Raw genomic sequence first — 256,730 nt, forward strand, 5'->3', positions numbered from 1 at the left:
TAGTCATCAACTGAACATGTGACACTGTATAGTTTGGCTGGTAACCCTATTGTGGTACCGTAAGCATATTAATTTAGAGGTGCTTTTTGGACACAGGGCCCAATTTATAAAGCCTGAGAGCACCAAAACTTGCTGAGCACTGAAAAGTATTGCCTGGCAGAGACAGGTTACCAGCCAGAATTCAATTACAGTTTACACTAATTTGGTGCGTTCGATTAGCTTCCCTGGATTGACCCCGCTCTGCCCCGGTGTGCGTTCGAATAACTTTGACGTCATTCCAGGGGCTCACCGGAAGCTTGTGGGGGTGACCTGAGGTGCATAACGAGTGTGATCGTTCGATTAGGGGGAGCTAATCGAACGCACCCATTGTTGTGACTGGTGCTCTACTCACTTTTTGCAAAGCAAAGAAATTCGTCAAGTAGTATTTTCTGCTTTGAATTTGGGCCCTGATCGGTAATAAATAATACAATGGTGACATTCTTCAACATAAACAATATAATTGTTTCGCGTGTTCTCTTACGTGTCTTTTCCAACTTTAATAAAATTGGCATAACATGATAAGTACAGTTAAATACATGTGGTGGTACAAGCATTGATTACATATGACATCATATCGATAATAAGTAGTGCGGGCTACTCTCTCCTATTCACCCCAGGCTTACCGCTTAAAGAAGCATTGCCCTTCTCCATTTTGACCATCCGTATCCATCAACCAATGGACCGAAGTTAATTAAAAAATGTTGCATTGCACAGTCGGCCTTGCCCATTTTGGTGTGATGATTATGTGGCAAATTTAGCCGTACGGTGAAATTGTTCTTGATTTGTCTTGCCACGAGTATACTCAAAATGCGGCAGAGTGTTGCGGATCGAATGACGGTCGCAATGGCGCGCGTGGCAGCCTAGACTTGATTCAAGTCCCGTTCTCGTGTGAAAGGTCCATATAGGTGCGTTCGATTAGCTCCCCGGGTCGACCCCGGTCTGCCCCGGTATACGTTCGAATAGCTTTGACGTCATTCAAGGGGCTCACCCGGGTCAGTCCTCAGTGCCCTGCTTGCGGAGTGGGTCACTTGGGGCTGCCCGGAGGTGCATGACGTCACTACGAGATGGTGAGTGATCGTTCGTTGAGCTGTTGTCAGGGGCTCAGCAAATTCCACTTTCTCGACTTCATCAAAATCTGCATTTCGTGAATTTGTCTTGTTTTGTCTCTTTAGGAATGTTGACGTATTTCTAAGAATTCTGCATACCAACTTCCTTTGAATTATTTTGGGGGCTGGGGCGGGGGTGGGTTGCTGACACATCTTTGCAAAAGTTATTGCAAGCAATATTATTATGTTGGCAAACAAAGAATAAAAGGCCTTATATGCCTCCTCTACAATCAACAATAATACACAAAGTCAAATAACAGAGCTTATAGCATCAACAAGTAAACAAGACAAAGTATATTGTCAAAGTTTTTCTTTCGGGCTTCTATTCCGAGCTGTTAGACACTCTACGGTAATTTGGGTTGAATTCTGAGATTTGGCAGCATTGTTATAATTAAGGTTTTTTTATTTTTATATTTTACATTTTTTCACCCAAATAAAGTTCATGTGAAGTCAAGGGATGTTACTAAATAGTCGAATGGATAACCAATTGACATCTCTTAATAATGGTCAGCGAGGGAGGAACAAATGGCTTCATGCATCGTCAAATTCCTTATTGACTCAGCTGGAACAAAATAAGGTGCTTTGTGCCTTTGCCATGAGACAGGGAGACGTCACATCGAACTAAAGGAGGTTCTAGAGTGACAAACCGATGTCTTTCTTCTAAACACGTACCGCCTTACTTTCTGTCAGGGCATTTTTGTTGAGATTTTATTCATCAGTTGACAAAATCTTCTGGAACTCTACACGCGCTCATCGATTTCAACAACAGTTCATGACGTCATATCAGGCTCATCCTCAGGCATTTTTTAAAGACTTTTTGGGGGCGCTAGGTGGCAGCAAACTTGCTAGGTAAATCAATCGGGGCCGGTGTCGCATGCAATTATGTCCTCTATGCAATAGTATCCGGAGGACAATATTGCATATGCAATAATGTCCGCCCGGACACATTTGCATATGCAGTAGTGTCCGCCCCCGTCCTTGCTGTAAATTAAATGCCCTTGGTCAACGGAACACGTTCGCCATTTTTAACAAGAGGAAATGTTCGGCCGTTGGGTATTCGCTGCAATCATATACGTGAATATTCAGAACTCCAATATTCACGCTGCATGCATTTTAGGTTCAGTGCGCATGCACGCTCGCTCACGCGCGCACATACTTGTACAGTCATGTTCATGTCCGTCGGACGGTTTTTGCATAACCCCGGACACGATTGCATCTGCAAAAACGTCCGGACCGGACAATATTGCATGGCGTACACAATTGCAGCTGACACCGTACTACACTACACTTAATAACCACTAAAGTGCTAGGCCTATATACAAACAAAAGTAAACTTTAACATTTCTCGCACACTATTTCAGCGAACTAATAAGCCTCTGGACCCAATTTCACCTTGCTTTAAGCTGAACAATTTTCGATTCAAAGGTCCCAAATGAAATCTTCTTTAAATTGTCATCCTTGATGGACAGTATAAACGTATAGTCGAGGTCGATTTCGCAATCATGCTAAAAGCAAGCAACGGACCCTTGCGTAATATTGCTGTTGGGTGGAAATTGTTTTTGTATAGTCACTGGTCTCTGTACATGCAACAGTCGTCGCGTGCCTCGCCGCACTGCATCACCTCCAGCAGGCAAAAAAAGAGCTGGTTACCATCGCAATGAGTTTCGTTTCTGCCTCCTCCGTGAGCTTGCCTCGCTGCTTGCACACATACACACCACACGCACATCATTCAAGACAGCACACGGACACGCATAACACAATATACCTCAACCTATAAGTGCTCACTTGGACTATACAGTGTAATAACATAACCGCTGTGCCTGCTCGCCATCATCAGGTATCAAGGCGAAACCTCCTGCCCATTGTACATTGAATGCATTGCTCTGCTTTCAACCGAACAGCAGATTCTAGTCTATACATAATATAAAGGATGAATAGGTGAATATGGCGCTTCTATTTAACTGGCCGAGACGTAAGTATACATCATTATAATAATTATTTGCATCTGAATTGATTTCTTTTCCAGAAATAATTTGTCTTATCTTTGATGAGGTCAAAATAACGTTAACTGCTCTTGTCATCGTTTACGCTGCAAGTTTGTTTCTTTTATAGCCATGAGTGCTTAATGAAAAATTGATTATTTCAAAGAGTTTAAAAGGTTCCTTATATTATTTATATTATGTGCATGAATAACTAATGTTCTGTACCAAATTAAGGCACGATTATTAATTATCGAAAATAATCACGATCGGGTTTAATCTGAGAGCTCAGATAATAAAATCATACTGCAGTCATGAAGAGGAAATAGCATTTTAAGAACTCAAAAATTAACAATGCTTTATTTAGATTGCCGCGTTAGTAATAACGAACTGCTGTCAGGAACGTGCACAAAAACCCTTCGAGACACAAACCTTTTTCGTCACAGGTATTTTAAGTAAAGTTTTGCCCCATAAATATTTCACAGACTTTTTTTTTATAATTTGTTTTTATTAAAGGTTACATAGGTAGGAATGCCTCAAGACTCTAAATATACAGATGGTATTCGTTGCCATTTAAATATTGACGATTTTGACAATATTGCATTTTTGTTTGAGGTTCGTGCCATCCTGTTTAAAAAACACTCCGTCTTTATTATTAAGGACAGCATCGTGTACACAAACCTCTATCATTAATTTGTTTTATTAAATGCTTCAACTTAAAATGTACCTTTATCCTAACAAAACTTAAAGGAAATTTTTAGTTATTTTATCAAACACCTTCAAAAACTAACATCGTAAAGAGCACTTGAGATCTTTCGATATTATAAAGCACTGCTAGAAATGTAATAGTAAAAAAAACGTAGTTTTAACAAAAAAGTACAATTTCACCAACAAATATAAATCTGAGTCAGGCTTCAGACATGACGTCTTTCTGAGCAATATGAAAGCACACAATTTTTCGCAACAAGGGTGATTTTGTTATCATTTTCTTGATACTGCCATGAGCCTAAATCTTCCCAGGTTTGTTATTCTTCTGCATATGTTGAGATACAGCGAGTGAGGATACTGGTCTTTAACAATCTAAAAGGAGACCCAGCCTAAAAATTAATTAATTTATCTTCTTCTCCGCTCTGACCGTCTTAATTTTTTTTTCATTTAAAAGTGTGGCCTCGTTATTGAGATGAGTGGCCTTTAAGGTCATTTTCTCGAGTGGAATTTTTGGCCATTTTTAACGAGCGACCTTCATCATAGGACTGAAACACCGCCAGGATTAACGCATGATTGGTGTGGTGTGGTGATTGGAAACAAGTAATGAACGAATTTTTGTCTGGACATTGTTTAATTTTTGTCATATATTTTTCTTATTGAAAATTTGAACCAAAAGAGACTCATTCTAAAAGTGGCAAAATGCCGTGTTTTGTCTGTATCTTTCCCTCAAAGTTTTTGTAAATTTTATTTGCTAAATCAAGGGACGTCTTGAGTCTTTTTTGAAATTCAACCAGAATGTCTGGCTGTTTGGTATGACTGTTCAATTCAATAGTGTTGCGAACTTTCAATAAATTGCCATGGAGAAGGCCATCTTTTTTAATCTAAAACAAACTGGGTGCTTAAAAATATTTGTGTAATCTTACTTGAGAAAACCATGATACTCAAGTTCTTCCCCGCATTAAAAAGACATAATTATGGGCGTTGTGGTCAGTAACATACAGTTTTCAATTTGAAAACGGGGACAAGGAAAACATTGAGGTTCGTGATTGATGAACCGAACTATTGCATTTTTCGATCTTATGTGGGCAAGAAGGGACATGATGGGATACGAGGGGGGCAAGAGAAGAGAAAGAGGGAGAACAGAGACAACATAATGGCAAGCTGGGGAAAGAGGGCAAGATGCGAAAAGAGGAACAAGTGGGCAAGAGTGGCAAGAGGGGAAAGAGGGGAGGGGAGACGGCAATAGAGGGCCAAGATGGGCCACAAAAAAAATAGAGGGGAAATAGTAGGCAATAGGGGAACATGGGCAAAAGAGGGGCAATAAATGGGCAGGGTGAGAACAAAATGGGACAAGAGAGGCAAGAGGGAGAAGAGGGAGAGGGGGGGGGGGGCAACATGGGTCAAGGGGTACAGGGGCTGCCCCAACCTTTAAAATAAGTTTTGCCGCATTGTTGCATTTTCTCATAATCCATAACGGGACCACCCATCACCCATCAACAGCCGTTGATGTTTTTTCTATTTACTGTGACTGTTCAGCTGGTGCTAAAACACGTAATTAGCATTTGTTTAATTTTGGATTGGCTTTTGTTATTAATGCATCATATCACAAATTGTTCGAATGCCTCGATTGTAGCTTCATTGTCATGTTTTATCTTCTCGATCCTCTACAATTTAAAAAACAAAGTGCTGTATTTTTGGAAAAATGTAGAACTCACCATCTGTGAAAAAAATGTCGGTCACATTTTGAGTGAAACTGGTTTATGCTTAGGTGCGCGTGCATTTAATATATCAAGCGTGAACAAATTGCAGCATTTAACACAAACCTATTTAACTCATACCTAGGCGGAAGGTAGAAAATCTGCCGGAACTACAACTTTAGCTTTTACTGGACCGTTATTAACTTAACTTCCGCGACGTGAGTTCTTAACATAGGTCTCAACGTTTCGACCAGCTTGCTACAAATAACAGTCAGTTGTTAGATAAATGCCAATCCTTCTTAGCCTTGAAGCGTTCGAAGGAAACCCAGGCAACAATAAGAACTGATGGCGAATGATATCGGCTGGAAAATTGTCACGGCATTGCAAGCAATCCTGCTAAAAGGTGGCCTTTTGCCAAGGTCTTCGTGGCATAAAGAGCGGGAGACCACAAGCGCGGGTCGAGGCGGCGATCGAGTGGCGACTTCGAGTGCTTGGTCTCCCGTTCCAGTCGCTCTGGTCCGCGGCTCTCCAAGCCACGAAGGCCTCGACAAAAGGCTAGTTATAAAAGGACACTTACGACTCGATGAGTTTTATAAGAATGTGAAAAGTCTGATTGTTTTATGGAGTAAATGGCCAGTTAAAAAAAAACAGCTAGCTACCATGGACAGGGCGCAGTATCGATCTCGTCATTAAGTTTTCGTACATGTTTTTCTGGTCATATGAAGACTAAAAAGGATAAGCAAGTGGACTAAACAGATATTCCAAGTTTATTTTGTTTGTAAACATCAAGCTTCGTGGAAAATGTCTCATTAACTATCTATAAAAAGGTATACATCTTCTTTTGAGTCATTTAAACTATTTTCTAAAAATAAGCCCACAAAAAAAAAACGTCCCGATAGTCCACAGGTCTCTTCACGACGGTGACATGACATGGAATAAACAGATTTGTTCTCGTGACCCATCTGGCCAGATGGCAGATCGATCTCAAACTTCTACAGTTTTATAAGTTTATGTATAGGGCGGACTATACATAAAGTGCCTACACTACCAGCAAGTGTGTGCAAATTCAAAAGTGGGTTCAAGACCAGGTCGTGACACTTAAGCATGACACTTGACAATTATTGCTGCGTCCTTCGGGTGGGACGTAAAGCTGTTGGTTTCGTGTGTTGTGGGGATCGCCACGGTGTTTCTGGTTTGATTGGCATCATTATAGTATAGATTACATACACGGTGCTATACGGGAAAAAGGTATCAGACTTCAAAACGCAAACCCACATACCTTGCAGGATAAATAATAACAATATGCTTAGTTTTGCCTTTTGCCTGTTTATAAACACGCAGCAATTGCATTACATCCATACTTCAGCATTTTGCCTTAATATAATTAGCTTTCTGGCTAATGAATTATATTACATTACCAAATGAACCGGCGTCACATTGCCAAACAATGTGGGGGCGTGATGACTTGATCTTCAATGACAAGCATCCCAGACATTATTTATACATCAGAATACATGCACGTCGTCTGAAATTAAGGTTATTAAACCACATGGTGTGTTTACATTAGTTGCAAAAACTGTTGACATGTAGCAGAGCATTTTCATGTTCCTGAAAAAAAAACATTAGCGGTTTACATTCTCTGAAGTTGTGGCATACATGTCTTCCTGTCTCATGCTTTTCACCTTTGTGGCCCCATCATTGCATAACAAATCAACAATAATATGCGCACAATATGCAAAGAGACAACAGACAAATATGGCAACCCCCTGAAAACAATTTAAACAAGTATTAATCATTAAAGGCAGTGGATACTACTGGTAATTACTCAAAATAATTATTAGCACAAAACCTTACTTGGTAACGTGTAATGGGGAGAGGTTGATAGTATCAAACACTGTGAGAAACGGCTCCCTCTGAAGTGACGTAGTTTTCGAGAAAGAAGTAATTTTCCGCGAATTTGATTTCGAAACATCAGATTTAGAACTTGAGGTCTCGAACTCAACCATAAACGCACACAACTTCGTGTGACAAGGTGTTTTTTCTTTCATTCTCGCAACTTCGACCAACAATTGAGCTCAAATTTTCACAGGTTTGTTATTTTATGCATATGTTGAGATACACCAAGTGAGAAGACTGGTCTTTGACAATTTACCAATAGTGTCCAGTGTCTTTAAGTATACCTTATTGCACTCGGATAAAAACATTTTGAAATTTTAGTTTTATGATATACATCTGCATTTATCTAGGATTCAAACGATCCAACGGTTCAAAAAAAACATAGGCTTTAGGATACTTTCCCTTTAAAGGACGTGTCTGCTTTTCAACTTTGATTTAGGGTCTCAATAAACTCTTGGATGACGTACTTTTCTTTGTTAAATTTATCTGGTACCTGAATGGCTTGGTAAAAAGTATATAAAAAATGCATACCATTCTCCAGTGATAAGGATACAAACTTAGTTATCACAACACGTATTGATACAGATGTTTGTGTTTAATAGTGTAACCTATTTCTCCTGAAGACGAGCAGAGTATACTGTTCGAAACGTCGATACCACACCGGCGTCAGATGCAATTGTGTTCGCCATGCAATACTGTCCCCTCCGGACACTTTTGCATATGCAATCGTGTCCGGGGCTATGCCAAAACCGTCAGGCGGATAGCGAGCGTGCTGACAGTATGATGCACTGAACCTACAGTACGTATTATGCAGCATGAATATTCACGTATTTTATTATTGCGGCGAATACCCAGCGGTCGAACATTTCAAATGTCATTCATGACATGTACTTAGCTTGTAAAACAAATGGCGAACGTGTTCCGTTGACCAAGGGCGTCTAATTTACTGCAGGACGGTTTTGCACGGGGCGGACACAACTGCATATGCAAATGTGTCCGGGCGGACACAATTGCATTATGCAGCAGCGTCCCGGCGGACACCATTGCATATGCAACACTGTCCGGCGGACATTCATCACATGTATTGATTTACCCTTTTTAAATAAAATTAATGTATTGTCGGAGTATCAATCATTTGAAAAAAATCGTCCGCCATGCCCCGATGAAAACGAAATTTATCTTCGCGCCAGAGCACCTCACCCTTTTAAAAAATATCGAAGCTTTTTGTATTATGCATCCGTTTTGTGCTGTCTGCTCTGTTGAAGCTGAATACGACGCCGTACAAATATAAATGCTTTCAAAGCGCGGATTGGGGAAGAAAGGGTATTTCTTTTTCATATACGGGAAGAAAGTGAAATGTGAGCCATTCGGTGTGAATGATGTATAAATAAGGAAGAAACTATAAACAAACTAGTAAAATTGCGGGTACAACCATGTGTAAATCTCTTTGAGTTGGAGTGTTGGCTCTGAGTGTTGGCTCTGAAAAGAGCCGGTGTCGCATACAATTATGTCCTCTATGCAATACTACCTGGAGGACATTATTGCGCAAGTCGAATACGTTGCACTAGTTTCGGGATAAATAGGTCGAGTTGGCACACGGTTATTATTTTTTTCTTCACGATTTGGGTCATAATACAGATTGCTGGCATATCAGATCTGATCAATTTTCGTTTTGTGGTTTCTTTTGTGAAACGTTCAACGTGCGAATATGATATGAAAGTGTTTAGTTATGATAGTGGGGGCGGGATTGAGGTTAAGTCTACATCCAATCACAAAACGGGGAGTAATTGTTACTGGTATGTACATAAGTGATATTATAGACCAAGCTATATAAACCAAAGGTATCAAATTTCCTCAATCGTGTGATGCATCACTGCTTTTCGGGGAAAATACATTCAATCCAACCATCAAGTTCAGAAAAAAAAAACAATAATAATTTAAATATTTTACCAAACTATATACGTATTCACGCTTGAGTAATAACAATAAAACCTGTTTATGTTCCGTCTGATAACTTATCACACATCACATGTAGGGCCTACGTGAAATAGAAAAACAAAGAGTTTGTGAGGATTTACGACGTCGTTAAAGTCTATTACCTCGACTTTCTCAATAATTTTTTGAATCAAAAATTTCTCAGCGATCTTTATAACACTCAGTGAGCTTTAAGATATAAATTGTTTTCATCCGTTGGTTCACAATTCTCTACAGTTCTGTCGGTGATGATATGCCTGCAGCCTGTGATGGAGTCACGATTTAGAAAGTAAAAGAACTATATTTAATCTGATGTTGAAATAACCATACCAGTTAGACAGACAGGCAGACATCCCGACCAAGTGTCAGACGCTATAGTTTATCCCTGTAAAATAGGACACCCGATAAACCTTGCACATGACGTCATTAGGTAAGGGCGCCCTCTGTTAAAGTCAAAGAAGAAAACCTCTAGAGTATCATTCAAACCCTAAATTGTATTCAGCACCTCTCATTTTAATGCTCTGCAAACCTCCTACAAAGTTTTGGCAATCCTGTGATGGTTCTTTCATTCTTTCATTTAAACATATTCAAAAACAAATTTCCCAAAGGGACCAAGGGGCAAATTACAGAACAATATACACAGAATACTAAAATTTAAAAGGAAGAAAACAATAAAATTACACAATTTCAACGCCAACAATCTCTTGTTTCAATTTTTTTCAATATAAATCATACGAAATGCCATAGTTGCCATAGTTTCCTTTGTAAAGAGTGAATATAATTAATTGTACACGATCGGGCTTTATGCAAATAGGCAAGACTGATTAAACCGGCCTACGCAATTAATAAATGAATAGCAAGCACGATTACTCATTCTACGACCTTTACACAACAGCATACTTTGCGTACACTAAACGAGTTTTATAGATTTGCAAATCTGTAAAACTCATCTCGCACGCACGACGACAACATTTTATTAAACTTAAGGAATTCTCTCAGACTCAAACCTAATAAAAATCAGAATTCCTAGATGCTGATTTGTATGGCTTCTTACCAGCTATAGGATTGCAATGGTTTGGTAAGAAAATAAAATTAAGTTTGTATTTAATAGATGGAAATTTGCTTTGGGGATAAAGAATAATTATGTTTTTTCCCCAATCTAGGATTGAGTATCGGTACTTAAAAAAACAAGAGACTTAAACATGAGGTATATGAAAACATTGTTTGACTACTTTCTAGACGACATTGACTTTGTGTGCTGGTTGGACACTCTATTTATATTGGCTGGAGGGCATGGGCCAATCAAGGCATACAAGTTCCGCTTTGCTACACTTTGATGCAATGCTCATCAGTTAATTGCTCCATAAATTCAACCAGAAGATTACGTCTAATTTTTGCATTCAAATGCACATCACAGTGCGATAAGACTTGAAACCGTCTGCGTGTGGGGAATTGTATATACGTTTGGTTATCATCTTTAAACAGTATATATGACAGTGCAAACTTACTTGGGTTTCAGCATGTGGGTTATACGTATACGTTTGGTTATCATCTTTAAACAGTATGACAATGCAAACTTACTTGGGTTTCAGCATGTAGGTTATACGTATACGTTTGGTTATCATCTTTAAACAGTATGACAATGCAAACTTACTTGGGTTTCAGCATGTAGGTTATACGTATACGTTTGGTTATCATCTTTAAACAGTATGACAATGCAAACTTACTTGGGTTTCAGCATGTGGGTTATACGTATACGTTTGGCTATCATCTTTAAACAGTATGACAATGCAAACTTACTTGGGTCAACAGATGAAGCATTTAGAGAACCATTTCACCATGAGGTAATGGGTTTGTATATCGCCCCAAATTTGAATGTAATAAACGTTACGGTCAGAAACCTTTCTCAAGTGCGTTTTCTATAAAGATTACCACAGATTATTATTCGTTGACTTAATCGCTCTAGATTTTTTGGCGATATCTCTTAAACGCTTACATCTTTTGAACTTAAATTTTCACAGGTTAGTTTGATAGTAATCGTCTGCATTTATAAAGCATTAAAACAATCGCACTGCTCCAAAAGCCAAATGTATACTTTGACTTCAAGGACTGGGGCGTAATGGCGTCTAGCTCACCCCTAATGTCTGCAGTAGACACGGTGCGTCGATACAAATCAATCAATTAAAAATTTGAGGGTCGATTCCTTATCGTCTGCTAAGGCAGACTCTTTATCTTTTCACTATTTCAACTGGAGTATTTAAATAGAGACGAAGAAATGAGACATTTGCAGACGGCTACGTGTTTGGTATAATAACTTTCTTCGTTTATGCAATGATTGGTAGGTCGTGCAAGGGGTTTGAGCGTCAAGCTTTAAAGGGACTCATACATTGTTTGAGGGAAACGCAAATTAAGTTGCATCTTCTAGATTTAAAAATTGTTGTCAAATTCGGTTCGGTGAAAACAATGCAAAAAACTATAATGACAGTAAATTTAGTTTGATATTTGACAATGGGAGGTCGCATATAGGTTTGTAGAGCAATGTCCAACCTGCAAATAAATAATAAATATACGTTCACTGTACCAACCGTATATTGACCCAAGTTTCATGCTTTTAACACAAAGTGCTCAAGATTTTCTTTAATAAACGTATAAGCTAGTTCAAAGCATGTTGAGAATTATTTCACTTCGGGGTAATGGGTTTGTATCCCCCAAAGCCGAATCCGAGAGACGTTACTGTCAGAAACGTCTCTCAGATTGTGTTCAAACAACCTGAAAGACATGTGAGTAACATCATCAATCACTATGTATGGATCGTTTCACTGCATCTTGTTGGTTTCTAATGTTTTTTTTTCTCTGTTTACCTTTGGATGCAGGGACCCCTTACCTCAATCAGCTGGACCGAACGAGGAGGGATTCCCATCTGGCATGTGACCGACGCTGCACGGGCTGCAGGCCCTATGCCCCCACTATCATGCGCTCCTTCGCTGCCCCAGCTGCCATAGTCGCCCCTGGTGCCCTCGGCCTATGCACGGACAAGGCCGTGCCCGGTGGGCTGTGCCCGGTCTGCCGTTCAGGGATCGTGATTAACCATCGAAGCTACGGACTTTTGTGTTGTAAGATTCAATACGGCACGGCCTGTCCATCATGCGGCGTGGAGTTTGATGATGGAGAAGAGTAAGCTTGACATTCGACTTAACTTATTGCTTTTTTGGTTAATCAGTATTATAATAATATGGGATTTGAGGCACTGCGTGGTGAGGTATCAATATATTATTTGGTTTGCGGTAACACAAGTGTGTGTGTTAATTTTAAGAATTTACAATGGAAGTGTCCTTTCAGAGATGAAATTCTAGGCCTATGCGTTTTGGGTAAAGTTGTTTTAGGGGGCTCTCAAACTCTCAAAACGAGAGTCCAAAATGATAGGAGAAAAATAGCAATGACATGTCTCGGGTTTTCACTGTTTACTTTCTTCCCTGTGATATCCTTAGAGAGAAAGTGGTAGGCGCTTCATCTGCTGCCACCAACGCCTCTGGTGACCACAAGAACCAGCGTGTCAAAGGTCAACGAACTAAGGCTCCAAAAGGGGCGGGCAATGCCAAAAACAAGCACCAGCAGGACTTGTTGCTTAGACCCCAGAATGTTGAACTCACTGGCGCTAAGAAGAAACTGTCCGAGAAAAAGTCGGACAAATGAAAAAAGGAGATTGATCTTTTTCATCACAGATGATGAAGGACTGGGAGACTACGAAAGTTTATGGTTCACAGCCAGTAACCATTGTGTAACTCACATGTAAACAGTGAGTAGCGCTATGGTGACCTGCCTACCAAGATGTAACATGCAGTGGATGTGTTCTTTTTTTTGTAGTAACCCGTCCGTGCACTTTGCTGGCTTTGTGTTTAAGCCATGACCTCGTGACGTCAGCATCATTGAAGATTCACACAGGCACATTTGGCTCCATTGTTTGCACAGCACATTTAACCCCTTCCTTAAGTTTCTCTTGGATTGAAGAAGAAAAGTACAAGACGTCAAGGAAAAGGTGGCAATTTTTAGAAGATTTTCCTCTTTTAAGTTTTATGCATTTTATTGCTATGGAGATTTACAACATTATTTCCGAACGTGGGAGGCTTAAGCAAGGAAACTGTATTGGTATAATAATGTAATGTTTGTATTTATTTAGTGAAGGGCTCTTAAAGTGAGTGACCAGAAAGGCCTGTGCCAATTTAAAAACATCGGTCCATAGATAAACAGACCTGTTCAGAAAAAAACCCTGTTTTGTAAGAAGGTCCTGTATGCGAGAAGATTTAAAGAGATTTAACGAGACTATTCCACAACAAATCCGATTCCAACTGCTAATTGACAAGGTAAATTTCCAGATCTTTAGCGTACATTCAAAAGTACCACTGCTGACCAACGCCGGACATACTGACGAACACGACTGCATGACTATTGTTAAAACATTTCCTCCAATTTAAATCAAATCTCACCTCAAATAATAATAATATAGAGTACTTCATAAGGCGCAAAAATCCACCAGATTAAGGTGCGCAAGGCGCACGAGAGGGAATCCTCACACAGTATAAGAAAGAAGAAAATCAGACCAAGAACAATTTTTTAACAGTTAAACGAGCTAGTTTTTCGAACTAATCTCAAAAGTATCAACACTAGAACTCTTATGAATTTGAAGAGGTAAAGTCATTCCAGAGAGTGGGTCCAGCATGCGAAAATGACCTATCGCCACATAATTTCTTACTCTAGGAACATGTAACAAGCAAGTATTAGCATAGCGATCGTACATGATCACAAGGAAAACAATTAATGAACTGATTGACTTGCTTTATTAATAATTATCTTGGTGCAAACATGAACTCCTCAAAATACATCATTTGTGGGTGATGCGTGCTTGCTTAATCGAGTAATTAAGACAAGTCAATAGACCACGCCCACTGCGCATGATCAAACCTCGTGGGTACTGACATCTTTTCTAAAAAAAAGAAAGGTGAAAAATTAGACCTTTCTATTGCAGCGCCAAAGCCAACCCAGGTTTGAAAACTTTGCAAAGTCATCAATGCAAAGAAAAAAACAGATCGCTATTGTTCGTAACAAGGTTATACAAATATTTTAAACATCGTGTAGGTTTTGATGGAAACAAAGCAAATACTTAATGAGAGGTAATTTATTGAATTAAAAAGTCCGGTTTGTTTATCGACAATGAAAAGGCCTATAGACCTTTTATTTGCAACGCGATCAGAAAACTATGGAAAGCTACTATGCAAATCACAAACAGATGGCCATAGTATGTAAAACAATTAAAAATGAATTCATAAGAGTTATTTAAGCTCATGAATCTTTACAAAAAATATTGATTTTTGTCACAATTGTTTTACACGATTGATTATTTTGCTAACATTTGGCCGGCCATCACATCCGGTGCACTTTGTTTATCAACAATGGAAAGGCAATTGAAAGGTCTATAATCAACAAGTGAATGTCAAAATAGTATGGTGCTTCATCGGTTTTTAAAGAGATTGAGTATTCAATAGTGTAGACAGGGTGCCTTTGCGTGTTTTGATCACGTGAACAACCTCTATACGCGGCTACGACTATGATTGGTCAATGCATTGACGGGGCGGGACTTAATGCATCTGCATTCAGAGTAAACTTGGGAGAACAAAATTTTACGATGATGCTTTACAAATGGTTTGTAAAATACAAAATAAGAAGTTAATAAAAAGACTGTCAATAAAAATTACAAAAGACAAGCTACTACCAAAAGGGAAAAATAACCACATCATCGAAGTATTTTAGTTTTTACAATAATCCACTTTTCACAAGACAGTGAGCAGAATCAGAGCCCCACGCTTTCTCGAAGATTTGAACATTTTGCGTAAAATAAAAGTGGTCAGTATTGAAAAAGGCAGTAAACTGTTTGCTTTAACACTCTCATTCACACTCTTATTGATGATAATGTTAATGGTGAGAATCGGTGGACACGACGGTATCATCAGGTCATTGTAATTTGATCGTATTACATTGTACACACAATAAACGCAGCCCCATAATATTTATATTTAAACAAAATATAAGTGTTTCCCTAGATATTTTAACCCTAATTCCAATAGAGTATCCGAGGGCTATATTCCGTTTGAACCAAGAAAAAGTGCAACGTTGGCAGTAGTGCAGCTTTTTGTTGGCTTACTTTGGAATGCAAATTGGTATTGCTGGCAACTATGCATCATTTGGATTATAGCCAGCATTGGTTATGTTTGATCTGTGAATCAAGATAAGGTACATTACTGATAAAGGAGGCAGGAGTCATGCTGCTGTTTTGTAAATATAAGGTACTATTGGTTGCATCAATAAACTATTGGTTGCATCAGTATAAGGTACTTTTGGTTGCCCCAATATAATATAATATTGGTTGCATCAATATGATGTACTATTGGTTGCTTCAATACAAGGTACTTATAGTTATTTAACATAACCTGTGCTATTAATTATCACCCCTTTAACCGGAGGTTCGGAATGAACGGACCATTTCTTGTTAATCATCATGCCTAATATTTTTCTCGGAAACAAATGATAATCGGAATGAATGCACCATTGTGCCATTCCTGACTAGCTTTAAAGACAAAATTCCTTTACAAAAATTGCAGTGTGGAATGAATGTAATCTTCCATGGTGTAGCAATTTCTATTTCAAGCTTGACATGGTGAGTTGATAATTATTAAGTTATTGATATATTAAGTGTGGTTTCATGTGATATTATATTTTAAATAAAAAAGTAATGTGGTATTAATGTGACTATATATTATTATTTATTATAAGTGTTTTACTTTTGATAATTTAAAGTGTTGGTGACATATTTGCGTATAATGTGTAATTTTTATGGATTCTGTTTTTTTTAATTATTATTTCACACAAGTTGAATTTGATGTATGCGTAAAGTATTTGTGGAAGTTTGTGATTGGATTATGGTGTAAAGGTAGTTTAGGTTTAGTCAAATTATTTTGTTGGATTTTGATGTACTCTATTTATCCACGTCCAGGTTCATTGTAATACTCGAAAACGTGGGAGGGGTGGGGCGTGAGTTTCATAGGGGGGCACACAGTGAAGACATAGTTTTCATACCATTGTCTCATTTGTTCTTATTTGTATTTAATTTTTTTATTATATAAAAACAGCTTGACAGTTCGGTCTGGTACCTTGTCCTCTCTCACACGTTGTACTCCCCTTAATAACCCATGTAATGAACAGTGTTCACACGTAAATCATTCTTTGTGGTGCAATGTTTGGCTTTCAATAAACAAATACTAATAAAAGTAATAATAGTATTCATAATCCCATGATGCGGATGGGGCAAAGTTTAAAACTGTTCAGCGAAAGACATAGTAAAATTTGCAAAAAGACACAGGAAAAATATTTCATTAATCAACATAATAGTATAAAATTATTATATGTATAATGAAAGAAAGGGCTGCTGCGAAGCAGTTGCAACGGGGCGAATTACACATAGTGTTCTCTGGCTAGTATCCAACACAATTCTGCAAAATATATTTCTCCGCAAGACACATTTTTGTGTGCGAACAAACTCCAGGGAATTTTTATCTAATTTGGGACTAATATCTGCTTAACCATAACACCGTTTAAGCTATTACTACTTCTTGAAGAATCGATTTGCTAAGCGAACGTAACAGAGAACCATCCATAATCACGAGTATTTTATGTTGTTTTACCAGCAACTCGTTATTTCACTAAGCTCAGCAGATTCATTTAACAGCTTCCAGACCCTTTCAAAAACCAAAACATGGCCTGCAAACGCCATCTTCATTATATTACGCATAAGTTATGGGTTTTAAAATGGCAGATACACTGAAACGACCAAAGACGAAACTCTTAATGCCATGCAAGAAGGTGCGAAATCCCCATTCACCACATTATGGGAAACTTTCATATATGTTTTTTCATCGACCAAGATTACACACACCTCTTGTATTGGCACGACAACGGAGCAATACCCCCACCCCCATCACTGCATTGAGTCACATTTTGACAATATGGATATTTTGTGCAATTTTATATGTTTCTTGAAATTCTTGTCAGGTGATGTGATAGTCGAACAGAGTGTGTTTAATGACTGGTGCTTTTTATTAAAAGCCGGTTGCTTGGTGGAAAATGAATATTAACTGTACTATATGTTATTTTTTATGATTTGTCTGGTTTAATAATTTGCTATTTGAATGTTGGAATTGTAATAAAGGGCTAAATGGCTGTGTAAATGTCGACTTTAGACTCTTGTTCTAGTTCATTTGAGATGTTATTCAATAATATATTGATGAAGGCTTGCCTCCATTTACATTTCGCTTAGCATGTTTGATGGAACGCCTTCGTGAGTAAATGACAACATAACAACTATTGTAATTTGGATTATTATATACTTCGTGTGTAAGACGCCCATAGTTAATTTCATCAATATCTCGCAAGCCTGATGAATCCGACTCACCGATATGTATTGTTACACGTTTGGTTGGCCTACATAAAATTACATTTTGAAAAAAAAAAAATACCCAAAAGATTCAACCTAGGAAACTAAACCACCATTAGTGGTCTAGGAAACTAAACCAACCTAGGAAACTGACAACACCACCATAATAATCAGTACAAGAAACAGCAACAACAGTGCTAGAAGTAACAGTATAGCACAAAAATAAAAACAATACAAACAAAAAACAACAACAACGACAACAACAACAACAACAACAACAACAACAACAACAGCAGCAGCAACAGCAACAGCAGCAGTAGCAACAACAGCAATATCAACAACAACAGCAACAGAAGCAACAATAACAACGACAAAAACAACGACAACGACTACGACAAACAAAAAACCAGCAGCAGTGGCAACAGCAACAGCAGCAACAACAACAACTACAACGGCGACAACAACGAAAACGCAGACGACAATGACAACAAAACAGCAGCAGTAGCAGCAACAGCGATATCAACAGCAACATCAGCGATGACAGCATCAGCAGCAGAACAGTATTATAGCAAAATAGTAACAACATCGACAATGACGAACGAGGAACAACAACGATAATTTGACAAACGAGGACAACACCAACGACAATGACGAACTATGACAACAATGACGACGACAACGACAACGACGACATATGGTATTTTGATAGATATTTTGTTTTATGTCTATATTTTCTTACATCAAACTAACGCCTGTGACAGCTACGTGCCCACACACAAAACAACAAACACTCATCTCATTAACTCTCAACCATTACATTTTAATTAGGTATTTGAGTTCTTGGAACACGCAAATAACAAAGTCTGTTAATGCTGTTGTTGTGAAATGCATGTGAACTGTCATACGCTAGTCCTGATACAATACTAATTGGTTTTGGGCAATCAAAATTAGAGCTCCACGACAGCAAACCAGCTACACAGTCCAAATTTTAGTGATGATATCTTAACACAAAACCAAAAGCTTCCAGCAAATACAGTATACATTGCACTGGATCATTGGTAGCCATTATGTTTCCCTCTGGTTGAAATCGAGGTCGAAACCAAATCTGCTGAGCGGGGAACGGTTTGGCATTTTATTTTTGAAGACAAGTTCGTCCTTTATTGCTACATCGGGATACATTACGGCACAAGGTGTGACCTTCATTAGGTATGGGCTATACTTGGGTACAAAGTTGGGGCTACTTCAAGATGCAAGCTACGTTAAGGTACGGGCTACAATTGGGAATAAGATTTGGGCTACATTTGGGAACACGATTAGTGATGTAGGTACACGATTAATACAAATTAGGTCTTGTGTTACATTAGGGGCTACAGAGATACGAAGAATATGAATGCATATAAAAATGTTACTTTCTATGAATTATTCTCATGACGTCATGTGTCTATGGCGCCCTCAGCTGAGGTTAAAAGAAGTTTGCTAATTGGCCGATCCTGTGCCCTGCACATACAAAGCTGTGTTTTCCATCCATTGCTCATCATCATTTCACCTCCAAGATGGCGCCGTGATGACGTCAATGCTCAAGGTCTAGTTAGTACACCAGAAGGTGATCATTTGATGATACAAGCAAGGAATTAGGCACACAGTCAGGATATGAATGAATACAAAAAAGAAAAAGGCAGTTTCCCCGAACAGTCTATTCATGATCATTATGAACTATACCAAGGAGTCATGAACTTATTCCACAAAGCGCTATGATTTACTCTTGTTGTGACAGCACACTCTAGCAATTAAGATTGATTGATTGCCTTTTGGTTTATCTTCAGGTGAATCTCTTCACTATGAATTCCGGCCCAGCAAAATAACTTCCGACAGCCACGTCGTTCTGTCAAATAAACCTAACCGTCACATTCCTGTATCAAAACAATTTCGCCCTCAGAAAACTGACAACCTATGTTCACAATCTCCTCACACAGTTAAGTGACAAGGCGTCATAACATTACAATTCCACCTCGAGACGCTTTCGGTGCGTGACTAGGCACATTGCAACTCGTTTTGAATACTGATCAAATCTGAATAAATGGAGCCTGTGCTTTCATGATCTTGACGGTCCCACACAACAGGGCAAAGAGCAACTAAACATCGACGTCGTGCTCCAAACACTTCCCCAACCATTTTGAGATTAAAGGCAGTGGACATTATTGATAATTACTCAAAAAGGTTGACAGTATAAAACATTGTGAGAAACAGCTCCCTCTGAAGTGACGTAGTTTTCGAGAAAGAAGTAATTTTCCACAAATTTAATTTCGAGACCTCAGATTTAGAATTTGAGGTCTCGAAATCAAGCATCTGAAAGCACATAACTTTGTGTGACCATGGTGTGACAAGGGTGTTTTTTCTATCATTAATATCTCGCAACTTCGACGACCGATTGGGCTCAAATTTTCACAGGTTTGTTATTTTATGCCTATGTTGAGATACACAACTACCAATAGTGTGCAGTGTCTTTAAACAACAGAAACACTAATGAAATGAGGTTTTATGACACATTGATTGATTATTTTCGTTCGCTCGATGAACATTATTGTTGAGTATGAGACATGTTTCGATTTGCGATTGGGTAAGTGGGGCAATGCAATGATTTATAAATGTGGGAAAAATTACATCTATATGTCGCTGTGGAAGATTACATATTAATTCCTCATGAAATTTACATTTTACATTAATTTCATTTAAATGAATTAAACAGCCTATTCAGAACTGGATGTGGCGTGTTGACTTACCTATATCACCAATGTCCGGACCAATCCACAGCACCAACCAGCCTTTAAGTTGAAGTGCTCACAGCCTTTAAATGCAGTAACTCACTATTACAAGGCAACTTGGGTAAGGGGCTACTGTGGTGATGACACAAATAAATTTATTTTTATTTTGCACATTTTTTTATTATGAGATATCAAAAATCATCACACGTCCGGACATCCACTTCAAGGCTAGGACTATACACTGGTGTCGATCCAAACCAGCTGTCACATGGGCACGTTGCCACCTACTTCTGGGGCTGAAACGGGGTTATCCCCTCCACGGTCCGTAAAGAGGTAGGCATGGGTATCATCCACAAGGAACCTAGCTGGTGAAGAGCAGAGTGCATTACTAGTATCCCAACTTTGTATGAAGCAATACTGGCTTATATTGTAAGTGTCATGACTCAAATGGCGCTAGCTTGGCTCCGGTGAACTAGACCGCTATAGTAAGGGTCTTCCACCTCTGGGACCCCGGTTCAAATTCCACCGGGGCACAATGTGGATTTGGTTTTCAGTCCCTACTTTACTGTGTGGGTTTTCACTGGAATCATTCTCTGGGGTTTTCCTCCCACATCTAAAACTAAAATTTCTTCGCCATCTTCTCTTTTGTTTGGCTCTATTTAGAGAGTTGAGAATAATTATCCAGATCTAGATGTTCTTAAAGACATTGGACACTATTGGTAGTTGTCAAAGACAAGTCTTCTCACTTGGTGTAACTCAACATATGCATAAAATAACAAACCTGTAAAGATTTGAGCTCAATCGGTCGTCGAAGTTGCGAGATATTAATGAAAGAAAAAACACCCTTGTAGCACCATGTTTACACGAAGTTGTGTGCTTTCAGATGCTTGATTTCGAGACCCCAAATTCTAAATATTAGGTCTCGAAATCAAATTTGTAGTAAATTACTTCTTTCTCGATAAACTACGTTACTTCAGATGGAGCTGTTTCTCACAGTATTTTACACTATCAACCTCTCCCCATTACTCGTAATCAAGAAAGGTTTTATGATAAGAACTGGTGGATAAGAATTCTTTTCTTGAAATAGGATTTTTTTCTCAAAAATACAAATTTGTATGCAGTGCACCTTTAAACGAGGTGAACCTCATAAGCACCCGATGGCCTCTGGGGCCCTCTGTAAATGCCGTCTGTAAAGGCCAGCTATAAGCATAGTTCAGAGTCGCAAGAAACCACTAACTGGAAAATCACTGACATTTGTACGTCACTAGAAGCAGAGAATGGATCTCTCAGCAGTTTTTACTTCAACGTGAAATAATGGCTCTGTGATTGTGACCGTGTTTTCGTGCCTACATGTTTATTCAGTGTAAATGTTTACATGTGTAAAAGAACCTGTAATAAAGCTCAATAAATGTGTCAACTGCTATTTTAAAACCATGTTATGTACACTTGTCTTTTTGTTTTCAGAAATGTGTCAAATGCAGACTGCAGGAGGCAATAGAGCAGTGCCTTAAACCCCAGTAAAAGGATAAACAAAACAAACGAAATCATAAAACAACATGCACAAATCAAAATACAGTACGCCACCTTTCCCCTAAAATACATAAATTGTTAAAAACTATATAAAAAAATTAATAAACTAAACAATAATAATAATACAAATAATAATAATAAAGTCACGAACAATTTTTTATTTTTTTTGTGTGTGTGGAAACAATCAATAAAAACAAATAAAAGAATAAAAATACATGTATCTGTATGTAAATAAATTAAACAATGACCAACAATGTCATGTTGTCATGTCATGAGTGGATAAAAGGAGTGGCACAACTCTACCTGAGAAAAACAAACATAAACAAGAAAAGAAACAAACATAAACAAGAAAAGAAAAAACATTGAATTAAAAAACAAAAAACAAAACAAATTAACGAAAACACAACTTATGCAAACCCCTCAAGGAAAAACCCCAAACAATTGAAAATAAATGTTAACACCAAAGAACAATAACAAAATAATTGAATACTGACAACTTGTTAACAGTTTTCATTTTATAATATTACTATTTAATGTCCTCTTTATAATATTATATACACATACAGATTCTTCTTAACGAAGACAATCAGAGCAGAGCACACTGATCTTTTCCATCAGGTCGGTTCTATTTGTTTCCTGTTTTTGTGCATTTTTGAACCCGAATAAGTTATTTACCACCAATCCCACAAGTCCTTTCATAATGTCTGCACTACAATGCAGGCCTGACAATTAAAGGCACTGGACACTATTGGTAATTACTAAAAATGATTATCAGCATCTTACTTGCTAACGAGTAATGGAGTAATGGAGATGGAGAGCTGCTGATAGTATACAACATTGTGAGAAACGGCTCCCTCTGAAGTAACGTAGTTTTCGAGAAAGAAGTAATTTTCCACGAATTTGATTTTGAGACCTCAGAATTAGATTTTGAGGTCTCAAAATCAAGCATCTTGAAGGCACATAACTTCAGGTGACAAGGTTGTTGTTTTTTCCATTATTATCTCGCAACTTCGACGACCAATTGAGCTAAAATTTTCACAGGTTTGTTGCATACTTTGAGATACACAAAGTGAGAAGACTGGTCTTTTACAATTACCAATAGTGTCCAGGGTCTTTAACAGAAGCATAAAATGCAACTGCCTCCATGCCCCCTGGTCATAGCCTTGCTTGGTGCCCCTAAAATGATCCAGTAGAATTTTATAATTTACTTGTTTGCCCTTTAACGAAAAACTGCATTGGTGCCCTTTTCCTTCTAACAACAAAGCATACAGGTCTGATAATGCAAGGTCGTTTAACAAGTTCGCTAAAAGAAGATTTTCATCCAATGTTCTTCAAAGTTTCTCATGCTAAAATGTGATGACTTGTGATATGACCTGTAAGCTGATCTGTTTCCACGTATGTTCAAGATATGACCTTTGTCTTTCATTTTACCTTTGTCTACCATCGAGATATGACCTCATAGAGAAGAATATTTTCATCCAATGTTCTTCAATGTTCATCACACTAATGTAAAATGTAATGGCCTGCAGTGTGATATGACGACTAAGTTGAACTGATACCATCGAAATATTACCTCATCTCACACTGAGATATGACCTTGGTGCTGAATTCAAAATCTAGCTTTTCCCCCTTTTTTTCAATTTACACATGACATTTACATCGCAAAGTCCCAGCTCTCCAGCATGTCAACTTACTGAGCTAGCTTCTTAAGGTTAATTTCCAAGACAGTGCGACTCTCTCAATGCAATACCTGGCTTTGATGGCTCAGAAGCATTTGAGATACTTCAATGAATCACTGCTTTAGTCTTTTCATCTAGCAATCTCACATGGTTTAAAGTCACTGGACACCATTGGTAATTGTCAAAGACAAGTATTCTCACTTGTTGTTTCCCAACATATACATACAATAAAAAACCTGTGAGAATTTTGACTCAATTTGGTCATCGAAGTTGTGAGAGAATTGTGATAGGAAAAAACTACACTGTTGCACAAATTTGTGTGCCTTTAGATTCCTTAAAAAGGTCTTAAGGCCTGACAGTCTTTCAATATTTAAGTGAGAAATTACCCATTCTCAAAAAATACGTTCCTTCAGTTGGGGCCATTTCTCACAATGTTTTATACTATCAACAGCTCTCCATTGCTTGTTACCGAGTAAGTTTTTATGCTAACAATTATGTTCAGTAAATATCAATTGTGTCCTGTGCCTTTAACAACTATTGTAGTCTGTGACAAAATTCTTCCTCACTGAAATGTCTTTGAAAGAAACATCACTTTAACTAATAGCAAGTTCTAAATTGTAAGCCCATTTCCAAACCCATTTTGCTGTGTTTCAAAACAAAAAGCAGGCTTTCAGACTTCTTGTGATTTTACGAGACAAAAGCAATAATTTATGGAGTTTTTGCAATAATTTGATAGCATAATGGACTCTTGATGGGATTCAGTTTAAATTTATACATTCTGTCAGATTGGAAATCAGACTGCACAATGCCATCAATTGAAGAATATTCCATTGATGGGAAAGAAAAGACAAAACAGGTTAATGGCACGATGTAAAACTCTCTTGTTCTTATTACAGTTCAATGTAGTTTTATTCCCGCATCCATTTGGCCTCAATTTTCTAAAAGGAACATTACATAACTGGTAAGAAAAAAACTTGTCAAAGATTACAGATTTACGTAAAACTTATGAGGTCTAATGATGATGATAGTAGAAAACATCCCTTTAAATATTTTGTCTGAAATGTCATATTTGATGACATATAAATCAAACTCATTTGTCGTTTGGAGTTTATCGCTCAGTTTTATTAATTTTTTATTAAATTGAAGTCATGCAAATTGTGTAATTTTTTTTATCCATTGTTTTCTCGTGACCCAGATGGCCGATCTTTCTCAAACTTCTACAGGTTTGTCAGGTCTTGTATATATGGTGGATTACATCAAGTGCTTACACTACCAGCACTACAATTCTGTAATGTTCCTTTAAGAAAGCTGGTCCTCCTCAAGATACATTTTTGACGTGTCAAGTGCAGAGATACACAAAAAGAGTCCTTCATTAGGCAAACTGTCCCATTCTGAACATAAGTGATTAAGATGGCAATTGAAGATCTTAGTAGCTCTACGGAGAGATGAGCACATCAGTTACCATGGCAACTGCATTCGGATGCCAATGGGGGGGGGGGGGGGGTTCACTGGATGATAAAAAAAGACTTGCCTTCGTTTTGCCCTCATCAGTTTACAAAGACGTGCGAGGCTCGTACAAACCACCCTCGCCCGATGTCCTCTGGAGTGAAAGAGAAAAGGGAAAAGATTGAGATGGGGGAGTCGCGGCATTGAGGCTGAATTCATTGACATTTTCAAGTAAACGTGACTAGCTGACTGGAACAACTTCAACACAGGTGTAGTGTGTATTGCTCTGAGTCAAACAATAACACGGACATGGTGGGACAAAAGTATACTGAGGTATAGCTGGGAAAGGGAGTTGGGGGATTCTTATCAATTTATGAAGATACATGTATAAATTTGGTTTACGGTAATACTGTGTGTGTCTTGCCAGGTAGATTTAGTTTTTTAGAGAACTGTCTTGCAATATATCCTACAACCGCGGAGTATAGACTTTTGGATTTCAAGAGACTTATCAGTTCTGAAAAGAATTGTGCTGCTGTTTAACTACTACCTGAGCAGAAGGTAGAAAATTGGCTGGACTACTATTAGCTTTTAGTGGATCGTTTATTTGATCGTTATTAACGTCACTACTGCGGAGTGAGTTGTTAAGGTTTTACTATAGCTTGCTCTAGTCCAGGTAGTAGTTGCAAAGCGTGACAGTTCTTTCCAGAACTGAGAAGTCTCTTGAATTCTGAAAATCTACTTAGTGATAGAAGAATATATAGAAAGACAGTTCTCTAAAGATAAACATAACCTACTTGGCAAGTAGACACACACATGCTGTTACCGCAAACCTAATATATACTGATACCTCACTATGCAATGCCCGCAAATCCCACAAACTTTGTGAAGAGAAAGGAAATCTTAAGTACCGGCGCAAGATGAGGACAAAGCAGAGGTTGATCCTGAAGGAGGAGGATGCAAGGAAGGATGGATTGCAGCTGTGGACAGACAATGGGAGGACACATGCAACAATATAAAAGATGATGAAAACTGAAAGTACAACAGAGCCAACCATGCAGGGGAAATTCAATCGCATAAACAACCCCAGGGCATTTTACACACTTCAACAATAATTTCCCAGTGAATATGAAGAGACGTAGCAGAATAAACAAAAGAAAAGTGTTGAAACAGTTCCAGCAAACACATTCAATCCGCAAACAATACAGGTAATACATGTTCTTTAATTTTGCATCGCAGATAGATTATACACCGATACTGTATGTATGAAACACTGTATACTCGGTACTTTCCAGAGTTCTGTGCAAAAATGATCCACAGACAGAATGGGATTAGAACCAATGATCTTTGTGTTGCAAGAGTCTTATCACTAGACCACTGAGCTAGCTGGCTAGAGGCAATCAAATCCTATGTGTTAGCAGCAGGTACTTCAACAATTTTAAAGGCACAGCCCCCGATTTCACGAAACTCATCGCAAGTAGCAACGCATCGTAGGGTTTGCGATGCGCGCAGACCTATAAGACACATCGCGGCTGCGACGAGTTCGCAACTTATGACGTGTAACCGGTCGCAACTTGCACTTGCGACGCGTCACAGCGCTTCGTGAAATCGGGGGCTGGACGCAGGCAGACACACTAGTTGTTCATGTACATTACCACCAAGCATAAAGCTTGCACGCCACGCCTATGTTTATGTCACACCGTTAAACACCTCCCCCCATTACCCTACTGGACTCCCCAATTGATCATGGAATTGGGACAGACTCAGACGAGATAATCTAGTCTGGAGCCGGTCATGATCCATCTAATACCAAGACTCCTTGTTATTTGACCAAATTGTACTGTTTTAATCAGACGCATGGATTGGTCGCCTCATCATCATCAAAGGATATGGAGACAATGATGAGTGTATGAAGACTGCATTGAAGAGAAACAGAGAAGGGGGAGGGGCTAGGGAAGGGGCATCAAGTTTTAAGGAGTCAGAAGGATCAAGAAACGAGCTGATGAAATAAGATGGGGAGACAACTTGACAGACAATCTGTATCTAGATATTCTCTAGTGCTTGGTCAACTCATTTTGTTTCTGATCTGGTAAAATAAATTAAGGGCCAGTAAACATTTTGAGGTACAAGCCCTGCAGTCTTATGCTCTTATTTTTACTCTCTGGCTTGGTCCGTTAACAGTGGCCAGCAACCAACCCGGTCATTACCACGCAGTGAAGAGCAGGTCCTCGCACTGTTATTCCCTAATTAATTTTGGTTTTATAGTTTTGGTTATACACCCCGATGTGTGTAAGCACTGTATACTCAGTACTTTCCCAAACTCTGTGAAATCACAGGCATAACTACTCTGGTGGGATTCAAACCAACGACCTTTGCCATTCTAGAGCAGTGTCTTATCAACTAGACCACTAAGTGGTAGCTAGAGGCAGTTTGTATCCTATATTTTAGCAGCGAGTACCGCATCGATTCAATAGATGGAAACTTTCACAAGGGATAAAGAATATTACTTTTGGTTTTGACCCATTAACACCGATGTGTGTTAGCACTGTAAACATGTACTCTGTATTTTCCCAGGGCTGAGTGAAGTATTACTGTTGTTGTCTGAATCACCTTCAGGCACAGCGCTTTATCACTCTGAGTACTTCAATCAATCTGACCGGCCTTCAGGTAGAGACAGCAGGATATACATCTCGTTAAAAACCCATTCATCATCCATTGTCATTTCATACTCCAAATAATATCACAGGATAATACTACGGTCCTGTGGATAGACTCCGACCACAAACGTCTTTTTTACACTCCCCCTCCCCCCTCTGCAAAATCAATAAAGAAAAAGCCTTGAGAATCTGTGATGATTTCCTTGATGGGTCTGTAAGGAGATCACATTTATCTTGAAACAGCTCGCATGATAAAAATGTTTAGATCCTGAGATTAAAGACTATGCAGACATTCAAGATGATTCAAATTCAAGACACGTCCTGTGTATAAAGGTTGAGCCAAGGAGAAGCTAGAAATACCACTACAGTACAGAAGGGTCATCAGAAGTGTGGCATTGCACTTCCAACCACTGAACCGTACCATCACAGCAGAGCTCCATTAAAGGAAGAGCCCAGAATAAAAACATCCTTTTTCTTCTGGCAACTCACATCTGTTATGTAACTCCTTTTCAAGACTTGATTTGACCATGCACAAAAGAAAGCGGTATGGGCTGGTACAAGGCTTCCAAGTTTTGTCAGCCAATCTCAGAAATGCTTTAATGGAGGAAACTTTACGGCTGATGTAAAGTGTTAAGGGCCTACTTTTGCAGCGAACATCCCACATGGATTGCTCCACTTTGTGTCAAGTCTAACTATTTTAATTGTGTTATTACAACAGCCTGTGAATTACAAGGAGGCCATGGCCTGAGCTGCTAGTGTCTTGGACAAAGTGCCCCCTCAAAGTATCCCCACAGACTTTAAACCTTTTCAATGGAAATGCTCTTTGTATAATAATGACCTGGCTTCTTAAAGATGACATTCCAGGGGTCGATTTCACAAAGAGTTAGTACTAGTCCTAACTTAGGATTAGTCCTAGGAGATACATGTATAAAAAACGCATGGCTAGTCCTAAGTTAAGACGAGTAACTCGTCCTACCTCGAGATAAGACTAGTCCTAACTCTTTGTGAAATCCACCCCTGGCCTCTAAACAAGTAACTCAGCTTGTCTTGTAGGTTTTAAAAACATACGTTTTAAAATGTGTTTGTATGAGAGACATTGCCTTACGTGACAAGGCCACAGACGGCCACCTCAAGGTGAGGGCTACACTTAACTGATTTGGGATATCAACTCAAATCAACTGTCACCAGGGGCACGTTGCCACCTACTCCTGGAGGCTGAAACAAGGTTACCCCCTTCACAGTCTGTAAGGATGTAGGCATGGGTATCATCCACTAGGAGCCACCTACTCATGGGGCTGAAACAGGGTTACCCCCTTCACAGTCTGTAAGGATGTAGGCATGGGTATCTTCTGCTAGAATACCTGGCTGGTAGAACAGAATGCACTGTCATATGATCCCAACTTTTTACAAGGGCACAAGTGTCATGACCAGGTTTTGAACTCCGGCAACACCAAAACCTTGGGTCCAGCATCCTAGACCGCTCGACCACAAAACACAACCAATAATAAGACAGACAACTAAGTTTATAACAAATTTAAAAGAGGGAATTGTACTTAGTGTATTGAGCTCATAATTAAGAGCAGAAGAGGATCAGCTGATCAGCTAAAATGCAGGTCTGATAATAGAACTTATGTACTCGACGTCATTTCAGTAGGGCGGCACCATTTCAGTAGGGCGGCACCATTTCAGTAGGGCACCCTCACCCAGAGGTCAAAAGGAGTTGTTTAACGGCCAATCATGTGCGCCGCATGTACAAATCTGTGCGTTTTGATTGTTTCGTTACCATTTAACCTTTAAGTCGGGGGCTGGATGACAACATGACGTCAATGCATTTATACAGGATTAAACCAATTGATCTGGTTCCATAAAACCAAAGGTACCAAAAACCAAAGGTATACTTTGCCTTTTAAGCACTTCTCCCTCAACTGCTTCCACAAAGGGGAAAAAAAGGAGAAACAAACAAACGCGGATGTGTAACTCTACCAATAAGCTCAAACAGAGAATTCCGAGTATGCATTGGGAGATGTTGGGAAAACCAGAGTGTCCATCAATCAGTGATCAAGTTTCTCTCTTATTATCCCTCGCTGCTTCAAGACAAGCTCTCAAAAGGTCACAGACAAACGTAAGGATCGAGAATTCGCGTGTGAATCAGTTCTCAGATTCAAATGTTTTCTGGTGAAACAAAGGAATTTTAGCGATGTCCTGGATTTTGGTTCACATTCCATGAAATAACTGTCCACCATCATCAGGTTCTCTTCAAATACAAACCCAAATATCAACAGCTGGATCTTTTAACAGGCCATTCAAAAAACCTCAATGTGACCTCTTCTTACCAGTTATAAAAATCCTGAACAAAAATATAATAATCATTAAGAAAAATGTACCATCATAAGAAAACCTAGATTGCTTTTGTCAATGAGTTATTGACACCTTTCAAGTTTTGCCTAGCACCCCACGGCAAGACGCGTGTTTGGTTTACCAATTAACTGGAGTCTGTATTAAACCTTGCCTTCAAGATGTCTGGACGAGAACCCCGTTGGCTTGGCTACTCAGGCAGACAGTCATTAATCAATATTACGGACCTTTGAAATAGCTACGTTTCATGATGGGAGGCAAACTGAAAAGGAAAGTGAATAACCATTAGGGGAAAACATCTATTGACATTCAAACCTGTCACTTTGTCCCCTCTTTCTTGTATTGATCATTATGCAAGATTCACATCTCCAAACATGAACAAATAAAGACAATGTACCAAATCACAGACAAGTACATTCTCCAGATGATGACTTGAACAAGCTAGTCGAAACACTGAGACCAATTCAAGAAATGAGGCCGCAACAGTGCAGTTAACTACGATCCTAAAAGCTAAAGTAGTAGTCCCAGCCAATTTTCTATACCATCCGCCCAGGTAGTAGTTAAAAAGCAGGATAGTTCTTTTGAGAACTGAGACGTCTCCCAAACATCCGATATATGATATTCTTCTCGCATGGACATAATTGCTCCAGATTTTCAGCAATATCTCCAAAACGAGACCAAATTTAAAAAATGAAATGTTCACAGGTTAGTTGAATTGTATATTTAATCCACACATGTACATGTATATCGAATTAAAACAAGCAAACGGTTCCAAAAACCAACAATAGCCTTTAAAACAAAGCCAAGTCGGAAGGCTTTCAGCCTGTAGATGCTTCCTGGCAATCTCAAAGGTTAGATGCCAGTTATTAAGGCACCTGCCAAGCACTATAAACACTTGATCCATCACATGAGGGACGAGAGACACTGTTGCTACGGTAACACTTAGAGTTCACAACAAACACTCAACACTTATGATTTCCTCTTCCTATGTTACGAAGGGGAGGAATTTTCTTGTTATGTTTTGATTTGAGAATCAAAATGAAAGACAAGCACTAAGGGTTATTATTGCGATGGAATTTGCTCGACTTGTAACCAGATGAAGGAATATCTAAAGGGAAAACTAGCATACGGCTTATGAAATTTGTATGTATTCGTCTGCATCTAAAAATGAATTTCCCATATTTTTTGTATTACTAGTTTAGTGCTTCTTATAGCATTTTGAAAGGTGTCGAACATTGAAACAATAATTTTTGATATAGAACAGTTTGCAGTAACACCATGTAATAACAATCTCTAAATGAGTAGGGATAGTTCTGAAAAGAACCGTTGGATTAACTCGACGTTTTGATCAGTATGCTCTGATCGTCTTCTGGAGAATGTTGGACTCTGATGCTGCATGCTGCTTAAGTACTGGGCGGTGAAAAGGCCTGTTCCTTCTTATTTTGAATATCTTTGAACAGCTTGGAATTATTACATTGGTCCATTTCTGTTGGTTCGGAGCATTTTCCTCTACTCTGACCCAGACACTCCCAGATGTTGAAAATTCAAGAGATTGACACCCTCCATGCATCATCAGAAATTAAAAAAACTACAGGTGTGGACACAATGTGGATTATGGCAGGTAGACACACACATAGTGTTACTGTAGTGTAAACAAAATACATACAATTGATACATGTACCTCATCATGCACTGCCTAAAATCCCAAGAACAAAAGCTCCAATAACAAGCAAAAATACAAGCATCAAAAAGGGCTTTCACATATGACCACTGACGAACCTCGACTTGCAAAAAAACTTACAAGTAACAAAACAAAAGCCACAGTGACACAACAAAATAAATGTGACATTCACTGTTGCAATTATATGTTTCTAAAAGGTCAGAGAGGCCTATGGGGAAATAAGACCGAACCTATGAATTCTTGATGAGCATTGACGTCTATACATAAAGAATGACCTATGAAAGTCTTGTTATTCTACACTGTCTTAGAGAATATAGTAGATGTTATATTTGCATCGGGGATAAAGAATATTAATTTTTAGTTTTTACCCATACACTGATTTGTGTTAGCACTGTACACTCAGTACTTTCCCGAGTCCTGAAAAAATATCACAGGCATATTTACTCAGGTGGGATTCGAACCCACAACCCTTGCAATTCGAGAGCAGTGTCTTACCAACTAGACTTCCTAGATTGCCCGGTAGCTAGAGGCAGTTCCAATCCTAGCTTTGAGAAATTAGATGGAAATTTGCATCAGGATAAAGAATATTAATTTTGGTTTTACCATAGAGCTACATAAGAATTCTTTTATATAGCTCTATGGGTTTTACCCATGTATACATTGCACACCGATGTGTGTTAGCAGTGTATACTTAGTACCTTCGTGAGCTCTGTGAAAGAAAATCACAGGCATATAACTCGGGTGGGATTCAAACCCAAGACCCTTGCGATTTTAGAGCAGTGTATTACCAGCCAGACCGCCAAGATTTTCCCGGTAGCTGGAGGCAGTAAGAGTTTAATTCTCATTGATCACTGTGGATGGTGACGCACTTGTGAACATTACAACTCAATTGACTGATACAGCATGTCAAATATATGTCAAGAGAGAGGATCACTTACATCTCAGCAGCACTTAATTAATAAACTCTATCAAATGGAAGAAAAGTATAATATTCCTCTTAAAATCCACTAAAATGTTCAGAGAAAAGGGAAAAAAGTGTTCGTTTTTATTCATTGTTTTGACAAGTATTGATGAATGCACATGGTATTAAAGGAACACGTTGCCTTGGATCGGTCGAGTTGGTCTTTGAAAAGCGTTTGTAACCGTTTTTTATAAAATTCATATGGGTAGAAAGATGTTGTAAAAGTAGAATACAATGATCCACACAAACATGCCTCGAAATTGCGTGGTTTTCCTTTTACCTTGTCGACTAACACGTCGGCCATTTATGGGGGTCAAAAGTTTGACTCCCATCAATGGCCGACCATGTAATAGTTCGCACAGTAGAAGGAAAACCTAAAAGTAGAATACAATGATCCACACAAACATGCCTCGAAATTGCGTGGTTTTCCTTTGACCTTGTCGACTAACACGTCGGCCATTTATGGGGGTCAAAAGTTTGACTCCCATAAATGGCCGACCATGTTAGTTCGCACAGTAGAAGGAAAACCACGCAATTTCGAGGCAAACTTGTGTGGATCATTGTATTCTACTTTATAACATCTTTCCAACCATATATATGCATTTTATAACAAACGGTTACAAACGCTTTTGTTTTGACCAACTCGTCCGGTTCAAGGCAACGTGTTCCTTTAAAGTTGTTTTCTTCAAGCCTTGGCTTACTCCAATAGCCTCATGCTCTCGCGTCCTCTCTTGTAAACAGTTCATTCCTAGCTATTCATTTATTATTTGCTTTAACAATATTAGTTTTGTGCTTTTTTGATTTTGTTACTTTTCTATGTACTGATAAATTCTTTTAATAAATTATTTTCCAATAAGAGTATGGAACAAAAGTCATCTTGAATTGAAAAGGACCTAAGGATGGACGAAACGTGTACACAGTTGCGATCGAAGAGTTGCATCAAGTGTTATACTCCTTTATCTCAAGAACCATCTTAGAGAGGCACCGTTGAGTGTCTGAAAGCATCGAGTTTTCTTCTTGCGGTGCCGTTCTAATGCATACATGGAGGCTGGAGTGGATCCACAACTCCCAAAGTGCCTCTGTAAAATGGAAACCCTTGAGCTCATGTGGAGCTTTAGACAAAAGTGGAGCGTTACCATGGATCAAGAAAATCTCATGACGTGCAAAAGTACTGGAAATGATCGGAAAGGGGAGGGATCAGATATAATAGGTTTGCCTTGAACTTTTTCAGTGACTAAATAGCCAGCAGCACCAGTTAGCTTGTCATTCCAGTGATACTTCAGGTTTGCCACAACTACATGTAGTCCCTCGAGAAGGCTGTGATTGGATGTTGGAATGATCAGGAAGCAGTCAGCTAATTTTTTGTTGGGCATGTCATCAGAAAGGATGGACAGGAAAGACTTGCCATGTGGGTGAATTGATGGGACCAAAGCAAAAGGGGGGGGGGGGAGGGGGGTCAAAGATTCATAGAGGGCCTGGCATGGGCGGACATTGTATGTGTGCGGCCAGAGATTGCAGATGTACGGTTCCTAAAGGTCAGGCTCTAACAATGCACACCCTCCGCTACCCCACCGGTCTGCAACCAGTAGTCCAAAAATATATTTATACGAAAAGCTTGTTCAAATGCACGATGTGTACCACTTGCATGTGCATGCTCAAAACAGGCAGCAGTACAGAACAAACTTATTGGTCACTGTTAACTCAGGACAAATAAGCGCAACCAAAAAGAAATGAGCATAATGTCACATTAAATATTGTACGCTTTGTCTGTAAGTTGTATCCTCAAAATGGCTAAGATTTACTTAGAAGTTTCGTGGCAGGGCGGTTAAGAGCACATAATTCAAACTGTGGTGTTTCTGATCAGCAGAGTGTGGGTTCGAGTCCCAGTCAGTCGTGACACTCGTGTCCTTAAACAAGACACTTAATATTGCTTCGTCCTTCCAATGTGACATAAAGCTGTTGGTCCCGTGTGTTGTGTAACACACGTAAAAGAACCCAGTGCACTCTTCAAAAAGAGAAGGCGTTCGACCCGGTGTTCCTGGCAGTGGCTGGGTCTCAGAATTCATAACTTCAACATGTTCAATAGCTTATCTTTCTGTAAAAATGTATATACTCAGCGCCTTGAGTACCTTGTTGGTAGTAGATACACGTAGGTGCGCTACATGTATACGGTTCTATATGACATTGGTATTATTACACAACAAATAATGAATGTTTTTCATTTGAGAGATAGTGAGAATATTTTAATTTTGTTGAAAGATGGAATGTTTACATAAATATTTCTATTCTATTTAATGAAATTCACTGTTCACAGTCAATTTGGAGTTCATTCACTCCATGTACAGTATGTACGTGTGTTCTGTACCAACTGCAATAGACATGCCACATCCCGTAGTGTCAGTCTGTCCAGGTGGTCATACAGCCGCAGGTTTTTTGAACGAAAGGTTTTCTCAGCGATAAAAAAGGCTTGTATCTGTTCTCAGAAAGTAATCGCAGAGCCAGCCATTTCATCTTGTGTTAATAGTGCACTCATAACAACAGGCTCTGCAAATGAAAATCACACCAGAGTTGTTTTCTTTTGGTTTAGTGAGTAATTACTCAGTGTTCAAGTTTAATGAACAATAAAAAAATAAATAATAATATTAAACCATTTTTATATAGCACATTACACATTACTGGTTCTAAATGCGTATTGAGGTCATACTCCGAGTGTCGGAATTTCCAGGTAGCGGTTGTCATTGTTTACAGTAATGATGTCATTCTCAAGTTATGTAAATTCTTCATAACTGCTAGAAAAGTGCATGTTAAGTAGGGTTTGAATCTTTGCATGGTGGAAGTACGATATGGAAAGGTTTGCGGTAACACCATGAAATGATATTCTCTTACTGAGTTGGGGTGGTTCGGAAAAGAACCGTTGGTTTCCACTTGACGTTTCGATCAGTATGCTCTGATTGTCTTCTGGAGAAAGATGGACTCTGATGCTGCATGCATGCTGCTTAAAAACGCCGAATTATGAGACCTACTCCTTTTACATAGCACCATGTAATGGTTTACAAGGTTCTGCGGCGCAATATGCTGCCAATCAAACCAGGAATACCGGGCCTACCTGTTCTCTTTTTGACAAGTACATGTACGTCCCATCCGAAGGACGAAGCATCATGGTTAAGTGTCTTGCTTAAGGACACAGGTGTCACAACTGGGACTCAAACCCACACTCCGCTGCTCAGAAACACCACAGTTTGAATCCGAAGCTCGGATTATTATTGTTATTATTATTATTATTATTATTGTGGATTTTGTCCTCCAAATTTGAGCCCTGGCATGACTCATCCAGTCCAATATTTTGACAGGAAACTGACGGACCATCATCCCTTCTTGTGGGAGTTTAACCCCACTCTGATATGACAAAATAACAGTCTTTAATCGAATTCCCCCTTCTTGGAAAACCCACGACGAAAGCTACGTTCCCACAGTCAAAAATAAAAACCAAGGTAATTTATTGAGATTTTCTGATGCAAACATGTCTTTTTCTCCCCAGCCAACACTGTGGAGGTCCCAGGTGTGAGCATTTGGCAGTAATTGAAAGGACTATTCAATTAGCTAATCTGATTTCTTCTGGTCAAGATGACATGTATTGACGATACTTAACGGCCGACGTGTTTGCCCAGGCGCACTGGTGGCGCTTTGACATGCCCCCATTGCAAATAAACTCAGGGCGGCTAGTGTAGCGATGAGTGACAAACGAATAGATGATGTTTGATGGATAGATGAGCAGGGCTGTAGCTCGATCAATTTTAGTGGTAGGAATTAAAATCCAGTTTTTCCGAAGTCCATCAAGGGCGAGCGGATCAACAAAATTATTCATGTTTAATTATTGGGCCATTATTGCTGAAGTGGGGCAAGGTTTCCAAACTGTTCTTGTTATGGGGCTATGCTCAACAACTTTATGAAGATGGGCCAGTTCATCAGTTCAATTACAATATTTTGACAATTGTAGTACATTCTTGTCTATTTAATTGTTTGTACTTGCCATGCTTGCTTGCATGTGACCCTTTGATTGATATTAAGGTTGATACACATATAGTGACATCATCAGCTGAACCCCTTAGGACCATACAAAAGAAATGATGTAAAATACCACTTGCTAGGGCGTCAATTGTATTACATCACTGTAATATCAATCCACTAAAAAAAAGCTCTCAGCCTCACTTTGGCAGTGTGAATTCGTAGGGAAAAAAACAAAAACAAGATGGCTACAATGGGACAATATCTTTCTGGCAGCTGGCTCTCAAAATTCATCGCACCTGCCATTGAGCATGACAAGTAACCTTAATTGCTCCTCTGTAACCAGGAGGAGTTATATGACACCCTGGAGGATATTATTTATTTTGAATCCATGTAAGATGACAGCCTTGTTTGATTTCCCTTGGGATTGAGGAATGACTCAAATTTGCTTGAATGACAGCAGTGTATAATTATCACACAATATTAATGACATGTCTTCTTTTTATTAGTTCCTTTGCAGTAAAAGTATACACAGTAAAAGTATACACACACACTCGAGACAGTTTGCAGGAAACCAAAACAAAGAGAAAGTAAATGTTTCTTTACTTTTTGAAAAAGTGTATTATCTTTATTTCTCTTTTCAACCAAATAAACCCCCAACCCCAACCCCCCCCCCCCCAAAAAAAAAAACCCCCAACAAAAAACAAACAAACAAACACTCAACCAACCTCCAAAAAACAAACAACAAAATCCATGCAACAATCCTGCTCAAAAATACAATAAACACAACAATGATGTTTTCTCAATTACAAATGCCCCCCTGTAATTAATTTTGTTCTTGAGTTATCGCTTGGACAACATTTCTTTTGTTTTACCCATAATGACCTTGATATTCAACATGAAGATTTAAAAAGAATCTACTGCTTCTGGGATCCCAACACCAACCTGCAAAACAGGTTTGGAGTTAGTTTTATTGTAATCTACATTTAAAATGTATATAAGATAAAAACAATCGGGCGGTTAAAAAAAAACAAAGGCATCCTTTGCCTTAAAACTGCAAATACCAAAACAACTTCACAACTGAAAACACAAAGTTTAGCTGTCTTCAGATGCAAATGCAGAAACCCAACACGTCTAACATTTTGCATTTGAAGAAAAACAAAATGTACTCAAAGAGTATCGCCAAGTGTTGTATTCCCTGAACCGTCAAAAAAAAAAAAGGAAAAAAAGAAGAAAAAAAGAAGAAGGGAGGTTTTTTGTTTCCATGTAAATCAAAGAATGGGAAATGTCAAAGTGCTTGCTACTAGAGCTTCACATCAGGAATCATGGTCTGAAATCTCTTCAACAAAGGACCGGGGTAACTCGATGCTGTGTGTGCCAGGGTTCATGCACTGTTGCATTATCGTGTAAACAATATATTTGATAATGTCAAACAATGTAATCTCCTGGGTAATGGGGCCAAATTTCCAGGCAATCTGGAACAGATTCATAACATGGTGAAATTGGTTCATTGGTCGGGGTAGGAGGGGGTAGGAGGGGGGAGGGGGTGGATTTTGATACTAGACCGATAATTAACCTCCAGATTTAAGGTTGACTTATTCTCCAGTTTTTTTAAAGGTAAATTGAACTTAAAGACACTAGACACTATTGGTAATTGTCACAGACCAGTCTTCTCACTTGGTGTATCTCAACATATGCATAAAATAACAAACCTGTGAAAATTTGAGCTTAATTGGTTGACGAAGTTGCGAGATAATAATAAAAGAAAAAACACCTTTGTCACACAAAGTTGTGTGCTTTCAGATGCTTTATTTCGAGACCTCAAAATCTAATTCTGAGGTCTCAAGGTTTTCCTTAAGGTAAATTGAACTTAAAGACATCTAAAGCGAGCCTAAAGGACTCCATCTTGTTATTAGAGATGTGAAGAGCTGATGATCAAAGATAGTTCAGCTTAAAAAGATCTCTTGGTGTTGCATTATGATTCAACTTGGACATCACACCAGCCAGGAGAGAGATTGTACTTAAATGAAAAATCAAGTAAGAAACTACAAGGGCAAAATCAAGTTCGGGAATTGTGATTGCCTTGTTTTCAGTCACTTTCAGTAGCAATAAACAGCTATAGAATGCACTGCAGTAAAAATCAAACCATGGAGGAAGACATTCCTATTTCTACCTCTATGCTCAAACGAACTAGGCCATTTCCCTACATACACATAGCCTCAATTCTCCAATTCTCCAAGTACAAAGTTAAAAAGGTTTAAAGGACCCGGATCATTCTAAGGCCTCCCTATAAGCCTTTTTGAGGTATGGTGGACGTGATACGTGCACGTCACACGTCGCGACTGATGCCACGCTCACCATGTTGGTGGTCATTAGGTTTACGTGTAAACGCTGCGTCGCCTAAAATGCGCACTTCACTGAATAACATACATTCTATTTCTATGGTCAATACGCACAAACTTACCACAACTCTACAGTGTTGTAGCATTGTGTCCGCCATACCTCAAAAAGGCTTATGACTAAGTCCCCACTCCTTCTCTTCAATGAGATGTAAAATAAAGCCTGATGACCCCATTCCTTCTTAATCTTCCCAAAGCGAGAAACCCACCATTGCCTCAACTGCATCCTCCTCCCTTACAATTCCTTAAAACCCAGACCCTTGACTCTCATTTTGGTCAAGAAATGTCATTTAAACCGTGGGCCCAATTTCATAGAGCTGCTAAGCACAAAAAATTGCTAAGTATGACATTTTTGCCTGAATAAAAACAGGATTACCAACCAAATTTCCCTGTGATTTCAGGGTAAGCAAACAACAGCTGAATGCCAGTAACAAGCAATATGCAACAAATGGAAATTTGGTTGGTAATTCTAATTTTATCAAGGAAGAAATTTCATGCTAAGCAATTTGTTGTGCTTAGGAGCTCTATGAAATTGGGCCCTTTGGACTCCTTTACCTTGGCAAGAGAATACAGGAGGATGTGGGCTTAGAGGACTCTATCAAAGACTGAGTCCAAACAGAGGTTCAACAAACTCTCTTTAAAAATGTATGTCAGAAAAGAGTAATGAAGTCATAAAAGAATGCATAACACATCAATATTCATCAGAGTGCAATTGCAACTTGAAATGCATCAAGATGAATTCATGCTCAAATGGCCTTTGACAAATTACACTTTCTTCTCATCTGGAGATGAAAAGTAATCCTATCGTGATAAAATTATCCACAAAAGAGAAACCACATCTGGCTATTATCATCAAGACAACTCTCTAATAATCGGAATCGTAACAAAATGTGAACAATCACTGTTGCATGTGATGAGCATTTGCCAGGAAATATAGATATAAAGACAAGAATGAACTTGAGAGCTTTTTCAGAAAGGATAAGATTGCGCAGTCTCACTGTGCATGTAACGTGTGTAGCACTAATTGCCAAATCTTTGGATCTAACATGTCTGTGGCAGGAAGATGAACATTTGCAATTCCAATGTGAGGACAGCATTGTTCCTTTTGTATATCTTTGTTTTGCTGTGTACTGGTTCTTGTTAAAAATCCCACCCCATCCGAGTGAATTTTTAGCCTGTGGATTTTTGTTCATAGAACTCGGGAAAGTGCTCAGTATACAGTGCTTAATACACATCGGTGGAAGAATAAAAACAAATTATATATAGGTCGCACTGTCAAAACTTTCCAAGAAGATTTCAGACAACATAAATCAACGTGGACCAGAAGCTTGCGTTTATGAGTTCGTTGTGCTAATTGTATGTTTATATCATGCATCTGTCATACACCTGTACATATTGAAAATGGTAATTAATTGGCTGTTAGAGCATTCTGCCGACAGAGCCCTTTTAAAATCAATCTTAAAACCGACCGTGATGTAATTCCAGCAAATTAAATCTCCATAAATCAAAAAGCCCTCTAAATGGCATTTTGAAAACATGATTATTGCGGTGTGTGTGGATGTTTTATTATTCAACAGAAATGCACTATACTGTACATGTACAAGGATGCAACCATTACCAATTAATGCATAGCGACTGACGATAAGTTCTGAATTTCCACATCTGGTGAACACTTGGTACTGCTGCAAGGGCACTCTACTGCTATTTCATGAACACATTCTTAGGGGCAATTCGGATTGGTCAATGGTACCATTAGAAACGCCTCTCTCTGAAGTACATGTAACGAAATTTCTGAGAAAGAGGTAATTTCTCGCTCAAATATTAAAAGACTTCGGGCATGAAGCCCTTTTAAAGCATCTGGACACACACAAATTTGTGCAACAAGGGTAATTTTTCTTTCATTATTCTCTTTCAACTTTGATGACAATTTGAGTGCAATTTTTTACAGGTTTATTATTTTATGCATATGTTGAGATACACCAAGTGCGAATATAAGACTTTGAGTTGACAATTACCAAGGGTGTCCAGTACCTTTAACAGGAATTGAAGTGGGTCTCTTGGCCAGGTACAGGTATTTATACTTAAAATTATTAGCTACAAGTCCCGCCGTTTTAAGAAAGGGCTCCATCTTAAGTTTTTGAGAAAGAGGTAATTTCTCACTCAAATATTGAAAGACTTCAGCCCTAAAGCCTTTTGTAGGTATCTAGAAGAAACAAATTTAACAGGGAAGGAAATCCTTCTGGCTAAAAACTTTCCTTGAAAATGTTATCAGGAATGATTTGATGTGACAACATTTCATGCAAAAAGACAAATGAAAAACATCCTCCCCGGAAAATCATGCAGCTAAGCTCAAAGACCGTCCGACAAACTAGAATACTTTGACATTTACCAATGTGCATAAAAATCGATCATAATTTTTCTTCCATAGGTGCATCAGGTCATACCGTTTGTATGTCGGATGACAAATCTGCCCTGAAAGTGAGATTGAGGGGCAGGTAAAGGAGGATAAACATTAACATCGGACATAGCGGAGAAGCATCACGCCCCCCCCCCCCATTGCCCACACACTGCACATGCATATCACCCACACAAAATCCAACCAGCCATGATACATTATTTACATGTATAGGGAACTTACAGTTACAGTAACAATCCATAAAAGATGATAAGTTAATTCTAGCAAAGCTAGCAGTTCTCTTTTCACCAGACTTTCTGATAGAGAACTTTCTAAAATTCAGCGATGTCAGAACACCGATGCTTGTCGCGTCTCACGCAAACCCGCAGGCCTGTATGCTTCATTTTTGAAAGAAATTTTATTCTTGGTAAAGAACTACCGATGAGGAAAGTGTAAATTTTTACTGGAGCACTTCAAGGGCACCAAGGCAATATCCAGGGGGCACGGAAGCATTCGTCTTCGTTGCCTCTGTAAAGTATCAGGCCCGAGTCCTTGTTCACTCAACACCTACATACATCTTATTGAAGAACTCCACTGGCGATGCTTGTGCTTGATCAAATTGCATATCCTGTATTTGTTAAACCTCATCTCTTTCAAAGCTTTTCATGGCCTATTTCCTGACCAGATATATGATCTTCTACATACAAGTACTTCTGTGCGTCCTCTTCATTCTGCTGGCCAAACCCTGCCGACTCAAACTTCTTGGTCAATGAGCTTTTCGCTTCAATGCAACTTTGGTATGGCTTCATATATTTCTTTTCATTTTTTTAATCATAGAGGCTCCTGCACTACGCACTGTATAGAAATGTCTGGTATTAGTATTAATAAAAATGAAACATAAGAACTGAGAACTATCAAAGACTTGTAATGCGTACAAACAGTATGTGTACCCACCCTGCTGGGTGTTCAAGGTGCAATAAAACCAAAAACAAAGTGAAAGAAAACAGACACAACAAAATTAGTTGTGAAAACCTGTGACGAAGATAAGATTTGATAAGAGATTTGAATTTTGAGGTAGAAAGAAAAGATCTAAGATTAAGTGGTAGAGAGTTCCATATGCGTGGTGCAGCTGAAGAAAAAGACCCGTCACCACAGGAGTGTCGAGACTTAGGTTCATTGAGTGTAAACTTGAAGTAGTTCTGAGATATAATGCCGTAAAGTGCCTTTAGGATCGGACAATGAGCACTAGAGGCGCTCAAGACTTGGCCTATTAATAGCAAGCTGTTTTCAGAGCTAACATGTCTTCAAAAGAGATTCAACTAACATAATCTCTTATCATTATACAATCATACCTTTCCACAAATAAAAGTAATTTTTTTGTTTAACCTGAGCAATAGTTCATAGTTTTAACCTCATAGTAAGTGCTTTAAACAATAAAACCAGTGGGTGAACTAACAGCCCCCACATTTATAGAAGAATACTGCAGACAATAAATTGTCTTTACACTGTACTGGAAAATAGTGAACAGAAAATTGCAAACTTGGTCTGTGTGTGGATGATAGTCGTGCACGGTCGGCATTCATCAAAGAACTCGTTTCTAGAGCAGTGTTAGTAATCAGAAACAGGTGGGCGAAAGTAACTCCATCATTTAAGCTGTTAAAACATTCAAGGGATCGGAGATTGAATTTCACAAGACGGTAGGACTTGTGGCTCATGAATTTTACTCGATCAGAATGATGGGAAAGGAAATTAAATTACCAGAATCAAAATGACAGACATGTACGCCTACAAACTTTTCAAATCAATTTTGTGTTGAATAAAGAAAATTTGACTAGAGTGGGACTTGAACCTACAACTTCCCAAAACATGCCAGTGTCCCAGGGAATTCCGTCCGCCGGAGCTTCTGCCCCCAAATGGGAAATTAACGTTGGCTGGAGGAGGAGGACGCAAAACGGGCGTTTGTACACAGTTCGCCATATGGCACATGCATGTGGGAATAAATACTCCTGCAACACAGGCACTCTACCAACTGAGCTATCTAGACCTAACATGCCTTAGTTTACAGTCTCCCCATTTCGTCAATGTCTTTGTTTTGGGAGGGGTGGGTGTCAGTCCGAAGCCATTCAAGCAGTCACTGCTGTGTAGCCAGGGATCACCCCCAAGTTTAGGATACAACCTGGGAAGCAGCAGTCAAAGAGATTAACTGACTTGTTTCTATTTCTGAAGAGAGTGGGTTGATCTCATTTGTCTTGTGGGTAATGGACCAAAATAATTAAAACCCCAAACTGTTAATATTGGTTAGCGACTGCAGGCCCTAAATCATATTGAATATGAAATTGAAAATGAATATCACTCAGGCATCTAAGAATTGCCTCAACCAAAATAAACTTCAAATGTCTACAACTGAACTGATATGACCTGAAGTAACAGAAACAAAAAACACATAAAGAAAACTGACAAAACATAAAGTTCTCCAACTTAAAATTTACGATGCAGAACATTCTAAACAGCTACTTGAGATTTGAAGCCTGTGTATGTCGTATACAAAACATCTTACAAATTCCTATCTTAGATGTTTTAGTGCAGTACACCATATTTGGCTGCAATGCAGATGGGTAGAATGTACATGGTGTAGGCGTTGACTTACAAGAAAACAAGTTGGAATAAAAAATCTTCTTCAACATTGATTTATGACTTTGTAATCTAGAAAGTCCAAGTGCAATCCTCCTCTGAATTAAAAGAATTTGAAGGAGAAGTGAAGTAAACATAGCGTGACAAGCAAAGTTTTTGTTGGTGTTTTGCTAGCCCTTAACCCAACACTGTGATTGCTACCATTAACGCACAAGAAAGATACATTTACAACAATGTATAAAATCAGGGCTACTTAAACTTCCTTGGGGCAAGTTAAACCCAGAGTTTATTAGCCCGGTTGGTTACTTACAAAAAGCAAAAGAGCAAGGCCTGTAGCTTTAAATTACGAACCTTGGTGGCATTAAAAGAACAGCTTATCATCAATCATAGAATCAGGTACGTCAGCTCAATTCAATGACCATTACAGACCCTTTCAATAACAACAATTATTTTTCATGGGGTGTTAGCTTTTATCAAAAGTCAAAACAAAAAAGGGATTGCTTTTTCAGTACTTGAATGTCAGTTAAAAAGGGTATGATTGCCTATTAAAGTACTTGAAGTCAAGTTAAAAGCTTATATGATTGATAGCTTTTTTACAAATGTCAATTCAAAGCTGATACATAGCTTTGACCAAAGACAGACTAAACATACATTGGCGGATAGGATTTATAAAGGTAGCACTGTAATGAACATGCTTTGTGATGCATTTCAAGCTCCTTTTGTTATAGTGTTTAAACACATGTTCTGGCTCTGTATTGGCCTGCAATGAATATGTGTATTGTTGTGCCAGACGGGGGTACAATGTAGTCAGTTACGTCATTTATTTATCATTCCCTTGCCAGCCACCATTGGCCTGCAAGGAATGTGTTCACATTGTTAGTATCATTATTTCCCCTCAATTTAGCTTTTATGATTACTAGTACATTTAAAATAACAAAGAGTTTCCTATTGGGTATAAAACCAAGGCACCAAATCTAGGTGTGGAGTTCTAGAACTGTGGCTTGGGACATCAGGGTGGTCGGACAGCGGCTCTATACTTTCTATGTGTGAACTGAAGGCTCTCAGTACAATTTACAAGAGTACTAGCACAGATAGTGGTCAGCCTATGTATTTATTTCTGTATAGTTCATTATCTGCACGTCGTCTGGCCTGGTTCATAATGTTAAAGTAATGTTGTATTTATTTTTTTATTAGTTAAGTGAGGAGTGTCCTTAAATTCCCCCAACTCAGCCAGTTGCTTCGTCTTGCTTTATTATTAATTGACTTTATTATATGTATTATTTTGTTCATGTCCCCGTTGGGGAGAATTACAAGATGAGCGAGTACCTGCATATCTGTTTCCATTTTTTGAGTTGTTATTTTGTCTCTGAGTTTAGCAAGTGGTTCCCCTCCCTTGCTGGCGGATGCAGGGTTGATCCGTTACAGCACTAACTTTTACCGAGAGATGACCTAGGCCCAGTTTCGTAGAGCTGCTTAAGCAGTAAATGTTACTCAACACAACTCTGCTAAGCAGAAGTGAGCAAAATATCAATCACAAATGGTTCATGTGACATGGCAGTTTGGCTGGTAACCTAATTCTGGTAAGCATCATTTCGTTGTGTTTTTATTTTTGTTCTAAAGCAGCTCTCTATATAATTAGGCCCTTATACTTCATAGACGCAACAACCTCCCTGCCCCTGGTCACTGCCCTTGTGCCCGTATCACTGAAAAATGCCTTGCCCCTACAAAGTATCATTATCAGGTCATGGAAGGAACAGTATAGAGTCTCCTGAAGACAAGCAGAGTATACTGTTCGAGACGTCAAGACCAACCGGCTCTTTTCAGAGCCACCACTCCTTTTGTACCCGCAAGTTTACCATTCATATTTATATTTATAGTTACTCTAAGTGTAGAGTCTACTGCAAGACATGCACCAAATGTGTATTCTGTTTGCAGTAAAATTGTGTAGATTTGCTGTGTAGATTTTGTTTTTCAAGAACTATGTATAATATAGTTGACAACGCATAAAGGTTGGGGGAAATAGTTTAAGTCACAGAAAAGACTCTAAAGTGAAGATTCGAAACTACACTGTACTGGCCTTTGTACACTGTACACTCTATCAACAAATCTAAACTTTCTTGTCCATTCTCCTCAATGCAAAACTTAGATTTCACTATGATTGCATGAAGACACTTGATCAAACTAGCTCTCGATACAAACACTTGAAGAGTAAGTGAACAGGAAAATAGGAGTAAAGTTATACCTCCCACAACCTTCAAAGTTAATTGCATTTTGAAGGTCATATTGTCATTTACTAGCAGAGAAAAATGATAACCTTCGGTTAACATAAACTCTTCACAAAATATTCAATCAACTAACGCCCCCCCCCTCCCACCCCAACAATTTAAGTTGAACCACGGTTGAACACAATTCTTACGCAGGGTATCGACATTTCAACAACAGCTGGTCCCCATCAAATATTTGACAGCTAAACTCAGTGGTGCGGAAGAGACGAAAACTATGGGAGCCGGTGCGCATCTGACAGAGAGCCAAAACGAACTTCTGACAAGCTAAATTAAATTTAGAACGGGGGCCATTTGTTTTCGTTTGTATGATGATTAAGCACAAGATATGGGACTATGAAGGTAAAAACACATTATGTTAGGTTGCAAGATTCAATATTTGAGTGAGAAATTACCTCTTTTTCAAAAACTACGTTGCTTCAGAGGGAGCCGTTTCTCTCAATGTTATTTGTTTTGAGTAATTACCAAAACCGCCAGTATCTTTAGCAGAAAGTATTTATTGCTTAACAATTTTAAATTCAGCAGAAATGAGCAGGTGACCGGTCACAAATTGTTTATGTATGACATGATAGTTCGACAGCTAACCCTGTTCTGGTAAGCATCGTTATGTTGTGCTATGCTTAGCTACTTTCTGTGCTCTATTAAATTGGGCCGACGTTACATGTTTATCACATGTACTTTTCTCTTTCATGGCTTCAATTAACCCCATTTATGTATGTACATGATAAAAGCAGCAGCCTGAGCTCTGAATTCCCTTATTTCTGGGGTTACTGTTTTCTCATTTGCCACTCGTGTTACCAGTGGGCCATGTATACATGGAATAAGTAACTATATATTTCTGCCACAAGGAATAAGTAATTATACCTTTCCGTATCATGGAATAAGTAACTAGATCATTCTGTCACAATGAATGAGTAACTAGATATTTCTGTATCATGGAATAAGTAACTAGATCTTTCTGTATCAAATCAGTTGATGAGTTTCACAGAAAACAGCATGTACAAACTGTAGGTGGCGAAACCTTATCAAATGTCATGGTGTGAAACATTCCAGCACAATAAGTTATGGTTTATGTTTAAACATGCAATTTTCTTGATTGGGGGTTAAACAAAGGCCAATTGACAAATGGGCAGCCTCCAATTGGGGGCAGTAGTAAATAGAAGCATTATACAACTCTGTATTGTCACTCTGCATTGTCATGGTTTACACTTTTATCCAAACAGATGTATAGCAAACATACAAAACAAATGAAGAACGAAGTGAAGGCTCTACAAGCACATGGCGGATCGGTGTGAAGAATGAATAGACCCACATCACACTGTGCCCATCTTTGACATGTTTCAATGAACACAGTACACTAATATTCAGGCACCGTACTACTTTTACATCCAGCCCCCATTTGGTTACACTGATAGGAATTGAAGGAACCCAAATGGCACCCCATAACAAATGTCTACAGAGCACAGTCTAGGAGAAGGCACATCAACTGAGTTACAGGTCAACAGAGCAGTCTAAGAGAACACATCAGCTGAGTTACAAGTCTACAGACCAGTCCATGAGAAGGCACATCAACTGAGTTACAGGTCTACAAAGCAGTCTAGAAAAAGGCACATCAACTGAGTTTCAGGTCTACAGAGGAGTTTAAGAGAATGCACATCAACTGAGTTACAGGTCTACAGAACAGTCCATGCGAAGGCACATCAACTGAGTTACAGGTCTACAAAGCAGTCTAGAAAAGGGCACATCAACTGAGTTACAGGTCTACAGAGCAGTGTAAGAGAATGCACATCAACTGAGTTACAGGTCTACAGAACAGTCCAGGAGAAGGCACATCAACTGAGTTACAGGTCTACGGAGCAGTCCCTAGCAGAAGGCACATCAACTGAGTTACAGGACTTACCTTGGTCTTCAACTGGCGATTGCAGGCTATCCCCTTTTTTCGCTAAGCAGTGATGTCAAAGAACTTGTCCATAGTGGAAGCAACTTGATCTGGAGTAAGCTTCATGTATTTGGATGGGTTCTTGGTGAAGTTAATTAGCATGTACCTGCATTGACCAAACAAAACAACAGGACATTTAAAAAAATTGTTTATTGTGGATAAATGGTTCTGCTGGTTACTGATGGAGGAGAATTGAGGGTAATCCAGTAGTTAACCTCCACTTGTGATGTCATGCAAATGTCTCATCGCTCCATTATTTTTCCCGAATGGCATGATGGCTACATATTAAAAAATAAGGCATTATTTGTGCTAAATAATGGAGCACTGGAACAATAGCATGACATCACAGGTAAAGGTTAAGTCACATAATGAATGGCCTTTTGTTCTTTTGCCAGACAATTCAAGGTGTGGGCTACAATCAACTATTTTCCAGGGGTCAGTGCCACTTACTCCCCAGGGTTTTGAAACACCCCCCTTTACAATCCATACGGATTTAGCCTTGAGTATCTGCTGGTAGAGCAGAAAACACTACCTCCTCCACTTTAGGAAGCAATCATGGTTAAGTGTCATGCTTTAAGGACACAAGTGTCACGACCGGGACTCAAACCTACACTCTGCTAATCAAACACCACAGCTTGGGGTGCTCTTAAACGCTAGGCCATGACACGCCACGCTCTTTGTGTATGAACGCATTTGAGGGATATGCATTAGTAATATTATACTGGATTTTTAGAGTCCTTTTGAGAGTAAAAAAAAGAAAAGAGTTTCCAGACAGTGGGCATATGGTTTCCATCTCTAATTAATGTTTACATCTCAAATGACAAGGATCTATGTGTAATAAAAAAAAAAAAGGGGAAAACTCATTTAGTTTATGGAATCAGGGCCCACATTTTTATAGAGCTGCTTTTATAAGCTTAAAAAGGAGCTACATGTAAGCATACAAATTATCTTCAGAAGTATTTCAAAAGTGTTTCAAGGGATGTTATCTACACTATCATCATCATTAGACCGTGTAATCTTTTTGTAAATCTTTGATCTTAGACAAGTTTCTTTCTTACCGTTTCTGTAATGTTCTTCTAACATCTACATTGTATAGTCATTTATGTTACCCTTTAAATTGGTTCGATATTGGTACATCGGACACAATGAACATTAGTGGTGCATTATTAGGGGGGTGAGGGCTAATTCTGCTGATTAGATGTTTGAATGTCCTTCCACACAGGAATGCCAAAGTGTATTATTTGACAATGGCATGCCCAACATTGTTAATCAACCAACTAGGTCAGACATTGTCACTGTCTCATTAATTCAACTGGTATCAGAAGATGTCATACTCCAGACTAAATGACACCAATTAGTCTTTGCAAACTGGCTCTCAAAGTCTGCAAGTATTTTTCGGCAGCATATCTTTTTTCTCTACTCTTTAAAGACACTGGACACTATTGGTAGTTTTCAAAGACCAGTCTTCTCGCTTGGTGTATATCAACAAGGGCATAAAATAAAAAACCTGTGAAAATTTGAACTCAATATTGGTTGTCAAAGTTGTGAGATAATAATGGAAGAAAAAGCACCCTTGTCACACAAAGTTGTGTGCTTTCAGATGCCTGATTTCGGGACCTCAAAATCTAATTATGAGGTCTCAAAATCAAATTTGTGGAAAATTACTTCTTTCTTGAAAACCACATTACTTCAGAGGGAGCCGTTTCTCCCTTCTTTTTTATACTGTCAACCTCTCCCCAATACTCGTTACCAAGAAAGGTTTTCTGCTAATAATTATTTTGAGTAATTACCAATAGTATCCACTGCCTTTAAACTGGTTTGAGAAGATGTCATGATCCAGACTAAATAACACCAATTAGTCTTTGCAAAGCGGCTCTCAAAGTCTGCCAGTATTTTTCGGCAGAATATCTTGTTTTTTCTCCTCTTTAAAGGGGTTATCATCTTTAACTAGGTTAATTACTCTGATTATTAATGACAATACAAACTGACTTGACAAGAAGTAGGCCTACAGCAGCTTTAGATAGCAAATTGCATTTTAAGAAAATTTCAAATTTGAAGTACATCTACTAGGCCTACTGTGGTCCTAGAAAAATATAGCAATATAAATGACTTAAAAATGGGGCTTAAAAGACAAATTAGTCTGGTGCCATTTTTGGTTTGGTACACTAAATTAAACAAGAGTAGTTGCTGTTAATGGTTCACAAACATGGAACCCGGAGGCTGCTAAGCAAGTCTTTACTCATGTTATTACATTTTATGGACCTGCTTCAAGAGCACATAACCAACTCAGCATATTACTAAGAAGGAAATGAGTTCTCAAAATAGTTTAATACTACCCACAGCTGCAGTTCAAGAAAGTTTTGATGGTCACTATTATCTGGACTATTTACCAATCTACGACCCTGTACCTTTAAGACCGACTTTAACACATTTGTACACAGACACTTCAAGGCAGTAAAGTATAACATGACATGAACAGGTGATCAAGACACTTGCTATTAATCCAACAGACAAGATGACATTTGGGGAGGAGGAATATGACATGTATAACAAATGTTTTCAACACTCAACCCAGGAATGCGCGTCCTCATCATGAAAAATGAACTACTTCACAAAGATCAAGTGATTCAGATCAAAAAATCTTGAGCTACTGTTCGAACAATTCTGAAAAAAAACATGAGGCTTTTTTTTTATTAATATTTGTACTTAGGTCAATCAATCATGTCCCTCGCGGGCGGGATTCCCGACAGCGTTCTCGCCATTGGTTTCTTCTCAAGGCTTATAAAGCCCTAGGGGCGCTCCTCATCTCAGGACTACCCTGGACGTTGAGGGCATAGCCCCCCATCAACCCTATCCAGATCACCCTTTCCATTAATAGTCAATGAGAAAATTACAAATTACAAGTTTTCTTTAGGTCATGTACAGTAGAGGTCTTTGGAGATTGACCCAGGCAAGATATTTTGTCCTTTGAATAAGAAAATATTTTTGAGCATAAGGGCTAACCTACTTATATGGTCCTTTGAAGGACATAGGTGCTCAAAATGGTATACATACAAAAGCTGCGGTACTTCCTACCAAATATTTGTTGTCATTGTTATTCATTTTTGGGAGTACCAAAGGTATACCCTCCCTTTAATATCTCTGAAGTTCAGAATTCTTAAACATGGGATATCAAATAACCCAAATAACTTGTTTTCTTGTCCTGCGAGCCCTTTTGGTAATTATATAATATTTGTTTATACAGTGACCTTTAATTAATTGATAAAGGTTTATTTCAAAGAGAGGATGCATTTAACATAACAGATACTGATGTGTCTCATTAGAAAATATAAATAAATAGATAAATATCTACTCAATTAAGGGGATAGTCACTAGTGCAACGTCTTGTGATAAGTTTCATTTCCAAAATCCTTCCGAAAGTTCTAAGCAGATTCCTCAGATCTGTGATCTTTACTGGTAACAGGTCTTAGTCCCCAGTCCCTGACTCAGGAAAAACATCTTGGTCCGCCTTCTGAATATGGTAACATGTCTGCCCCCCCCCCCAACCTGACTGAGGTAACGGATTTGGGCCTCCTCAGGGACTAAGGTAACAGGGGTGCCCCCCTCCCACCTGACTATGGCTTAACAGAACTGTGCCTTCTCCTAGACTAAGGCTTAACTGACTTTTAAACAGGTTGGGCTGACTCTCTTTGACTTATAAGAGGTAACAAGTCTGCCACCCCCCCCCCCCCCGCCCCCCATTGACTAAGGCCAAAGGTCTTGGTCCCCCCTCCTGACTGAGGCAACAGAGTTTGGGTTTCCACTATCCAACGCCCACTAAGTAACAGATATGGGTCCCCCTCCCCCACAAAGATAACATATCTACACCCCCATCCCCACAACCACTTACATATGCATGTACATGAAGGGGAAATGGTACAAGGATCTTGTCATCTTGGCGTATGCCATCCCATATGGTCAGCATTTCGTCCTCTGCTGTCTAGATGATAACCCACAAGGGGTCGCAAAGGTTTCACAAAGATTGTTCCTAACTTAGGACTAGTTCTAGGACTCTTATAAGGGGTTATTTAAAAACTTAAGGCTTGTCCTAAGTTAACTCGAGATACGCCAAGCCTAAACTCTTTGTGAAACTCACCCCAGACCCAGCAGTTGCTACATCTAGGCATGTATCAGTGTATGCTTCGTTTTTGAAAGATCACAAGGGCACCAAGGTATTTTCTCCTGGAGCATTTCAAGGGCACCAAGGCATTTTCTCCTCAGTGACCAGGGGGCATGGACCAGGGGGCATGGAGGGCAATCTCCTCCGTTGCCTCCGTTAAGTATCAGCTGCACATCCTAGTTACACAAGTTACTCTCAACATCATCACAAATAAACCAATCCTGTTTCCCACTTTTAAGTAAATAATTGGCAACAAAAGTTCCCAGTTCTAAAAGGCCACACGTAAAAGCCTGCCTTAATAAGCACGGAAAACTCTTGAAATAAATCACAGTGTCAACAACCATGTCCTGTATCAAACATCGTGCGTGTATGTTTTTTTTCTTTTTTTCTCAACCCTGTTCACTCGCTCTGATTGTCCTTCAAATTTATCACCGGCTAACGAAGACTGTGGATGGGAAAATCTATCTGGAGACGTCATCCATTGACGTCATTTAGTGCGGGGATTTCGCAAACAATGGGTCAATACTAGCTAATCAGGTTTTGTTTGAAGAGAAAAAAAAAAACGATGGCACAAATAGAAGTGAATAACCTATGTCCCAAGGTAATGATGATAATAGAGAATAATAGAGTGAGACAAAGGAGATTATAAAAGGGCTAAACAAAAATCAATGATTAGCCTCACTTATGAATGAGGCGTTAAAATCCAAGCAGGATGGGTACTTAGGAGGGTGATTGCAACAGTTTATATTAAAGGAACATAACAACAAAATTTGTAAGAAAAAAAACGGTCTAAGATCACAGATTTACATACAACTTACACGGTCTAATGATGATGATAGTAGAAAACATCCCTTAAAATTTTTCTGTCTGAAATATCATATTTGATGAGTAATAAAAAAATATCGCTCAGTGAGCGTTTTATTCACTTAATTTTTTGAAATCCGGTCTTCATTATTTTCTAGTGACCCAGATAGCCGATCAATCTCAAACATTCACAGTCAAAACTTTCAAAGATTTGTTATTTTATGCATATGTTGAGATACATCGAGTGAGAATACTGGTCTTTGACAATATTACCAAACTTGTACAGTGCATTAAGTGAACATCTTTTATTCATACTTCACGGCTTTAAAGTAAAGAAGCTGCTTGAATAATTTACCAAGGGAGGAGGGGTCAGGCAGGTAGTGTTTTTTTTTTTTTTTTTGGGGGGGGGGGTGGGGGTATGTTTGATTGTTTGTTTGTTTGTTTGTTTGAATGATCTTTCCATCAAGGGCACCCGGCAAACTCACAAAAAGGGATATAAACACCAAGCTGGCAACAGCCAATCTCTCTCATATAAACATTGGTTTAGCGTCTATGATTATGAATTACACAAATCAAGAAATTGTGATTCAGTATCTAGACGACAATATTTATGAGAGTAGCACTCAATTACTCACTTGTCCCTGAAGACTTGGTAGGGTTGCACGATATGATCCTTGTTCTCACGGCGTAGGGCCTGTCGTAACTCAGCATGGGGGATTGCATAACTCTTCTGAGTCTTGTACAGCTCCTCAAAGTCAGTGTTAAAACCCTGGGGAGGAGGATGTGGAGAAAGCCAAACAGGGTTTAAGTGCTGTAGACATGGTAGAGTGAAATGTACAATACAACCCTCCTACTGTTCATCATTTAAAGGCAGTGGACACTATTCAGCTATTGGTGGTTATTCAAAATAATTGTTAGCATAAAAACTTACTTGGTATTACGAGCAATGAAAAGCTGTTGATAAAACATTCAGAGAAACAGCTCTCTCTTAAATAATGTAGTTTTTGAGAAAAAAAAGTAATCTCAATAAAATATTTGAATTGAATTCCAGACCTCAGCTGAGGTCTCGAATTCAAGCATCTGAAAGCACACCACTTGTGACACATGGGTGTTTTTCTTCCACTATTTTCTCGAAATGTTGACGATCAATTGAGTTAAAATTTTCACAGGTTTGTTATTTTATGCATATGTTGAGATACACCAAGTGAGAAGACTGGTCTTTGACATTTACCAATAGTGTCCAGTGCCTTTAAAGGGATTGTACAATTAATATTTATAAAGACTTTTAATGCACACATATCCACCCTGCTGGGTGTTCAAGGCCCAATTAAACAAAACAAAAGAAAAAAGACACAACAACATTTTTCCTTGAAAACATGTCACTGTGACATAAGATAAGTTTTGAGAAGAGATTTTAATTTTGGTTACAAAGACAAGGTCCAAGACCTGTATCTGTTTTGGTAAATAGAACCCACTGTTTGTTTAAAGCCTATAAAGTTGTTTATACCATGTGTGAAAATTTCATTTCAAAAAGTGGTAGCATTTTTTGCCAAAATTAATTGCCAAACAAGTTGAGCGATTATGTCCACGAAGAGAAAACAATCTGTGATTTGACTACACAATCTGAGTAACGTTGCTGACAGTAACATTTTGAGGGGATAAAAAAAGGATATCTTCTTCCAAAACCGCATTACTTAGTAAAATTATTCTCAGTTGTATTTTTACTTAATGTCGCAAAATGGTTTAACTATAGGAAGAATATCTTTGGATCTAGAATAATTGTGAATGGTGCTCTGCTTAAGTGCCAACTTAAATAAGTGATAACTTCTGCAGCTTTATGAAAAATAGCAAGTGAACAAAAATTTAGCCTTAAGCTTTTGAGAAAGACTCTGCTAGGGTCAAAATGTCAGGCCATTAACTTCTTTTTGCATTTATACTATTCCTGGATCGTGAGCAGCTTGCAATAGCTTATTTTTTCCCGCAAGTGGAAAAGAATGAATTTAAGCACAACCTTGATGATTCAGCCGCCTACATGTTCACTTGTTTTACTTCATTTCATTAATTCTGGTTGTGAAGCCTGGGACTCTCAAAAAAAGAAGCAAACTTAACCAGTCTACTAGCCAAGAACCAAATGGAGAGAAGAAGCGAAGGCAGTTTCAGTTTGAGATGTGGGAGAAAAAAAACCTGAGATTTATTCCAGGAAAAACCATAGGGACTGAAAACCAAATCCACTTACTGCCAGGGTTCGAAATTGGCGGGAAAATTTACACGACTGCAGTTTGAAAAAGAACTGTCGGGCTTTTTAACTACTACTTGGGCAAAAGGTAGAAAATCGGCCACGACTACTACTTTAGCCAATGATGACTAGACTGTTATTAACTTCACTACCACAGAGTGAGTTCTTAATAGGTCTCAAGGTTTTGACAAGATTGCTCTAGTCATCTTCAGGTGACATACACATTTGACTGCTCAAACTCTCTCATCATTCTACTCTGGACTCATAAACATTTCAAAGAAGAAGAATATATTGCAGTAGCGAGATAACTGTCACATGCTGTTGATGTTTGTAGAATGAGAGAATACAAAATAGAACCCCAAGAACACTTCAGTCAAAATATATCAATGTTCATCATTTCCCATACAAGAGCTCATAAAGTTCCCAGCAACATAAGCAATCAGTGCAGATGCCACCATGTTTAGAATAAGGCTTTAATGGTTGTTTTATTTGAATCAGAGAAGAGAGACAATATAGACCAGTGGGTGAAATTACAAGTGTTACACATTCCACTAAGGAATAAAATTGCTCATAAAATTTGGCTCACACTGGTTAACGACAAAAATCATGCAGGTGGATTTTTAATCAACAGGGGCATTTCAGGGGTCATTTAGAATAATAAATCATTAAAGGGACACGTTGCCATGAATCGGGCGAGTTAGTCTATGAAAAGTGACATTTAAGCAGACAAATGTATACACACAAATATGCCTCAAAATTGTGTGGTTTTCCTTTTACATGGTGAAGTAACGCAGCACACTATAGTATGTTGAGTCAGCTTTTTTACTTCACAAAAATGGTGAATCGTGTTAGTTCGGAAAGAAAGAGGAAAACCTTGCAACATCGAGGCATAATTGTGTTGATCATTATGTTCTACTTTTAAAACATCTTTCAAACCTTATGCATTTTATAACAAACGGTTTCAAGTGTCGTGGCCGAGCGGTTAAGAGCACCGAATTCAAACTAGGGTGTTTCTTATCAGCAGAGTGTGGGTTCGAATCCCCAGCCATGACACTAATTGTGTCCTTAGGCAAGACAAATCACCATTGCTTCGTCCTTTGGATTGGACGTAAATCCGTTGGTCCCATGTGTTGTGTAATGCATGTTAAAGAACCCATGGCCAGTGCACTTATCAAAAAGAGAAGGGGTTCGCCCCAGTGCTCCTGACTGTGGCTGCTGAACAGTATGTGCCATAGCACCTTGTAAATAAGCTGCTACACAATTGGGTCTTAGAATTCATCACTGCAATAACCAATCTTTCTGAAAGTTTGTATATACTCAGCGCCTTGTTTGGTAGATACAGGCCCTATATAAGACTTTGATATTATTATTCAAACGCTTTCATAGACCAGCTCGCCTGATCAAAGGCAAAGCTAGTGTTCCTTTAAGAACACACAGCCAACGAGTGCATCTGCCTTATCACAAAGCGGCTACCCCAGTTACACAATTGCTCGTTTAAATACCCCATTATCAGAGTGTCCTTCCTTGATTTTATGTCCTGGTTTTCCATGAAATCTCATCTTTGCCAAGCCAGTAATTCAAGGGTAGACCTGGTATTGGATTATGTCTATATTTTTTATTGGGTTAATAAACTAGGTCGGGCTTTGCATTATGCAGTGTTTGATGCTAGCCTCAATAATATTTTATTCAGAGTTTTTTCACAAGTGAGGCGAGGGGATAATTTTTTTACAAGATGTGCATTCTTTATATCACCCAGGGTAGTAGTTTATTAATAAGATTTTAAAATGACAGAGTATCAGGTCCTTCATGACCTTGCTCTTCCATTATTATATGATTTATCTGTTGCATGTTTGAGTATTCAGATGAACAACTGAAGAAAAGGATCTTTTGGTTTGGATACAACAAATTACTAGGTTTCAAGCCAGTGTGCAGCTGCATCAAAGAAAGCAAACAGAGTCCTGGATCTGGATAAGTATTGTCAACACTCTTTTTACATGTTTTAGAGCCAAATGAGGAGGGAGAAGATGATGAAGAAATTTCAATTTTAGATATTGAAGGAAAACCCCAATGAATTATTCCAGGGAAAGCCAACACAGTCAGGTAGGGACTGAAAATCCACAATCCACATAGTGGCCCCAGTGGGATTCGAACTTGGGACCCAGAGTTGGAAGTCGTGGCAAGACACCACTACACCAACCTGACCTGGGGATGATCAAGGGAAGTTTGCATGTCATCTTTCAATAATAAAAATCGCTTGTTCGCCCACACTTCGATGACCGTATACAGGTTTGGAGCCCCCCCCCCCCCCCATCTAACCAAAGACAAGAAACCTTAAAAAGATACAAGTCAATGCCACAAAACTTTACTGATAAAAAAAAATAAGACAACCAGTCACAACCTATAGTAATAGTTTATTGTGTGTCAGCCCATAACCATTTCTACCATGTCAACTAAGCAAAATATTGTAAGCAACTAAGCAACTTTGTGCCAGCGAAGAAACACACAACACTTTCTTCTGGTAACAAAACCTAAAACACTAAAAAATCTTTTTTTATATTAACAGTGTAAGGAAACAACTAAGAAAGAGATGTACAGTATCATACAAATTTTTAATCAGAATTTGGTTCAAGTAATTTTTCTATAATATATGAAATGCCATCCACATAACCTTCAAAATTGAATAGGGAAATTTAAAAATGGCTGGAGATTTCATCAGAGGAGACAGACTGATATTTGAACTGGATTTTAATTTGATAGACTCAATATCGAGGTCATAAAGCGAACAATGTAGTTAATGAATAGTTGTATATATTCGAGTGGCTTGTTTTTAATATCAAGTTCATTACGTTTGACTCATTTTCTATTTGATGATTGGTCAGATCTATTAAATCAGCGTTATGATCAGTGCTGTAGCCGTGGTGGGTGGGTGGTGCTGGGTGGACCTGCCCAGGACTCACAACTTTTGCCTAGTACTCTCAGCAAAATACATTGTGCCGCCCAATACAGATTTCCCTTAAATAAATCAAAATAATGTCCACTGCGCATTGATCTGAGACACAGCTAATGATAAGGAGTATCATATGTCACAGAGAATGAACACGGCCAAAAGGCCATTTAACTTATTGCAAGACCACATAACAAGAACAGTTTGGAAACCTGGCCCCACTTCAGCAATAGTGGCCCCATAATTAAACATGAAAACTTTTGTAGATCCAGTCGCCCTTGGTGGACTTAAACATTATTTATTGCCCACCACTGAAATTGATTGGTCTACCTACAACCATGGTCATTATTCATTTGTAATCTACCCTCAAGGCCACATTAAATGAGAAGGTACTTGTCTACCAATTAACGCGCACTCTAGCCAATCTGTTAATTAACGAACAGTGATGAATAAACAGGTCTGGAAAATTTGCCACAATAAGCAAACCACTGATTTCACAAAGACTAGAATAAAATAAGTATTGTCGTCTAGTTGTCTAGTTCCTGAATCACAATTTTTGTGCAACTCTTAGACGTTAATGTTTGTACGAGAGAGATTGGCTGTTGCCAGCTTGATTTTTTTTAAATCTGAACTTGTTCACCATTTTGTCCCTACTCGCAATTTACAATCATCTCAATAGTTATTGCTATCAACTCAAGAGCTTCCTCCATTTTTTATGGCCATAGATATACTGCACCGCTGCTTTGGAATAGTCTTCCTGTGCATATTCGCCTGGCTAGTTCTTTACTATGTTTAAAGTCTCTGTTGAAAACTAATTTGTTTAAAGCTGCTTTTTTTTGTAATCTCCTAATTTGTAATTTGTATCTTTTATCTCATTGTATATTTTATTGTTCTCTTTATGTGCTCAGAGGCTTTTCCCATCGCTTTACAAATGTCTTATTATTATTATATTATTATATCCCCTTAACTGAGTTTGCCGAGGCCCCTTTGATGGGAAGATCATCAAGAGAGAGAGACGGACAAAGGATAGAGCCCCAATTCATGATTGAACTGTTTGTGTTAAAGAGTAATACTTAGTGTGGACATGAGAACAAAAGAGGTCCACGCAACAATATGAATATGAGAGCAGAACTCAAATGTATATAGGTCGTTATCATTGATCCAGGAAATAAAGTGTGGCCCAGTTTGAAAACAAAAACTACAGCCGCCAGAGGAGGCTGCTGGCGATAAATTGCACACTTCCAGAAGACACGCAGAGACCTCCCTCTGTCTGTCCATATAGAGTAAGGACAGAGAAGGAGTCCTTACTCTATGGTCTGTCCCAATTGTGACGAGGCAACCACACTTGTTCTTTCTAACAACTTTCCCTCTATGCATTGCAAAAATCACTATCCTGGCAGGATTTCCAATGACTGTACTTGGTTAATGTCCAACTCTTCACAATGAAGATTGTGGTACCATGTTCTTGTGGTTCCATGTTTTTGGGGTACCATGTTCTTGGGTACCATGTTCATGTGGTACCTTTTGGTACCTTACGGTACCATATTCTTGTGGTTCCATGTTTTTGGGGTACCATGTTCTTGGTGTACCTTGTTCTTGTAGTACCATGTTCTAAGAATACCATGTTAGGAAGTTGAGGTACATGTAGCTCATTGGTTTAGCAGTTTCAAGCAGGCATCTTAGCTCAAGTTCTCGCTTTGGTGTTTTGTTCTCCGTTACAGTTTGGGCCAAGAACAAACCCACGAGCTGGGTCCAAAACATTTTGCAATCATCCTGGGGCTCATTTGGGTTTCCAACAATCATTTCTTTTTTAACATTGGGAGCTTTACAAAGAGCGCGGTAAAGGAAAAGCAAAGGGGCAAAGAGGGAAATTACCCATAGCTTTGTGGGTCAATTGTGGCGTGTCAAGGCCAATAGGTTAAGAGCACCGGACTCAAGCTCTGAATCCAAGTCTTGACACTTGTGTCCTTAAGCAAGACCCTTACCATTATTTCGTCCTGCTGATGGGACATAAAGCCATTGGTTCCGTGCATTGATTATACACATACAAGAACCCAGTTATACTTATCGCTAAGAGAAGGGATTAATTGCCCCAGTGTGTCTGGCAGTGGCTGCTTAATGCACCGTAGCACTTTGTAAACCCTTATTAAGTGCTACATAATTGGGTGTCAGAATTCATAACTTCAATAACCTATCTTTCTGAAAAAAATATTCTATATTCTACTTAGCGCCTTGACAATGCTTGAGCACCTCGTTGGTAGATACGTGTGCTACATAAGACTTTGAAATTATCACTATTAAGTGCAAGGCCTAAAACATGATAATAGTCTCTAATGGAACACTGCCTTCAAGCCCAGAGCCCATCAAATGATTTAATAAATATTCTTCTCTGGGGGGACAAGTTTACGTTTCTGATGCTTATCAAAACTATCGGTCTACTATAATACTCCTCAGAGTGCAGTTAGCAATCTACCTTGACCAGGAGCGAATGCAACACGGGGGGGGGGAAGCACGACTCACACACAGCTGGGAGCAATGGTGCGTTACAATCAACTTGGTCAACTGTTGTCGTTTCAACGAGGAGCGAGCGGCATTTGTTTGTATTATTCCAATGTCGGCCAACCCTGGGGCCCTGTGGGATACCAGGAAATTGGACACCGACGCCATGAGCCGTGTCCAAATGACACAGAGATGAAAGATAACTGTGGGGAGTCGAGAGAAAGAGAAATGAGGTCTGAGGAAATGTGTTTTACGGTTTCAACACACAATTAAACGTTGGTTGTCTGATTTGGTGTTTGAACTTGAAACACTATGTGGACTTAAGTTTGTCCACAAAGTGTTATTTACAGTTTTGAAAGAATATGTGTTTTATGGTTTTAACACACAAGTAAACAAATGGTTATCTTATTGTGTGTTTAAATTTGAGACACTATGTGGACTTCACACATCCACACAGTGTTAATTACAGTGATGAAGAATATGTATTTTATGGTTTCAACAGACAATTAAATGAAAAAACTTGGTTGTCTGATTGTGTTTAAACTTTTTACACTATGTGGACTTACACATGTCCACACAGTGTTAATAACAGAGATGAAGAATATAATTTTTCTTAATTGTCCAGTACAAATGAATGAGCACACAGTGACTACAACATAAAGCTGTGTGCTCATTTTCAAATTCTTACAGAGACCAAGGACAAAATAAAAATGGGGAAAAAAAGGACTTTGTAGGAGAATTTGAACAGCTGGGGTGCTCCACAAGGGATTCTGTGGAAGAAAAAGATGATTCCACAAGGATGCAATGTGTGATCCTGTCTCATACTCGTTTAAAGGGAAGGTACACGTTTGGTAATTGTTAAAGACCAGTCTTCTCACTTGGTGTATCCCATCATAGCCATAAAATAACAAGCCTGTGAAAATTTTGGCCCAATTGGTCATTGAAGTTGCGAGAAAATGATGAAATATAAAACACCCTTGTTGGACGAATTTGTGTGCTTTCAGATAGGAATAAAAGACTTCTAGCTAGAAGTCTTTTATCATTTTAGTGAGAAATTAACTCTTTCTCAAAAACTATGTTACTTCAGAGGGAGTCGTTCCCACAATGGTTTATACTATCAACAGCTCCCCAATGCTTGTTACCAAGTCAGTTTTCAAGTTAATACTTGTGATGAGTAATTACCAAACGTGTACCTTCCCCTTAAACAAAGGCCTTTTTACAAAAGGGATTCCGGTGTTCGACAGAGCGAGGACGTCCTAGCTTCGCTTTGTTGTAAAAAACTAGTATAGATGTCGCTTAAATAACAAAGTCTGAACAGTGGGAGAGCAAGGAGAAGTCATCGATTAGCGGTATTCACAACCATGTGCGTTTCTGTGTATGTGCGGGTTATCATCATATGAAAGACAAAAAAATCTGAAGAATATATATTAGTTTCCATATTCCAAAACAATCAAATGAAACACCAACTAATGCATAATTAGCCCACACAGAATTTCCGCACTCAGGAAATGGACGTGATAAAATTATGTGTACGTAAACAGTACGCACCGCGACCAACTTTTGAATATGTTTCTAAGATTGGATCAGTGCAGTGAGGGGCATAATATGCCTGATGCAAATTTGGGGATGAGAGGGGATGTTCAAATAAATAGAACAGTGTATAGTTGATTTACACAGTTGGCTTCCTGACAAGGTTTGAATAAACTTTAAACGCTTACTTTTTAGAAGTTTATGTATTCTTTGCCTGGTGTAACTTTTGATTTTTGTACAAATTATTTGGGGTTATAAACAAAGACAAAGTTACTTGAGCAAGACTTGAACCAACAACCTCCAGAATAACATGCCAGCATTCTACCAAGCAAGCTATCTAGCCCTATGTTTGGGGGTCTCCCTATTTTGACAATTTCTTTGTTCGGGGGTGCAAGTCATACAATACAATGAACCCCATGGCATCCCATGTCAAAGTTCAATAGGGTCAACAATGAAATATTCTAAAAGCTTTACCCAATAATTTGTCACTTTGCTATTATTACAATGAGATGTTAGGTCTAGGTCTGACCCCTCCTTTTCAATTCAATGACCTTATTTTGACTGTCAAAGTTCAATAAGGTCAAAGGTGAAATTTTATCTGGTAAACCTATCATGTGATGGATAATAATCATTACACGTGAGCCTTCCTATTTTTTTAAATAAAAATGACCCCCAATGTGACCCATGTCAAAATCCATGGGTCAGTTAAATCAAACACAAGATACAGGTATAAAATTTAAATTACATACTTGATTCTGTGTTGAAATAAGAACCTTTGGATTAACAGGCCTGCGATCTACCAACTGAGCTAACTAGCCCTGCATAATGTTGGCAGTTACCCTATTTTGTCAATAACTTATGCAATATCTTGTATATGTTCATGTACATATGGTGATGATCTTGGCCCAATCTTATGGCTTTGCTTACCACAAGATTCTGCATTTATGATGCCCTATAAAGCATACTTCCATGGGTTGTAAAAAACGTGAACTCAGAATTCCACAGAGAGCAGTATGGGTCCCTAGTTTAAAGTACAAATGCAGGTCAGCAATATGAACTAATCTACACAAAAATTAATACGTACATGTAACAAAAAAGTCTATCTTTCAAATTTAGCAACTAATATACAGCTTTGGCAAAAAACATAACTTGTCATTACCTCAAGCTCAAATGCAGCGCGCCACAACAACAAAATTAATTATACAGACTAGATAACAAATCCGTCTGTCCTTGTAGCTCAATGAATATATAATGCAATAATAAAAACCACTTACCTTCAGTAAAATCATTACAATTTCAATGCATAAATGTATTGATGTTTTACCACTCATTAAAATGTTTTAATCCAAGAAACTTTGTGACTGATCCGCTTAGCTCCACCCATCTTTGTGGCAAAAGCGTACCGACACGTGCACGCAAAAGCTTAGCGACACATTGCGCGCAATAGCGGAGCGACACGCGAGCAGCTCCATTAGGGACCTACATGCATTGTTCATTCGCATTCTCACAACCTCATTCCCATGGATGTATGTATCAAGATTGTCGCACCTTTTCCCCAGGTCGATCATCTTGCTTGATCACAACCCATTGTTTGTCATTGTCTCTCTTCCAGGGGTTAGCGACAAGAACGATCGATACAACACATGGGGACGAGGTTGGCATTCTTATGGAAGTCTAATGGTTGTGCAGTCAAGATGGGATTGACCAGATCAAGATCAGGCTTAATCGATTGGTCTATTCTAAAAAGTTTTTTTTTTTTTTTTTTTTTTACCCTTACACTGATGTCATGGATGTGCGGTAGGTCTGTTAAAAAAACACAGGCATTCTAGAGCAGTGTCTTAACAACTAGACCACCGAGATTGCCTGGAAGCTAGAGGCAGTTCGAATCGCTAAACTCAGGAAAGTATAGTGTACAGTGCTACCTCACATACTAGTGTAAGGGTAAAAGCAAACTAAAATTCCTTATACCCGATGCAAATTCAATTTTTTTTTGCAAAATGAAAATGACTCGTGCCTTGGAAAAAGTGCTGGTTAGTAATAATGAATTAAAGTATCATTCAATATGATGAAATTTGCAATCCAATGTTGTGGGTGGCTAGAAAGGGGCAGGGCTACCATGAGAACCAAAACACTTTGTTCAAATTACTTTTTCGGAGAAAATTTATACATCTCTGAGGTAAACGTTTTGATATTTAGATCATTTGAACATGGAAGGAAATACATTGAGTTTCACATGATTTTTAGGGGTGCCTCAAAAGACCGGCAGGTTTTAGGAGCAAAGGAAGGTTCCCGTAGGCATGAACACGCAATCCAGTGGCCTTTCAGAATGTTTAGCTGGACCCTAGACTTGTAGACAAGTTGTTAAATGTCTGTCGCGGTGATAGTGTTCCGAATCTCCCCGTAATTCCCGGTAGTATTCTCGCGAGACTGCTGGCCCCGCGAGACTACTGCTCTCATGACTACGGTCCCATTTAGCGGGGAGTAGAAGTTGGCAACCAGCAGTTCGTGCGAGAGCAGTAATCTCGCTAGAGCACCGCCACAACTCGACTATCTCACCGCGGCAGACCATCAACAACTTGTCTACAAGTCTAGCTGGACCCTGATGTTGTGCCCTGCTACAGGAACATGCCTAGATGAAGAGAATTGATACACTGGACTTATCAATAATCCAATGGAACAATCTCAGTAGCCCTTTCACACTATCTCTGCCTAGATCCCTATATTCCACAGGGTTCCAGCTGCATGTTTCAACGATACCCCAGTGTTTTACCACTTACCCCTACTCCAGAGCAGGGCTGGCTATTCCCCAGGGTGTGCCTATTTGCTGGAGTAGAACAAAGGGGCTGGGGAGGGACAATGTAAAAAACCTGAAAGCAGTCAAAGTATTTAATCCAAACAAAACATTTCAGAGATGCATTTCTTATGCTGTTGGATGAAGAATTTTTATCATGTGTTGGTTCACATTAAAACGTGCATGGGATCAGGGCTTATGAAGAGATGCATCAACTGATAAGCGTGTGCGCTTTTTAATTTTTTCATGAATGATGGCCAGGTAAGGGTGACATGTGATGTGACCTTTGACAAGGGATGTGACCTTTGGCATGACCTCTGACCTTGAATCTGTCCTTGATTTGTTGTCGCTCCTTTTTGTCCTTCACCTTGCCTGTTGCCTCCTGGTTTAAGTGGAGTTTGTGATTGTTATATTTAATTCTGGCAATTAAACTAAGCATGCCTATATACATGTAGGGCGAGCATAAACCCTAAACATGTGTAGCTTATACAGGCACTGGACACCTTTGGTAATTGTCAAAGACCAGTATTCTCACTTGGTGTATCACGCATATGCATAAAACAACAAATTTGTGACAATTTTGACTCAATTGGTCATGTAAAATTCCACAAGAATATTGAAAGCAAAACCACCCTTGTTGCACAATTTGTGTGCTTTCTGACATTGTCAGATGCTTCAAAAGGCTTCAGGTCTGAAGTCTTTCAACATTTGAGCGAGAAGTTTTTTCTCAAAAACTATGGTACTTCAGAGAGAGCCGTTTCTCAAAATGTTTATGCTATCAAAAGCAATTTGTTTGAGTAATTACCAATAGTGTCCACTACCTTTAAAAGCTTGAGGAAACCTGGCAAACTTTCTGTCGACTAGAAAATATTTTTGGTTTCTTTTGCACTCCTTAGCTCCATAGGACTTTTACTTTTGTTTAAATACTATCTGTGATATAAGGCACCATTGTTAGGGTGGGCAAATTGTTTGTTCCAACTGTTATTTAAGTCTTAGTTCTTTCTTACAGTTAAAAGCTTCAGATTTTACCTTCCAAACATTCCATAGCATATACACTTTAGGGTGCTAAGTTTTGAACGTCTAAATATAATTTGTAGATTCTTTATTTCTCATAAAATATGCCATTTCAAACAGAAATATTTCAACTGGGTGTTTCCTACTGTTATTTAATTGACATCCAAACCCAGTTTCATAAAATGTATTTGGCTTTAAAGGGGAATGTCAACGAGGTGAAATTGGTAGCGTCTTAAAGTTGAAACCCTTCCTCAGTGCCCAGAACTCTGTGTCTGTGTACAGCACATGTATTCCCATTAGGGCTAAAGCACTACCTACAGTTTATGCAACCATCTGAAGGACAAGGCAATAAGTGTTTCACACTACAGCCCCCCCCCCCCTGTAAATGACGTCAAAAGCTCAATGGGCACTCTCACTGAGGTCACAGAGACCTTTTATCTGCTGAGAGTTGTGCCTCCTGAACATGTGTTTTTTGTTTTTTTAATTGACAAAAAGACATGCCCTCCCAGACTTAGCTCATAAAAAGGCATGTTAAGGCCTACCAAATCAGATAGTATCTGATTCGAGAATTTTATCATTGGGGAATAGCACATTATGACATCACAATTTGAATACAGTCAATGATTGTCAATAAAATCATAGTTTGGTCTGTGAGATGTACATATCCAATCCCATCACAGGTAGGCTGTATACCAAGTTGTACATAACGCATGTGAGTGGTAATAAATTGAAATGTGCGTACATGTACATGTACCTTAAATTTATATAAAGGAGAAAACACATAAATTTGTAATTATGTTATATGACCTGACAGATCTGTTTCAAGCACTATGGAATTTACCACACAATGAAACAGTGACGTAACAAGATTTTAAAGGCCCTGGACACGTTTGGTAATTGTCAAAGACCAGTAATCTCCCGTGGTGTATCCATATGCATAAAATATGAAAAATGTAAAAATTTTGCCTCAACTGGTCATCAAATTTGCACAAATTTGTGTGCTTTCAGATGCATATTATGAGACTTCAACTGAAGTCTTTAATTATTTGAGTGAGAAATTACCTTTCTCCAAAACTACGTTTCTTCAGAGGGAGCCGTTTCTCACAATGTTTAATACTACATGTAGCAACAGCTTTCCATTGCTTGTTACCAAGTAAGATGTTATGCTAACAATTAATTTGAGAAATTGCCAATAGTGTCCAGTGGCTTTAAGTCATATGTAAGCTTAGAATGCAAATCTGACAGAATTACAATAAAAAAACCTGCTGTACACAAAAACATTCCACTCTCAAATTATTACAGTTCATAATGTAAACAGGAAAGCAACAAACAGCTATTGCTCCTACCTTGAATTTATCTTTGATTTGCTGGCGTTCCCGGTCTTTGAGTTTGCTAGCGTCTTGGGTGACACGCTGTGTCGACATCGGCTTGTTTACTTCTAAGATGTGAAACAAGACTTTGTTCCAACTGAAAGTGAAAGTAAAATGCACCCAGTGAAAAACTACTAGTTCAATTGATCGAGAAATAATGATAATTATAGTGGCTTCTTATATAGCACGCATATCTATCACTTAGTAACACTCAAGGTGCTTTTACATTCAGTATTTTTCTGCAAGGTATGTGGGACTATGTTTGAGGTATGAGACCTAATCCTTTTATATAGAACCATGTAATGGTTTACAAGGTGCTGTGGTGCATAATTCTGTCAATCAAACAGGGAACACCGGGGCGAAGCCCATGTCTTTTCGACATAAAGTGCACTAGGTTTTTTTATGTGCGTTCCACAACACACAGGACCAATAGCTTCACGTCTAACGGTGCAAATGGTGTTTTTAGGCCGTCTCCGAGTTGCTGTCTACAGCTGCAATTGTTAAGCAATTAGTTTCTCACGCTTAAGCAGCTCAATGAAATTAGGCCCTTTTATTGAACCAATCATTTGAGGAAACATGTCTACCTTTTTGAATATTCTTTCTTCTGTTCTCGGATAATGTCTGCATAGTGGGTCTCTATATCAGGAGTGCTGATGATGACGAGTTTCATCAGCTCAGACCTGTAGCAATTTAATTAAAAACAAAAATTAAAAATGGAGTCACAGATTTTAAGGAGCTTCTGGAAACAGTATCCTCAGTGCCAGCGAGTAAAATCAACAGCACTACTTCTCTCATTTTTTAGGAAAAAACAAAAACATTTTTTGTTGACTAGGCACACTTTAAAAAGCTTAAAATCTGATAGAAGTTTGAAATTTCCCATCCCTGCTCCCTCCAATATACAGGGTTCAAAATTTACACTGAACCAACAGGCCACTAATGTCTATTTTACTGGTTAACTTATTATGTCAAAAATGTTTTAGAGGATTTTCCACCATGACCATCTTTATACCATTTAAGTTGTGTGCAAAATCTGTGAACATTTTTATTTTCACTCTTACAAATGTTGTACACATCCTTAATATAGGGTTGGTATAGTGGTATCGTTCCTCACTTTCAACCTCTAGGACCCGGTTCGAATCACTTCGGGGGCATTACGTGGATATGGTATTCCATCCCTTCCTGACTGCGTTGGTTTTCTGGAATATTTCTCTGGGGTTTTACTTTCTTATCTTCTCTCCAATGGCTTCTTGTCTAGTACTGCGATAAGGTTCACTTTTCTAAGAGTTCTTGGCTTCACAATAAAATAAAATAAAATGAAAGTACTTACCTTTCCAATGACTTGAGAATATAGTGGTAGTTGTTCAGGAGGAAGATGGCTCCTAGATATTGGTCAGAGTAGGTCTTAGCTTTCTGATCCAGGTTCAGACTCAGAGCTCCAAGCACCTTGGCTATGATGAAAATCAGTCAAATTTTGAAATGTCATGATTGGAATACAATCTAGTAGGATTTGGGGAAACAGCACAGACACAAAATTCTCTGTATGAGTTGGGTTTATGAAAAGAATCAAGTTACAAACTTGACGTTTCAATCCGTATTCAGGAAAAGTTCAGTATTTCTGAAGACGATCAGAGCATACTGAGACAACAAGTGATCTACTAAGTGAGTGTGACTTTTGCTTTGTTTACGGTAAGCTGTGTTTATGGAATAGAAAATTGTGCTAAGAGCAGCTCGGTAGAAAGAAAACATGAGGGTCGGTTTCACACAGCCTGTAAGAAGAGGTTTTATGCTTATACAGCAACCCTTAGCACAGTTTCTATTTCATGATCGCAGCTAACCATAAGCAAATAAAAAGGCACACTAGCCTGCCGGCAGTACTTTTAAACATATGAAAATCCATTGTCCAACCATACAATCATTAAATACACTTTTGCTTGAGTAATAAGCATAACAAATTTGCTTAGCAGTAAAAAGCTTAACGTTATCGGGTCCTGCTAACAGGCTTTCTGAAATTGGCCCAAGAATTTAAAAGTTACTGACAGTAAATGGTTGTGCACTTACCAACATAGATTGAAACTTTTTTCTTCTTGGCTTCGATATCCTGGTTCCTTGATGAATGGTCTGAAATTACAAAAAGATAAATAAGTGAAAAGTTTAACACTTTTATCTGTATGTTAACTCTGGCATCTTGTCACCAGGCATGCTCAGTTGTGTAATGGTCAGGACAATCTGTTTGTTAGGCCTGTGGATTTCATGGTGCAAAGGAGCAGATAGTACATGCTTTAGTCACCAGCAAGCACTACACAGAAAATGGTCTCCTGCATGGTCTTCTAAGTAAACAACAGTTGAGGCTCCAAAAAACTTCAGAATTGGGCAGGTCGTCTGGTAGTACGTGCCAAGAAATGTGATCATGCGACACCAATCCTAAAAAGTCTTCACTGGCTACCATTTGATTCACAATCTCAATTTAGGATCCTCCTACTTGTGTTGTGCTACCTCAATGCCAGCAATCTACTTTATAAGCCAATTAAACAACTTTGCTTAAATCTCAACTTTTTTGAAAGCCTACTGTAGGGCGCTACGAGCAACGACTTTTGGATTGGCGCTTCATAAATTGAATGATTGATTGATTGATTGATTGGATTCTCTAAAGTAATAGGAATCACACATCGGAGTACGGGGAAATGATAGGATAGTAACTAACCTATCAGGAAAATGTTAGAATGGTAACAAACCTCTTTGTCCAGTCAACATTGCAGCAGTTGTTTCAACATAATCCAGCAGATGCTCCAGGAATGTCAGTGCCTGGTGCGGAAAAACAAAACCAATGTCGGAATAAGTAACAAACAAACCCCCAAAAACTAATGTAATTGTGACACAATGAGGCAGGCATCAAGTATTTTTTTAAATTAGTTTATTGATTTTGATAAAATAAAAAAAACATGGTCGGTAGTATCATAAAGTCTTTGTAATACTAAAAATTGCGAGCTTACAAAATCGAACATTAAGTAATACAAAGGTAATCAAAAACCAAAACCTAGGCTAGCCAGATAAGAAATAAACTCCCTTAGCTACCGGGCAATCTTGGTGGTCTTGTCGGTAAGACACTGCTCTAGAATGCAAAGGGTTGCGGGTTAGAATCCCACCCAGGTAGTACGCCTGTGTTATTTGTTAGAGATTTTGGGAAAGTACTGAGTATACAGTGCCAACACACATCAGTGTATAAGGGTAAAACGCAAAGGAATACTTAATTTTCATGGGTCTAGCTATGGACACAATGGTGATGATAATACTTACATTGCTGGTAAGTTCATGCACTGTACCATCCCTTGGCATGTTGGATTTATCAGGATCATTCTGAGACCAAACAAATATATATATTTACTTTATCATAACTCCACCCAGGAGTTTAAATGGGTACCGATGAGAGCTGCGATGGACTGGCGTCCTGTCCAACTAATAATAATATTATAACTGCTAATTTACTGAATTGGTTAGTAGACTGAATGGTTTTTAAGTTGGACTCAAACTCTGTAATTTACAGAATGTGGGTTTGAATTCTGGCCTGGTCAGCCACGAGACTTCTGTCCTCGAGCAAGGCACTTGGTCATAATTGATTCTCTCCCCCAGGAGTACAAAAAGGTACTGGTGAGTAACCTGCGATGGACTGGCGTCTTGTTCAAGGAGAATAGAAATAATTTCAGTTTAATGCCAAGGAAACCGGGTATAAACACCGGCCTGATGAGCCATATTGTCTCGGGACAGACTTTACTTCACTAATTTTCTGTTGCTGGATTTCTCTTTAGCAAACATGCGGCATTTCTCAAACCTTCTGTACTTTAAACTGTACTTTGAACATCTCTTTAGATTGATATGGCGCATTACAAATACCTATCACTATTATTATTATTACATCCACCTTGACTAGAGGCTAAGCCTGGGCTTACCTTGACAACATCAAAGAACTCTTCCAGGGCTTTAGCTCCAGTGGTCTCCAGGCTAGATATGAGTGTAGGTAATTTACCTCTTGTAGTTGGTGTTGTACCCTACCAGAAATAAATAAATAAATAAATAAATATAAAGTATTTAAATATTCTAAAAGACAAAAAGAACTTCAAACGCAGTAAGTTTGTGCTGTTTTTCTAAACACGTAATTTTAATCATTTGTAAGTTAATGTCAATATCTGTGCTGCATTAATATCGAGGATATGACGTTCTTTTCCCGGGGCCGGCTATGGAAGAAGACTTGTTGCCTGTACCACAATATTTGATGCTATGAGGTTAACAGGAAGTATGGTATGAGATGAAGAACGAAGCCACTGCCTACCTGGGATATGAAATGACAGTTGGCCAATCAGGGCCCGATTTCATAAAGCCTGTAATAAGCATAAAAACTTGCTAAGCACAGAAAAATCTTGCTAAACAGAAACTGAATGCCAAACAAAATTCCATAGAGTTTACATTGTGCCCCATTCATTTCACCAGTGTTTTCTGCTTATCAGCTTTATGAAATTGGGCGGAGCTACGCCATGTTGGTTCTTGAAGAGGTTTTGTGAGGCATGTCATGGCCTAGCGGTTAAGAGCACCGGATTCAAACTCTGGTGTTTCCGGTCAGCAGTTGTGAGACCTGTGTCCTTAAGCAAGACACTTAATCATAATGCTTTGTCCTTGAACTGGACGTAGAACTGTGCTCCTGTGTGTTGTGTAACGCACATAAAAGAACCCAGTGCCCAGTCGATTCTCTAAAAGAGAAGGGATTCGCCCGGTGTTCCTGGTTTGATTGGCAGCATATTGTGCCACAGCACCTTGTAAACCATTACATGGTGCTAAGGATTAGGTCCGACATACCTTGCAGGAAATACTGTGTGTTATTACGCCAGGACTACACTGAGTGACGGATATGCGCGCTATATAAGAAGCCACCACTATTATTATTATGACATGTAGTATTAGTAAGTTGAATACAATGCAATGTTTGGCTGGTAACCAGTGTAGGGAGTGAAAGATGATAAGGAAAATCTTAGAAATTATGCGATCCCGAACAGGAAGCCAGAGAAATGCTTGTAGGGTAGGGGAGATATGTGATGAGTATTTGTGATGCGATCAAAGTAAATGAGTCGTATGTCGGAAATGTCATTATGGAGAAACACGCCACAACAGGCCCACAAACAGGGGTGACATTTTCAAAAATGGTTTTGATATAAATTTAGATGCCAAATTATATCTTACTTTATATTGGCAACTCCTTTCCTAATAAAATACATCATAAATGCGTTAAAATTAGCATTGAAAGAAAGTTTGCCGATAAATGTTCAATAAACAACTAGACTTTAATCCCTTTTTTTCTCCGTTACATATCTCGTATCTTGTAGTAGTTCTACTTTTACAACTTTTGAACCTGAGGTGTTATCAAAGTGGGGCTTAGAGTATCCTCTTTTCTAGCGTATCAAAAAATAAAAAATTACTTGGGTTGACAGAAGAATCATGTTGCTTTATCGCATCACATTGATTAAATAAAATATAATTGAATTAAATCAAACTTAGCAACACCAAACCCACATCAACCCTCCACTACGCAAAGTGTAAAATCTATCAAAAAGAAATTCATTTAGGAAAAAATCAAGAGGTAATTTTGGGGTTGAACAAAGACAAATTTACTAGATGTGGACTCGAACCAACGCCCTTGGGATTAACGTGCCTGCGCTCTACCAACTGAACTATCTAGCCCTATGTTGGGCGTCTCCTTATTTTGTCAATATCTTTGTTCAGGGGTGCCAGTCAGAAGCCAAATAACCATTAACTGCCGTTTAGCCAGGGATCACACCAAAATTACAATACAACTGGGGAAGCATAGGCCAGGGGATCACCTTAAGGGGATGCTACTTTTTGTTTCTGACATCAATATAAGTTCAAAGGGAAACTGACTGGGTACATTTCAAATGATTTTGGAGTTGATTTTTGAACAAAGAAAAATCAACAGTTTAGAAGGAAATGAAATCATGTCGAGTCTTGAGGCTTACTTGTAACGTTTCTTCAAACTCCGGTCTGATTTGGCTAAGATGTTTGGCAACAGGAAACACTGTTAGGACAGCGGTGTAGTCATGCTTCAATACTGCCCTCTTTGCTGCTGAAGAGATCGCCTGTAAAAAAAAACATTTTTCAAAACATTTTTTTAAACCATTATCTTATTTCCCTCCGCATTATTATAGCGAGCACGAGCTGATAACGAGCCAGTCAAGATTAATTCAAATGGGTCTTTTCTGACTCTTTTGGTGCCCATCACAAATAGATTTGAGAAGGCTAGACCAAGTGAGAGCCACATCAAGATGAGGGCTGTCAACCCCCACATCAACTGTCACCAAGACAGAATATAATAGCATCTCAATGTAATCTTATTTTCTTCTTCCCTAATTTCACACAATTAGACAATGTAGTTTCAACACTTCCACTTTGGTGTTTTTTTATTTTTGGTCAAAGACTCTTGCAACCTCTGCAAGCATTATAAGACCTGGTAGTCCTAGGTGGCTGGTTGATCATCGTCGGGCATGTTGGCAGACCTTTGGAACCCTGAATCCCACAAAAGATGGATTGCAATACGCATCATCGACTGCCATCTTTGATGTATTTTACACGTGAAAAGTGTAGCGTGTAGGCGCTGCGCGTGACTCTCGTGTACCTTTCGAGTGTAAAATACATCAAAGATAGCGGTTATAGAATGACGCGTACTGCCACCCATCTATAGACTGCATACCATAGCCCGCCCTCATGCGTGCTCATGCACCGTGAACAAATAAAATACACTGTTATTCGCCCATGGTCGCTCAACCAAACATATTTTACCTCTCCATCTTGGAAGATCATTTCCATGGATCTATCGATGATCTTATCAAACGTTTTACGCTGATGCTCCCCAGGGATTATCCCAATCATCAGTTGTACTTCACTCTAGAAAGATATAAAGTCAACTCATGAATTTGAAGACTGTGGGGGAAGTCCAGATGAGCTTAAAGTCACATACAAATTGGTGGCTACAGTTATGGCTATGTTGCTTAGGGTGCTGTGCTTCTTAAGCAATAGATGCAAGAATTGGTGAACTACAAAGGCACTATAGTGTGTTTAGTGCACTAAACACCCTTGGTAAATGTCAAAGACCAGTATTCGCACTTGGTGTATCCCAAGATATGCATAAAATAACAAATTTGTGACAATTGGTCAACGAAGTTGCAAGAAAATGATAAAGAAAAAATATCCTTATTGCACAAATTTGGGTGCTGTCAGATGCCTAATAAGACTTCAGGCCTGAAGTCTTTTGGTATTTGAGTGAGATATTACCACTTTCTCAAAAACAATGTTACTTCAGAGGGAGTCGTCTCTCACAATGTTTTATACTATCAGCAACCGTTGCTTGTTATCAAGTAAATTTTTATGCTTACAGTGTCCTGTGCCTTTAAGCAATTAACAACAAAGGCCTAGTTACTGGGAGACAACAGAGTAGACATACATGTAGTCAGAAAAGAGATGTAATAAAAAATAAAAATACAACGCCATCTTTACCTGCATGAGTTTTAGTAGACCACTGATGCTATATAGATAGTGCTCAATATCGGACTCCATTTCTACATGGGTGTCTGGAGTCAGACTGTTTATCTTCTTTTGAGCTATGGAAGAAAAGAAAGCACAAATTGCTGACGCTAACACTGTGATGGAAAAAGTCAGATATTTTAACTATTTTTGTGAATCTAATGTTTATACCATTTCATTTGGGGTGTCGTGGCAGAGTGAATTCGAGCACTGAACTTAAGGTCTGGCATTTCTGTTCGGTAGGGTGTGGGTCTGAATCCCGGTCGTGACACTTGTGTCCTTAAGCAAGACACTTAACTATAATTGCTTCTCTCCACCCAGGGGTAAGTGGGTACATGTGAGGGCAGAGATGGTTCTTGTGATTGATTTAGCTTAGTGCGCTGCATATTGCACGGTTTGTGTACTCCCCAGGAGCTGATATGGTTCAAGGGCCCAATTTCATAAAGCTGTTTTAAGCAGAAAAATCTGCTGAGTAAATTTCTTAGCTAAGCAAGAAATGACCGAGGTACCAGTCACAGCAATGGTATCTGATAGGTGTTCTGGCTGGTTACCTATCTTTTCTAAGCAATCATTTGTTGTGCTTACAGGCTTTATGAAATTGGGTTCAGGGGGTAATAATGTTGGAAGCGCTTTCAGACACCCTTCGGGTGTTTAAAGTGCTATATATAAACCAATAACTATTATTAATTAATTCTGGTTGTTAAGACAAGTGTACTCAGGCACCAAAGGGAAACTTAATCACTTTACAAGACAAGACCCCAATAAAGAGAAGACAAGGAAAGAAGTTTCAAGTTTTAGATGTGGGAGAAAAACACCAAAAAATTAATCCAGGGAAAACCTATGAAATTAGGTAGGGACTGAAAACCAAATCCACATAGTGCCCATGGTGTGATTCGAACTAGGGTCCTAGGGGCGGAAGGCGAGGAAAGAAACCACTACTATAACAGATAAACTTTATATAACAAAATGGGTTTCAATGAAATGATGAATAGTTTTTGTTGTTTAAAAATGCGTCCTCCATGGTCAATTTTTTTTTTTAAGTTAAGAAAAACAGTTTGACTCACAAGCTTCTCCTCTGCTTGACTGACTTGCGGACGAGCCTTTCCGAGCTACCACACTGTAGGTTAAGAAAATCAAAAAGATTACTTTGTAATTGATTGTGAAATAATTCATCCAATACAAAACCAAACAAGTGAGTTTGTCAAGCGGCATCCACTACTTCTCTAATCCATTACTAGTGCTCTAAATAAATCATCCAGAAACCATCCTCTCCAAAACCATCCTCAAAAGAACAGTTGAGGCAAGCGATGTGAGACAGACAAAGGAAGTTCTGGTCTAACAACATCCGAGACTGGACAAGCCAAAATTTTGCTGCCCTTGTAATAATGACAGAGGACAGAGAGCTTAACCTGAACATCTAACATCACACTACGAGGCTCGACAATAACGCCACATACCAGCCTGACCGGATGCTGCCAGATGTACCATTGACCTCGCACAAAACACTGTCATAATGTAAATGTCCAACATTCCCTTTTCATTTAAAAGCACACAAACTATGGATACGGTTCATTTAAAAAAATACAAATCAGACTTGACTTACGGTCTGAGAGCAGTAGTTGTGCGTCCTTTAGGTGTGTCTTTGCTTCTGTGAACTTTGCCAGCAGTCTAGGTCAGGGGGAACAAACAGATAGTATTAAAACATTTGGTAGAGCACTGGCATTTCAAATTTCTCTTTGTTTAACCTTCATTCAGCAAAATGTGCATTTCCCAAATATTTTGACATCTGAGTGACTTCTTTACATGCCCAGTTACTGTCTAAGATTATTTTGAGTCCTTTAGCAACAGTAATTGGAACATTTCTTTAAATATCTAAGTTCTAAATGGCATAGCAATGCACTTATTTACGACAACAAAATCCCAATTTTTTGGGGGACAAAACAAATAATAATAATCTGGGGCATGACCCCCCCCCCTTAGAAATGTGAAATCGCACATTCCAGGATACAAAGGAAATTGACTCCCCCAATCATTAAACTTTGGCAAAATGACTTGTTAATATATGTAATTTTATGGTAACATTAAATGACCCTTCCGCTAATAAAAAAAGGTTTAAGAACAGCTTTAAAGTCGAGGGCAAACCAAAGACTCACCACCATGGGGGAGTAAGCTCCAACAGAGGGCGCTGCGGATCTTTTACCGAGGTGGTCTTTCAGCCATTCCAAGGACTTCTTAAGGATGCTGGATCGCGTCCCATGATAGATATCGATAAAGTCTAGGGTCTTACTGTGGTCCTTTAGCCATTTGGATATCTCGGTCAGGTCTTCCATTGCTGACTCTGTTGTTAAGAATCACAAACAATGACAAGTATGTCAAGCATTGCACAGTTGCCAGGTGTAACACGCGTGCAAGAGTTCATTTGAGAGCTTTCAGTTATGTTGACAGATTTAGATTTGGGTACGTAACTATTTCAGGTAAAGTAATTACAGGACTAAGTTTTTATGTCTGCAACAAAACACAATATACATGTAGTACAAAATAGTTGTTTAACTCTCCATTGTAAAAGGTCAGAATGTCTTAGGATTTTTCTTGCTTACCTGGCATTTGGCAGAGCGAGAGATTATCTGAATCAAAATCTAAAGAAAAAAAAGGGGAAAAGTTGTTAACTATTTTAACTTATTTAACCCCTAACTTTACACCAACGTGCAATAAGCACTGCTAAACTCACATGCTAGTCTGACCCCCACAGCAGATATTTTAACCAATATACCACAAAGCATGCCTGCTAATCAGAAAGTGCATTATTATTCATTAACAAAAAAGCATACATAGATGTGATAGGCTGTTGAACAAAATCCTGAACTATGAGCACAAAGCATGAAAGTTTGTGAGCGCAAAAGCTTGCGAGTACAAAGCCTGCTTACATACATTTATTTTTGGTTTTGAAAGCTCTACTCGGCAAACTGGGGTGTTCCATATGGTTTTATCTTCATTTTCAAGTTATAAAATTCAATAGTAAAAAAAATCTGAACAAACATTTTTTGGGGTGGGGGTTGTAAAAAAAAAGAAAGGGAATTGCGTTTAAAATTGGAGAAATCACATTATAACAGTAACTCTTACACCTTCGTTACTTGTGCTTAGTCACGTTGGCTCGGCTACACTCTAAACTCATTACAAACAAATTCATCAACACAGAAAAACACAAACAACAGACCAACAAATCTACCTTCATCATAAGCTGATATGGCATCAAGTAGCAGGGCCGGTGGTACAGGTTGGCCGTGTCGACTCAGTAGCACTCTAAACTCATTCTGAAGGGAATCTTTGCCAGTATTAAACAATGATGTCTAGAAGAAAAACAAGGGTAAAGCAAATTACATGAAGATAACAGGTGTTAATTGGTAAAGTCGAAAAGGATGTGTTATTCTGGACTCTTTCATTGAGCTATCCCGTTATGGTAGATCGAGTATCTAATCTTAAATGAACTATTGCACCTTATAGTGAAATCAGATGCAGCACTGACATATTTTTGACCACCATCTTTGATGAAAATGTGCCTGCGTGTATGCGCTGTCATTACTCTCAGCCAATGAAAGCCTTTCGAGAGTGAATGTTTCATCAACGATGGCAGCCAATGCAAGGGGTCTACATGTTTAACAATACTCACTGCTTTGGCAAGCTCTGGACTGCTCGGGTTGTGTTCTTCAAAGAAGTACTTGGCTTGTTCAATCTGCTGCATGTGACTGAGGTATAGCTCCAGACCGTTGCCAGCACTGTAATAAGGAGACATGTATTCAAAATCATTTATAGATTTAGGGATGATACCGTTTGTTTTAAAAAGAGATAGTTTTGTAAAGAAAAAAAAAAACCCGAGCCAGTATTACTCATCAAGCTGGCGTTTATTTCCAGTTTACTTGGCGTTAAAAAACAAGAACATTTCTATTCCCAGGAATGCCAGTCCATCGCAAACTACTCCCCAGCACTCATGGGGTACCCATTTGGGCTCCTTAGAGGAGAGAAGCCATGATGATAAAGTGCCTTGCTCAAGGACACAAGTGTCGCACACGACAGGTCAGGATTCAAACCCACATTCTGTAAATTACAGAACTTGTATCCAATAAGACCATTTAGCTACAACACCCATGCATGCAGAAGAACGCTCGTCTAGAAAACACATGATGTTGGTTAAAGTTAAGGGAAGGCTACAGGATGGTCTGCATTTCACAGTGTCTTGTCTCCAATCCGATTCAAATCCTTTGAGAAGTACTCGACTGACCAGTCCAGAATACGAACTTACATTCTGTAACTTATAGAACTTGAGTCCACCGCCCTAGACCGCTTGGCTATAACACCCCTAATCTTCATAGGCTTTTCTTCAAATTCCCACACAGACATGGCAGACCCTTAGCTGAGACCAGACCCAAAACTTACCCTGCCTTGACTGGTTGCTCAAGATCCCGGACTGCATCATGGTGACTCAAGACATCATCAAAGTTAATCAAAGTGTTTGAAAGATCTAACAGGTTCAGGAAATATATTGGGACTTGAACAGAGTACTGAGCCCTGGAATAGGTTTTTCGTCACGACTTGATGGTGTGTTTCCCCAATGGTTTTTCGTCGCACAATTAAAACTAAAATTTGTTCAAGTTGCTTTTGAACATCCCTTCCTAGTCACTTGGCGTTAAAGCTCAATTATGGGCTCCATTTCATGGTAGAAACACTATACAAAATGTACACTGCTCCAAAATTGATGAATAAGCCCAAGCCAGAGTCAGACCCCAATTTGGAAAAAGCCTCTCGGTTTCATTACCATAATCAATAGACAAGTCTCATGCATATTCAAACATTGTTGAGACATTTTGGTACCTCGTACACGTACAATATATAATTAAGTGTTCAAATGGGTCCCAATGTTCAAATACAGGTGAGACTTGCAGTCTAAAGATCAACAAAATAACACTTTTCCCAAGTAACCACCAACATGTGATAAAAGGATACTTTCTTGAAGTTTCTGCAAGGACACTGTCTCTTTGTGTACAGGGAGTATGTTTTGCTCCAACTGGGCCAATCTGTCTTCAAACGATGTAAGAATGGTCACCTGTTGCGAGAGAAAAAACAACCATTAGCATCTAAAGAACATCAGGCCTGAAATTACATGGAGGTCACGGCCTCTGTTGCCACTGGTCTTGGCCTCTATGACCTTACAAAAGTTTCCCATGGACTTCAAGACTTATAGTGAAAGTGGCTTTGCCCTCTCAAAGGTGAAATTCCAGATGTGTGTCCTGAGCCAGTGTGGCTCATCAGGCCAGTGGTTTTATCCAGATTCATTGGCACAAAACAACTGAGAATGTTAATATTTCCCAACTCTCGCTGGTAACCATTTGTACCCTTCACCCAGGGGGACTCTGTGAGGGAAGACTTTGATACTGTGTTTAATAATAACAATAACTAATATTAATTCTGCAGGCTAATCATCCTTACTTGCAGCTAAGAGCTGAATTGCGAAGGATGCCTTTGGCAGCCAGCCTCATCAACCCATTTTTGACCACGGAGCACACCCAGAGATCAAAAGTGTTTGACATTCCCATGGGAGGAAAACTGGATGAAAAAAGGAATTGGAGTGCCACGGCAGCCCGGGTCTCAAGTTGTACTGCCATGAGTGTACAAAAATGATGGGGTTGTAAAAGTTGGTGAATTTTAAATGGTTCTGAATGGTTTTGAATGATGTATTAGTAGGAGAATAAATTACCATATTTGATGTCATCTGACTGCTTTTACCAAGGCTTTCCTGGATGAAGGTAAGATCCTCTGCTCCCTATAAGAAGAAATATTTTTTTAAATATTTTGGTTTTACCATACAGTGTGATAAGCACTGTGTAAATAATAATTGTATTGTAAAAAAACCAGAACAATAATAATTAATATATAATTTAAGATATTTGTTATTTTATTTAGATATTTTACTTAACCATAAAAAAAATTGCAGGAAAACAGCTGAACTACGATGAAAATCGGTATGATAATAACATGAAGACAATACAAAATACAAAAGGGGCCTACGTTCGTCACTTACAAAAGAAAAAAGAAAAACAAATGTTTATACAAAATTACTCAACAAATAGTAACACACATAAAGTAAGTAGATTCTTCAATCACTCTTTATGTTTATTGTCATGTTTTATCCCTGCTGCAATTCCAAAATGTAAAATTTTTTATAAACGAACAACTCAAAGAAAGAGTGAAAAGTTTCCATGTGGCGCCACAATTTTTAATCTAATTTACCTAAATCTAATTTACCTAAATGAGGTATCCCTTTTTGTAAAAATGAGTGGTGGCGCCATACGGAAAGTTATCCGAAACTCAAAAGGGTTCATGTAGTAGGTACTAATATAATACTAATGGTCTATAAAGTATTATTATTTTTTAAGAAGATAGTATATAATTAAAACTAAATTTAATTTCCAGACCAATGACAAAAATATTATTGAAAAGGGAGGCGTAGCTATCTCACACTCTGCAACTTGTAACTGTGGATCGAGTAATGCTGCAGGTACCGTCAGTGCATAAGTAAAAACACTGTTAGCATTGAACTGATCAGAGACAGCCCACAGACTAGACAGTGGGAGACTGTCGTCGACGTCCCATCATCTTGCGTGACAACCACTCCCACAACTCCAGTTTACAGTTACATTACACAGCACTCATCATCTACCACCTACCTTTAACAACTTCTCGTCGATATCTTGTATCTTTTGCACCGTGTCTTCCATGGTTGTGTTGTTCAGAAACAACAGCTCAGTTGAAGAAATTACCCTTAACAATCTGCAATGAATGGGCTGTTTACTTATTAAAACTTTAAACGAACACTGACACTTCACTTCACGGTGCAGGAAGTCGCCATTTTATTTTTGCACTGGTACCCGGCCCCGCCTTCTTTTTTTTTTCTACGCAGACACTGTATGGGAAGTTTTATTACCCGTGAAGTAGTAAACAAGAACATGCAATAGACTAGCAAAACGTTCTCTGCTGTGTGGTGCCCTTATGTGTTCCGCTAGGTTTCTCCCGACACTCAATAATGGCTATTGTTTTAGGTACAGTAATACCACGCCTCAGCAAAAACAGTTTGATTGGTCTTGAATTGACATCTGCAGAATGTCACACTTTGCGGGTAGCCTATGCGCGCTATATAACAGATACTGTGCAGGGGGACACCCCCGGGGGGGGGGGGGGGGCGTGCATTTATACAAACTCAAGGGCGTCCTTTTTATTCACAGGGGTATAATCAAAGCTCAATTGATTCTTAATGACAAACTTGCTTCTCTACATTATGGGCTTTACTAAATGCAAATAATGATGAATACATATTTACGCTTGCCCGAGTACAGGTACCCCCTCAACCTCCCCCCCCCCCACTCAAAAAGGAAAAAAGGGAGAAAGCGAAGGAAAAAACACGTTTCTTAGATTCTATGAACTCAATTAGACCGTAATTGTGTAGTAGCGTCATCAGTAAAACAAAAATGTATAACAAAAGAGGAAAGAAATTGTTTAAAAAAAAATCATATACGCGGCCTCCATTGCCTCGAAGATTTAAAGTCCCACAGCAGTAGTTCAGTGGCTCCTTTCGGCAACCAGAGGCAATTCAAACAATTTTGTCCCCATGAAATCTGAGCAACCAATGCCCCCCCCCCCCCCAAATCTCTTTCCGGACTGCTCACAATATTCAAACATTCGGGCGACAGTGGTCCCTTTGAGGCCCCTTTGTTTCACTACCAACTATAAATAATAAAATAATAAATAGAACTGTAATAGAAAAACAAATGAACAGCAAAAGACCAATTAACTGTCTCTTGAGAAGGGCCGCGCCCCTTTCCTTGAATTGAACATGCTAATAAAAAAAACTAAAAGTGGTCTTCTTTTCTCCTTACAAAAATGCGTGATTGTATTATTATCCATGTGTTCAGTTTTTCAAAGTTCTTTAGGGTTGGATTTTTAGAAAAATGGTTAAATATGAACACTTTTGTTCAGTGTGACAAATTGTTGGGGTCAACTTTGGTTGACAATGACGAAGTTGCTTGACACACACTGCTGACCATGACAGTAGGGCGGCAATCGCGGTCGTTCACACTACTAGACGCACACACGCACGCACTCGGGTATTGCTTCCGGTTCGTGACGTCATGGGTGTGGTATGGGAACATTACAGCCAACATGGCGGGCAATGTTTTTACGTGCTGCCTCTCTCCGCAGCAGATGGAGGCGAAATCTCGGAGTAAAGCCATCGACAAGGAGTTAAATAAATGCAAATCCTACATCCGAAGAGAAATAAAGATTCTCCTGCTCGGTGCTGGCGAGAGTGGTAAAAGCACCTTCCTCAAACAGATGAAAATCATACACGGACAAGAATTCACCGATGAAGATCTGCGCGACTACCGCACCATTATATTCTCGAACATAATCAAGGGGCTGAAAGTGCTACAGGACGCCCGGAATAAACTGCAGATACCGTGGGGTGATTCGACGAATGAAGAACACGCCACAAATGTTATGTCTTGTGATACAATTCAGCTGATAGATTCTACGGTTTTTTCTCAGTTTGTTGGGAGCTGTAGGGCGTTATGGGCCGATAGTGGAATACAGGGGGCTTACGACAGACGAAGGGAATTCCAATTGGTGAGTGTGTTATTTACGACCAATGTGGGGGAGTTAACTATTTAAACTAGTTTATTGCATAGTTCATTCATGCAGTATAAATGATGGTCATTTGGGTGACTGGTCTTGATGCATGATTATGTTGAATAACCCACATGTCTAGTCTCTAGATGTAACATAATCATAATGTCAATGACAATTGACATGAATATCATCATATGGGGTTAATATATACGAATACCGGACACTTCGGCACCTTGCAAACTCGGCACCAGCAAACTCGGCACCTCTCAAACTCGGCACCCACAACCTCGGCACCTTGCAAACTCGGCACCCACAAACTCGGCACATGCACAACTACAAACTCGGCACCTGGTTGAAAAACGCTCAATCTGCCCACGGTTAAAAACTCGGCACCCAGTTCGAAATTGAAATAAATCCCAATCCCCGACGCGTCGTGTGTATCGGTTTCGACGTCGTACCGACGATACATACCTAATAATTAATATGTATTTTTCACTGTCATGGTGAGGTCGCCCTTTTCAAAAATCTGTATCAAAATAATTAAATTTATTTTGTGTAAACTTTTGAAGACGTTTTTGAGTCGAAGACGTAATTTCGATGTCCAAGTATTTTTTTGGGAACATGTACACGAAACTTTGATCCAATAAAACACTAATTCAAAATAAAGCCGTGTAAATAATTTCTGTTACAGACTGTCGTGCACTGTGTTTTATTACGCACGATTCCACTAAACACCGGGTGAGCATGCTGGACTGTCGCTGCCGCCGTCGTGGTGGGGCAAAAGTCCCCCACGGCCGACGGCCGCACGCTCCCAGATCACACTCTCTTCAAAATCAAACAGTCATTGTCAACCAAACGCTAACATTTTCAAAGCCCAATACATCAACAAATAGCGATGCACTTTCACCAACATTAAAAAAAACGAAAAACAAAACAAAAACTGTGAACGTACGGACGTAAAGTTTCTGGGGAAAAAAAATCTCTGATGCCAATTTTTTCGAAATTTCGGAAGCGGTTATGGTCATATAAGCTAGCATAACTACTTATTATGTTAACTAAATTCAAACCAGTTTTTATGGTGTTAATACCACTCTTCGGGTGGTATTTGCTGTTGGTGCCGAGTTTGGCTTGGTGGACCAAAATAGGCCGGTGCCGAGTTTGTTTGGTGCCGAGTTTGTTGGACCAAAAAAGGCCGGTGCCGAGTTTGTTTGGTGTCGACATTCTTGGTGCCGAGTGAGTGCCGAGTTTGCGAGGTGCCGAGTTTGCTAAGTGCCGAGTTTGCTGGTGCCGAGTTTGCAAGGTGCCGAAGTGTCCGGTACCCATATAAATAATACAAAAATATGTTTTTGTTTACAGTTACACAATCACAATTATGGATTATTTTAGATAGGAGTTTTTAATGTTAATTTTTTTTTTTCCAAATTGTTGGAACCACTGACTGCTTTTTCAATCATTTTTGAGTGTGTAGTGTAATTTGTTTGATATGTTGCTTTTGTTTATACCTTGCTATAAGTATAGTGAATAGTATTTTGTATTCCACAGAATTTTTCCAAAAAATGATTGATTATATTGCTCTAGTGCCAGAATGCTAAGTAGGCTATTGCACAGAATTCCGCAGTAAGCAATTCAGGTCCCGCTGATAAAGAAAAAGAAAGGTCATGGATTCGAATCCCATAGAGGTGCCTGGATTGTTTTCCACCTGTATCGGTATTAAGCACATGGCGTGTCATCATGGCCTAGCGGTTAGTAGAGCATCAAATTCAAACTCTGGTGTTTCTGACCTGCAGAGTGTGGGTTCAAGTCCCAGTCATGACACCTGTGTCCTTAAAAGCAAAACACTTTAACAATGATGCTCTGTTTATTGGATTCTGAGACATAAAAGCTGTTGGTTCCGTGTGTTGTGTAATGCACATGAAAGAACCCACACACTTATCAAAAAGAGAAGGGGTTTGCCCGATGTTCCTGGTATATTACCAGCATATTGGGATAACTTTCCGTATCCTGCCAGTGCCACTACTTTTTCACAAATTTTTACAAAAAGGGATATCTCATTGAGGTATTTATTACATTATTTCATATCGAATGAAAAAGTGGTGCCATGATACAGAAACTTTTCTGCATAATGTGCCAAAGCACAGTGTAAACTTTAACATGGTGCTACACAAACCATGTAAAAAGAGTAATTCAAATGTAGTCCCACATACATGTACCTTGCATGAAAAACTGAATGTTAAAGTGCCTTAAGTTCTGAGTGACGGATGCGCGCTATGTAAGAAGCCACTATATTAGACATACATTGTAATGTACACGTACACAGAGTGCTTCATTGTGTACATGTACATACAAGAGCAAACCTCAATCATATGGACCAGACAGTGTTCAGGAAGTTAAGTATTGTTTAAAATGTTGTTACAGACAGGGATGTTGATACAAGCCTTCAAACACATTAAGTAATGTAATAGGCCTAACATTGTTTCTGTTGGATTGTTTTACTGGTCATTGTAAAACATTGCACCAGTGTACTCATGGTCTATCGTCAGTTGTGCATTGTACATGGTAGATAGTACACTAAGTCTTTGTGCAAGATGTTCTTGACATGGTTTAACCATGGTAAAACATAGGCTATTCCACCGATAGAGGGTGTAATGTTAGCTGTGATCCCATTTTCCAGTGTTGTGTGACCTGGAAGTGTTTCTACAGCGCCCGCTAATGTTCGATAGTAATGTGCACGGCGAGGAAGAATTGTAGGGGGCATTGCGATAGTTGAGTGATATTGTTCTAACAATGTCTTGCACTAATGTACAGGTGGATACAAACAATGTAGGCGTGCAATTAATGGACTTGTCCTTAGAGTGTAAACATTAAAGCTGTCAGGAACCTTTTACACCATTCAGGCATAAGACATGTAAGCTCAAAATGTCTACTTTATTTGGACTAAATGTCTATTGGACTGGAGAGTTTGTTACAAGACCGGAATGAAATTAAAGAGAACATGAACCCTTGTGCAAGACACTTGACCATTGATAAAGTTTGGGAGGTTGCATTCTGAGCACTCTATCATAAAAATAGAACAGTAAGGACACGATGAAGAAGAAGCTCTACATGTAGGCTCCTAGTGAATCATTCAGCCATTTTGAGATGGTCTATAAAAAGGTCAATGAACATTTGTACATTGTACGTCCTTCAAAACATGTGAATTTATCAGATCACATGAAGTGCAGTAGTATTAACCAATGTATCACCTGTCATGCCTGCTGCCAAACAACATTCACAACAACCACAGTAGTTAGAGAGAGCTATTACAGCATGTAGTGTCCACAGCTTTAGGGACTAAGGGGAGAACTCTGAATTTTTCAAATTCACATTCCTTTGGATGACGTTATTTCATTATTGACCACCACACCCACTTGGCTCAAGTGATTATGAGAAGCCCTGTACTACATACTGTACAGTTTCTCTCCTAGTCCTAGGACTTCTGGATCTAAACAGCATTGATGTACACACACATGTATACGGTCTGCCTTTCGTGTCTTAGGCTGGACCTAGTTTCAATAAATTGTTTTAATACATGTACATATAGGCCTATACATGTATTTTAGTAGAATAAAGACCCTTTTCCAGGAAAGTGACCTTCCTTAAAAGTTTCACGATGATAGCATTTGAATAAAAGTACTTCACTGTACACTGTGTACGTCAAGCATTCACTCTAAATTCTGCGTGCTTGCTGAATTGCTGTACCCACATTACAACCCATCTTCTCCACCATCTGCTTGTCTGTCATGTCTGTAGATTTATGGCCCTGTGAGTGGGTGTGCAGACATTTTAGTGTGTAGCAAACATGTAGGACTTTAGGCTTGTATGCTTTGTTTTAAAAGGGCAAGGGCACCAAGGCATTTTTCCCTTGGTAATAAAGGGCTACCATATGAGAAAATTGTAAATTTCTACTGGGAAGTACCCTAAAGGGTTGTAACTTGTACATTACATTGTTACAACTTGTGCCCGACTTTGTTTTGCTAAGCATAGAATCTTGCTAAATAGTATTTTCTGCTTAGCAGCTTATTGAAATGGGGCCCTGGAGAGAGGGCTGAAAGGTTTGAAGTATGATGTAGGTTACTTACACTACACTGTACAAATACAAATAATGCAAATCTCGAGTCCCTTCCTCATCATAGGAATACAGGCCAGCATTATCCCCACATGGGCTTTTTACAAAGTCCCAACATTCCCCAATCCAGCTCCTCAGTGGACCCAGGAACTTTTCAGTGTTGTTCTTTTCAATTAGAGACCCCCAGTGGGTGCTTGATGTCCTTTCTGATCTGATGTCCTTAGCTGTTCATAGACATGCTTGATTGATAAGTGCATTGGGCAGCGAGTCAGTGACAGCATCACTGGGATGGGAGAGTGGTTGACCTCATCTTCAACGAGTGTCTCCTACTATGTGTATTTTTCTTGAGTATAAAGGTTCAAAAGTTTAATAATCTCATATGACTAAATTAGTTTGACTAACTTTTCAGTCTGTTATTCCCTTTCCCTATAAACAGTGCAATACAATTAAAACATAAAGTTGGCACACCAATTTTACTCCAGATTCGTGCCGGGAGATGTGACTTTCTTACCTTTTTATCAGCGTTTTTTAAATATTTTTTATGTTTGCCTCTTAACAATTCACATGTCTGCAATTTTTAAAATGCTTTATAAAATGACTAGTGAAACTAGTCAAAACGTAAACGAAAATTACATGTACGTGAGTATTTGGCTGTGTTTCATAGAAAATTCATTTATAATAAATTATTAAGTTGATATTTTACCAATCTGATGAACTTCTTTCATGGTATTTATAAAAATCATTTTTAAAACTTGCTGTGCAAAAGTTATGAACTTCTACCGAGTACAATTTTTTATAAAACTTGCTAATACAAAAAGAAAATTGCATACTTAGCAGTTCGGCTATGCAACATATTTGGACAAAATCATCCCTGTAGTATTTTTGTTGTTGGGCCTATTTGGTAAATTTTGCTAAGCTTAAATTTTGCCCTCTTGACCATCAATCTGACGTATCATCATCCTGATAAGTAACTTGTGCATTTAAAGGAAAACCCTAATACAGTGAGCATTAAGATGTTAAAAAGGTTCATCACATTACAGAATTTAATACAGACTCACCCTGTTGTCACTGGTAAAGGACTAAGCAGAGTACCAGTTGCACAGATAATTGTGTGACACAATCGTCATTCGTGTTGAGATGTTATCTTATTAATGTGACGCTTGTGATGCAAAACTGTCGAGCATCAAAATCATCACATAAGGCCGAATGTCCTGTCAAACATTTTATGAAATCACTAAATGTTTCACAGTGTGGTGAAATGTTGGACAATCCCTGTTGAAGCATGATAGACATGCTTTTTGTATCAACTCTTTTAGGCAATGATATTAAAAACAGATCATCACGCACATTTGTATTGTGCATTTCATTGTATGCATTGAGTTATGTATTAATGGTCTTACTTTTGGACTAGGTATTCACTTCAAAATATGTCGCTAGACTTTCCTACAATTGTAAAATCCTATGTTGTAAAATTATAGAAAATGGCACTGCCCTTTTGGTTGAGTTTCACTGTCTGTGTGGACGGAATATTGTCAGGTTTTGAACATCTTCAATATTTTTTCAAGCAAACTTGAAGTTTTGATTCTGATAGGTCGCTCCATAGCAAGAGTGTGATATAAACCGTAGGTCTTTATCAAACCCTGGTCCGCCTCAGGCAAAGGCTCGCAGCTAGGTCTTTAACCTGCATTTTGCAGCAGCGCGTATTGCTCGAACATCATTGTAGCCCTAGCCGAGGTTTGAGAAAGGTCCCTTACAACAAAACAGCCCACATCAAACATTGTTATATTGTACAAAGCACTAACATTTTGTGTGGCAAGTAGCTACACGTAGGTGGTTTCTCATTTAAACAAATTGTAATAATTCTTGTTTGTATTTATTGTACAGGCGGACTCAGTCAAGTACTTCTTAAACGAATTGGATCGGATAGGAAACAAGGTAAGACACTAGAATGCAGACCGAGCTTTTCCTTGTAACTCGAGCCACCATCTTGTGTTTTCTGGGGACCTTACATGTATAATGACATAATTACCAAACGTGTACCTTCCCTTTAAGAGCAAAGAACTATACTATAATTGCTTCTCTCCACCCAGGAGTAGAAATGGGCACCAGCGAGAGCTGGGAGTAATCTGCGATGGACTGGCATCCTGTCCTGTGGAATAGTATACAAATATTGAGTGGCTCAGAGTGGAATGGAAGGAATATTATCGCTCGGTAAAAATTGGACTGTTCCAATATTATCGCTCGGTAAATTTTGGAACAGTCCAAATTTTATCGAGCGATAATATTCCTTCCATTCCACGAATTAAAGCCACTCAATATTTGCTGTATATAACCGACATATATAGATCCTTGTCATTTGATGTATTTTATAAGTATGTATAAGTATAACATTATGAAAAATCACACAAATTACTGACATCCAAAAATCATATAGCGCCGCGTAGCGGCAACAATGCACAAATCAGATCACAACCTTTTGCACAGGTGCTCCTTTGTTTTAGCAGCGGCGCGGCGGTGCTGTACTGCTCAAAAACATTGGGAACAAGGATGATCCTAACTGTTGAATGGGAAATGCTATTCCCCATGGGCGAATACACTGAAGGTCTTTTTGATCGCCGGTGCGGATGGGAGTAATAGTGTATGTCACGTGAAGTAAGTTCCACCAATCAAATGACAAGGATCTGTATGTCAGTTATATAATTAAAAATATTCTCAGTCGTTTTAGTTAAGGAGAATGAACGAGAGGGTGTATGTACACCGTAGATTCGTGGATAAAATTTGTACGAGACAAGGGAACAAATCTACACTTTAGAGTCTATTTTCTGACTTAAACTATTTCCCAAATGATTATGTAACAGTTTCAAGGAATTTGATGTCACATAAATAATAACAACACTTAATTATTCTACCTTATTTCTTGTACTTTGTCAAACCGCGATTATCAGGCATACTTTATAGTGCTACTGCTTGCAACAATATCGAGTGCATAGTACATTGTCAGATTGAAAGGTTTACAATAAATTGTGTTCGCAAAAGTGTTTATTGCCATACATTTTTAGAGTTATCACCAGTATATCTTCCCCTTCAGTTTTTTTAATATATTTATAGTAATATCTTTTGTGTTTATCTGTGCGATTAATTTGCAGGATTATCTCCCCACAATGAAGGATATCCTCTTTGCCAGGAAAGCAACAAAAGGTATTGTTGAGCATGTCATCGACATCAGAAGTGTCCCGTTTCGCTTCGTCGATGTCGGCGGGCAGCGGTCGCAACGACAGAAGTGGTTCCAGTGCTTTGAAGGAGTCACGTCAATCCTATTCCTGGTGTCGTCCAGCGAGTTTGATCAGGTCCTGATGGAGGATCGCATCACCAACCGACTAGTAGAGTCATGCAACATCTTCGATACCATCGTCAATCACAAGTACTTCTCCGAAGTGTCCATTATCCTCTTCCTTAATAAATCCGACCTTCTGGAGCAAAAGGTCAAAGTAGTAAACCTCAAGGACTACTTTTCAGCATTCGAGGGCGACCCCACCGACGTGAAACAAGTGCAGAACTTTATCCTTCTCATGTTCGACATGCGGCGGCGCGATCGCAGTAAATCGCTCTTCCACCACTTCACTACGGCCGTGGACACGGAGAACATTAAGTTTGTATTCTACGCGGTCAGGGACACGATTCTAAAACAGAACCTGCAAGGGATCATGCTGCAGTAACGTTTAGCATACCTTGCCTGTTCAACCATTTATCTGTCTGTGCCTCTTACATGTAACAAAAGCACGCTTCAAGTGTATGGTACACAAGGTACAATGTATGCCATAGAAGATGCAGCAACCAGGCCTGGAATTACACAGAGGCCCCTGCTGCCCCATAGACCTAACGATTTTACCATTGAAGTGCCCTTTGCGAAATGAAAATGGTCTTGCCCTCTCAAGACGAAATTCCAGGCTGGTCAACTAATCATCTGTCTGTGCCTCTTACAAGTAACAAAGCAAGCTTCAAGTGTATGGTATGCCATAGAAGACGCAGCAACCAGGCCTTGAGTTACCAAATGTACAAGTACACGGAGGCTGTTGCCCCTGGTCTTGACCTTGGAGCCCCATCAAAAGCTTCCCATAGACTTCACAATTTTCACATGGAAGTGCCCTTTGCAAAATGAAAATGGCCTTGCCCTCTCAGAGACGAAATTCCAGGTCTTAGCGACATCATGAGGATGGTGTTGGGATGGGGCACACTTCCACCTGCCGTTGGCTCAGTGCGTACTGTTCCCGGTAAATTCAACCACCAGTCCTCGATTCAGCGGAATGAAACGGACACAGCGGTCTTGGTCTTTTATCAAAGCAGCCATAGATATTCTGAGATTTGAAACGGAAGTGCCCTTTTACTCAAGAGAAAGAAAAAGTGACCTTGCCCCTTTAGGAGATGAAAGTTCAAGTCTGCTTGGAGCCATACATGTAGCTTGCTTGGAGTGAACCTGAGGAAACTACCGCTATAGTGGAGTAGTCATTCTTGGTGAAATTCAGTTTGCAGATCTCCACCCACCCTAGCAATCCAGAATGGTTCGTTTTTGTCGACAGAAGACAACCAAAGTTCCGGTTTCATCTTAACGTAATTAACTGCAGAAGTTGATACTGTATGTTTTCAATTATTAAATATGTTAAACTATTATGGTGCATACATGTACGTGTACATGTATGTACATGTCAATGTATGTGTATGCTCATTCATAATGCACACTGGGTGAAATGCAAACTGCTCGGGCCAAACAAAATATATGTTGCGTTTTTTGTTGTAACCAGACTGAAAAATAATGTGCATAATGTACACAATATGTATGTAGTTGGGATTTTTACTTGTGACATTTTGTTTGTTGCATGCGCTGGTGCATTGTGTGTACATGTAATGTGCAGTGTTGAAAACATTGCCATCAATCATTGACAATCAGTCCGTCTTCTTCTGTTGTTTCTGCCGTTTACAAGAAGGAAAAATATGTGGAAAAATCCTGACTCTACAATGTACCTTTTGCTTATTGATTTGTTTGGTTTAGACGCTAGAAATGTGGTTTATTTTGTTTGGCCTGAAAATATTAGCCCCAACAGAACCATCTTAAAGACTTAAAAGGGGGAAATCCATTGTTTTTTGGAAAGTGCGCGGCCAATTGTATGGGAACTATTGTAAATGTTGTCTCCTGTCATGAATGTGTACATTGCTGAAGTCTCCTCGCCCCCCTCCCCCCTCTTAAATAATGCAACAGTACATGTAGGTTTGAGGACATGTACAAAAGGTTATTGAGTATTTTGACGATTGTACACCTTTTTTCAGACCATCCATTTATATCCAAATACTAGCACTTTAAATATTAGTTAATGAAATGTTGAAAGAAAAGATTCCTGTTTGTACACATGTACAACTGGGGGTCTTAAACACTGCATGGGCATGGGACCTAAGGCTTTACATCCCATCTGAAGAATGAAGCAAGTGTCTTGCTCAAGGACGCAAGTGTCACGATTGGGACTCGAACCCACATTATGGTCAGAAACACAAGGGCCCAATATCATGGCTAATACTGTAAGCAAAATATAGGCGCTTGCAGAAGCAGGGAATGCTGTGCCTACATGTATATGTCAAGCGTATTTCACGGGTTAGCGGGAATTGTGGCTTGTGTGGGTGCATACTCAACGATACCAGGCATTCTACGCTTACACAGCTAGCGCAGAAACTCGGCGCTTGCAGTGCTAGTGGAGAAAAGTCAACGTGATTAAACACAAAAAAGACCGCTGGGAACACAGCTTTACAAATCAAAAACCACTTATAATGCATTGTTTTACCAACAAGATGTTGTTCACTCTCTAACAGTACGGTACTGTGTACCAGCATTTTGCAAAAGATGATTTTTTTCAAGACTATTCAACAGTAAATGGCACATGAACAACTTTCTTTACATGCTAATTACAAGCATGGAGGACATGGCAAGAAGTTTTAGGTTTTTATGTAAATAACGTTAAATTTTTTAATTTTTTTTTTATGCAAATGAAGTACGTGTAAGTGTGGACATTGAGAAATATTTAAAGATGGTCGCTGAATCTATGTTGGCATTTTTTTTTTAATATAATAGATCTTGTTGTAAATCTTGTAAAAAAAAGACTGTAATTGTGGGTTTGTAAAGTTTGTTTGTAATTTAAAAAAAAAAATTAAAAAAATTATGACGGAAGTGGCTTGAAGAGATGTGAACAAACTTTTTTTTTTTCCTATCTCGACAACCTGTCTGGTTCAACCAAGCTTTGTAACTCCCAGCAGCATCTGTTTTAACATCCAGTCAGTTTCCTTCAATGTTTATTACATAACATTTGAAATAAAAAGATGCATTCTCTTTAAGATGCTCCCTAGACTTGACTCAAGTCCCAATCCTGTGCAAGACCCTTCCTGGCCTCATCGTCAGAAAACTATTGTTTTGCGCTCTGCATTTTCCACTCTGTTCCACGCGCAGGACCGCAATAGCTACATTTTGTCGATGAGGGTGCATTGGCAGACTGGTATTACACATGTTACATTGTACATTTGTACAAGTGTGTTAAGGACCTCACACAGGAAAGGGACTTGAATCAAGTCTAGGTGCTCCCCTGCCTGCCACTTCCCAGGTTGTATCAGAAACTTGGGTGTGATCCCTGGCTACATGGCAGTTACAGGTTGTATGGTATCTGACACGCACCCCAGAACAATGATATTGACAAACTCCCGACAAGATACATTAGGCCAAGTAAAAAAAAGTACCAGTTGATCGTCCGGGTTTTTCCAAACATAGGAGAATGAGGGCCTTTTTTTTTTTTTTTTAAATTCCTTCAAAAAGGTGTCCGCCAAGCATTTCATTTTAAACTTGCCTAACTTACTTATGTAGTTACAAGTTCTTAAAAGATTATTTAATTAATCTAGAAATATGCAGAGAAATTTTGCCTTTTTGAAAAAAAAAAATGTAAAATAAAAAATAGTAAAAAAAAAGGATGCAGCCCCCAAAAAGGTTGAGGGAGGGGACGATCAACTGGTATTTTTTACATATGGCCTTATAATGTAGCTCAGTTGGCAGGGTGCTGGCACATAAATCCAGAGGTGGCAGGTTCAAATCAAGGGGCCAATTTCAAAGAGCTGCTTAAGCAAAAAATTTGCTTCAGCACGAAAATAGCTTGCTTATTTTACACACGTTACTGGCCAAAATTTCATGCCATATTCATTGCTTGTGACTAATATTTAGCTGCTGTTTACTAGCATAACAATTGGGTGGAGTCTTAGCCGGTAATCTGATTTTAGAAAGCAAAGATTTTTTTTGCTTAAGCAAATTTTTTTGCTTAAGCAGCTCTATGAAATTGGGCCCAGGTTGTATCAGAAACTTGGGTGTGATCCCTGGCTACATGGCAGTTACAGGTTGTATGGTATCTGACACGCAGATATTGACAAACTCCCGATAAGATACATTAGGCCAAGTAAAAAGAAGTACCAGTTGACCGTCCGGGTTTTTCCAAAAAGAGGAGAATGAGGGCCTTGTTAATTTAATTTGTTTATTTCCTTCAAAAAGGTGTCCGACAAGCATTTCATTTTAAACTTGCCAAAAAGTCAGTTTAAAGTCACCGCTTACATGGCTTACTTATGTAGTTACAAGTTCTTAAAAGATTATTAAATTAATCTAGAAATACACAGAGAAAATTTGCCTTTTTTAAAAAAAAAAAGAAGAAAAAAACAAGGATGCAGCCTCAAAAAAAGGATGCAGCCTCAAAAAAGTGTGAGGGAGGGGCTGATCAACTGGTATTTTTACATAATGGCCTCACAATGTAGCTCAGTTGGCAGGGTGCTGGCACATAAAACCAGAGGTGGCAGGTTCAAATCCTGCTGTAGTCAAATTGGTCTTAGTTCAACCTGAGCATTAAATGAATGCTCTTTACAGTTGTTGTGTGAATCACAAACTCTTACCCACCATCCCAGGAGGTCAAAACAATATATTATATTGTAACTCAATGATGTGGAAAAAAGTCATATACATCTGATTTCTGAATTTCTTTTGCATATTATCTCCTTTTGCTTTCAGATTTTCCGAAAGACATGAATTTACAGTCAAACTTTATTCCTCTTTGGTCAAAACTTCTGGTTTCCTTTTTGCAGTGATTTAAATATTCTGGGAATCCTCTAAAGGAACTAGACATGTTTGGTAAATACTTAAAATAATTGATAGCATAAAAACTCTAGGAAATGAGCAACAGAAAGCTGTTAATAGTATAAACACATTGTGAGAAACGACTCCCTCTGAAGTATCTATAGTTTTTGAGAAAGAGGTAATTTCTCACGAACATGACATACTGACATAAATATTTGAATCTAAGAAAGACTTCAGGCCTGAAAACTTTCTCAGACATCTGAAATCACACAAATTTGTGCAACGAGGGTGTTTTTTCCTTCATTATTTACCTGCAACTTTGATTACGAATGAGTCCAAATTTTCACAGGTTTGTTTTGCAATGCTAGGATGCACCAAGTGAGAATACTGGTCTTTAACAACTACCAAATGTGTCTAGTGCCTATTAAAAAGCAGAACAAATTTGGGTTTTTTATCTTTAAACCAATTTTATTTATTACAATCCCTGAGGTAAAACCATTGTTGGCTTGTATCACCTCTTCTGAGAATGAATTTAATTATCTGGAGATTGTTCATAATGTCCAGATATTGGTGCAAATTCTGTGATGCTAATTCCTAAGTGGTTATTTTAAAAGCAATTTTTTTTATATATAACTATAAGCCATGTGATTGGTTGGTTAATGTCTGTATGAATTTACATTATAATGCTGCGTCAAACTTTCATTCTCTTACTTTTATGATAAATATTCAATATTACCCAGTACAGTGTTTTGTATTTGTGATGCGATCAAGCAAAATGAGTTGTTTGTCGACCCAGGCAATTTTTTTTAATTTCTCTATACATTTGAAAAGAACATAGTCTATGCTTTAATTCCGTATCAAAAAATCCATGTCGATACTACCTTTAGTTCAAAACTTGTGAAAGTAGAAACACTAAGAGACGTGTAAAACTGAGAAAAGGTTGTTCAAAGTCGAATGGTTTATTGAAAAAAAGTCACATTTTCTCTCAATGCGAAATTTTTCCCTCTTGATGTTATTTATCAGAAAGGAAGTAGTCAATGAATAAGATAAATTGTGGCATTTAAATTACAAAGAAAAATATTGGTGAAAATTTCACCCCTGTTTTTGGCTTATTTCTCCATTCCCGACAAACCACTCTTTTATAGGCTTGATCGCTTCACATTTGTTTCTTTTTCTTTTCTTGTAGTGTTGGTTATGTATTCAACAAACTGTAGACTCTGCAGGGATTAACAATGACAGATATTGTTAATATCAGTGGTCAATAAAGAAGTGTACCATTTACATCAAGCCTCTAATTAACCTTGTGAAATTGCCCTTTATGCCCCTTGATTCTGCTATGGTTTGCCATGGTGCCCTGTGTAAAGTTCAAAAACATTGTAGACCATTTCATAATGTGCAGAGCAGTTGCACGCGCCTCTGCTGTCCACCTACATGTCAAAAAGGTGCACAAAAGGATGGTACACGTGTTTACGCACATCCGAACAATGTGCATTACCTGTTCTGCCTTTTTGGGCGAGTCCTCTCCTTTTGTACCTGTTTTGACAATCAAAATGGTGGACAAAGAGTTTAAACACTGGACACTATTGGTACAGTAACTCAAAATAATTGCTTGCATAAAACATTACTTGGTAACAAGCAATGTAGAGCTGTTCATAGTATAAAACATTAAGAAACGGCTCCCTCTGAGGTAACAGTTTTTGAGAAAGATGTAATTTCTCATTAAAATATTAAAAGGCTTTAGGCCTGAAGCCTTTTATTAGGTAAGCATATTTTTGGTAAGCATAACTTTGTTGTGCTCAGCTCCTTTTTGTGCAGCTCTATGAAATTGGGCCTAAGCATTGACCTTTGTACATTTCAAGACAACATTGTTAGATTTGAATTTTGATTTCTGCGGTAAGCAGAACCGTGAAGTTGGGCTGTAGAGTTTGTTATCAACTTTTAAAACCTGAGTGACCAAAGTTTGTCACTGTTAACCTTGCTTGAAAGCTGAAAAGAAAAAGGGAAAGACAACACAAACTTTTGAAAACAACAAGTTTTTTTCTAAAAGAGACACCCTACAGATCATTGTCAGTAAAAACAAGCCTCTATTTGCAACTTCCATATTTTGTATTACGTTCTCTTTGAACTTGTGTACATGTATGATGGAAAACCTTTTCATACAAATAATACACATTTTTATACAAACAATAAAATATCACAATAAGCCATTTGCGAGTTAGATTTGAACAATGTTTGGTCAATGACTTGCTTAGTCACAATTCCGCTTACATTTGAATTCCTCAGTCAGTTTGTATGTCAAATGGTTCGGGCGTTTGTATAGCAACCTCCAGATGAGCAAACTCTGGTACCATTGTGCCATACATCACATCCATTTAGAATTGTGTATCTGTGGGTGTTCAACATGTAATACGTGCACTCTGCAAAAGCTCTTTAGTCTGAGGAATTTAAATCGTAGTGGTAAATTACAGACAACATTCAAGTTTAAAATGCAAATGTTTTATCTGAAGTGTTTTTTCTTAGTCTTAATATTGTAAGCTGTTGCTTAATGGTTAATCATGTGCAGTTGAATACAACACAAGGAAGTGTGTGTATGTGCAGTGTAATGTTGTAACTTGTTAACGCAGTGGTTGGTACTCTCGGTTTATACACTGTTTACAAATAGTTACAATGGCATGTATGTATTGTTGTGAAAGTACATATTGCCTAACTGGAAGTTTTTATCTTCTCTATTTTGCAACAAGTTTAACTTACAGGGCCCAATTTCATAAAGCTGTTAAGCAGAAAATACTGCTTGGCAAAGTTCTTTGCTAAACAAAAATTGAGTGGGGCACCAGCGATTGCGATGAATTTTGACGTCACACTCCTGTTTGCAAATGTTTCGCAACCAAGAGATAAACCCATTTGAACTGTTGTGAATTATTTGTCGGCTTCACTCAATGAGGAAGTTATAAGCAGTCATAAAAAGTAAACGTGAGGTTTACCATGTATTGTCCTTTTTGACTGTCCACAAGGTAGCTCAGTGAATTCATCGGGAAATTTTTAAATATTAGCTTCCTGGAGTGTTTCAGAACTGTTGACAAAGAAGCAAATGGAACAATTCGTGCCAAACTCAGAAAGAGAATTCAACAATGGCAAGATATGATATGAGCCAACACTATTCTAAAGAGATTTATAAACCTCACCTGATTTTACTCCCAACCATACAAAGTTTCAAATCTTCCTTCTGCATGCTAAATTTTTGTTCATTCTCAACGTGAGATGTATGAGACAGAAGTTGGCATCTCGCCTCTCCTACAGCAATCTCATTGTCAAAAGCAGGCCTGTACATTATATGCCACTTGAAGCATTTTCTCTTCGGTAAAGGGCACCCTTTAAGTAAATTGTAAATTTCTACTGGAGCATTTCAAGGGCACCAAGGCAATGACCAGGGGGCATGGAGGCATCACCTTCATTGCCTCCATGAAGATATAGGCCTGCAAAGCCTCCCTTTGCACTCATTAATTATGTTGTTTGCTCTTTGCTAATTGCAATTTGTGTGTATGATTTGTCTACCCATCTTCAGCTTGTGTAGACATTGTAGAGTAGAGAAAACGTCAAGGAAAGATTATTGTGAATGGCCACATTTTGTTCCTGCTATATGTGTAGTGATTGGACAATTACCCAAATACACGAAGTCTGAAAGAAAAATTGAGCTGCAGTACACAAAGAACCATCCAATGCAAAATTCAGCATCAATTGTAACAGGCAAGACAGAACAATGCAAAAGGTTTAATTACTTTTATTGATCCCTTTACTAAAGCAATCTTTAACTCTATTGTGTTGTTTATTAGACATTCACAATACATTGTGCCAGTGCGAAAATCAAGTATTTGGTTTTGAAAACAAAGTTATATTTTGCAATGGTTTTCAGGATTATTATAAAAAGCCTGATATTTTGTGTCAAAACGAGGTATTTCTTTTCTCGGTAAAGAGCAGGGCCCATTTACATTTACTTGTAGCTCTGCTTACCCCCGAATTGTGCACTTGCGATCACCACTCTTCAGCAAATTTCCTTGCTAGCCATGAAAGCGAAGATTGCCTATTAACTTGGAGTTTCTTGTTTTTCCTTTTTTGTATTGTTATGTAAGGCACTATGTATCTCAAAATGTATTTATTGTTGATTTATACGCCATATTTAGTGTTATCTGGATGTATGTATTTACATATAAACATTTGTACTGTTGCCTGTTAAACAGGCAATCAAATCTCACTGTATGGGTGCTTAAAATGTTTAACAACTGTCTAAAGGCTCAAATAAGGGGATGGTGGAGTAAGGATTAGTAAGGGCAGACCTTAATGTTAAGGTCAGACAGATTCAGTGTTCAGTAGGAATCAGGGGTGGATTTCACATAGAGCTTATAGGCAGTGGACACTTTTGGTAATTATCAAAGACTAGCCGTCACAGTTGGTGTATCTCAACATATGCATAAAATAACAAACCTGTGAAAATTTGAGCTCAATCGGTCATCAAAGTTGTGAGATAATAATGAAAGAAAAATAACCCTTGTCATACAGAGTTGTGTGCGTTTAGATGGTTGATTTCGAGACCTCAAGTTCTAAATCTGAGGTCTCAAAATCAAATTCGTGAAAAATTACTGCTTTCTCGAAAACTATGGCACTTCAGAGGGAACCATTTCTCACAATGTTTTCTTACCATCAACCTCTCCCCATTACCCGTCACCAAGAAAAGTTTTATGCCAATAATTATTTTGAGTAATCACCAATAGTGTCCACTGCCTTTAAGACTGGTCTTATCTCAAGTTTTTAAGGACTAAGTAGTCCTGAGTTAGAACTAGTACTAAGTTCTTTGTGAAACTGACCCCATCAGACATGGATGGAGAAACAAACCTAAATCTCAACTGTGTGCTACATGTAAGAATTGTATGAAAAGTCTATTCCAAGGAAAACATACCGTCACTGATTATAGTTTCTACAGATGAATTTACTAAAAATTCTTAAATGTTTCACTTGGTACCTTTGAAATCGCGGGTTCAATATGTACTGTATATAAATGGTTGAAACCACTCATTAAATTTACAGCACAAAAGCTGACAATGAATATATGGTTGGCTCTCCAAATTGGTGGCTGCTTTTGGGCCTGTTGCTGTTGCTTACCCTAACACATGTAACCGTGGTGAAGCCTAAGCCGTTTATGTGTGGCTGCAAAGCGCCTGTTGCTGTTGCTATGGGGCTGCCTATCCCTCAACACACGCTAACAATCATGGTGGTCTAGCCTAAGCAGCTAATGTGTGGCTGCATTTGCGCATGTGGCTAAGGGGGCTGCCTTTCCCTTAACACATGTTAAGATGGGCTCAATCATAAAGCCTCTGCCTGTAAGCACAAAAAAAATCTTTCTAAGCAGGGAATAGTATCGCTAAGCAGAAACAGGGAACCAGTCAAAATTACATTTGCATTGGTGTGGCTGGTGCCCTACTCAATTTTTACTTACAAAGAAATTTGTTAAGCAATATTTCCTGCTTAACAGTTAATGAAATTGGGTCATGCTGATTAATAGCCACCGCCACCAATTCGGAAACGACCAATTTAGAAGCTAAAGCTGCATACATGTACATGTCACAGGTCTCGTATCAAAATGCAATGCATTTTACGTCATTTCCATTGTTTTGTTGAGAATACAAATCTGGTATTCTTTCTTTTCTTTTTTTCTATGTTCAATTTACAAAATGAATGGTTTAACAAAATAAAATGGTACAGGACTTTTTAAAAGGAACAGTTTGTGATGTCATTTTATATACAAAGAAGTTAAAGGCAGTGGACACTATTGGTAATTACTCAAAGTAATTATGAGAATAAAACCTTAATTGGTAATAAGTAATGGGGAGAGGTTGATAGTGTAAAACATTGTGAGAAACGGCTCCCTCTGAAGTGCCATAGTTTTCGAGAAAGAAGGAATTTCCCACGAATTTGATTTCAAGACCTCAGATTTAGAACTTGAGGTCTCGAAATCAACCATTTATAAACGTACACAACTTCGTGTCACAAGGGTGTTTTTTCTTTCATTATTATCTCGCAAGTTTGATGACCGATTGAGCTCAAATTTTCACAGGTTTGTTATTTTATGCATATGTTGAGATACACCAACTGTGAAGGCTAGTCTTAGCCAATTACCAATAGTGTCCACTGCCTTTAACCAGGGGTCTGTTGTGCTTTCTCACTAACTACCATGATATTATGTGGACACAGCTGATGAGCCTTTACCTCATTTCATAAAATTCACATGAAAGCAAATGAAAGGGGAATTTCTTGTTGCCTTAAAAGGACTCACAATTCTTTGACATCTTCAAAAAAACAGTGTGTTCCAGGATTGTGAAATAGCCTACTTATGACAACACTTAGGCTGAAAATACTCATGTAATGTTCACACATGTGAATTTGTAAGCCCATTTGGAAAATAGCTTTGGTAAAACGACCGCTTGTAATAAAAAATCTAGAGATCTCCATTCGAAAAGTACTCATTTACATTTCTTACTTAGTACAATAAAACTAATGATCATATAAAAAGACATGTGAATTTGTAAGCCCATTTGGAAAATAGCTTTGGTGAAACGACCTCATTTACATTTCTTACCAAGTACAATATAACCAATGATCATTTGAAAAACGGCAGGAATCGGGAACATAATGGGGTGTGCACCCAGTCTTGACAGACAATGTGACCCTCCCCTGACCAAAGAAAACACTTCAACTGCCATTTTGGGAGCATCGATCTCACAGGTTTCCATGGCAACCTCAGCCATCTGATGAATGAGTTGCACATTTTGATCCCCCCCCTTCATTGACATATTTATAGGCATGCGCTGCATAGTGTAGCAGTGTATTCTTACAGCTGTGTAGTAGCATAGAGCTATAAGACCCAGTAGTAGTGTTAAGCCACTTTTGTAAATTTATTAGTAGCGGTCCCTTGCTTAAATTGAGCATAGACTGTCCAATGGTTCTAGTCAAATCAATTCAAATCTTTTATGAACAGTATATAAACATTGCTATCCTTTCACACGGGGTGCATTTTGCAACCATGCTAAAATTAAGCAAGGGGACACTTGCTTAGTAAAGTTACTGTCATGTGAAAAGGGCTTTATTATTAGTCATGTTTGTTTATTTGGCAGCAGGAGAGCTTTTAGTGTGCTTGTGGGGTTAGAGCACTGTTTTCTGTGTTCTAACACTACTATAGAGGGAATCTCCCCAAGGATCATGACCCTAACAATGAGTCACCTTAAGGAATTTTGTTGGAGGGTTATTATTAGGTTATCATCCAAAATATGTTTGTTGACTTATGACCACAATTGGATCATGGAGAGTGTGCTTTAATCAGGCATGTAGTAAGGTGATCAAAAGTGGGGCAGCCACTTGTTACAATCCCTGTCAGCAGTCAAGTTCTAGTCGGTATACTAACTTGAGAGGATGACTTATTATCATCATCAACTGTGGCAGTGGTTAATCATCCTTCAACTGTGGCAGTGGTTTGGGGGGGGGGGATTCACTCTTCCCAAGAAAAATGTACTTTTATAAAGTTTTATTTGTTGGTATACACCCTTATGTTAAGTGTCACTCTTTCAGCTTTTTGCTTTGCTTAACTTTTTAAAATTATACAATGTATTCTTTATTTACTTGTTGACAAAAGTTATGTTCATTGTATTTCTATTTTGGGAGGGGATGTCTACATAGGAAAAGTGCATCCACCCTTTGAATATGCAACATATCTATGACATCATTCAGCAATGGTTTTGATTAGCATGGAAACCACATTCCGCAAAACCACAATATGTCATCACTTTCTAATAATAATAATGTCTAAGTCTTATAAAGCGCACGTATCTACCAAACAAGGTACTCAAGGCGCTCGCTGAGTAAGTACAAACTTTCAGAAAGATAGGTTATTGCAGCAATGAATTTTGAGACCAATTTTGAGACCAATTAGTTAGCACCTTTATAACGGTTCTACTGAGCAGTCAACTTCCTGTAAAAGTTTTTCGTTTTAGAAAAAAAAATCCAATCATTCCATGCACACTTTACACAAGAAATCCTTTCAAGAAATGGTTTACTCAATAATGTTCATCTTTAGATGCAAATATTATACAATATAAATTGTTAGCAGTACCAGGACTCGATTTTGGGGTAAAATTCCACTAGACCGCTAGGCTTGGAGATAAACATTTTCCCTGGACCAGAATTGATTTGACAAGACCAGAATACAAATGAGTAAGAACTTTCTACAAATTACAACAGGTAATCTCTGTTGAGACTGTTGCTGTGGGCACACGCCTGCTGCAATCCATTGGATCGTCAGTACATTCCAATAGAGTCGTTGTGCAGAAGTACTCGAGAATAATCCTATACAAGTGAATACGCGCATTAGTATTGGTCCAACAGAACAGTCAATGTGCATGCGCTGGAATACTAATCCCTTATCCTGATGCAGATATTTAACTTTAAAGAAATTAAAGTAAAACAAATAAATCAAACCAAATCAGCAGTCTGTCTTAACATTAACAGTAATAGCTAGTTCTTACAATAAAGTATCAATGTGCTTTACTTGAGTGCCCTGGTCATTGGGCTAATTAATATTCCTTTTTAATCGTTCTCAGCTCCCTGGAGAGAATACAGCCTGTGGCACTCCAGTGGCTTTTCAAACACGTATCAACCCTCTACCATCACGCGTACCCATTTATACCCCTGGGTGAAGAGATGATGTACAGTAAAGCATCTTGCTCAAAAACCAGGTGTCATGATCAGGATTCGAACCCACACTCAGATGACTAAACCACCAGAACTTGAATTCAATGCTTTAAAACACACAGTCATGACACTCCCTTTCAGTCTAAGTTCACATCCATGTCGTTACAATGTCCAATGTTATTGAATTGGTTGTTTCTGTTTTATGACACAAGACTGTGTGACTAGATGTGTGAAGAGAGTTGCTGCAGCGACCCTGGCCTTGGTGTCTGCCATCTCAGTATCGTGAGCCCATTCAACACTGCCCCACCTTGCAATCTGAAGAGAACAAAGAAAGTGGTATTTGAAGCTTTGCATGGTGTGGAATATAAGATAAGAATTACTTATCCAGGCCTTACACTTCTTGGGGGCAACAAAGGCGATTGCCTATGCCCCCTTGTCAATTAAAATAATGCCTCGGCAACAGACCTTGGCTCAGTTTCCTGGCTCTGCTTCCTGTAAGCAAAGAAATCAGCGCTTACTGAAGCAGGTAATTCCACGCTTACCTCAAGCTTATTTCACAGATTAGCAGGGAATTTTTGCTTGTGTACATGTACATGTATGTGCATACTCCACATTTCTAGGCATTCCTCGCTTACACAGCTAGCGCAGAAATTCGGCGCTCGACAGTGAACAGAGAATGGTGATCGTAAGCACAGAATGCGGTGGAAAGCAGAGCCGTGAAATTGGGCCCTCCTTTGGGGCGGGTAGGGAGGCAGGAGAGCGAGAGGGGGTACTGGGTTAGCGAGAAAGAGGACCTGGGAGTTGGTGGAGGTTTTAAATTGTAATTATTTTTACCTGAAACTCGGTCTCTAACAATGAGAGGTGAACAGCCTCCTCAACAGTGAGTCTCCTATCCATAAGGGCAAAGGTCAACACCAGGGATTTCAGGCAACCAATTGCATTCTCATAACCTATAAATAGAGCAATTTGAGAGAGCAAGTCATTAAAACCAGCCTCTGCTGAATTCTGTTTACAATTAAGCAAATATCTACCAGTGAGCCCACGCCCATAATCACCTTTGACCTTGCATCATGGTTCTGAAGATTCATAAGTATGTCCTTATACTTGCGGATAAGGATATGGGAGCAGTCTAAGGTTTTTGCAACAAAAGTCAACTGCAGAGGGCGCTACTCTAATAAAATGTGTATACTACACATAGGTAATCCACCACAGAATAACTGCATATCAATCAGAATAACTTGAACTGTTCAACAGGCTCCACATCCTCAAAATGGAATAGTCCAGATGTTTCCAATATTAAAAACAATTCTATAAGGGCACCCACCATTTGTCTGAAACATTATTTGTATGTAGAGTTCAAACCGCACTATTTATTTGAAAATATTTTCTTGCTATTAAGAGAGAAACAATTAGAAAACAAGTTAAAGATCTACACCCACCTACAAGTGCCCAGTCTGAGTGAGTCTCCAGATGATGTCCAAGGATTTCTTTTGTTTCTTCAGGTATTACAGGCCCTGTGATAGAGGTTGACGACCCGACATCAACCTTGTACCTCTCGTTGATCCAGTCCAATTGGGGATCCCACTCATTTTGTTGAAGGGACACCAGTTCTGGCGGATCTTCTAGTCTGTAACTGTGCAAGACAGATAATACTGTTCTCATAATAATAATTCATTAATAACTAATTTAATCATCCTTACTCGCAGCTAAGAGCTAAATTGCGAAGGACCCGGCTACAATGCGTTCAAGGCAGCCATGCAAGAGCCTTTGGCTGCCAACCACATCAACCCATTATGACCATAGAGCACAGCCAAGATCGAAAGTGTTTGATTTTTCTTGAGGGAGGAAAAAACATATGCACAGCAGAAAAACTCACATATGGCCCTGACCGGGATCGAACCGGGGGCACCTTGGTGAGAGGCGAGTGTTTACGCACAAGCCAACCATGCCACCTACAAAGCGTACATGTACCCATCCTAGAGGCTAGATTAAAGACACTGGACACTATTGGTAATTGTCAAAGATCAGTCTTCTCACCTGGTGTATCTCAACATGCTCAAAATAACAAACCTCTGGAAATTTGAACTCAATTGGTCGTCGAAGTTGCGAGATAATAATAAAAGAAAAAAACACCCTTGTCACACGAAGTTGTGTGCTTTCAGATGCTTGATTTAAAATCAAAATATAACTCTGAGGTCTCAATATCAAATTCGTGGAAAATTACTTCTTTCTCAAAAACTACTTTACTTAGAGGGAGCTGTTTCCCACAATGTTTTATACTATTAGCAGCTCTCCATTACTCGTTACCAAGTAAGTTTTTATGCTAACAATTATTTTGAGTAAATACCAATAGTGTCCACTGCCTTAAAGTGACTGGAAATGTACGCACTACCAGACACTCAGTGAAGTGTGTACTGGGGTCTTTTATGTGCGCAAAACTTAAGTGTCCGACCTAAGGACAAAGAAGTTATGGCTTACCATATTGTATCCGTGTCTAGAAAGTGTAGAATACCACTTATGACCTGTTGTTTATTTCTGAGGGATGGGTTGTCTAATGCTGTGTTGCATAGTGAAGTCTGTAAAAAATCAAATGACAAAATCAAACAAAGAATGTGCAGTTGCAATGTGAGACTTTGCAATGTTACTTAGGGGACATTTGGAATACTCTATGTTAAACAATCTTTTACATTCTTTTACATCATTGGGTTCACCCACCCCCACTGAAATTGGTGGTTTAGGCCAACTGGGTACTTTTTCTTCTTCTGTATCAGTTGTTAGTGTATTTTATGTTTTAAATAAAAGCTGAATGAAAAATGTATCTGACAGTAAAGTTTCTCAGATTTCTATTTTGGGGAATAAAAAATTACATTTTACCACAATCACATAACTTCAAAGTGAAATGATACTCAAAATGCTTAACTATCAAAAGCTGCTGTACTTCTTACCAAGTAATTTTTGTATTGTCATTAATTTTAAAGGCAGTGGACACTATTGGTAATTACCAATAGTGTCCAGTGTCTTTATAAAGACTGATTCCCAAATGAATACGGTCTTCCTTAAAAGAGATCTTTGCTCTATGCTTTACAAGTAAGTAATGTAATGGAAATTGCGCATAGTTTTTATTTACCAGATGCATTGTGTGTTGCCTTATGATGTCTGTCTGGTTATCCCATTCCGTCGCTACGGCAATAGCCAATGGCTCGCTGGGTACTGTAAATAGCTGACCATTAGGCGTCTTTAGTTTCCTCCGGTCCAAGTTAATTTCAAAGGTCTTCCCTGATTGGGTGATGCTGACATTCTTGTAAAATCGTTTCTTTTCTGTTGAAAATAAATTGAGAAATTGAAGGGACAGATTGCAGTGACTTAGTCTAGAACTATATAAGGTTTGTTCCGCTGTGGGGACGATAGCAGAATGAGCCTCATACATAATGTAGTTCTAGGAGTAGTAGTGACTGACCTCCTCTATCAAATGTCACTAACGTGATTTGCTTCTCTTAATTAAAGTAAATATTGGACTCTCTTCTAGCAACCTGCAGTTAATATGCTATTATAACTGGCCTTTCTTCTTAACAGCAATCCTTCCCCGATCTTGAACTCTTGGTGGCAGCAGACACTGTGGTGGTACCTGGGGTTGTACTGCGCTGCCTACTATAGCAAGGGGTTTAGGGATTGGGCTTTACGGCCAGCATTTAATCAGTCATGGGTTATTGGACTTTTACTTCAGTGCAGTAAGCAATCATTGGGTTTAGGTTTTGTATAGGTAGCTGTAGGTAGGGCATTTAAACGTAATACTGCAGGCACTGTCAAGCAAACCAATCACTTCAAGTACAATCGATCTACATATGCCATACTTTGTTATTATTTGATGCGGTGCTAAATGACTGGTAGCCCTTGTGCCGCGTGGCAGGGCGCCAGTCTTTGTTGCACTGCGTTGTGTACAAACAACGGAGGGGTCCAGCCTGGATATACAAATATTTTCATTATCATAACATTATGAAAGGAATATCTTAAATTATGACCAGATGAAAACAAAAACAAGATGATTTTGATATTTTTTTACTTGTTGAAGATGTACTAAAATTAAAAATGATTTTAAAATATTATTAGTAATATTGCAAAGCAAAGTTAGTCAAATTTCAATCAAGTTATGAATATGATTATGATTATGAAAACAAATATACAAATCTTGTGATCTAGTTTTTTCTTCTAAATCTAATGAATGGTTTTCTAATCTTACCTCTGAAACTGGAGGTCGCGTAAAACCTTGTTGATTTTGAGTTCATCACAACGTTTTGCAGCTGGTTAAACTGAAACACTCTCCCCAGTTTTTGCCATCTTAATAAGCAACTCGACATGGTTCAGCCAAAGACTATAGAGTAAACAACTTGTGTAAACAAACTTCCTAATCAGCTGACGGGTAGCACTAGTTGTGTTTTAGGAAAGTGCGGAAAATCAAAACACAGGAAACACACCCACGTGTGTATTGTGGTGATCACTGAACCGGCTATCTGTGGTCAGTCGTGTGAGGGCGCTTTCTCTAAGCCCTTCCTGAAATTCCTAAGTATCTATACAAGCTACAATCTGATTGGCAAATATGTTCGCACAAGTGCTACGTCAACCAATCAGATACAAGTTTGCAGAAATCTATCTGTCATCCATGGGCGCTGCCATATTGAATTTAGGGTGGCTGTCGGTTGCGTAGGGGCACAATCTGGGAGAACATTTCTCAACCAAAATGCCTGGAATAACGATGTATCCACCGCCCCCTAAGAGCAGCAAACAGCAGGGTGTTGCACGGTCATTACTCTATAGTGGTTCCAAATTTCAAGGCTTCCAGAAGAGCAAGGGAAATTCTTACGTAGTCGAAGTTGAACTTCAGGTGAGTCGTCGAATCTCATTTTTTTTTGCGTTTGAACATCATGGCGCGCTATAAATACGGATACTGGATCTAGGCCTTCCGCCGAATACCGGACACTTCGGCACCTTGCAAAAACTCGGGACCTTACAAACATTTTGTGTCTTTGTCAATTATTGGTTTTTTACTGATTATTTTCATCCCATGGCTTGTTGTGTGGGAGCGGAGAGGGAAAAGTTTCTGTATGGCGATGGCGCCACCACTTTTTCATAATTTGACGATTTATTAAAATTTATTAATTATGAAATAATAATTATCTAGTCTAGTTGTAAACCTCAACACATCAACATGAACATGCTCATTAATATGAGATATCCTTTTTTGTAAAAATGAGTGAAAAGTGCAGTGATTGTACCATTTGGAAAGTTATCCCCGGAGAAGTTTGTTTGGGCAGTTTTTGCTTTTTTATGTGGTGTTTTGTTTGGTTCCTTTTTCATCTTGGTGTCGAGTTTGTATTTTGTCGAGTTGAGGATGCCGAGTTTGTAAAGTGCCGAGGTGGCATCATGATATGATATAAACATGTTAAAAACATTATCATCATTTAGCGCCCAAGTACCAAAGGATGCAAGGCGCTAAGCGCTTATTATAGTTATAGATGAAAGGAATAACTGAAGTGATGGTGACAACCAGCTACAGATTGGAGAGAACAAGTCTGTCTTGACTATTGAGAACCTTTTTGAAGGACAGAACAGTCTAAAGCATTTTTGGGGACAGGCAGACCATTCCATACCATAGGCGGGAGGCAGCAGTAGCTTTATGTTCCTTTTAATGTAAGCATGGAGCTATGTAAGCCTATCCCAGGGCAATATGTGTAACAGTATCATATCAGTTACACAGCACTACTTCTGTTTACTTATAATAGAAAAATAACTTGTATTTGCAGCATGTGGATGAAGAAAACAGCTATCTATGTGGATATCTTAAGATCAGCGGGCTGACCAGCGAGTATCCAGAGTTAGTCACATTCTTTGAAGGAGAGATCATTAGCGACAAACATCCATTCCTCACGAGAAAGTGGGATGCTGATGAAGAAGTTGATAGGAAACACTGGGTGAGATTCACAAACATTATGGTGATGATTGAAGGGTTTGGGTACTTTTTGTACGACACAAAACACAAACATCCACAGATTTACATTAAAGCCATTATACCCTTTCGGTACAGGAAAAAAAAAAAAAAAGTTCACAGATTTACAAATAATTTACAGGGTTTACAGAAGGTAATGGTGAAAGACTTCTCTTGAAATATTGTTCCATGAAATGCTTTACTTTTTGAGAAAACATTAAAACAATATAAATTCTCATTAGCGAGAATTACGGATTTATTTTAAACACATGTCATGAGATGGCAAAATGCGCGGAAACAAGAATGGGTTTTCCCGTTATTTTCTCCCGACTCGGATGACCAATTGAACCTAAATTCTCACAGGTTTGTTATTTTATATATTAGTTGTGATACACGAAGTGTGGGACTTGGACAATACTGTTTACCGAAAGTGTATAATGGCTTTAAACTTACATGGTTTGAAGATAATGATAGTAGTAAGCTTCCCTTCAAATATTATTTGCTGGGGTGTTGTACATGGTTTTTGAGAAATGAGTAAAACAATTTCACAATAATAATTTGTTTTATCATGTTATACGCTTCTTGTGCGATTGACTTCAGTCTTCTGGTCTTGCCAATTCTGGGATCAGGCCCTGTGGTCTTTTGGATTTTGTCCCCAAATTCAAGCCCTTATGTACCCGATGAACAGGAATGTACACTGTACAAGTCTATTGACAAATTAATGTCTTTGTTACTTTGTATGTGTGATATTTAACATACTGTATTTTCCTTCCATTGTTTGCAGGGTCAGTTTTTGTCCTTCTATCAGTACGCCAAAACATTTAATTTAGACACATTTGACTATGAAGCGCTCAGGAGTACAGATTACATCTTCATGAGGTGGAAAGTGAGTTTGTTTTACTTAACAATGTATATCCTATAGAATGATGCAGGGCAGAAGATCTACAGGCTTAAAGCCCCTTTTACACGAGCAATTAAGCAAGGGTCCCTTACTAAATTGTATGTAGCAAGTTTGTAAAATGTACCTCGTGTGATAACACAACAATTTTGGTAGGGTCAAAGGTCCCTTGTAATATCCTGTCCAACATTAATACACAAGTCCAATTTCAAATGAAATATGGCATGCTTTATATCACTGAACTACCTTAGCCAGCAGGACCATGTTCCCTTTGAGTTAATTTTGAATGGTCCTCAGGTCTTTAAACTTTCTCTGAGACATAAACTTGCCATCATTAGACGAAAGACCTGGATATATCTTGTTCCGACCTGTAGTATTCCTGTTGTGATGATATCTGTCAAATGTAAAACCCTGTAAGTTCGAGACGTTTGTTCATCTCAACCAGGAAGAGACCACTTCATGATTGTTCATCTTTGTACATCTACTCACATCCTGTATTGTCTTCTCTTTCAAGGAGCGTTTTCTAGTACCAGATCACAAAATAACGGATATCGATGGTGCGTCGTTTGCTGGCTTCTATTATATTTGCTTCCAGAAATCCACATCTACCGTAGAAGGCTACTACTACCACAGGAGCTCAGAGTGGTAAGTGAAAAGGCCCAGATCAAGATCATCAAGATTGCTCTTCTCGTTGAAATGTTTTGTTAAAAAACAAAAGTCAACTAGAAGAGCCATCTTGGTAAAACAATATTTGTTAATTTTGCCTAACATCACAAGGCTAAGGATGGCCACTTCAAGGCGAGGGCTACTCTTAACTGATTTGGGTTGTCAGCCCAGATCCAGGCATGATACTTCAACAAAGGCATTTGCCTCCATGCTCCCAGGTCATCAACTTGGTACCCTTGAAATACTCCAGTAGAAAATTACGATTTCCTTTTAGGGTGCCCTTGGAGAAAAGGCCTTGGTGCCCTTGCCCTTTCAAAATTGAAGCAGACAGGCTTGCAAATCAACTACCACCAGGGGAACATTGTCAGCTACTCTGGGCTGAATCAGGGTTACCCTTCACAGTCTGTAAGGATGTACATGTAGGCAACTGTATCATTGTTACGAAGTAGCAAATCCAAAGGAACAACTTAACAGAAATTAAAAGGAAATACCGCACTTGATAATAAATAAATCAGCGCTTCAAAAATACATGAGCATAAGGGAATGTGGAATTACTTAAATACAAAGAGAAATTTAATACACTAAAAATAATTGAATACAATAAAGGGAATGTAAATACAGTGAAAATAGGGGGTGTGGTAACGGAACTCGAGAAATAGGGGAGAAGTTACCTCTGTTGAAACTCGAAGTTGGGGTTTGAAGTCCCGTCGCTGTTATGCTCCATTCGTGGGCGGATCATTCTCGTCAAAGCATTAACTTTAGAAGAAACTGGCCTAAATGTATCAACCCCAGACTTGGTGTGCAGATCGGTTTTGGGATCTTTTAGAATTGTGTTGTATTTGGACTTCGTAGGTCTTAGGTAATTCTGACTAAAACAAAAAGAATGTTTTTCTATCGATACCTTGAGATATGACTCAAGGTATTAGCTTTAATTTAGTCTGTGGGTTGGTCATTTGTTCTCTCAGTCAGAAGCCTGTTGTATATGGACCTCCTGGGTCATACATTTTGTACAATGTAAGTTCATTATTGCTATTGCACAAAAGAATGTTTTCCAATAGGCCATTTGCGAGTTGGCTTTGAATAATGTCTGGTGCAATGACTTGCTCAGTCACAATGTTCAGCTTACAATTGAATTCCTCGGACTAAAGAGGTATTTGTTATATCAAATGGTTTGGGGCAAGCCTTTGCATAGCTACCTCAAGATGAGCAAGACCTGGTACCATTGTGCCATTGTGCCATGCCATTGTGCCATACATCCATTTACCGTCTCTCTGCGCAATGGTCTGAGGTATTTAGATTTAAGTGGTAACTTTAGATCAAGCTCTTCATTGTACCAGACAATATTAAAATCTAACACGCAAATGGCTCATTGATACCTTGACAATTGACTTTTATAATCAACTCCAAACTTTGTGTACTTCATTTGTTCCAATTAAGATTTTAAGCTTTGTATGGTTTAGAGAGGTAGTTGGCTGTGGGTGACAACCGGTAACTGTTTCTCGTTCTTGATTCCTCACAGGTACCAGTCGCTCAACCTTACTCACGTCGAAGAACATAGCGTCCCGATCTACGTGTTCAGGTGAACCCCCCCTGTACAGTACCGCCAGTTTGTATATTTGTAAATAGTTCATATATTTTGGTACAAATACCACACCAACTGTTTGTTTTTGATCTGCAGTTGTAAATAACAAATTTGATTATTTATCATGTTTTGAGGGCATTGGTATGATAGAAGCTGCCCTGTTTCATTCTTTAAAAAAATAAATGCAATATTGTTTTAATGTTGCTCGCCAGAAATTGAAACAAATAAAATTTTGTTTTGGTTTTGTTTAATTTTTATAAAGAGTTTAGGTAGTATACTCCATTGGTACTTGCCCAAAATTTGTTATGATTTTTATGAAATGTTTGTATTGGGTGTTCATTTATTCAAGTGAGGCAGACTGTGGCATTTCGTGGCCAAGCGGTCAATCACACCAGACCAAAACTCTGGTGTTTCTGATCGTCAGAGTGTGGGTTCAGGTCTTGGTCTTGACACTTGAGTCAATAAGCAAAGACACTTAACCATTGTTGCTTCTTCCTTCGGATGGGACATAAAGCTGTTGATCCCATGTGAAAGAACCAAGTGCAATTATCTTTTAGAGAAGGGGGTTTAGCCATGACACCCCCACTTGTCCTCTTGTGAACATTGTCTCTCTGCCACAATGTACACCCTCTTTGACCATGATAGGGCCTATCCTTTCCTTCTGCATGAAACATTTCTCAGAATGAACATCCATTTTGTTTAAATCCCTTTCTCTGAAACCTCATGCCTTTATGAAAGAAGGGAATCTTTTATCAACATGTTATAAATTGAGCAGCTGCAGTGCTTTGTACCAGGAAGAATAATTCTCAAAAGGTACACCTTCCCTTTAACACATAAAGTGATAACAAGCATTCAATGTTTAAAGACACATTACAGACTTGGTAAGAAAAAAAATGTCTAAGATCACAGATTTACATAAAACTTATACGGTCCAATGATGATGACAAGCCACTCTTGAAGTATTTCTGTCTGAAAATAAAACCAATTTCCCGTTTGGAATTAATCGCTCAGTGAGTGTTTCATTCATTTTTTTTAATGGATGTCATACAAAATATGTAATCGGTTTGTCACTATTTTTTTTGTGACCCTGATTGATTTCAAAACTTTCACAAGTTTGTCAGTTTATGAGTGTTTTACTCTGCCAAAAACCATTTTGTTTGTTGGCAAAACCCAATTCTGTAATTTTCCCAAACCATTTGGAATCTTTCTGAGTAAATGAATCAATTATTAGTTTTTCTTGCAATTTTCCCAAAGGAAGTTTTCCATTCAAATTTCCCCAACTAATACAAGTATTTGTGCAAGGTTGCCATGCAAATATCATGAAGACGTGTAGAACATTCTAGGTTATGTTAAAGCATTTTGACAGTGTCTAATTAACTCAACAAAATAATTTGATAATTTTGGTTGATCCATAAGTACATGTATGAAGTGCAAATTAATCAGCTAACATATATTAAGTTTTAGGTAAACAATAAAACCATGACCTGATGAATTCTAAAAACTTTTAGGTTAGTAGCATAAAATTGTCCAAACCTGAGACTCAAACACTGGCTGTTCAGTGTGTGGTTTATATAGCAATATTTATGCAACTTTGGAAGCTCCCTTATACCAGGGCCCAATTTTATAGAGCTGCTTAAGCACAACAAAAAATGTTTGACAGAATAAGGTTACCAGCTAAACAAATGGCCAAATGGACAATTTGTGACTGGTACACTGCTCATTTCTGCTAAGTAGAAAGTTGTTAAGCAATTTGTTCTGCTTAAAAATCTCTATGAAATTAGACCCTGTTGTTAGTGATGTTGTAGCCTACACTTTTTTCAATATTGAATTGAGTTTTACTAAAATTGATTTTGTTCGATTAATGAATTATTCAAGTTTGAACACTTAAATTGCATGAAAGATTGTGATTTCTTGTTTTCCTTGCCGATAAGTCTGTCGGTATCCAGTGGTTTTGATTAATAAGGCAACACAAGGCTCAAGTTGTCAGGAATTTTTTTAAAAGATCAGGAAATAACACATGTAGTTTCAAAGGGGATACATCAAATCAAATCAAATCAAATCAAATCAATCAACATTTATTTACATACAAACACAATATACAAATACAAACAAAAGGGTTTTACAAGACCGCAAACTGTATGGAGGCATGGCCCATTAAAGCAAAGCTTGTAGGCTGGGATGTCTTTTACAAAACAACGGATACGCATTCTGCAGGGCTTGAGTTTGGGAAGAAATCTACAAAACCAAATAGCTTGTTCAAAAGGTTTAATGTCCTAGAATTGCTCTAACAAGACCAGAACAGTTGAAGATGCATACTGTTTTTAATTAAACAAACACTATGACATACGGTATAAGAAAAAGTTATCTCATTTGTCATTATGGATAGACATACTTCATTACTCAATAGAATTGAAAGGTGTTTATTAGACTCAAAGTCAACATTTGAACATAACTTGTTTCTGTTTAAGATAGTAAACGCTGGTTTTATTATTCAATTGATAAACACAAGAATAAAGCTGTCGATTTCACCAAACTCATCCTAATTTAGGATTAATCTTAGCACTTAGGACGAGTCCCAGCCTTGCCCTGTAACATGTAAACATTAAGCTGGATTGTCCATTGTCAAGTTTAAAGGAACATGTTGACTCTGATCGGTCGAAACACGGTCGGCCATTTTGCACGTGTTAGTTGGCGACGTAAAAGGAAAAACGTTCAATTTGAAGTGATACTTGTGTGGATCATTATATTCTACCTTTAAAAATATCTATCTAACACTTTGCATTTCATAACAGACGGTTTCCATCGCTTTTCAAAGACCAACTCGACTGATAAAAGGTAAAGTGTTTCTTTAAGCCCTGCATTATGTACTGTTTTAAAATGGCTTGGATGACAAAAGTTAAAAACAAGTATTTCTGAAGAATGAATTAACAGCCTTATTCACAAAACAGTTAACAATTCAGAGTTTGAGGGCTGGGCAGTTTGTAACTGTTTATTAGTGTGTTGTTGAGGGTGAACTTTTGATGCTGTATGCAAGATGTACTTGTAATTGAAGGAACGAAATGTTCACCTTCTAATTGTTGTATAAATCACAAATAAACTTTATACATTGTATTTGATTGTGTTCATTGCAAAAAGATAATTGTACAGTAGAAAATAAAACCATATTTTATATGAAAAGTGTAACCAATTTGAAACATTTGTTTTATTACATGAGTGTCTCTGAGTATGTTGAATATTTTTGTAACGCTATGTTACAAAGTATCAGTTTTAGCCAAATGAAAATTCCTGATTTTTTATAAAGTAGTTTTATGATAAGAAATGGAACAATAAATGACAGGCCTGATACTTCATGGAGTCAACAAAGGTGATTGCCTCCATCTCCCTGGACATTGCATTGGTGCACTTGAAATGCTCCAGTAGAAATTTACAATTGACTCAAATGGTGCCTTTTACCAAGAAGAAAATGCCTTGGTGCCCTTGCCCTTTTGAAAAATGAAGCATATACGCCTGAAAAAATAAAAATAATCACGTCTTTAATTAAAAAAGCTGCTTGAACTTTATGTGTTAAAACCAATCACTCGCAATATTAACAAATCGAATTCATGTTAATAAAATTAATAAAATGTGAGAAATCAAACTGTAAACAAAGAATATCCCCCCCCCCCCCCACAACTGGCCGCGGTCCGCCTCCCCCCCCCCCGACCCCAACAACTGGCCCCGCCCCCTACACCGTACAAACAAGATGGCGACACTGGGCAGAATTGTGACGGGTATTCTCCGCAAAGAAACGGCCCGAAATGTATGCAAAAATCAGGTAAAACTAGCATGATCTGTTGAATACTGTTGTTAAAATGTTAACGTACATATTCTGGTAGCAAGTAGTTAATGCCTGCCAAGGCAAACTGCTGTATTTTGTGATGTTTTTTTTTTGTGTGAAGTGAAATATTTCCGCCTATGTAATTTATCATACATACATGTACATTGTAATTGTATGCACTGTGTGCACAGAGTGTCGCTGATGACACTGACACACACTGACAGGCAGTCGATCGTGCATACTGTCGGCCGAGCGATCCCCTCCCCTCCCTTTGATGGCGGGCGGTGGTGTAAATTTGTTTTTAATGTTGACATATGTCTGTGAGTTGGACACTTAAAATTTGTGTTCTAAACCTGATTTCCAGACAAAATTACCACATAAAACATAGCAATAAAAAAAAGTAGACAGTGAGTGGTCGCCATATGCAGTACACATTCAATTCAGACACCATAGGTCGCGCGCTCCTGGATTTGTGTGTGGCTCTGTGTGAGTGTGACTATATAAAGTTTAAATGGTTTAACCCAGCAGCTCAACTGAGAAATAAAAATTGGTATCACTCTCTATGCAGCAAATGATGTTCTCAATGGTTGTACAAGAAGACTGTTCACATTTTTCTTATATTATAAATAATAAGTTATATTCCAATAACCCGGGACACGCTGATCGATTTTGTGCAGTGTGATAGGGGGTTGTTACAAGATCGATTATTGGTTCACCTTGTTGATGCCCAGATTGACGGAGGAAATATTACTCAAATCAGAATGATTGTCTTCCCAGATTAAAGTTTACAAAATAAAGTTTAACTCAATGCAAACAACTTTTTTTTTTTTACTTAAGGGGGCCCTAGATACGGCCTTTTTAAAGTCTGCAAGGTTGTGAAAAGGAAATTAGTTTTTCGGTTTCTCATACGAAACGGTACGAAACTACAAATTTTAAATCAAAAATTTATGGAGGAAAAATAATTGTATTCTTCAAAAAAGAGAGACTACCTTATTTTTTATATGTTAAAGGGGATGTATTCATCTTTCTTTTTCTGCAAACAACAATTTCATACAGTAAAGGAATTAGGAGTTGTGACAAAAAAAGGAGTGTATCCCCCCCCCCAAACTTTGTACGTTTGGACACAGTCGTCATACCTTTTTGCAAAATTTGTTAGCGTATTATTTAACATTGCTATGTAAATATGTACAATGTTTTGATCAGTTTACCATTATTATGTTTTAACAAAATTAAATTGTTTGATTTTATAATGTTTTTGGAAATTGAAATATAATGTTTTTAGCTGAGTACATGTATGCACATCATGTTAGTTATCTTTCACGTTGGAAAGCATTCATTTTAAAGTTAAACTATCACTTTGGTCATGTTATTGTTAGTTTCAAATGTACAGTTAAAGACAGTGGACACTATTGGTAATTGTCAAAGACTAGTCTTCACAGTTGGTGTATCTCAACATATGCATAAAATAACAAACCTGTGAAAATTTGAGCTCAATCGGTTGTCGAAGTTGCGAGATAGCAATGAAAGAAAAAACACCCTTGTCACACAAAGTTGTGTGCTTTCTGATGCTTGATTTTGAGACCTCAAATTCTAAACTTGAGGTCTCGAAGTCAAATTCGTTGAAAATAACTTCTTTCTCAAAAACTACGTCACTTCAGAGGGAGCTGCTTCACACATTGTTTTATACCATCAACCTCGCCCCTTTATTCGTAATCAAGAAAGGTTATGATGAAAATTATTTCGAGTTATTACCAATAGTGTCCACTGCCTTTAAGTGTACACTTGTAACCAATCTACACCTGAGTGTAGAATTGTAAAAATAATCTACACTTTCATCAATTTAGAGCTTGAGTCACAGAAATAGTTTAAATGTAAGTAATCACCCTTTTGCGTCACTTCCATTGTGCTTTTTCATCAGCAGCTTCTAGCAAGGACCCAACAAGTTCGATGCAAGACTACCACCGAGACTGGTGCTCTTTTAGCCAAACCAACAACAATCAATCTGGGCTTGTCTAAGATTGTCCTGGTTACTGTTCCATTCCTGTACCTGGGGGCAACTATCAGCAAAGAAGGAGCTGCCTTCCTGGAAGAAAATGACATCTTTATCCCGGATGATGATGACGACTAAACTTTGAGAATTAGGTGAGGAGAAAAAGAAAATCATCAGCAAAGGAACAGTACCTGTTTTAGTTTACAGCAATCTCGACACCCTATTTCAACTTCCTAGCTAAACATGGTTGTATATATAAAATCCTTCCATGCCTAAAATATTTGGTTTCATCAATCATTTGCAGTCTGTTCATCTGTAACAAGGAAGGAAAAACGGGCTTCGAAATTTGCTGCAGTTCCCATTGCAAAGTTCCAATACAAATTAACATTTTCCTCATAGAGTACCCCTTGAGGAAAATTGCCATGCCCCTTCATGAGCGAAGTTCAAGGCCTGGAAGAATGCCTTTTGGTGTTGGTCTCGGACTGTCTGGTCTTGGTCTCGGATTGTCAGTCTTGGTCTTAGTTTTGGACTTTGTCTTGGAGTGTCGGTCTTGGTCTTAGTCTAGGTCTGTGACGGCCTTGGTTTTGGTCTCGGACTGTCTGGTCTCCGTCTGTAGGTCTTCATCTTAGTTTTGAACTTGGTCTTGGGAGGGTCGGTCTTAGTTTTTGTCCTGTCGGTCTAAAGTCTAAGTTTTGGACTTGCTCGGAGTGTCACTATGGTCTTGGTCTCAGACAGCCTTGGACTGGGTCTCGGACTGTGTGGTCTTGGGACCTTTCACATAAAACTTTAAATAACACACTTTCACATAAAACTTTAAATAATATACTTTTCAATTAACTTGTTTTATTTTTGTTTGTTTCATATCTTTCAGAACCTGCTTCAAATTTACCTGTTAATCATGCTCAACTGCTAGTACTACAAACACATTTCCTCCCTAATGGCAGTTCGACAGAGTTTGACATCACAGACATTCAGAGGTTTCAATCTTAAGCTGATCCTTGTCTACCGATTTATTTTGTGTATAGACCACTTGCATATGATGTCACAAGCTCAAAACGCGCCTCACTGAGGTCAAAGAAAGACCTATCATTGGCTGAGAGGTGTGCGTGGTGCGTACACGCTCGCACGTTTCCGTTGTTTGACCTCAGTCAAGGCGTCGTATGCAAGGGATCTAATAGAGTAGTTATATTTGAAGTATAGCAGGTCTCAGGTGATGGATAGATTTGTTGCATTGTATTGTGCAATTTAAATGGTCAGCCGTCGATTTCACCAAACTCTTCCTAACATAGGATTAATCTTAGGACTTGGGACAGGACGAGTTCAGTTCTGTATGCATTGACGTTAGGACGCACTGAACCAACCCTAAGTTAGGACGAATCACTCGTCCTAACTCGAGATAGGATTAATCCTAGCGTTTTGTGAAATCAGCTGCAGGTCTAGAAGTACATTATTTGACTTGGACTCCTTAGGCCGGATACTTCAGTCTTGAACAGGGTTTAAGGTCTGCATGCTACAGTGCTGGGTTGGGACTCGTCCTAAAGTCCTAAGATTAGTCTTAAGTTAGGAAGAGTTTTGTGAAATCGACGGCTGGTCCCTGAGCTTTTTCACTTGTCCATACTGTTAAGTATTACTAACTGAGCAACTAAAACACTTCATACTCACTTCAATTGTCACATAAATAGTATCAAAATCTTCAATCGTAGATGCACATCAGTTTGTACTAATTTAAATTTTTAATCGGTATTAATCTATGATTTCATTCAAACTTTGAAAAAAATGAATCGGTCTATTGTGTTTAAAGTTTAGCGAATGAACATCGATTGTTTTTCTTAATTATATGAGAAATAGTAATTTAATATTTAAGCTTTTGTTTTGTAATGATAGCTGTAAAAGTTGTTTCACTTTAGTTTGATAAAGGGGCTGTGTCGTCATGATCAGAGCCTGCTTGTGGCTGGGAATGGGAACATGAACTCTCACTCAGTTACTACATGCATGCGGGCTAACCGAAACACCACAAATAAAAGCTGTAAAGGCGCTCTCATTATTGCAGGCTTGTGGTGTGACTTGGAGAGAGTTCAGCATTCAATGTCTGGCTTGCTATGTGATGGAGACGATTCAGCCTATTAGAGATAATGATTTTAATATTAATTTGATAAATTTCAGTTCTGAGCAAATCGGTTTTTCTTCAAATTGTTCAAGATCTTTATAACATATTCTTGTATTATTAGCACATTTCACAATAACCGTATCAATGCGCTTTACAATAGTGCCCTGGGCATAGGGCCAATAACATCTCTTTAATGTTTCTCAGCTCCCTTGGTATACAGGCTGAGCTGTCATGGCGCTCCGATGGCTTTTACATACACAATATCAACCTCTACCCTCGCAGGTACCCATTTATACCACTGGGTGAGGAGAAGCAATTATAGTAAAGTATCTTGCTCAAGGACACAAGTGTCAACCACCAGAACTTGAATTTGATGCTCTTAACCACTTGGCCATGACACTCTACAAATCTTTGTACTTTCTCTTTTTTCCACAAGAGTTAAGAAGGAAAATAAACTAATAGTTTAAATTATTATCTGATTTTTTTTTATTGCAAATTTATTGTTCTAATTATAATTTTCTTGGTGAAGGTTATTTGTTTTTTTTACCCTTACACCGATGTGTATAAGCACTGCAGTTCTGTGAAAAAAAAATCACAAGCATTTTACTCCAGTGGGATTCTAACCCCACGACTTTTTCAATTCTAGAACAGATGTCTTACCAACTAGACCACAGCGATTGCCTGATAGCCATGGGTACAAATCAAATAGTTCTTTATCCCTGATGTAAATAATAACACCTATTTGGAGAAGGTTGTACATGAAGTAAGTTTAGGTAGATGTCTTTTTTGTTGAGTTTATTGCTGAATAATATGAAGAAAATATATAAAATATATCACTGGTGTGAACGGAGTCGATTCATTACAGTTCTCTACAATCTTAAGCTAACAAAATACTTAAAAACCTTGGTTAATTAGTACCAGAAAACACTTATAAGCTCTTAAAAAAGAAAAAACTGGAGTTTAATATTTTAATTATGTATTAAGTGTGGGGGGTTGGGGGTTGGGGAGGAGGTGTTTGCAATGTACTTTGTTAATTTTGTATTAAATTACAACTAATACTAGAAAACTGGTTTTAGCACTGGGGTCCGGGTCATGTGTTGCCTGACCCATTTCTGGTCAGTATGGCCCAGAATCTGTGCCCAAATGGACCCAGAAATGAGTCAAACTCGGGCAGCGTAATTAAAACCTTGCAGATTAGTCCAATACATAAAATACATATACAATATACATATACATCAAATATACCTCCCATTGTTTTGCTAAAAATCTACTTCTGCTCCACCCCTCCTCCGCCCGCCCTGGATCCAGGACATACCGAAATGTCTTGCACGTTCCATTATTCAATGGGGGTGTTCATTTGGGGTTGAAACACCTCGAAGCTCCTTCTTCCCTAATGCTTGCTCAAAAACTCTCCAAAACAGTTTCAATATCCACTGTTAGCTAAACTATCAACTTTTATAATGTAAATGTTAATTATGAATTTTATATCGTCCATTCATTATCAAGTTCTCTCATAACATCTTTACTTTGGTATCACCGTTACCATAATAGCTTCTCCCAGAGACGTTCATGATATGCAAATTACCCACGTGGTGTGCGTGGGTGACCTTTTGCCCTCTTGCAAGACAAAATGGCTGAGGGCTCAAGAATTTTCTCTCATGTTCTTCCACAATGTACATGTAATTAAGTCGACACAATAACTACAACAATGAAAGAGGTGAGTAGAGTGTGCTTTATAGAATTCGTAGAATACTTTTTTCGTTTCATTATGAGTTTCTGAAACGGTAAAAATGAGGCAAACAATAGACCTTGCCGTTCGACACGGCGGCAGTTTCGAAATACACACGGTGCCGACATGTCACATGTTTAGCATTTGCTGTAAAGGATGTTTAGGAAATTTAATATTTTTGTATTATTCTTAAACTTCATTGCAAACAGGTTAGAAGCTTGGAAAAATGTCTGTATCCTGCCAACAGCTATTTAATTTACTCAAATGAGATATTAGGCCCTACTTTTTGTAAAAATTCAGTGGAATAATTGGAGTATTTTTAAGGGCGCATAAATTGGTGGCGACGTGCGGAACATTATCCCAATTTCATTCGTTGTACTGTGGGGATGCTATATGGCTTCCATTACTTGTTTAATGTTTAAAGGTTTTTTTCTTGATTTTCCAAAATGAATTTTGAAGACAACGTTACCAGTCTTACCCCCACCCAACATGATAGGCTCATAAAAAGCGAATGGATTTGAAAGTCTTACTTCCTTAATATGACTAGCCAACAGAGGGGAGGGTGCCATAATTTTTGCACTTTTTGGCTTGTCCGCAAAATAGAGGTTGCGCACCGCGATTCCTGTGCGACCAGGCGAGTTCATGACAAACTTCGGAGGTACAAGTATAAAAGCAAACTTTATTAAATTGAAATTGACCAATGAACTTGAATAAGTAGTGCCTTATAAACCAAGTGTAGGCTACAAGTTGCCAACAATCAATCATGATCACACAACAAGCAGATGCTTTGTTTTTGTTTTATGGTGTTTTTGTGTGTTTCTATTTTGGGTGCGGACTTTTTTTAAAGTTTTTTTTTAGGGGGGGGGGCAGACTTTTTTAGGGGGGACTATTAGGGCTGCGGATGTTTTGTTTTTGTTATTATGGTGTTTTTGTGTGTTTCTATTTTTGGGGCGGATTTTTTTTATTTTTTTTAATTTGTTTTTTTAGGGGACATACTTTTTGGGGGAGGAGTTGGGGGAGGGGAGAGCGCCCCCCAACTAGTTGGGGCCTGCATACTCCCAATGTCTGCTCCAACCAACATTTGAAGACCCAAAAGTTTATTTCTTGAGGAGGAAGATAAATTATTCACCATTTTAATTTCTTACTTGTTTGTGATTTATAGTGAGGAGAACTGTGGTACAGAACACCTGCATTTCCACTAAGCATGTTACTGCCTGGGGATCGGCAATCAGCCCTCAATTATGGTCGGGAAGTTATGATCAAGATGAGGTCTCAAAGAAAAGGTAAACACAGCCATTTATGGTATGTTTTATACTACCAACAACTCTTCATTGCTCGTTAATACCAAGTAAGTTTTAATGCTATAATTATTTTAATAAATAAACTTTAACTATTTAACATATTTTTTCAGACGTGTACCTTTTGCTGACAGCTCCAATCATTCCATTTTTCAAGGAGACCGCTGGCACCAAAAGCTCGATGTGTCCATCATGCCTACTATACAGGTGAGTTTATACAACCGCGAAGACAAACTTAGACATTTAGCTGTGAGCCTGTAAGGGCCGGGATATTAAGTCCCTCATAGCATTCTGATGCATAGTTAGCATTGTTGACATAGTGTTTAATTTTAGTATTAAGTAGGAGCCAACTCTTGCTTAAAACCCTTTCTTCCACCCTCTTGCCCCTAATGCGGTTGAAAAATGCATAATGTGAGGTTTGATACATTGAAAACACTCGCTCAAATTTTCCCTAAAACGCAAAAGGCGTTTTTATCAATTTTTGCCTGGAAATGCAACGAGCCTCGTGTGTTATCAAATTTTGCTTTTATTTTGCCTAAAAATGCAACAAATGCCTAGTGTGTTAATGTAATCGTAAATGCAACTGCAAATGCCTTGCGATATTAATACCAAATTTTGCTAAAATTGTGCAGCGTAATCTAACTTTGCTAGAATTTTGCCCCAAAGTGCACCAAGGCTTAGCCGTGCATATTGTCCAGTTTTGCTCAAACTGTTCCCTAAAATGCAGAAGGCGTTTTTATAAAATTTTGCCCGAAAATGCAACGAGGCATAGCCTTGTGCGTTAATCAATTTTTTGCTAAAAATTTTCAAATTTTGCGGCGTATATCAAATTTTGCTAAAATTTCGCCATAAAGTGCATGCAACAAGCATGTATTTATCAAATTTTGCTGGATATTTATAAAATTTTTCTCAAATTTTCCCCGAAAATGCAGCAAGGCTTTCCCTATAGCTTTTCCTATTTATCCATTGTTGCTCAAGTTTTGCTCAAAACATGTTTGCCTGAAAATGTGTACAATGCATATGGTTTCATCAAATTTTTCCTGTAAATGTGTACCATCAGGCTATTTGCCTTGTGATTTTATCCAATTTTGCCTGAAGGTGGCTTTATCAAATTTTGCATGAATTTTTTTACCAGTCTATATAATATAGCCTTATGGTTTTATAACATTTTGCCAGAAAATGTTTACAAGGCTGTATCAAATATAGCTTGAAAAATTTTGCTTGAAAATGTTTAAAAGCCCTTGTGGTTTTATCACATTTTGCTTGAAACTGTGGCTTTATCAAGTTTTGTCTGAAAATGTGTGCCTGAAAATGTGCCTTATTGTTTAATCAAATTTTGCCTGAAAATGTGGTTTTATCAAAATTGGCCTTAAAATGTGGTTTTATCAAATTTTGTATGAAAATAAGGCTATAAATAAGCCTTGTGGTTTTATCAAATTTTGCCTGAAAATGTGGCTTCATCAAATTTTGCCTGAAAATGTGTGTATAAGGCTATATATAGCCTTATCGTTTCAACAAATTTTGTCTGAAAATGTGGTTTTATCAAACTTTGACTGAAAATGTGTACAAGGCTATGTCAATTAAAGCTTGGAAAATGTTGCTTGAAAATGTGTACAAGGCTATAGGGGGTCCTTTCCAGTTTTAATCATAACAGCAACAGGATTAGCACTTAGAAATTTACCACTTGCATAACAAATCTGTTAACTTGACCTTTCAGGGCTATGAAGCTAATAGTATTCTGAAATCAACTTTGATTGGAATCACCTCTCTACTGATCACTTTTGAAGGCTGCAGTGTATATAGGAGAGCAACTGTAAAGATGGGGGTCTAAGACAGGGAGAGGATGCAATTCTTCAGTATTATGGTGAGTTAAAATTAAAGTTTCTAATCGCAACTTCAAACCTCACAGCTCTTGAGCAGTAACTAAAGACAAAAAGGCATGACCAAAACCCGAGTTCTTAATCCTGATGCAAATTTCACTCAGTTAAACAGCTCTTGAGAAGTAAATAAAGAGACACGAAATAACAAGCACACTGAAGATCACCCATAAAGCTCAATTTACTCAATTTGGTGTAGAAACACCGAGAGTGGTGAAGAAAGTCCCACATAGGTGTATTGGCAAAACCAAAATTAGTATTGTTCATCCCCGATGGAAATTTCCATCAATTAAACAAAAACAAATCTTAGTCTTGTTAATTTATACTATGGTTATGTCATGTGCTTCAAATGTTTTATTCTGAGAGGTAACTGGCATGACTGATCATTAAATAAAGTTCATATCATCAGCACATTTGGAATCCCCCTGAGTTGTTGTTGCTTAATTATTTTGCACAAGTCAAAATACCCCTAATGTGCATGAGCTTAGCCAACTATTACAATACTTTTTTCAAAGTTTTGTCTTCATATATTTGTGATTGAAAGTATTGAAAACAAATCTATTGAAAAATCAAAATTGTATCTAGCTGTTTTACTGATGGATAATCTGTGTAACAAATCTAAATGTTGCAAATTGTGAAACATTTGTGTGTTGCAGTCAGGCTTGCGATCTCCATTGCGACTATCCCGCCACCAAGAGATGTCCAAGACCAGCCTCTGATACAGGAGCTTCACTCTCCAGTAAAAGGTTAAACCCCAGAAAACATTCTTTTAATTTTAAAACCCGGTCCATTGAGATCTGGAATAATTGTGCAGAAGTCAGGTAGCTCTTGTTTGTACATAAGTCAAAATACGTTTGATGTCTTGATAGGTTGTGTTTTTATGTCAAGCCTTTCAAGCTTTCAAAAGGTGCATCAATAAATGTAATACATTTTAAAATTGGTTTAAACATTTAATTCAAGCGTAAACCTCCCACGAGGTAAAACAAAGTACTTGTCAAATTCCCCACAGAGTATTAATCTATATATAGCCTTATGGTTTTATCAAGTTTTGCCTGGAAATGTGGCTTTATGAAATCTTGCCTGAAAATGTGTGCAAGCCTTATGGTTTTATCAAGTTTCCTGAAAATGTGGCTTTATCAAATTTTGCCTGAAATTGTGTGCCTTTAGGTTTTATCAAATTTTGCCTAAAAATGTGGCTTCATCAAATTTTGCTTGAAAATGTGTGCAAAACCTTATGGTTTTATCAAATTTTGCTTGAAAATGTGGCTTTATCAAATTTTGCTTGAAAATGTGTGCAAGGCTAAAGACTTATGGTTTTGCCTGAAAATGTGGTATTATCAAATTTTACTTGAAAATTTGTGCAAGGCTAAAGCCTTATGGTTTTATCAAATTTTACTTGAAACTGTGTGCAAGGCCTTATGGTTTTATCAAATTTTGCCTGAAAAATGTGGCTTTATTAAATTTAACTTGAAAATGTGGCTTTATCAAATTTTGCTTGAAAGTGTGTGCAAGGCTAAAGCCTTATGGTTTTATCAAATTTTACTTGAAACTGTGTGCAAGGCCTTATGGTTTTATCAAATTTTGCCTGAAAAATGTGGCTTTATTAAATTTAACTTGAAAATGTGTGCAAGGCCTTATGGTTTTATCGAATTTTGCTTGAAAATGTGTGCAAGGCTATAGCCTTATGGTTTTATCAAATTTTGCCTGAAAAATGTGGCTTTATCAAATTTTGCCTGAAAAATGTGGCTTTATCAAATTTTGCTTGAAAGTGTGTGCAAGGCTATAGCCTTATGGTTTTATCAAATTTTGCCCGAAAAATGTGGCTTTATCAAATTTTGCTTGAAAATGTGTGCAAGGCCCTAGCCTTATGGTTCAATCAAATTTTGCTTGAAAAATGTGGCTTAATCAAATTTAACTTGAAAATGTGTGCAAGGCCTTATGGTTTTATCCAATTTTGCCTCGAAATGTTTTTTTTTCTTCAAATTTTGCTTGAAAATGTGTGCAAGACTATAGCCTTATGGTTTTATCAAATTTTGCCTGAAAAATGTGGCTTTATCAAATTTTGCTTGAAAGTGTGTGCAAGGCTATAGCCTTATGGTTTTATCAAATTTTGCTTGAAAATGTGTGCAAGTTGCTTGAAAATGTGTGCAAGGCTATATAATATAGCCTTATGGTTTTATCAAATTTTGCCTGAAAATGTGTGCAAGGCTATAGCCTTATGGTTTTATCAAATTTTGCTTGAAAATGTGTGCAAGGGTATTTAAATATTTAAAGTTTGGTTTTGTGTGTTGGAAAATAAAGGCTAATTGTTAGGGGCGAATCAATTTATGTTTTGATTGCCCCGAAGTGAAAGACTAATATCTCATTATTACTTGAGTCGTCTAGTTGGCTGCCATATTTGAACACAGTGCAGCAATGGGTGTGTATTATTTTTACACCTAATTTCATATGCGCAAAAATACTTAGCTAAAAGCGACTTGATACATACCCAATTGCATTGTAGTTAAACATGGTGGCCTGAGGGTCCATCTTAACCCCATGGAACCCACCCTCACACTGTAGGGGGGGCTAACATTGGTCCTTATAGTGTGGGGTGTGTTCCATCGGGATAAGATGGACTTGCCATATTTGAATTGGGGGGGGGGGGGGGTTGATGCAAATAAAACACAAGTTACAAGGAGAGTTCTGTTCGATTTTTTATTGAAAATTTTGGCCAAAAAAAAAGCAGAGTCGTGCAAACACCTGTGCCTGTCGGTGGACCCCCTCGGCCACCTGGAACTTGTGATGGTCTAAAGGTCCAAGTGCAATGGTTGATATGTTCTCTGTTCAGTGAAGTTCAATTAGATGCGCTACTAGTGGTTTGTAACAACGATGTACTGTCTTACAAATCTAATGAGCTAGACGCAATTTAGCGCTTTGTTTTTTGACGCAGACGTGCTGAGCAGAAGGTAGTTGTTGCTTGCTTAAATGAAATGGTGCCCTCAAGAGTGCTTAGGATTTCACCGATTGTTGTTTCGCAACCAAGCTGCACTGGTGGTGCCAAGAGGTGTCGACGCTTGTTCCAATGGGATCCTAACTCGACAGATGATGACAACTTCTATCCAGATGATGATGTGCTGGTCGGAGAAACAAGTTCTGTAATGGCCAGTAATTTAGTTACCAATTGTGTGTAAAGCAAGTCGCCAAAATTCTTCGGAAAAGTGCAGACGTATTACACAAACGTCACAAATTTGTAGTGATTTTTGGTCACTGCATGTTTGCCAATAAATGATACTGGAGATGACATTGGATCAATATTAAGTCTACCATCCCTAAAGAAAATGACCTTGACCAAATATTTCAACAGGGCTAAGATTAACTGTGATAAATTCACCACTCAAAGAAGTTATGGGTCGTCACAAAGCATGTCTTGTTGTAGAGAACAACGCAAGGCATGGATAATTCAAAACACATGGGAAAGTGTAGAGAATACGCAACAACGGGGGAATTATGGGTAATTCAAAACACAGGTGAAAGTGTAGAGAATAAGCAACAGGGGAATTATGGGTAATTCAAAACACAGGTGAAAGTGTAGTGAATAGGCAACAACTGGGGAATTATGGGTAATTCAAAACACAGGTGAAAGTGTAGAGAATAAGCAACAGGGGAATTATGGGTAATTCAAAACACAGGTGAAAGTGTAGAGAATAGGCAACACCAAGGGAATTATGGGTAATTCAAAACACAGGCAAAAGTGTAGAGAATACGCGAATAAGACCAGGGGAACTATGGGTAATTCAAAATACAGTTGAAAGTGTAGAGAATAGGCAACACAAGGGGAATTATGGGTAATTCAAAACACAGGCAAAAGTGTAGAGAATACGCGAATAAGACCAGGGGAATTATGGGTAATTCAAAACACAGGTGAAAGTGTAGAGAATAGGCAACACAAGGGGAACTATGGGTAATTCAAAACACAGGTGAAAGTGAAGAGAATAAACAACATAAGGGGAATTATGGGTAATTCAAAACACAGGCGAAAGTGTAGAGAATACGCGAATAAGACCAGGGGAACTATGGGTACTTCCAAATACAGGTGAAACTGTATAGAATAGGCAACACAAGGGGAATTATGGGTAATTCAAAACACAGGTGAAAGTGTAGAGAATAGGCAACACAAGGGGAACTACGGGTAATTCAAAACACAGTGAAAGTGTAGAGAATAGACAACACCAAGGGAATTATGGGTAATTCAAAACACAGGCGAAAGTGCAGAGAACACGCAACACCAGGGGAAGTATGGGTAATTCAAAACACAGGTGAATGTGTAGAGAATACGCGAATAAGACCAGGGGAACTATGGGTACTTCAAAATACAGGTGAAACTGTATAGAATAGGCAAAACCAGGGGAAGTTTGGGTAATTCAAAACATATGTGAAAGTGTGAAGAATATGCAAGACCACGGGAAGTATTGGTAATTCAAAACACAGGTGAAAGTGTAGAGAATAAGCAACAGGGGAATTATGGGTAATTCAAAACACAGGTGAAAGTGTAGAGAATACGCAAATAAGACCAGGGGAACTATGGGTAATTCAAAACACAGTTGAAAGTGTAGAGAATTCGCAAGACCAGGGGAAGTATAGGTAATTCAAAACACAGTTGAAAGTGTAGAAAATTCCCAAGACCAGGGGAAGTATGGGTAATTCAAAACACAGTTGAAAGTGTAGAGAATTCGCAAGACCAGGGGAAGTATAGGAAATTCAAAACACAGATGAAAGTGTAGAGAATTCCCAAGACCAGGGGAAGTATGGGTAATTCAAAACACAGGTGAATGTGTAGAGAATACGCGAATAAGACCAGGGGAACTATGGGTACTTCAAAATACAGGTGAAACTGTATAGAATAGGCAACACCAGGGGAAGTTTGGGTAATTCAAAACATATGTGAAAGTGTGAAGAATATGCAAGACCACGGGAAGTATTGGTAATTCAAAACACAGGTGAAAGTGTAGAGAATACGCAAATAAGACCAGGGGAAGTATGGGTAATTCAAAACACAGTTGAAAGTGTAGAGAATACGCAAATAAGACCAGGGGAAGTATGGGTAATTCAAAACACAATGAAAGTGTAGAGAATTCGCAAGACCAGGGGAAGTATGGGTAATTCAAAACACAATGAAAGTGTAGAGAATTCCCAAGACCAGGGGAAGTATGGGTTATTCAAAACACAATGAAAGTGTAGAGAATACGCAACACCAGGGGAAGTATGGGTTATTCAAAACACAAAAAAAGTGTAGAGAATACGCAACACCAGGGGAAGTATGGGTAATTCAAAACACAATGAAAGTGTAGAGAATTCCCAAGACCAGGGGAAGTATGGGTTATTCAAAACACAATGAAAGTGTAGAGAATACGCAACACCAGGGGAAGTATGGGTAATTCAAAACACAAACTAAGTGTAGAGAATACGCAACACCAGGGGAGGTATGGGTTATTCAAAACACAATGAAAGTGTAGAGAATACGCAACACCAGGGGAAGTATGGGTTATTCAAAACACAATGAAAGTGTAGAGAATATGCAACACCAGGGGAAATATTGGTAATTCAAAACACAAGTGAAAGTGTAGAGAATACGCAAATAAGACCAGGGGAAGTATGGGTAATTCAAAACTCAGTTGAAAGTGTAGAGAATTTGCAAGACCAGGGAAAGTATAGGTAATTCAAAACACAGTTGAAAGTGTAGAGAATTCCCAAGACCAGGGGAAGTATGGGTAATTCAAAACACAGTTGAAAGTGTAGAGAATTCGCAACACCAGGGGAAGTATGGGTAATTCAAAACACAATGAAAGTGTAGAGAATTCCCAAGACCAAGGGAAGTATGGGTAATTCAAAACACAATGAAAGTGTAGAGAATTCCCAACACCAGGGTAGGTAAAGGTTATTCAAAACAATGAAATTGAAGAGAATACGCAACACAAGGGGAACTATGGGTAATTCAAAACACAGGTGAAAGTGTAGAGAATAAACAACATAAGGGGAATTATGGGTAATTCAAAACACAGGCGAAAGTGTAGAGAATACGCGAATAAGACCAGGGGAACTATGGGTACTTCCAAATACAGGTGAAACTGTATAGAATAGGCAACACAAGGGGAATTATGGGTAATTCAAAACACAGGTGAAAGTGTAGAGATTAGGCAACACAAGGGGAACTACGGGTAATTCAAAACACAGTGAAAGTGTAGAGAATAGACAACACCAAGGGAATTATAGGTAATTCAAAACACAGGCGAAAGTGCAGAGAACACGCAACACCAGGGGAAGTATGGGTAATTCAAAACACAGGTGAATGTGTAGAGAATACGCGAATAAGACCAGGGGAACTATGGGTACTTCCAAATACAGGTGAAACTGTATAGAATAGGCAACACCAGGGGAAGTATGGGTAATTCAAAACACAGGAAAAGTGTAGAGAATAAACAACATAAGGGGAATTATGGGTAATTCAAAACACAGGTGAAATTGTAGAGAATAAGCAACAGGGGAATTATGGGTAATTCAAAACACAGGTGAAAGTGTAGAGAATAGGCAACACCAAGGGAATTATGGGTAATTCAAAACACAGGTGAAAGTGTAGAGAATACGCAAATAAGACCAGGGGAACTATGGGTAATTCAAAACACAGTTGAAAGTGTAGAGAATTCGCAAGACCAGGGGAAGTATAGGTAATTCAAAACACAGTTGAAAGTGTAGAAAATTCCCAAGACCAGGGGAAGTACATGTATGGGTAATTCAAAACACAGTTGAAAGTGTAGAGAATTCGCAAGACCAGGGGAAGTATAGGAAATTCAAAACACAGTTGAAAGTGTAGAGAATTCCCAAGACCAGGGGAAGTATGGGTAATTCAAAACACAGGTGAATGTGTAGAGAATACGCGAATAAGACCAGGGGAACTATGGGTACTTCAAAATACAGGTGAAACTGTATAGAATAGGCAACACCAGGGGAAGTTTGGGTAATTCAAAACATATGTGAAAGTGTGAAGAATATGCAAGACCACGGGAAGTATTGGTAATTCAAAACACAGGTGAAAGTGTAGAGAATACGCAAATAAGACCAGGGGAAGTATGGGTAATTCAAAACACAGTTGAAAGTGTAGAGAATACGCAAATAAGACCAGGGGAAGTATGGGTAATTCAAAACACAATGAAAGTGTAGAGAATTCGCAAGACCAGGGGAAGTATGGGTAATTCAAAACACAATGAAAGTGTAGAGAATTCCCAAGACCAGGGGAAGTATGGGTTATTCAAAACACAATGAAAGTGTAGAGAATACGCAACACCAGGGGAAGTATGGGTAATTCAAAACACGATGAAAGTGTAGAGAATTCCCAAGACCAAGGGAAGTATGGGTACTTCAAAACACAATGAAAGTGTAGAGAATACGCAACACCAGGGGAAGTATGGGTTATTCAAAACAATGAAATTGTAGAGAATACGCAACACCAGGGGAAGTATGGGTAATTCAAAACACAAAAAAAGTGTAGAGAATACGCAACACCTGGGGAAGTATGGGTAATTCAAAACACAATGAAAGTGTAGAGAATATGCAACACCAGGGGGAGTATGGGTAATTCAAAACACCATGAAAGTGTAGAGAATATGCAACAGCAGGGGAAGTATGGGTGATTCAAAACACATGTGAAAGTGTAGAGAACACGCAACACCAGAGGAACTATGGGTAATTCAAAACACAGGTGAAAGTGTAGAGAATACGCAACACCAGGGGAAGTATGGGGTATTAAAAACACAATGAAAGAGTAGAGAATATGCTACTGTTGACCTCTTCTAAAAACCAACCAATTCGAATGATACAAATCCAATGTCATCTTTGGTATCAAAAGGCAATAAAATGGGTGTTCTTACTATATATTTTTGATGTAAAGTGGCATGACCAAGCAGAACATGTTTCTCCAGCCCTCATATCATCAACTGAATAGAAGTCCTCATCATCCACCAAGTCCAGATTCCATTGGCTCAAGCAAAGACATCTCAAGGCACCTTTGTTGATCTTGAAAGATCCCCAGTTCAAACCTGTTTACTAGAGAACAAAAGAGTGACGTGACCAACAAAAGGCTAAATGATAAGGGGCCCTCATCCCGACGTCTTGAGAGATCTTACCGAACCAAACGTTTTAGGGACCAACCACTACTTTCCAGCTCGGAATGCGCTAGTATGTATGCATCCAAAAATTGCTTCGCTCTAGCTCATCAAATTTGTAAGGCGTTACACCAGTGAAACAAAACACTAGTGGTGCATCTAATTAAACTTCACTGAACAGAGAACATACCTTCCATCGCACCCAGACCAGCAGGACCAACATTTGTTCCAGGCAGCCGAAGGGGTCCACCAACAGGCACAGGTGTTTGCACAACTCTGCGAGTTTTTCAGAGGGTTTGGATGAGGCCCTAACATACATGAAAACCCTCATGAGAATGAGCTGCTCCTACACAATGAGTCAAAAAGATATTTCTGTGGTTTTACCTTGAGCTCTGAAAAATACTCTCAATATCTTTCAGAGCCAAACCCCCGATGAAAAAAGTAAAAGGGAATTTTATCATTGTATTTTATAGAAATTTCCATATCTCTGCAAGATACTGAGATTTCCATAATTTGCTCAATTACTGACAAACGTTAATAACTTTACTCATAGGAGAAAAAAAACAAACACTTTTTGAAAACACTTAGTGATATTTACCAAAACAAACAACAAATGAGTTTTATCAGGCCTTTTTTGTACAGAAAAGTCCATATCTTTGCAAGATACTGAGATTTCTATAATTTTGTTTTATGTTTGCCCAATTTCTGAAAGAATGACTTTGCTTGCGAGAAAAATCATTATTTTAATTTAAACAACTGTTTTTCATGGTGAAATTCTTTGGTAGGAGCAACTCAGACATTTAAACTAATTACTTTAAAACTAATTTACTTTAAATTAATTACACAAAGACATATGATTCAGACAAGGCGGTTAGGGTTTTCTCTTCAATTCTTAGCATCTACAATTTCTGCAAAACTTTGTTTGAAATTTCTTTGAACAGTTTCAATCAGAGTGCTCTCTGACTGGTAAAACTGTTCCCCAAGAAGATAATCAGAGTGCCGATTATCTGCAAGGGAACATTTTTCTTTAAAATTCTAAGAATTTTGATTAACTTTGTATGTATGCCTTTATTGGAATCATACACCTTTGTGCGGATAAGGGATGGATCTTGGGACAAAAGGGGAATATTTTAGTGATTCACCACACAGGGAGAAGTGTGGGTAAATCTAAACACAAGTCAAAGTTGTTGTTTAACCATACAAGGGGTAGTATGGATAGTTCACCACACAGATAAAATGTGAGTAACTCACAACACAATGAGAAGTGTCATTTACCACAGTGTAAGGAATAGGTTGATCACCACACAAAGGAAAGTGTGAGTAGTTAACCACACAAGATTATTGGCACACCCTGAAACATTTACTGTAACTAACTAGACTAATTTTTACTTTGACTCCTAAGATTGTATAATTTAATTGACACTGACTACTTTGACAAAAAGAGGAGATTTTAAAGCATTTGAAGTAAGGGTCGATTAACACACAAAGGAGGTATAAGTGATTTGCTACACAAGGGAATGTTTAGATGATTCAAGGGAAGTTTGAGTGTAATTGTTATATTATACTCAAGGGATATATGGGTAGATCCCCATTCAGAAGGGTATCAAGAATATACAACACAAGTGGAAGTGTTGGTGACTTACTGTGAGGGAATTATGGGTAGTTCACCACACAGTCAAGTGTTGATATCACACCAAAGAAGAGAAGCATTGATAATTCATCACACATGTAAAAGTGTTGATAACTCATCATGAAAGGAAAGCTTTGATAATTTATCACACAAGTGAAAGTGTTGATAACTCATCATGAAAGGAAAGCTTTGATAATTTATCACACATGTGAAAGTGTTGATAACTCATCCTAAAAGGGGAGCATTGATAACTTATCACACATGTGAAAGTGTTGACAACTTCGCACACAAAGGGGAAGAATTGGTGATTCATCATTTAGTATTGTGAATCCCCAGATTATTGGAATAAACCTGAAATGATTTAATACACATTAGATGAAATGTCAAATTTTCTTTGACACCTAGCGAACCTAGTTAGACACTAAAGTGTCATCTATTTCAGACATGGACTCTGTGCTGTATTTTGGCCAACAAAACAAAAATGGTATTTCCAGAAACAGGCACAGCAAGATTGTGTTACTGTGTTTTTTGTTTTTCTTTGACACCAAATGAAATTTAGACACTAAAGTGTCACCTACTTCACACATGCAACTCTGTATTTTTACAACAAAATTTGTATTTCCAGAAACAGGCACAGCAAGTTTTTGTACTGTGTTTTTTTAATTTTCAATGGCTGAAAAAACCAAAACCCCAAAAGTCAGCTGATCGCCTGAAAAGTTGCATGGCTGCTAATGCTGATATATGAGATGGGCGAAAACCCCGCCTATCTAATACCCTCTGGGGAAAAAATTCCCATCCGGCTCCACTATATGGCAACCAAGTTTGTCAACTCCATACATCAGCACATCTAAATTGAATAGCCTAAATGAATGATCTAAACTAGTGACAAAAAAACATTACTACATAAGCTAAGCCTTGTACGTTTCAACTTGGAACTTTGATTTGGATGATTCACCACACAAAACAAGTATGAGTGATTTACCATACAAGGAAAATATTGGTAGATCATTACACAAGGAAAGTATGAATGATTCACCATGGGTAAATATAGGGAGATCACCACACAAGGAAAGTATGAATGATTCACCATGGGTAAATACAGGTAGATCACCACACAAGGAAAGTATGAATGATTCACCATGAGTAAATATAGGTAGATCACCACACAAGCAAAGTATGAATGATTTACCATACAACGAAAATATAGGTAGATCACCACACAAGGTAAGTATGAATGATTCACCATGGGTAAATATAGGTAGACCACCACACAAGGAAAGTATGAATGATTCACCATGGGTAAATATAGGTAGATCACCACACAAGGTAAGTATGAATGACTCACCATTGGTAAATATAGGTATATCACCACACAAGGAAAGTATGAATGATTCACCATGGGTAAATATAGGTAGATCACCACACAAGCAAAGTATGAATGATTTACCATACAAGGAAAATATAGGCAGATCACCACACAAGGTAAGTATGAATGATTCACCATGGGTAAATATAGGTAGACCACCACACAAGGAAAGTATGAATGATTCACCATGGGTAAATATAGGTAGATCATCACACAAGGTAAGTATGAATGATTCACCATGGGTAAATATAGGTAGACCACCACACAAGGAAAGTATGAATGATTCACCATGGGTAAATATAGGTAGATCACCACACAAGGTAAGTATGAATGACTCACCATGGGTAAATATAGGTATATCACCACACAAGGAAAGTATGAATGATTCACCATGGGTAAATATAGGTAGAACACCACAAAAGCAAAGTATGAATGATTTACCATACAAGGAAAATATAGGCAGATCACCACACAAGGTAAGTATGAATGATTCACCATGGGTAAATATAGGTAGACCACCACACAAGGAAAGTATGAATGATTCACCATGGGTAAATATAGGTAGATCATCACACAAGGAAAGTATGAATGATTCACGACACTCAGGATGTGCACATATCAATCTTGCAGACAATGATGCTCGTTAAGAAAAGCGTTCATTATCTTGTTAGAAATACACTAAACCTTCAGATCCATCCCAGATATAGTTATAAATTCAAAGCTACAAACACTAAGTTACTGTTGACCAACACTGCATCTCCACTGGTGATGGACTGGAACTTGAATGGAGATCCGACACTCTCTGTCTGGAATAGTTGATCTCTAGAGGATGAAAGAAAGAGAACAAAAAGAAATTAAACGATTACATCAATTTTTGTTTTTTCCTTTGATGACCGGTTAACTTCTATTTATGAAATTTTGCCTCAAGGTGGCTTTGAGAACTTGAAATCAGGAAAAGCCCAGAGAAATCACAAGCTTGTTATCAGTAAAATATCATCAGAGTTGATCATACCGTTGATTGTATTAGATCCGTGTAGTTTACTCTTCAAGGTGTAGTTTGGGTCTGTCTTCTAGTAGGGTGTCTCTCCAGAAGGCTTGAAGAAGACGGTTGGTGGACTCTTGAGAGGAGTGGGGGTGTCTCTGGAGAAGGCTTGAGCAAGACGGTTGGTTGACTCTTGAGGGTTTGCTTCTCCAAGGGGGCTCACCTGCAAAGGATGACCCAGTGGTTTTAGTTCATCAGGGTCAGGGTGCCTCTTATTATCATCTCAGGATTCTGTTTTGTCATACATGGATCCTGTTTGACAAAAAAGAAGTAAATACATGCAGGGTTACAGTCTTTGCCACACAATCAAGAACACAATTGGCGGTCATAACCACGAACTGTTTTGGTTGTTGGCCAGTGATCAACCAAAAGCAAGTTCAACCACAGTTTTTTATGCTTGTGAAAATGCACCCCATACAGTTGTAAGCACTCTCAATCTCAGTTTGTGGGAAAGGTTTGATCATAGTTTGTGATCAAAAGTGGCGAGGCGTGTCATGGTCAAGCAGTTAAGAGCACTAGACTTATTAAGCTCTGGCATTTTTGATCATCGGAGTGTGGGTTTGAGTCCCAGCTATGGCACTTGATCATCAGTGAGTCTTTTTCCTAGCTGTAATGAAGGTGGTATACCATTCAACAGATAATAAATTGCAGCAAAAACATTTATGCATTGCTCAATTAAATCAATACAAATAAAATTGATACACGCCCATTTTCCCCGAACACAAGTCGCTGACCAAAATATACCTCAAAAGACAAATTTGTACTGCTTGGGAGCGGGTCGCCGGCAGTAGCGTTATGGAAAGTCTTAGGTTTGAATGGAAAGGGCGAATCAATGTTTATCGAACCTTCAGATCCTTGAGATTGCCAACGTTCATGCTTTTGGCTTGGACAGAGGATCAGTTGACCCTTGGGAGGAGTAGGGGTGTCTCTGGAGAAGGCTTGAGCAAGACGGTTGGTGGACTCTTGAAGGTTTGCTTCTCCAAGGGGTTCACCTGCAAAGGATGACCCAGTGGTTTGAGTTCATCATCAGGGTGCTTCTTAGCATCGTCTCAGGATTACGTTTTGGATCCTGTTTGGACAGAAATGAGATAAGAACAATAAATACATGCAGGGTATTTTTGCCACACAATAACACAGTTTCTAAAAAATCTTAATCCCAATTTGTGGCCAAGATTCGATCATAACTTGTATTGACAAGAGTGATCAAAGTGGGGTGTTGTGGTCGAGCCATTAAGAGCACCACACTCATGGGATTTTTGATCATCAGAATCATCAGAGTGTGGGTTCCAGTCCTAGCTGTTGCTCAAGCTGACCTAGCGAAGCTGGACAGACTGTACACTTGTGTCCTTGACCAAGATACTATAGCATAATTGCTCTGTCAAAAATATGAGCGAGCGTGTCGCCGGCAATAGCGACATGGGACGCAAAGGGGAAACAATGTTTATCATACCTTTGGATCCTTGAGATTGCCAACGTTCATGCTTGGGGCTTGGATGGCGGGTTGGTTGACTCTTCGGCAGATGATGATTCAGATATTCTACAGAAGGTGACACAGCTCCATGATTACAGAGGGTGCTCTCTAAGGAACAGCTCAGGTTCCTGTTTCATTGCTGATGGATTTATCTGTTGAGCAGAAAAAGAATGAAAATTAAATACAAGTTTCCAGAATTTGTTTCACAGATCTGTCTTGAGAGTAAAATAAACAGCTATTTGTAATGGCCCTTTGCAGTGCACCACGGCACACGCAGCTACTGTCAATTACAATGATTTCATATTTTTTAAAGGATTGAATTTATTCTCAACTTGAATTTATAGTTTCCCTTTACTTACAAGTATCTGCATCAAATAATGTGAGAGTATGATAATACATGTAGGCAGACTTCATTAAGCCTACTACATTATCCAAAATTTTACAAATAAATTAGGACAAGTTTGTTTCATTACAAAACGGTACATTGCACAATTTACTGTACATGAAGCAAGCATTTAACTTTAATTAGGTTTCAATTTCCAGGCAAGCAATGACCCATTACTCTGATGTTATTTAGCTGGTGAATTCACGTACTAACCAAGACTTTTTTTAAAGAAGAATGATTCAAAACAATGTATATATAGTTTTTTGTTATATCAATCGCATGCCAAGAATACTTTAAATAACATAAAGCCTTCAATTTAAATGTCAGAATTTTTTATTGATCACAGAATTTGTTTGTCAAAGAAAGCCTTAAATGACACTTGTGTTGTGATAATACAACAAAGTGGAAAAATACAACCATAGATCTGTCACTTCTAGGGCATATCAGACCTCCATGTGAACCTCAAATTTGTACAAAGTTTTTGAAAGTTTGTGTTAAAACTTGTCAGAAAAAATACAGTTTACCAACTTCTACAACAGGCTTACACAACAAGTATCTTTCAGTTAGTCATTAGAAGTAAGTGTTTTTTTTGCCCGGTCTTTCCCTTGCAGATCATGTTTTCCATCATTTCAGTATTTGTGAGGGTCAAAAACAATTTGACATTCAAGAGCATTTTCTTGAATTGTACATTTTGGTAGACCCACCACTTGTTTTGTCTCCTCCCCTGGCACTAGCTTGAAAAATTGCAGAGTTCCAAAAACCTGTGGGCAGGTTTACATACACGTCATGTCCTAGAAGTGCTTTCTGCTGTTCTGGGTGAAAACCTTTTTTTTCTAGCTTAGTCCTGCAGCATGCAGAATTTAAACTATCTAGCTTCACACATTGTGAGGGTGCACTTCGCGAGAGGAGGACACCATTTTTTCTCATTGATAAACACACACACTATGTCATAACGAGAGTCTATGATTGGACAATATCTGCCCTGAATATTCAACGCCTGATTCCAGCATAGGTAATTTGTGCTGGAATCTGTGCCAAGGAAAAAGAAACACACAAGCTGCCTTTTTTAGGCCTCGTTGTGCGAGGTTGAAACCTTGAAAAACCATGCTTCGACCCCACGGTACTGTTATGTACTGTGCACTATAGTATCTATGCAGTTCGTGAATTCAAAACTAAAAAGCCTAAGGTAAATTTCAACGCATTTTTTTCATGGCTATCCACCCAATCCCCCCTCCCCAAAATAAAAAAATATATATTTAAAAAAATAAATAAATATTATTATGTTGTTTACTTTTGTTACATTTTACATCAGTTAATAAAAGTAAAATGAAACAAAGTCATGAAAGTTTGGCAGAGAAAAATAATAAGTAAATTAACAACTAGGAAAAGTTTCCATATGGTGCCACCACTTTTTCATTCGATATGAAATAATATAGTATCTAATTTACCTCAATGAGATATCCCTTTTTGAAAAAATTAGTGAAAAAGTGGTGGCGCCATACGATACGGAAAGTTATCCAACAACTATACCCAGTTATTAATTATATAGATTGAACACTTTTCATTGGGTTTAGAGAAAGGCTTAGGCCAAAACATCGGTCTCATCACACTCACACTACAGTCGTGATGCGACTGATGTTAGAGAATTAGAGAGCCATTTTTTACGGCTCAACAAGGTGGGCTAAGTTTGAGTTTTATCCTTTTCGTATCAATTGTAATTTTGTATTTTTATGTGAACTGCCAAATAATAAAAAGTGTTGGTCATCCAATCCGAATCCAACCCAAACTAACAAAGATACAAACTGACTGAATGAAAATCACTTCACTAGAACTTACAAGAGGTTGACTTGTGAGCCGAGTGGCGAGTTGCGCTTTTTCCTCCTTTTCTACTTTTTTTTACAATTTGCTATTTTCCCATACCACATGAAAGGTTCAGCTAAAATGTACAGTCACTAAACACTCACGTTTATACTACTCAACAATAAGCGTGGAAAACAAACAAAACAAGTGTTCGTCGTGCATAAAGTTAAAGAATGTCGTGCTTCTGTGTGACAGCTTGTAAACAAGAAAAATGGCCACCGCTCTCGAGCAACCCAGAATGCAATGCGAATCAAGGGGTGAAACAAAATGTGTCTTTTCACTTAGGAAGAAAAAAAACTAGGCTCAAGAAAAACACAATTTATATCAAAAAATAACGATTAAAAAACAAACGAAAACTTACAAGAATGTTCTGTGATACTTGTAGTATGTGCTGACTTGTCCATGTGGATTAAAAGTTGTGATTGTTATAGTGTTTTCCCGTCGACCGGGCTCGACAATTTGCCACACACGTGTGTTTAAGATTAGCGCCATCTTTTGGAAACACCGGCCGCACACCTCAAGCGAGGCCACCCGTACGAACAACTACGCCGAGAGCATCAAGTTCCTATTTTTTTTATTTTTATGTTTTTTCAAAGCTATTTTTCCACCCCAAAAAATACATTTCTGTCAAATAATTAAACTATGATTGCTGACTTCCACATTAAATGGCGGAAAAAACCCTGTTTTCAACAGTAAAATCTAGCAGGCGGAGGAATATTTCCCGAATGAATGTTGGGACATAGCACTTTTCATCGGGGGGGGGGGGGGGGCCTGGGGATGTTACCCTCTATTTCCAATAATTATTTGCTCTAATTATGTAGAGCACTAAGTAAACCCTAGCCCTTAAGTGCTTTGTTCCCGTTCCATGTAGGTTTTTTTTGTACGTATTGCCCGCTACTTTTTTTCAATACAGTTTATAGTTCAGGACAATTTTTTATCAAGTTGCAGCTTACAATGTTCAGGCTAAACCATTATTGTTTCTGATCTACGACACTTGAGGGCGCTCTTCCATAAACAACATCATCTGATGAACGCACATGTGATTGGCAATAATGCGTGGAGTTCTTCGATTAGTTGGGCGAAAGTCTTCGCTAAGATGGTATGTTGATGTTGTTTATCATGATGTTATGGCAACCATTATGTATAAAGTCACACGTGTGCATGCACACATGGTTTATGAGACTCCTAAAAATAGTTAAAACCAGTGTTGATTTCTGCATCTTTCGTCGGGCCATCCCACCCATAACCTGTTTTGTGTGTCATGTGTGTACGGACACGACTGTGACGGTTTAGATAGAAAGAACTCAAACAGACCCACAAAAGTAAAATTCACAAACACAGTAAACACAGGCTTGAGTAATACACTTCACTAAAACAAAGAACTACGAAGACGATGGTCTCCATTTCCCGGGATATTTCATTCAATCATAAAATTAAAATTCAACATGTTCAACTTCAAGTCAAGGGCCTTGTTTAATGTTTAATGTTATTGCCCTTGAATTTTGAAATGCTGGCCAGTAGAAATGTACAATTTCCTCAATGGATAACTTTCCGTATAGCGCTACCACTTTTTCACTCATTTTTACAAAAAAGGATATCTCAGGTAAATTAGAATTAGATACTAAATTATTTCATATCCAATGAAAAAGTGGTGGCGCCATACAGAAACTTTTCCCTTTCCTTTCAAAATTGAAGCATACTCAGGCTTGACCTGATCTATTTAATTAATCACAATAATTAACCGCCCGACTATTCAAGAGCTATATCATAACCCAAGGCAACTTGTTCAGGTTACAGTGCAATGGTAAGGTTGAAACTGAAAGCAAATGGTGACGGGGTAAAGCTTTGCGAATATATTGTGAACATGTTTAAAATTGTTACTCTGTCACAAATCTTGCATTGAATGACTCCCTCATCTTTGTAGCTAAAGCTCCTTGCTGACCCAAAAATACATACCTAATGAAGGGTGTGTTCCATTCAAGCCCCATGTCCGATTATTTGAAACTTGATGTCTAGAGACGAGTTGTTTTGGATTGTCTCAAAACTCACTGATGTTGTTGTTGCTATTACCAAAGCCCATTTACGATTAAGAAAGATGTATCCCACCAAGATGTAGACAGATCTTATAATTTGAGATTTATTAATCTCTTCTCTTCACAGGTTTAATTCTAGTCTCCATCTTCTCATCATCTTAATACTCCTCCAAGACTCTGCATCCTCCTCAATCCCTCAATCATCATGCCCTGCCTCATCAAGTGTCTTTGATCTCTTCATCTCCAGGTATGCCTCTGTCCGCTGCTCTACAGCTGCAGAGACCAAGAAGGGGAATCCCCTACTGCGACACGACGAGGGACTTCCCCAGTTCCAGTCAATTGATGTAGATCACGTCCAACCAGGGATCAACAAACTTGCAAAAGATTTCGAGGCAGGACTGGAGGTTTTAGAAACAAAATTTGACGGTAAATCACTTTGCTTCATCAAAACCATCTTGACTATTTTGAGAGGATTATCAATTCCTACATTCAGCTCCCGGAGTTCTTTTTACATTAAATATTGTTTCTACGTGTAGCCCCATACCAAGATTGGCTTTAAGCCTTGTTTGGGGCGGACTTGCATAAAAAAAAAAAATGGCAAAGCAAACACGAATGCACATCAGCTTGGTTTGTGGTAACACCATGTGTGAATATAATTGCTTGGTAGACGATACTCTTTTGAGAACTCGTCTTGCTGTTATTCTACTAGTAACTACTGAGAGTCGATTTTTCAGAATTCAGGAGCCGTTTCAAAAGACCATAATCTACCCAGCAGGTAGATACACACATTGTGTTAATGCAAACCAAATATAAGTTGATACCTCACCATGCAATGCCTCAAATCCCTTAAACATGTACTGTATAGATACTTTTGTTTTCCGTAGAACTTGGAGATGGCGTATCTTGGTCAGAAGTATCAGACCCACTAGAGAGACTTGAAGCTCCACTGGACTATGGTTGGGGAGTTGTCGTTCATCTTAACAGTGTTAAGAATAGCCAGAAGCTCAGGGAGGCATTCCAGGAGGTTCAGCCAGTGGTCATCAAGACAACCAGTAGGCTGTCGCAGAGCAAACCGCTCTATACTGCCGTTAAGGTGTTTATGATTCAAAATTATTCAATTCAATTCAGGAGTTGCAACCAACGGTTCTTTTCTGAACCACCCCAACTCATTAGAGATAGTCATTACATGCTGTAATACTGCAAACCTTTTCTTATCATATTTCCACCATGCAAAGTTTCAAATCCTACTTATTCAATTCAACAAACATAAGAAATTTGTAGTGACACCCATGTAACTAGATGAGTAAATGGTGGATCTGAGAAGAACCACTAATCCAAATCAACGATGGATTTTATATTTAATTATGTCTCAAAACTTTTTTGTCTTGTCCCTTTTTTTCTTGGGTCATTCGTATAAGTTGACGCCACAATTACGCCCCCCAAATATTCCATTGTATAATAGCAAGTGCATGCACTCCCCAGACTTTTGTTGAACAAACAAGGATTGCAAGAGATTGATTGGCTGCCACCATTTTCATGTTTTTCATTGTGTTCGGAATGGGAGGCAAGTCCAAGATTTGATAATACCATGGCCAATAATAAGCAGCGGCTAATGGCCAAGGTTCAGCCTATCAAGGGTGACAACATTCCATAATTTCTCGAAAGAGAACAAAAATCCAAGTGCATTTTTTTTTTTACTTTTGTTCTCTTTACTTTGTAAAGTCTAGGTTTCATTATAACAATGAAGCTTTCAGCATCAAGATTATTTGGTAGTTCTGAAAGACTTTTTGATACCATTGGGAAGTAGTTAAAAACATATCAATAGACCCTTTTAAAGGTGATTAATCAAACTCACAAATTTCAACATTTTAGAGACACACTTTTCTGCCCTTACAAACTTTCTTACTGATTGAGGACACCAACAAGAACTAAGAAAAAGTTTTCCCTTGGAATAATTTTGACTTTTCTTTGAAACATGTAGAAGCTCAAAGTGTCTGGTGCTAGGCTGGATGGTGTACAAGAGAGATTAGTTGATTCTGCATTACGGCAAGCTAAGCTTGGAGGTGTAGAACTGACTGGCACCACCAAGGAACGCTTCAATGAGATTAGATTGAGATTAGCATCTATTGCTACTCAGTTCAGGTTTGAGCATTTCTTATTTTTTTATAAAATATTGTATACATTCGGTAACAAATGTAAACAAATCTTACAAAGAAATACACATACATTGTACATACATTGCAGTAAAACCATGTAGTATAATATCTCTTCAGAAAAAAAAGTTGTACTACAAATAATTATTCACTCATTACCTATACAATAAAGTAAGGTTTGAGGTGACACTAGTGCATAAACAGCGTTTGAGTAGTGGCGAAAACGTTTCGATCGGTTCTCTCATTGTCTTCATAGGAGAATGTCACACAATTGTAAACCAAATATTGATAAAGGAATTCCTGAGCACTTTGTATGTAAATTTTTGGGCAGAAATCAGTGGGGATAGGGAGCACTGAGCTTTCATTGATTGTCACATCAAAACAAAAACAGACGGACAGATTGAGGAAAGACGACCAAAACATTGGAATCGGTCAACATGACAATATTAAAAGTGAACCTAACCCCTGTGACACAAAAGACCATAACTCAAATGGAAAGTCAAATCAAAGCATTCTTAAAGGCCGTACCACAGGAGGCAACCAGCTACAGGCAATCTCCAATATGTAAGAAACTTCATTCACATTTCAGGTTTGTTATGACCTTTTTGGGATAGTGAGTTATAGCTAGAAGAATGCCTCTTGCGCTGCTGAAGTGTTCCTTTTGCATACATTACGTGAGGTTGCCTCCAAGTTGCCTGACAATTTTTTTCCCAGGTGTTTTACCTAGCATATTCATTCCAGAATCCAATACAAGATCATCCTTCTGACATTCAAGGCTCTCCATGGACTATCCCCTACCTATATACAGAACATGATTCAGCCCCGTAGTGTCAGGCCGGGTCTGAGGTCACCAGGCAGCATGCTCTATGTTCCTCTGAACCGTTTATCCAGCTATGGGGACAGGGCATTCAGTAACATTTCACCACGCCTCTGGAACTCTCTGCCTCAACATCTCAAGGACACACATGACATCTCTCGATTCCAACATTCTCTCAAAACCCATCTCTTCAGATTAGCCTTTGCAGATATAGAGTGAAATTTTCTTCTTGTTCTTTGACCAGCGCCTTTGAATGTTTGACAGATTTAGTGCGCTTTATAAAAGCTGTATTATTACTATTATTATTATATTGTTTTGCAGCAATAATGTTTTGGATGCTACAAAGGCCTTCAGTCTTGAGCTGACAGACCAGAGGGATGTAGAGGGTCTACCAAAGTCAGTCCTCCAGCTGATGGCCTCGAGTGCCAACCCCGACAAGTAAGTAAAGTTATTTTCTTTTTGTTAAAGACCGTGTTTTGAGTACAATTTTACCCCCGGACACCTAACCACTGGAGGGACCAATCCTATGTGCACTAAACGATTTTAATCTCATTGACTTTCCAGTCCCGATGTGGACAATGGACCATGGAAGTTGACCTTGGACCTTCCATGCTATGAGCCCTTTATGAAGCATAGCACCCAACGCGAGCTGAGAGAGACTCTGTATAAGACTTACATCACTAGAGCCTCACAAGGAGACCAAGATAATGGCCCAATCATCCAGGAGATCAGGACTCTAAGGTACTTTAAGAAAAGGCAATCAGAATAACTTATTGGAAATTTATTGAAAATAACCTTCAAGTTCAATTTTTGAGAATGTACACTGTGCATGACTGGAATTTCACAGTAACCTTAAAGGCCATGACCTAGAGGTCAGAGAAGTGACCTGGACTTGTCCTTCCTGTGCCTTCAAATTTTTCCATTTGAAGTGCCCTTTGCAAAATGATAATGGCTTGCCCTCCCAAAGACAAAACTCCAGACCTGACTGTGTTCTTGTACTATTTCTTGACACATTCGTGTAAGTTTCAATAGATTTTACCTGGTTTACTCCACCGTTGATGTAAAGATGTAAAGATTCTTTTGCAGTCTTCCAATTCTACAAATCACATTCCTGTTTGCCAAGTGTTTTTAATAACTTCTTAATCTGATTTCACCTGTCGTGTTTCTGCACCTTCCTTTTGTGATCCATATCTTATTTAAAGTTTTCAGAAGGGATAAAGCCAAAATACTCACAGGTTTCCCATTTCGTGTATGCTTGATCACACAAAAGAAAAAAACACTTCTGCAAATATTTTGTTAGTTCGACCATCCTACTGATGCACACAAAAAATAAAAAAACCAAGACAAAACTATCTTTATTTTTCCAGGCAAGAGAAGGCTGAGATTCTAGGTTATCCCAACTATGCTGCATTGTCACTCTCTTCTAAGATGGCCAAGAATGTGGACAACGTCTGGTCACTCATCCACGGACTAAGGGACAAGAGCAAAGAGGCAGCACAAAGGTAAGTCTTGGGACTGGAATCAAGGTTTCCCTAGTCTGTAGGGGAACCTGCTGAACAAAAGACTACGGTGTGTGTGTGTGTGTGGAGTCTTCACTAGTGCCTTATAAATAAGGTGGAGGTTGAGACAGACTTGACTTTTATGCGCTGTGAAACTTAGCTTATAATTCTGCTAGACAGCCATGTTGGTGAAGTAAGTTAGTTGACAAAAGAGGGCGCTATTTATATTTATATGAGAATGTAACATCCCCTCTTTTTTAGAGATTATTACACAGTACAATCTTCTGATGAAATAAATGTTTTCAAAATTTGCAAAAACAAAAGAAATGTTCATGAGTACAGTACGGTTGTTCCATAGACATTGCAATACAGTTCACAAAAACTGATTTGGGTCAAACGATTATCTTGTTACTGTAAGTTACTGTTATCTACTCATTACTGAGTGAATAAGAACACTAGACTGAAGCTCTGGTGTTTGTGATCAGCAGAGTGTGGGTTCGAGTCCCTGTCATGACACTATTGGTAATTTTTACTCAAAGTAATTGTTAGCATAAACGAGCAATGGAGAGCTGTTGATAGTATGAAACATTGTGAGAAGCAGCTCCCTCTGAAGTAATGTATTTTTTTAGACGGAGGTAATTTCTCACTAAAATAACAAAAAGACTTCAGGCCTGAAGCCTTTTATAAGCCATCTGAAAGCACAAAAGTTTGTGCAACAAGGGTGTTTTTTCTTTCATTATTTTCTTGCAACTTCAATGACAAATTGAGTCTAAATTTTCACAGATTTGTTCTTGTCTACATACACCAAATATGGGATACACCAAGTGAGAATACTGGTCTTTGAAAATTACCAAACTTGTCAACCTTTAAGCAAGACATGTACCCATCATTGCATGTAAAAGAACCCAGTGCACTTATTTTAAAGAGAAAGGGGGTCTCTTACAATATATAAAAACTGTTTATAACTTTGGGACAAAAATATATCTTCATTTATTTTGGCAGGGATCTGAAGCAACTACAAGATTTTGCCTCTTCTCAGGGCTTCAATGGAAGTCTACAACTCTGGGATGTAGGCTTCTGGAGTGAACGACAAAGAGAACATCTCTTCAAGTAAGTATGTTAAACGCCCTCGTTGGTGCAAACACCTTACCACCGAAAATAGCCTTGGCACATAATCAGGCATAATATTTGGTCCTAGGAAAAAAGTAGGACAATTGTTTTTATTACAAGGGATAACCTTCATGTACTTGTTTAATAGTGCAGGGTTTATAGAGTTTTCAGGTTATTTAATAAAAGTTTTTCTGATTCTTTCAAAGGGTTTACATTTGAAAGTCGCACAAAAATTGAAAGAATATCATGCCTACACTATATGTATTGAAGCTGCACAAATTCACTGTTTTCATGAATCTCCACCACCGTTAAAAAAACACATTAAGTGTTTAACTGTTTTTCATACTGCTATCCACTTTTTTCTCTAACTTCTCTAGATTCAATGATGAGGATCTAAGACCTTATTTTCCACTTCCTCGAGTCCTTGAAGGAATGTTCAATCTGACGTCTTTCCTATTCAATGTTCGAATCAAGGTGAGCATCACACAATTTAACTACCCACAAAATAAACTTCACACTTTAATCTGAAATTTAACTTTGTTTGCCTGGTTAAACAAAAATAGCAATTGTTTCCTTCAGATATAAAATAATAAACCACAAGGGAAACTGATGAGTTATGATTTAGGGTTACACAAAGACAAAGTTACTAGAGCAGGATTTTAATCAATGTACTCCAATAACGTGACGGGGCTCAATCAACTGAGCTACATGTATCTAGCCCTATATTGGCGGTCTCCCTATTTTGTCAATATATTTTTTGGATCAGAAGCCAGACAACCAATCACACCTAAATTGACAGGGTCACAGTACAACCTTGCAAGCGTCATCCAAAGACTCTATTTCTTCAAATGTTTAAATATTTAACCCCTCTTCAAATATTTAACCCCAGAAGTTACTGAAAGCTGGAAATCTCATGATTTCAAAATAGTTCTTAGCTTTCTTAGTTTCAGACTTTCTGTCGGCAATAAATCTCACCCCTAAACCTTCGCACAAGCTTGTCTTTCTGTGTTGCCAAGTTTTTGCAAAACATCAATTTTCTTGCCTCATTCAACAACAAAGACCTAATACCAAGTGCTTAAAAATGTTTTCTGTTATCAAATCATCAATCAATCATCATATATCTGGGACAATTCTTTTCGATTTTATTTGGTTGTTTTATAAAATTCGTTCAATATTTCTGTTTCCTTTTCAGCCTGCTGACAATACTGTGGAGACATGGCATGAGGATGTCCGATTTTTCAACATACTAAATGAGAATGGTAATAAGATAAATGTAAATTCTACGCTAACCATAGCTACCCCAATTCCTGCCATTTAGCTATATAAGTCCTTAAATAGGATACATAATTACATAACTAAGCGATGTAGAATCATAGACAATCTTTTTTAGGTCGTTTCTATATAAAACAATCATCAAACTGTTACGAAACTAACAAGAAATGAAAAAAAAAAAAAAATGTAGTCAAAGTTTACCATATATGCTTTACCAGCCGCCACAAGTGTCAAATTTACGAGATGTTGTTGTGCAAAAGGTACACTGGTGCCCTATTTATGTAGTGCTATAACTATGGAAAGGCATGAGGATCCAGTCTGCATATCCATCCAGCACAAAGGCATGTATAACAACTAATATAATACACACATAAGTCCAATCAAAGTTACTTTAACATTCAAAGTTTTTCCCAACAAGGTCACCAAGAAACAAGAACCAAACTTGCTAAACAAGGCCAGGACAAGAAAAGGACAATAAATCAAAAGGCAATCAGTGCATTACTTGTCATCTTTTCCTTCCATCCAGACAAGCACAGGTCGGTCCAATCCACATTCCTCCGACATCTAAAGAATGTTCCCAAATCAAACCCCTAATCTGGTAAACTAGTAAAAGTCCCCAAAAAGTATGATAAGTCCAAAGGCGATAAGTGCATGACTAGTCATCTTTTTCCTCCTACCCAGACGAGCACATCGCTTCATTCTTTTTGGATCCTTACACAAGACCAGCAGAGAAGAGAGGTGGAGCTTGGATGAGTACATGTTTAGGTGAAATCTTAGGTCTTAGACAACCTCATTCCCATTGGTGTACAATCTCGCCTGCCGTTTTTGTAAATTTCTAGAGTGACTACTTGTAGCTCGATCTTAACCCCTGGAAGTGTGACTTTACAGAATCCAAATATAATGGAAATAGTTGTTTATGTGGTTGATCCATTCTGTGTTGGAAACTACACATACGCAAAGAGATGCAATAAGAAAGTTGCATTAGAGTAAGATTTCTATTAACGTAAAGCCGTTGGTCCCTTAAGCCGTTGGTCCCTTGTGTTGTGTAACACATGTACAAGAACCCAGTGCACTTTTTGAAAAGAGAAGGGGCTCTCCCAGGTGTTCCTGGGTTTGATCAGCAGCATTAATTGCACCACAGCATATTGTAAATGGTTAAATGGTGCAATAAAGGAATAGGTCTCTTTTAAAACCTTGCTCCACATACCTTGCAGGAAAAAATACTGTGCGCTTTGGTACACCCCTTTAGGGCTGTGATAAATTAAGGCTATAAAAGAACCTAGTATTACTATTAAGATTTGGCTCGTGCTGAAGTTCACTGTAGCGGGGTACTTGTAGGGTTAATAGACAGTTTTGTTTAGTTATGTAAATAGTTTTGTTTACTAACTTCTGCTTTTGTCTGTTTTTTTTTCTTTTGTAGGAAAAAGTGAGCTTCTGAATCATAAACCAGTTGCTTATCTCATCTGTAACCAAACCCCGCCCCTAAAGGACAAACCATCACTGATGACATTCCGCGAGGTGGAAACATTATTCCACGAGGTACAATTTGTTATTTTATTTTTACACATCCAACAGCACAAGTAGCGACAATAACAGGATGGATAGGAAACTAGAAGAAATGTTCAGATGTGGGAGGAAAACCCTGATGGGGGTCTGACTGTTGGTTAACTGGAAATAGGGCCAAATTGTATCATCACTCATTTCAAGCTGCTTGTGGGCTACTATATTATATTAATAATAATAATTGTGGCTTCTTATATAGCGCACATATCTGTCACCCAGTGAAGCTCCTGGTGCTGTAATATACAGTATTTCCTGCCAGATGTGGGACAAAGTTTGAATTATGAGACCTAATTCTGATAGCACCATGTAATGCTTTACAAGATGGTGTGGCGCAATTTGCTGCCGATCAGACCAGGAACACCGGGCGCACTCCTTCTCTTTTCGATAAGTGCACTGGGTTCTTTTACATGCGATACAAAACATATGGGACCAAACCTATGCCCTCCAAACCTTGTTTAGACCAAATTTACACCTTCAAAAACACTTCTCTTGTTTGAATAGTTCGGTCATGGACTACAGCACATGCTTACTACAGTCCCTTACGCCGGAGCGGCAGGAATTAACAACGTGGAGTGGGATGCAGTGGAGTTGCCGTCTCAGTTTATGGAGAATTGGATGTATGATGTGGGTACTGTCAAGACGGTCAGTGGGCATTATGAGACCGGGCAGCCACTACCAGGAACTCTGTTTAACCAGCTAGTTAAAGGTAATTGTTTACTTCAAACAGCTGTTTAGCCATCTGGAATAGAGACACTCTTGCTTTTGACATGTTTTACTTAGGGAATAATAGAGCGGCAACACTATAGTAACGCATCACTTCAGCCAGAACACACCAATCTTCCTTCACTGACTTGACATCCAATATCATCACCGTTTTGTTTTATCTTTTTTTTACTGTACAGCTCGTAAGTACATGGCAGGGTCCGCCATGTTGAGGCAGCTATACTTCTCTGCAATGGATATCGATCTACACACAAGGTTAAATACAGACAAATAGATCTTTGCTTGAATATTTAACAGCCAAGAGCTGTCCTGAGACCTGCAACACCGCTAAATAATGACAGACTTAAAATTTGATATTTGTTTTGTTTATCTTTTTTATCCAGTTCTGACCATTGGTTGGATGTGATGAAAAGGGCGGCCGATGAGTACACAATCATAAAACCACTGCAGGTAAAAGTCAATACAATACAATACAGTACAATACAATACAAAAGGCATTTGCAAACCGCTATTTCATTAAGATTACAGCGGTTTAAGAAAACTCAAGAAAAATTAAGGAAAACAAATGAGCTCGGCACAAGTGGTTTCATTAAGTAAAAAGGTGAGATTAAACCAATCACTCAAGAAAAGTCACATGCTGAGGCAGGAAGTCTTTATGTGGCGGAGTTAAAATATTATGCCAATCTGAGAAACACCAACACACATAAAAACAGGGAGGAAATCAGAGCATCATCATGGCAGCAGCTAAGTCAGCGCCATATTGAAAAACAAAAGCGCCATATTGAAATACAAAAACCTCCACCATATTTCAGAACTTCTTTGCTGAAGGTTCACTGCTTATGAAGTTTAGCAAACACTCACTGAGAGACAGTTGGCACCCAGTGGGCACCCAGTGGGAGACTAGTGGGATTCGAACCAGGGTCAAACAGGTGAAAAGTGAAGAAATGGCAGTAAAAGAATTACTTCCATTGCAGTAAAAGAAATAGCAAGACGAGTTCTCAAAGAGCGAATCTACACAGCAAAGTAGATAACGTTGCTACCACAAACTGAATTTAAATGAATTATACATCCTTGTGTAATGTACCTTTTTACTTCTTTTGAACAGGAGGACAGGTTCCCTTGTTCATTCCAGCATATCTTTGCATCAGCCTATGCAGCTGGATACTACTCGTACAAATGGGCAGAGGTAAGGCACCAGACTAAACTCCTAATTCTGCAGATTTCCTGGACACTATCATTGTTGCTTCCAATACCAGCATTGTTTCAGGCCGATTAATTTGGCCCAATTTTTAAACTATTGTATGTAGTGGCAGGGCCTAATGGAATCAGCCTAATTTATAATGCACTGTATTGGTTACATGTACATCCCATCACATTACCTTACAAATTACCTTTGTGGTACAAGGTAATAATACGCAATTCTTGTATAGTCCTTCTACACTCAACAGGCGTCTCAAATCACCCATTACTTTTACTACAGGTATGCAAAGCTCAGTTTGAGAAAGTGAAACACAGAAAGTGTTGCAGTTCTTACAGCCCTACATCAACACCCGATGGGCATATCTCAAAGCACTCATTGTTTGGACGATACATGCAGAGCTATGTTTAATGGGACCTATCTACAAAAAAAATTACATGTATGTAGCACCTTGTAAGTGTTGCAAGGTCAAGTTACGTAATCGGCAGCCAACTATGCCAGACACAATGAGGCAAACCCCCTTCTCTTTTACGATAAGTGTATTAAGTTCATTTACCTGCATTACACAACAAACTGGACCTGTGGCTTTAGACCTCAATCTGAAAGACAAAGCAAATGTTTGAATGTCTTGCTCAAGGACACAACTGTCATGTATATTTACAGTAAAATAAGTGAATTATGAACATTTTCCTTTTCTAGCATTCCGATGAGAGTTTCTTTAAAAAGATGTCTACTGAAACATTATGAACTTAAGTCTCATTATTATTATAAACCCAGCTTGTTTTTAATTGTTGGTATGTAACCCCATTGCTCTCAGGTGATGGCCGCTGACGCTTTTGGTGCATTTGAAGAAGTTGGTTTAGACGACAGGGAAAGTGTTGCGCAAGTTGGCAAAAGGTAATTCATAGCTAACCATAGTCTTTTTATGATAGATTAACTGCCATGTCCATTTGTAAAATGCTCAAGTCAAAATATGCCTTTTTTGGCAACTTTTTATTTGGCACCTTGCAAATACAAACAAAATATGACTGATCAGTTTTGCTAGCAAGTGTTATTATGAGCTATTATGTAATACATGAACATGGTAGGTCCTGAAACTATGTGAAAATGTTAACAGCATCGAGTAAACTAATACTTGTCAAAAAATCCAAACAAACGATTGCAAAATATGATGACTTTTCACAGAATTGTCACTTTGTAAAACGATAGGCCCTATCAAAACAAACATGGACCACATTGAGGCTGCCTGGAAAAATAGTCTGGGCCCCCTGTTTTTGTATGAAAAACAGTTTATAATCATTACAATGTATACAGGGAACTAATCTATAAAGATAATTGATACATGTACCATCAGCTCAAGTTGGTCTATTTTTCTCATTTTTGTGGATGATCCAACAAAGTCAAGTTATGAAAGGGAATTACATGGGGATAACAGGTGTGAGTTGTCAGATGAAAAGGATGTTTTATTCTAGCCGCTAGCTTTTCTGTAATGTTATACGCTTCCTATAATTTTTTTTTACAGATTTCGAGATACAGTATTGGCCCTCGGTGGTGGCACCCACCCACAGCAGGTCTTCAAAAAGTTCAGAGGTCGCGACCCCTCACATGAACCTCTGCTCAGGATGTATGGACTCGTATGAAAAGAAACAAAGATGCACATACATGTAGTTGGGATACACCAAGTGAGGGTACTGCTCTTTGACAATTACCAAAAGTATTACCCTGCCTTTAAGGGAACTGTGAACTGCGTTAAGTTTTCAGTTAAATGCAAAGTAATGTGCAAACATCCATGTGCAGTAATGCGTACAGAATTATCCCTATGCCCCACGGCCAAAAGTGCTGTGATTGGGGAAAAACGCAAGTGAATTGAACTATTTCCCAAATTGATGTTGCGGAGACAAAAACCTAGGCTATGAGTTATTTATTTAATTTCACAACAGTCTCTAATGAAGTCATGTTTCAGGACAGTACAGACTGCGAATAAAGTTGTAACAGTACACCACTAATTCATGTAAAAATGTTTCTTTATTCATTACATTTTATGCAATAAATTGAAATGGAAGGTTTTGTTTACAGCAGTTCCATTGAATGATCGTTTATAGGCCTAATCATTATGTTATACAAATATTGGATACATTGGAGTGCAATGTCGCAGCACCTTGTGAATTGGGAAGGCAAAATTTCACCCAATGATTAATTATTCAAAATTGCAGTTAATGTTTGTTTTATATAGCACACACATAGATCCTTGTCATTCATATTTTGTTCACAATAAAAACAAAGCAAAAACGGAAACTCATCCATTAAAAAATTCAAAACATTGATTATTTTGGAAAGGAGCCTATATTTCTCAATATAGGACTCCTAAAATTTAATTTTGGAGTGTCATGCACTTGTGGCAGTAAATACACAGCAAAATAAAGCATGACATTTCATGCCTGTCCGACCAATTAAATGACAAGGATCTACGATTTTATAATTACATTTAAGTTTTTATTTTTATATGATACATTTGTTTGTCTTCCCCACAAAGTAGTCTAGATGCTCCACAGCCAAACATTTTTAAATTGGAGAAATTCTCGGTTGCATTTTTCATAACTTTTTTTTTTCTTCTTCAGAGACTGTGTACTACTTTTTGATTTGTATTTTTCAGACAAACATTATGCTGACTTCTTCAGTCACACAGAACTGTCAAGGTTTTTATTCTTGCATTTAGTTGAATGAGTAATTGATACCTAAACACATACATGTTTGTACAACACTTAATGAAAAAATTAAAAAAAAAAATTGAAGTGCCCAAAGGGGCTGAGTACAAACAAACAAAACGAATACTGAGATAGCTCACTTTGTCAAAATGCAATTGAGATGAAATATGACATACACACATGTACCTGTACATGTTCAAGTCAATTAGTGAAAACGCAATACCTTGTGACTTTGGCACCGTGCCAGAGCATTGTACATCATTTTGAAGCGTGACAAGTCTAGTTATACATTGGCTGTGCTAATAAGTTTAATGACAAATTTATGTGTCAGGTCGTGTAACTTGCGGAATATGTTACAGTAAATTATTAATTGGTGAGAAATTACAACCATTTATCCTTTTTGACATAAAAAACTATCAGGAGTGGTAACAGTTGAGTGTTAAGTTGAAAATAAACCAAACTAAATATTAAACCCTTCTACTGTCTGACTATTCAATAACATTATAAGCACCCAATATGGTTTTCATTAAAGGAATGAAATAGTACAGATGGCAAGGTCTTAACTTAAAGGCCGTTTACAGTCATATCCGGAACTTGGTAATTGATGTACTGTTTGCCTGAAAAAAAAAAAGACTAGGTCCCTTAGCGCACAGCCATGTAGGTATTGTTTAAAACTGGCCGGGACTCGTCTTTTGAAAAGTTTTAAGCAGACGTTTGTTTAAAACCAACAGGGTCGTGGCCGTGTGATTAAGGCTAATGTAGGTCATACGGCATTGTAGGCTTTTGACAGCCGTTTAAAACTGGCAGGGTCGTGGCCGGGACTGGACGTGTGATTAAAAGTCTAGATCCTTTATCGCACTGCCATGTAAATTTAAACAGCCGATTATAAGTCATTCAATTACTTTTTCCTTCATTTGAATAATGAAGATAAAATTTGAAAAACCTTTCCTTGTAAATTGTCAATCACTGTCAGCTTTTCAGGCTCCATTTCTGGAAGTACCCAAGTACTTAAAGTTTCTACATTGAATACTGGTATGTACAGCGCTACGTACCAAATGAGCTTCAGCAAATGACTGTTGTCAAGGAACACACAAAGCTCAAAGTTGTCTATTTTATTTTGATCACAACTTGAACTTTCTAAATATTTTTTTTTTTTTTAGGTAACTTTTTGGGTTTTAATGAAATTAGAAATTTTAATTTTAATCGGCTCTGGCATAACTCGTTCCAAAAATTTAAGCAGTTTAAATTGGCCTGGGACACTGTAGGAATTAATATCTTTACAAAACCAATAGCAAACAAATATACATTTCAGTAAAGAGATAAACTTTTTTTTTCAATTTAAAGGGAGAAAGAAACACCACACAAAGTAAATATTTTCTAATAATTGGAGTCCATAAGATATTTGAGAAAAAATTACAACTCGCTAGGAGCAAGTTCGATCAACAACCATAGTAAACCATAGTTCGACTAACTCTGATCGAACCCGCGTTAATCAACGATAGTTGGACCAGTCTAGTCGACTATTCGCGACCATCCACTCGAGGCTGGTCGAGGTTGGTCGCATCGTTGATTACTAATAGCAATTTGTCATATCACAGTGTGCTGCAGGCAGAGAGGACCAGTTATTCTTAAAATAGCTGAAAAGAAGTGAGTATGGACTTTTTATGTGTTCATGGTTCACGATCATCTTTTTCATATCTTTTTCACATAATTATGTGAAAAAGATGACCGTGAACCATGAACACATCTAGAAAACGACTAGAGTCGTTCGCACTTTTATTTCAGCGCGCATGTGCTTCGTACGTCACGAACTAACTAGTCGACGATTGTACCCTGATCGAACTTGCTCTAAATTAAACCTCACGGTAGAATGATGAAAATTACAATTAACTTGATACTGTTTCAGAGCAAAATTTGAAAAATTACATCATTGAACATAACAACAAATGGGTCTGTACATTCCAAATAGGAATTTCTGCTCCAGTCAAAAAATCAATGTTAATGCAGTTATGATTGAATTTCATCAAAATTTAGGGATGAACTATGGTCTGTACAAAAAAGGTACAGACCACTTATTGGAAATAATTATGTCAACGAACGTTCTTTGATTGTGACTAAATTGCACTTGAAGGGGTATTTTCATAATTTTAACATGAGGTTAGAGACTTGCAACTTTGTCCAAAATTCCTCTTTGAAATGTACTGACCAATTTTGTGTTTGATGTTTGATGATGCCATGATTCAAAATTTTCCCCGAAAAGTTTTAAATAAATGTCATTTTACACCATTTTATTGTGAGGTTAGATACTTGTTTTTTTCCCTCTAATTTAATAAGGACTCTATCAATTGGAAAATGGGTGGAACACAAAACTAAATTTAACCTTGGAGATTGTCTTTAAATAACACACCATACACGCTTTGCAGATTGGAGTCTTTAAAGGGCAAGTTTGGAGGTAGCCTCCATGCTTCCTTCAAATGGTTGGATAGCTGGCTTCACTTCCTCATTCAGAAAACGTGTCACCTATCACAAAGAGACAGCAAACAACCACAATATTAACAAAATATATCTAATAAAAATTTTGGTTTTACCCATGATATACACTGATGTGTGTGTTAGCACTGTATACTCAGTACTTCCCCCGAGTTCTGTGAATAAATTCACAGACATATTATTCGGTTTGGATTCGAACCCACAACCTTGCCCAGTACGTAGCTAGATGCAGTTCGAATCCTATGTTTCAGCAGTGGGTACTACAAACTTTTTTATATATATTAAAATTTATCAAAACAACCACTATGATAACAAAATATATAATCTTGTGTTTACCCATACACAGATGTGTGTTAGCACTGTATACTCAGTACTTTAACGTGTCCTGTGAAAAAATATCACAGGCAAGTTACTCGGGTGGGATTCGAACCCACGACCTATGCAATTCTAGAGCAGTGCATACCAACTAGATAATCGAGTTTGCCCAGTAGCTAGATGCAGTTCGAATCTTATGTTTTAGTAGCGGTTCTGCAAACTTCACATCTATTTAAATGTATCTATTTAATAGCACATAAGGTAAAGTCCCAATGAGGACCTAAGAAAGAAATCAAGAGTGCAGGATATTATTAGATCATTCAATCAAAGACAAGGAGATGGAGGTATGACAACAGTTAGGGCATGCAAAAGAACCAACTGGACTCCAACAAACTGGACAAAAAACGAGGGTGACAAAACAGAAGATGGAGAGATGAACTATTAAGTACATGAATGGGAGCATTGCTTGGCAACAGACAATGCAGGATAGAGTGAGTACGGAATTGGTGAAGAGGCTTTCCTCCTGCAGTGGAGCGAAACAGGCTAGCAAGAAAGGTAAAGCCTTAAGTCATGTGTGTTGTGTAATGGATGTGAAAGAACCCAGTACAATTATCGTCAAGGAAAAGGGTTTGCCCCAGTTTTTTTCTGGCATGGTTGGCTGCAGATTGCGCAACAGCACCTATAAACCCTTACACTGTGCTATGTGAATAAACAGGTTTTATTATTCTGACATAGCTCTGCATACCTTTTTAAAGAAACACTAAGTGCTTTATAGCACCCTCGAGTGTGATAAAGCGCTATTTATATATGAACTGCATAATTATTATTATTATTAATTTTTTGCTCACCTTGACGTTTAGGAAGTTTGCATCGGAAATAGACGGTCAGTGAAGGGCAGGAGAATTGTACTCTGGATTGCGCATTCTTTCATCCGTTCTTTTATCGGCTCGAAATTTGCCATAGGTTTCATGCAGCTAAGAATTTATTGCAGTGGCGTATTTGGGTAAGCACGGGCTAGTAAGATTGCATGCGGCAGAAAACACTTGGTCGAAAAAATGGTTAACTCCACACACTCGAGAATTGCTCGATACTCAGCAGAATTGAAAGATATTTGAAGGAATGTAAAGAGGGTTGTCTACTATTATGTGTTATTCCCTATATTTGATTTTCTAATAAAATAATTTTAAACTAGAAACAAAATTGGAACAATTGGTTATGGTGCATCTAGTCATTGCCAAATGACTGTTTAAACTTTGTTGTGCAGTTTAGCGTGACAGGCACTGCTAATACCAGACTGGGGGATAACAACAATTAAGAAGAAAAATTGCACTACAAATATTCACTCATTACAATCAAATAGGGTTTGTGCTGACACCATAAGTGCATGAATAGATTTTTAGTAGTGGTGGTTCAATATTTCAATCAGTTTGCTCTGATTGTCTTTAGGAGAAACCACTGATAGTCAAAAGAGTCAAGCAAACCTCAACCGCCTGTACTCCCTTCATGAAAAGCTTCAAACCCTACTCATTACGACACAATAACATGGTTTCTTAAAGCTGGACAGACAGTATTAGCTCCTCGAGGTACTGGAAGTTGACAAACTAGTTCCTGAGTCAAACTATCTTAAATCTATTTTACTACTCCTCATACTTCTCTGGTTTCAAATCACTGATCTCAGGAAAACAAGGATTGACATTTAGGCGTGCCGTCATCTTCTCATGTGTACACATGTACGGTAATATTATGTTCATGCCTGTGTACTAACTACTCTCGTGCGACAGTTCCATGATTGCTATATAAAGTGCATATATAGGTAGTTGCTTATGCGACAGTCTACTTGTATTTACGCTGAACACTGAGTACTGGCAAACATTAAGTTGTGGTCAAGACATTTTACACTGCCATGACAACATAATCTCAAATAAGTTTTGGAGAAAAATCACACGAGACACAACAATGTAAAGAACATTAATTTGAAAATAGAACTTTTGTTGCAAACTGCTAAAACAAAAGTTAAATGCCTCACATTTTGACCCCAGCAGAAACTTTCTCAAAGGCTGAATGCAAGCCTCTGCTCTCAAGATCTACGACCGACTACCTGACAAACACAACACCAAATTACCTGTTCTGGAGCTCGTCCAATGAATGTAGCAGGATCAAGGAGGTCATCAAGGCGAGCGTGGATTGGTGCAAAATACCCCACTTTGCGTATTCTCTCTACGAGGTCATTGTCGCCACCTTGTTGCTTTACGACAGCTCCTGCCTCCTGAGCTAGAGTGCGGATGTGCTCATGGCACTCCTAAAAGCAAAACATGTCCAAGAATGATACTGTTAAAGGGAAACTGCATCATTGTAACGGTTTATGTTTCCTCGGGAGTGCTGTGTTCATTCATTGATCAGGCTTGTTTTAATTGTGGCAATGGAAATAAAGCAACAGTGATTGATGAGGGTTTGCAAATGCTTTTTTTCTGAATCCTTTTTCAAATGCAAATAAATTGATGCTGACAGTAGCATGATCCAGTTTCAGCATTTGCCTCCAAGTATCATTGTCCTAAGCCCAGGTTAACCTGTTACAGTTCCTAGATATGTACACTACTGAGCTAAGCCTACCTGTAGGCAAACACAGGCAGGAAAATACCGTAGGTTAAAGCGCATTGAGCGTCACAGAGTGACAGATATGTGCGCTATATAAGAGACCAGTATTATTACTATCCACTATAAAATTACATGGTGTCTCCGAAGACCTCACTTGATTGTACTCCTACCATGCATAGTTTCTATTCCTACTTAATGTTGACAGTTTTAATTCAAATGAAATATGGTAAAAAGGCACTGCCATAATCTGTAAAATAAGAAAGATTGAAAGCAATCATTTTTATTTGTACCATTCTTGTACACAATATAATTCACTCAGATCTTTAACCATAATTTTTACACCAGGTTGTAGGTTTTTAAGCCTGCTAAAACTTTTGGACAGAAAACAATGAACAACTCAGAAATAAACAAGCAACAAAGAAATAAACAAACAACTCACTGTCAGAAATATATAAACAACTCAGAAATAAATGAACAACTCAGAAATAAACGAACAACTCATAAATAATTGAAAAACTCCAAAATAAATGAACAACTCAGAAAGAAACAAACATCTCATACTGTCAAAAACTAACGACTTACGATCAATTGATAAGTGAGAGGTAGCATTTGATGCCTTCAAAATCGTTTGTGCTGATCACTTCATCAAAATTAATCACCATAAAAAATAAGTGGTAGCCGTTAACAAGAGCCACTTATTGTACACTAGGGACTTATCACTTCTGAACACCAAATACATCCTGTTATTCAATGACATTATTAACGAAAAGGACGATAAGATGGGGATAGGGGTAGAAATACTGTTTGGAAAATACTGTTGGTAAAAGCACCTTAAGCGTCACTGAATGACAGATATGTGCGCTATGCAATAATAGCTGATCAATTGCTTACAGTATAAGTCATTAGTTTGGACAGTATGAGGTGTTCGTTTCTTTCTTAGTTGTTCATTTATTTTTGAGTTTTTTCAATTATTTTGGAGTTGTTCGTTTTTTTTCCCAGTTGTGCATTTATTTCTGAGTTTTTCATTTATTTCTGAGTAGTAAGCATTGCTTGTTTGTATGTCCTGGTGTTGCGTCCTGACCACACTATGAAACTTGAGCTTCATTTTTGTTTTTAAAGGTAAATTATAATTGACATCCAATCCCTGGATAGGAAAAGGGTCATTCCATGTGTTAAAGGCACTGGTCACTATTGGTAACTGTCAAAGACCAGTCTTCTCACTTGGTGAATCTCAACATTATGCACAAAATAACAAACCTGTGAAAATTTGAACTCAATTGGTCGTCAAAATTTAGAAAAAACCACCCCTGTCACACGAAGTTGTGTGATTTCAGATGATTGATTTTGAGACCTTAAAATCTAATTCTGATGTCTCGAAATCAAATTAAAAAAAAATTATGGGAAAATTACTTCTTTCTTGAAAACTACGTTACTTCAGAGGGAGCCGTTTCTCACAATGTTTTATGCTATCAACAGCTCTCCATTGCTCGTTACAGAGTAAGTTTTTATGCTAATGTCTTTCAACATTATATGCATAAAATAACAAACCTGTGAAAATTTGAACTCAATTGGTTGTTGAAGTTGCGAGAGAATAATGGAAGAAGAAAAAAAACCTTGTTGCACAAGTTGTGTGCTTTCAGATGCTTGAATTTGAGATCTCAGCTACATGTAATTGTCTCGAATTCAATTTAATATTTTTTAGTGAGTCTTTCTCAAAAACTTTGTTACTTCAGAGGGAGCAGTTTCTCACAGTGTTTTATACCATTAACAGCTCTCCATTGCTCGTTACCAAGTCAGTTTTTATGCTTACAATAATTTTGAGTAATTGCCATTATTGTCCAGTACCTTCAAATTGGAAAAGATGACAGGTCAAGGGAAAATCTTGGTTGATTCGACATGGAATGACCCAATAAAGAAAATAATGGCTTACAACCATTAAATATTTTTTTTTTAAATCCTTGGGAAGTTTCAGTCAGAAATATGAGAATTTTTTTAGAAGTCAAGGTGTTGTTCTACGATGTAAACAAAATAGTCAACATAGGTGGTTTCTATTTGTGGGAGTTTGATGGATTGAGACGTTATTCCACAAAAGAACTGTTTTAGTTTAATTCGCTGAGTTCTGAGGCCACTAGTAGGTTTTACTATAATGGTGTTGGAGTTGTAGCAAAAACTGTCTTGTTTTATAATTGAATAATAATCAGAGGGGTTACTATTTGTAAGAGTTTGATGGATTGAAAACTGTTTCCACAACTGAGTACTGAAGCCAATAGTTGGTTACTATAATGGTGTTGGGAATGATGGATTGAGTACTGTTTCCGAAAGAGAACTGTTGCAGTTTGACTTGCTGAGTACTGAAGCCAATAGCAGGTCACTATAATGGTGTTGGAGTTTGATGGATTGAGTACTGTTTCCATGAGAGAACTGTTGCAGTTTGATTCACTGAGTACTGAAGCCAATAGTTGGTTACTATAATGGTGTTGGGGTTTGATGGATTGAGTACTGTTTCCGAAAGAGAACTGTTTCAGTTTGACTCGCTGAGTACCGAAGCCAATAGCAGGTCACTATAATGGTGTTGGAGTTTGATGGATTGAGTACTGTTTCCATGGATTGAGTACTGTTTCCAAAAGAGAACTGTTGCAGTTTGATTCACTGAGTACTGACTGAAGCCAATAGCAGGTCACTGTAATGGTGTTGGAGTTTGATGGATTGAGTACTGTTTCCAAACGAGAACTGTTGCAGTTTGATTCACTGAGTACTGAAGCCACTAGTGGGTTGCTATAATGGTGTTGGAGTTTGATGGATTGAGTACTGTTTCCACTAGAGAACTGTTGCAGTTTGATTCACCGAGTACTGAAGCCAATAGTGGGTTACTATAATGGTGTTGGAGTTTGATGGATTGAGTCAATTTCCAAAAGAGAACTGTTGCAGTTTGATTCACTGAGTACTGAAGCCAATAGTGGGTTACTATAATGGTGTTGGGGTTTGATGGATTGAGTACTGTTTCCGAAAGAGAACTGTTGCAGTTTGATTCACTGAGTACTGAAGCCAATAGTTGGTTACTATAATGGTGTTGGAGTTTGATGGATTGAGTACTGTTTCAATGAGAGAACTGTTGCAGTTTGATTCACTGAGTACTGAAGCCAATAGCAGGTCACTATAATGGTGTTGGAGTTTGATGGATTGAGTCAATTTCCAAAAGAGAACTGTTGCAGTTTGATTCACTGAGTACTGAAGCCAAAAGCAGGTCACTATAATGGTGTTGGAGTTTGTTGGATTGAGTACTGTTTCCATGAGAGAACTGTTGCAGTTTGATTCACTGAGTACTGACTGAAGCCAATAGCAGGTCACTATAGTGGTGTTGGAGTTTGATGGATTGAGTACTGTTTCCACAAGAGAACTGTTGCAGTTTGATTCACTGAGTACTGAAGCCAATAGTGGGTTACTATAATGGTGTTGGAGTTTGATGGATTGAGTAAAGTTGCAACGAGAGAACTGTTTAAGTTTGATTCACTTGATTGTTGAATTTTCTCTTGTAGTTGGATCTGCGTTGATTAACTCTTTCTCACAGTGGACCAACTTGGTTTGGCTGTCTTAGTTGGTTACATCTACACACCATGGATAGAAATGCTTTCCTCAGCTGTTCATACTTGAATCCATACAAGACTGGATTGATGGCAGAATTCATCATACAGAGAAGTGTTGAAACAACCCAAATGGCCTCTTCATCCACATTGGAAAACTCAACTTCTTGCACTGGCTGAAATATCAAAACAACAGTGAACCAGATTGCACCGGGCAAGACTAAAATAAAGAAAGCTGCCGTGATGAAAGCAAGAGTGCTGGTGACTTTCTTGTGAGCTTGGTGCAGTTCTTGAGCTGGGCCCTGGATTCCTTGCTCTTCTAGGTTTCTGGCTCCTTGTTTCAGGTTGATGAGGATTCTGATGTACATCCAAATTGTAGCTGCAATAGGTACAATATACAACAGAGTTGCTGCAATGCAAAAGACCACCAGCACTTCAGATTCTGGTAGCTTTTCAATCCTGCAATTTGATCTTTTATACTGATCTATTATGATGACAGATCGAGGCATATGTATCACCATTGGAACTATCCAAATGGCAAGTAACAACAGCGTGATCTTTCTTCTAGTGAAGTAGCTTGTATACTGCAAAGGTCGACTGATTCCGATAAATCGTTCATAATTGGCCAATGTGAGACAGAGAACAGAGTGGGCATTGAAGCAGTTGAGAAATAAATAAAATATCCTGGTGTTGTTGGATTGCAAAAGCTTGTCTGCTGTACACTGGCTGATGTTTGAATGATAAACGTTTTGCAAAGAAATAGACGCATACGGAGCATTAAATACCGAGACCAATGCATCTGCAACAGCGAGGTTGAGTATCATCAAATTGGTCACATTATGCAGTTTCGTTGTGTAGATTATCGTCACACATACAAGAACATTTCCAACAAATCCAATACTCCCAACACATGGCATCACGACAGTTAACACTTTGAAGAAGTTTATAATAACGCCATCCATATCTACTTTGTGTTAATCCTGTGTGATACTGATTTATACATGTAGCTGCTCTGTCTATGCAAGCAATCTTGTGTGTGGCTACTATCAGATTGTACTCAGGTCTAGAACCACAAAACTGAAACAACATCACATTCACTGATATGCCTACTCAGTAATAATTAAGAATAACACTCCAGGAAAGGTGGTCCATCAGTAAATAGTGCTTTTCCTAATTGTTTTTGTTTGCAATCAAGTATACTTTAACAAAACAAGCACTCTATTGAGTTTTATTGAATTGAAAGTACCATACCCGCAACCAAAAAGTAAATATAACCTATTTTAAAAAGCAATTTGCATTATATTTGTGCTTGGCTAATTGCACTTGCTGCTCTCCCAGTCCTGTGTCTAGTTATTAAGATCAAATTAAATGGTAAAAACAGAACTGTATTACTGTGATTACTGCCAATCACTCATACATGTACATATGTACATGGGCAATTCCGCGGTAACACGCATTACGCTTTTGAGGATCCTCCATCATTCTCCATTCTCTGGCTGCAAGACTCCTGTTGATCTTTTGTATTTTAAAACCTGAATATCTAGGCTAGATCCCCATGTTCACACAAAAGTGAAAGATCAACTGGTTTAGCTGAGAGAGCTCTGCAAAAATCGGTAACAAGCGTTCTGCTGAATGGAAAGACCAAAAAAATACTGAACTTCATTTCAACTTTGTCCTAAAACTAACCAGTCTACTACAAATGTGTTTCTCTTGTCATCAAGTACTATGCTAAGGTTTATCATACCAAAACAATTACAATAATCCAAGTGTAACTTTTTTAGTAAATTGCAAAATAGTCTGTAACACGCGTTACGGTAACACGCATTACAATTTTTCCAAGCTACATGTTTATATGTTATTTCAATTGTTGAGTTACAAATTCTCAAAAAATATCAACCAATATCAGTAGCACATCATATTTAAAGAGCAAACAAATTAAATATACCTTTTTACTTAACGTTTTGCTCTACATATCACAAAATTTAAGGTAACACGCGTTACGGTAACACGTGTTACAATTTGTCTTGCTACATTATTGATGTTACTTCAATTGTTGAGTTACAATTTCTCAAATTTATCAACCAATATCAGTTGCACATCATATTTGAAGAGCAAAACAGTAGTTTTAGACCTTTTTATTCATTTATTTTTTTAGTTGCTCTACTTATCCCAAAATTTGTAGTGCATGCGACTGTTTGCTATCACGGGTTCGTCAGTTTCCTAATAATATGATTCCTAAAATAAAATGTTTTGTCATCTTTAGAACTTGCCAACTTCCAATTCCTTCAAGCAGGGGGCATCCCTAAAACACTGGTCATTTTCTTCACTTACTTGCATTACTTCACCACGAAAATAATCCCAATCATTAACCACAAAAAACAACTCCCCACGCTTAGAATCGTTAATTTGACACCCCCCCCCCATTCCATCGACATGTCCTTTGCCGTGGGATATTGAAAAGTAATTCCACCTCATTCACATTGTGCTTGCCTACCAGGCCATGGAGCGTGGCAGGAATATTTTAGTTTTTAAACTGTGTGCTGTGCCCATCTGACCATTGTATACAGTGTATTGGGCTTGGTGACACGCGTTGCATTGGTAACACACGTTAAATGGTAACACGAGTTACAGTTTTCGGAGGCTCATTGTGAAGCGGTGGTTTTAAAAGAATTCATCTAAGTTTTTACTGTTTTTACATGAGCCCTTATTAGTAGGAGGAAAATTAAAAGTTGCAGCATTTGAAACCAGGTTGTTTAGTAATTATATTTAAAAGGGTGTGTTTTGGTAACACGCGTTACGCTCTCTGAGAGTACCTCAAACCAAGTGTTGACACAAGTGTACATTGAGTTGTATTGAAATTTTACATATTTTTTCTGAAAGAATACTGCCCATACTTGCTCTCATTTATACTTTTTTAAAGAAAATTGATACTGACTATAAAAATAGGTCAAATTGATAAAACCATAAAAAACATTACTTTTTTTCCAAACAAAGTGCACTATCGGAAAAGTAATTTTTTTCACAGTTAACAATATCCGAACGAATAAAACAAATTCCCCTGACACTTGGACATGTTTGGAATGATATAAAGATAAAAATTCAATTCTGGGGGCAATTTCATTTTTCTATGAAAATTCCACCTTTTCATGGAATCGCCCACATGTATGTCTTATAACTTCATTAAGAGACACAATGGTTGAGATCAGGTCAAGTTTATCATTTGATGCTCAAGCCTGTATGCTCCATTTTTAAAAGGGCAAGGGCACCAAGGCATTTTCTTCTTGGTAAAGGGCACCCTCTGAGGATATTGTAAATTGTAAAATATTTTACTGCAAGAGTCAAAAGTAAACATCTTTTCAGCAAACTCAGGATGTGTAGGGCCTCGGATACTTCACAGAAGCAACCTGTACAAAGGCGACTGCCTCCATGCCCCATGGTCATTGCCTTGGTCCCCTCGAAATGATAGTAGAAATTAACCATACCATTTCCTCATAGAAACGAAGCATACAGGCCTGATGTGTGATGTGATATGGGTAGAAAAAACCCCAGACAGTTGGTCTTTGGACCATGATGGAGTAAGCAATAGGTAGACCATGTATCATCCAGTTGTCACATTCAATCAAGGAAGAAGGGTCGGACCTTGCCTTACTATAACACAGCAACAAATCATATCAATGGAAGATTTGCATCACTGAACACACTGTACACAAGATCGTTTTAATCAGTACATTATAAGAGCATACACTGTATAGGTGACTATGGACTTTATTACTAAACTGTCAAATTATACAGGAATTGATTCGTTGATGAATTGATGCACTAGCCACACACGAGACTCACTTTATTTGGCCAGAAAGTATCAGTACCATAGTTGCATATAAATGACTTTGACGTTGTTATAGTTTTGTGGTGTACATGTACATGTATGATCCGAGTAAAATGTGTTACCACAAATGGGACTTCCTTTTCTGGGCAAGAAAACACCCTAGTCAAAGCGACTCTGATATTGCTTCAGTTTTGTGGTCTCTGATCTGAGTATAATGTGATGTCACACATCGGACTGCTTCTAGTTGGAGAGACAGTATCTGAACCAAAGTCAAAGTAACTCTGAGATTATGACAGTTTTGTGGTCTACAGTCTGAGTATAATGTGATGTCACACATCGGACTACTTTCATTGAGAGAGCAGCTATAAACCAGAATTAAACAGGATTACACTCAACGACTGGATTGATAACAGACCGTTTTGAATAAACCCCATTGTTGCTATGAAAGTAGCCATCTTGTAGGGCAAACCGTATGCGCGTCTAAACGCAGACATCAATGAAGCACGAAGCATTCCGGGTTCAATTTCTATGGCACACGTACGCACACCCCCACATACACGTTCACAGACACCATGTTGTAGGGCAGGTTTTTGAATGGTGACGTCATATTCAATACGATCTATACAGAGAAAATTCTAGTGGGTGACTAGAACTGCAAATTGACTCAAGGTAGCAAGGTTAGAAGAACCTTCACTTGCTCATGGATGACCTTATTGTCAACCTGCTCACAGGTTTAGCCCTCGTGCATCCAATTGTTGGGATTCTCGGTTTTGTAGGGAATGTTCTTGTATGTGCGACGATAATCTACACCAAGAAACTGCATAATGTGACCAATTTGATGATACTCAACCTCGCTGTTGCAGATGCATTGGTCTCTATATTTAATGCTCCATACGCATCTATTTCTTTGGACTATTTATACTATGGATACAGTTTAATAAACTCTAACAGCAGCCAGTGTACAGCAGAAGGGGTTTCTCAGTTCAGTAGTGTTTGGATATATTTTAGCTTTATTAACTCATTCAATGCCTACTCTGTTCTCAGTCTCACATTGGCCAATTATGAACGATTTATTGGAATCAGTCGACCTTTGCAGTACACAGCCTACTTCACTAGAAGAAAGGTCAAGCTGTTGTTACTTGCCATTTGGGTAATTCCAGTGGTGATACATACCCCTCGATCTGTCTTCATAATAGATCAGTATAAAAGAGAAAACTGCAGGATTGATAAGCTACAAAAACCTGTAGTTTTTGGAATTGCAGCCATGCTGTTGTATGTCGTACCCATAGCAGCTACAATTTGGATGTACATCAGAATCCTCATCAACCTGAAACAAGGAGCCAGAAACCTAGAAGAGCAAGGAATCCAGGGCCCAGCTCAAGAACTGCACCAAGCTCACAAGAAAGTCACCAGCACTCTTGCTATCATCACAACAGCGTTCCTTATTCTTGTCATGCCTGGTGCAATCTGGTTCACCACTGCGTTGATATTTCAGCCTGTGCAAGAAGTTGAATTTTTCAACTTTGATACAGCCATATGGGGTGTACTTTTACTTCTCTCTAACATGAATTCTGCCATCAATCCAGTCTTGTATGGATTCAAGTATGAACAGCTGAGGAAAGCATTCCTATCCATGGTGTGCAGGTGTAACCAATTAAGACAGCCAAACCAAGTTGGTCCACTGTGAGAAAGAGTTTATCAACGTTGATCCGACTACAACAGAAGATTAGACAAATTAGTCAATCAAACTGCTAGAGTTCTCTTGTGGAAACAGCATTCAATTCATCAAACTACATCAACAATAAGGTAACTCGTTATTTGCTTCAGTACTCAGTGAATCAAACCGCAACAGTGAAACAGTACTCAATCCATCAACAACTTAGAAGAGCAGCATCTAATGATGGCGAGGTCATGAGTGATTTGGCAGCAATCACAGTATTACAGTTTTGTACCAACAATTTGATCAAAGTAGCTACACACAGGACTGCCTTTATTGGGATAACAGCAATGATATGGCAATTAGCCAAGTACAATGCTTAATAACTTATAACTGCTTTTTGGGTTTCAGGTACGGTACTTGATGCTTGTTTTTTAAATTTATATATTAGCTTGCTTGCAAACAAAACAGACTGACGAAAAGCACTATCTGCTGATGGACCACCTTTCCTGGAGTGTCATTCTTAATTATTACTGAAAGGCATACATGTATCAGTGAATGTGTACAATCTGATATTAGCCACACACAAGATTGCTTGCATTGACAGAGCAGCTACTTTAGACAGTGGACACTATTGGTAATTGTCAAAGACCAGTCTTCTCACTTGGTGTATCTCAACATATGCATAACATAACAAACCTGTGAAAATTTGAGCTTAATTGGTCGTCAAAGTTTTGAGATAATAATGAAAGAAAAAACACCCTTGTCACACGAAGTTGTGTGCTTTCAGATGCTTGATTTCGAGACCTCAAATTCTAAATCTGAGATCTCGAAATCGAATTCGTGGAAAATTACTTCTTTCTCAAAAAATACGTTACTACAGAGGGAGCCGTTTTTCACAATGTTTTATACTATCAACCTCTCCCCATCACTCGTTACCAAGTATTGGTTTTATGCTAATAATTATTTTGAGTAATATTGTCCACTGCCCTTAATTGCAAACAAAAATAATTAGGAAAAGCACTATTTACTGATGGACCACCTTTCCTGGAGTGTCATTCTTAATTATTACTGAAAGGCTTATCAGTGAATGTGCTGTTGTTTCAGTTTTGTGGTCCTAGACCTGAGTACAATCTGATAGTAGCCACACACAAGATTGCTTGCATAGACAGAGCAGCTATAAATCAGTATCACACAGGATTAACACGAAGTAGATATGGATGGCATTATTACAAATTTGTTCAGAGTTTTATTCATCTTGATGCCATGTGTTGGGAGTATTGGATTTGTTGGAAATGTTCTTGTATGTGTGACGATAATCTACACAAAGAAACTGCATAATGTGACCAATTTGATGATACTCAACCTCGCTGTTGCAGATGCATTGGTCTCGGTATCTTGCGCTCCGTATGCATCTATTGCTTTCCAGTACTCACTTCTTGCACACAGTTCATCTAACTCTAGCATCAGCCAATGTACACCAGACGGGCTTTTTCGGTTCAACAGTACTTGGATATATGCTGTCTTTATCAACTGCTTTTGTGCCCACTCTGTTCTCAATCTCACATTGGCCAATTATGAACGATTTATTGGAATCAGTCGACCTTTGCAGTACACAGCCTACTTCACTAAAAGAAAGATCACGCTGTTGTTACTGTCCATTTATATAATTCCAGTAATTGTGTATTTGCCTCGATCAGTCCTCATAATAGATCATTACAAAAGAGACAATTGCGCAATTGACATGCTACAACAACCTGTAGTCTTTGGCATTGCAGCAATGCTATTGCTCTTTCTACCTATTGCAGCTACAATTTGGATGTACATCAGAATCCTCATCAACCTGAAACAAGGAGCCAGAAACCTAGAAGAGCAAGGAATCCAGGGCCCAGCTCAAGAACTGCACCAAGCTCACAAGAAAGTCACCAGCACTCTTGCTATCATCACCACAGCTTTCCTTATTCTTGTCATGCCCAGAGCCATAGCGTTTTCCCTATCATTGTTTCTGCATGGAACTCTTTTTAATATTGATGTAGCCATATGGAGTGTGATTGAATTTCTTGCCTTGGTGAATTCGGCCATCAATCCAGTCTTGTATGGATTCAAGTATAAACAGCTAAGAACAGCATTCATATCCATGGTGTGTAGATGTCAGTATCCAAGACAGCCAAACCAAGTTGGTCCACTTTGATTGAAAGAAATCAATGTATCAATCAAGAAAAAAGACTTGTGGAATCTGAACACCTTGAAAAAACACAACTTTAAGTTGTTTTTTTAGCCAAACTTACCTTGAAAGCATATTTACTCTAACACTCCTCAACCCATCAAATGCCAACAACATTAACCAACTATTTGCTTCAGTGCTTCAGTACTCAGTGAGTCAAACTTCAACAGTTCTCTTTTGGAAACAGTACTCAATCCATCAAACTCCAACACCATTATGGTAACCCACTATTGGCTTCAGTACTCAGTGAATCAAACTGCAGCAGTTCTCTTTGAGAAACAGTACTCAACCCATCAAACTCCAACACCTTTATAGTAACCCACTATTGACTTCAGTACTCAGTGAATCAAACTGCAACAGTTCTCTCATGGAAACAGTACTCAATCCATCAAACTCCAACACCATTATAGCAACCCCCTATCGGCTTCAGTACACAGTGAATCAAACTGCAACAGTTCTCTCATGGAAACAGTACTCAATCCATCAAACTCCAACACCATTATAGTAACCCCCTATCGGCTTCAGTACACAGTGAATCAAACTGCAACAGTTCTCTCATGGAAACAGTACTCAATCCATCAAACTCCAACACCATTATAGCAACCCACTATTGGCTTCAGTACTCAGTGAATCAAACTGCAACAGTTCTCATGTGGAAACAGAACTCAATCCATCAAACTCCAACACCATTATAGCAACCCACTATTGGCTTCAGTACTCAGTGAATCAAACTGCAACAGTTCTCTCATGGAAACAGTACTCAATCCATCAAACTCCAACACCACTATAGTGACCTGCTATTGGCTTCAGTACTCAGTGAATCAAACTGCAACAGTTCTCTCATTGAAACAGTACTCAATCCATCAAACTCCAACACCTTTATAGTAACCCACTATTGACTTCAGTACTCAGTGAATCAAACTGCAACAGTTCTCTCATGGAAACAGTACTCAATCCATCAAACTCCAACACCATTATAGCAACCCCCTATCGGCTTCAGTACACAGTGAATCAAACTGCAACAGTTCTCTCATGGAAACAGTACTCAATCCATCAAACTCCAACACCATTATAGTAACCCCCTATCGGCTTCAGTACACAGTGAATCAAACTGCAACAGTTCTCTCATGGAAACAGTACTCAATCCATCAAACTCCAACACCATTATAGCAACCCACTATTGGCTTCAGTACTCAGTGAATCAAACTGCAACAGTTCTCATGTGGAAACAGAACTCAATCCATCAAACTCCAACACCATTATAGCAACCCACTATTGGCTTCAGTACTCAGTGAATCAAACTGCAACAGTTCTCTTTAGGAAACAGTACCCAATCCATCAAACTCCAACACCATTATAGCAACCCACTATTGGCTTCAGTACTCAGTGAATCAAACTGCAACAGTTCTCATGTGGAAACAGTACTCAATCCATCAAACTCCAACACCATTATAGCAACCCACTATTGGCTTCAGTACTCAGTGAATCAAACTGCAACAGTTCTCTAGTAGAAACAGTACTCAATCCATCAAACTCCAACACCATAATGGTAACCCACTATTGGCTTCAGTACTCAGTGAATCAAACTGCAATTAATCCATCAAAATCCAACACCTTTTGCCGTTGATATGCCAAGTTGTTCGGTAGTTTTCACTCGGAAAACAGTTATTTTGTTTTGGCCCTAATGACCTTGACATTCGACACAAGCATACACACACTCAGCTTTGTGTTGCAGTCACTGTGTGGCCACCCCCTGTGGTCATACACAATAAGGAAAACCCTACTTCTCAACACTGTAAATATCACTGTGTGGATTCAAGTCCCTAATTATGTGGACCTCTTTTGTTCTCAGGTCCGCACTTCGTATGTAGCGTTAAAACATAAAACACCTTATTGTTGTTCCAGCTATTTTTGTTCTATTATTCCATTTTCAAAAGAATTCTCTCATGGGGTCCATTGTTCATTAAGAAAAATGCTTGTACTCATTAGGACCTCTTTTGTTTTCAGGTATACACTTCGCAAGTAGCATTAAAATCCAGACCTAAGAACACACAACAAACAGAAGGACTAGGCATTCACCATACGTCCCTTCGGCTTGTTTCGCCCTTGGGGCACAAACAGAATGTAAGTGGAGAGAGGCGGAGTTTGGTTGGTGTACGTACCTGGCGGCTTTCTCCAGCCTTGACCATTGCCATGATGATGTTCTCTGAAGCCATGAAGGGTAGTTCCTGCTTCACATGCTTCTCAATAACCTATAAAGGTTTAATAGATAAATAATAATCCGTTTTTATATTGCGCTTTTCACACTTGAATAGTGGTATTCAAGATTTTATTCATGAGTTACATGTACTAAGGCAATATCAAGTAAAACACACAGTAAAAGCACTGGGCCCAAGTTCATAACACCATTAAGCAGATATACTGCGTACCAAATTTCTTTCCTAAGCAAACAGTGCGTGGGGTACTTGTTGCAACAAAGTAAACTTTGGCTGGTTAGCAAGAGTTTTCTGTGCTTAGTAAGTTTTTATGTTCACATGCTTAATGATCTTTGGACCAGTTGGCTACTTTTTAAAAAGCTCAAGTGCAAGACCTGGGCAATATTTCATAGTAGCTGCTTAATGGCAGATTTTGTGCTGACTGCAAAATTTCCATTTCAAAGCTCTGCTAAACCGTCAGCACTCGAATAGGCATACTAATCATCCAGTACTTACTGTATGAAAATGAACGACGTAACAATCCAAACCTTGGGTCTAAGGACCCCAGTGGAAACAAGTTTAAGTTACTGGCTTTTTGGGCTATATCCTTGGATAATTTTGTGCAGTATTTCTATCTTGTGTTTTATTTTGATTTGGTTTATTGCATTGTCTTTCTCCTATTGTTGCTAATCAATCGATCAATCAATCAATCAATCAATCAATCAATCAAACCAATGGTGAACACGCAAGATAACCGCCTTATTTTCTTGCCATCCTGTGAAATATGCTTCATTAAAGCAAATCATTCTGCTACAGTTAGCACACAAATTTGCTTTATCATTAAGCAGCACTATGAAATTGGGCCCTGCCGTCCTTGCAAAATGGCAGTTTTACAAATTGAATGTTTCATGAAAACCTAACCTTTGGATAGACGACAAGTCCTTCCGTCACATTCTGCAGTGTAATCAGGCATGTATCAGCAGTGAGAAATGCCTCTGCTATGCAAATACGCCTGTAAAAGTCAAAGGATCAAGTGTGAAATACATTCAATATCATGGGATTGGAGGCATTGCATGGTGAGGTATCAATATTTAATTGGTGTGAGGGGTAACACCATGTGTGTATCTACTTGCAAGGAATGTTATTGGCCCAATGACAGGGAACTAATATAATCATAGAGTTATATATAAGAACTAGAGGGCGCACGAGTGATGCTTCGTGCACAAACGCCATGGGACCACAAGATGACAAGCGTGTCATTCTGCACGCGCGTTGAATATGAAATACACGTTTGAGGTTTTTTATTGAACGCACCGCGATGCTGTTTGTTCAACTTACAAAATGGCCGCACAAACACACGATGTGAGATGCCAGTTTTGTCAACTTAGAAAAGGGCCGCCTGCGTGCATGCCGGAGCGCGTATATAGGCCAGTGCGCCTTCTAGTTCTTATATATAACTCTATGGTATCTACTTGCAAGGAATGTTATTGGCCCAATGACAGGGAACTAATATAATGCGCATTGAGAAGGTACACAGACTCTTTAATAAGTCATACTCTCACCTGTTTGCACTGTCATCCAGTGTTCTCTCAAACCATTGGACAGAGTGTGTCTGAAGGGGATCCATGACCAGGGTCATGAGATGTCTGGCTAGGGAGCAGCAGCGCTCGCTGCGCATCGGGTTGCGCTTATACGGCATAGCGCTGGAACCAATCTGATCAGTCTCAAATGGTTCCTCGACCTCCTTGAGATTGGCCAGCAGTCGTAGGTCAGTACAAATCTAGAAAGAGAAATCATTGGGGGTTTAAGTATTGTTTGAAGCTTTGCATGGAAACAATAAATAAACTTGCGGGTACAACCATGTGTAAATCTCTTTAGTGGGAGTGTTGGCTCTGACGGTGTGGTCTCGATGTTTCGAACAACTTACTCTACTCTCCTGAAGACGAGCAAAATATACTGTTCGAAACGTGGAGACAGCACCGACTCTTTTCAGAGCCAACTATTCCACAAAAGAGATTTGATAATAAACATAATAAAATAACCCGTTTTTGTATATAGCGCTTTTCACAACCGAAGGGCGTCCGAAAGCGCTTCACAAGGTTGTACCTACAAGATTACTATTTACTTATAGTTTCTTCCTCAGTACATGAAAAGTTTGATGTCTGAAACGTCTGGACGCGCTTGAAGTTGAAAGATGGACTGCTGCAGTTGTTTGGAACTACTCTTGAGTGCCTTGGTTTCAGACATCAATCTTGTCATAAGCCGAACCTAATATAAATGTTAAGTTAAGCTTGCCTGTCTGAAATCAAAATTAATTTGGGTTGACCTAGAGTCGCTCCTAATCTTTTTGGTTTGGCAGAGTTGCGCATGTCTGAAACATGATGGACACTTCATCAATCACTATTACTCAAACACTCTTTATCGAGTAAAAAATGTGGCCGAGTGGTTAAGATTAGGGTGTGGGTTTCGAGTTCCGGTCATGACAATGGTGTCCTTGAGCAAGACACTTCACTATAGACCTTTATCATGCTGCCTCCATCTTGGTCATGTTCCTCGTATCAAATAACAATATAGAATTCTAATAATCTTTTTGCAAATAGGAACCAGACTATTTTGTTCGGCCAGCCTCGGTTTGATAACATTGGAATCAACGGGAGAAATTCAAGATGGCTGCACCAAGATAATGGTCTATAGTGAAGTGTCTTGCTCAAGGACATGAGTGTCATGACCGGAACTGGAAACTCTAACCCATTGATTTCAATGTTCCCAAACCAAGGCTGAAAGAACAAAATAGTCTGGGTCCTTATTGCAAGGTAATTATTAGTATTTATTATTGTAATTCGATACGAGGAACAAGTCAAGATGGATGCAGCGTGATAAAGGTCTATAGGTGGGAGCTCTGTGTAAAGTGAAAAGAAAAAAAATGACCTCAAAGACCTTACCTTGTGGATGGTAGCACCAAGCCCAGCGAGTGCAGAGAGAACATCTATATCCACTTTCCTGCTATATGTCTGCCCGGTCACAATGTAGGATCTGCAGATAAAACCAAGGAAAATAACTGTCATGAAACAAATGTGTCCTTATTTTGTGTGTGTGGATTTGTGTGTTTTTTTGTGTGTGGATCTTTTCCAAAGTCATTGCAACTGGTCCATCTCATCCCAACAAGAAAATTTTTCTGAATAATACAATTTACTGAACCACTTCACGTGGGATGATATGCAACTTGCAATTACTTTAGAAAGACTTGGGGCAGAACTTTTTTTACGCCTTGGTGTAACCTTTAATTCTCTGTTTACTTGGAATTATCATGTAAAGGATGTTTACTTCTTCAATACTCGTATTAAAAACAATTTACTCTCACTCTCTTTGTGCTTTAATTGTTATGTTTAAATTGATGTACATGTACCGGTACATTTGTTTATTTATAGTTCATTTTCCCATTTCCTTTGAACCTTTAATTGTTACATTGGCCCCTTGCACGCATGTCACACGCGTCACACTGATGCCGTGCTTACCGCTCACCATGTTGGTGGGCAAGTTAGGTTTACGTGTATAAACGCTGCGTCGCCTAAAATGTGCACTTTACTGCATAACGCACAGCATACATATAAAAACGCACAGTGAAATGGCCCACCAGTATGGCGCATTCAAGATTTTTCTGATGATGATGTCAGGTGAAATGGGTCAATATATGACTTGTTTTACAACCAGATGTGGAGAGGCAGGTCTAAGGACCACAGTACTTAATTTGCTTTTATTCCTCCTAGCCCATCTGCAAGTATTTTTGTACAGTCTTGTATTGTTGAATTGGGTGAATAAATAATAATAATAATAATAATAATAATAATAGCTGAATAGCCAATGTTTATATCCACCCTGACTCTCCATTGCGTAGCATTCACAGACATTTACCTTCATGTACACGTGTATTGTGAAATGCTTTGTTTCACTCGTACAATGAGCCAGAACAGGTTCTGGAAATGTGCCTTGTCAGTTATTACTAAGGGAATACTATAGTGGTTCTTAAACGGCCATTTAAAACGAGTCACAACTCTTTCATTCCCCTTTATAAATGCCCTTTCCTTAAAAAGGGGAAAAAAGTTACAATATAGACAATCTATGACAATCTGCATTTGAAGTTTGTACATTTTCAAAAAAACTTTATTTATGGGAAAACCAAGGGACGGGAACAAGTTTCTTTATCATCCAACTTGCATAGTGAATTGGTCTCGGTGCGGCCTGTCCGCTTCCAGAACAATGGTATTCATGAGTTGAAAATGTATTATTCTTGGGACAGCACAGCTGGTCAGTGACCAAGCCGCTGATATTCATAACCTGAAATACGTCTTGTTTATTCATGAGACTTATTTTTATACCAACAATTGCGTAGAGCATGGATAGCTCATTAAATTTCGTCGCGCTTCAACACACATGGCTGTTCTTCTGCGGACTGTCCGAGGTCCGTAGCAACGTACTGTTTGCCGTCCAGTCCACAACTGCAGAGGAACGCTTTGGGAGTTTGGACAAGGGGCCTAAAGGCACTGGAGACGTTTGGTAATTTTCAAAGACCAGTAGTCTCGCTTGGTGTATCCAAACAAATAACACATCTGTGAAAATTTGGGCTCAATTGGTCATTGAAGTTGCAAGAAAATAAAGAAAGTAAAAACACCCTAGTTGCACAGATGTGTGTGCTTTCAGGTGCCTCAAAAAAAGGCTTTAGGCCTGAAGTCTTTTAATATTTGAATGAGAAAAAAATGTTTCTCAAAATGTTTTATACTATCAACAGCTCACCATTGCTCGTTACCAAGTAAGTTTTTGTGCTAACACTTTTTTGAGTAATTACCAATAGTGTCCAGTGCTTTCAACACACATCAGTGTATGGGTAAAACCAAGAAATATTTGTAATCCACGAAGCAAATTTAACATCTAAAATAATACTAACTGTTTAAAACCAGCCATCTCTGTGACTAGTTGGTCCAACGTGTCAACCTTGACCCCATCCCCATCAAACAGTGCAAGGAAGCTAGCCTGTGTACCGGTGGTTCCCTTGACCCCCCGGAAGCGAAGGTCGCTTCTGGCCCTCGTCAGGTTACGCAAGTCCATTAGGAGGTCTGAGATCCATAAGCAGGCACGCTTACCAACCGTGGTTAGCTGGGCTGGTCTATGGGGGAAAAAAAGAGAAAAGACAATAAATCAATCAATTCACAAGCCTCAAAGTGTGATTTGTTGAAATTTTATTGTATTTTATGCAAGTTCACCCAAAACAAGGCTAAAAGCCACTTTTGGTATTTGGCGACAAGAAGAAAAATTATGGAGTAGGCTATAGGTCAGACTCACTGGTGGCACTAGAACCATGAAACGATATGTAAAAAAGTCAGAAGCTGGCTACCAGCCTCGCTACCATGGGCAGCGCGCCGTATCAATACCTCTCGTCACTTACCCCTGGGAGGGATGTACTAAGAAACAATGCTGATTGGCTCAGGAAATTGGTTTTGCATTAGAATTAGTGCATGCGCGCGTAGTTTTAAGATATTTGTATGTTGATCACGCCTGCGGTTTTTATTACACAAACACGTTTTTTAAAAACAAAAACATTCTTTAAGACGTAAGACATGCGTGCGCTCAAAGAAAGTATTGAATAATGAATATGTACGCTCATTAATGGCTCATTTAGATGTGCTAGCATACAGCACATTTAAATTTGCCAATTCCAGGGGTTATGATCGAGCAAGGCATGCTGGAAAAAAATGGCGCGGTGAGATCGATCACCCCTGGGAACGAGGTTGGCTGGCTACAGACCTACGGTGGGAAAGAGGTTGAACGTTGATCCCAACACTTCACCAATAACTACATGTAACCATACTATGTCAGGTGTGATGTCAGATGTTGAGGCTTTTTGTAGACTGACAAGTAATACAAAAGCACTAAGCACATGTTTTTAATCTCTTATTACTTACTGATAATGTGTGAATCCTAAGGTTGGTGTGTTCTTTTGGGTATCAGCGAACTTGCCAAGGCGTTGGATGCACCGAGCCAGACGAGGGAGGATGATGTCCAAGGCATCTCGTATAACAATCAGATCCTGTAAATAAGAACAAGTTACACATGTATAGCTTTAAAGGCACTGTACACTATTGGTAATTACTAAAAAATAATTGTTAGCATAAAAACTTACTCTGTAACGAGCAACGGAGAGCTGTTGGTAGCATAAAACATTGTGAGAAACGGCTCCCTCTGAAGCAACGCAGTTTTCAAGAAAGAAGTAATTTTCCAATAATTTTTAATTTGATTTCGAGACCTCAGAATTAGATTTTAAGGTCTCAAAATCAAGCATCTGAAATCACACAACTTCGTGTGACAGGGGTGGATTTTTCAAAATTTTGACGACCAATTGAGTTCAAATTTTCACAGGTTTGTTATTTTGTGCAATGATGCGATCCACCAAGTGAGGAGACTGGTCTTTGGCAATTACCAAAGGTGTCCAGTGTCTTTAAGTATCGCCATGGAGTGCTTTCTGACAGATACTGTGCTTTACAAATGTCTATTATTATCATTAATCAGAGCATACTTTATTTACTGACCATCAGTAAAGTTTTTTTTCCACAACAACCTCAACTCACTGAAAGAGATTCGTCATGCACAAGGTGCAATGTTTAAGCCAGGACTTAAAAGGGTGTCGACACTTGCTTGTAACTTGAAAACTGGGTCAAAATTTAAAGTACGGTGTCCAAAAGACACCCAGGCACCCCTCTGGCTTACACTATGACAAAGTGTTACCACAACTTTACAAGAACACAGTACAACATTGTCCAAAAGCAATACAAAGGAAATCCTGTTGTCCAGTATTTTATCACAGATACATACACACTTCACTTAGGGTCCCTCTACAAATCCTGCCAAACACAACAGAATGTAGCAAAGTTGAAATAAGAACCATACCAATGACAAAGTGCAACAAAATGCAACAAGGGATTTTGTTGCATTGTGTTCATGTAGGCATGTTGTTTGTGTCAGGACTGAGCAAGGGTTTTTACCCTGCAAAGTTATGTAGTGGTGACTTTGCTAATAAGAATACATGTTTGTATGTGGGACCAAGAAATTCCATCAAGGTATGAATAGTTGACTGCCAAATACAACAAAATGCAACACCAATATGAAGTCACTTGACTTCTTCTAAATGCAACAAATTCAGTCAAATAATAACATCTGAGTTGATTGCAGAATGCAAACAACTATCGCGCACGTGTTTTGCGGGAATAGTGTCCGCCGGGCACTAGTCTTTGAAAATAGTGCCTGGTTACAGCGCCCTTTCCTGACTTTTACAGACTTTTACTTGACTCTTGAGCAATTACAAAATGTCCATTTTCAAAATGTCTGTTCTTATTCCCTTATTTAAGACCAAGGGGTGTTATAAAGTACATATTGACTGGCATAATTCGGCAACGTGTATTACCCACCGGGCCTGTGAGTGTGACCAGAAGAGGGAAATAGGTCCCTCAAAGTCCCTTGGGTGAATAGACGTACACTAGTTACCTCATTGCCAGTCAATATGTGTATATTGGTGCATATTGGTGCATTTAGCATTATTAAAGTTTTAAAGAACTTAGTGTTCATGTAGGTATTTTTTCTTACAGTATTGTCTCCAACATAACATGACGTAGCACCAAGGTGAATAATAGAGGCAGCCTTAGGACAGCAGCTGGCAAACGTGTAGACGTGTGCCATGACATCATGGCGCCGCTTTTTCTCTTCGATGGCAGCCAAGTCAAAGTCAATGTTGGTCAAATTAGATTCCATTTCCACAAGTTGATCATCATCAATCTTTAGGCCAATTGTCTAAATAAAAACAAAAATAAGGTTTACATTATTCTAATATCGAAAATCTTTTAGCACACATGTACTCAAGGCGCTTTGTATATATTATTATACATTTTCTACAGAAAGATAGGATATTGAAGTTATGAACTTTGACACCCAATTATGTAGCACCTGTTAGTGTTAAGGGTTAACAAGGTGCTACTGCCCATTCAGCAGCCAAACCCAGGAACTTTTCTCTTTTTTGACAAGTGCACTGGGTTCTTTTACCTGCAGGACCAACGGCTTTTCGCCCCATCTGAAGGACGAAACAATTGTTCAGTGCCTTGCTTAAGGATACAAGTGTCACGACTGGGACTCGAACCCACACTCTGATCAAAAACACAAGAGTTTGAATTTGGTGCTTTTAACCACTCTGCCACAACACTTCAACATTCTGACATGTATAATTCTTTTTTTTAAAATGACTCTGCCTGGGTCCGAGAAGCATGAGGCCATTGATATGAGACTGTTGTGTTATGTTATGTCCCAACTTTTGAAACGTCCAAGCTATAACTTAAGTGAGGATCCCATGTTGGGAACACTGGACTCAAAACAGCCAAAGCATGGACATGGGGAAGCTTAAAAAGGACACATTTTCTTTATAAACTAAAGAAATATAAAATAAGCTTGAACAAATTTATTTTACTGATTTCGTTACAACTGTGCAAAAGTGAACTCTGAAAACAAATTGTGTTTCTATTCAAAAAATAAACACACTTCCTCATGCTAAGTGCTAAGTAAGTGGGCATATAATATAGAGCCAAGAAGTACATGCAGAGGGGGTCCAGCGCACTGGCACTTTACTTGACAAAAAGTAAATTAAAACCATGTATTGTTACCACATGTTTTGTATTGTAAACGAACATAACAATACATGTCAACATGGTCGACTTTTTAGTAATACTAATAATAATAGTCTACAAAAAAAAAATTAAATCATTATTTATTAACTTTTAAGACAGAGTAAGACCATGGAGGAATAATTTATTCCTCCATGGTAAGACATTATTAAATTAGAAATATGATTAAAAACACAAAATTAAAAAAAACTGAACAAAGTCAAAATTACTCTTTCTAGAATCTAGTCATTTGTAAACAGAATGACTTAATTGACTAATTAACCACACATCCACCAGGAGTATCTCCACATCGTTAAAATGTGCAGTAAATTGTACATCAACAAGAAGAGGTACATGTGACAGTAGTTACGATGGTATACACATAATACAACAATACAATAAACAACTGCTTTACTGTACCAACCTGCTGTGCTTTTGCTAACCAAAACCAAAGTCGACGCCAGGTCGAAAATTTCTTCATTTCGCTGAAATTAAAGGCCATTTCCGGCGAAGCATATCTAACCACCAGAGGGGAACGATACTTCTTGAACTCATCTTTACATGGAAACTCCTTCTTCTTTGAAACGTCAATTCCTTCTAACATATTTGCCGCCATTCTGTGTTGAATAAAAATTGTGTCTGGGTGAATTTTGCTTCTAAAAATGCACGTGTGGTTATATACGACATACACCCTGACTAACTGCCATACATTGCTAACGTCGCCAGCCGTCAAAAAGTACCAGACTACGCTGAAGGCTCGTGTAAATCAACCTCGTCCTCGTGGTTTAATTTCAGACATGTATAACATCCTCGTACTGCTCGCCACACCCTGATGACGAGGTTTCGTGTAAATGATTCTGTATAAGGCTGTCGTCTGCTAGTATTTCGGTGATGTTTTTAGGTTCAAAGACTAACAATTAGATTACAGAAAACATTTAGAAACAAACTGTGTTGAGACATTTACAAGAGGTAGCCGCACAGATAAACTCGGAAGTTGTGACCAAAAGACGCCGTGTGGCAGAAGTTTCTGCCCCCCACGAAACTCGTCTGATAACGCCCTCTTTTGCCTCAATTTCCCCAGTGCATGTTTTTTGATAGTACGCATTAAACAAAAAAGGCAATTTAAGATTGACGTTGAAGATGATCGTTTCAATTCTAATTTTGTCACGCAGCTGGTTGTTCCAGTGGCTGAGTTGCTGGTTTCCCATTTCCTGTGTGTCTTTTAATTCCACAAATTGTTGTTAAAGGCAGTGGACACTATTGGTAATTACTCAAATAAATTAATAGCATAAAACCTTCCTTGGTGAGGAGAATGGAGAGAGGTTGATTGTATAAAACATTGTGAGAAACGGCTCCCCCTGAAGTGCCATAGTTTTCGAGAAAGAAGTAATTTTCCATGAATTTGATTTCAAGACCTCAGATTTAGAACTTCAGGTCTCGAAATCAACCATCTAAACGCACACAACTTCGTGTGACAAGGGTGTTTTTTCTTTCATTATTATCTCACAAGTTCAAAGACCGATTGAGCTCAATTTTTCACAGGTTTGTTATTTTATGCATAAAAATATGTTGAGGTACACCAACTGTGAAGGCTAGTCTTTGACAATTACCAATAGTGTCCACTGCCTTTAACATTGTATGTAATATATACATGTATCCTCCTGGGAAACCAATTATGATGCGATATATCAACCGATGCCCTAATTATCTTCATTTGTTTACATTAAGTATGCAAACATAAATTAAAACTTGATGAACATTGAAATTTTCACACCACACACCGATCTTCAATGACTTGAACTGGCCCCATTTGTTTTGAGTTTTTTCTGTTTTCAAGGTAAACGAGAAAGAATGGTTTCCCGGTAAGAAATATCTGCAGTGACTGCAAGTGTTCTGTCAGACTCTGTGTATGACTCTATAGCCAGCAGTTGTCTTCATTTTATTCACAATATTTGTTATGACATTTTAAAAATTACCATGGTAATTTGAATAATAAAAAAGTGTGAATAGTTATTGGCTTTCAAATCTTAATTTTATAAAAAAAAAAAAAAAAAAAAATCCCCTTAATATTTATAATAAAGCGTACAAATAAAAAGTGACAATTGAATCACCAAGCTGATGTTTAAATTTTAACATTTATAATAATATTGATACGAGGGTTAGAAAAAAAATCTTTAAAAATATTAGAAAATAATATAAGGCACATGGCTTCTTTAAGCCTCAGAATGTTCAGTCACATGATTTGATCATCATGAATTGTGAATTGAAATTGTGTTTGATGAAACTTTTTCGGTGTGCAATTTTTTTTATATGGCCTCAACATTATGACATATTTTTGTACCTTAGAAATGCCTAAAATATCAATTTGTTTGCATTTACAAGTGCAAATAACCAGTGGAGCCTTACGTGTTTCTAAATTTTGGTCAAGGGAGAGGAGACTCTTTGCTTGGCAAATAAAACCAAAATTTGTGGATCTAGGGACTATTTACATCGCGCACAGAGAGGCAGAAGATTTGCCACGATTTTAGGGACACCTTGAAAACAGGACCTCCTAAGATACATATATTTTGACGGCGTAATTTTATTGTTAGCCAAATTCCATTATTCTGTGACTAATTGTATTATAAAAGTCAATGGATTGATTTGAAAGCATGTTTTGTTTGTTTGGTGTACCCAATAGAAACATACCTTTTCGCAAATATCCATTGCCCCAGCGCAAGCTGTGGATGGAATGAGGGGCATAGGCCTACGTCTAGCTAGGGATCAAACTTGGTCGCTAGCTAGACCAGCATAAACCTCTATCAACGCCTACACACAGCGCATGTACCAAGTATCGAAACGGTCTTGAGAAAGAACGAAGAGGCCACTACCTTGTGGTGAAAAAGGCTTCTTGTAACACTATTTTTTCTCCAACCCGTCCGCCAACCCCAGCAGAATGTGTCTATGGTCTACACCAACCCCAGCAGAGTGTGTCTATGGTCTACACAGACTAAACATTGTCTTGCTAGTCCCATCTAATACATAACCCGCTTCACAAGCTTCATTGGTTTAAAATGTTAGAAGACTACATGCTGTTGGAGTACAATCGGATTGGGGTGAGGGCATTATACGTAGTTTGTCATGAGGCGAATGAAGGTAACAAAAGTCCTATTAATTTAATATTATTACTATTGTTTTATAATGTTATTAATTGTAATTACCCGTATACACCGATGTGTGTTAGCACTGCTCAGTACTTTCCCGAGTTCTGTAAAAAGAAATTGGTGTACATCGGATCGGTGTATGCAATGTTACTCATTTATGTAGTACCCGTGTACACCGATGTGTTTTAGCACTAATTTTAGGATGTCGACTTCCCGAGATAAATTATCACAGCAAGACGACATCCTACTTTTGGGATGTCGACATCCCGAGATAAATTATCACGAGAGACGACATTCTTCTTTTAGAATGTCGACTTCCCGAGATAAATTATCACAGGAAGATGACATCCTACGTTTAGGATGTCGACATACCGAGATATATTATCTGTAACAAAGAGATCATCTTTGTTTATAATTTAATTTTTCCGTCTTGCAAAACAGTAAGATAACTCATTGTGTTCTATATAACTAACTTCAAAGCGTATTTGTTATTGTTGCATTGCGAAAACATCATGTAATGAAGATGATCGAGCATACTAATCGAAACGTCAAGTTGTTAAACCTTGCTATGTTTATTTTTTCGCAAAGATAACAAATCAATGTCAACCTAATATTTGTGTCACGACAAATTCATCAGAACCCCCTCCCTACCCACAATAAATAAATACAAATAAAAATAAATATTCCCACGCCCAAATCCCATAAATTATCACCGATTTTGTTCTACCTTCCTTTTAAAACCTCAGCACGTGCTGACACATTGCTTCGACTTATTGTCATTGTCTCATTAAAGCCATTGGACACTTTCGGTAAACAAGATTGTCCAAAGGCCAACACTTCGTGTATCACAACTTATGTATAAAATAACAAACCTGAGAAAATTTACGCTCAATCGGTCATCGGAGTCAGGAGAAAATAACGGGAAAACCCACCCTTGTTTCCGCAGGTTTCGCCGTGTCATGACATGTGTTTTAAACAAATCCGTAATTCTCGATATCGAGAATTGATAATTGTTTTAATGTTTTCTCAAAAAGTACAGCATTTCATGGAATAATATTTCAAGAGAAGTCTTTCACCGTTACCTTCTGTAAACCCTGTAAGTTATTTGTAAATATGGGAATTTTTTTTTTTCAGTTCCGAAAGTGACCAATGGCTTTAATAACCATTAGTATACACAGCTCATTATGCCATGGTGTCCTAAGCTGGACCATACCACGCATTGTAGAGGGGTGTAAATCAACAGGGACAACCATTAATTTGTGACAGAACCATTAATTTGTAACAGAAGCGGCAAGACAAAACTCGGTAAAACTGTTGAGTAATTACCAACAGTTTCCAGTGCCTAACACAGCACAACGTCTCCCTTGAAAGCACACTTTACATCTCATAGTGAACTCTTGGTTATGTTTCAGGAACGCAAATAATAATATCTTGAGACACCCGCTCGTTGCGCAGGCTGGAGGGCAACTTTCAAAACCTGCATATCAAAATAGCTGATATACTTTGTACATCATGTGTTTCTCAATATTATTGTTAAACCCTAAATGGTGAAATGACATGTATTTTACGAGGCCGTGGCATGTGATTTCCTCAAGGGATAATATGTGCTATTTTGACTGTGTCTGACCTACCACCTCTGTGTTCCTGTTTACCAAAGGGAGCGTTATACGCCAGGCTCATAGATTGCTACAACAATTTATATCCATATGTTAACCTCAATGAACTTGACAAATCTACGAGTTTCCTCATCCCTGTTACCGTGTTTTAAACATACTGCCAAGTCTCTTTATAAAGGCACTGCCGTCGATTTCACAAAGAGTTAGGACTCGTCTTATCTCGAGTACGAGTAAAGCTGCCGCTAGGCCAAGAAAAAAGCTGCCGCTAGGCCAAGAAAAAAGCTGCCGCTAGGCCAAGAAAAAAGCTGCCGCTAGGCCAAGAAAAAAGCACTCGTCCTAACTTAGGATTAATTTTAAGGTCTGCATGCTACAGTGCAGGGTTGGGACTCGTCCTAAGTCATAAGATTAGTCTTAAGTTAGGAAGAGTTTTGTGAAATCGACGGCTGGACTGTAAAAGCTTGGCTGTAAAACCCAAGCTGCACTTTGTATTACTGTTTGTAACTGTAAGGGATGCACGCATGGTTCATGTGTTCCATAAACCTGATTAAGTATGCACTTTAATACCCATTACAGGTCACGTGACCTTGTGTAGCGCAATCGGTCTGTTAGTTTAGTTATGACAATGTGTTAAATCCCGGTAACTGGGAAAACCTTGATTTTTAAAGGAACATTACAAAATTGGTAAGAAAAAACTCATACATAAAATTTACACGGTCTAATGATGTTGATAGTAGAAAACATCCCTTGATTTTTTTTGTCTGAAATGTTATATAATTTGATGAGAAATGAATACAACTAATTTCCCGTATCGAGTTTATCGCTCAGATGAGCGTTTTATTATTTTATTATTATTATTTTTTAATCGATGTCAGGTTAAAAATTTGTATTCACGGTCGGCCATTTGGGGAGTCAAATTTTTGACTCCCATAAATGGCCGACCTTGTTAGTTCGCAAAGTAAAAGGAAAAAAACGTGTGCCTTCAAGTTAAAAGACAAACAGAAATTGGGAAAGCAGAAATGTATGCTTTGCTAGCAAATATTCAAAATTTGATACACAATCAATTTGAAAAGACTAGTATGCCTCCCTCTTGAAAACAAATTAATTCCATTTTCTGACAATTAAACGAAGCTTTTTTTTCCTTCAAATTTGATTAGGCTTTAATTAATGAAAGTAAATTCTTTTTTTGACCATTTTCATTTTTGTTTAACCCATATACACCGATGTGTGTAAGCACTGTGTAGTCAGTACTTTCCCGAGTGAAAATAAAACTATCATCGGCATATCACTCTGGTGGGATTCGAACCCACGACACTTGCAATTCTAGCGCAGCGTCATACCAACTATACCACCTTATTTGACCAGTGATGCTTTAACAGGTGAAATTTAATTATTTGCTGAAATTGGCCGGGAAAACCTGTATTATGTTCCCCGTATCCATAAATAACAGTACTGATTGCTAACATCCATTAAAAAAAAAAAAAATGGAACCAGACTATTCTTCCAAGCCTCGGTTTGGTTTGACATGATTTTGGATTCGACAAAAGAACCTAAGAACCCTATAATAGTGCGCGGCAGCGATGAGGGGTTTTATGTTTCTTGAACACCCGATCACATTAGCTTTTATAACATGAGGTTGGCAACATGACTGTGTCATGCTGAGTCTGTGAATGACAAGTGGATGGGCTCGATGTGTTGTGACCGAGCATTGACTCCTATCACAGCAGTAAAGCATCATTTTGGGGCAAATACACATTAAATGGTTGAGATAACTGTTTACAAAAAAATGAAATCGACCTTTTTATAATGTGCAGGTGTTCAAGGGTGTCCACCTATAAGATGATGTCACTAACGGGAAATTAACATGGGCTGTAGAAGGATGATTCAACAGAGGGCGCTATCTGAAAAAGTTTGAACACAGCTCGCCATAATAGGAACCCTGCAGCCGAGTTCACGAAACGCTATGTTTAATCCTATCTCGAGTTAGGACGAGTAACCCGTCCTTACTCTCGAGTTAGGACGAGTAACCCGTCCTAACTTAGGATGGGTTCAATGCGTGAACGTCACCGGTCCTTAAGATTAATCCTAAGTTAGGAAGAGTTTGGTGGAATCGAATCAGACCAGGTACATACTACATGCACGGGAACATCAGTGTGACCACATGAAGTATTTATGGGTTCCTATGGCCAGAGGTTAAAAGAAGGCACCTCATTTGCCCATTCTGCGAGTCGCGCGTACGTAGCCGAACGTTTCCATTGTCTCATCAACTTTTACCCTCTTACAAAATGGCGGCATAATTACAATGCATATATTGCGACCCAACATGGAAGAACAAACCTGTGAATGTTGAATCTCAATCGGTCATCAGAGTCACTTGAAATAGTGGCAAACGAGAGAGAAGGATATACAATATATGTTAGCGGTTCTTACAAATAATAATGGGTTTTGACTCGATGAATTTTTCCACGAATGTGGAACAATTGGAACGCTTGGTGGCAGCAGACTCACCAGGTGAAATCCATTATTCACATAAATGTGCGCATGCATGTTCACAACTACACAAGCAACAACTAAAATTGACCCGATAAGTCTGCTGCCACTTAGCGAATTCCAAAGTCTCCCATTCCGTTGAAAACATTTAATAATAAAAAAAACTACAACGTTTCAAGTCAAAATACGGGGGAGTTATCAATTACAGTCATGTATAAATCTGTGAACATCACTCCAATCTTACCAGCGTTTTTCAAACCCTTTAATTTTGATTTCTTTAATTTTTAAAGTGGAAGTTGAAGGCTATGATCGCCTGTGTAGTCACTGCAACCAGCTACACAATATTTGTTTTTAACTTCTCGTCAGACTGTCGAGGTAAGCGTAAATCCAGAGCCACATTTTAAAGTAACTGGACACAGTTGGTAATTTATTGTCAGACAAGTATTCTCACTTGGTGTATCTCAAGATATGCATAAAATAACAAATCTGTGAACATTTTGGCTCAATCATCGAATTTGCAAGAGAATAATTACAGAAAAACACGATTGTTGCATTACTTTGTGTGCTTTCAGACACATAAAAGTCTTCGCCTGAACCTTTTTCTGTATTTGAGTGAGAAATTACCTCTTTCTCAAAAACTACGTTACTTCAGAGGGAGCCGTTTCTTTTTTCCATATGAAGGGAGTTCTTAGAACGGCCCAAAATTAAAGAAGAAGAAGAAGACGAAGAAAAAGAACAATAACTAGAACCAACTGTTATTATCACATGACGTTAACTAAGTGTCCGGGAACGCATTAGCAAAACGTTTCATGTTGTAACTTATCTTGAATTTATAAAATCGTGCTAAGTAAACTTCTTGAAAATCATGTAAACACCTAAAAAAAAAATCAAGTATGTATATTTTTTCATAACAAGTCTTTTTTTCGAACAGATCTGGGCTGTGAAGAAAGAACCAACTCGCGTACAAACAGCAAGAAAGCGAGCCTACTCATCCACAAACAAGTCAAAGTGCCGACAGATATTGATCTACAGTCGAGCAATGTATCGATCGACAAAAGCCGACACGCTGCCGAGGCTGCTGCACCGATGTTTATCGACATCGATCAGAGCGTGCCCGACATTGACGCCCTCTACGGGCAGCTTGTGGTGGTGACGGCTTTCTCTTTGAACCACATGAAGGAAGCGATGGGAATGATCGCTACGGCGCAGAAGATCATGCCGCAGGTCAAGATCATTGTCTATGACATCGGACTGCTCGAAGAAGAGGCAATCAAAAAGGTAAAGCAATTCAGGCACACCTTTAATAATAATAATGATAATAATAATAATAATAATAATAATAATAATAATAATAATAATAATAATAATAATAATAATAATAATAATAATAATAATAATAATAATAATAATAATAATAATAATAATAATAATAATAATAATAATAATAATAATAATAATAATAATAATAATAACAGGATTTGTATAGCGCCGTTACATCTAGATCATTGCGCTCAGCAACAAGAGGCAATGAACAACCAATACATTAAAGAGCAATTGGTGAGTTTCTTAATTGTTTTCAATGATGAACAGTCAAAGGTTATTCCATCACGATGATCTATGTAGCTTATAACCATGAATGGCTTTTGTAGCCTTGTTTAGAGCGAATCTGCGGAAACAACAAAATATACACCCAAAAACTCCGATGGATTCACCCGAAAATGGGTCAAACTAACGCAGAATCCAAATTAAGATCCCATCCAGATCCGGATCATTCCTAGACTTGAATCAAGTCCCATTCTCGTGCGTCCCTAATCATATCAAGCCAACTATAAACACAAGCCGTATAGCAGTGCGCCCTCACCGTCAAAACGCAGCGATTGATGTATTGGTGCGTCACAGGTTGGGGGATGCCTGGCGCACTAAACAATTCTGCCGCTAGGCGATGGGACAGAAATACAGGACTTTCACGGGATTAGGATTTGAGTCAAGTCTAGTACCCTGACTCGGGAGTGTATACCATGAAAGTCATGTGACGGTAAATGTTTCTCGAATTTAACCCATTTTATGCATAAAGCTACAATATAGTAATTTTATTCGTGTCCTTTTTTTTTTTTACATGTTAAGGTTTCGACACTGTGCAATGTTGAACTGCGGACATTTAACTTCAAGAAGTACCCACGCTACGTGTCATCGCTCCTAAAATACGCCTGGAAAGTTATCATAATCAAGGTAGGTCACTTGAATCTTATTCATCAATTTTAAAATATCAATGACAAGACATGCCATCCGAATTAAAGAGTTATATACAAATTAACATACTCAGATTGAGATCTCAACAATGACATCTTCGTTTATCTACCTCTTGCTCCCTTTTTGTTGTGCCAAGAACTCGCTAATCAACCTTTGCAGAGATATCATTATCTGTATGTATGACCCCAAAATGTGGAATAAGCTTCCTACACAGATCAGAAATGCCAGCTCACTCACCTCATTCAAGACGCTCAAGCTCACCAGTTCCAGATGACAAACCGTTCAACTATGCCTCAGCGCTTCAGAACAAACTTTTGATTTTGGCGCTCTACAAAATGACCTTTGATTGATTGATTGGTTGATTGATTGATTGAAGTTTACACTTCCCCTTGCAATGCTGTAAAGTTGTACAACGTCACACGCGTTTTGCTGACTAGAGTATAGTAGTTGGTGAAAATAGTCCAAGTCTGTTTCATTGTCACACTATGATAACACACATTTTGGTGTGCGAGTCTAAGAACATTACACAAACGGGCAGCCTTTATGAAAAAAAGACGACAGAGTAATTTCAACAAAAGTCACCAATAAATTAGCTGTGCTACTCAAATTAGTTGTGTATGTGCTTGTATTGTTTGGTGTGGTTATATTTAAGGCCGCCCATACAAAATGGTGGTCACTAATTGTAAACAAAAGGTCTACGCAAAGTAAACAGGTCATATTATTAATTTCCCCCAGACGTGAGTCCCCTATAAGGTAAATATGGGCTGTTGCTTCAAAAGAGGGCGCTATCAGACAACAATATTGAGTCACCGTAATTAAGGGGGACAAAATTCTCCTGGGAGCAGGAATCTCATGTCGCACGGGAACTAAAAAGTGTGCATTTCAAATAACTTTTGAGCAATGACGATCTGCATGCAATCGCCGCAGATAAAGAAAGCAACTTTATTACATGATTGATGTCCAATAACTTTTTCCTTCTTTGGGACAGGAAACCTTGAACGAGTTTGGCGCCATCTTTTGGGCAGACGCCTCCGTAAGATTCACCAAGTCTTTGAAGTCACTGCTCCCGTACGCCGTGGAGCACCATGGGTATCTATCTCGCATCCACAGCTACAGAGCCCTCAACGTCAAGCCAATCACCCATAACTACTATTTCACCAACGACCGGATGTTCAAGTCATTCGGAATAGACAAGAAAGAGTATTCTCAGTCACCCTACGCCCCACACCCGGCCGCAAACCGACAACTTATAATAAACAGTACAACAGTCCAGCTAAAGTATATGCGTCCAATGTACACGTGCGCGTTAAACAAGACTTGTATATCTCCAAAGGGCGCACGATACGGGATTCACCGATTCGACGCATCTGCACTGATGCTAGTAATACACAAATTCTTCCCGAACGAGTTCAACAGGGAAAATGACCACGTAAAGGACTTTGATGACACTATGTTTGTCGACCGAGTGTCAGCATACCGCTTTAATGCTACATACTTTCCGGCAACAAAACACCCGAGTCACTGAGAACAAACTAGCTAACTCGGCACGAAACAGACTAGACACACCTCGTCATCTCGGCACAAAACACCTATTAGTGACTGGAGAACAGACTAGGCACCTCGTCATCTCACACAAGAAATATCCGATTGATTGAAAACCGACAAAAGTCGTCTCGGCACCAAACATCGTACAGTGATTAGAGAACAGATTAGTCATCTCGTCATCTCGGCACAAAACACCCGAGTGGCCATCCATGTTTTATTTTTACCTAAAGGAACACCTTGCCTAGGATCGGACGAGTTGGTCTGTAAAAAGGGATTGTAACCGTTTGTTATAAAATGCATTAGAAAGATGTTTTGCAAGTAGCATACAATGATTCACACAATTTGCCTCGAAATTGCGGCCGGCCATTTTTTTATGGCAGTTAAAAATTTGACTCCCATAAATGGCCGACCGTGTTAGTCAACGAGGTTAAAGGAAAACCTTGCAATTTTGAGGCATGTTTGTGTGAATCATTGTATTCTACTTTTACAACATCTTTCTACCCATATGCTTTTTTTAACAAATGGTTACAAACGCTTTTCAAAGACCAACTCGTCCGATCCTAAGCAAAGTGTTCCTTTGAAGAAAGCTTTTAACACAGTGAGTATTAGTTAAATAAATTGTATTACTATGGTGTAAGGGTTGCTTATTTTTTTTTTTTTTAGTTGTGGTTGGAGTAGAATCTATTCTCGGAAAATTAACTGTGGAGTATACAAGGGTCATTCCTTGGACGTTTGGTATTCTTGATTGATATGAATGATTTGCCCCTTTGCTGCACGTTGCCTAAATGTGCTGTACTGATGATACCTATCCTTCCTACCTAAATTTGGTTGAGTGTTGTAATCCTTTATAACCACAGATGTTAAAGGCAGTAGACACTATATTGGTAATTACTCAAAATAATGATTAGCATAAAACCTTACTTGGTAACGAGTAATGGAGAGCTGTTGAAATTATAACAGATTTTGAGAAAAGGCTCCCTCTGGCGAAATCAAGCATCTAAAAGCACACAACTTCGTGTGATAAGGGTGTTTTTTTCTTTCATTATTATCTCGCAACTTCGACGACCAATATTGAGTTCAAATTTTCACAGGTTTGTTATTTACAGCATATGTTGAGATACACCAAGTGAGAAGACTGTTCTTTGACAATTACCAATAGTGTCCAGAGTCTTTAATACAGATTTATTGACTATTCGGCCCAACAGGTATCTTTCATCCAGATAAAATTTTTTTTTTCCTATAACTTGAAGTTAGTTTGAGAAAATAGTATTCTCAGAAAGGTTTCTTGTACTAAAGTGACAAAAACAAGCTTTGTAAGGAAAAAGTTTGATCAGTATGTGATGAGATTTCCAATCCCGAAATAAAGTTTTTTAAAAAAGCTTAGGATTAAAGAAAGAAACAATCATTGTGTTATTTTTGCTGTTTGCACTATACCTTTCACCGTACCTTAATTTCAATAATCAATATTGTTATTGTTATAAACTAAAACCTATTAATTTACATTATAAAGGGTCCAGGCTCTGTACAAGCCTAGGCTTTTTCCTGGTGCCCTCCTCTTATCACTCGTTGTTCTTATTTCTTGTACGTTTCATGATTATTTATTGTGATATTTGGAAATAATAAAACAAACAAACAAACAAAGCTAGTTGATTTCTAATACAATGGTTATTCCGTATACGGTGTTTTGGTTTGGGTATCAGGTTTCTCTTTGTTTATTTGAATGACTTCTTATTACACTATACAAGAAATGTATAAGGAATGCCTGTCATGCTAATTACTTTTTGAACTATTAAGTTTGGTGATATAACTTGGGTAAGTTTGGTGATACACTTTGGTAAATGTGGTGATGTACTTTTTGGTAAGTTTGGTGATGTAATTACGTTTTTGGCTTTGGGTGGCATGTTCATAGATTAATATCCTTCTTTTTATTTGAAAGATTTGTTACACTATAACAATTTTGTTAAGAGGAATGCCCGTCATTATAAATACAATGCGCATGTAAAAAGTTTAGAATTCTTAAGTTTGGTGAAGATGTACAAATTGTTACTCATTATTACGATTACTTTCATGAATTACTTCTTAAGAATTTAAGCCATCAGTCTTTTTACTCAATAAAACAGGACTTTTCCTATTATTATTCGATGCAAAGTATTTGTAATTATTGTATAGTATGCCTACATTTGGACTGGACATTGCATCACCTAATTATCGTAAAATTGTTTGCTTAAAAATGTCAACGGATGGTCGATCTGATGAACAAAGCTTTCTGTTAAATACCTAAAGGAATTACGTGTTAATACTAATAAGAAGGCGGTGAAGAAAGAAGGAAAACAAGACAACAAAGACACTGTCGACCAGCTAAGGCTATTCAATTGGAACAGGTAGGTCTGCAGAGCCCGTTTGAAGGCTGGGACGCTGTTGCATGGAGTATGGTTGTATGGTTTGGATAGGTAAAACTTTTTCAAAATCGGGAGCATTTTAGTAAATACATTGTGTTTGCAGTTAAAGTCACCTGGAAATAGATTTTTTTTTCTTTCAAACATAAGAGTATATGCTTACGAACAATAAAACAATTTTTTTAGTAATTGTTTGTCACGATTTATATGTTTTAAAAATATATAAAGTTGTTTGGGGGGCTGACTCCGCCTACCCCTTTTGTGACGTCAATCAAGGCGGACTTTGCCTGCAATGCGTATAGTAAACACACGTGCAAAGTACATGTACGTCCAAGTCGTGAGTTGGTACATTTCAAAAAGTGTTTTTCTGCATTCGACAGCAATACACCTGGTCGGCATTGCCGGAAAAAAACAATTTTTTGTTGTTGAAACGTACAAACTCACGACTTGGTCCGTACATGTACTTTGCAATTGTGTTTACTCTACGCATTACAGGCAAAGTCTGCCTCGATTGACGTCACGAACAGCGCCCTCTCGGGTCGGGGTCTATTCTTAAATTTGTAAATAACATAAGAACTGATTTTTTAAAACCTTAGTTAACTGTTTACTCACATTCCACTCATCAAAACACATATATTAGTGACAAAAGCTTTATTTTGAAAAAATACCACTTCCAGGTGACTTTAAACTCACACTGCTACTCATACCTACATTCAGCAGGACATAATTTATCTTTTTTTCTTTTCTTTTTTACATGTTTTTTTAACAAACAGACAAACAGACAAACATACCAACAAACTAGTCATATGTTCACAAAGCACTTAATAGTGACTGGAGAGAATTCTAGTCACCTCGTCCATCTCGCCACCAAAACCACATATAGTCGTCTCTGCAAAAATAGTCCATGGTTGATTGATACTCGAGTTACCAGTTCTACACTGACCTAGTTCTGAAGTTTCAGTGTGTTGATAGTTGTCTTGACACTCGACAAGTTAAGAAAATATGCAAAGGTTATGCTTCAAACAAATCCTTCTCTAGCTGTTCAAGTCCCAATGAAAGCTGCAATGTTTTGGTGTTGTTAACGCTCTTGTAGCACAAATAATCTTGTAGTTCCAAGTATCATGCTTGATGAATATTAAGAGATTATATGGGATTTGGTGCATTGCATGGTTAGGTATCAATATATTTGGTATGCGGCAACATCGTGTGTACTACTTGCCAGGTAGAGTTTGTTCTTCAGAGAACTGTCTTGATATATATTATACTACCGCGGAGTAGATTTTCGAATTCTTCTCATAGTTCTGAAAAGAGCTGTCCTGCATTTAACTAGGAGGAAGGTAGAAAATCGGATGGGACTACTACTTTAGCTTATATATGATCGTTATAACTACCGCGGAGTGGGTTCTTAATTGGTCTCAACGTTTCGACGAGCTTGCTCTATAGTAACAAAATCGTCAGGAGATTGAAACTTGTGTTTTTTGCCAATCAGTATCTTGACTATAAAGATGGTTGAAAGTGCCATAAAATGCCAAATGGAATCAGTTAAACATGATGATGTTCTCTACCTTAAACCTGGCAAAGTGGATTGTTCAAGTTGGCATAGCACCTACGCGAGAATCAATCCAACAGAAAGGTGTCCTGGTAGATATGGGAGTAGAGAAGCAGCGGCATCGCTACTTGTAACTCTGCAACAACAAGATGCAGCTTGCCAACAACACACGGACAACCCGACGATATCAAGACCGATACCCATAATGCCACTACCTCTAAGCCAACATCTATCAACAAGAATTCCTTCGTTCCGGTGGATGCAACCGAACTGCTTCGATGCCGGACCCTTGGCGGTTGTGAATCCTGCCCTCTGGCCGATCAGCGCCCCGTGTTGCGAAGCTCTGATGGAGGCGACCCGGGCAGCTGGACTCAATGGACAGGCGTGCTATGCAGGTATGGTGGGGAAAATGATTTTTGTTTCGACACTCAGGATCAAAATTGACTTGGATACGGGTCCCATGGGAGGCTAGACCAACTTCTGGGTCAATGTGACCCGGAATTTGTTTTCAAAAATGACACGAAAATGCATCAAACTGACCGTGACGGAATCCGAGATATGATCCATTTTGTAACCCCATTTAAAAGCACAAAAATAACTGTAATATAATGGGTTAATCAAAAACAACTCACATTGTAATTTACTCTGATTTGGGGAAAGTTTTTCTGCAAAATGCAGTGTGTCCACGTTTGAAACTTTATTTTGAACCAAAGTTTCTTTGTGTTGTTTACTTCTTGTAATGATTATGTACGATATTGCTTTATACACTTATATTGTATGCCGCCCTCTGTTGACAGTCACAACCTGACCGCCATTTTGGAAACCACATGTATGTCTCAGGTGTCACTATAATTACTAGCTAAAATATTATCAAATATTACACTTCTGTTCGATTTAACCATCAGACGAAGAGCGAAAACCTCTACGCTACAGAAGAAATCGGGCAAACTACACCACGACGCAACTGCGCAGACTCGAGCAGGCCTTCCAGGTCAATCAGTACCCGGATGTTATGACCCGGGAAACTCTAGCCAATGAGCTGGATCTGATTGAGTCACGTGTACAGGTATGGTTTGTAATCAAATTCCAGAATCTTTAACAAGAAACTCTTTTTCTTTCTTAGAGCAGTGGTTTTGTTCATCCCACCAAAACCGATTTTGTGACAAAATTGTTCTACGATATTCTGCATAAGGCCTCTACGTATAGACGATGTGACCTGTTTACATTCAAACCGCCCTCTGTTGACAAAACACTACATATGTCATGTTTTGCCGGGCACTGAGTTGCGTCGTCAAAGTAAGATTGCGTACACTTTCTAGCTGGCTGCCAAAACACAAAGGTTTTGCCCGGCGGTATGCGCGCGAATCATGTTATGGTATTCGTATGACGTCAGAGGTCACATCGTGTATATGACTCGTGTTTGACAGGGCAAGGACACCAAGGCATTCATTCCTTTGGTAAAGGGCACCTATGAGGAAACCGTATATATACTGAAGCATTTCAAGGGCACCAAGGCAATGGCCAGGGGACATGCAATCGCTTTTGTTGCCTCCATGAAGTATCAGTCATGAACTGTTATTAAACTTTTAATGTTTTCAATACAGGTTTGGTTTCAAAATCGGCGAGCAAAGCAAAGACGTACACGAGCAGGGGTGAAGAGTCATACTCGATCCGGCAGAAAACACACAATCACAGGATCACTGTTAGCGTAAATGAGTATTAGTACCATTATAACATTACAACGACCTTAGCCTCTCAACTGTGTGTACTTCTATTTTCTGAACACATTCACTTTTGAGATAGGGCGACCTCTTGCGGTTATATAATGCAAACTACAAGATGAAGGAAGTTTTCTACTGTTTCCCTGATACTTTTGCTGAGCCCTGATTATCGGCTAGGGCGTTGAAGTATAGGACGTCCCTGGCAACACCCTTAGCAATAGTGATAGCCGTAGGTAGCCGCTAGTTTGGAAACACACTTACTATACTAATAAGATATCCCCCAGGAGATTCTGTCCCCCAACAGACGGCGAACTGTGGGTGCGTTCGTTTAGCTTCCCTGGGTCGACCCCCGATGTTGCGTATTATATTTTTTTCCAGGACAAACGTGGACATACAATCACCCCACGTTCGTCCTCGAACCAGGAAAAAAACCCAGACACGTCACCACGTGAGCCTTCCTGTGGTGACGTCAGTGCACCTCGGGCCAGCCCCAAGAGCCCCACTTGTGGATTGGGTCACTTGGGGCTGGCCCGAGGTGCACTGAAGTCACCACGGGAAGGCTCACGTGGTGGCGTGTCTGTGTTTTTTCCTGGTTCGAGGACGAACGTGTGGGGTAATTGTGTGCCCACGTTCGTCCTGGAAAAAAATAAAATACGCAACATCGGGGTCGACCCAGGGAAGCTAAACGAACGCACCCTGTGTAGGACTACAAGCTGATAGCGCCCTCTTTTGAAACATCCTCCTTCAACCCAAGTTAATTTTCCTTATTTGGGACACATCCCAGGCGGATCGACTTCCCTGCGACACCGTTACCATGCCCTATTATAAGGTTACAAAGGATAAAGTATATCTTATGAAATAATATGCAATGACACAATCATAGACTTGATTTCAAGTCTGAGATCGCGGCTATTCCTCTGCATCGGCTACAAAAACGTCCCCCAGATAAGCTATCATTCTCCCCAACTCGCAATCTCTGTGATAGGCCAATTACGGAGGTTATATTAACTTTATATATATGACTTACAGATCCTTGTCATTTGATTGGTGGAACTTACTTAAAGCCATTGGACCCTTTCGGTTCAGAAAAAAAAATAAAAGTTAACAGATTTACAAATAACTTACAGGGTTTACAGAAGGCAATGGTGAAAGACTTCTCTTGAAATATTATTCCATGAAATGCTTTACTTTTTGAGAAAACAGCAAAACAAGATAATTCTCGTTAACGAGAATTACGGATTTATTTTAAACACATGTCATGACACGGCGAAACGTGCGGAAACAAGGGTGGGTTTTTCCGTTGTTTTCTCCCGACTCCGATGGGCGATTGAGCCTAAATTTTCACAGGTTTGTTATTTTTGATATAGAAGTTGTGGTACACAAAGTGTGGGCCTTGGACAACACTGTTTACCGAAAGGGTCCAATGGCTTTAACGTGACATTACTCGCCCATGGGGAATAGCATTTCCCATTCAACAGTTAGGTTCATCCTTGTTCCCAATGTTTTTGAGCAGTACAGCGCCGCCGCGCCGCTGCTAAAACAAAGAAGCACCTGTGCAAAAGGTTGTCATCCGATTTGTGGATTGTTGCCGCTCCGCGGCGCTATATGATTTTTGGTTGTCAGTAATTTGTGTGATTTTTCATAATGTTATACTTTTAAAATACATCGAATGACAAGGATCTATATGTCAGTTATATAAAACAAATATCGTTACCTTGCGATAATATTCCTCCCGCTCCACTCTGAGCCACTCAATATGTATACTAACAAGATGGCGCTGTTTCAGGCCATTATGTATTGGCTATGGGAAAGACTACAATCCACGACCGCAGACTTGGAACCAAGTCTAACACAAACAAAGCACTAGGACAGCAACGAATGTTGTTTTCATCAGGCTTGATATCAGGTCCTTGGAAACTAATTAGGAACATTTCATCAAGTACAATGAAAGAGCTAACCTACATTATGGCTTTTATTACATATTGCAGGCTATTTGATCACAATTTTTTTCAAGGGCAAACAAATCGGAAATAAAGAATAAATACAGGAGAAATGTCAAGTTTTTTTTGTTCGCTTGTGTAGTTTGTTGTTGTATGTCTACCACTATCATTCTTATTGCTTGTTTGTTAAGTTGTGCACCCCCTCCCCGGGCCGCGCCCAATTTACGCGGATTCCCGCTCCCGTTGTGCCTGACCCATTTCTGGATCAAAGTGACATGGAATATGTGTCAAAATAACCCAGTAGGCGGGTCAAGCTGACGCAGAATCAGAGTGTTGTTATTAAGTCACCTGACACTCAAGGTGTGTGCCGTTCCAAGCTGTGGGCTGCAGTCAACTATTTTTCCCAGTGGCCGTTGCAACCTACTCCTGGGGCTGAAACAGGGTTATCGTACAGCCCAATACGGATGTAGGCTTGGGTATCATCCATCAGAAGCCTGGCTGGTAGAGCAGAAAACACTACCCACCTCCCCAACTTCACGAAGCAATCATGGTTAAGTGTCATGCTTTAAGGACACAAGTGTCACGACCGGGACTCGAACCTACACTCTGTTGATCAAACATCAGAGCTTGAATCCGGTGCTCCAACGCTAGGCCATGAGACCCCACACATTAAAATCCAATCATTCAAACCACAAAACGGGTTCGGGCCTACTGGGATCCGGAAAATGAGTAGATTCGGACCCAGGAGTTTTTAGACCACACCATCATAATTACACATGAATTAACAACAATATTAGACAAACATACTGCATACAAAGTTGTGGATGCCCGCAATTAATACAAATTTCACATCGCAACAACCTGCCCTTTGTTCTTTTAAGCTTTTCTTAAGTGACCGAATGTGTACTTCAAAAATGATTATTATTTTTTTTGTAAACAGCAGCCGCCATTACGCACCACTTTATACAATCAAAGCACCGTTTCACATGACGTCGCGTTGTAAATTTCACTTCTATTAAAAAAAAAAAAAAAAAAAAAAAAAACTGCCCACATGCATTAGACAAAAATCTGCACTTTAATTGTTTACAACAATACTCCTGATGATCCGGATTGATGTTCAGGGGCCTTGCTGCACTGAGAAGCTCCGTTATCCTAAACTGATATTGTTCCAAACGATGTCACTGCTTTCTTATAAGACCGCCACATTATTGCACTATATCGGCCGCTGGCGTCGAATGTCATCCATTAGAAAAATGCTCCCGCGAGTAAAAACAAAATTGGGCGAAGTGCTTTATCCATAGGATTACATGCAAACAAATGTATATATTTATATGGCTGTTTTCACTCACGGGGTTTGGCGGGAGAGGAAAACAAAACCTAGACATCAAGTGAATATTCAAAGACAAAAACAGGTGTCCCTGGGGCTTGTGAATCGCCTCAAAATTTAAAGATCATCCGTGGTTATTCAAGATAAACAGTAATTGCAAAAAGGTGAAAGTGAAGTAAGGTTTGTGGCATTTAAATTGGCATGTGATTATAATGACGAGCCCTAGGAGGGATCTTGGCATGCAAGACGGCAGTCGCTTGTACTCCGTGGAGTTGAGAGCCGATGGCTGACGAAACAGACAGCCATGTAAGTCCTTTGAAAGTGTCTGATCAAGCGACCTACAACGTCACAGTTAAACCAACAACACCATACGGATTTTAAAGATGTGTTACATGACCCCCCTTAAAAAACAAAACAAAAACAACAACATCAACCTAACAACGACTTCTCCAGAAGACGATCAGAGCATACCGAGTGTCGAAACGTCGAGTTGAAATCTACGGTTCTTTTAAGAACCACCATAAGTCGTATAAGTCCCGTGAAAAGTGTGTCTGGTCTGCGTAAAGCAAGAGTATTAAACATCACAGTTAGACAAACAACAACAGCTGGATATTAAAGATGTATTGAAAAAAGCAATACAAACAACAACAACAGCAACATAATCCGAAGTAGGATTTTCTCCAGAAGACGATCATAGCGTACTGACCGAAACGTCGAGTTGAAACCAACAGTTCTTTTCAGAACCAACCCAACTCAATACGAGATTATCATTACTTGGTGTTACCGCAAACCTTACTAAAAAACACTCCAGTTTTAAATGTAGTTTGTATTCTCATTCTCAACTAATGTCGTCAACCCAACTCTGCAGTTGGTTTGTCTAACTTCATCAACCCCATCCAGGGTAGGGGTGGATTACAGTGCGACAAGGGCTTGTGACGCCCGGGGCAGTGCCGCGGGGGCAATATGAGACGATGGTACCCCTTCAGTCTCGTTAACAGTCTTAGCTTGAATAATACCAAGACTAATTAGATATAACTAATAACCGTGGGCTATTATAAGTCACAATCTCGAGTGCTACTTACTTAAATTTCAAGGTGGATATCATTTTACAAAAATCCACAGTAAAACCGGCATACCCCCTTCAAAAGCGGTGCCTGGACACGTGCCCCCATTGCCCCACCCCCCTCTATATGGAAAGGAGTTTAAAGTTAATCGAAATGATCGTCATTGGGGACTTGTCCATTTAATATTTTAAAATAAATCCGAAGCATTTAAAATTCAAATCTAAAAGATTTAATGTTAAAGACACTGCACACCTTAATTGGTAATATTGCCAAAGACCAGTCTTCTTACTTGTTGTATCTCAACATGCACAACAAATAAACAAATCTGTGAAAATTTGAACCGAATTGGTCGTCGAAGTTGCGAGATAATAATGAAAGAAACAACACACTTTCACACAAGGTTGTGTTCTTTCGGATGCTTGATTTCGGAAACTTACAATCTTTTTCTTGTTGAAGTACTGTTGTTATGAAAATAGATATCAAATTTTATCCCCATAAATTGAATCTGAGAAGCGTTACAGCGGTAAAGCTTCTCGGATTATGTAATCCAATTGCAGATTATTCGTCCTGTGTGGACATAAACCTCTAGATTTTTGGCAACATCTACCACCTAGTAACACTTGCACAGGTTAGTTTTATGGTATACCTACAACTACGACTCAGAATCCGAGTTGAGAATCAAATTTCGTAAACACTTTCTGGGTCAGCTTGACCTGGAGAAGGCCCCCTGGGATCTGGATTCTTATAGAATGAGAATGCAACCATACAGCCATTGCCACACTGCACAATGAAAGAGCGAGAGTTTATTCCCATAGTTTCACTCAGGGTTTTTTCATATCAAAATGGTGGAGTTGTTGGTTGAAACATTATTTATATAAATAGGACTAAAACAACACACCCTTTCTTTCGCCATGCTTGTGTAAAACCAGTTCGTGTATAGTGGGTTTTCAGCAGCGTGTGGTATACGCTCAAGGATTGGTCCTAACTTGGACCGTCACAATCGTGAGACCTTGGGCAGCCCCAGCACGGCACAGCGTCTGACAGCGGCACGCTAATGAGCCATCGATATTACACGTGTCATTTAGTGTCGCCCGGACTCTGGTGCCTAATTGCAGTTTATTGCACGTACACTTCGCCTTTCATGAAATTATTGACGTTATTACGTGCTACGCCTTATTAACAAAATGCCGTGGCCGGTGTTTGCACCGCTAAAGATCGGAGAGAGGAGAGCAGTTCTTTACGGTCGGAATGAAAGAGTCTGACTCGCTGAGAAGTCACAAGTGTTTACGTCGAGTTATTATTGTTTAATGTTGAATGGTTTTTAATGATCGGCTTTTAAATAAAGACATGATGCACTTTTGGGGCATTCAAATGTGTATCTAAACGGATGGTTTACAGTCAGGTCGACCAATGGATTTTTGGAAAATTTATAGTATTTAAAAGGAAAGAAAACCCTGTAAATTAAGAAAGTGCAGTCACTAAACCTTTACTCGTTTTATTCCTATTCAATTTCATGGACTCTGGTACCGTTTTTACTTGCAATGTTTTTAAAGTAAAAAGTATTAAAACACTGTTTTGTTTTTCCGAAAGGCAGACTTTCAGAAAAAAGTTTTTTTATGACTTCACCTATTTCGTTTTTGTCCAAGTTCTAACCTAAAATCCATAACCTTCGCATTTTTTCCAAGATGGCACTTAGATTATTTCTAAGACTCGTATCCTTACGAAATAATGTCACATGCTAAGATGTCATACTAAAGGTCTGCAACACTAAACGACGTTGTGATGACGTCACTGGTCAATGTAGGTTTTACAATCTTTCATGTAATGCTTTAGTCTGTAGATATCAGTATACAAAATGAGAGACTGTTTTGATCTGAGGGAATTGATGGAGATACCATTGTACTTTAATATTCTGCATCATTTACATTGATAATTTGTATATGAAAAAAGGCAACAATTTAAAATGTTGGCTGAATTGATCATACAATTTGCAAGAGAATAAAGAAAAACACCCTTGATGCATTACTTTGTGTGCTTTTAGATGGATAATAAAAGGCTTCAGCTGAAATATTTGATGAGAGAGAATTTAAATCTTTCTCAAAAAACTATGTTACTTCAGAGCTACAAACAGCTCACCGTTGCTTGTTACCAAGTAGGTTTCTATGCTGAAATTATTTTGAGTATTACCAATAGTGGCCAGTGACTTTAACCTCCATGCAGATTATTAAAAACAAAATTTTAATGGTAAGTTTCAGTGTTTAGCGATCAATGATGTCTCTCTCCTCCTGACCATGATCTTGGACATTTCCTGGTGACCGAGAGCTCTACTCAGAAGGTCTTCAATTAAATTAATATTGATACAGTGGCATTGGTGATTATTTATTAAATAATCTTAAGCCTAATACAAAATGCTCAGCGGTTGTTTCGATCGATTGGGAAACAATCCTTGGACCAAAGTGATATTAGGGTAATGATAATATTAATAATATACATATCGGGTTCTTATACAGTGCATTTTACAATGGCCATTTCAATGCTCTTTACAAAAGTTCCCTGTTCAGTGGGCCAATAACATTCCCTTAATCGTTCTCAGCTCCATGTGGGAGTATATATCTCGCTGGGATACAATATCAAGACAACTCGACTTCTAAGGTGCAATAGAAAACGTCTCGGTGAGGTTCATTTTCAAGACAACTCGACTTTACAGGTTCACTGTCAGACGTCTCACTGAGACACATTATCAAGACAACTCGACTTCTTAGGTTCACTGTTAGACGTCTTGGTAAAGTTACATAATCAAGAGAACTCGACTTCTTAGATTCAATATAAGAAGTCTTGGTGAAATACATTATCTAGACAAGTAGACTTCTAAGGTTCACTGTAAGGCGTCTTAGTGAAATACATTAACAAGACAACTCAATCTAATCGGTTCAATATAAGTCTTGGTGAAATACATTATCTAGACAAGTAGACTTCGTAGGTTCACTGTAAGACGTCTTAGTGATATACATTATCTAGACAAGTCGACTTCTTAGGTTCAATATAAGACGCCTCGGTGGCATATATTTTCAAGACAGCTCGACATTTTAGGTTCAAAGACGTCTTGGTGAAATACATTATCAAGACAATACGACCTCTAAGGTTCACTGTTAGACGCATCGGTGAGTAAAGACAAGTCGACTTCTATCGGTTCAATATACGATGTCTCGGTGAGAGACATTGCCAGGACATGTCGACTTATTTCATACAATGAGTCGAGTTGGTAAGATAAGCTTTCTTATTATCAAGGGTTATCATGGCTTTCCTTGGGCACACAACACACCAAATTATAATTACATATGATAAAAATGTAATGTGAACATTTCATTTCAGAAGGTGGTGTCGTTTCTTAGACATCACCGAAAATCCGGAGCGAAACGTCCATGCAGGAAGATTAACCAAATAATAGAAATACATAATCTGAGAAGTGTTACTGCTGGAACGCTTCTCTGAATTAATTATTGGGGCATAAAAACTGACTTATTTTAAAATAGCCAGGTGACATTACTTCGCAGTAAAATGTTTCTCAAAATGCTTCATACAACCGAAAACTCCTGTTTTTACTAAACGTAAATTTAAAGCAGTAAAATATCGACACGTTAAGTTGCCATGCAAGGTGAAATTATTACCAGAAGTTATACGAATTTGTTTCCTCATTTCTACTTTTTTACAATTCATTGCGTGGGAGAAGAAGAACCAGAATAAGAGATGTCCTTCAATTAATTTCGATTCTTTATTGTCTCCAGGAATATTATAAAAAATGTCCTACCACGTTGGAAAAAACAGTATTTTAAGTGGTCGAAATTGTCATATTCATGAACGAGTTGTCCTACTTTGTTGAATGAAAGAAAAAAGAAAAGAAAAAAGACGCCGTCTAATTTCAAAGCGATCGAAGACTGCCCTAATTGTTCAAAAATTGTTGAACACAAAGTTCAGGGGGCTTTTCCTGAGCATGCATTCATGCTACAGTACGGGTCAGAGTAAATTCGCTTCCACGTTCCCTGATGGGTGCAGTTGTTACAATTACGGTATAGAATAAGGTAGACCCATTTAACAACGCGCAGCGCAGTTGCTCGCGCGTCTCTTGTCCTACGCCGTTTTGGTAGGCACTAAATACTAAACTCCACAGCGGTTCGGCCCATCGGAGAATACCCTAGCGAGAATGACCTTATGACGTCATTTTGCATATGCTTGCATCTTTTAGACATGAAAATATTAACAACCAGGTCCTAGTGGTTAGTCCACTCTTATGTAACAACTCCCCAAACCGGCTGCTACAAATGTACTTGAATAAAGAGGTCTGAAGCAGTGCTTGCATCTTTTAAACATGAAAATATAAACAACCAGGTCCTAGTGGTTAGTCCACTCTTATGTAACAACTCCCCAAACCTGCTGCTACAAATGTACTTGAATAAAGAGGTCTGAAGCAGTACTTGCATCTTTTAGACATGAAATCATTAACTACCAGGTCCTAGTGGTTAGTCCACTCTTATGTAACAACTCCCCAAACCTGCTGCGTGGGGGATCGTCGCGAACCGTGCCGGAATGTTCCGAGAGCACACGAAAAGTTCCGAACCGCTGTAGAGGTTAGTTTTTAGTGCCTTCCCGTTTTTACGGGTCAAAACTTGCACAAAAGGATGGTACACATGTTTACACGCGCATTGGTTTGCGGTAACACCATGTGTGTATCTACTTGCCAATAGATTATATTCTTTAAAAACTTGTCTTGCTATATATTCTACTACCGCGGAGTATATTTTTCGGAATTCGGAAGACTGCTGCTTTACTACCGTGGAGTAGATTTTCGGAATTCGAGATACCATATCTCCATTAATACCTCACCAGAGTCATTGCATCAAACACCATAAAACACATGCTTCCAAAAGTTCACAATTTCCACGACTGTAATATTAAAATACCGAAAAATGGAAGAAGAAAAAAATGAAAAAAACTCACGCTACCAAACGATGGACACTGACATTCTTTGGAGACCTAATATCTACTACCGCTTAGTAGATTTTCTGAATTCAGGAGTCCAAATCTCCATTGATACCTCACTATGTTTTGCCTCAAACATTATAGAATATTAAACTTATAAATGCTGCCCCCAGAGTTCACAGTTCTCTACAACTCCAATTTTCACATACTTTTTATTGCTCCACAAAAAAACAAAATCTTGAAAAACGACCAACAAAAAACTCACGCCACCAAATTATCGACTCCGAAAGTCTCAAGGACCATGTCGAGAAAAATAGCCTGAAATCAATGCACTTGTTGACGGGGCGAGCCTTAATATGAGTTGTTATGAGTGATTAGGCACCGGCGCGCTTTTGGATCGATAGTGCTGGAAATTCATTATTTTTAGATTACGTTTTCTGTTGTGAGGAGCCCGTTGCTTAACGACCCGGCCAATTTCTCGGCCCAGATCGAGTGTCTCTGAGAAGGGTACGGGGTGCACAAAAATGCTCCATTTGACCGTACCGGAAACCAATCGCAATATTCCCAACCCGCTAGTCTCCCCTACTGCTATATTCCACATTGCAAGACCTCACTTGAGTGAAAGGGTCCTTCCACTTTTTGCAGAACTTTTTTGTTTTGATTTTTTTCCTGTCAAGTTCTTTCGGATAGAATTTTGATTAAATTGATGTTTTCTCACCAAAATGCTCTTCAATAAGTTAATATCACCTAATCTCTGAATAAGACACTCTAGATTATTTCTTTCCCCAGCCACTCTTTATAAACTTTCTCAAACCACTGTTATAAACTTTCCCCAACCACTGTTAAACTCTCCCAAACCACTGTTATAAACTTTCCCCAACCACTGTTAAACTTTCCCAAACCACTGTTATAAACTTTCCCAAACCACGGTTTTCCACAACCACTGTTACAACTTTCCCAACCACTCATATAAGCTTTCACAAACCACGTTTTTAAATGTCTATAGTAAAATTATCATTACAGTCAATGTCGAAATTGGCGCACCCAGTTATTTGCATATACTGTTAGAAATTTTCGATCCATCAGACCAGTTTATGTTGTTACTGAACACATAACCATTCTTTAAGTCATGAACAAAATAACTGATAGTCCTGCCGTTTTTAAAGGGGCCTTCTGGTTGGTCTTGGTACCTTGGTACTTGAGATGTACCACTTGTCAAAACAATCAATACGCTAAAAGCAAAAGTTACAAGACGTACAAACCAAAGGGACAATTAAATCATATCCAGACAAAAGGGACAACACGTCAACAAAAAAAGGGACATTTCGTCAAAAACAAAGGGGCTAATTTGTCAAAAACAAAGTGACAATCATGTCCAGACAATTGGCAATCGAACCCAGACACTAGGGGGCAACATGCCTAAAACAAAAGGGACAATCATATCCAGACAACAGGGCCAGTACGCCAAAAACAAAACTGACAATACGTCCAAAACAAAAGTGACAAAACGTCCAAAACAAAAGGGACAACACGAACAAACAAAGGCGACAATACGTCAAAACAAAAGTGACTGTACGTCAAAACAAAAGTGACATCATTTCATTAAGACCACGATTGCCATATAAGGGAACAGTAGGACGTCCTTCAAAAAGGCCTAACCTACAGTTTTGACTTTTAGAGACTGGCGGGGATTGAATGATTATCATCAGTTTTATCTCCCTCAAAAATTAAGCGGGTTCTAAAACTTCTCCAATATTTGAACCAGTTCAATTTAACACACACGTGTTTAGCTCACCATCCCTCTGAACCAGGGACGCTCTAACTGCTGCAAAAGTGATGCGACACAGTTCGTATTTATTTCTAAAACTATTTCACTTTAACTTGTAATTTTGGGTTGGATTTTTGGGTTAAAAAACCCTGGCTAGAGCGGAATTTGAATCCGCGAAAACCGGATTAAGAAAGTCCACCAACTGAGCTTTCTGAGTGGTACTCGAGATAAACAACTGGTTTGGCATACAACTGCCTTTTTAAATAAAACATACAGAACAATAGCGGAAAATAATATGTGTGATTTTGTTTTGGATCGCACAATATGTTTCGTGTGTTAAACAGTTTTACAATTGATGTATTTTTGCTGGATAGGCCGGCCATACTTTTGGAAACCATAGGCAAAGGTTTAGACAACAATATTAAGAAGAATACTTGCTTTGTTTTAATGCTTGTTTGTTGTTCTCAAATAGAGAGCCATTCGCTCCGTTTCGAGGTTGTGGAAGTCCTTTCTGCCAAAAAGTGAAAAAGAAGAACAATTTCCAATGAATAGAAATTGCAATTTCAGTCCTTTATATCAATTAATTGTGGTTGGTTAAAATTCAAATGGAAAATCATCGGTACGGTCGTCCTAATTTTACAGGAATGAAATTTTACAATGAATCCATATTCTTAATGAGAGTTCTGATCCAGACATAAACACGTGTTGCAATGGTACAGCGAAATCATTGTCGTTTATATTAGTTTTTAATAAACTGGTGTTCATCAATTAGTTGACAAAGGGCCTTGAAGTTGTAAACAACCGAGACATGATTGGCAGTCCAATTATATGATTGAGCCCCTAGCTTGGCTTGAAATGTTTGCTCTCCTTTTTTTATTATCCCCCGAAACCCACTTGTGGATACAGACCCACCAGTAGGCCAAAGAAAATGCTTAACATCCAACATTTCCGGAATCATTCTTTTAGCAGGGGAAGTTCTTTTATTCCATTACAGGCGATCCCGCTGGTTGTGCGGGGATCCCGGTTGGGCGGGCTATCCCGCCGGTGATCCTGGTCGTTGTGCAGCAAGACCCGCTGGGTGTAGACGCAAGGACACGGTCGCAGTTTCCTGCTCCACTCATGGGTCCGTGATGACTACCCGTAGTTTCAGTTTGATCAAGGCACCCCCCTCCCCAATCACAATCACTCACACGGGAGTAAAGTTTCTCACATGCAATTATAAACGAGATACATGCTACATCTCCTGCGTACACCATGCAGTTTGTTTTGAATCCTCGTGATATTAAACACGTTCCTTTTTGCAATCCGTACTTCCTTTCGTCAATAGTTATTTTAAAACTATAACAGGCCGGTCGTGTCCGACTTCTCGGCAAAAGAAAAAGCGCGAGGCGTAATTGGACATCAGCCGCACAAGGACCGCGCCGAGATTTTGTAGACTTTCTCTTTTCCCCCACCTCGCTGCAAGGGACTCGCGTAATTTCCTCCGTTCATTTTAAGAGGCTGTTGGCTAAAATAATTTGCAGTGTCGTCAAACACAAGTCATTACTTGCCTGTTTTTAATTCGTCCCGTGTCGGCAAATGGTTTAATCGAGGCGTTATATTAAAAAAGGCAAATTGCCCGGGAAGCGGTTTGGCGTACACTGTTAACGACGCGGCAAATCATTTGCGTCACAAAAGTGACATATACACGATTCGACACCCAGCTCGAAATGTTTCCATGTTAATAAACGACATACCTATTTATGTTGAAACTATACAGCAGAGCATTCACGCAGAGTGACAAATATTAAACATGTCACATGGAGTTGTTAACGACAAAACTGACCGTATTATGAAGTTTTAATTTAAGCAGAACACTTCAAAACTACCACACAATATAACTATCTTATGAAATACTAGATGTTAAATTTGTATCGGGGATAAAGAATTTATTAATTTTGGTTTCTACCCTTACACTGATGTGTGTATAAGGACACAGTATACTCAGTTCTTCCCCGAGTCCAGTGAAAAAAAATCATAGGCATTTACACGAGTAATATGCCTGTGATATTTGGTAAAAACCACAATAAGTGTATCTCGTGGGAGTTTATTTTTAACAGGTCTGTGATCTCTCATAACAAATTCAAACAGAAAACAATGTTTTGGATTCGAAATAAAAATACAACTTTACAACAGAAAAATATTGTTATCATCTCATCACAACGCTGACGAATTTTGTTCGCTAATAAAAGTGTGGGTTTATCATTTTCTTTACAGAGGCTAAAATGGTATTGATTGTTCCCATCCTTTTTGTCCAAAAATTAGGCCAATATATACATTTACTCGTAAAGATTTATGTTAACTCTTATAATAAATAGCTTTTTTGTTTACAGTCATTAACAACTTTTCTGCCCTTGAACAACACATAATTCGGTGAGAATGTCACAGTTTTACCTTCGGATGACAACCGGTGATTCATTAGTGGTTGACTAATTTGGTCAGATTTGTAATACTGATCAATTGTCATAAACTTGTTTTTTTTTCTTTCATTTTGTTAATAATGATCACCTTTGATCATCAGTTATTTTGTGTTTTTGTTGGCATTTGTTTTGGGTTTAAATAATGAAACATTATTAATAATAATTATTAAACATTATTGTATGCTTTTGTTTTTTATTTTTTTATTTTTTTTATTTTTAACAATCAGTAATCATGGTTTTTTGGTATGTTCTTTTTAAAATTTTCGTTGGTTACACTCGCTGTTGTGACGTCACGATAAAAAGTTCTTTGGCACTTCTTCTAACTTTTGTATTGTACCATTTTTAGTTGTAAGTTTAAGTTACACTTTCACACACATGGCGCAGGGAACCATGCCAAAAGTTAGACCATACGGTATTGTATGAGTCTCGCGGCGATCTAATAATTGGGACATCCGTTACAGTGCACAAATTCAGTTTTCTTTACAGTTAAAAGAATGTACGTCAGCAATCGTGGGGGAATGTTTGTATAAACACAACCTCGTTCTCATGCCGCAGCACCCCCTCTCGTTAAGATCGACCACATGACAAAATATTCTACGGCGAGTCCTTTTTTTCACCCACAGCAAATACAGTAGCTAATAACCCATAATAAAAATGTAAGCAGGCGGCCGCCATTTTGATTGTTGCGTTTCGCAGTTTATGTGTGTGTGGAGTTGTGCATTGCTTTGCAATCGAACTTTTGCACGTGACGTCATTTGAAGAGGGGCGCCCTCACCTAGAGGTCCAACGGAAGTTGTTCATTGGCCAGTCTTGTGCACTGCGTGTTCAAATCTGTGCGTTTCTATTGTTTCGTCACCGTGTTATCCTTAAAAAAAATGGCGGCGTCATGACGTCGCTGCATTAATCCATTATGATCTTAGAGGTAATACGATTACGCAACATTTGAAATACGTAGATTTGTACTCGCAGCGCACAGGATTGACCAATGAACAACCCCCGTTTGAGCACGCGCTACCCACGTGGGCATCAGTGATTGGTTGATGGTAGGTGGAGCCTGACGTATCGGTCTATTCCATTGGTGGTGTGATCCTGGTTCATATCTATCTCTTTATGCGAATTTAATTAGCAAGTATCACACCTTCCGGCTAAACCCAAAACCGTCCCAATCTGCCACCAAGGGACAATACGCATTGGAAATGTGTATCTGAACACGGCAGATTCCCGCGAGTACAAAAAGGCAATTATTGTTGGTCGGGTTTGGTGACCGAGGAACGAGACCGAAGATGGCGGCTATGAAAGCCGACTGTGCCTCGGCAGCCCACGGCGCGATCGGCTCTGCACCTTGGCTTAAAGAGGGTACATCAATCCGAAATCAAATACAACCTTCATAACACAACATAAACGGAACACATTATCCAGTGGGTACAATCCAGTTTAAGGCAACGTTCCTCAAAGATTCCACATGTAAAAAATACTGGAAACTGGCAGACTATAATTTTGTGACCTGTATAAAAGAGAGGTTTGCGGTAACACCATTTTGAAAATCTTCCTTGTGTTGGTTCTGAAAGAACCGGTGGTTGACAACTCCAAGTTTAGAATCCTTAATAATGTTTAGTTATTTTAATATTGTGCCCACCAAGGTATTTATGATAGTGCAAAAACACTTTGGTATCAGTACCGATTTCTCGCTTTTGCTCGGTTGGGTCATTGTGACAATCTTTTGGGATTGTCTGGATGAGCTGATGGTTACCCCCGAGTGGCAGAGTTATGATACTGTGATTATAGGGTGGTCAGGTTGACGTGGTATCTTCCCTCGCCTTCCACCTCTAGGAACCCGGTCTGAATCATACAAGGGCACTGAGAAGAATTTTCTCTGTAATTTTTCCCCCCGAAAGCATACTTGTAAATAATGGTGGTAGTAAGCATCATAAAACTATTTCGTTGAAAATGCCCCCTTCGATTCTCGTCAAGTCGCTTATGGACGCAGGGAAGCTAGTCTTGTAAAGATGGTGGTAGTTAGCATCATATGAAACTATTTCGTCGAGAATGCCCTCGTCGATTCACGTGAAGTCGCGTATGAGGGCGGGGAGTTTTGCGCTTACGCGACATGTATTTCACAGGTTAGCAGGAAACTTTCGCTTGTGGGTACTGCAAGCTATTAAATAGGCTGCCGAAATACGGCTCTTATCCTGTAAGCAAGGAATGGCGATCGCAAGCGCATAGTTAGCAGAACCATGAACTTGGGCCCAAATGCTGACGTCTTCATAGAATCTTAGTTGTGCCACTTCGTGTAAGTTTTACTGTGTCATCATATAGTAGTGAGAATTTTACACGTATATCTGGCTCTATATATGGCGAGCATGACAAAGCAGTCACTCGTTTGACATTCGTCCAAGGGGACAATTTACTTTGATAATATTACATCAATATTGTCTTCCCTTCCGTTTAAAACCAGCCTCGCTATCGCTACCAAGAGCAGCACGTCTCAACGGTCAGCGCATGCTTCGGAAAAGTGGCGCGGCGGGAGCGATCACCCCTGAAATTCTTTGAAAGAGGTTGTTTAAAACCATAAAGCAAAGTGAGGTTTGAAGTGAGGATAGTCTGATATCTTTTTTATAACTTTATAATAAGCACAATCAGTGTCATTGTGTATACGGGGAATCAGACAGAGATGAATACATTTTGATGAAGGTCTTTTGACCGACCTAATAAATTCTTTCAGAGGAGGAATTTACTGCCATCGCAACACGAGCTTCTTTTCCCGTGTCGCTTGGGAGACAGAGCCAGGATCACGTCTAGGAAAACCCTCTCTCGGGACGAGCAAAAAGAAATAGCGATTATACAAATTTAGCGGTATGGGTGCCTTACTGATGAATTTACATAATTCAGTCCGCGGGTGTACTGTTTACACAAATCACGGCGTGAAATTAAATCTTGCATACCTCAAAAGCGAGAAAATGTCACCCACAATGGGACCGACTCGCGTTTTTATATGTATCGATTGTTTCTAGTCTCTTGACTGGATTTCAAGAGACTGAAAGTTGAGTGGTCACCGTAAAATGTGAAGGCTTATGCGCTCAGTAGGCTATGAATATCAATTTATACTTGTAAACGGTTGTCAATTTTGTATACTCATCGCTGGAATAATTGTATTTGAATTCAAGATAGGAGTGGGGCTATTAGGGCTGGCGACTTAATGCGGTAAATCTGAATGTTTTTTTCAGGAATCGGATGAAAATCGACGTCCGTAGTTGCGAGTGGAGTGTGGGGATGGACCGGGCGATATCTTTGGGGGGGGGGGGGGGAGGCTGAGCATCGGGGTGTGTTCTACTACACAGAGGGTTCAAAGTGGGCCAGATGGAGCAAGAGATGGGGAGGTTTGGGACATGAGTAAGACTCATTTAAAATAAGAGGAGTTCAGATCAACCGAGAGGGGAAAGAGGAGGCCGGGTGACTTTGAAGAAAAAGGGGGGTGATATCGATGAGTTTATAGTAGAGGAGAAAGCATAGAATACCTGTCTGAACGAACATTTGGCAGCAATAAATAGGAGTCACTGTGATAAAAAGGATCAGAATCAGTATGATCTAAGGGATCAGGATCAGTATGATCTACAGGATCAGTATGATCCGAATGATCAGGATCAGTATGATCTAATGAATCAGGATCAGTATGATCTACAGGATCAGTATGTTCCGAAGGATCAGAATCAGTATGATCTAAGGGATCAGGATCAGTATGATCTACAGGCTCAGTATGATCTACAGGATCAATATGATCCAAAGGATCAGGAACATTATGATCTACAGGATCAGTATGATCCGAAGAAACCAGAATCAGTATGACCTAAGGGATCAGGATCAGTATGATCTACAGGCTCGGTATGATCTACAGGATCAGTATGATCCAAAGGATCAGGAACAGTATGATCTAAAGGATCAGGAACAATGTAACCAATGGGATCAGGATCAGTGTGATCGGAGAAATCGGGAGAGTGTGATCGAAGGCGTTGGATGCGGTGTAATAATTTTTAATTTAGAAAGTTGATTTCTCAGTTAATGTCATACAAGCACTTGGCGTATGAGTGAAACAAAATCTGAATGAGTTGCAAATTTTTCACTGGATCCTTATTTGAATGATGAGTACTTTCTATCTAGTCTACCGGGACATCATTTAAACCCACCCAATCGCTCCCTGTTCAAACACAAACCTAAATAAAACAAAATTAAATGCATTATCCACTCGTTTAAAAAAAGTTAGGTGAATAACAAACACTTGTGTCAACATCCTTTAGGTTTTGATAAAAACACTAGTAGAAAAGTCTCTCCCGTTCGTCAACCGAAATATTATGCACACTTCCCTTCACCATCGCGCCAGAAGGTGGCGGGCGCATGAATAAAAACCCTCGGCCTGAGATTGCGGTGATTTACGCTGAAAGTGGCTACGGCACGGTAGGACTGCTATATTTATAGGCGTAATAGGTCCCGACAATCGTAAGTTTGATGAATTTAACTCCCCATGGCCGTAGACAAGATACTTTATAATTATAGTGTGGGCTCCCCCGGGAAGTCATGTGAGTCATGAAGTAGACTTGCGATAGTCGATTGACGCTTGGAATTATTTTATTACGATAGTTCATGATTCGTTATTTGCATCAGATGGCGCACACTAGTAGCAAACACATTGTTGAGAGGTTTAAAATTGAAAACAGGAGAAAGTTTACTTTTGAGTTTTTACGAATGCTATAAATATTCTTCAGCCGTAAATTTTTTTTTTTATGCACTCAGCTGTTTCAAAATATTGTAGAATAAAAGTTGCTCAGTGGAACTTGAAGTGTCAAAGGCACTCTGTATATATAAGGTAACTGTCAAAGACCAGTATCCTCACTCCGTGTATGCCATTGATAAAAACAAACAAATCTGTGACAATTTGGGCTCATTTATTGATCATCGACGTTGCAAGAAAAAAATGAAGGAAAAAACCCATGGCGCATGAATATGTGTTCTTTCTCTGTGCCTGAGAAAGGCTTGTGGCCCGAGGTCTGTCTCAGATTATATTTTAGTGACAAATAAACTCTTTCTAAAAAACTACGTTACTTTACGGAGGGTCGTTTCTCTGAATGGTTTATATACCAACATTTCTCAATATTGCTCGTAACAAAGTAGGTTTCTATGCAAAATAATATTTACATTTACACCATACCATTATGGATGCCTCTTCCGTACTATGCCATCGTTACTTAGTGCAACGATTTTGTTATCCAAGTCACACGTAACTGTCGAGTGACGGCGGACGACTTGTGAAAGTCTAACTGTGAATGAGACTAAAATGTTGTTACTGCTATCGCCGGGCCGTAATCCTTCGATTACAGTTTAGAGAAGGCGTTATGCGCGTCTTTGATTTAGATATTTTTCGATGTTGTCCATATTGGTGATCTATCAATGGAAATCAAAGTAGAGTATAGGCTTTTTCGAAACTGCAGCTTCGCAAGGCTCAGGCCTGGGCGCCGTACCCAGTCATTTTGAAAACGTACACTTTCCTTACGGAACTTTAAAGAGATGGACGGTGCCTGGGCCGTAGCCCAAGCCTTGCTTTCGAACACGGCCATACTCGGTGTGTTTCGAGCCGCGTAGTGTTACTTTTGGCCGGTCCTCGTAGACAAGCGCGTCTATAAATAACCCGTTGCGATCCAATTCGTCACAATTTAAATTTACAAAACAAATTATGGTCGAGATTCTTTTTGCAACAAAATATTTTACCCATACAGTATTTTGGCCGGGTCTGGCGTAGTTAACTTGGTGTCTGGACTTATTGCCAAATGAATAGTCTATTTTCTCAAAGAGCACTCTGTAAACCAAAGTAAGAAGAATACTGCACAAATTGATAATAATTATTTGCAATGGAATTACACATGTATTGTTGAAAGTCAAATCTTTCGCAAACAAGAAGAGGTGACCTGCGGTTTATTATGTCAGAGGAAGGATCCAATGCGCATGCGTATACGTTAGCCAATCCCATCGCACCTGAAGGAGCCCCTGGGACAAAGCGAAGTTGTATTCTCACCATAAAAAGAGTAAAAGCCAAACTATTAATTTTATCATCGTAAAATAGTGACAGCGCCCTCATCGTTCAGACTTAATCATTGTGATATAAGATAGCCACCTATCTCTTCACTGGAGATGCTATTGAAGATTAAGACCCTTTGCCCCGCCTGAAACTTCTCTTCAGCGGGGAAAATATTAACAATTGCGGAGGCACAAATAGATGGCCTTATTAATCTATGTAATTAAAACTTGCTTGGTTTCTCCTTTCTCCCCCCTCGTTCATATGTTTTAAACACGGAATGGAAATGTAACAGCACGGCACCCGAGGCGACACCAGCGCGGCTTACCTGATGCTAGGCCGATAGAGAAGCTAGATAAACCCGGGCGACGTGTTGACACGTTACGCTGGGGAGAAAAAAACACACATACAGACGGAGAAAAAGAATCTCTACCGAAGGGTATATTTTACACGATAACGTGTGAGTCGGAGCGGGTGAGAGTCAGTCCTAGGAACGTCCGGGACATCTCAGGTTTCAGCACCTATGAAATAGTATCTACCAAATCATTGGATTAGTAGTTAATTGACAAAGTGTTGCGCCGTTAAATAATTGGAAAATAGGGGATGGGAAATCTGGTTAAACTGTAATTATTTCCAGACGGGATGTGAGTCGGAATTGATGTTTGGAATCGCGTCTATGGGAAAGACTTCGTGCGGCGCATGGTAATTTAGGCAAATCTAATAATCTTGTTACTTCTTTCGGGGCAATTTTGGTTATTTATTCATTACATTTTCTTTACTCAGGGTAACTGTTTTTTCATTAGGGGTCTTGGGTAATATTTCTACGATAAAGACATGTTCTTTTTGTGCTCACTCAGTAAAATTTGATGTTATTTTATTACTACTCATAATGAGCATCGTCCGTAGTTTCTGAAAACTAAAATGATTGTCAATAACTGACATCATAAACCTTTTACGAAGTAATTTTGTTTCAATAATCAGCAGAAAATGTGTACTCTCCACAGGGTCATAATTGACCCGGGGCTTTGACCCATTTCTGGGTCAGGCTGACTCACTGAGACTAAAGGGGAACTTTTCTTGTATTCTGTGTCAGTTTGACCCATTGTCTGAGTCATTTTGATATAGATTCCGGGTCACGCCTGTCCCAGAAATTGGTCAGACCCCACAATTTCGGGTCAATCCTGACCCCGATTTAAGTGTAGCGTAAATGTTAAGAGCCCCTTACAAAATACATATTATTGTTATGTCATACACCCCTACCCGCAAAACCCGTGGCGTTAAAGCCATTTTCTTTATACACTTTCGGAACAGAACAAAAATAAAAGTTCACAGATTTACAAATAAATTACATGGTTTACAGAAGGTAATGGTAAAAGACTTCTCCTGAAATATTATTCCATGAAATGCTTTACTTTTTGAAACCATTGAAACAATTATCAATTCTCGACATCGAGAATTACGGATTTATATAGTAAACACATGTCATGACACAGCGAAACTTGCGGAAACAAGGGTGGGTTTTCCCGTTATTTTCTCCCGACTCCGATGACCGATTGAGCCTAAATTTTCACAGGTTTGTTATTTTATATGTAAGTTGTGATACACAGAGTGTGAGCCTTGGACAACTCTGTTTACCGAAAGTGTCCACTGGCTTTAAAGTGACACCATGGGTTGTCCCACAAATATAGATACCGAAACGGAATCAACATTTACAACATAGGGTGTGACGTAAAGCTGTTGGTCCCGGATGTTGTGTAATGCACGTAAACGATCCCAGTAACACTTAACACGTTGCCTTGGATCGGTCAAGTTGGTTTTTGAAAAGCGTTTGTAGTCGGTTGTTATAAAATGCATATGGTTAGGAAGATGTTGTAAAAGTAGAATACAATGATTCACACAAACATGCCTCGAAATTGCTAGGTTTTCCTTTTACCTCGTCGACTAACACGGTCGGCCATTAATTTTGTGGGAGTCAAAATGTTTTGACTCCCATAAATAGCCGACCGTGTTAGCTCGCAAAGTAAAGGGAAAACCACGCAATTTCGAAGCAAATTTGTGTGGGTCATTGTATTCTCCTTTTAAAACATCTTTCCAATCATATGCGTTTTATAACAAACGGTTACAAACGCTTTTTATAGACCAACTCGTCCGATCCAAGGCAACGTGTTCCTTTAAAGAGGAAAGGGTTCGCCCGGTGTTCCTGGCAGTGGCTGCTGTGGTGCTGTATCACCTTGTAAACCCCTGTATAAGATGTTTAAAAATTGGGTCTGAGAATTCATAACTTCAAAACTATCTTTCTTAAAAAAAGTATACTATTCTTGTTAACAATACTAAATCCCGTCAACACAATCACATTTGATGTTGTTTTAACACCCCAGGGTAATAATTTTGATTATCTCTTTAGAATCTATACACTGTCAATGTTAACACCCCGTTTTGTGCAGTGTACCATTTTATTGATTCATTTAAGTTGAAACATATACAAAACTACTTATTTGTTACACGACTTTCCTTCAACAGCTTATTATCTCGTTTAATAACAAGTTCGTTTATGCCACCATGTAGTTTTAATTTCATTGCCGTTCGAGTGTATATAGCGAGGCCAATAAATAGTGTATAATAAAACCAATAGTGTTTTTTAACCATTGGCGAGTGTAATTTCATTCATTTTGCTGTTTAATGATTAAAACTTTTCCATTTTCTCTTCGAAACGGATCAGCAGTGACCTTATGTGTAATGGTGCACGTGAATAATTTAGAGAAGTATAAACATTATATTGAATGGTCTATGCGTTTCCTTTACAAGACATATAAAACCACGGCAAACAATTTAATTGATCCTATTTATAAGTTATCATTTAGAATTATTACAGCCTCTACATTTTTAATGCAAGCTCGCTCCGAACACGGCTAAGCCTCTCTTGGTAAGTGCTTCATGAAGAAAACGTTTCGGATAAAACGAATTTAGGGGAGCTGAATGAAGAAACGGTCTAGTGTTTAGGATGGCGGGAAACATGCACCGGGCAAGGAGTTTAAGCAGTACAAGTGGAACAAAGCTGTTGAGATAAATTTGTTTTATATTTCAGTGTATCTGAGTGTATTATCGAGAAGGAGAAGAACACGCTCCCGATTTGGGGGGGGGGGGGGGAACTAGGTCAGACACACAATCAATCCCATGATTGGTTGCTTTGTTTCAAAAATCATCTCAATGTTTGAATATGTTTTTTGTTATACTTTGATTGTTACAAACTGTTGATATCTGCTTTTGCTTTGCATTAAGGGTAGTGTACACTACATTGGATTATTACTCAAAATAATTGTTAGCATAAAAAATCACTTGGTAACAAGCAATGTAGAGATGTTGATATAAAACATTGTGAGAACCGGCTCCCTCTGAAGTGACGTAGTTTTCAATAAAGAAAAAAACATTTCCAGGAAATTGATTTCGAGACCTCAGAATTAGATTTTGAGGTACCGAAATCAAGCATCCGAAGCACACAACTTCGTGTAACAAGGGTGTTTTTTTTCTATTATTATCTCGCAACTTTGAACACCAATTGATTTCAATTTTTCACAGGTTTGTTATTTGTTTGTGCATTATGTTGAGATACACCAAGTGAGAAGACTGGTCTTTGACAATTACCAAAGATGTCAAGTGTCTTGAATGGCTTTCCATAGTTTGGCAACCCAACTTTGCAATAAACTCGGGCTGTGACGTTGCAAAAGAAAGGTATATTACACCAGTACATGAGAGTATGTAGAAAACAACCGTCAACGGGTGGAATCTCGTCTGCCTTACAGAAGACTGGGAACAAGACTTCACCCACAAGTTAGTGTCAAGACCAATATCATGTATTGATGTGTAAATGTGTTACCATGACGTGTTTCTTGACGTGTCGTTGCTATGATCTTCGCATTAGACTTTGCCAAAAGTGTTGCAGACTGTTGTCATCAACAGAAAATAAACCAGCCAAAAGCCGTCAATTTAGACACGGCCTTCGTGAATACGCGTCTGTTTCTGACACATCTAGGAACGAGCTGAGATGTGAATCTTTCCACAACCTCGTCCCCTAGCCTAGTTACCCGTGCTCTAAATCCATCTAGGCTATTAATCAAACTGGTTGTAAACCCACGCACTGTTTTATTCATCATCATCATCATCAGCCGATTCTTGCGGATTACAAGTGTACCGTTTTCATTCTTTAATAAATCAATTGGCTTTTAACCGGGGGGGTTCGCCCTACTATAACGGGGGAGTGTTTCTCACATGAAATGTTAATGTTTTTTACCTCGAGGCGACGATGGAAAGGAGGGACGGGGGAAAGTGTGAAGATTCCACGGCCGGCATGTCAGCCTTTCATGGTATCCCTCTTCGGCCTTTGCATAAATTATTGCCGACTGGTGTCAAGATATCAAAAGATGAATTACCTTGCCCTCTCACCAATGTACTCAATTTTTATGCGTTTTAAAAAATTAGGAAAATTAAAAAACTGACGTGTGATGAGCAAGAGATTTGGACGACTCCTGTTGGTTTGATTCCAATAAAGATTAAAGCAAAAAATTACAACAACAACCCCCTCCCCCAATAAAAAAAACCCCAAAACAACAACAACAACAACAACAACAGCAACAACAACAACAACAACAACAACAACAACAACAACAACAACAGCATTATACACACGAAATGTCGATGTGACCCAGAACAAAGGCAAGACCCAACAAAAACAAGCAACAACAACAATTTAGATTCCAGTGCCCCTAAAAAAATATGAATGGAATAACTAAAAAGTGAGTTTTTGAAAAACTAGTCTAAGTAGTACATCAATGACAATAAAATACACAATTGTTAATTACTCAAAATAATTATAAGCATAAAACCTCACTTGGTCACGAGTAATGGGGAGAGGTTGATAGTATAAAACATTGTGAGAAACGGCTCCCTCTGAAGTAACGTAGTTTTCGAGAAAGAAGTAATTTTCCACGAATTTGATTTTGAGACCTCAAGTTTAGAATTTGAGGTCTCGAAATCAAGCATCTGAAAGCACACAACTTCGTGCGACAAGGGTGTTTTTTATCTCATTCATATCTCGCAACTTTGATGACCGATTGAGCTCAAATTTTCACAGGTTTGTTATTTTATGTTTAGATACACCAAGGGAGGAGACTTGTCTTTGACAATTACCGATAGTGTCCAGTGTATTTATAAGACCACCTTTGGATTTTGGAATCGCTCGATTGCTATAATATAGATGTAGAATGTATCAATAAATCTATACGACCTGTGGAAATTAAATTTTTAAGGTTATTGCTGAAAATCTAGAGCAATTATGTCTCTGTATAAACCAAGTTCTGACAGATTGAAACTGTTTTACATTCTCGAAGACCATATTCCTTGGAGGGGACTGGTTTAAGTCTATCAGTTATTGTTTTAAATGGATTTACTTAGTTTGAATAGGCCCAATTACTATTAATGGTGTATTTTAGTTTCAATTATTTTGTGTTGTTTATCTTAAGTGGATATTTGCTCTTTACCTACGAAATTTTCTAAAACGTACACATTTCGTTCATCGGCGCTTTTGGTGGTAGTCTTCAACCAAGGTGTTCTAATTGTACTAATATTGCCATTAAAATGAACATTTGATAAATCAATAGTGTAAAAATGCGTATATTTTCATACATTTTTACCAACATTACAGAAGATAACAAGAACCCAAGGTGAGGAAAATCCATAGAAAACAAATTAGGATGAAGACAAAAGCCAGATTTATTCGATCAGGAACAGTGATGCGTTTAGGCGCTGATATTGTTTGAAGGTCAGTATGATGCGATGTTATTCTCTCCCCATCATGAAGAGCGAATTGTCTATCGTCCCCCATCTGACTCACTTCTGTATCTTCAACAAGAACCACCTTTTGATTAAATTACCTTCAATCTTCGAATGCAGTGCATTCATGGTTTTGAAGAAGTAAGGCTAGACTGGTACCCTGTCTTTATCCGCAAGGATAAGGACAGGTATTGGTTTGATATATATACACAATTTTCACATCAGACTTAAATGCGAATCTCCAGAACCATGAAAGCGATGTGAAATGATGCGAGGTATAGGCTAGACTGGTCCCCTGTCTTTATCAACACGGATTAGGACAGGTTACGGTCTTTTATGTTACACATGTACGTCAGATTTAACTGCGAATCTCGGAAAGATGAAAGCCACGTGAAATGATGCAAGGTCAAAGGTGATTATGGCAGATCTCTGGCGTTATTCACGTGCCCCGAAGTGTGACTGTCAGATGTAAGACAAGTTCAAGACCATTGGGAATCGCATAAGGCTTTGGGTAACGGCCGAAAAACTAGACTTTTAAAGACAGCATCCAGCACACCAACACTCAGACACAGTTGAGAGAAATTGCCACATAGAATGAAATGCATGGCCTATATGTTTCATAAATGGCCTGACGAGCGAATGACGTCTATTATTGTTTGAAAGAATGAAAATATCGTATTTTTTGAAGGAGACTCGTTGAGTGTTAACATTGCGAGGCAAGTGGCCTCAGTGTTCACGCGTGATCAATCTTCGAACACCAGAGGGTCAAGCCAGTATTGCCTAAAATAACCTCTTGGGCATGAGTGGGGGTAAAATGGCGACGCTGTGGCCTCAGTATTCAACGCCTGATTCATCTTCAGAGGGTCAAGCCGTTGGCAATGCCCAATGGCGACGCAGTGGCCTATCAGTGCTGGTCCACTGAGGGTCTTGCCCAAAATGACCTCTTGGGTACAAGAGGGGTAAAATGGCGAGGGATGGCCTATCAGTACTGAACCACTGAGGGTCATGCCCAAAATGACCTATTGGGTACAAGATGGGTAAAATGGCGAGGGAGGGGCCTATCAGTACTGATCCACTGAGGGTCTTGCCCAAAATTACATATTGGGTACAAGATGGGTAAAATGGCGAGGCAGTGGCCTATCAGTACTGATCTATCAGATCCATCAGGTTAAGCCATCTGTATTGCCCAAAAATGACCTCTCGTGTTCTAGTATAATGTCGACAAAGTGTGCCCCAGTTATCTCTTCAAGGATGATACACCAGTAGGTCAAGCCATCAGTGTTGCCCCAAAATGACCTCTTAAGATAAGGAGCGGTAACATGACGATGCAGTGAGCTCACTGCTCCAACTTCCTATGTAACACCGTGGGGTCAGGTTGACCTCTCGGGTACAATTTCAAAATGAAAAACGTCGAGTGCGACCATTATTGCTATTATTTCAAATGGAAATAAATACCAAACAAAGAGCTTTAATTTGCAATATAGTGTTCGACATTTTTTCATTGTATAAATACCTTGCTAGATAATGTTATCAAATTAAGATACCTGGAACAGTAAAAACAAAATAACGCAATGTTTGCACGTTGCAAACAAATACAAAACAAAATATTTTTGAAATGATTGCCTCTCTGCTAAGGGTCTGCAGATATTAATCGTTTGGGCAATTTTAAAAATATGTTTCAGATTATCAAAAACAAGATTTGAAAGCATTGTCATCATTGGCATATGACTTCTTTCAGTTCCTTAATTTTCGTACTTACAAACTCAGACAAAAAAAAAGGATATTTCAACTCGGGTATTAAACTAGCAGTATAGTTTACAGTAATATATGACCCCACATCTTATTTTGTTTAAAATTGTTCAATGTTTGTTGCAGTCTATTGCTTATCTAGAACAAACAGAACGATCGAACCCCACTAAACAGACTACCCAACTTTAAGTGAGGATATTATCTTTAAAATATTAGTTTATTCGTGCCAAACATAATTGGCTGAATAATGCTAGTATCCGCGGCGCATCATACCCTTTCCAAAACTATTAGACTCTTCAATATTGACGCTCGCCCATTATTATTACAGCCCAGGGGTACTTTACAGCGTGGAGGATGCAAATTCATTTTAACAATTTATCAAGACACTAATTTCAGTGGCGGGCGCACTCAGGCGGTAAGGGCTCTCTCCTTTTACTTAGTCAAGAATTTTTCATTTTCTGTACATATTTTGGTCGCCATGGTAACCGTGACAAGCATTGGGATGGATTCTGGTGTGAATGGAGAGGAGGAGGGGGGGGGGGGGGTGTTTTAAGCTCTATACCCGGGAATTATTTTAAACTAATCTCCTCTGATTAGTATAGCCAATTATCCAAAAGGGTACATGTCTTCTGCATGACGGTGTTCCATGATGCGTTTCCATTAACATTCGATGCATGGATAAAACAATAGTTTAGGTGAACCCAACGTTATTATCAAAACTAATAATACTAATTATTTGCACAGTGGTTTCTCTATCATTCTGAGATCACTATTCAGATTGTGTGATCTCAAAGGGAAAAGAAACACCTTTTTTTGCATATGGAAGAAAAGATGAGTAGCTCGTTATTGAGGAAAGAAAGTAGCACTCAATGGTTATAGGGAAACAATAATGATCACTAACTCGTTATAGAGGAAAGAGTTAGCCACTCACAGCACTCAATCGTTATAGGGAAACAATAATGATCACTAACTCGTTATAGAGGAAAGAGTTAGCCACTCACAACACTCAATCGTTATAGGGAAGCAACAATGATCACTAACTCGTTATAGAGGAAAGAGTTAGCCACTCACAGCACCCAATCGTTATAGGGAAACAATAATGATCACTAACTCGTTATAGAGGAAAGAGTTAGCCACTCACAACACTCAATCGTTATAGGGAAGCAATAATGATCACTAACTCGTTATAGAGGAAAGAGTTAGCCACTCACAATATTGTCTCAGTGGAAATAAGAGACTACAGAAGGTATACCAAAAGTACGGTATCTCTGACAGACCATGAACAAAAAGTAAACATGATACACACTAATGGACAAGTTTGCATTCCATTTAAAGACACTGGACACTATTGGTAATTGTCAAGGACCAGTCTTCTAACTTTGCGTATCTCAACGATATGCATTAAATAACAAACCTGTAAAACTTTGAGCTCAATTGGTCGTCGAAGTTGCGAGATAAAAAATGAAAGAAAAAATACCCTTGTCACACGAAGCTGTGTGCTTTCAGATGGTTGATTTCGAGCCCCCAAAATCTAATTCTGAGGTCTCGAAATCAAATTCGTGGAAAACTACTTCTGTCTCGAAAACTACGTTACTTCAGAGGGAGTCGTTTTTTACAGTGTTTTATATCAACAGCTCCCCATTACTCGTTACCAAGTAAGGTTTTTTGCTAATAATTATTTTGAGTAGTTACCAATAGTGCCCACTGCCTTTAAAAAGAAATTGAAATAATGTCTTTGGCCATGATCATCAGACGAAGATTATTAGTATTATATTTATTATTGCATATTGAACATTAATAACATTAAAAGGGCTATCGTACTTCTCGTTAAATTGCAATTTGAGGTCACGTGACAGTTTGAAATGGTAGAATCTAATCTCCACAAGGCCGTGAAGTTTGTCATTCTATTAATGGCTCGCACTTTTCAACCGATGTCGCATGTTGCTTCAAATGGGGTCACATTCCGTAAGCTAAAGCAAGATCATTGCTCACCAGTAACAACCTGAGGAGTCTAGACACCAGTCTCAAGCAATGTAAGCACTTGCAACTGTGGTTGGTAAACCGTTTCTTCAGTCTAAGCATACATCGTCTGCTCTTTTAATATTCATACAACAGAAGAAACAAAATGAGCAGGAAGAGTCAATGGTGACCTAAAACAGAAGAGATTTGAATAACTTCAATAGTTCTGTTCACATATTATAAGATGAATGGTCTTCTTCAAATTTCGTTAGATAAAAATAAATAAAAAATCTACGCCTTACCCCCAAAACCATAACCTTAACCCAATAATTGTGTTTGTTCTTTCATTATTTCCTTGCATTTTCGGTGACTGATTGAGCCCAAATTTTCGCAGGTATGTTGTTTTGTGCAAATATTGGGATACACCAAGTGGGGATACTGGTCTTTGACAATTACAAAAAATCATTGTCAATGCAAGTATACGCCCATGGGTTTCATTCTACGCATAGCAGTTCGTTCATCATCTCAAACTCATGGGAAGTTACCGGACTCATTGTCATTCAACCTCGTCCCCACATAAAGAGTGTTTAAAAGTTCACGTCTAGAAAGTCATGCATGACGAGACGATACACGCCTGGACTTCTGGCGCTTTCGCGTGGACGTGAATTTATGGGTCTAACAATTCTCGCTTGGTCAGGTCGGTTCCTCTAATGACTACGATTTCTCATGGTGTTCTAAGGTGTGATAAAACAATCAGACTCTATTACCCTATTCATTGGCAATCAATTATTGACCTAATCAAGTCGCTCCTCAGATTTCCTGACTCGGGTCTTTATAAACTTCCCTCTGCTTGTTTCGTAATACATATTTTATTAATTCATACGGGGTATTTTATGAAGTACATTTTTCATGTTTGATGCATTCGCTGTATTACACTGAATTTGATCACCGGCGTAAGGTGACAACATGGTTCAGTTGGTTAAGCCAGACGCTCATTTTTCTAGTTTGAGTTGATCATTGAAGCGATTTCATAAGGGGAAGGGATGAAGTCAATTAATGGTAATAACAAAATGACAAATAGTGGTAAAATTAAGGAGGTAATTAACGTTCAACTGGAACGAAATTAAGATCATTGTTCTTTTGATATAGAATCTAAATTAGTGTGTTACACACACAATCATTATAGTAAAACTCAATGACAATTCTTTCACAATGTTATATAACAAAATCGATCAATGTGTTAAACACAAGCAAACACGAAAAGTTTTATCATAACAGTACGGTGACGTCATACCACGGACTCGATTCAAACAAGAAAGTTGAATAAAAAGTGCACAGTCACTAAGGTAACAAACTTCCTCCAGTCCGCACGTTGTGACGTATTATACGTCGCAACACGGACTTGTTATACGCGGGTTGTATAAAGGCAGTGGTACTTTATTTTTTTTTTTTTTAAATGGGCCTTTAGCTAGCTGGGAAGTCAGGCAGGGCGCCGCCAACGACGGCAAAACCTATGTGATCAAATTTCATACTTATGATCAAATAATAAGTTAAAACAAACTAATACATACTTAAGTTTGAGTGATTCCATTCAAGGATGGCCGGAACTTGTACGCACAAATTACACTATGAACCATGAAGACAGTCAGAGCATGCTAATCGAAACGTCATGTTTGCTTTACAACTCAGAGAGAGATTTCATGTGCATAGTGTTTATAAACGTGACTGTGTTTCAAACATGGTCTCGTGAGCCCCTTAGACATAATCCTGGCTAGGCTACTGTTCAAAGATTGCCATGAGGTTTCATTATGCTTATAAAAAACGAGTGTCAGGTATCGGGCATTTCAAGATACAAAAGCAAGACACAAAATAACTACAAACTTGAGTTAGCATTTCCGACAAATGTGCATTTCAGCTACACTGTATTGAACTACTGCTCGATGATGAATGTGTCCATCTTATCTATTACGTGACCAAGCCAAGCCTGAGCCTTATCATCTGATCTAAAACAAAAAGATGTACTGCGCAGATACTAACCGAAGTAGGGTTTTTTAATTCACAACTCAGCAAGAAAAAACCCCAAACATTGTTCTACTATTAAATGTGACGTGGAGGGTAAATACCTATGCACACACATGAGGGTTTGGTAGGGGAGACAGAACAAGAGAGAGAGGGAGGTTTTTTTGGTGAGGAGAGAGAGCCGGCAATATTTGTCCGATGTCTGGCAAGATTTCGCACCCGGCCCGCACCTCCACGGAAGATTTATATCGTAGCTGGCACCCGAACACAATCCATTGCTCGAATTACCCGCTGCGGGAGATTCTCCCACACGATAGTTTATTAAAAACCCGAGAGACAAAAAAAAATCCTCCAGAAAATCAAATTTTCCTGCAACGGACACATCTACAACGATGAATTTGAAGTGGTTTCCGGTTTAGCGCATTGCCATTGATTCGAGGGCAGCAAGAAAAAAAAACACATCAAATTTCCCCGTGCATTTTTTCTTTTCTTGTAGAAGGTACTCACAAGTCAGACTTAATTATATTGCGTACTTGACACGACCATTGGAATATTATCCTCAGCAATTGATGTTTCCATTTTCCCTCTCTTCTTTTTTTTCTTGCTTCATACGACCGCAAGATTTTGACGATAATTTGAGCCGAAGGAGGGGAGACGCATGTCACATATTGCAGTGCTGGAGAGCAAAGTACATGCAATGCCCGCGTTCGTCCAACAATTTCAATTTTATCTGGTGTTTGCACTGGGTTTATTCCACAAGTGTTGCAACTTGACAATAAGTGAAAAGGAACAAATTCAGTTTGGAGCAGAACCGGCCTCCGTCGTGTGATAATTTGTGCTTGTATTTTTAACCGGACACCAGGCATCAAATTGGCGGCTTTTTAGGGAACTTCAACACTCGAAAACCAATATTGAGTTGAAGCTTTTTATCGGCAGTCGCAACAAAATGAGTTCATAATATAGTACGAATAAGATACACATTTTGCGGAAACAAATTTACAATTGAAGACAGCAAATTACGTAACTGGCGCTTCACTCCATTGTACATTTTAAGGAGGCCAGAATCCCATTTTAAAAATCATTCTCTTAAAGGCACTGAATATTATTTGTAATTACTCAAAATAATTGTATTATATCATAAAAACTGACTTGGTACCGAGCAATGGAGAGCTGTTGGTTGTAAAAACCATTGTGAGTAACAGCTCCCCCTGAAGAAATGTAGTTTTTTTTTTCAGAAAGAAATAATTTCTCACTAAAATATTTGAATTGAATAAGAGACCTCAGCTGAGGTCTTGCATCCAAGGCATCTGAAAGCACACAACTTGTGCGACAAGGGTGTTTTTCTTCCATTATTCTCTTAGGACCTTTCCCTTTCTACAAGAGCTTTAACAACCGTTACAACCACTGAGCACGGTTTAATGTCCGAAACTCACCAACCATAACCGGCTTAAAATAAAATAAAAACTCGCCTTGATTCTGTAAAACAAACAGTCTAAAGAATACAGTCAATAAATAAATATTGAATTATAAAGAGTGTTATTATGACCTTTGAGTATCATTCACACACCTCCTAACAATGCCCTTGGCCACTTTACGTCAACCTGATACATGGACTCCTACACGGCGGCTCGCTGAGATGTTGCTTGATCAAAGTGTGGAGTTTGTTTACGTTTACACTGGAAAGGACAAGGAATAACAACAATCGGGGCTTGGTACTAAGGCCCTATTTTGAAGGGACAGGGGAAAGTAATTTCGACCACCCCTCGTGGCGTATTACCAAAATGTTTCATTATAACAGACATTTTCATTTGGCGGAGGCGGGACAGACACAAGTTATTTTATATTCAGTGTGGATACTGAGAACAAAACTGAAGGGAAAACAAAAGGGCTTCAAATAGTTTGAATTATATAGACTAGGACGCTCAGCAAGATGTGTTGTGTACAAAGATTATACAGGTTCTTAACAACAAAGAAAAAGGAAAAAACAGAAGATGTTTCAACAGGGATACAAGAAATGAAATACATTTCACGCTAATAATTCAATAAAGCTCACCGAGTCGTTCTTGTATAGCCAAACATTGTTGACCTTTCACACACTGTGCAACTTGTAAAACTTAACAACCACGCTCAAATAAAGCAGGGGATCCCTGCTAAATTAACGTCGTGTGAAAAGGGCTTAGAGAAAACGGTGGCCTAAAAGCTTGTTTGCTATACGAGAGCGTCATCCACGAAACTTTCACACAAACTTTACAACCCTGCTCATATAAAGCAGGGGATCCCTGCTAAATTGAGAAAACGACGGTTTAAAAACTTGTTTACTAAACGAGACCATCAACCGCTCACCCGTGTCAACGTATCGTAGCTCCTAATTGATGAAAATGATATGATTTTGCACTTTGGCGGTGAGAAACAGTTGAGGGGCGAATGGTATAATAGTTAGCGGTGTTTTGTTGAACGTCTTCGTGTAGGGTCAGACGCCGGGCCATGCGTGTAAATAAATAGTTGTGGCGGAAAAGTAGAGGTGGAAACCCGGGCCGCGAAAGTGGCGACTGACCGGGTCGGTGTGCAACTTGAACCGGGAAGAAAGGGGTTCCGTGCCGCCCCAGTTGATGGTCCGGAGCCGTTAAAAACAATAAATAGCTGAGGTGGTTTGTGTAAACAGTCGTGTGGTCCTAGGCTTCTGGAGCGTAACCACTTCAGAGCCACTACCCACACACGTCGCTGCACTATCTACCCCCCCCCCAAACCAACACCCTCAAGAAAAGAGAAAAAAGTCAACCATCCTTTATTTTTGTTTAAAGTCACCTGGAAGTGGTATTTTTTCAAAATAAAGCTTTTGTCACTAATATATGTGTTTTGATGAGTGGAATGTGAATAAACAGTTAACTAAGGTTTTAAAAAATCAGTTCTTATGTTATTTACAAATTTAAGAGTAGACCCCGACCCGAGAGGGCGCTGTTCGTGACGTCAATCGAGGCAGACTTTGCCTGTAATGCGTAGAGTAAACACAATTGCAAAGTACATGTACGGACCAAGTCGTGAGTTTGTACGTTTTAAAAATATATTTTTTTGTTTTTTCCGGCTATGCCGACCAGGTGTATTGCTGCTGAATGCAGAAAAACACTTTTTGAAACGTACCAACTCACGACTTGGACGTACATGTACTTTGCACGTGTGTTTACTATACGTATTGCAGGCAAAGTCTGCCTCGATTGACGTCACAAAAGGGGTAGGCGGAGTCAGCCCCCAAACAACTTTATATATTTTTTAAACATATAAATCGTGACAAACAATTACTAAAAAAAAATTGTTTTATTGTTCGTAAGCATATACTCTTATGTTTGAAAGAAAAAAAAATATATTTCCAGGTGACTTTAAAGAGTTAAAATTGTACTTTGGGATAGATCAAATTATTTGTATTACGTTTATAACCTTGCCAAACTTAAAGTGATACAGGACTTATTTTCTCTTCTCTGTTATAATTAATTTAGCTTTGTGTTTTCAATTGTATAAGGCAGTGTATCGTTTATTTGAGTGAATAAAAACATTTTCCCCCCGAGGAGGAACAAAAAACTGCTTGGCGCCGACTAAGTACTTTGACTGACTGAATTCGTGACTGGAATTAAAAAGATGGCATTTTCACACACCGTCCCAAAGTTTGCAGATTCTAACCACTGTAAGTCTTGGCTTACACCAATAACCTTCGCTTTAAAGTTCCGAACGGTTAGTAAATAAGTGTAATTTGATTAAACACCTAAATGCTAACTGTGTTGTTGCATAAGGCAATTAAAAGTGAGGTTTCGCATGCGAACATGTACGGTTAGTGCGACGGTTACATCGTCATTATGACGCCATACGCCACTCGCTATCTGCTGTACGTGCAGACGACACTGATATCCTGCTTGCTACACGTAAGTGGGTTACGGATAGCTAAACGTATGCGTATGCGTATGCGTGTCCGTTCGCGCGCGAAACCTCCCTACTGTTAGACTCTAGAGACGCCTGGATTAGAACTGGTTCATGGTACTCCAATACGGGGGGGGGGGGGGAGGGGATCCATGCCTGGGTCAGTTCGATGCGGAATCTGTATCAATGGGATCCGTGATTTGACTAAAATCAGGGCCCAATTTTATGAGCTCATGCTTTAACAATGTTTTGCTTAGCAGGTATGAACAGGGCAGTCACAAAGTGTTTTGGTAATTTGGTTGTGGCGCTTTTCTGGTAACGATAACTTGGTTGTAACTTTTTGTGTTTAATAGCTGTAACGCAAGTGGAGCCAGGTCATTCGATTCGGTTTCCGGGTCCCATTTGAGACGGAATCCTGTTTAAACTGACCCCATACAAGACTAGGCACCTTCGGACTCTGATCCTGGAGTCTCTAGAGCGCAGGTGATCTGAGGTAAAAGTGATTTTGTTTTCCTGTCAATCTTTACCTTACCAAACAACCCCCAATATAATAGGTGTTTTTGAGAACACTTCTAGCATCATTATCGCCTTTAGATAGTGACTGGTTATGAGTTTGGTTTCCCGCAGGCTTGTTCTATATAGTCTTATTATAGTGCCATTTCTCTGGATGTACTGTTTGTGTAATGCCTGGAAATGAATAAATAATTCAACAATGCAACAAGCCAATAATGTACTCCCCTATCCCCTTCATATTTCCCACTCGAAAAGAAACAAGTCAGCCCTGCGTCATTGTGGTCCGGGCTCGGCGGCCTCCAAGGCACTTTTGACCCGTCGAGAAAAGTGCGCTGCGGTGAGCACAGACACCACCTCCTTGGGAGCACCCCATACTTGCATATTTATGTGTGCAAATTAATGTTTACAATATTGCAGAATATGTCCCCAATTGTTTACTTAATATGAGGCTCCAGAAGTCCGATGAATTGTCAAATGACGCTCATCAAAACCCTCCAAAGTGTGGGTTGACCGTGTATTTAACCCCCATCTTCGCTTGTAGCAAAATGTCACACAACTATTTTAAGGTTGAGAAATTGACAAAAGAGTGGGCTCAGTAGTGCTAGCCTGTTTTGTATGTGAAGATTGTTCTTTGGAAAATGAAGTGGGTTGTTTTTAAAGGGTAATACGACAAGACTGGGCAATAACATACATAGATCTTGACGATGACTAGAGCAAGGTGTCGAAACGTTGAGACCAATAAACTCACTCCTTGGTGTGGTGAAGTTAAAAAAGGATCCTAAAGCTACAGTAGTATTGTCCCAGCCGATTTTCTACCTTCCGCCAATGTAGTAGTACAAAAGCAGGACAGTTCTTTTCAGAACTGAGAAGTCTCCCGAAAAAGAACAAACTCTACGATACACATTATGGTGTTACAGCAAACTAATTGACACCTCGTCATTGCAATGCCTAAAATCACATAAACATAACATACAATTTTACAAACGAATGGACACCAATTTTCCATTCGTTGAATACTTTCCAGGGGCGATGGGTGACTTTTGAAAACTTTGGATTTCCACGAGGTGAACAAAGGAAATAATTTGACAATAAAAAAAATATTGCTTTCGACGCTGTTCATTTTTTGTTGTAAGTTGCTGTGCCCAACTGTTTTGGCCAAAGTTGGGAGGGCAGCTGCCTCCTGCCCCCTAGATTATGTAAAACTCGCCAACATTACAAAAATCGGTCGGCTTTCTCTATCAGATGTAAACTATTGGCTTCAATGCCATCGTTTAATATTTAATTCCAACACACCAATATTGTCTTGTAAATGATTTACTTCAACGGCAACGGACTGGTATTTTTATACCCCATTTCGAAGAATTATCCATAGTTTGTAATTGAGTGTAATACTAATAAAAGATTCACCGACGCCTATCTTGCGATCTTGCAAACACTATGCCAGACAGAACGCGAACATCACTGTAAGGTCTGAAGGCGACTGAATCCACCCATGAGCCTCTTTCTATCCACAACACCAACCCTTCCCCTTAATTGTTTTGTTTTGCTGCTTCTACCTCGCATTAAATCCAAGCGCTTTCAAAATAACCACCTCCTTGAAGTTTCAGAGACCGTAGAGGAAAACAATTAAGGGTTGTAACTTCACACGAGAAATAACACAACCACGTGTGATGCAGGGGAAAAAACCAAAATGCAATTTTGTTAGTCCTTGAATTGTTCTATTTCTATACGTGACTGGTATTAGCTACATCCACCAATGGCAAACCGGTGGTACATTTTTGATCTATAATGGAGTCTTGTCTTTTTTTCTATTACCCTTTTGCGTCTAGTTTCTCGCCAGACCACCCTGTATGAATCCAATGGATCTGTAAGAGCTGCTTTCAGCAACAATGAGAGTGGCTGTTATAGGCTTCCTTTGAAGTCATTATGTCTGGCCGGTGCCGCATTGACGAAACGCTGTATGTGTTGTCAGGGCGGCTTCTTTCGGAGGTTCAGTTGGAATCGCAAATGAGGCATAACATACTGCCTCAAAATAAGAATCCCATCCCCAAAATACAAAATAAAAAGGAGGAAGGACTGAGCTGGAAACAAATGTTGGAAAAACAAAATAAATTATATGTAAATACGCATACTGTTACATTAAGATTAATTTAAATGGTCTATCTGGTCTTTCTGTCTAGCCTTGTTTCACTCCACTGCAGGAGGAAAGCCTCTTCACCTATTTTCGTTACTGCGGTATACGGTTTTGCAGTTTGTGTATTCCTGTCAGGATTAATATTCCTACATGGACATTATTCGCTTCGAATTTTCGGCTATATCTTAAGCACGCGACCAAACGCAAAACAAACATTTTTGACGGGTTAATTGTTATTGTTTTAAACTACAAAGAAATAATATGAATATTAACAACAGAAATGTAACCAAAAAAAAAAAAGTAGTCATTGCCTTTCAATTTTTTTTATTTTTCATCGAATTTTTGCTCGGTAGTAGTAGTAAGACATCTGCTCTGCAAAGGTCGTGGTTTCGCCACCCCCCCCCCCCCACACCACGGAAAGTAATAGGCCTACTGAGCACACAGTGCTTATTACATCGGTATAATTGCAAAACTGTTTGAAATGAATAGTACCTTCACTGGTATAATACGGGAAGGGGACATGGAAATGGTACCTTTTATCATACAAATATTTTGAGCGAAAGTTTGTTTGCGCTGATAAAAAATACTACATACCAAAAACTGAACACAATACGTTTTAGTTAGTTATTACAACAAGTCATTCGGTTTCGAACAGCCACTTCTATTTTCCTAGTTATTAATTACTGATTTTTGTGAGATCAGATACAAAGGTTGCTGAAGAGTGTTTTAACGTGACAGCCGTGTTTGTTCCTATAATACATGTTTCATGATTTCAAGCTGGACAAAAAAAACATAGCTTATGATTGGGACGATCGCAGGGTGAGTTCAAGCTGCCACTTATGCATGTAAACTTGGGCTCCAGTCAGGAGAAGTTGTCGCCCCAGGGGGAACCGCTTGCTATGCGTTGACGTTTAGCTGCAGAGTATCCCGGCTGGGTTGGCTTTCACCATCAATGTGTCCGAGGCCGATGCACTTTTACATCAAGGATGAACGGTCGCGGATGAACGTCAACACAAGCATATATTTTATGCAGTGTAGAATTGCCATCTTGAATTTTCTTCCCTGATTTTTGTTTAAAGGTTCCCCTTTTTTAGTTGATTTAGACAACAAACAATCCCCAGTGAAAAGCACTACGACAGTATTGATGTACAGAGAAAAACCCAGCATCACCCACGAGACCATATTATTGGTGAGTTGGTCGTGGAAGGGGATGGGCCGGATGGCAAACCAACATATTTAGTTCTGATCGAACTGTGAAGAGGTGAGTTGCCGAAACCCATTTTTAAACTTCATGATCTTGAAGACCGCCCTCTGTTGATCACGCAGCACAACGAGTCACACGGTGATGATCCAATTGAACCTTTTAAATTGTTGTTTTTAGTGGCAAAACCGCACGGTAAACAATCCGAGAATGACTTACGTAGACAGGCAAGTCGTTCTCTCTCTCTCTCTCTTTTAACTATAACACTGTGAGGTGTAAATTGATCTGTACTATACTGTCCAGCGAGAGGTGCGTAAAACCATGGTGCCCAGTTGGTCTTCTATTCGCAAACCATTAGTGTCTGGAACCAACATCTTTTCCGACTGTTATTTTTATTACACGCGATGTTAACATCATAACATCTCTTATCCATGAACAAAATATGAACAATAAACAATCTCAACAGCAAAAAAAAAATAATAATAATAATTATCAAAGCGTTTAGACCAATATCTTTCACAAGTGTCAAAATTGTTACTTTGTTACAAACACACGATTCAAGTGTCACATCATTAATATCCATGAGCAAAAAAATGCAGAAAAAAACATCAACAGCAAAAAAAAGAATAAAAGAAAAAGAAAAAAAGAATCAGGATTTGATATACAAACATTTTAATATTCTAATCAGAGAGATTTTGTACAACAGTCAGCTAAATCCCCAACAGGGAGATTTTCAAATTCGTTTGGCAGATCGTGGAAATCTTTCGTGGTTTATCACACAAGTAGCTCGAACAGACAGATTTTTTTTTTTCAATTTATAGCCACTTTTGTATTATATTATTCATAAAATCAGGTGTTTTGTATTACCGTATACGGAGCGGCGCATGCACAAAACGTATTGGAATATTTAGCAGTGGTTTTCCTCTCAAAATACTTAGCAGTATTTAAAAAAAGATGGCGAATACTTTAGTGAAATGGAGCGGATACTTCATGGTTATATCTTAGAAATTTATAGGCACTTTAGTATTATGATATTCATAAAAATTAATAGGTGTTTTGTATTATCGTAATACAGAGTGGCGCATGCACACAACATGTCAAAGAAATTGAAGACAATAGAGTGACATGGCTGAAGAGGTAGGGTGGTGACAGTTAATTATTATGACTTCAGTTATTCAGTTATTACCAGTATGGGTGTATAATATTAGCCAAGTGATCACTTGCCAGGGTCAGGACGCTACCTCTCCTCGCTCTAGCCCAGTGGGAGCAAACCTGTCACCTAGCCCGGTAAACATACACGCTGTATGCCCCACTCCTACGATTTCTATCAACGTTCCTAATGATATTTGTCTTTGTAATCCCCGCACTCCGGCGACACATCTTGCCGGGGTAAGATCATCCCGTATCAGTGAAATACATATTTAATTATCCTTTCCCCCTTTCTGACCGTCAGTTTGTAGCCCCTGACAGATGGGGTATAGAGAGCGACAAGGGACTGTAGCTTGATTGATTAATTATGATCATCAACCCGCGATGATAGTGACTAGTTGTCTTCCATCCCACCCCCCCCCCCCCCACCCCCTTCCTTCACCGCACACATTTTGACACTCAACTCCGTAGTGGTCATGGCGGGCGGTGTAAAGAGCCAAGGCGCCCCGGTACACTTTGCTCGCTTCACGGTGCGATGCAAGGCTCGCGTCTTGGAATCTACGGCCAGCCATGCGTGGAAAAACACCAATCACTTGTGCTCGCTCTCACACTCAAAGTCTGGTTTACGCGAGGGCTTTGCACTATTGCACGCATACCTTTTGTTTCATTGCTCTCATCAACAGCACCTTGACTTTAACCAGTGCTGTATGTGATCTATGTTTGGCCTCATCATAGAGCTATAGCTTCATGGTCTCATCATGTCTCATCTACAATACCTTGACTTTAAACTATACTGTATGTAATCTCTGTTCGTGAGTGCAGTGGATTATTCCTACCTTAAGTTATTGGGGATGTGTTTTCATGAAGGTAATGACGACGCCAGTCTCTCCCACTACGCAAACGTCTAAAGAGAATTGAGGGAAAGGGAATCGGCGTTAATAATTAATGGATGCAGAGCGACATCATCTTGATCATATGGACCATGACGGGAGGCATCCAGACAAGAATTATATCAACCTCCCTAGAAAGGGCTCAGTACACACAAACTGAATTCACACACGTACGGGTTTTCTCGTGGATGCGATGCGTGCGAACAGGCGTCCTTTGAAACAAACCGAGGTCGAAATCATAACTGTTTGTATTGTCGTCGCGCGAGAGATGCTCATTAAATTGCTATTCACTGTAAACAGAAAAGCACTTTTAGTTACTGATCACTCATATTCATGAAGTGAAATTTCAAAAGCTATGAACGTTAAGAATCATCTTAAGATGAGTTGTCAATAATTACCAAAGTGATTTATATTGTGACATCACACTTTGCTTAGCAGTTAAGCTAGATTGGCAGTTAAGATCAAACTTAGCTCCCTTGTGAAATCGAGCCCGCTGTTGAAACAATTTGATTTAAAGAAATCTCAAAGACTATACCCAATTAAGTGAACAATGAAATTGCTGTTTGCTGTTATCAGAGACGAAGTTAAATTTCATAAACAATGGTCTGAAAAAAAATGCTTAGAAGAAAATACAAAGACTACAACAAGAGAGTGAAAAGTTGCAGATCAAGTAAACAAACAGAAAGAATCATTAAACTGCCATTCGATGTAGACAGAAACGCACCGTTTATAAAACTCACTCATTTCGATGAATTGAAATTACATTAACTAAAGCGTGGGAAAACCTGCTTTGGAAGAAACACAATGACCATATAACAGCAAGATGGTTAAAAATTACAGAAAGAGTAAACAAAAAGAAAAAGAAATCACTTTTAAAATCGATGACTTGTATACACACCATGCACTGATGCAATGACAGTGAATCAACCAGAGTTAACCTATGACACTGAAAGTGCTGTGTTAATGAAGGCGATGAAAAGGCACAGAACAGCAAAGACCGAAACTCAAAATTGTGGAAATTGGACGAGGAAACCGAGAGGGCATAAAAAACAAATTTCTGGAGCCATGCTTTTGTTGATGAAGTATCCTATGCACTATTAACCACGGTAGACAGTGAGGGATTGGCAGTCTCCCGACCTAGTATTGTTCCTTGTCGACCACCCAGTGATTCAAGCCACAAAGGCTGTTGAGAAATAGTAATGACGACTGAAGAAACATCAATAACGACGGACATTTTTTCAGGGGTATTTTTTGTCTCTCTCTACAAGTACGTAGAGCGTACACACCGCGAAAGCACCATAACACATAGACCAAGGCCCGTTGTATCGAGCTACTTAAAGGCCCTGACACATTTAGTAATTGTCAAAGACCAGTCTTCTCACGACACTTGGTGTATCTCAACATATTATGCACAAGTTAACGAACCAGCGAAAATTTGAACTCAATTGGTCGTCGAAGTTGCGAGAGAACAATGTAAGAAAAAATACCTTTATCGCACAAGTTGTGTGCTTTCAGATGCTTGAATTCTAGACCTCAGCTGAGGACTCGAACTCACTTCAAATATTTTAGTGAGAAATTACTGTATATGGGTAAAAACCAAAACTAATTCTTTATCCCCGATGCAAATTTAACATCTATGATAAATTACTTCTTTATCAAAAACTACTAAACACAACAACATTATGCTCACCAGAACAGGGTTACCAGACAAAATATCATGTCACACGTGCACTTTGTGACTGGTCCTGCTCATTTCTTCTAAGCAGATAATATTGTTAAGCAATTGTTAATATTTATAACTTTGCATCTTGCAATCAAAGAGATTGCGTACCACAATGAGGAGATGTTACGAATTACATTTAAATATCGAAGTCTTATTAGCGCACGTGTCTACCATAACAATAGTGGGTACAGTTTTCATACTTGGAGAGATTTTTATGCGTTTATGTTCAGGAAAACTTCTCCAGAATCAGGGGGAGTTTGTACATCAACATCCAAATATAACAATAAGTAAAACCACTCTTGTTCAATACTCTCAATTAAAGACACTGGACACTACTGGTAATTGTCAAAGACAAGTCTTCTCACTTACTGTATCTCAACATAATTATGCATACAATTTCAAAACTGTGAAAATTTGAGCTCAATTGGTCGTCGAAGTTGCGAGATAATAATGAAAGAAAAAACACCCTTTAACTGTCACACGAAGTTGTGTGCTTTCAGAGGCTTGATTTCGAGACCTCATAATCTAAATCTGAGGTCTCGAAATCAAATTCGTGGAAAATAACTTCTTTCTCGAAAACAACGTTACTTCAGAGGGAGCTGTTTCTCACACTGTTTTATACTATCAACAGACTTGTTACCAAGTAAGTTGTTATGCTAAAAATTATTTTGAGTAATTACCAATAGTGTCCATTGCCTTTAACAACGAGCTTCAAAATAAGCAAACCAGATTTTATGAAATCCATAAAAAACACTAATGGTATAGACCTGAGGCGACGATCTGAAATAATGGTTTCCTTAATGTTGTGTATCGACAACTTTAAGATGAAAAGACTAAATTGCACTCCCAACCAATAAACAAAGAATATTACCTCAGCAATAAGTGTGTGTATATACGCAATGATTTAGAAATATTCATACATAATTGCAAACCCAAAAGGAATTGTTGCTAATAATGTAAATCTGGATACGCTACATTGAAGGCAGGGTGTACTTAAGTAATTACTCCACAAGTCATCGGCCATGATGACCATACACTTGGTGAGGAGCAATGAAGAGCTGTTGATATTATCAAACATTGTTACAAAACCTCTACGAAGTGAAGGAGTTTTAGAGAAAGGTTTTTTTTTTTTACCCTACACTGAATCTGGGAAAGGCTTCAAGCGTGAATCATTTTATCAGGCATCTGAGAGCCACAATTATGTGCAACAATGGTGTTTTTTCTTTCGTATTTTCTTGCATCTTCGATGATCAAAGAATATGGCAAAAACTTTCAAAGGTTTGTTATTTTATGCCTGCAGCTACAAATGTGAGGATACATGGTCTTTGACAATACTTCAAAAAGTATGCCCTGCACTGGATGCTATTGGTAATTACTCAAAATAATTGTTAGCATAAAAACTTACTTGGTAATGAGCAAGGAGTGCATTTGTGAGAAACGGCTCCCTCTATTTCTTTTTTTTTTTGAGAAAGAGGATATTTCTCACTCAAATAATAAAATACTTCAGCTGAAGTCATTGATGCATCTGAAAACACAAAAAGTAATGCAACAAGGGTGTTTTTTCTTTTATTATTCTCCTGCAAATTCGATGACCAATTGAGTCAAAAATTCACAGGGTTGTTATTTTATGCGTAATGTTGGGATACACCAAGCGAGAATACTGGTCTTTGACAATACGTGCCCAGTGCCTTTAAGATCTAACGCAACCAGTTCTTGGCGTCGCTTCTAAATGGTCAACTGTGTGAATCAATCAGCCCCCACATTGAATCTAGACTTGGAAACCAACAAAATAATGAAATCACAGCAAAGGAATGCTGCGAATTAATCCGTTATAATAAATTGAACGTTCATACTGAGTGGTGACTCTCTCTAAACTCTGTTCCCCCGATCCTGTCACATTATCGCCATCCAATGACTCCGGAAACCCGGCATTGGAGAATGACCGATGGAGAAGGAGTCACTCGGTTCAAACGGTGCGCGATCTGACAAGATGCAAGACGGGAAACAACATGATGTCAGCGAGAAGAAATTAAACGCAGACGGGGAGGGGAAATGGCCACCATCGCTGTAACCGGTTACTGGGGACTCTGGTGGTCGCTTATAGCAGTTGTTGCTAGAATGGTTATTATTGCTGTTCCCTTTTCTTGTAAATACATAGTTTAATGATTTTAAAGTTTTTGTAATGTATTTTGCAAGTTTTTGTATTTTTTTTTTAAATATTGAATCCAACCGTATGTGGTTGCAAATAAAATGAACCGTACCTTACCTTACTTAATGCAAGACGGAACTGCTGTAACCGAGTTCCAGTCTGAGACTGCTTATATAGCACAGTATAGTAGGAAAGAAATGGTTACCATTGATGTAACCGGTTAGGGGACATCTCATGATTCTTTGCTTATAACACAGTTGTTGGGGGAAAACTACCACAATCGCTGCAACCGGAAGGGACAATCTAATGGTTGGTTATAGCACAGTAATTGGAAGAAAAATTATCATCATCGCTGTAGCCAGCAGCAGGGAAAATGTCATGATCGCATATCGCACAGTTGTTGGATAAAAATGATAAATATCGTGAAGTATGATGATCTTGTATGAAACAGTTGGGAATTTGTTTTAAAGATTACAGTCGCTATGCTATAACCGGCAAAAGGGAAATCTGACGACCTTGATTACACGTGGGAAGAAAATGAACGCCATCTCTGTAACCGGCAAAGAGGTCACCATCATTTTAAACGAAAAAGCTAATATTGCTTGTATTGCACTCGTGGGAAGCAGATTTTGGATTTATTTCATTCAACTTCTCAAGTAAAGGCATATTCAATTACAGTTCAAAGAAAAAGAAAAACATAGTATAGAAAAATCAAATGGTCACCATCGATTAACCAGATAAGGAAACTATCCGTGATTACTTTTGAAACAGTTTTCGGTAGTACAAAAAAAAGGTAAAATTTAAAGCATAAAACCAAAATGGCACATTCTTGTGTTTACTGTTCGATTTATGATCAATAACAGTTGGTCGACATCGGCCGATATCAGACAATTTATGAGAAAAAAAACAACCCCAAAAACAGATCAATTTTTTCTCATTATGAAGAGTGTTCCAATAAGTGAAGTTTCATTTTCCTCAGGAATTGATCAATGTCACTAAACATGGAGCCAAAATTATTGCTGATTATGGACACTTTTGGTAATTACTCAAAATAATTATTATCATAAAACCTTTCTTGATTACGAGTAATGGAGAGAGGTTGATAGTAAAAAACATTGTGAGAAACAGCTCCCTCTGAAGTGACGTAGTTTTCGAGAAAGAAGTAGTTTTCCATGAGTTTGATATCGAGACCTCAGATTTAGAATTTGAGGTCTCGAAATCAAGCATCTAAAAGCACACAACTTCGTGTGACAATGGTGCGACAAGGGTGTTTTTTCTTTCATTAATATCTGGCAACTTCGACGACCGATTGAGCTCAAATTTTCACAGGTTTGTTATTTTATGCATTAATACACCAAGTGAGAAGACTAGTCTTTGACAATAACCAATAGTGTCTTTAGGCCTTGAAATAATGCACTGCCCAAATCATTTGTGGGGCGACTATACTACGCTTTTGGGCGCATGTAGTGAGGTTACAGCCCGCATATTGGTTCGTTACCAATGGCTGATTGTTGATTGGTTTGTGCCTTCACAAGCAGGTTGCGTATTCATGGAAGACTAGTAGGGAATAGGGAATTAATATACGGAAAAAATCACATAACAGAAGTTTCAAAGCACTGAGAAACAAAACATCGCTGTATAGTATAAGTGTAAGAAAACAACCTCTGTAAAAGTGAAAGAGACAACGTTGTATGGGAACATGTCATTGTGTGGCAAGCGGTTGTAGTTGAGGCTGGTGTTCATGGACGTCTAGGGAATAAGAATTAATTAATACTGAACTATAACAACCCAAATGAAGTTCCGCAGCAATGTGAAAAAAACATTGCTGAATAAGAAAACTAACCGCTATATAGAGAGACAACATTGTATGGGAACATGTTATTATCACCAGAGATTGTACATGGGATCAGATGGTATATTTATATGGAAGAATGGGGAAAGATGTAAATAATTGACTGAACAACAAAAAATACAATGAAGTTTTGTGTGAAACAAAAACATCACTGAATAAAAAAATAACCGCATGTATAAAATAAAGAGACAATGCTGTATGAGAACATGTCATTGTCACAAGAGGTTGTACATGGGACATTAAAGTTTTGAGTGAAACAAAAATATCACTGTATATAACCGCTGTTTATGGCCCTACTGAACCAAACGCTAGAATGAAACTATGCTGTTTCACACCATTACTTCTTCTGGGTTTAGGAGTCCTGTTTATTTATTCGCTTATAATATATTTTTATTTATAAATTTTATATTATAACATTTTTAAACTGAAAACTTTCAAATGTTTTGTCCAAACAATTGTTAGCAAACAGTAAATGCACATCATCTGAAACAATTAAATGTAAACTCTGGTGTGAGCCTAGATCTCCAAAACATGAGTATATAATAGACATATTACCATAACAATTACCAAAACTATAAAAACTCAATATAAACAAGTGGCTACACTGAATTACATATGTAATTAAATATACTGTTTTTGAGGGGTACATGGGACATTGAAGTTTTGAGTGAAACAAAAATATCACTGTATAAGAAAATAACGGCTGTATAAAATAGAGAGACAACGCTGTGGCCTATGTATGAGAACATGTCATTGTGGCAAGCGGTTTGTACATGGGACATTGAAGTTTTGAGTGAAACAATAACGGCTGTATAAAATAGAGAGACAACGCTGTAGCCTAATGTATGAGAACATGTCATTGTTACAAGAGGTTGTGTACATGGGACATTGAAGTTTTGAGTGAAACAAAAACCGCTGTATAAAATAGAGAGACAACGCTGTAGCCTATGTATGAGAACATGTCATTGTTGAGGTTTTGAGTGAAACAATAACGGCTGTATAAAATAGAGAGACAACGCTGTAGCATATGTATGAGAACATGTCATTGTGGCAAGCGGTTTGTACATGGGACATTGAAGTTTTGAGTGAAACAATAACGGCTGTATAAAATAAAGAGACAACGCTGTGGCCTATGTATGAGAACATGTCATTGTTGAAGTTTTGAGTGAAACAATAACGGCTGTATAAAATAGAGAGACAACGCTGTAGCATATGTATGAGAACATGTCATTGTTGAAGTTTTGAGTGAAACAATAACCGCTGTATAAAATAGAGAGACAACGCTGTAGCTTATGTATGAGAACATGTCATTGTTGAAGTTTTGAGTGAAACAATAACGGCTGTATAAAATAGAGAGACAACGCTGTAGCCTATGTATGAGAACATGTCATTGTGGCAAGCGGTTTGTAAATGGGACATTGAAGTTTTGAGTGAAACAATAACGGCTGTATAAAATAGAGAGAAAACGCTGTAGCCTATGTATGAGAACATGTCATTGTGGCAAGCGGTTTGTAAATGGGACATTGAAGTTTTGAGTGAAACAATAACGGCTGTATAAAATAGAGAGAAAACGCTGTGGCCTATGTATGAGAACATGTCATTGTGGCAAGCGGTTTGTACATGGGACATTGAAGTTTTGAGTGAAACAATAACCGCTGTATAAAATAGAGAGACAACGCTGTAGCCTATGTATGAGAACATGTCATTGTGGCAAGCGGTTTGTACATGTGAGCTGGCGGTATCATGAATCAACTGCAAACTCTTGATCCAAGACAGTGAGAGTCGTCCACAAAATACGATTTACTGGTTCTGTGGAGCGAAAACTGACAAGCAGCAACAGGCCAAGCAAAACGGCATCAAATCGGATGGCAAGACAGGGGCTAGATAATGGACATGGCCCGCCTCGCCATCGATCGTACCCGTCTACATTGCCTTACTGACGGGGGCCTGTCCGCTACGTTTCCCGCCTCGCTCCGTAGTTTCTCGTCCCTTCGTAATCTGTCAGTGACGCCTGACCAACTAACAAGGCCCTAGATTTCTTCACGGTTGAAGAAAAGGAATAATTTGGAACGGAGGTTGTTCTATGTTTATGTTTCACGCAATTTGCGTTTATGGATGAATCACTAGCGGTTTAAGTGGGATGTCAGTTTGTTTTTAAGGATGAAGGCATTTCCCTTTATTTTGTTGTTCCTTCTCTCGTCCCCCTCGTTTTATTTTACTTTATGGGGGAGACTCTAAAGAGAACGTAGAACAGTGGGGGAGACGACGGCATCAAATTTACGGGCAAGTGATTCAAAGTGATTGTGCAATTGAATCACCACTGGGCAGGTATAGAAGCGGCAATAGAAAACGCATAACAAATCAAAGTTACGGGTATTTAGATGCAGATTATTACGATCTACAGATGTTATTGCCCACAGGGGTCAATAGCACAGAGAGGTGTGATCGCCAATAATATAGGATCAAATTCATTAACTACAATCGCCCAGTTGGAAATAAAGGTAATAAGAAGAGAACATTCCACTACTTTACACAATTAAAACGGGCCTGTATATAGAAACAAGACGTGCATTTAAAATATTTCAAATTGTTAGCTGGACCGGGGGGGGGGGCTGCCTCAATAATACATAAAGAGGTGCGATTAAACAAAATTTAAGGATCAAATTCATTAACTATACATTCACTCATGTGGAAAAGAACTGGGTAAGAAAGGATGACTCCACTATTTTACAAAAATATAACGGGCCTGTCTATAAAAACAAGACTTGCATTTAAAATAGTCAAAAACTGATAGCTGGAAGGGGGGGGGGGATCACACTTCATTCCTGTCTGGACACCTATCCCGATACGCGGTAACTATAGGGACACGAGAGGTTCACTCGGGTACCACACTTATAAATGTGCTGGCCGCATTTTTGTTTCCTATACCTCAAAATTTCAACTGACGTAGTGCTTTTAATTTCTTTTCTTCTAATCGATTCAAAAACGGGATTCCTTAAAAACAAAATCAGTGTAGTTTTTGAGGATGGCGAATCGTTATACTAGAGAAAAAATGGTGTACTGCATGGCCGAGGATAAAGCCACCGTGCCTTCTGCCAACTTGAAAGTGTTATAGACACACCTGCCCAGGGCATCAACTTCACGGCACACCCGGTGAGGTGAACCTCAATTCCTTCTCCTATCGACCAAACCTCCCCAAACCCAGGGATTTTCCATGTACGTCGGCGGTCTTACAAAACACTGTTAGTGGCTTTCACTATAGTTGCATTGTGCTGAAAATGTAAAACTTCAAAAACAAACTCTGAGGGCCATACCGAGTATAGTTTGGGAAAGTTACACCTGTATTCTTATAGAGAAAACCCATATTACATATAGAGATGCAAGGAATTTGAGTTGTATGTTGATGACTGTCTAAAAACAGGTGAAATAAAAAATACCCTCAACACAAAAAACAACCAAATGTATAAATACAAAATCCACAAGAAACTTAACCCATAAATAACTAAAATAAATACATTTATGAGAATAAAATACTACAGCAGTGGCTTATTTACAATTGTGATATTGCACATGACTGATGATACTCGGGTGTCTTTGTCTCTGACAAATCTTCAAGTGGACATCATCAGTGTCCAGTTGTTACACAACCATAACGAGAAGACTTGCAATTTGTTCATTCGAGAACATGCTCTTCTATGTATCATAATTGTTTCCTTCAAAATTTAGCAAAATGTCATTATGCACATTAGAAATTATCTTGGTGTTTGCAAAGAAGCGTTATAAGATAAAATCTAAAAGTATTGGCCTTGGTTGGCAGTGCATTTCTAAAAAAGGTAAAGAATTGTATTATCATCAAATTGTGGTTCATGATGTATAAACACAGAATGTTTAAAAAAATGTGTGTTTTATAATTTTTGCAATTACGGCGTTGAAAATGTTAGCTGATAGAATTGCAAGTGTTATATATAGTGTGCAAAAACTAAAATAATTTTTTTTTTTTAGGTTTTAAAGCTCTGATTACCGACTTGAAATCAGTCCTGCCAGAGCTATAGTTATGTCTGAAACACTGTAAATAATTTGTATTTTGTTTATAAAAGTACGCCATTTGCCAGCCTCGTTTTATTTCGATTGAGAAGTGCCCCCTCCCTAAAAGATGATGCACCCACTGGGCCACTCGATGTTAGTTAACAGAAAATGGTTAATCAAGATTCTGCCTATTTTAGCTGTTTGAACTGTTGGACCATGCTACTAGCTTTACAGAGCTGCTTATAAACAAGCACGACATGCTACTATAGAGTAAGGTTACCAGCCAATTACCATGTCACATGTAATTTGGGTGGTCGGTGCCTTGCTCAGATTTGCTTCGCAGAATTTGTTTTGCATTTGTTGAAATTATTTGTATAGACATGAAAATACCAGACCAAAGTACATGTGTAAAGCCTACTACTCGTTTACAATCACACCGTTTGTCATTGGTATTATATAGCCAACGGTGAGATCCCATATCCAATCACTGCATTGGGGAATATTTCGTTACGTGCGATCGACGACAGTTACTGAATTTAAGATCTATTTCACCTAGCAATAATAAAGGCACCAACGTGCCATATATATCAAAACACAGGGACCAGCAGTGTCAACAGAAATGATCATGGAGCCATGCCGGGGCAACTACTCAATTAAAGGAGGGGTCTCAATGGGGGTAGGGCTACCCATTTCTGATAACAACCTGATACATGAGTGAGGTGTCGGTGGCATAGTGAGGGGTCGTTCAGAATTGACCCGAATCCTGACCCGGATTCCGGACCATATGGGGCCTGACCCATTAACGGGTCAAACTGACCCTATTATTTATTATACTGACCCGGGAACTTGTTTGAAAACAAGATGATATAGCTCAGACCCTTCGTCAGTTTGTCCCATTTCAGGGTCAAACCAGCCTCGCTACAATGGGCAGCGCGCCGCGTCGATACCTCTCGTCACGATCGAGCAAGGCATGCTGAGAAAAAAAAAATGGCGCGGTGAGATCAATCACCCCTAGGAACGAGGCTGGGGTCAAACTGACCCACAAAATTGTCAGGTCCAACGGGACCCTTATCCGGGTTAAGTCTGACCACGGAGTTTGTATAGTTTGTGACATGTACTGTTTACACGCATTGTCGGCAGGACACCCATTTGCTAAGATCATATAACAAAACCATTCCCTAGTAGTTGTATAATAGCAACAATCTTCGTAAGACACACTCTAGAGTTGCGTAGGTCATGGGCTCGAATCCCACCTGATTAATATGCCTGTCTTTTGTCCACAGAACTCATCAGGTAAGTACTGAGTATTCAGTGCTAACACACATCGGTGTATATGGGTAAAACCAAAATTAATAATCTTTATCCCCGATGCAAATTTCAATAAATCTTCACCGGATACACATTTTGAGGGATAATATGCACAACTGTGCCAACATAATTTAACCAATACTTTCCGATCGGAATCATTGACAATTTAAATAAATTAGTCACTCATTCAATTAGCCTGCAATACGTGGCTAATAATCAGGGCGTACAAGTTCCAACCTAAATGACTTTAATCATTTCATTCGTCCTGAACCCAACCAACTGCCATCTCTTCTTATATATTTTCATCACAAAGATCATTGACTCTTCATGAAGTCAATGCTCTTTGAGTGTTTCTACTCTCTACTTCAGTTCCTTCTTCCCTTTTCCGTCCATGTGATACTGAGCGAGAGCTACAGACTGAGCTGTACCGATGGAGGCAGCGAGGGCACGGGGGATGAACTCCACGGCGTGCACTTCGCACGGCGAAGGTGTCAGACTAATTTTCTATCAAGAGACGGTAATTTTTAGACTTGAGTCCGCGTCATTAACTATTGCTACGTGTAATGTGATTAAAGGCCCCTCTCCCGATGGGATGGGGCAAAAATAACCAGAATAATATTCATAATCATAATCATGAAGGATGGAGTGACATTTCAAATTATAACCATTTATTGTTTGAAAGGTGTATGTTTGAAACAAAAAATAATGTGGTTTAAATTTGTTTTGTTGAAGCCGCCATGGTAAAAAAAAAAAATAATAATAATAATCATCATCATAATCATATACATAATAAAGGCAGGAGTGACAGGTAGAACTATGGGCAAGTATTGTATTGTATTGTTGGAAAGGGGAATTTTTAATGCGTAGGGTACAACAAAAAAGTGGTTTAAAATTTGTTTGTTGAATGTTTGTCTAGCGGGAGTCTCTGGTGCAGTAAGGGGTGGGAGGGGCAAAGTGGTGGGAGCCTCTTTACTCTACCCTATATACCAATCACGTGTTTGTGTACCCATGTCGTCTGCATGCCAGTGATGTATATGCCAATGCTGGAATATGTGAGCTCATGGGATTGGATTGAATTTAAACTTGTACCCACCTCTAGTTTGTGAATGACGGCAGGTGGTGATGGGGATCTACCTTTGATGAAACAAGCATGGAAGTTAGCACACAGTCAGAGTATGTAATGGGAAATAAATTTGGCTATAGGGCCGTCGAACATTTGTCCCTTGAACGACTCAGAGATAGAGTTTTTATAACTTTCAAGCAATTTTCACAACTTTCAAAATGGCCGCCATTCCTTGCTTTTTTTCAAGGGCAGATCAGCGAATGCCAAATAGCCAAATATCATTCTCATGATAACTCCAAATCCCATGCAAGTATGGTCCAAGGCTCAACTCACACAAAGACGTCCCTCATCTGCCTGCACGTGCTAATAAATGTACTTCTAAAACCATTTCTGTGAGATTATTTGAAGACAAACATTTCCCCTGTCAAATCATGTCTCTGGCTGGACCATCTGCATCAGCATGCAACAAAACAACATTTAACTTTTTTACAACACCCCTGCCTCCTTTTAAAAATCTCTTTAAAAAAACATGCGTTTATGTTTTTCCTTATTCTAAATTTAAGACACATGACCATAATGTAAAATAGTCGTTGTGCTAATATCTGTATCCTGTATAAAGATCTTGAAATAAATAAACAAATAAATAAATTCACTTTAAGTAGGTAAACGGTGATTATTATTAATTAAAAAATTACCACAATTTTGTTTCCGAATGAAGATCGAAATATCCATTAAATTAAACCAGCTGTATTCTAATATTCTAGCATCCCCATTATGTCATTTCCGGACTCCCCACCTTTCAGGTTCATCAAGCCATTCAGTGTAGGCTCTTTAAGGGGCGATCACACGACAGGCGCTGCACAGCCGGGACCCGTATAATACGGTTGTCACACGATTAGAAATTATTTTATTACCGTGGCATCAGCATGCCCGGACCGTCCACGCACCTTTTTCAATTTATGCCAAACCATTAGCTGGGTTATTGTTCACAGGTACGGGAGATTCAGAGCTCTCCCTGGTGAGTTGGATCGCGTTAACTTGTCATAATCAATTACTCGGAGCACGGTAACGAGCGTCTAGCACACCTGGACCACGGTACCATGAGCGGGGCTCTCCGACACGCTCGACGGCCAAGTTGATGCCTCTTCCCCGCTCTCTTTCTTCCTGACGTCTTCACGGGTTCTTTGTTACCGAGAGATCAATGCTCTTTCGTATATCCAAATAAAATGGTTGCACGACATGATTTTCATTAGTAAGCTCGTATCATCTGCTTCCCAACGCAATCTGGTGTTACAT

General features: G+C 38.6%; 8 protein-coding genes, 2 long non-coding RNA genes and 1 pseudogene across 14 annotated transcripts; 7 read left to right on the top strand and 4 right to left on the bottom strand.

Moving 5' to 3' along the window:
- Positions 1-2,870: 2,870 nt before the first annotated feature.
- Positions 2,871-17,653, top strand: LOC139944526 (uncharacterized). The gene is made up of 3 exons (XM_071941571.1): positions 2,871-3,117; positions 12,273-12,573; positions 12,888-17,653. Exons 1-3 carry the CDS (start codon positions 3,090-3,092, stop codon positions 13,090-13,092), a joined length of 534 nt encoding a protein of 177 aa, XP_071797672.1. The 5' UTR covers positions 2,871-3,089; the 3' UTR covers positions 13,093-17,653.
- Positions 17,654-22,680: 5,027 nt separating this feature from the next.
- Positions 22,681-82,426, bottom strand: LOC139944431 (exocyst complex component 7-like). Of its 2 annotated transcripts, XM_071941449.1 has the most exons (24): positions 82,245-82,426; positions 81,275-81,340; positions 80,524-80,623; positions 79,957-80,041; positions 79,193-79,298; positions 78,752-78,872; positions 78,123-78,161; positions 77,679-77,863; positions 77,129-77,193; positions 76,590-76,642; positions 75,499-75,602; positions 74,785-74,889; positions 73,965-74,084; positions 71,892-71,990; positions 71,242-71,301; positions 70,680-70,749; positions 70,006-70,065; positions 69,275-69,395; positions 68,532-68,627; positions 67,924-68,044; positions 65,886-65,945; positions 54,199-54,332; positions 48,562-48,706; positions 22,681-25,452 (listed from the first exon to the last, which is right to left on the bottom strand). In XM_071941449.1, exons 1-23 carry the CDS (start codon positions 82,293-82,295, stop codon positions 48,604-48,606), a joined length of 2,124 nt encoding a protein of 707 aa, XP_071797550.1. In that variant the 5' UTR covers positions 82,296-82,426; the 3' UTR covers positions 22,681-25,452; positions 48,562-48,603. The 2 variants fall into 2 exon arrangements, with proteins under 2 accessions (XP_071797550.1, XP_071797551.1); XM_071941450.1 differs by lacking the exon at positions 65,886-65,945.
- A 1,243-nt stretch (positions 82,427-83,669) lies between these two features.
- On the top strand, positions 83,670-101,478 carry LOC139943651 (guanine nucleotide-binding protein subunit alpha-13-like). Its single transcript, XM_071940382.1, has 3 exons — positions 83,670-84,195; positions 90,188-90,238; positions 91,450-101,478. The coding sequence occupies exons 1-3, from the start codon at positions 83,734-83,736 to the stop codon at positions 92,017-92,019; spliced, it is 1,083 nt and encodes a 360-aa protein (XP_071796483.1). The 5' UTR covers positions 83,670-83,733; the 3' UTR covers positions 92,020-101,478.
- A 2,888-nt stretch (positions 101,479-104,366) lies between these two features.
- On the bottom strand, positions 104,367-109,660 carry LOC139943652 (ATP synthase mitochondrial F1 complex assembly factor 2-like). Its single transcript, XM_071940383.1, has 6 exons — positions 109,414-109,660; positions 108,304-108,494; positions 107,655-107,752; positions 106,616-106,809; positions 106,011-106,126; positions 104,367-105,491 (listed from the first exon to the last, which is right to left on the bottom strand). The coding sequence occupies exons 1-6, from the start codon at positions 109,529-109,531 to the stop codon at positions 105,354-105,356; spliced, it is 855 nt and encodes a 284-aa protein (XP_071796484.1). The 5' UTR covers positions 109,532-109,660; the 3' UTR covers positions 104,367-105,353.
- Positions 109,661-109,848: 188 nt separating this feature from the next.
- LOC139944497 (glucose-induced degradation protein 4 homolog) lies at positions 109,849-117,464 on the top strand. The gene is made up of 5 exons (XM_071941531.1): positions 109,849-110,055; positions 110,975-111,142; positions 111,941-112,042; positions 112,569-112,699; positions 114,240-117,464. The coding sequence occupies exons 1-5, from the start codon at positions 109,912-109,914 to the stop codon at positions 114,301-114,303; spliced, it is 609 nt and encodes a 202-aa protein (XP_071797632.1). The 5' UTR covers positions 109,849-109,911; the 3' UTR covers positions 114,304-117,464.
- A 568-nt stretch (positions 117,465-118,032) lies between these two features.
- Positions 118,033-123,047, top strand: LOC139944545 (essential MCU regulator, mitochondrial-like). Of its 2 annotated transcripts, none has more exons than XM_071941593.1 (3): positions 118,033-118,116; positions 120,041-120,261; positions 120,981-123,047. In XM_071941593.1, the coding sequence occupies exons 1-2, from the start codon at positions 118,045-118,047 to the stop codon at positions 120,245-120,247; spliced, it is 279 nt and encodes a 92-aa protein (XP_071797694.1). In that variant the 5' UTR covers positions 118,033-118,044; the 3' UTR covers positions 120,248-120,261; positions 120,981-123,047. The 2 variants fall into 2 exon arrangements, with proteins under 2 accessions (XP_071797694.1, XP_071797693.1); XM_071941592.1 differs by having other exon boundaries at positions 118,040-118,116; positions 120,038-120,261.
- A 793-nt stretch (positions 123,048-123,840) lies between these two features.
- LOC139944292 (uncharacterized) lies at positions 123,841-128,471 on the top strand. The gene is made up of 5 exons (XR_011786938.1): positions 123,841-123,933; positions 125,108-125,228; positions 125,357-125,450; positions 126,961-127,107; positions 127,777-128,471. It is a non-coding gene; the product is annotated as an uncharacterized lncRNA (long non-coding RNA).
- A 10,305-nt stretch (positions 128,472-138,776) lies between these two features.
- Positions 138,777-140,910, bottom strand: LOC139944653 (uncharacterized). The gene is made up of 4 exons (XR_011787004.1): positions 140,747-140,910; positions 140,142-140,365; positions 139,267-139,548; positions 138,777-139,076 (listed from the first exon to the last, which is right to left on the bottom strand). It is a non-coding gene; the product is annotated as an uncharacterized lncRNA (long non-coding RNA).
- Positions 140,911-144,030: 3,120 nt separating this feature from the next.
- Positions 144,031-157,036, top strand: LOC139944680 (uncharacterized). 3 transcript variants are annotated; one of them, XM_071941754.1, is made up of 18 exons: positions 144,031-144,111; positions 145,293-145,471; positions 145,930-146,138; positions 147,027-147,187; positions 148,337-148,453; positions 148,580-148,756; positions 149,383-149,517; positions 150,517-150,624; positions 151,002-151,098; positions 151,817-151,883; positions 152,578-152,661; positions 153,317-153,435; positions 153,961-154,165; positions 154,362-154,437; positions 154,566-154,632; positions 155,288-155,368; positions 156,198-156,277; positions 156,903-157,036. In XM_071941754.1, exons 1-18 carry the CDS (start codon positions 144,065-144,067, stop codon positions 157,018-157,020), a joined length of 2,127 nt encoding a protein of 708 aa, XP_071797855.1. In that variant the 5' UTR covers positions 144,031-144,064; the 3' UTR covers positions 157,021-157,036. The 3 variants fall into 3 exon arrangements, with proteins under 3 accessions (XP_071797855.1, XP_071797854.1, XP_071797856.1); XM_071941753.1 differs by having other exon boundaries at positions 144,036-144,111; positions 145,173-145,471; XM_071941755.1 differs by lacking the exons at positions 154,362-154,437; positions 156,198-156,277; positions 156,903-157,036 and having other exon boundaries at positions 144,036-144,111; positions 145,173-145,471; positions 155,288-155,370.
- A 3,430-nt stretch (positions 157,037-160,466) lies between these two features.
- On the bottom strand, positions 160,467-188,882 carry LOC139944681 (adenylosuccinate lyase-like). The gene is made up of 11 exons (XM_071941756.1): positions 188,865-188,882; positions 186,089-186,281; positions 184,601-184,804; positions 182,926-183,050; positions 181,911-182,129; positions 179,911-180,001; positions 178,531-178,748; positions 177,890-177,980; positions 176,936-177,025; positions 163,013-163,189; positions 160,467-160,605 (listed from the first exon to the last, which is right to left on the bottom strand). The coding sequence occupies exons 2-11, from the start codon at positions 186,278-186,280 to the stop codon at positions 160,519-160,521; spliced, it is 1,494 nt and encodes a 497-aa protein (XP_071797857.1). The 5' UTR covers position 186,281; positions 188,865-188,882; the 3' UTR covers positions 160,467-160,518.
- Positions 188,434-198,796, top strand: LOC139944683 (uncharacterized; annotated as a pseudogene).
- The last annotated feature ends 57,934 nt before the right edge of the window (positions 198,797-256,730 follow it).

Source organism: Asterias amurensis, chromosome 11 (assembly GCF_032118995.1).
Source record: "Asterias amurensis chromosome 11, ASM3211899v1".
Lineage (NCBI taxonomy): Eukaryota > Metazoa > Echinodermata > Asteroidea > Forcipulatida > Asteriidae > Asterias > Asterias amurensis.

Bases quoted from the DNA above. Each gene is read 5' to 3' on its own strand.
- LOC139944526 (XM_071941571.1), top strand. From the start codon at position 3,090: ATGGCGCTTCTATTTAACTGGCCGAGAC. The intron at 3,118-12,272 runs GTAAGTATACAT...CTTTGGATGCAG, and splicing joins TCTATTTAACTGGCCGAGAC to GGACCCCTTACCTCAATCAG. The intron at 12,574-12,887 runs GTAAGCTTGACA...TGATATCCTTAG, and splicing joins GAGTTTGATGATGGAGAAGA to AGAGAAAGTGGTAGGCGCTT.
- LOC139944431 (XM_071941449.1), bottom strand. From the start codon at position 82,295: ATGGAAGACACGGTGCAAAAGATACAAGATATCGACGAGAAGTTGTTA. The intron at 81,341-82,244 runs GTAGGTGGTAGA...TTCTTCTTATAG, and splicing joins TCGACGAGAAGTTGTTAAAG to GGAGCAGAGGATCTTACCTT. The intron at 71,991-73,964 runs GTAAGCCTCAAG...TATTTCTGGTAG, and splicing joins AGTTTGAAGAAACGTTACAA to GGTACAACACCAACTACAAG.
- LOC139943651 (XM_071940382.1), top strand. From the start codon at position 83,734: ATGGCGGGCAATGTTTTTACGTGCTGCCTCTCTCCGCAGCAGATGGAG. The intron at 84,196-90,187 runs GTGAGTGTGTTA...TTTATTGTACAG, and splicing joins GACGAAGGGAATTCCAATTG to GCGGACTCAGTCAAGTACTT. The intron at 90,239-91,449 runs GTAAGACACTAG...ATTAATTTGCAG, and splicing joins TGGATCGGATAGGAAACAAG to GATTATCTCCCCACAATGAA.
- LOC139943652 (XM_071940383.1), bottom strand. From the start codon at position 109,531: ATGTCGAGTTGCTTATTAAGATGGCAAAAACTGGGGAGAGTGTTTCAG. The intron at 108,495-109,413 runs GTAAGATTAGAA...TATTTTCAACAG, and splicing joins CGCGACCTCCAGTTTCAGAG to AAAAGAAACGATTTTACAAG. The intron at 105,492-106,010 runs GTAAAAATAATT...TGTTCTCTTCAG, and splicing joins TGTTAGAGACCGAGTTTCAG to ATTGCAAGGTGGGGCAGTGT.
- LOC139944497 (XM_071941531.1), top strand. From the start codon at position 109,912: ATGCCTGGAATAACGATGTATCCACCGCCCCCTAAGAGCAGCAAACAG. The intron at 110,056-110,974 runs GTGAGTCGTCGA...TTGTATTTGCAG, and splicing joins TAGTCGAAGTTGAACTTCAG to CATGTGGATGAAGAAAACAG. The intron at 112,700-114,239 runs GTAAGTGAAAAG...GATTCCTCACAG, and splicing joins TACCACAGGAGCTCAGAGTG to GTACCAGTCGCTCAACCTTA.
- LOC139944545 (XM_071941592.1), top strand. From the start codon at position 118,045: ATGGCGACACTGGGCAGAATTGTGACGGGTATTCTCCGCAAAGAAACG. The intron at 118,117-120,037 runs GTAAAACTAGCA...CTTTTTCATCAG, and splicing joins GAAATGTATGCAAAAATCAG to CAGCTTCTAGCAAGGACCCA.
- LOC139944680 (XM_071941753.1), top strand. From the start codon at position 144,065: ATGCGTGGAGTTCTTCGATTAGTTGGGCGAAAGTCTTCGCTAAGATG. The intron at 150,625-151,001 runs GTAAGTATGTTA...TAACTTCTCTAG, and splicing joins CAAAGAGAACATCTCTTCAA to ATTCAATGATGAGGATCTAA. The intron at 154,438-154,565 runs GTTAAATACAGA...TTTTTTATCCAG, and splicing joins GATATCGATCTACACACAAG to TTCTGACCATTGGTTGGATG.
- LOC139944681 (XM_071941756.1), bottom strand. From the start codon at position 186,280: ATGGCGGCAAATATGTTAGAAGGAATTGACGTTTCAAAGAAGAAGGAG. The intron at 180,002-181,910 runs GTTAGTATTATT...TTTTATCTGCAG, and splicing joins GAGATGGCTGGTTTTAAACA to ATCCTACATTGTGACCGGGC. The intron at 160,606-163,012 runs GTAATTTGGTGT...TCTTTGTGATAG, and splicing joins TTGGACGAGCTCCAGAACAG to GTGACACGTTTTCTGAATGA.